We start from the raw sequence: 279,591 nt of genomic DNA, 5'->3' as shown, positions 1-279,591 counted from the left end.
ATAAAAAGATTACTTTAAGGTCCAAAACTTACTCTTCCCTTCATGTGGGTCCAACGCTTCACATAGGATCTTAAGAACACCTTAGTATCTAGACCTGGATCCAGACAGCCTAGACAACACTTACAGTCTCAGAGGTGAATAAGGAAGGGTCTAAAGTAGCATTTCCCTTATATTTATGCTTGGATCCTTTACAACATCACTAGTTTCTCAACTAGAGGCAGTTTTCTGCAGTAATACTTTGAGGTTGAACCAAATGTGATAAGACACCAAAAGATGTTTAAACTGAGAGCAAAAGAGTAAACATACCAGCTACAGAAATCAGTGAATTATAATAGGCTGGACATTGTAAATAATTAGACTTTCAAACCTACTTTGACATGCTTTAGACAGACTCACTCCAGTAACACAGCTAAACAGAGAACTTCCAATTTAGGATTTTCAAGTTACAAGAACAGCGAGCTCATGCACCGCAAGGAGCTACAAATGATAGCAGCACTGTGTCTAGCTATTTCTGTCTTCACTTAACAAAAACATCAGCAATTCCACTGACTGGAGGTATGCGCTTGGTTTTCCTAACAAAGAAATCTTAAGAGTTCCACTGAAAGGGCCTTTCAAGCCAACTACATGATCAGATTTGAAACACAAACAAAAGGTTTTTTATGACAGTACTAGTATTGAAGCTTTTGTGAGCACACCTGTATCCCATTACTACTTGACCATGTACCTTCAGGCCAGAAAATGCCCCCAATGACCTAGCTTGTTTCACTGGGCAAAGCTGCTTTTAATAGAACACCATAAATGCAAAAACTCCTTAGCTACTTGACAGCATAGACAACTGTTACTATAATCTTATCTTCTGTAACTAGCACAAAATAAACTTAACTGAACAAGTCTTACAGCCCTCAATCAAATTATATTGAGCAAATGCATGTCTATGGAGAAATTATATCCAGGGCACAAGATTATCCGGTGAACTGCAACTACCACAAGCACTGTTGAACACACTCCTCCTGAAGCATGACGCAGTGGTGCCCTTATTACCAAAATCAAAGAGACAAACCACAAGAAAGCAGATCAATCTTTACTCCAGTTTACAACTACTTATTTTAAAATTGTTATCAACTGCATGAAAGATTCAACTCACTCTTGGGGGGTCATGAATGAGACTGCAGATTTGAAGTTATAATCATCCACTTGTTTCTTAGGCAAGTTCATGCTCCTAGGCAGTGAGCACCCACACAAGTGGGTTCTTCTCTGCAGGCAAAAAAAAAAAATTTCTTTCCTGCAAACACCTTCCCTTTTAGGATCTGAGGTAGCATCTTGAGTAAGACCATGATCTCAATAAGCAGCTCATTGTGTTCCAATAGCATCTGTACCATGACCATACCCAACTACAACCAGATTCTACAGTTAGTTATGATGTATCACAAGGTTTTAGCAGGAGATTTACCTTTAAGAGATCAATTATGTATCTGAAGAAAGTTAAGTAGAACTACATGTCCTTAGAAAGCAATGGCAGAATCCAGAGTCAAACCGAGGGTGAGTGCTCTTGGCAACAGTGTGGTCACCACTGCAGCCCCCTCAGCATCATTGAGAAGTGCCTCAATGCAGAGACAGTAATGGAACTCACCTTGCATTCCTGGTGTCCTTCACCATCCATCAAAACAGGCATTGCGCCCTGGACACCAGGAACCTGGTATGGCAGTTGCCATCAGGATTTCAGAGCTGGAACATGTGAGAACTCACCCATGCCCACAGAGGTAACTGCAGCACAGGGAGCTTCAGCACTAGAGACAAGGCCTGGTCACTGAGGTGTTCCATGTTGCTCCTGGCCTATTTGGTAAAGCTGCACGTAACAGAACTGCAGGGTCTGTGTCAGAGCTAATGAAGTAATTGCTGCCTTGAACATCCCATTCTGTGTCTTGGGCTTCTACCAAAAATTGCTTCAGGTAAATTGCAGAGTAGTTTAAGAAAGCTCAAGCCCAGCAGAGATGATTGCAGCTAGTTCCAAGTTTCTTGGAACCAGTTACCTCATCCCATCTACACTGACAAAGTTGTTTGCCGTATTTCTTTCTTACCAGTAGACTTAATCACACAAAATTGGTTTTCTGGCAGAATGCCATTTTTATTACTTTTGAATCTAATACCTGAAAGGCTGACTTGAGACTTGTGTCCACAGCATGACATATAATAGTGCTTTGACCGCCACGTATCATTTAGCCTGCTGGAATGCCTGAGGCTTCATCACATCCTGTACCCCAGCATCACTGAATAAGGCTGTAGGCAAGTCAGCACAGCACTATTTTATGTGCCATAAACTAAGTGTTATAGCTTCTGGCAGTAACACAGATTCCAAATCTCAAGGTGAAATGAATAAATATAAACTCAAAATAAGTCTGTAACAGCTAATGTTTCTTACCCTCTTTCTTCCTGAATTACTACAAACTTATTTCTGGCACAAAGTCACAGCTCACAAATTGCTTTGCTTTTGAGCTGAAAAACCCTGCTCCTCAGCCGCCTCAGACAGGCATATGAGGTGGGATTATAATCACTCCAAAACCCTGTTTGACAGTCCTAATGTAAAAGCCTTCAAAATATTTCCTTCAAGATTTATCTGGTGCCAAGCTCAACAGATTATAGAGGTAGTTTCCAAAGGGATCACCTGTATCCTTACGAGCAATAGGAACACTCCAGTTTCCACCATTTGTCTTGGGACTGACAACAGTCCCTTGTAACACAAAACAGAGTTAAGCACCAAAGGTATAAGCCAGATGCTTTTATGCCCTGCTATACCTACACAGGCCATCTGTAAAAGCAGGAAGATCATCTTGGTGCAGGAACACCTTACTCAACTTTTCAGGGCAAGGAATTCCCGTATCTGTCATCTTAGTAAGGCACTGTTACTCTTCCTGCAGCTATTACCTATGCTTTGGATAAAGTCCAGGATTTCTTGAAAGTCCTGCAAGATATGGATCCTTCAAGATACTAACCACAAGCTTTTAGAGACACCACTTTCAGGGAGTTGCCCTATTCCTCCCCTAATCCATTTAGGTTTATTTCATCCAAGCTCTCTCTTCTCCAAGAGCATCCTGGAAGTTTCCACATACTTGTCATACTCTACCCTCACATTCCCCTCCCACACCTTTAAAAAACACACCAGAATATATGAAAGTGATCTCTGGTTACAAGACTATCATGTGAACTGTTTCTCTCTACACATTTGATTGTTTTTCTCTGAATTCCCTTCTCATATTGTTTTTCCTACTCTTCAGGTAAAATTCAATTACTTACCTGCAGTCTGGTAAGGTGCTTAGGTCTCACTGCATAATAGCCATACTATCCTCTTTATCCCAACTCTGCTGGCAAGAAGCTCCAGTCATCATTTAAGAATCCTGTCTTAATAGCTTGAGCTTAAATTTGAGATTATAGCCAAACAAATGCTTAGGGAAAAAAATGCAGTGCTGTCAGTGGCAATTAGCCAAAAGAGGAAAAACTAAACAACCTTTCTTAGATAGCTGTTCTAGATACAAGGCATCTAAGGATTAGAGACAGGGCTAGTAGAGCATCTAAAAAGGCCTTAGAACGGATCTATCTTAAGGAAACTTTTCTTACTGTACAGAAAACGCTCAGAAATAATACCTCAAAGTGGCATCTCCAATTTCTTGTAAAAGAGCATTCTCTATTTATATCAATCTGCTTCCTGTAGCATAGGTATAGCACTACGAACCATTACTAGTCACTTGAATTAATTCTTTTTTATAATTGTCTCCATCAATGTAATGTCAAACATAAAAACAGCCCACACAAGAAAAGTACTATGTTAAGAGTAACACATGCTGGAAGAGCAGAGACATGGTATCTCATCCTCTGAACAAATACTAAACTGTGGGAGAACACCTGAAAGATACCTGGAAATCTCAATTGTTCCATAGTATACGTTCACTCTAAGACATCACACTACACATTAATAAAATGCTGGCTTTTGAAGTACATCAGCATCTGACTTTCTATGGCCACATAAGACTGAACAGGTATCAAAGTCAAGTTTTGAATGAGAAATCCCTTAAAGCCAAGGTTTTCAAACTCTAGTTTTCAAAGGCACAAAAGAGACTAAATATTCAAATTGCAAAAAGGTTAACTGCAAAGACACTTAACACATTTCAAGTGTCAGAGGCAAGAAATTAAGGGACAAGATTAAAAGGAAGGGTTATTCCCACAGACTGATAAGCAGGCTTCACTGATAACACTATTTTCAGTTGCTGACATTTCTGTAAAAGGCTAAGCAAAGTAAAGCAAGGCCATGATTTTTTTATCCAAGCAGTCAGTTTTTCTCTCCATACCAAAGTCCTGAAGCTGTCTAGAATACAGAAAGCAACCTGTTTGTCCTTTGTGGCTGAAGCTGAAGTCCTCAGCCTATTCTACAGAAAGATTGCTTGCCTTATACTCTTTCACACCTAAAAGCGTTGCTTTGTCCAAAGGAAAAGCCTTGTCAGCTCCTCTGTTCAGAAACTTCAAAAGGTTAAGAAACAGACTTATGTTCTGTTCTCTTCCACAGCCACTCTTCCTCTCAGCATTATTCCATATTACACCTTAAATACCAACTAAGTCAGTCGCTTCCTTAATGCCCTTCTCTGGCATTATGCCCAAGCCTCTCCTTGCATGGTTTTTGGTTTGGGTTTTTAAGTTACAGTTAATAGAAATAGGAGTTAAACCACAGTTCACCATGCAATTACACCCTGTCATGTTATGTTATGGTAGACAAAACAAGCCATATTAACTTCAGAAAAAAACCCCAAACATCAAGTTGTTTCCATCATGACTTTTAAAAACTTTTTACTAAGTTAAACAGTTAGCTTAATATAAAATGAGAATAAAAGTGGGAATGTTTGCAGCATGATAACAAAAGAAAAATTAAAATCAAGCTCACCTTTTTGAATGCATTCACACACCAGGTGGTATGAGGGATTTTACTCATGCATACTTAAAACATTCACAACTACTGAAAGAACAAAATTAGAGTGGTGCTTTTACAGTTTGTGGTGTTAAGATGCTATAGAATGTTTTTGTAAATTGCCTGCCCTTCTTTTTAAAGAATTATATTTATTACACTATTTATGGAGAGTTTTCTGCTAAATAAATTTTTTTAAGGTAGTTACTTGAAAATTGTTTGCTGATCAAGCAACTACTTTGCAAGGTCAAGCAATCACTTACCTACAGCAGACCTGACATTTACTCAATGGAACTGTTAAGTGGAAGAGTCTGCTAAAGTGAGAATATGTAATTACACCACAAAAAAGAGAAAGCCAGGAGCAGCTCACCCAGCTCTTTACTTTTGTCCATAAAGCTGTGAGATGACAGAACAGTCCAATTTAGTTGCAGATTTTCTTTTAATTGTTCTGTTAGATTCTGAAGTAAAGTTCAAAGTACTCTAGTGAAGCTACAAAGTAACTTGCTTGCCAGACTTGTAGTTCCTGGGTAATTACTGTCTTCAGCAAGCTGGAAAACAAGGCTATCGTAACTCGAAAGTGACTTAACTTTATGGCACAGAAACACTCCATATGACATTATTCACATCAACTTTAACATTTCAAAGCAAAACTGAAACTCAGGAAGAAAACCTTACTTCCACATGTTGCATCTACATTCCTTCCCCCATTTTTCTCTTTAAGGCTGATAATAGTACAGTTTCCTTCTGAAAAAAAATATCCAAACCTTAAGTTGTATGAAGAGCAGCAAAAGAGATACTGACTACATCTGCTAACAGCTGAATTGCAAAAATTAGGAAAAGCCTCATTCTCCACAGAGCAGGTAGCAGATTTGGTGAAGACAAAAACCCCACCATAAATCCCAAACTTCAGCTCTCTGCTCTGCCTGGATAATTATGCTTAATGTGACACAGCAAGTTAAGGATTCTAGGACAGGTTTTTTCTTCAGGTCTTCACACAAGGACAAGAGTTATGCTTGCTTGAAAATTTTATTGACACAACTGTTTGGTCCCAACACACAAAACAGCACTTGAGCCACAAAAGAAAGTGTCCAAACAAAGTAGACAGCTAAGAAAAGAATTTTTTCTTCTCCCTCCCATTCCAAGAAAAACATAGTGCATAAATTGAGGGCTTCAGTGACATCTTCTTTTAAACAGACATGAATCTGAAGTAGTACATTTAATTGTTAAATTAAAGAATTTCATGGTTGTAATGCTTTTAAATCTGCAAGTCACATCATTCATTTACCCCTTTGGATAAAAAAATATATTGCAATTCAGTTAGCTATTTTGTTACACTATGAACACAACTTCTCAAAAGTCTTATTCTATTACTTTCAAACAGCGGTTTCATCAGAATCACACGTGAACCCAGAAAAGATATGCTGACCTCCATAAATGGTATAACGACCACACTCACTTTGACAAATACCATGTTTTCCTCTGAAGCAAAAACCTGGTTTTCTTTAGTACTCCAGATGACTTGTCACTGCATCTCATGAAAATATATTTCAGGTTGGTCTTTTCTCCAATGCATGCTTTTCTGAAACAGATCTAGACTGATCAGTGTTAACCTTACCAAACTTAACGTGAAAACAGATGTTCTTGCATTTAACTCGTTAGAAGCATTCCAAGAAGCCTTACTTCTGAATTTCTCTTTTATAGTAGTATGTCTGTAGAGGTTTATGAAGGACTCAAAATACTGTGCCATAATGCTCAGAAAAACTTCCAAGTGTTTCTCTGCATTCACAATGGCTATAAGTTCACTACTGGTAATACTTGCCTAAGTTTAAAAGATTTTATAAGAAAATCTGACTAGTAAAATTCTGTCTATAGCCATTATTCAGTGGCATTTCCTGATGCTGGCTGAGAAATTAGAGCCCATGTTCCATCTCTTGTACATTACAATAGAATCCACCTAAGAAATACTCGGCCAGTGGAAAACCTCTAGTATAGGTTCTTTCAATACTACAAGCAATTTATTTGCTGCCTGGCAAATACAACCCATTGTAAATGCCACGGTTACCCAGAATGGGTATAAAGTCTCATACACTGGACGTTTCTGCTAACTAGAGTTAAGGTCATCCACTGACTTAAGCTCTCTTCCAAAGCTGGCCCTTTCAAAAGCCAACACAAGATACCACAAATTGAAAAAAGCTTCCAACACTAGGAGTAAGTTTTATTCTAAAAACGGACACAGCTAGAAGACAGCACATCAAAGAATAAGCTTCCCATTTACTGAACATGCTTCTTAAAAATAGAAAACAAGGTTAAGCAGAACAACCTTAGCATTTCCACATGTAGTTAGAACTTTCCTTACAGGTGGAAATAGCATCAATACCTTCTATCACAATCCGTTTTAATAAGACCTGCTCCATTATCTGTAATTTATGCATTAAATGCATATTTCAGAAATATCAGAATCTTCCTAACTTCATTTCTAGACACAATAAAATGTGTGTGTCCGTATCTTAAACTCATGACACCAAGACAGTCTTTTCCTTAACCAAATCCATGCCAGACTGGAACTAAATATAAAAGGGAAGCTTAAAGCATCCATGTCCTAGAAAGCTCCTTAATGGAACTAAAAGCTACAGAAAAGATTTAAAACAAGTTTTACAAAAAAAATCCACATAATCTTCTACAGACATCTTTAGACAAAAGAATTCCCAATGCAGTTACGAGTCATCTGAAACGTCGGAGAACAAGTTTCTCCTCTGGAGTAATATCAACTCCCTCACTCTTGTCATTTCAGGTCAGCAAGTTTAAATTTATCAACAGGCTTTTGAAAGACAGATCATGCATTTTATTAATACTGTCTGAAACAATACCAATAAGCAACAGCCTATAGAGTACAGTATGCTACATGTATGATTACACCACCAACAAGGCTTAAAGAAAATAAAATTTGTTCCATTTTAGTTGAATTAGTATTTTGCTTTTACTGAACACACATTTATGAGAAAAATGTAAAATTGAAGAGTAATTTAACGAATGACAGGTTTTTTTTCCAATTAATAGAAAAGATCTGCTCTACTAACAGCTGTGTTCAGTGTAAAAGGAACAAAATCTTCACAGAATACATTAAATACAAATTAATTCTTTTAGGCCTTTCATTAAAATACATAAGGGCTAGCAAATAGCTTTACTTTGTGCAAAGTCCATAGGTATTTGTCCTTCACACTAAAAAGAAAGAGTTAAAGCTTGGTTACAGGTGCAAGTGAGAAGTTTGCTGCCAATTTCACCTTGTTTTTAGGTTGCTTTTTGGCTGGGCTGTCCATTGCTTCCTTGTTTAGTTGGGTTTCAGATGACTGACAGGGAGGCACTGAAGCACCCTCTGTGGTGTGAGATACCACAGAACCAGAGGTAAAATCTTCTTGAGCCGTGGTAGCAATTCTTTGTTTTTCTTCTTCTGTTAATATCATTATCTCTAGAATAAATAAGGCAACTCAATTTACTGATGGTCTGTTCTTGGAAAATAAATTATTTCTCTAGTAATAGGCAATAAAACATTTAGAAAGAACTTGTCAGCCTGATCGGAAACCAGAAGATACGTCATGTTCACTTTTGCAGCTGATGTACACGTTTGCTTCTAGCTCTGTCTGCATTATCACTATTCAGGTTTAATTTAGTGCTTTTTGGAGCACTGAGCGACTTAATGTGAGAACTAAGAGATCAGTGTGGTGAAAAGGTTGCTATAGGTTGGCAAAATGCAATTTTAGTGGTGAATAAGGTCCCTGTGGAGTTCACCCCAGGAAGTCACAGTAGGGTACTTATCGTCAAGTACTCATGAGGTTCTGATGAAAGCCACCTTCATTTCCAACACATCCCGTTATGCAGTATATGTATTTATTTAAACTAAACTTTATATAATCAACCATTTGACACTTTAGTTTCCAAAGTATGTAAGTTATCATCCATAAGTAATAAAAAACACAGGCAAGCAACCTTACCAGAGGGGGGTGCAGGGCGTTCCTCAAACTGAATGAGGTCTGCAGACTCTAGAACCACTGGATCAGGTCTCAGTTGCGGGGATGGTAGGCAGGAAGGAACTGGCTCACACAACAGGTCGACGGGAGATGTATTTGTGAGGCAAAGAAGTTCTTGCTCAGTTTGATTAGAAACTGCAAAAATAAGGAAAGATCTTTCAAAGTATCTGTAAAGCTGTGAAGATGTCACTATTTCAGAGCTGGTAAGTGTGAAATCTTCAGGTGCGACTCTGAGGATTTGAGAGCTATGCTGTATTTGAAATACTAATATCAAACTAATTTAATTAATGCTAACTAACCTCAGATTCATTCAAGAGTTACTTTGCTGGATCGAAAGCATCTAACTGAGTACAATACAGCAGACAAAGCGATAGTATGCTGAAACTATTGCTTCCCTGAGTAAATATACCCCTATAGTAAAATCTGGTATTTGTCAAACTTGAGTAATAGAAGGAGAGCTGAAGAAAGAAGTCCTAAACAAAGTCTTCAACAGAGAAGGGCCAGTTACCAGACAACTCCCCTGCAGACATGCCAATATCCTATCAACTATTTATGTACCACCTAACACATTTACATGTGAAAATTAAGCTGAAAGTTTCAAAATAAAGTGACTTGCCCTTATTAAAAGAGACAAGCCTAGACTTCTGAAATAGTGACTCAAGAACCACTCCACAAATTTTCCAACCTGAAGAATTGGAGACCACGGCAAGATACAAACGATGAGTTCATGATTTCCCAGATATTTTTATTTGGAGACAAATTTATACCAGCAGGACTACCATTATGTTTTGCAAATAACACCACTACAGAATCAACATAAAACCACAACAGAATTCTCATCAGAATACAGGAGACATTCTTAGCAGAAGCTGTTACTGATCATCATCTCATAAGCTTTATGCTTATAGACTTAAATTTCCACTAAAATCTATGGGAAACAGTACTCTAGCAGCTATATATATACTGACAGCAGAGGACAATAGATGCCCTTGTCAAGAAGACACATGCCTAACTGTATACTTTGGGAGAAGTTCAAACCATGAAGCATTTCCACAGAGTTCAGATTGACTAGCTCACACAGCTTTCCCCATGCTGCTTTGATTACTCTGCTTATTTCCCTTAAGGTAATAAGTTTCATATATATATAAATTTTGCATTACCATTGCTAGGTGTTCCTAGACTTAGTTCCATGGATGAAGTGGATCCTGGGGTCTCCATAATATCCTCATTGCTGTCAGCAAGTTGATTTCCATGATCATCCACATGATCAGCAGGGGGAAAACTAGGTGAGCTAAAACGAGCTACAAAAAGGCGAGTTCATTTGGTGTGCTTACTAAAGTCACCTCTTAAAAAAACAGAAAAAAGGAAAGAAAGACACTGGTCAAAATTGACAATGGCTTACTTTTCATATCGTTCTTTAGTACCACAATTCTCTTATGGCCATGTCCTTTAATCCAGACCACCTATAGAGAAAAAAGCAGAATTAAATATCAGCACATACTAAGCTCAAAGCCTAAAGCAGCTTACTGCCTTTCATCTAGCCTTGCACTGACATTATTTCTAAAAGTAAACTAAATCATGTTGCTAACTGTACTATACTACCCAAGTAAAAGCTTTGTCTCAAAATACTTCATGCCGAAGTCAAATTATAGGGCTAGAAAGCATATTAACTCCATTAACAAAACTATATATTTAGAGAGTTGCAAAATTCCATTTTGTCATTCTTCAGAAATATTAACTTACTTAAAAGGAAAGCTTCTAGCCATGAACTGGGTCACAAAATTATCCTAGAGCATCTGGACACATGGATAACAAGAAGATGCCACAGCCAAGTTCCACTATGTGGCACTTCTGACAAGATTCCCCAACTCTTCAATTCTAAAACCAATAATCTACTCTGATCAAAATGAAGCTTCAGTACTGTACAGCCATTCATTCATTCAAAACAGAAATCAACTATCTCACTTGATAAAGACGCCAAGGATGTTTATGGCCTCACCAAGAGCAGTTCTTAAGCAAAATTTGACCAAAACATCAAAAAAAAATTATTACACAGTCTAGACTTCTCAGAAGCTATTAAAATATAACTGGTATAAAACTCCTTAGGGAAAGTAAATACTCCAGTAACTCACACCAGTTAACAGGAACTACAGTTGTGTGATTATTTTTAATCCATGCAGAAATCTCAATGTAATTGTGCAAAATGGAATTCTTCACACCTGTGGAATTGCTCCCAGGAGCTCTTCTAAATTACTGCATCCATATGCTTTAGGTTGCAGCGCTTCTCCTGTGTATTTGCTGTATGCTACTGGGAACTCATGAAGAAAAATCTGCTGATAATGGTAGGTGTGAAGTAAGGACCTTACATTCTTTGCAAACATGTACAGATTTGTAAGCTTCACATATTCTGCTGCACCATTGATAAAAACCTATTAGAAAAAGGAAAAAGAACAAATTAAGAGTGAATTCTTCTGTATCCTCCATTCACAATCTCTTTTCAGAGTATGAAACACACTAGAAAGGAAAAAGAGCTTACATACCTCAACCAAGTAAGGCAGACTCTTCAGGAGTTCAGTTAAGGTCATAAACCCATATTCACACGGATTAAGCGAAGTACTATGGATTGTTTCATAATGCTGTTTAAGCTGTTCAACTGAGAGAAAGGATGCTCCATCCCAGGACATCAACAAGACTAGCAATTGGGCAGTCAGAGTCCGCAGAGATTTTCTATTTATCAGCTGAATTTGCTTGCCAGACTCAGTGTCAACAACCTAGAAAAATGAATTAGTTATGAAGTTAGGGACAGGGAAGAGGTTAATTTCTAAGTAAGTTGCATAGCTGGGACTTGCTTGAGCACAGCTGTACCTGATATTACATACCAGCATCTGATACTCCCCTAGCCAAAAGCAGACAGCATAAAGCAACTTATTACATGGAAAAATTTACTTTAAATATACAAAAGCTGTATAACAGTTTCTGTCCACATGGTAGACATGATTTTACTCTTCGTTCCGAGCCCGTGGACCTGACTGAACTCCAGCCTGGACACCAGCTGCTAAATTATCAGAATTGAAGCAATTAAACTAGTATACCCATGTCCATGTAGACATAACCTTTATTTTCCACTGACATATGAGACCATCTATATATTTACATTCAGAGTCAAGTCTCAAACCATAGATAAAAATATCAGGAATATAAAATAGGACACTGATTACTACTGTTATCAGGAAAAGATTGCTTTTACACAGAAGTCAGATGGGAAAAAAACAGTGTATACTGTTAAATAAGTGCTATAATACAAGCTTTTACTCATTATTTGCTAGACAAGCATAAGTTTTCCCAGAGAAAGTTGAAAGGTAACAAAGGAACGAAGAGAACATCATAGGAATGTAGAAGATACATTTAAAACCCTTTTGGAATTCCACCCCCAACTTAATGAAACATTGTTTTTAGAGTACAATATTCAGCACACTGAGACCTGTAATCTGAGGCAGGAAATTCCTTAACAGAACATTACATAGCTCTTAGAGGAATAAACTACAAAGGTAAAAGGTTACCTTTACAACATGGCAAAGTTTTTGCATTAAAGCTGGAACTGAGCTAACATCATAGTCATGCAGACGCAGTGTGTATCCAAATGTTTTGTTGTACTCCATCAGTAAATCACTCATCATAAGGCAGTTGCCTTTTTGAGACCGCAGCAGTTTAACTAACTGGGCAGCAACCGCTTTGACTTGTTCCACCTCAGTGAGCGTGAGAATTTTCTCCTCCCCACATTCCAATACCTACAAAACAGAAATTACACTTTGTTAAAGCAATTTACCTAGTATGGATGAAAAAAGTGTAACCTGCAACAGAAATTCAGTGCTTGCAATCATTTGCTATGTAGCAGGGCTCAGCCACCTCAAAATGTATCTATATAGCAAGCAAAACTATGTAACTTCTGAAATACAATGAAATAGGAAACAATTAGCCTTTTCTAAAGCAAGTTTTGTTAAACTTTAATGAAACTTACCTCTAATTTTGATGCACTGAATTTTGTAAACGTCATCCAACTTAGGAAACTTGAATTTGCTAACAAACTTACATGAATGTGCTAAAAACCTTGGACCGTTTTACCAAAATAGCTGTATCAAAGACTTCCTTAAATAAAACTGTCCAATGTTACACGTGCATAGTTTATAACTGCCATGGAAGTTAATGGGAAATTTAACCCCTGCTGAAACAGTTGTACAGATCTCAGAAAAATGCTTTAGTACAGTTTAGAATTTTAGAACTTACAAGTAAGACATCTGGTATGGCTTCAAAGAGTTCAAGTAGTTTTGTAAAACCATAGTAGGCAAGTTTGCACTGACGACCAAAGTGGTGGTGATAAGAGGGAATAAATTTATTGAAGGGCATTCGAAAATGGGGTTGATGGCGCAGTAAGTCCACTACCTCTTTAGAGAACTGTTTGGTTCTTTCAATTTCTTCTTGTGTACGTTCTAAAATTAAAAAACAAAGCTAGAGCTGTGTACCAACACAACTACAAAATGCAACAGAACATAATAAGAAAATATGGTGATTCATTTTCAGCTTACATTATCACACCAAGTCACTATTTTCTTCTACCACTGAAGACCTTTACTAAGCTTATGTGTTTAAAGTCCAAAATAATCAGGTGATCAGCACTTTAGAAGATATTAAATATTCAAATATGTTAGTGTATTTGCTGTGTGGAAACAACCCACTCTAATAATTCCGCAGGAAGTTTAACTACATGCAGAGGTAGTAACACTGCTTTATGTATTTTGCCACCTCACCTGCTTTCCTGTCTGTTCCGTAAGACTTCCCAAAATGACAAATTCTTATTTGCTAGAAGTTCATAACTTAGTTATGAAGGTAGAAACACAATTACCAAAAAAATCCAAATCACTCCTATACACTTTAGTTAGTATAGTTTTAAAAATAGTCTCATTTCTTTGGCAATAGTAAAAAAATATAGCCATGACATACCTCTTTTGGGAATACAAATTACCATTTCATTGTCTTGCTGTGACAAACAGATGGTTGTATCTGGAATTTCAGATATAATATCAACCAGTTCACACACTCCATACTCAGTAACATCCCAGTCCTTAGAGAAACACCTGAAAGTTTTATAAAATTGTATTATGCAAGTATTAATGCATGCTGCGTAGGAAACAAATAAGTTGAAAAAAGCCTCAAATCAAAAAAGGATAATTTTCATATTGGCAATAATACTAGCATGTGAAACAAAGGGAGAAAGTATTCTTAATTCAAATTATCTATCCATTCTAACCAGAAAAATAAGGTATGCTGATGGATCACACGACACTAGAAGAGCTGTATATACCAATCAGTGGATGCCTCAAACTAGTTGTAGTAAGTGATAGCATAAGTATTCTTTTTCAAGCTCAGGTTTTACGTGATTTAAGAAAATGTAATTATGTTACACAGCTCCATATGGCTACACTTTCAACAGCCTGTATTTGCTTAATAGTTTCAGACATATGCTCTTAAACAAGCTTAGGTCTCAAGAGAAGGAAGGGACCATATTTCTGAGAAGCACCATATTAAGTTTCACAATACTATGTAATATACTAAAGGGTATTTTACCCTCTCCACCTCCCCAACAGGAACCTCTCAGAAACAAGAACACTTCATATATATTCTTATTCAACAAATGACCAGAGCTGGCTACAGTGGAGATACACATTTAATGGATTTAGAAACAACCAAGAATTTATTTGTTAGAAGTGGCAATACAAGCAGAAGCGTGCGTTCCCAAAAAGCAGCTGTTGGCACACGCAGCACAGTAGCAGGCACATCCAGCGGTAGACCACACATAGTTCTAAAGATGCTGTAGTTTCCTGAAAGAACGTTACAGACCACTTTCTGTCTTCATATTAAAGAAAGCATCATTCTTGGTTCTTTAGAAAAAACATCCCTATTTTTTACCATGCTAAAACAGAATGTTCTTCCTAGCAATAGCAAGACAGGTATTACTCCCCATTTTTGCACCACTGGTAGATCCAGTTAAAGTAGGAAGAGTATCTATTGACAATCAGTCTATTTCATATTTCCCTCTAAAGAAAGCCTAACGCTATTTTTCCTTTTTGTTCATATTAATGTGCCACAACCTGCTTGCTTAAATCCAACCTTGCAGTCATGGCTTGAAATACAATTATCCATTTCAAACTCCAATAAAGTTAAATGAACCTGCTACCAAGGGAAATAGCAGGCTGCCAGAGAGCTCTTAATTTTTGTTTTCATTACAAGTTTGAACTGCCACATTGCAACAAAGAAGCAATACAATTACCACAGTTTTGTACTAAGATTTGAACTACTGAGCTCTCTTACACAAGGTTAAAACCGCTGTTGATAGGCATGCCCACACAGTTGTTCTTGTTTCATGGAAGATAACTTACCAGTGATAAGCCTGTAAGAATTCCCTCACAATAACTTGCTTACTGGCCTGGGATTTGAGGAGCTTCAATAAGTCTTGAGTAAAGCGCTTCACTTGAGCTCGGTGCGTTAGAGTTAACAAGCGTTTGGAACCCATACCAAGAATCTGAAAGAAAATTTAATTCAATCACTTACATCTAGCATACTCAGTAAATTATTTTACAAGGTATTTAGAAGCCAGCTCTAGTATAGGCAGGCTAGAAATAAAGAATATAATAGAGACAGTGTTTGGGAAGGCAGCCTTGTGGAGTCATACACTTTCTGTACTAAGGCATATACCATCAAAAAATTCCATTCTTCCTCCATCAGTGCTATTGCAACTGTTACACATTTGTATTTGTTATTTTAAAATTCTACAACCAACTGGTGTTCAAAGTAGTAAGCTATGTGACCATAGTGTTTCTTTTTTGTAACAGAAGGCCACATGACTTGTTTCACACAGAAATACTTCAAGTCACAGGCTACACACCACCGCCTAACTTACAAGCACTCAGCATTTGCTGTGTTCTTATGATAAACAGCACAATTAACCTTTTACTCAAGCACTAGCCACAGGCTGAAAGCAGATTCAAACTTTATTCCAGAGACTTAGATTAAGTAAAAGACTTTGTTTCCCCTGAAGTTTTTTAGAAGGGTATAAACAATTAAAAACAAAACAGAAATAACATCTCAAAAAAATTACAATTACACTCCAAGGTTCAGTTAACTATCTCTTTCAAGGTGGATTAGGTAATTGCATAGCATCTATTATACAATACCACCCAATAATTCAGATCGTTGAAGATACAGCTCCCCAAATTAAAAGGAATAGTGCCATATAACTCACTTGCAGTACATGAGGCACTGCTTCTAGCAGCTCCATTAATTTAGAATACCCGTAGTCAGACACACGGCATTGTTTTGCAAAGTGATGATGGTACGTTGGGATGAATTTATTGACAGGTATGACACAGGACGGTTGGCTTTTAAGTAGATCTATTACTTCTCTACTGAACTGAATAAGTTGTGGATTACCTACAGGGCTCTTCGAACGTAGAAGCCAAGGATCTACAAAAAAAACATCATTACTGAATCTTTCACTAATATTCTTCCACTAAACACTCCATTTATGACACAGGCTAGAGCACAGTTGAAAAAACCAAGAATGAATGTTCAAGCTAAAATATCCTCTTTTTATATAGTTTAACAATTATATAAGATGTTTACTTTATGCTACTCCCTTTTTAGCAGAAAGATCAGTTCAGAGGAAAGACTTTAAATAGATTTACCTGTAGTAGGTGGTGGTGGCTTGTTATGTATCCATTTAATAACTTTAATGCCATTTTGGGCAGTGGCAATGTTAACTCCAGGAACACAGGTAATTAGATGTTCTAAAGGAACACCACCCTGGCCTTCTGGCACCATTTCAAGATCATTGAACTCTGACATATAACAATCAGGAAAACTTTGAAAGAAAAAAAGCTTCCATTATACACTAAAATACCACTGTAACAATACTCCTAAAAATATCATTATTTTGAGACACTTCCTGAGCAAGAGGCTTCAACAGCCTACTAACACATTATACAAGTCTTCATAAAATGCACATTTTAAATAATTGTCTTTTTTTTGCTCAACAAGAATTCAAAGAGTAGTAATTTCATAAGGCACTTCTATGCTATAAAAGATACCACCTTACATAACAACTGGAGTTTTTATGCAACAGATTGATGGCTGTTGTAATGCTCTGAAACTAAGTTGTAAATCTTTAACCTATCAGCCCTTATAATAAAAACCTAAATTCAAATACTTTACCTTAGTAAAGGCACAGTACCCTCATGTGTCTGTAGAAGACTGTGAACCTGGGGAGCAAATGTCTTCAGAGACAAAATCACAAAAGGAATTCTGTAAGAATCTGGATCAAACTCGTGCTCACTGTAAAAACAAGAGGTTGAAGTTTATATGCTCATTCTACCTGTAGCTTTAGCATAGTATTGCTGTGCTCACATACACACCCAGAATAAACACTGTACTATCTGGATATGATGTAATGCTACGAGCTGACAATACTGCCATGTACAGTTACAAGCAACTTCCATTTTTTTCCTTCACAAAAATTAATACAGCTACAGCAAATTTCCAGAAGACAAGCAACATATAGAAGATTACATTTTATCATCATTAGATTAAAATCTTCAATTTAAATTCTAGAAGCACATACCAGGCAGTTAACAGTGAACACTTAATAACCCCTCTAGCAGCACAACCTGGCTGCTGTTGAAAACAAATTTTAACATATGGCTTCAGGAAACCTTCAGCCCAGTATGAATCACTTACTAAGTGTAGCTGGAGTACAAAGAAGAATGATCAGTTCCAGCTATAATTAAGTAACAAGATACAAACTAATAGAAATCACTAGTATATATGACCTTCCTATATAACCTGAGGAAGGTAGTGTACCTCTCAGCTTCTGCTTAAGAGCTATTCAGTCTTGGCAGCTGTGCTAGAATACAACAATCTTTTCTGAACAGACTGATCCATAAGAACTGCCTGGAAAATTCACTGTGCCACTTCACTATTTTCTGCCTGATTTATTCTTGTGAACATATGAACAGCAGCTGGAGCACACTACATGAACATATATCCTTCAACTTTAATACACCTGTGTTAAATGCTGTTCAAATACTTTCTAAGATTTTATAGTATTTTATACGCAGCTTACATAAAGTCTTTATTCAGGCAATGCTGCTTACAAACAGGCTCGTGATATTCCAACTCTTCAAATATTATAGGACTGCAGTTTGCTGATGAACCATCATGTGACTGTGAAGATCCCAGTGGACTCTGCCGGGCTTGGCTGCTGGGTAAGAGGCACACCAGCCGCCCACTTCCTTGGTCACGGATTGCCACAGTATCTGTTAGTTTGTATAAATCTGATAAAATTAACTTATGCCCAAATCTAAAAAAAAAATTGAAATAAATGCACATTATAAACACAGTTAGAGAATGCAGTAATTTACATTTTTAATCAGCAGGAATATTCTAGAAACTATTCTATGAAAACATTGATGTAACTGATCTATTCATACCAATCTAGAAAAATTAAGTACAATACTGAAAGTATAACCCTCTAAGAAAGGCCAATATTACAGGCATAGGTAATATGCTGCAACATCTAACAGCAGAAAAAAACATAACACATTCTGTTACTCTCTAATCCACTGTAAACAACTACATAAGACCAGATTCTTTTTAGAAGTACTAGAGGAAAAACAACAACTGAGAACTTACTTTTTTTCATAGATTTCTGTGAATTTTAACACAGGCAGACAACAAGCAGGTGCATCCTGCAGAATGGACATCGTTTCTGAGCTATAAAAGAAGTTTCGTAACATTAGCACAAAATCAATCTTTTATTACTATTCTCCAGCCCAAATTGGTGAGATATTTACAGATGCAGTTCATGATCTATAAGTGTAACAGGACAAATTGCATTCCCTTCCATCCCAGCACTACAAAAGTTGACCCTTCAGATCAGAGGAGTGCAAGTAGTAGCATTTCTGCTAACTGATTAGGTAATGTCTCTGAGGAGCTGTGTCTTTCACAGGTGGTAGTAAGAGTTCGAGCGCCTATAAAATGCAATATTAAAGCTGCAGCATGAGCAGTTACCAGACTGGTCATTACATTAAGGACTTTGAACAGGCATAACTAAAAGGCAAGAATGAGATCAAGTTGTAAATTATACTATAGCAAGTAGTACATAATTGTAGACTATTCTATATGCCAAGCACCATTTTCACTGTAGCTTTCTGTGTAAAAAGACAACTTCTTTCCTAATGCTTTATTTCAGTAAGAAAAAAGAAAGAAACAAAGTAATTGTATTCTCTAGCATCAGCACTCTAGCTCTATTATCTTCCATATAGGAAATGGAGATAAAAAGCACCAAGAGCATTTAAACTGTGTATCCCATCCTCAGAAAATTCATACACACTTTCTTGGAAAAAAAAAAAAAGATGCCAAGTGTAATCCTAACTCAGCTGCACAAACTAAGTTACTGAAGTATATCAGCATTATGAAAGAGTAGTGGTAAACCAATTACACACTGTTAACAGAGATCTAGTCTCTTCAGATGCAGCTTAATATAAGCAGTTTGAGAATGCTGAACTGAAAACTAGCCTGGGTGTATTTAACACATTCATCAGGTTATAAGACAGATTTTACTTTATTTCCCCATCATTCCTTTGCTTGGTATTCTGAACAATCTCTCAGCTACTAAATACATACTAGAATAATTAAGAACACACCAAAGTGCTTATTACCTAAGTAGGGAGAGTGATTTACTAGCTGCTCCTGTTGCTAATGAGACCTGGATCCTTTTACTGCCAATTTTGTATCTATGCAGGTTGTTGACAGCGCTGATTGCTTCTTGCAGATTTTCCATCTGAACTGTAGCCTTCAACTGGTAGTCTGTGTGAGGACTGAACTCTACACTTTTTACCTAAAAGGAAGAACACTTTATACATTTATCACCAAATATTCACCCACAGCAAGCCAACATGAGAGTAGCACAGTTTTGCTTTGGTGAAGAGCCGAATACATTGCAAACAGGAACTGAATATGATGAACCACGGCCAACAGGACAACACGAACAAGAACCAAGTGCAGTGAGCCTTAGCCAAGGCAAGGCCACAACGTTCCTTTAGCACAAGCTGCCTCTTCCCATGTGGAAGATTATGCCAGAATAACGTCATCTACAGATCAGACAGAAACAGGACCGCTGCAGAAGTGACCTCTCCTTGTGCAGTTGCTCTTTACCGATTCACAGTCTCCATGTCTGATTGAGCACTTCTGATTCAAAACAGAAACTCAGTTTTTACTGTGGTTTTTAAGCTGCCATTAAGAATTCAGCCTTACAGCTTGAAAAGGTTATGCAGCTAAAACCTAAGTCTCTTCTCTGCATGATTAATGAGCCACTTAAGAATTTTATATATCAAACTTCATAATACCAGATCTATGAAGACCACATGCAAATTAAAAACCTAATGCAAGTGATGATTCAGTCCTTTTAAAGGAAAAAACAATACCTCCTTTTAACAAAGTTTAAAGTCATGTTTGGATAGCTTTCCATTCCCACTCAAAGCTAGACCACAAACATGTCCATAAATACATAAACAGGAAGTATTTAAAGAACAGATTTAGAGGTATTTTAGACTTTACCTTGCCATGTCTTGAGAAAATTTCTTGTAAGTTTTGCTGCAACTCTTTTCTGGACAATCGGTAATCTATATTGCTGATCTGAATGTCTGCACCATTTGCAAAAGGATCAGGGCAGTCTGTACCACTGGTATGATTTACTACATTAAGCGTGAGTGGAGATGATCTATTTGAGAGGTTTGGAGACATACTCCTGGGTAAAATAAAAACACTTATGAGCTAAAGTAGCTATTGCACAATTCTGATATACAAATCTCAAAATTAATCAGAAAACAGACAGGTCAAGCGCACAAATACATCACTTTGAAGGTGTTTTCCTAGTACATGTGTGCAGGCAAACCAATTTCACCACAAGCAAAATGCCATAACAAATTTCCTATTATAAAAATGAAACATAATATGAACAACTTCTTAAGTCACCCCATTTAATAATATATTTGGCTCCAAATCTTCTACTATCCTACTAACACGTTAAAAAAAAAAAATCAAGCTCATTCACATGATTTTAATAGGCAAAGGCCAGATATTTAAGTCTATAAGAATTTAATGGGCCTGGATAAATTTCTACTGGGAATATTAAATGCACTGAAATTAGGAAGAGTATGATGTTTATTTTTCAGATGTTTAAAGACAAAGTTCGCAGGAAACAACTGCGACAACAAGTTTCTGAAAGAGTTCACTCCATCTTATATTTACATCCACCCTCTGTTAGTTGTTATGCAGCACCATAACAGCTTCCTTTTGCCTCCACATAAATCAGTGTATTAATGTGCTTAGCATACACAACTCCATATACAGCTGCCAATAATAAATGTATAGGTCAGTGAAGTCTCACTTCACCTCCCAAATAAGACAGACACTTACCGAGATGACCAACAACTCTGAGACATGAGTAAAGGACTGAGTTGTCTTGAGGCTGTCAACTTACTGAAAGCAGAGGGATAGCTGACCTGAAATACAGTTTCATCTTTTTTATCTACCGGGGAATTGGTGATGCTCCTGGAAGCAGAGGTCTCTTTTCTATTTACAAATACATATACAAGAAAAAAAAGCACAATGCATTATGTTGCATTATTCATATTTTAAAAAGTAGACATCTATGTTAGCTATTTTTAAACATACTTCTGACCACTTTTACAGGATGATTCTCCTGTTCCAATTTTTTTAGTTGCCAGAGACACAGTAATCGGTGTATTAGAGTTACTCTGAGGAGAAGGAATTTGTTCTCTTAAATGTTCTTGCTGGTTTTCAATATTTCTACTGATGGTCTTTGATTCAAGGCGACACAGCTCCTACATGAAACAGATGAAAGGTCAGCATAAAAGCACCAGACATTCCTTGCAATGGAAAACTAGATAACTGACAAATTGTTCTTTAATAGAATTTTCATTGACACTTCATAACAAGAAATATTCAGTTTTTCTGTGACAGAAGATAGGCTGTCAGTTAGTTGAAATATTTTTGCTACACTGTAGATCTACCCCAGTTTTCCTTAAAACTAGTGAAGTGGATCACTCTAGATGTTACACTCAACACCAATAAAAAAGTCAAAACTGGCATAGGATTCAAGACTCAATAAGTACCCGCAGTATTTCCAAATTGAGAAAAAGGTAGCAGGGTGGGAAAAAAACAACCCTCAAATTCACTGTCTGTTTTCCAAGCAGATGAATACAGCTCAATTCAGGAATGTCACTATAGATTACAGTTATTCATTGAATAGGACTGACAAGTTAGAGAAAGCTCTAACAGAAGCAATCCTCAGGACTTGAGGAAAAGCAAGAATACTAAACAAGGTAGAACAACAATACCTGTAAACTTTTAACATTTGTGGGTTTGACAGTGGGTCCATGAACCTGGAATCCTCTCCCAGCAGAGCCTTTGGTACTAGAAGACTGATCACTTGAGTCTTTGCTGAGGAGGCACAGCTTTGTGTTCTTGTTAATTTTTTTGGGAGACTTCACCTTCTCAGCTCCCACAAAGCTGGAGCTTTTTGTTTCAGTAAGTTCTTTGGTTTTGGGAGTAAAAGACACTACAATCCTGTTACCAAAAACATCTTCATTTTCCATTCGCTTCCGAGCCCGTTCAGCACTTTCTTGATTTAAAAAACGGAGAATTGCACTGCTTCCAGAAATGCTCAGCACTTTCCCTCCACAGTTGTCTGACAAACGCCTGAGTCTATTACTGACACTCTTGCTGTCTCTGTTTGTTGGCAGATTATAAACATACAATAGTGTATGGCATGCCTGTTTAAAGGGAGTAAGATTTTAATTTGATTTTGTCATAATACCCTCTTGTTCAAACCCAGCATTTTTACATTGATTCTGGTGACACATGCTCTCCTCCCAAGCCCCCCAGGCATTCTTCTTGCAGCATTTAGTTTGTTTGGAAAACTCTCATACCAAGGTAGATCTTCAAACTTCCATCTCCAATAAATGTAAAGTTAGAAGAGACTAGAGTCCTTGAGTATCAGACTGGAGTACTGATCAATGGATCAATACCTGATCACTTCTCCAGATCAGAAAGCATCACTGTTTCCAACCCAAGATTTCTATATACTACACATGCAAAAATCCCAAGAAAACAGTAGACAGTCACTCAAAACAGTTAAAGCATCACAGAGCTGTCTTAATGCACAACTACATTCTTAACCTAACTTCTTTCCAGTGGAAAAGGTATTTAAGATACATTATCCTGATACCCTTATTGCAAAATATTTTGTGACCTTGCTGTTTTGCTTTAGTTAAGTACTTTTTTTCTTTTATTATTTTATTCTTTCAGTCTTAAAGCAGAAAGCATACATTCACATGGTAGCAACTGATATACGGACAACAGTCAAATACACAGCACAGATGTCTCACCATAGAAACATACATAGTTTCAGCCTGCTCTCTCCTTAAATCAGAAAAAAAAAGTAGTTTACACTTTGGAATGTCTGTTGCATTAACAATAAAAAAACATTCCATAACATACCGGCATTTTCAGTGGTAACCTTGGTGGCAAGTCTGAAATAAATTCTTCAAAACAAATAAGCTCATGAGCATGATGTAGCAGTGCTTCTGAAGCTTGGTTTTTATGGACCAAAATTATCCGAAAACCATGTCGATGTCTCAGGTCACTCAGCTCCAAAGCAAAGTTTACATCCGCTGGAGAAAAAAAGAAAATAGAATCAACACGGAAACACACGAAAAAGGTTAAAAAAAACAAATCAGACTAAAACAAAACCCCAGATCTTACTTGACAAGTTCTATTTTTCACTGAAAATTTCCAATGAAAAAGCACAAAACAGCTACAAGACTTCTCAATAGACTAATTTAAATCAGCAGTTAGCATTCAGTCTCAGACAAGAGCTTCCTTTTAATAGCAGCTTCTAGCAATTTATCAGCAAGGCATTCGACTGGCACTGTATACTTCTATAACAAAAATTTGTTTAGCTTTAGGGAGAAACCCAAGGCAACACACCGCAATTAGATAGTTGAGTTGCTTGCATACTTAACTGTATGGTGTGCTGCTACAAGAATAAAAAACAAATCAAATACATTTTGCTCAAAGCACTCTGAAAGATTACCATAAGGAAGACTCAATGAATTTTACTTTACCAGCTTCTTACTGTGTAAAGCTAGACAGCTTTAGCATTTATACACATACCTACTGATACTCAAAAAGACATCAGATTCTAATGCTGATTTAACTAAGGCAAGTTCTCATCTTACTGTCCCTACTTCTACCTTGCTGCCACTGGCATTGTTAAGAATTCTTGAACAACTCAGTTAAAGCTGATTTTAAACACAGGTCTTGGAAAGCAGAGTAGCACGTATGCAAAAATACTACTGAGGTGAGGAACTGACTGTAGATGAGTGCCACAAACACTTACTTGACACAAGAACCACAGTGGCAGGTGCCGTGTGTGTGTCAGCAAATCTCCTCAGACTCTGTCTGAGTTTGTCATCAGCAGCGTTCTTTGCTGTAGCATTGATGTGTGCAACAGTAACCTGTGGAAATACATAGATACACTCTAAAGAGAAGCTTGAACGTGAACCATCCTTGCTTAAATTTAATTTTCTAAAAAATTAACATAAATAGAAGCTTTCACATGCACTTTTTATTTAGACAAATTAACACACATGTGCATGAAATACAAGACGTATTGATCTCAAACTGTTCTGATGAGCAATGAACTTCAACCCTAGTTGAGCAATGTCTTTGGGATGACTACTGCTCTTCTGTGTTAAACATCCCAATTCACATACCTTAAAACATTCCATAAACTCTTATTTGAAACAGACTGATGACAAACATAGTAAGTACTATTGATTCATTTTACCTCTCATAAGCAGATAAACTGCCAACCTGTTACCACAGCTGCAATTTAGAGCGTAAGGGAATTTCTGACTTAGAAACCTGCACAAAATGTTAAAAAGAACAGCAAGAAGCAAAAGGTATTGATGGAAAAATATGGTAGTGTTAAAGGTGCCCAAATCAGTACCACTAATCTACAAGTGTCCTCACTAATTGGCACAGTATTGACTTTTTCACTTTTGTTAGTGAAGTTCACAGAATCATAGTTCTTTTAGGTTAATCATTAGACACAGATTTGAAGGGTAACACTAGAAATGCCACCACCACTTATTACTGGATGAAATAAAAATACTCTGAACACTAAAACTAAAGCTAAAACAGTAATCTACATATAATGGAATGCAGTTTCAGTTTTAAACATATCACACCAAGAAAGTTCAGCATTGAAGATCCCAACTAATCATAAGCTCATGCACTAAGAGCCACTGAAGCTAACATAAAGCTTTAGAGAACAGCAATCGCTGTTAGCTCACTCAGAGTACACAAATTCTCAAGCAAGAACACCAAGTAGATGCTGTTTTGATACCTGGCAGTTGTTTAGCTCCTGAATAACTTCTTTATTTTCTTTACTAATGTCACACACACAGATGAACTCTGCTTCTCTGTGACCTTTAAAAAACTTTTCACGAATCCTCTGTACAACTGCTATAGCTGAACGGCCCGTGGGAACCGAACAGTTTTCAATATCCCAGAAGACTCCAATGGGGGGCAAGTTTTCCAGAACTTGGCTTGTTACTGCAACTTCCGGAGACCCTGTACAGGTTTAACAAACATAGCTCATTTTAATCTCCAAATACCAAAAAAGGGTAAACTTCACACACTATAAACTTTGCACATGGGAAGCTTTATGCTTTGGAGAACAACATGCCCAGGAATGCAAGTTCACTTTTATTTTCTAAGGAGTCTAAAAACCAAGTAAGGTTTTTTCTCATTTTTTCTCTTTAAGGGAGAAAATTTATACCTCACATCAGTCTTAAACAGAAATTTAGTCACTGTTAAGTTAGACTAAAGATGCAAGACAATTTCAGCTTTACTTTTAAACTCTCAAACAACAAAGTAATGTATGTAAAAAATAAATCTTATCAAATGCTGAGGTGGCACGTGCCGTGAAAACTGTCTGAAGTCGTGTCACACTAAACCCCGCAGGTGCTATATCAGTAATGGAAGTAAAACATGAAACTCTTCAAATTTATACTGTGCATTAGATAAATAATCTAAATGAAACCAGACATGATTACAGGTATGGTGGCAGTGATTATAGAAAATTAAGGCAGTATGGAACACAGGTATCCTACAGTTCAGAGTGAGGTTAAGAGTTTTTGCTACTACAGGCTAAGAAGTGCAGATAAAGTTTCTGGTGTTTCAGCACTCTGAATATCTGTAACTTCGAATTAACATTATACACCTATTCCATCCCCACAAAACAACTGGAAATGAAACATGAGGAATGACACAGAATCCTCACATGTCAAAAACCAGCTATGAATTAAAGTTAGCTGAGAATATAAAATAAAGCACAGCAGACAAATGTCATATTTGCTTGGATATATGTCAACTAGTTCTTTTTCTACAAGATTCACTGGAATTGCATTTTGCAAGGACATTTAATTGGGAAGTTGCACCTTAAAAAACCTAAAAATGGGTATTGTCTTAAAATGATAGTAAAACTATCCAATTTCTAATTCTTCCATGACTTGAAATTTATAATTTCCATACTATCTATGGTTTTGTTATTGAAGCAGTACTAACTGCAGAAAGACCATGTAATTATTTCACATAACATTTTGCTCTCAAAAACACTGAAAAAAGGTCTACTGCAATTCTAAACATCACACTTTTACTGTACATGAAGTGAAAATAGACACTACAGACTAAGGAAACACTTCTCCAAGTATGGCTGAAGATAATTTCTTTATATACCAGCAGAATGAAATAGCTTCCATGCCCTTTGAATTTTTTTTCTAGTTCTTAAAATGGTAAAAAGATAAAAGCAAACAAAATTCTGTGCAAACAATAAAGTAACTGGGTACTCAAACACAGGTAAATCCAAGTTATGACTTTGGAAAACAGAAACAAGGGGGTTTTTTACTGTTACTGTTTTCTATGACTTTACAGAAGTTTCCAGAGAACAGTGCAATTTAAAAGAATTCTTTGTGTGCCACAGTATTTAAGGAGGACATTCCACTAAGTGGAAGTTTCAAACAAGTGTTGTTTACCATATTTCTGCGGTGATTTGCCAAGGCTGCTTGCCAGTAGCAAACTCTTCTCATTTCCTGTTCCTTTGGTTCCACAGCCATTACATATTGGGATAGGAACAGGTGCAGTCTGTGCACTTGGAGGAGGAATATTTGGCCAGATTTTAGCAGCATCAACTAGACTGTTTCTGGTTGGCTGTTGGGACAATTTTTCAAAATACACATTCATTTAGTACACAATACCAACACATACTATTCTACGCTAGAAACACGCAGTTTCCCTTCTGCAGCTAATGCAAGTTCAGATGTACTCTACAAAGTTAATTAACAACAGTATCACTGCATGAAGGAAGCTTCTATCCTAGAGTATTTCCTAGCATACTTAGCTCTAGATTTCCAAATATAAAGGAAGATTCTATTAAACTCTGCACATCAAGACATGCTATCTTTAAGAAGTACTAAAAAAAGAAAGAGACATTAATTGTGCCGATTTCACATGCTAGAGCACAAGGTTTAATCACACCCATCACCCCCCCACCCCCCCCAAAAAAAGTGGTCATAATTCCAAACATACTGAATTGTCCATTTAGTTTACTGAAATGAATACATTTCACTTTTATGTTGGAAACTCATATTTGGAAGTTTAAGTAACACATCTTGCAAATTTGAGCATCATATTTCACTTGAAATTCCTATTAGAACTGAAAAAATCTCTGCTTGAATTTTAAAGTGTACTAAAGCAGTATTCAAGTATACATTACAGATTTGGGAATGCTAAACCAAGACCTATCAAACCAAACCAAAACCAGAATATCCTTACACCACACATTTCACCTGACTTATAAATGGATCTTATTGATCCCAAGGGTACCCATTAACTGTTGTTAGCCTTTTGTAAGAGTCACTACTATGGAACATTTTAATTGGAGCTGTCAAGAAGAGATAACTGTCCTTCAAATCCAGTCAAAATTCTGCATGAGTACCTCACAGATCCCCTGTAAGCTAAACATTGTGACAGCCTCTTTTGTCTTCCTATTGACCTGAATGTTACCTCAGCCTTTTTGAAGATCTCTTTTTCTGTCTAGTACATTTGAACGGTGCATCACCAACTAGGAGGATGCAAGCTGCAACCCATGAAAGCTGGTATTTTGCTCAAGTAACCTTATTTCAACATAAACCATATACTGTGGTCAATGAATGAGAGAAATGTGATGTGTACAAACCTTGCTCAAGCAGTCATTGCAGTAGTGAGAGCCCTTTAAACAAACTGAAGGTGCCATGTTTAGGTGCAAAGGGTTGGCGCACACATGCGATGATAGCTCCGACTGTGCAATATGCTCATCCAAGTGGCCTGTAGCCCCACTTGTGAATTCAGAACAAGGAAAATAGCCAGAAGATGTGCAGCTCTGAAGGGCCGGAAACTGATGCAGTTTGTGTACATTACCATGACAGGACTGGAAATGGAGCTTTCCACAACAGGGCAGATGTTGACAGGAAGATACACTGTTTTCTACGCACATGCCAGGGAACTCACTCGCAATGCCTGCCAAATTGCTTCTAGCTGGAGGGTTCTTCAGTGAAGACGCAGATGGATAAGCAAATCCTGACCCTACTTGACAAGTAATCGTCCCAGTGCTTTTTGAGTCTAATATTGTGCCAGCACGAATCAAGTTACCACCACCACCACCACAGTGCATTTGTGGAGTACAAGAGTCAGAACCATGAGCACAGCAGCTTACTTTCGGGCCAGGTGAAAGCTGTATTTGCTGTTGCTGAAGAGGATGAACATCAGGAAGCGGTACTGCTGGAAACAGTTTAGAGCCAGCATTATGAGGAGATGAAGCATCCTTCAATTCTACACCAGCTTTCTTGTTCTCCATGTAATCTTTCTGGAAAATTCAAGCACAGTTACATTCAGCTACATAAATAAATGAACAATTCTACAATATAAACAAACATTTTTTTAGACTGCTACAATTTTGACAGTAACAAATATTGAAAAGTGTTATCTTTATGATTACTACAACCTCACTGTCTGAACAGGTAAAATATTAAGAGTAATGTGCCGGTTGCATGTGCCAGCCTGAGGTATACTGGTATCAGTGGATTTTGGAAGAAACAAAACCAAAAAGCTACAAACCAAGTAGCAATGAGTCTGTAAAACATGATTGGAAAAGCAGAAGTCTGTTAGGCTAAGGCTGAGATACTCTGCAACTGCAAAGCAAAAGACATTTCTCTTAAGAGCCAACAGAGATTATTGTGATGTAAAGTTAAAAAACCCTGCAGTTTGGAGGTACATAAGAAATCATCTTTTACTTTGAACAAAGATTTTAAAATCGTGTTAAAGTTTTAGAAGTAATGCATTAAAAGAGTAATGCTTAAAAAAATTAGAAATTGTATCAAGCAGGTAAACTAACAGAAAACAGAGAAGACAATTTTGACAACTATGCAAGTGCTTTTTGCTTACTTTGATTTAAGATATCAAGATGTACAGGCATTAAGGTATAGACAGAAATACAGGGGGGGTTGTCATTTTTGGTTTGATGTTTGTTTGGGGGTATTTTGTTTAGTTTTTTCCTTTTTTTTAAATGGCAGCTGTGAAAACTAGGTAAGGTTATAAGCAGCACCAGAATAGTCAAGGTCAGCAGAGGTAACCTGCATACAACTCAGTGGTCCAGAGCTTTAGGCTAGTACTTGAGAACAACTTTCACTTTCCAAATTGAGTTTAATGCATTTCCTACCATACAATAATGAAAAATTTATTACCCAAGTTCAAAACCATTCCTCTCTATCTGATACCACACCTTAGGAATTGAAGATACACTCTGCCAGAAATCTGTCTGAACTGGTTTACATGTTAAATTCCAGAATTTATAGCAGCTCCTTTCCTAATCCCCAACACATGAGAATAGCAACACAAGATACATGCTTATCTGTCTCCCCCATGTCTCTTACTGAAAGAGAGATTGAACATGCACAGAGGAGTATTACTTAACAGCTGGAGCTTGCTTGCTCAAGTAAGCCATTGTGTTGTACTATTCCTTCTCTTCCTTAAGACTTTGCATCTTAAATGTCTAGAATCATATACAGTTACAGAACAGGAACATTTAAAGAAATGGAAACAAGGTAAAATTAGACATTCACAAAGAACAGTATCCACAACTGCTGTAACTACTATACAATAAAAATTCAAAAAAATTTTAAACTTGCCTCCAAAATAAACTGATAAAAACTTGGAAGTGTGAAGACTACTTTCCTACTCTACTCCTCCGCAATAACTTCACAGAGCTTTCGAGAAGCTGCCTTATACACTTTTTAAGCAGTCAGTTGTATCACTCCAAACAGAGCTGTAGAGGATAACACTTGTCAAGCAAAGTAGCTTGCCTGCTTTCACCAACACTGATGAGAGAGCCGTGAACACAACTGAAGACCAGGCAGACTTTGTACTTACTACAGTACCTGCTGTCTCCTCCTTCCCCCCTCCCCACTTGCCCCTTCAGCCAGCAATAATACTGCAGTAAGTTATACCCCTCTGTACTGGGATATCAACTATGCTTTTAGTAAAGCAATGAACTACCGTTTCTGCACTGCAAGGCAAAGACTTCTCAGCAGCAGAAAAGCAATTAGAAAGTTTCCAGAGCCATGGTTTAGCATCATTCTCTTGTCGCTGAATCCATCCAAATGATCTATTGAAGAGGTTCTCTGTCCCGTTTCCTTCCATCATACAGCCAAACAAAAAGGTTCAACATTCTTTCATCCCCCTTTCCTTTCATTCTTCCCACCTGCTAAAGAGAAAAAAAAATGCAAGCTTTAAAGAACGTTTAAGGTAAGACAGAAGAACCATGTTGGTCTTATGAATTCCACTACTGCTAACTCACTGAACCTGCATTATTTATGTTAAATTTAATTACACATATGGTACATGGCCTTGACTATTCCTGTTTAGTACAAGAAGATTCCTCATGACCTGCAGCACAGGTGATGCAGTCCAAGGAAAACACTGTTTAAGTCATTAGCCAGAGCCCCAAAATGCATTGCTACTGACATGAAATAGTTCCCTGAAACTTTCAGTGCATTCTCCTGGAAAGAGAAGCCAGGAGGTAGGTTTTCAAGAACAGCTCATCAGTAAATACAAAACAGGTGCCACTGAACTCAACCAAAAGAATTAAACTGCATATTCATTGTTTTTCCATTGGCTAACAAAACTATACATACCTGCATTAAGCACACAGCATTTAGTAATTAAACTGAGCTTTAAAATATTAAAATAATTTACAAATAGTTCTACTAATTCTCAAGCTGCCCCACAGCACACCACATCAATGTAGCTTTACAGAACTGCAAAGAAGCAAAGCAATTTCTTTAAGGACCAGCCACACTGTGCCAGAAAAACCTATGATTAAAAATGAAGTCTTCTTACCCTCCAACTCTGTACTGCATGCAGACTACACTCCTTCAGTTTTTTTGCATTTCATGTTAAACACAATAACAACAGAATACATTCTGTAGCATTACATTTGTCCCAACCTTACTTTAACTACAGAAGAAGATTAACTTTTTTAAAGCAGAAACCTTTATTCCGGCGAACCCTACGTACCCCAAAATTACGTTGTATAAAATAGTAAGTTAATCAAGTTCTACAACTCGAGAGTATGTTACTTTTTAAGAAATCCGGTAGCCACCGCTTCGTTTAGAAATTAAAACGGTAACTTAAAAAAATAATTACAAGCTACGCGAACGACACACGTCCGCACTTTGCCCTCTGCGGCCCGCGGCTCCCAGAGGGGGCGACGGCTCGGCCCGTCCCTGCCCCGCCCCAGGCAAGAAGCCCCCGCGACCCCACGCCACCGCCGGGCAAACGGTCGCTCCCGCCCGCGGGGCGGCGCCGGGCCGAGGCCGCGGTACAGCTCCGCCCGGGGGACAGGAACGGGGCCCGGCCGCGCCGTTCCGCCGGGGCCTCCGTGCTGCCACAGGGCGTCGGAGACAGCCCCGGGCTCGCAGGAGCGGCGGGCCCGGCCCGGATCCACTCTGCCCATGCCTGCCGCGCCTCACCTGAACCGCCCCCGGCGCCGCCGCCCCTCACATGCCGCCGCGGCCCCTCGCACCCCTTTGTTGTTCTCCCTCCTCCGCTCCCTCTGCCGCCAAGCGACGCCGAGCGCCGGAAAGCAGTCCGCTACCGCAAAGACGGCTGTCGTAACGCTCCACTCCCTCCTCCTCCTCCTCCTCCCCGGCGCGCAGCGAGCCGGGCCGGGCTGGGTGGGAGCGGAGCCTTTTAAACCTGCCCCGGGCCCGGGGCTCCTGGCGGCGAGCGGGCCGGGCCGGGCCGGGCCGGGGCGGGGCGGGGCGGGGCGGGGCGGGCGGCACCCCGAGCCGGGGCAGGGGGTGCGCGGAGCCGCCCTGGGGGGGGTGAGGGAGGGCGGCCTCGCCTGAGGACAGCCGGGCCCACCCCGCGGGACCCCCGAGGAGCGCCCCTGTCCCTCCGCCGTGCACCGAGAGCGGGGTCTGGTTGCGGGCACACCTCAGCCCTGGCTGCTGGAGAGGGTCCCGGGGGGTCTCCAGGCGGTCGCGGTGAGGGGCCCCGCAGGTACCTGGGCAGGTGCGCTCGCTGCTCGGGCCTGCAGCAGGCAACCGGGAGGTTGGCGTGGCTGAGCTTTTGTAGGTAATAATTTCTGACAAATTATTAGAATTTAAGAATAGAGTCGAAGCTTTCACTTAGAAGTTTTTTTTCACATACACAGAAAAAATCCTGGTAGGTTTCCAGGGCTGGACAGTTTTAACTTTTTTTTTAAGAGCCTGTTCCCTTGAAGGCAGTATATAATCCTAAAGCCGAGGACAGCTGTTAAATGTCAGTACTGTTTCAGCAATCTGCTGTTTGCTTATTTTAACAGAAGTGTCTGACCTCTGTGTTGTCCTTCTCTGGATCGCATTGGGCATCATTAGCTGTGTATAAAGAAATTCCCTGAGCAAGGTAGATACAGCTTAAAAATAAAAAAGCAATTACTGGCTAACAAAAAAGAACATGCTTCTAATAAGCCATTGGATTAGGCATTAGTGCAGTCCCCACCCCCTGACAAAACACCGTAAGTCTGCTGGCTAAACAAGCATCAAGAAGAGGGTGGCCCTCCACTGCTACCTCAGTTTTAATAACTTGTCATTCACTGGGCCTGTTGACATGGGTGACACTGGCAACCCACTGATGATAACTGGGTTTTATTCACTTTAGGATTTTATAACTTTCCACATTGATGTTTTTCCTTTTGAATCCTTGTGCTATTAGTAGTTCTTGCCTCAACAACACTACCTCTATTTGTAATGTTACTTTTCTTGTCTTTCTGCAGACACAGCTCTGTCTCATAATGTAACAGTTCCCTCACAACTCTGGGCCAAAGTCATGCAGCAAATCCATATCATCCAGGCTGGACTTGCTCCTTGGCAGTCAGGTAGCTGAGCGCCCCAAGGAGGGGGTTCAGTGATAAGGCAGGGTCAGGGTCCAGTTTTTGGTGCTCAGTATCTTTTGATCGTAAGTGACATCACGGTATTAGGCTAAGTTGTCATTTTACCTTTACCTTTGCCTAATGGGTTGCAGCCACCAGCAAGGTTAAGAGTCTTTGTCATGACAATGCTTGTGTCTGCATCCAGCCTTGGCCCTGCTGCCGTGCCTAACTCAGGGTGTAATGTGGCTGTGTATCAAGGCCTTGAGCAGTGTTATGCTTGCTCAGCTTAACAAGCCAGTGCTATTAGTGAGCATTTGACTGTCAGTTCAAGATATCAGAAGGGTTTTAAGGTAGTGAGAATCTGTTTCTTGCTTAAGCATATGCAAATCCAATTTTACGTGTACAGACTGCACAGAATTACATAATGTCTTTAAAGAGACAGAAAGAGGGTTCATTGGTGTAAACTACATGCTCTTCAGTGATAGAAGTATTTCCATGTGATATCCTAGTGCATGTTTGTCACATCTTTTTAGGGATATCAGTAATACATTAAAAAAACCCGTTCAGTGGTTTGTAATGACAATTGATGATAGGTTCCTGTTCCATCCATAGATGTGGTGAGTTATTTAATTCTTGCAGCAAAGCAAATAATTTTTCCCGTAAGAAGCTTATTGCCAAAAGGTAAGGTGTTGCAACATTACCACTCTTATTATATGCTTAAGAGCATATTTATTTTTGCCCACCTAGTTTCCATGGAAGAATCAGTGCAGCATTCTCATTAAAATAACCAGCACATGAACCCTAGCACCACAAAAAGCTGCCATATATTAATTATTAATGAGCAAACTAAAAATAAATGCATAAAATAATTTCTTCTTCTTTTCTGCTAATTTTAAAACAGACAGATGTTCTCATTTGTCTTGTAAACAAGGCAGTGGTAACAATTACAGTAACTTTTGTGTACAGTAGTGCCTCTGAGCCTCTGCCATTCTCAGGGTGCTGTTATGTCATTTTGGAATTGGATGAGAGGCTGAACAGCATCCTCTGAAATCTGAGAATTTCTGCTGTGTTTTACAAGTATTTCAAGATGGGAACTATTGAAAATACTCGGGTATCCCTTTCATATCATCTGTGTACTGACACTATCCTCAAAGATTTGTTTGAAGAATTGAAGTAAAATGTGCTTTGTCCCAAACTTGCTAAAAATGTATAGGTTTTTTATTACTGGGGACATACTATGATAGCATGTGGTTTATTTGCTGTAACTTACCCGATAATAAAAACATTTTTGAGTAGTGACAGAACAGTGATTTTCTATTAACCCAATTTTTAAAATACCTAATTTAGTTTTCTCTTCATAGCTGTAGAATAGTTTGTCTCCATCTACTTCTGCTGAACATCTGACCTCAAAATATGATTATTTTGCTGAACACCTGGCTTGAAAGTATAATTGTTTTGCCCACCCTTTTCAGTTAAAAGTTACCTTAGCTATGGATAAATTTATCCTAGTGGAACATTCTTACAGAAAGCATCCATCCTCTTTGTTACAGTCCCAGCCTTGTTTGACAAAGTTTTTGGGAGAGGCACATTCCCAGTTTAGAAAGTTAAGTCTTTTCAGGATCAGATTCTGCTCCAAGCCTGGTATCGCATCACAGAAAGAAATGAAATGTGGATCGGGGCCCCTGTGTGTGGGTGCCTTATCGTCCAGCAGTTTGTAAAATGTGCTGCAGGGGTGTGAAGTGATACTCAGTGACACGTGGCCGTATGTACGTGGGCTGGAGCGTAGCTACACATATGTGATGATGTGGGTTTTTGTTTTGGCTTAGGAAACAAATACCAGACACACCTAATGACCAAGTGTTTGTGTACGCTGTTTGGTAGGAACACACCTAGGGCGCTTGAGAAAGCCTCCACATACCTCTGTCCCCTTTGCATTGATCCTGTGCGGTGAGGGCATGGCAAGTAATTTACTGGCTGCACTGAGCTGCAGCTCTGTCCCGTTGTCTGTGGGGAGCTCGTTCCCCTTGCGGATGCTTGCGGATGCTTTTCTGGAATTATGACATCATGCTGAGATGTAGGTGAGTTCAAGTGTCTAATATTTCATTTACTGCTTTGTCCTTGCAACACGGGCACAGCGACAGCCTGTCCTTTGGTTGTGAAGAGGGAACTTTAATCTAAAAATATTGCGCTGGCATTAAATAGTTGTGGTTACTGTCTCACTGCTTGCTCTTTCAGGAAAGACCTTTGAAATTAAAAAAAAAAATCATGTAAAGCTTTTCCTCTTTTAGAGCATTTCAAGGCAAAACATGCATTTACAATGACAGCGCGGTGGCAAATGCTGGTTTATACCGCTGACGCCTCGGGAGGCGCCGGCCCCTGCGCCCCTCATAGAACACGGACGGAAGGGTCAGCCCGCCTCACGCGTGAGCATGCGCAGAGCGCGCCGCCGAGGGAAGGGCGGGCAGGGCCCCGCCCCGCCCCGCCGCGCCGCGGGGGCCCCGGCTGGGGGCGGGGCGAGCTGGGGCTGCCCAACCCTCATGCCCAGCCTCCAAGCGCCTTTTGAAAGTAACAAAAGTTTCCAAACCTTCTAGCCGGCGCGTTCTGGCAGCGCTGATTGGCGGAGCCCCTGCCGCTGCACGTGATCGGCAGCCAATGGGGCGGCCGTGTCGGGCCGGCCTGAGGAGAGCGGCGGCTGCCGGCGCGGAGCTCGGTGGTCCCGTGGCGGCGGTGAGGGAGCGGGGCGGCGGCGGCGAGGGAGCGGGGCTGCCGGGGGCGGGCAGCGCTCGGGGCTGCCACCTCCGGGGAGCATCCTTGCCGCCCATAGGGGAGGGAAGGGAAGGGCAGTTTCGGGGTAGTGTAGCCCCTCCTGCTGCCCCTGGTCCTGCGCTGGTAGCTGGGGCAGGGTCGGGGAGGCGAGGGGGGACGGAGCTGGCCCCCTGCCTGTCTGCGGCCCCCTGCTCCTTCCCGCCGCTCCTTTCCGCATCCTCCCCTGCGAACCTGAATCTCCTTCTGCTCCTGGAGTTGCTCTCATAGTCGCTGGCGGGGAGAGGAGCGTGGGAACCGTGCCCGCTGGCTCGGCGCCCTCCCGGCTTCGTGCTCCGAATGGGAATGGGAAGCCCCAGAGCGCTGCCTGGCTGACCCCTTGGCTTGCAGCTGGAGGCATCAAGGTCAGGCGTTTCAGGGAGAAAACTTTGTGGAGTTTCCTTAGGAATTACCGAAGGCTCGGAAGTACTGGAGCTGGAGTGGTATCTGAAAAGATGAGGGCTTTTCCGATTTAATCCTTTTGGTAGAGAAGACCCTGGGAAGATGATAAATCTTTTCAGTGCTGGCTGTGAGGTTCTGTAGTAATCCTCGCGCTCCGGTGACCTCTTTTTTTTCTCTCTGTGGTGATTTTCTTTTGTATTGCTTAAACAAAAGAAAACAGGCTCTTAGGTTACAGAAAGACCCTTGCAAGTGGACTAATTTAAGAAAATGTAATCTTCATAGGATGGGAAAGCTACTTTTCAGGAGCAAAGAGGGTGGTTGTTTTGGTTTACAGTTAGGAAAAATGTCTAATAGGAGCTTCATCGTCTCTGCCATGGATAATTCGGTAGCATTTATGGCACTGTTTTATTTTTTTATGACAATATGAATTGCTCAGACTCAAAACATGAGGCATTGCTACAAAGATAGGCCAACATTGTTCACCATGCTAAAATGTTCTTTTGTTTTAAAAAAAAAGTTTTCGGCATGCAGGGTTGTTTTGAGTCCTTTATTCTAGGACTGAAACAGAATCTGAGTTGAGGTCCTCATGAGTTTGGTGAACTCAGACTGTAATTTCCAGATTGAAGTTCCTTCAATAATTTTATGTGTGGCTTTTATGTTTTTTTCCTTAAGAATTTTGCAATTCTGCTCTCACTCATATGAAATAGTTTCCTGCAACATTTATGCTGAGGTATTTGTCTCTTTGCAGAAGTCCATTCCCCACCCATGAACACTTCTACTTCCTGTATGATGTAGAGGTTTTGTAATGTCTGTGACCAGTGCTTGTGCTGCTTGCACACAGGAAGTCTGGCCAGATATCTCTTCTGGCTTCATGTGTGTGAAAATAAAAACTAAACGTTTTGAAAACCTCCTTCACCCTCCTTTCCCTCCTTCCTTTTGTAGTGAGCCTAGACAATGAGAAGTTCCTAACTGGTTTAATTAATTACTTTCCAGGCATTTTGCATACTGTCTTTAAGCTGTTAAAAATCAAGGGGAGAAGGCAGCAGGGGGAAAAACAAAAAGTGAAAACCCTACCGTTTCTACAGGGTGTTTAGAAAGTTTTATGTGAGTGTGTATTGGATTTTTTTCAAACAGACTTCAGAAAAATCAAAAAGGGCTTTAATACTTTTTCTGAAACTTAAACGGAAAAGAAAAATTCCATCTTGCATCTTTGGTTAGTCTGAAAATCCCTGTGAGATAAGATGTAATGCAGGTGTACAGGGAACCCAATAGGTCTTCCTTGTGTATTGCAGACAAAAAGCAGGTGCCTGTGGCATGGGGCAATTGTGAAAAAAATCTCTGCCATGTTTTGTCACCTCTGTGGAATAAGTACAGGTCCACAGTCCTTCCATGTATTTGCGGTTTAACAAATTATAAGTACTATTCAGTAATGGTAACCATGAAACAGAGCGTACTCTTAACGGATAACATCCTTAGTGGGTCCATAATCTCATGTTTACAAAGACATACTTGGAAACTGAAGGGGACAGCATCTTTATGCTTCTGTGAACATTACGAAGATTCTGTGGAACTCCTGAAAAATCTTATGGCTCGGTTAGGGAAGGTTCTTTTGTATGTGACCATACAATCTTTAAAAATGCAAATTACTACATTCTTTTTTTAGTCTTTCCAAAGTGCAGAGTAAAAACACAAGCGAGAGCCAGATATGAGCACATTGAAACTTTTGAAGCCAACAGGAACTGTGCCTTTTGGTTCCAAAGGGTTGCTTGAAAGCTTTTGGGAGCAGGATATCTTTCATTCCTTTATCTTTATCTTGTCTGACTCCATTTTGTTGACTGTCTGAACACAGATATGGGATTTAATATAACGCTTATGTCAGAAGAATTCCTCTTTGGAGACTTCTGAAATATATTTTGATTTGTGTAGCAAAACCAGGCATATCCTGGGTGGAATCTCTGTTCTTGAAGAAATACAGAAACTTCCTGTTGTCCGAGTGGTGAGAAATAACTATCCAAAGGAAACTCTGGCTTGCTGGTCGTTACTGTGGTCAAACCACTCCAATGGGTGCTGGTCCTTCTTGGTTTCTTATTGCCCCTGCATCACTTCTTTGTGTCTGACCCTCCCTCCCTGTCCCTCATCTGTAAAAAAGAAAATTTTTTTCTTTATGAATGTGCTGCAAGGATTGGTGGGGTGTGTGTTTCTACACACAGTGCCTTGAGCGTAAGGGCATGCTTGTTAACATCAAAGGCACTTTCAGTTTGCTTAAAAATAATAGCGTAGATGTGTTGTAAATTATCCTAGTTCAAGAATGTTAATTGTGTTTGGTTGTGATTTTCTTTTTAATGGGCAAGGGTACTATTTGGAAAATCACTCCTCCTTACTCACATTCCTTCTCTTCTTTTTCCCCAGTGCATACTTCTGTAAATACATACAAAGAGCAGCAGCCCTGAGACTTCTTGCTGGAAGTGTGTCAATACATCACACAGTGGTTTTATTTATTAGATGGAAGGCATGTAGCTTTGTCTAATTAACATTTTGTGTCAGGAAACTGAATTTTAAAAACATAAGCTTAGTAACTTTTCCGCTCACCTGCCAGCTCCTCTTCTAAATAATGGTGTAATTGCTGTGAGTGTGCAGCTGATACTGTGCAGAGGTGTGTGGGCACAGCCGGTTTAGCTGTGACAGCTGCTTACTCCTTGCTCAATCATCTCCTGAAAGTTGCCTGGGCTGTGAAAAGGACTTGTGCTTTGCAGCACTGCTTGGATATATAGGAAGTGGGCTTTAGATCCCCAGACTACTTTGAGTACTTGATACTGTTGTCTGTAGTAGAGGTAAGAACTACTTATGTTTGCCTCAGAGTTACCAGGTAGGTAGCAGGCTGTTAGTCCTGTTTAAACCGGGTGATTTTCTGGAGAGGACAGGTTGTGAATAATTTTTCCATTGAGTTCAATAGATAAGCAGCAGATGCATGTTTTCTTTAGCTATGACATGTCTTTTAGAAGGTCTACTCCAGCATTTCCTGAGTATCATAAATAAGAGTAGAAGGCAGGAATGATGTCTAAATGATCTTTGAAGTCTTTGGCTATTTCTCTCTTCTCTATTCCATCAGGATTACCTCTAGGAAAAAAGGACATCTGGAGCTGAAATTTGGTAGAACTGTTTCCTTAGCCATTAGATTTCAGCAATACAGTTTTCTGACAGCTGCCATTGTTGTGAATTGTTCAACTCCACCTCTATTTACTGTCCTTTATCTATTTGGATTTCTATTAAATTGATAACGTCTATGTGGAATCTTTGCCTCACCTAGGGTTGCACATGGGCAGGTTAATCTGAGTGTTAGGTCTGATGTTTCTCCATTGTCAAGGCTAACTCCTATAAAATTGTATTTGCTACTGACCTGCTTATGAGAGTGCATCATACACATCGGAGGGCATTTATTTAATTGTGGTGTCTAGATACTTAAGTCTTCAAGTGGGAGTGACCAACTTAAGGTTCTTGATTCCCCTGTGGCTATTTCATGTGTCATTCCCAGTTGGGACAGTGTCCTTTGACTGGATTTATGCTGGCACAGGGACAGCTGGATGGTCTGGATTGCTCACTGGGTTGCTGCAATCTATCTGCATGCCTAGTCCAAGCAGGAGGTATCCCACTAACACCTCTGTGGAGCTTTTTTCCTCAATTCCCTGGGAATTTCTGCAGCTCCCTTCTCCCATGGCTCTCTGACAGATTGTGATGTTTCAGGTTTAAGGTCAGGTAGTTTTGTCAATGTTGACATAGGGAGAAATTTTTCATGTGTCCAGCAGTTATGTCCACAAAAAGCTTAGGTGTTCCTGGAAATGTTAACACAGGAAATTAGTATCTTGAGTACCTTCTCTGTGTCTCTTTGAAGTTTCTCTTTAATTTCAGGGTAAGTGTCTTAGGATTGTTGAACTCGAAGTTAATTGCACTGTCTTCGGAGCTGAAGTTGTGCCTGAGATCTCTCACTTGTATTCTGTGTGTGTTGGCACAGCTGCAGCTAAAGTTTGAGGTTTGGTGTTCTCTGCTGTGCAGTCAGAGGGTGGGGAAGGTGCTCACTGCTGAGCATGCAGCAGCCTTGGGAGAACTGGGGAATACTCAGTAGTGATTCTTTCATATTTATGGCATATCTGGCAGACCCCATCAAGGCTGGTCTTTAGTTTGATTTGCAGGCGTGCAGCGATTTCCTGGGAGGAAGGGTGCACTGCTCTGCAGCAAAAAGTACTGAGGTAGCTCACTACATTAGTTCTTATGCTTGACCCTTTAATTTTTCAGGGGTTTAAAAAAATGCAACAGGTGTGTTAAGCTTTGAGGAGTCATCATGGAAGACTCAGAAGGACATCAGTTCAGCTCAGTGGAAGAGGAAACCAGATACTGGAAAGAGCTGGCTATGAAATACAAGCAGTGGTAAGGCAGTGGCTTCATTCCTTTAAGTTGTTCAATAGGGTGCTGTCACAGTTTAATCCCAGCTGGCAACCAAGCCCCACACAGGTGCTTGCTCACTCCCCCCGGTGGGATGGGGGAGAGAATCAGAAGATTAAAAGTGAGGGAACTCCTGGGTTGAGATAAAGACAATTTAACAGGTAAAGCAAAAGCCACGCGCACAAGCAAAGAAAACCAAGGAATTCATTCACCACTTCCCGGGCGCAGGCAGGTGTTCGGCCACCTCCAGGAAAGCAGGGCTCCATAATGTGTAAGAGTTACTTGGGAAGACAAATGCCATCGCTCTGACCATCCCCCTGGTTCCTTCTTCTTCCCCAGCTTTATATGCTGAGCATGATGTCATATGGTGTGGGATATCCCTTGGGTCAGCTGTCCTGGCCGTGTCCCCTCCCAGACCACTTACTGGTGGGACGGGGTGAGAAGCAGGAAAGGCCTTGACTCTCTGTAAGCACTGCTCAGCCAAAGGTCAACCAAAACATCCCTGTATTATCAATACTGTTTTCAGCACAAATCCAAACCATAATCCCATACTAGCCACTATGAAGAAAATTAACTCTATCCCAGCCAAAATGAGCACAGGTGCATAAACACTGCATGCTAAGACATAAATAGCATTACATAGGGGATTAAATTCAAGGTGGTTCAGCTGTCTTGAGTGGTAGCAGTAGCAATACTTATTTGAGCAGTGAATCTGGGCTGCTGTGGCACTGATGCTTTTAGTCCCTGCTCTGGCATGAGCAGGCCTATGTGTGCTGAAATTGTGCCTCTGACTGCAGTCCTTGGGCAGCCTGGGTACATGTAACTCCCTGAAGAACCTTGTTGTGGGGGGGATGATCTGGGCTGTTGCAGGCAGAGAGATGCTGCTGTTCACTCTCTACATTTCTGTGTAGATCAAGAATGGATTGACAGCATGTAGATGAGGAGGATCCCTGGCTGAGAATGGATATGCTTTGCTCTTCCCTTCAGCTCAGTGCATTGCTCTAAATGTGGGGGGGGGGGGCGGGGAGGAGAGGAAAAAGCCCAACAATAAAAATAAACCCCAAAACTTCTTAGATGCTGATATTGGTGGGTCTGTTCTCAGACCAGGTGTTCAGACCTATCAGGGCTGCTTGTTTAGCTTGCTGGAGGATTATTTCAAGAATTTTTTTTAAAGAATATAAGAACATCTTTCTATCTTTTTATCACTAATCAAAAACGTCCTTGTTCATATGTCCAAATAAATAATTGAATCAAATAACAGAGTAAATATGCATATGGTGGTGGACAATGTACAGGCTATAGAGATTCCACATGTCCTCAACACCTATAGTGTGAAGACAGACTCTGGGATTTTTTCAATTTATCTGGGCTTTTTTTATTTGTTTACCTGTTTGCTATAGGGTTTTTCATGCTTGAGGGGGAAACATTTGCATATGGTCATTTCTTCCTGTTGAATATGTATGTTGGAGAAGGGCATAGAGCCTTCTATGTCAAAGGGCAGTATTTTTTTTTTTTTACCTTGAGTGTACAGGAGATATTTTTTTCCCTTGTCCATTTTGATGACTTCTGTTGCTGGAATTGCTCTCTAGTGCTGAGAATACACAGGAAGAATTGCGTGAATTTCAAGAAGGGAGCCGAGAGTATGAAGCTGAACTGGAGACTCAGCTGCAGCAAACAGAGTCCAGAAACAGAGACCTTCTGTCAGAAAACAATCGCCTGCGAATGGAACTGGAGTCAGTTAAGGTAAGAGTGGATGATGCATACAGTATCTGTGCATCCTAACTGCAAAGGTGAGTGAGACAGGCATGTGCAGATTCAGCTTGCCTTGTGGACAGAGACCTTCAGCATTACAAAGAAATTGAACAGAAAACTGCAAAAAAGGAAGTCTTGAAAAATTAAGAAATACTAATCCATTGTCTGCTTTGAAGGTGCTGGATACATTAGTAATGTTCCTGAACCCATGTTCACAGGTTGTGGCTATGTGTTAGGATAGATTTGAGATCAGAGAGAATTGTTTGCAGTAGAGTGACGTAAACATAACAGAGCTGCTGTTCTGTTCATTCTCCAGTCTACTTAGTGCTTTTGTTCACAGCTTTCCTGATGTCTGCATTGTGCAGACACAGATAATATTGCAGAACAAAATACAAACATTCCAGCTGTGATCTTGCATTGCAGAAGAAAAGTCAGTAATTTTAAACTTTTTTACATAGTTGTGTATGTATTATCTGGCATTCCAGATATGCTGGGAAGCAGCAGCTAGTGGGTAACACAGAACAGAGAGGCATAAAACAGTTTTGGTCCTGGTTTCCTTACTGAATCTGTCTTGCAGAAAAATAATTTATTCTTTACACTTGCTTAGCCTTCTGTGACACTAAGAACCAGCTGAAAAGCATTAACTTCGATAATTATAAAACATAAGAGATGTGAATTTATTGAGATGAAACTTCTTACCAGAGTGACTTAAAAAATAATGAAGCTATCTAGAGTATGAAAAGTGATGAGTCTGCCTCATTTCAGTCTCGTTAAAGACACTGCTAGTCTCCTGTGCTGGTTGGCAGGTTTAGGAAATACTGGTGAGTTTTCTTAAACTTGAAAAAATTGTCACTGAATTTGGTGTGCCTTTTTAACGTTTGATCTTGTCGGCCTTTTACTTAAAGGTGAGGTACAGTTACGCAAGAAACACTACACTGTGTTTTGTAGGGCTAGGACAATATCTGTGGAAGCAGAGATTAAATTAATTACACTTCTACTCAATTGGATGCAGTAATGAGCTAATGGGAGTGAAGATATTTGTCGAAGTGATTAATCATTTATATGTGGTTAATCCACGTTTGCAATGCCTTTTGTCTAAACTGTTGTCCAAGTTACGGTTTTAAGGAAATACTTTGCCATTCCAGGCAGATGTCCTGTCACTCTAGCACCAACTTTGTGAATCCCCACCCCAGCTTTTTGATAGCAAAACCTCCAGGGCTTGTTTCATTGTATTTGTTATGTTGCACTGATCTGTGTTCTTGTTGTACTAGTGCTTTAGCAAGTATTAAATGCTCTGCATGTTGTATGGAGTATTGGTCTGCTGTTCTGTGTCGCCACATACACCTTCTCCCCAAAACCATAAGCTTCCATGGGTTTAAGTATGACGAAAATGCAGCTCATCCAGTTGAGGAAGGTGTGGGCTATTTTCTTTCTCTAGAGGAGCTAGGATGAGAGGAGGGGACAATGAACTAGCCAAAGCAGCCAAGAATGAAAATAGTAGGAAACATCCTAGAACCTCAAAAAGTGGAAAACATATATTTTCAGGTCTTAAATTATTCTTCACAGTAGATAACGTTATTAAAACATATTCTGCTTGAAACAAACCTTTTAACAATTGCCTATTCATGCTGTCTGAAAACTGCAGTAATAGCCTGCAGTGAAGGAACAGAGACTCCATTGATGGCCAGATCAGCTGATAGTTTATTACAATTGGCTGAAAACAAAGACTCAACCCTTGCAGTTCTGGTCTTTTATCTGAATCGATTCAAGAGCAAAGCATTAAACTTCTGAAGCTCTTGAGCAGCAGTGTTAACTGAGCCTATCAAGGGTTGGTGTCTTCATCTGGGTCAACACTAGTGAACTTTGCCAGGCCCACACAGTTTGTGGCTTTGAGCTTCCCAGCCTAGTGTGTGTGTTCGCTCCTCCTTCAGAAACCAGAGTTCACACTACCAAAAAATAAATGGAAATAACACTTTGGAGGGTTTGTTTAGGGAGTCCTGAAAAGCTAGTTGAAAGTAATCTGCCTCTTAGAGCTTGGGAGCTCTTAAATTCAGCATGTAACTATGCTTTAGAGAGATGGAATTATGGCAGTGTCACCACTGTAATCAGATAAGAATTTCTTAATTCAGAATGGGTATCTCTTTCTCTCCTTGTCTATGCATTTCATGTGCTAAAATAGCTGTCTTCAAATTATCAGTCATGCTAGACTACATGCCATGGTTTTCAAATTCCAGTGCATGATTTTGTTTTCAGTGACTTCCAGTGTGTTGTACTTAAATTCTGGATGGAGAAAGCACTTAAAAAAACCCCAACTACTCTAGCATGTTGAAGTGATCTGATAGCAAGGTGGTGGGGTATAAAGTGTTGTGGTAGATGGTGTGCTGTGAAGCTTTGTCATATGATGTGGAGCTCACTCTGCATATAGTGGCAATAGCAGAAGAGAGAGATTTGATGGAGAAGTGAAGCCTTCCTCCCCACCTGTGATTCTCTTAAATGTACCTTGTGTACATGGTGTAAAGGGAGACAGAGTTTGGTTTAGGTTCACATCCAAAACATGTTCCATAACTGCACCTGAAATGTTTTGACATCTAGAACTGTGAACCTGCTTTCGGCTAATAAAACCACAGGGGCTGTGCAGAATCCTGCTGGTTCCACAGCAGTATGTAACAGTGCCACATTTGGATATATTTTTTCTTGTTATTTAGGATTCTAAGTACTGCTTGGCTTTTTATTAGAGTTGAAAATAAGTGGTGCTGATTGCATCATGCTTTGTGTGTTGCTAAAGCTCTTGGGGCTCAGAAATTACGCTCAGTCTTGCTGTCTGGGAGAGCAAGGAATGGCCCTTTGCTGTGGAAGTTGGGAACTGCTCCCCAGCACCATTGTTTGATAAGGAGTGACAGGAAGGGCTCTTGTCTGCTGGCAGCCCAGAAGTATGCAACCAATTGGCTGCTTTGGCATTTTATGGTGTGTAAGGTGATGTTTCTCAAAAAACTTCACAGCATCTGCCTCCCCCTGTAAAGGGGCTCTGACAATGCCATAGAAAGAGAATGTGCATTTTTAAGTCCCTCATGTGCTGTTTGATTTGCCTTTGGTTAGGAAAAGATCGAAATGCAGCATTCGGAAGGATACAGGCAAATCTCTGCACTGGAAGATGACTTGGCACAGACAAAAGCTATTAAAGATCAACTTCAGAAATATATTCGAGAACTCGAGCAAGCAAATGATGACTTGGAAAGAGCAAAAAGGTGACCCACCTTCTGTGTTTATTTTCCAACTCTGCTCTACCCTGTGAGCATGGTGTCACTGAGCCATTTGTGATGCTGTGCTCGTTAGCACTGCCATTCTGAACTAATCACTTCAGTGATGATTGTGGTGAAGAGGTTTGTTGCAGATGGGAAATGTAATAAAATTTGTTTCCCTCCCAATCCCCCCACCGCACCCTTTCATATCTTACAAGCTAAAATAAAAATAATAAAACAAAGCAAACGAAACAAAAATGCAATGTTATCCCTTTTCTTGTGAGAGAGGGAGTTCCTCTGTGCTTGAAGGATCTTGTAGGGACATTTTATGCACTCTTTTTCAGAGCCACTATAATGTCTCTGGAGGATTTTGAACAGCGTTTAAACCAGGCTATTGAAAGAAATGCCTTTCTGGAGAGTGAGCTGGATGAGAAAGAAAACCTTCTGGAGTCTGTGCAGCGCCTGAAGGATGAAGCTAGAGGTTAGACAGAAATTACTTGTATCTTTCCTTTTCTCGCCTCCTGGCTTGTAGCTGTTCAGTCCTCTCCATATATCTTAGAGCTTGGCTTTTAAGTATGTGTCTTAAATCTGCTGTCTGAAATGTAGAAGCAAATGAGGAAGCTTCAAGGTTGTTCCCCCCCACTCCTTGAACTCCTGACTGTGTTCCAGACCAGCTCACAGAAGCAAAAATCTGTTCCAGCCTTCTGTGATGATGCTTCAGGGCCTCAGGGGATTAAGAAGAGCCAGTCCAGCTGAGGCATGTGCTGGTCTGGCTTCCCGTAACCCATGAAGGTCAGCTTTAATCACCATTAACCTCATTGTCTCCTGACCTGTGAAAAGTGGAGTCAATGAAACACTAATGGGGCAGTAAAACAGGAGGGCTGTGACTAACCTCTAGTTACCTTTGAATAGCATCATGTACTAGCTTCTTAATATTGGTTAATAAGGCTGGGGGAGAAGGCAGAGACCCTGGAGCTAGAAAAGGGCACTGATTCTGTGCCCTTAAGTGGATTCTATAAGCTACAGCCAGGCTGTGGGTCAGAAGTGCTCTGTGCCTTCACTAGATAATGGTGTGGCTTCCACCTGGCCTCAGCTCAGGTTTCCTTCATTTGGAAACCAGGGTAGAAGAGAAAAAGGGTACAATAGGTAGGATCTCAACCTGGCAGGGAGCTGGAGTGTAGCCAAGGTGTGCCTGGTTGCCTAGCCTCAGTCTTGATGTGTCTCTGCTTACCAGCCTGTAACACTTGGGAAGGAGTTAATTCCTTGCTGCAAAGGGAGCCTTGTGGAAGGGTATGAAAATTAAAGCTAGATAATAGAAACTGAACTAACACTACAAAAACATCTTGAGCCTTTAGTGATCATCCAGACCATGAACATATGCCTGGAGTAATCTTTACAAGGCTAAGTAACTCTTCTTCACCTCCAGAAGGGAAACAATCTTTTGAGCAAAACTAACTTTCTTGCCTGTTTTATCTTGGTGGATATGTACTCCAAAAGCTTATTTTGTGTTGCTTTCTTCATAGATCTACGACAAGAGCTTGCAGTGCAGCAGAAACAGGAGAAACCCAAAACACCAATGCGAACTCCCCTAGAAACGGAAAGAACAGACACTGCAGTTCAAGCATCCCTATCTGTGCCTTCAACTCCCTCAGTGTACCGGGCACCCAACATCAACACACCCACCCCTGTGACATTTAGGAGAGGTGACTGACAGGGAACCAGCACAGAAATACTATTTAATGCTCTTGGTTTTGGTATAGTTTCTGGCTAAAGAAGGAATTAGAAGTAGGGAGCAGAGTTGAGTGTTTCAGTTAAATACCCCTGAATCTAGTCACCATGGTCTCAGTATTCATAGACTATGATTTTTAGGGGTTATTCGTGGGCTGTTCATTTCCATTTGACTTGAACTGTCCGGTAATAATAATTGTGAGGGACAAGATATACTGTTGGGACTTTATTATTAGTTCATGACTGTCCCAGAGATGCTGGGCTAACTTAGGGCAAGGATTTTAGAAACGTTGGTGTGATCTTTAATGACACACTCGTGTTACTTTAATTGGCTTCTTTGTGAGAGTAGGTGCTCTTTGAGAGAGGCTTCTGTTTTATTCTGGAATAGCAGGACACTGACAAGTCATCCCAGCTGCCTGTACTAAATGACTATATCTCTGCTTTCATGTCAATAATATCAGTTACTTATTTTTTGTGAGCACTGATTATTTCAGTTTTTCAAACCTCAGCACTAACTCTCCCATCTTCTTACCTAAAGTCAGAAATTTGTGTAACTCTGTTCATGCGTATGTGTAAATTGCAGGGAGTTGTACTGTCATATTCTGATGATTTGATATTATAGCTCTGAGCACTAATGAAGTTTGATTTGGCTTCAGTATGCTTAGTCTATAATTATGTGTTTTATGTGGAGGAATTAATGCATCTAGAGAAGTAAGAGTACTTGGAGATTTGTAGTAAAATGAGAGATGATGGTTCTCTCTGAGGATACATCCCTCTGGTCCCACCACAGCACATCTAGGCTTAGCTTAGGACAGTGTAACTTGAGCTGTCTCAGGGAGACAGTGCTTCATATTCTTAATGCATATGAAATATTTGGAGGTGAGATACAAAAAGGCAAAGATATTGATGCTTATTCTGCTCTGTATGTCTGACTGTCTTCTCACTTCCAGTGTCAGAGCTTCTCCCCCCCCCCCCCCCCCCCCCCGCAATGAGTAATGTATCCTTCTTTAACCTGCTCTGCAGGTTTTGAGGACAGTTTCAGTGCAACCCCTCTCACACCTGCTGCAAGAATATCTGCACTTAACATCGTGGGAGACTTGCTGCGAAAAGTGGGGGTGAGTGGTTACCTGCTAGCCAATGCTCTTGGAAACATAGAGCTGTCTGAAACTGCAGCTGGCACTATTAGTGCTGTTGCTCAGGCGAGACTGGAAAGAGTATCTGGTCCCCAGGTTAGCTAAGCGTGGTCTTGAAATTTGGTCTCGGCTTTGTACATTTCTGACCAACCCCTAAATAGAGATGCACCCTGCTTTGCTTTTCTAAGATCTTACCTGCATGGGTATAAGATCTTCCTCTACAAATTTCTGAAAGTGCATGTTCAGAAAGAATGATTCAGCATGAGTAAATTAAGAAGGGATCTGCTCCCACAGAAGAAAGCAGGCTGGTGCCTGCTGTCCAGAGGGCTTCTGGTAAAGTTTGCCTTGAGTCCAGTAGTCTCTTCAGCAAGGCCTAATGTCATGTTAAGCTGTGGTTTGATATTTAACTTTTCCAGAATCAGCACTCTCTTATCCCGTGACTTGCTTCTGTTTTCTCCCTTATACCCCAGTGCTGTGTTGGCACAAGCATTTGTATTACTTTTTGATGGGCTGAGCTGCAGAACTGATAGTAACCTGGCAACAAAGGTGATTATTGATGGGAGCATGTGGTGGAGAAAAGAGTACCTGTGGCTCAGTTCCCTCAGGTGTACCACCTAGTACATAGAGCCTAATATTGGTCTAGGGAAGCAGATAGCTCAAATGAACGTTTAGTAATCTAAAAAGTGATGTCTGTAAGAAAGATGTTAAAATCTCCCTGAGGAAGCTGAAGATTTAGTGTTCCTGCTGGTGAACAGCATCAACTCCTTAACCTTCCCTACAGAAACAGAGATTCAGCTTCAGAGAGATGACTGGGTTCCTCTTAGAGCTCATGTTGCACTTGTATCTAGCAGATTCCTACACTAGACAACTCATTCTAAAAGCAACAAAACCCCCCCAAACACTTAGTCCCATTTTGGTGTGCCACAATGCCATCTTGTGAAAGAGAAGGGTGATATCTGACACTTGCCTCATCTGTGTTTGTGCTAGGCTTTGGAGTCCAAACTTGCATCTTGCCGAAACTTTGTGTATGATCAGTCTCCAAACAGAACCACGGTGTCCATGTACATGAACAGAGATGTCCTTGAAACACGCCTGAGTCCTCATCAGCCGCTGTGTGATACAGGGTGAGTGCTGTTCTCTGCTGTTGTGTCTTAGTGAGAACTGTTGGTGTTAGAACTTAGTGACTGGTACTGTTCTATTTAGTATTAAAACTTTGTTGTGGTAGAGACAGATTTGTTTTCAAAAGATATGAAATTCAGTTATTCAGGATTATGATTTGAATGTTCCAGATGAGTTTAAAATTTGGAATCACTAGCTGCTAAAATTTGAAGACTAGCTGGAATTAAGTTTTGAAAACCATAAATTCAAAACAAATGTAATATGTGTATTTTATTATAAACCCAGTGCTTAAATGGGATGAAGTAAACAGGAGCTTTTGCTTATTGCCCTAATTTGTTGTATGTTTTATGTTCTTGTACAAGTGATGTCTCGGGAATGCTACGTTGTATAGGGACTTCCCTTATCACAGTTAAGGGTCTCATTTATGGGAGAACTGGAAAAAAGGCAAATAATCGGTTCACTCAGTCAGAATGCTTTATGGTTGCCAAGATGTTTCCAAGGAGCACTTGACAGGAAATTACCTGACTCAAGTGATAAATTTGTCTGAACACTTGAACTCTTCTTTTTTTTTTTTTTTAAACAAATGAAGAAAAATCAGCAATGTTATCACAAATTGCAGGTCAGTGTCTGCTTAAACCCTGCCAATCCAGTACTGCACATTCTTTAGATTCTCTGTAAGTTAAGTGCCTATAGTACAGTTTGTTCCAGACTTAACTGAGCTAGACGCTTGCGCTGGGAATACTGGTTTGCCCTGTTACCCAGTGCCCAAAGTTGTTGCGTGGAAGGCGTGCTCCACACTGTATTTGCTATCCCAGCCTGGGGAGAAACCTCATGAAAGCTCCTTCAAGAAAGCCTCAAGGGCCATACATTTACATATTAATGAAGCTGATCATACATCTACTGCTGTAATGCTAGAACTGAAATTCCAACACCTATAAAAGATAACTTCCCACTACTCAGTGGAAAAAGGAGCCCTGTGTTACAGTGGAAACTCAGCCCAGTTAAGTAACAGGCTCTCAGTGCTCAGAGTGATATTCTTTTATCTGTTGATTTCTCAAGCTGAGTAGCGTACTCTGGAAGTGACCAGTTACTCTGAAGATGGTAAAACTGAGCAAGAAATTTGCTAAGCTCTATTTTGTATTTGCAGGTTAGTGAAACGCCTAGAGTTTGGAACACGGCCTTCAAATATTCCAGGACCAATGAGCCATCCCTCACAAAGTGTTGTCAAGATGCTGCTATGAAAAGCCTGGCTGGCTTTGGAAGAGGAAAAAAAAAAATTAAAGCTTTAGTTTTAAAGAGAATATCAATGAGCAATCAGGCAGTGGTCTTGGGGTAGGTGAGAACTGAACAAGAAGCTACAATTGGCAATGGTCTCCTGTGACCTTGCCTGGTCTGGCCTCTTGGCCAGGTTCTGTGGGTAGTGTGATAAAGCAATGCTACCTAACAGTGCAGGACTTCAAATTGCTCCCTACATCAGTTGCTATAAATAGCTCGTTGGAAGTTGCTTCTTTTGACACTGACAGTCAAAGCCATTGTCCCTCTATCTACAACAGAGACAGTATTCCCTATGCAGCTCCTCAGGCTTTGGCTTTTGGTGTTGATACAGCACCGTGGTGTTCTGCCTTAAATTATGGTTGTACTGGCTTTCTATCATGGGTGTTGTGTGCTGCAGTCACCTGAATTAGAGGAGTGTTTTTATGTGGAGAAAGGTGTATTTCTGCAGTGAAGCTGCTCAGCTCTCTGTGGGATGTTTGCTGGTCACAGTCTTGCTACACAAAAACCTGCTTCTGTAGTGGTAAGATGGTTTTGTAAGCAATGATTTGCCATTAAGAACAGGTCATGGTTAAAGGTGAGGAATGCCTAGTGCGTAGAGAACTCGGGAGATCCCAGAGCTAACAGCAAAGTAGGAGATTACGTTACATATAAAGTAGCATATAGACATCTTTTTTTGCCATGTTGTGGCCTGTAAAGCCTGGCTGTTGTAGGAAGCGAGAGATTAACATCTTAATAGGTGGGTTTTTACTGCTTTCCGAACTTCCCTTATTAATGTGCCTTGGGTATTAGTGATTTTTTCTTGTTTTATTTTTTCTATGAGAATATATGCTTTGAGCTGTTACTAATTTAGAAATGGTTTTTTAACCTGAAAAGCCCTTTGTGCTAGACAAGTGTATATGAGTACAGAATTATTTTTAAATCAGTTATTTTCCCCTATAGAATATTACTGTATTTTGGTTTGTTTTTTAAATGGAGTAGGTTCACTCACATTATTAATGTACCTTATAGAAGCCTGTACTTTCAAAAATAATAATGACTAAACAATTTTTTTTTTTTTTGCAGGGGATGGGGTGGGGAGAGCTTACGTGGCAAAAGGATGTATAAATGGGTTTGGGTTGGTTTTTTAAGAAGATGCTGTGAAAACAGCCACTGATGGGTCAGTTTCTCTGGAACAGGAAATAACCACAGATCATTCCCATTATTCAGGCCATCTACAAAGTTGGCTTAACTGGGGAGCAGAATAAAGCTTATTTTGAATGCTAGTTGTTGATTTGTTGTTTGTTTTTTTTTTTTTGCAAGTTGTCACTGTGGTTTATGCACAGATGTTTGCTACCAGTTTCTCATCTGTTTCTGATCAATGAAGCTGAAAGAGACATTGTTTGTTTTGCTGAATCATATGCAAGGATTTGCCTACATCCTCTTCTTCTCATGGTTTCCTACTCTAAGGAATGTAAATATTGCCATAGCTAAAGATGCCTCTGGGATTTACAGTGCTTAGTATTGGCATTGCACACTCTTGAAGTCTTGAACTCTTGCTGTTTTAACGTGTGTTTTGTCCTCTCCTCTCACACAGGGAGTTGACGCTCTTTTCTTACCCATGAGGAGTCGAAGCATGTGGGCTACTTTGTTAGTTGAGCTGCACATGGGCTATGGTTCAGTGGACTGTGTAGCCTGGAGGGATCAGTCAAGACAAGTTGCGTTTTCCTTGTCTTGCCAGAATTTGCCTGCTTGGTGGGCAAGCTGGCTTGCAGTCAGGTTGAGACACAGCATTGAGACAAGGCAGAAAGTTGGAAAACCACAGCTGTGCTAGTATTATGTTTTACAGATATATTATTCATGTGACTACAGAAATAATCAGACAGGCTATGGGTGGATATGCCATTGAGAATTGTCAAAATAATTTAGTCCAGAATAGTCATCTCTGCAATGGTACAGAGAGGAACTTCACTTCAGCCACTCTTGCAGAAAGGTGCTTTCTGTGGTGTTACTAAAGAAACTCTGACTCCCTATTTTTCTCACAGGCTTTGCAGAACAGGGACTGGACCTTGAGTTTCTCAAGTGACAGGGGCAGTGCTTTAACTGTTGGACCAACCTCTACTATTATGCATATGAATTTTCAGGCAGAATTCCTTTTAGAGGAGCCCCATATTCAGTTTTCTGGTTCTGCTCCAAGCATTGGTGCTTAAGACCATTCTGTATGAAGTCTGACGTTCTTGGTCTCCTTGTTCCACACATACAGTCTCACAAGCTGTCATGTGCTTAACAGCCAGCTTTTGAGCATGTTTACAGAGCTGGGCTGCTTGGCTGATCAAGCAAGTAAAAGGACTTATCCGATAGTTCCTAACCCCTGTCCTCTGCAGCTTGTCATATTAATTGCTCTAAACGGATTCTTATTTAAACTCTTCCCTTACACTTTCGTGAGCAGAGAGAATTCTTTGGGCTTTTATTTTGCTGGCTAAATGGTATCTAGTCTGAATCTCTAGTTCATGATCTCTTTGCTTTCCAGAACAACGCTTAAATTTAGCAGATGATTGCATTAGCTGTCAAGGTGGATGTTTTTGCATGACTTGCTCTCCCTGTAGCCACACTGCTTAAGGTTCAGTTGCTGTACAAAGACATGGAGTGTACTTACTTCAGAGTAATTCTACACCTGGCTTTGCCGTGCATGGCTCTCTGCTGCCCCAGTGTGACCACAAAGCTAGCTTCTATCTGAAAGTACTAGAGCTGTATGGATTTGTGACAGGTCCTGGGTATTCCCAGGAGTGGGCTGGGTCCTGTTGGAGTGCTCCAAAACGAAAAAGTAATTGCATGCTGCTCCCTTAATGCAGAATAGCTTGGCTCGGATCGTTACATTCAGCGTGGGCTGCTGTTTCTAATTGTTTTCAGCCTGCTTGAGAGGCTTTAGTTGGAAATATCCATATGCATACAGACTTCAAGGGTGGGTTCAGTTGCCTAGAGACAGACATTTAGGGCCCTGCCTCCTTTTCAGCTGCTGTACCAGAATGCTGCAAGTCTTCTGTACATCCTGTGTCATGGCTGTCAGCCCTTGGATATATCCTAGGGCACCTCAGTTAGCACTGTGTGACAATGAGGTAATCAAACATGTCCCAGGTAGTTCACGTCATTTTACATTTGGCTCAGTGTACATACTTTTTCTAAAAAGCATTTGAGTTGTAAAGAACCTCTACTGCATGCCCCTTTCTCTTCAAGCATGCTGTATTGCACCCAAGTGACACCTTTACACAAGAATACTTGAGTAGTTTTTATAGCCTTTTATTAGTGTGTAAGCACATCCATGGTGCATATAAAACTGTAACAGTTGACTTAGTTTGAACAAATGATATTTTATTTTTCAGTAAGTGATTTAAAAGGCACTTCCACCTTGTGAATGGTGCATCAGGGGTGTAGTAACCAGGAAGAAACCCTATATTAGTCAAATACTCAAGACAAAATGAAAGTTTAAGAAAATATTAACTGACGAATGCCTTTTTTTCCTGCAAGAGTCTTGCAAATCCTTTGTAAACTGTAGTTCACTGGGATTTAATCATCTGAGCTACCAGAAGTCACTTTCTGGAAGATTCTCAAAGCAAATTACACTGAGTGTTTTAAGAGAAAAAAAAAGCCAAACCACCAAACCACCATTTCTAATACATTTCATGATAAAATAAGTTTTGGAGTACTCTTAACATCAACCTATACATTGGAGACAAGGCAGTTGTGCTTTTATCATTGTCAGAGGAGTGGGTGTATGTGACCTTGACACTAAGAGTAGACTTATACAGTGCTAAATATCATCTTCCCTCCCCTTGCTGCAGTGCAATTTTTTTAAGCGTGTTTATTCACTGGCTTTTGTTCCATTGAAATCTCCGTCTCTTGCATCCATTTCTTCATCACCTACTTCTGTTGCATTTTCAATTACTCTTCTGCCTCCAGATCTACGGGGTGGGGCAAAAGATGCTGGCTCATTTCCCCTCCTGCAGTAAGAGGGGGGGGGAGAGGAAAAAATCAGGTGTTAGGTCAATTGCAGTCCTCACAAATGAGTAGAGTTTTGTAACAGTACCTGTGGGGCTGATGTTTTTAAATGCGGAACACCCAAGAGCTATGGGTCTCTAATACAACTTTCTGTTCTGTAGCATATAAGAGTAATTTGTGGACTGGTTGAGACTCCCAGTTGCTTGGAACTGTGTGATTCCTGTTCTTGCGCTTAAAGTTCTTCTCTAAATAGTCTCATTTGCCCCCCACCCCTCCTACGCCTCCCTTCATTTCACTGTTTTCCCCTATGGGCGCTGTAACTGCTTTTGCTTGGAAGGAATGGGAAAGGGGGCTGCTTGTACCCCCAATAGCAGGGGAGTGTCCTTTCTGTCCCTTTAGAACAGCAAGGAGAGAGAGAGTGCTTGTGCTGAATTTCTGACCTGCAGTGTGAATAAGCCCACCATTACTGAAGGCATGTGATACCTGGGACTGGAGCAGTGCTGTGGATATCAGCAGGCATTTTTGAGCCCACAGTCCCTCTCTGCAAAGGCTGCATTGGTGAGAGCACCACAGGTGCTTAGAGACACATGGCATTCTAGGTTGCGAGTACCTCCAATCTCTTTCCCAATGGAGAGAGGAAACCATTGCTGCTTTGGAACTGCGTTATAACTCAGAGCTGACACTGAACAGTGCAAGTGTCTTGCAGAAGAGCTTACAGAAAATTTTGTTGTTGTTCTTGTGGTGGTTCCCCCCCATCTTACCCCCTTTTCCTCTCCCATCTCCCTCCCATCCCCATATATTTCATAGCCACAGCCCAAGGCAGGGACACTTTAGTCATCAAGATTAATTTTCTGGGGAGGTGTGAGCAAGTGAGACAGAAGATGGTTTTATCTCTTCTTGGCCTCCATTGGTACTGTGCTACAAAACGCTTAAGTTTTGTAACATGGCCTCTCACTTGTCCTTCATTAAGCAAACCTTTGTAAAGGCTTGAGACCACAGACGTAAGAAAGAAAATAAATTCATTATAACTGAATGTTGTGCCAAAATCACTAATTTGGTGTTAAATACATCTGACTCAACACTTTTAGGCACAGCAATCATGCATAAATATTTAAAGGCTTGTCTTGTCCTTGCAAAAGACTAAGCCGGTGTTGTCCTTTCTGAAGCAGCTATTTAAGTCCAAAGTTCAAACTTCCATAGATGGGAAGCAGGTAGGAACATGGGCTGGACTAACTTTATTTCAGAGGCACAAATCTGTGTTTCCAAGGTGGAAAAGTGACATGTAGTCTATTTTCCACAATTCTGCCCTTAAACTTTGGTGTGAGCAAGCAATTAGCTGGATAATAAAGCTTCACTTAAAATCTGCTGTTAATTAACCTTAATTGTTCTGGTGCTGATGGCATGTATATGTATACACAAGGGTATGTCATTTCTATGCTGGCATGTTCTTGACAGTAATGGCAGTGTCTACTATTTTATGATAGCAGGTATCTTATTACTGTTAAACAAGAAAGTTCTTGTTAGGTCAGTAAATTCATTAATTCTTGTCAATAAAGAGCTTGTCTTCACCAGGAAGAACTCTTTACCCCCTTGGACTCTGCCATCTGGACTCACTCATGAGTCAAGTGTAAGGTAACTCTTTTTATGCTGCCGTAATTCACTCAAGTGCTATAAGAGAACATAGGCCTGGTGGGAAGTAACAGCAAGAATCTAACCTGCTGTACAGCTTTGGCTACAAAGTGAATTCCCTATCACACACTAACCACTTATTAATGTAAACTGTTGCATTATGCATAAACTTAATACTACTTTAAACTAGTAGTGCCCTGTGGATAAACACTTTTGTTTATATCTTCCTCTTAAACAGGTTTATGGGTTTGATCATATTCATGTGGCCATTTTCATTCATATCTTTAGAATAATGCTGTAGTTGAGACAAGCCTTAAGCATTAGTGTTTACTTAGCATCTCTGTATTTAATCTACCTTTGAACAAGTGCTACTAGAGTAGTGCTTGAACAACAGTCTGACTGGAAGTATTAGGCTGACTAAAAGGCATGTGCAAGGACAAGACATCATCTTTAAATATTTGTGTATTCACAGCAAAATCCAGCATATGTAAAATAGAAGATATACAAATATTACAAGGCAGTAGCTCTTTGATTTTTGCAACAGCAGGTATTATTCCTATCTCCAGAGAATATGATAAAGTATAATATAATGCTGTGCTAGTTTACAGTGTCAATATTAATTTCTGTGTCTGTGCTTTGTGTTTTAATAACAGTAAACAAGCAATGTAATGTCTGCAAAATAGCTCTAAAAGCCTAAGTAATAGCTCTTTTGTAAGCAATATGGCATGAGTGCTACATAATGAAAGGCAAGATTTTCTTTTGTCTGTGATTGGTGTAAGTGTCATAAATAACATGCAAGTAAGATCTTCCCAAATCTCAGATGAGTTAGATGGGATCTTACCTTAGAGTCAGCATTACACTATGTAAGAAATACAGTGAAATCCTAATGACATGCTGTGACACTTCATATTCATTAGTCCTTTTAATCAATTTTACTAATCAATGGTGTATTTGATTTGAAAAATTTTAATCTTTGTGGCTGTGCACAAAGATGAGGTGCAAAAAAGACAATTTTCATGCAGAAAAAGTCAGAGTACTTTATTAGGTACTCTGTTGGTAGAGCTTGTGAGAATGCAACATTGGTAAGTCTACATCAGTACATAACCTGCTTGTAAGAAAGATGTATCTGATGAAACAGCTGATGGTAGCTAGATTATTGTAATATTTGTCTCTTTTGATAAAACAGATTAATGCCAAGATATCCAAGCCTTCACAGTTTGCAGAAACCTCACATAATTTTTACTTGGGCCAAAGAAGATGGAAATTTGTATAACACAAGCTAGCTGCAAAGTTGAAGGCATGGTACCTGCTTAGTCATGCGAAGGTTCCTGTGTCCCTCTGAAACAGAGATAGAGAGTCCCGGGCAGTTATACTAAACACATGGTCATGATCAGGGGCAGGTAGATTACTTTTAAATAATTAAACAATGTACATTACATCCAATTACATTACATTTAGATAAAACAAAAAATGAGCCTTATGGTATTCAATGTAAAAGGGCTGAATACAGCCACTCCTTTGTAAAGTGGCCAGGAGCATGCACCACCCAAGATGGTGCTAATGGAGAAGGCTACCACATCCCTAACTCTTCACTTTGAAGTAAATCCACATCTGAAGGTTTGTGCATGTGATTAGTAAACACACTGGCAAACGGCTTCAGGAACACTAGGGAGGTGCTTTGCTTTCATCTGAAATACTGTTGGGTTTAGGTAGACAGCAAAGTTTTATGGTGTGATGATGCAGATAGAACAATTTCCTTACAATTCAAGTCAGCCTCTTTATGTTAGTGAACTGCTGTTTCTGAAAACCCAGTAAGTGCAGGTGAACTCAGGTATGTAGCTGACTGATCACAGCTTTATTGTCTGTTTTAACAAGAAAATGCAAAGGGGCATTTTTATTTTCCTTGGTCTGATGACACTGAATCCCTTTGAAGTCCAAAGAGACTTTTGGATAAGAGACATATCATGTGCTTTGCCTTTTGCCGCCTGTGATGTTGTCTAAGACTGTTTACAGTCACTGTGTGTGAGTTGTGCATGTGTAAAAGTGTGAAAAGCACAAGCATTTCTACCCTTTTTGTGACTGCTTCTGTACAAATATATACAGCCATTATATAAGGGGTGTTTCCAAAAGCAAACAAGCCTAATTCTCTTCCTATTTAAGCCGACAGGAGTTTTGATTAGAAACAGAGTAAGGTCTGTGCCATGTTACCACAGTTGTTCATGTCACAGCTGAAATCCTGAGACTGCTGCAATCTATGAAATGCACTTCACCTTCTGACTTTGGCCTTTTGTTGTATCAGTCAAGCTCATACAAGGAGCAAATAACTTTGCAGCATTATCAGTGCCTGTTCTTTACTGGAACAGATATTTTTTTTTCCCCCTACTTCTCTAGTTTAGTTCCCAATTTCAAGGGTGTCAATGAATGGGAACAGCTATCCCAAACAAGGGCACTCTACCTGAGCTTGCTCTTCAGTGCTGCAACCTCACGGCCCAGGGCTTCGTTACTCTCAGTAGCCTCATCAAGCTCTCTCTGCAGTTTCCTACGGTTTGCATTGATACGCTGAGACTCTTCCTCAGCCTCCTCCAGCTGCCTTTTCAGTTGCTTGAGTCGTGTGTTGCCCTTCTCGGCCTAAAAAGAAATTGTAGTGTAATGTTTTAATTCAAAACAGATCTAATAGCTTTACATTCCCCATTTTGATTTCATACTTGGGAGTTTTACTGAAACATGGCCTGAATCAACAGTAGAAGCTTAAATTTTAAAAAATGTAAAAATAATTGCTTTGTGCGAGATACTGTATTCAGACACTACCTCATGTTTCGTTTGCTGCACAGTCCTACCTCTGTTTTTCTGGCTTGCAAGTTGGTGTGTGTTACAAACAAAATGTGTTCGTCTCTATTTATATACCAATATGGATGTTATGCACCATCCTCTAATCACTGTCCAGTCAGGCTGTTGCAGCTGGCTGATTGACAAGGACTAGTGCTTTGGCACTTGACTTAACATAGAAGAATTAGGTTGTCCGGCCTTTTAGCAAAGGGCTGTATAGCTCTCCCAGCATGGAATCCAAGCAGACGGTCTGCTTTCTAGAGGGATAGTTCTTTGAGGCAGAACATGGAATCTTCCTTTCCTAGGGTAAAACTTGAAAATCCCTGTGCCCCAGACTAAGACCCTCATGACACAGTCTGATACCTGATCCTTGTACTGCTCCGCTTGCTTTCTCTCATCCTCCACCTGCAGCAATGCATCCTTCAGCTTCTTGTCCTTTTGGCGCAACGTCTTGGCTGCAGCCTGCTTCTCTCTGCAAATGACAGAGCAACATTTGGTAATGTGGGAGGTCTGTAGTCTTGGCCTGCCTTAGGCATGTTGCTCATGAAACTGGGACTAAGGACCCATATGTTAAAGGTCTTACTGAATTTAACGGAAGAATTCTAAGCAAAACTTTAAGATCATGTTCTTCTGATCAAAACAAATGTGTTTGCTGTATGCTAGAGGTGGTGCAGGAGATCTGTTGTAAAACACAAGGTGATTGCCTCAGGAAATAATCCTACAAATGGTACAATGTATTATGGCAATTAACCTGGCAGGGTCATAGGGCAGTTACACTAAAATGTAAGGGAGTGTATCCTTGCCTTTGATACCAATAGAACTTTACAGCGGTAGAATGGTTCTTAATCAGAACCTGTAATAACTCCAGGTACTGGCCATTTGTCTAAGAAATGTTAAGTGAGGGAGAGACTTTACCAAGCCTTAATGGTGCTGAGAGCCTGATGACACAAATCCTGTACACCTTTCCTTACTTTCTGTCTCATTAACTGGAACAATAAATGGACAGCTGAGCCCTCTGGGAGACTAGTACCTGGCTTCCTGTTCCAATTGCTCTTCAAGAGAAGCAATTTTGGCCTCCAGAGCAGCAATTGTAGCTTTGAATTTGGACTTCACAGCTCCCTCCATCTCCTGCAGCTTACTCTTCAGCTCTTTGTTCTGCCTCTCCAGTTGCTGCCGAGCATTTTCGTTCTTCTGTGCAGTTGAGCGCTCTGTTGCCAGCTCATTGTTCAGCTGCTCTGCCTGCAAGGGAGAGAATGGATGCCATCAAAAGCGTTGCATGCTTTCAGAGAAATGACAGATGGCAATTTGGGGTGGCAATTCTCTAAATACTTATTCAGAACCACAAACAGCTTTTGCTGGCATAAAAACAGAACATGCTGAAATGAGCTCTACCTGCTGTACCGCTTTCCTCATGCGATCACCCATTGCCTCTATGTTGCCTTGCTCCTCTTCTAGCTCTTCCTCTAGCTGGGCAATTCTTGCCTCCAGGCGCCGCTTCTCATCCTGAAGGCTTGTCCTGTAAGTTTAAAGTAAATGAGTGTTTAGTTATGGCTCTGACCAGTTGAGTGTGTCTGAAACTCTTATGAACTGCCAAGAACTCATAAAGAAAAGAGAACTAGATATTTCAATTAAACTAGTCATGTGTACGTGTTGTGTTGTCAAGAGCAGATTGCTGTTTGGAGAGGAACATGACTTCTCTTGGCAGCTGTGCAAGCAGCATGTTTACAGCCTTATGAGTAATCCAGTCTATTCCTACCTTCCAGAAGTAGCGCTTGCAAGTTCCTCTGCCATCTCTTCTTTCTCTAGATCTGCTTGTTTGCGAGCTCTCTCTGCAGCAGCCAGCTCCTAGGAGGAAAGGAAAAGGCAGCACAGTGAAGAAATGAGCAAGTAAGCATTCAAACAAACAGTTATAGCATGATACACAGGACTATAAAATTTCTAAAACTAGTATAAGACAGGTTGTCTTCTTTACAGAATAGATTCTTGTCATGTTATATAAATCCCAGGGAAGTGCAATGAAATACACTTTATCCATCCTATCAGCTGGTTTCTGTTTTATTGGTTTCAGTCACAAGATTGCCACTTAATACACACAGGAATAATAGGACTAACAAGAATTCAGGTATTTATAGCTATGAAAAACAATTTGTGTTGGATCATACTGTTCATTTCCCTTTAAGGCTGCTGAACTGTGTCATTTTTTTCATTTTTTTTCAGCTTAATGTGGCTATGCTGAGATGTAGATCCAACTTTAGTAGAGCGCATGGAGCACATGGAACTTGTAACAAGTGCTGTTTATGGCTTTCCATCCCTGATAGCTATTACATTATTTCATTGCTGTTCTGTTGCTGCTGAAGACCATGTGTAGTCTGCTTTGTACTGCTCTAAGTTTCCTACTTTACCTCTTGAAGCTGGATGAGTTCTGCTTCCAAGCCCTTTGCTTTCTTCTCATTTTCTCTGGCTGTAGCAAATATTTCTTCTCTGGCAGCCCGTGCATCATCCAGCTCTCGTTGGTAGTCCTTCATCTGAGCCTTGTTGAAAAGAATAAGAGATTTATTTTTTGTCTGGCTTTATTACAGTTTCAGTATAAAGAAATTTGGGCAGAATAGAACACATACACATTTACATAGTAATAATGCCTGCATAAATTATATTTTCTGGAGACATCAGCTAGCACATGTTGGAAAGGTCTAAAATGCTATTCCAAGAAAAGCGATGCTTCCACTTGCACGCTGCAGCTTTTGTAATGCCTATTGTCCTTATTTCCTCTGAATATTTGAGTACATATGCAGTCTTAATCTTTCCAATATATCCTTTTTTGTTGTTTAGCTGTCAGCATATGAGAGAACAGTTGATATGGAGACTTAGAGTATAAATAGGAAAATGATAATTCAGAGACAACATGATTTCTGAACAGTCTTTTATGTTTCTGAGTCAAGTGTTAGAACCAGGATTGAAGCCTGTAATAAATCTTATCCAGTAGCCCTTTGTCTATGTGGGAATCTGTCTTCCTTCATGTGGGTAAGTCAATAATAGATGGGTGTTGGCTAGAGAATTTTGGAAGCTCTCTGCAACGATGAAATTTAAGATTTTCATGGTTTGCCATATGAAATTTTCCATTGTCATTCAAATTGAGCATTACAGTACCGATCCTTGAATCTGCAAGTCTAGTTAAAACTCCCCCTCTAACCAATCATGTGTAACAGGCATCAAGTTCACAGGTCTCACCTAACTTTCATATTGTAGCTGGACAAAAGACAGCTGTGGGAAAAACTATATTTGTGGGATTACATACCTGTAATTTGCGAAGTTGTTTGATGGCTTCTTCCCGAGCTTTATTAGCAGAATCAGCTTGGCTTTCTAGATCTTTAACATCAATCTCCAGCTTCTTTTTGGCTGCAGCTGCCAGGGCACGTTGCTTCCGCTCATCTTCCAGTTCTGTTTCGTATTCATGGAGCTGATTGTTAGAGAAAACAATTGAAGTTTATGAAAAGCCTTGATCACTCTTAAACACTTTGTATGTCTGAATAACGTATACAGCCCCTATATCTCTAATTGTGATTTCCCTGGCAGTTAAATTACATTTCCATTTTGTCCAAAAATTAAAGATTCTTGAAAGGAGTCAGCAATTTGGGTTCTCTATTAATGGAAATACGTATACTACAAGGAGATGACTTAGTAGTTGTCCTTGCTGTCATAACACTCCTATACAAATAGGCCATGTCCTGTCTGTTTTCATTTCCAATACTTTTGTATCCATTCAGTGTACCTTGGGAAGGCAGATATTAGAAGCTGTCTTTTTTTCACTTGGACTGAGAATATAGGGAAGGTTCTTTTGACTGTGTTAGAAATAACAATTCATATTTTTATACTATATTGGTTGTAGTGTTAAAATGCTAAATCTGTTGGCAACTGTGCACCTGCTACTGAAACAGGAGAAAAACTGTTATGCGGTTTTGTGCCTTTTTAGTACAATAAGCTACTTTTTTATTTGCAAAGCACAAGGCAATATAATGTTTTCTTCATATTATAGTAAGGTGGTTTTAAGAATGGCTTGAGGCTTGGAACTTCCAGCTGGCTTGGTTAGACATCTACAAAGGCAATAATAGGGAACAGTACCTGTTTAAGGAGTTGTCTTCTCTTCTCCTCATTCTGTTCATCTCTGGCTTGTAAATCTCTTTCAAACTGGCCTTTCAGGGCCTGCATATTAACCTCCAACCTGAGTTTGGCATCTTCAGCAGCCTGGAGCTCATCCTCTAGCTCTTCTAATTGTGTCTTCATCTCTTCTACTTGCTGTTCAAGGGTCCGTTTAGATTTCTCCAATTCATGGACCTTTCAAGCAATAAGTATTTAATAGACTTGTTATAAAAAAATATAATTCTAGTTAAACATAGTCTACCTGCAATATAGGCCACATTTGAAAATATCAGCTCTGGAAAATGAATTAACTAATTTGCACCGAAAATGGTAAATTAGCATTTCTCTGTACACTTGTAAATCTGTCTTCAAATAACCTGTGATTCTCTTTATCCCAGACATTTATTTTTAGTCTAGCTAAGTATCTTAATTAGTATTAGAAGTAGTATTATCATACCACTGTAATAAAAGAAGTGATTGGCAACGCATCAGTGGAAATTTGCTGCGGCTATACAAGTCAATGTTAGGCTGGTGGCAAAGTCAAATATAACTAATAAAATCAGATTTGCAGAGTTTACAACTTCAAAGATGCTTAATAAACTAGTAAATTACTTAGAATTTCTTTAATGTTTTTTCAGTCTTAGAAATCAATAAGAATCTATTTCATGCTTGAATTAATGTTTAAAATGAAGATGGCTTACAGTTACTTCGCCAAGTCTCTTGAAAGTTTGGGCACAAATGGAATAACCTTTGAATTCTGTATGAAATATCTCATCTTGCTGAATGGATTTGTGTGCTACAGAGAAATTCCGACACTAAAACAATGATCTGTTTGTTTGCTGCTCTTTTAAGTTTTTGTTGTGGAAATTGTTCTGAGACCAAAACTTACGTTCTTGCCAACATCATCTTTGGAGCTAACAAGATCTTCCATTTCAGCTTTCAACATTTTGTTCATCCTCTCCAGTTCTTCTTTGGCTTCCAAAGCCTCTTCAAGTGCTCGGGCCAATGACAAAGCCTTTGTTTCTTTTTCTCTAGCTTCAGCTTCTGCTCTGTCCCTTTCATCTGCATATTTTGAAGAGATGTTTTTCTCTTCAGCTAACATCTGTAAAAAGGTAGTGTTAATCCAGGAAGTCATTAGTAATAGGGTTTTTCTATTGCAACTGTCTTGTCAGCTGTTAATGACAGAAAAATCTCTGCTTTTTGATAAATGTATACAAATACAAAATTAACCAGTGTGTGCATAATGAAATTTGAGTTTGTTTTTTGTCCCTGCTTTACCTTTCACTAAACGAGTAGTCTTTGAGTTCCAGAGAAGTTAGGTGATAACACAGCAAGGGAGAATCTTAAATCCATACCTGATCAAACTTCTTCTGTTTCTTCTCCAGGTTGGAGACCAGCTGACGCTGATTGTCTAAGTCCACCACCAGGTCATCCAGCTCCTGCTGGAGTCTGTTCTTGGTTTTTTCCAGTTTGTCATAAGAAGCAGCCTTTTCCTCGAACTGTTGTGTGAGACTTTCAATTTCCTTCTGAAGTTTCTTTTTGCCTTCTTCCATAGTTTCTACTGTGCTGGCATATTCCTGTAGCTTCTTCTTAGAGTCAGAGAGCTGAAATTTGAATTCAGAGGGAAAATCTTTATGGCAGTCACACCAAAACTTGGCAGAGAAGATGGCCAGGAGACAATCAAGAGCCAGAAGTCTTACTTAATTTGACCCATGTGAAGCTAGTGGCCAGTTACCAATCACCCAGACCACAGACCTAGTATGCACATGCAGGCCTAGCGTGCAAGACTATCTTGGAAGCTACCTTGGATTTGTACCTGTCCTAGAGATCACACTTTCAAGAAGAGGGAGACTGCTGGCTCCATTGTGGAGCTTCACTGATGCCATCTGGGCCAAAAACACTAGTTCCCTGAAGGTCCATGTGCTGCACCAGGATAGTTCTACAGATCTGAAACCTCCAGACTTACTGATAAAACTCTCAGCGATGGAGCTAGTGATTTAGCTATGGCACCAATACCTGAATTGTCAGTGTTGAAATATGTCTCTCCAGATTTTGTTTTGCTTCTGTTTCTTCATCCAACTGCTCTTGCAAGCTGTTCTTCTCATCCTCCAACTGACGAAGCTTGGTAGACACATTTAGCTTCTGCCGTGTTTCTTCCTGAAGCAGCTCCTACAGTCACCACATCAATCAGCAAGACAGTCATTGGTTTAGGTCTTTTTATAGTGCATTTTATAAATCTTGTAGGTGAGCTGTCACTGAATGCAAGTTTACCTGTGTATCTTGTAGCTGAGATCCTAAGGTTGCAACATCTTTGGTCAATTTGATTGTCTTGCTTTCTGCTTCATTGAGCAAACCAGTAACATTTTCAACCTCAACCTATGAGACACCACAGTGAATAAGTTCAGTTATTTTGCACAACTTCAAAATTTTCCTCCAAACTCTAGTTTGCTCTAGATTGAAATCTTAACTTTGAACAGGATCTGAATCTGCCACTATGCTTCTGGGTCACCTCAAGCACCAACAGTGTTTCTAACTTAACTGGAATTCACAATTTTGCTATAAGTTTTCTGGACAATATGTGGGACTTGTGTCCTCATATTGTCCAGAAAACTTATAGCAAAACTAAAGCCTACACACAAACTCTGCAGTGTCTGCACGTGTAATCTTTGACCTGTGTATTAAGACCCTCAAGGTCTAATGCCATTTTTAACTAGTTTACCTTAGTATTTTATTATTGTATATCAAAACCTAGTCATATTCATAAGTAATACTAGTATACTCCTTTCAATTAATTGCAAAGGGGAATAGGGATTTTTTTTTGTGGATTTTCCTTCCTCTTCCCAAGTTTGACAGCAGTTGGTGTGGTTTTGATTGTTTTCTTATTTATCCACTAACTTAAAGGAAAGCTTACTGCTGCTATGAACAAAGTTGTAACAATATGCTTGATTAGTATTGCTGGACACTGAACATCTACTAAAGAATGACTTTAAATTATCTTTAGTTATTTCTTATTAGACACTAAACCATAGATAAGTGAGTGTTCTCCTTTCATTGTCATTTTTATTGAGCACATCTTATGTTTTAATAGCTGTTTAATCCATCTCCAGAAACCACATTCCTATCATTGTTCCCCATCACTCAAAAATGGATGAACAGAAGGAAACTACAGAACAGTCACTGAACCAGTGATGGCATTACAGACTGCAACATGTACAGAGGGATGGTGAGACTAAAAGTTCCTAGTTTCATGAGACAGTTGTTGTAATTATTTGTATGATAATTGATGTAGGAGTTCAAGGTAGGAACCCTATAGAGGACAAAAAAAAAAATAGAGCATTTTGGCTGAAGTTGACAGGGCCAGGATTCGTCCAGATACACCCTCACGGAACAGTATAAACTGATCTTCTCAAGCCCAAGGTGTCACAGAAAAAGGTCAAACTCCTTCCTACCTGTAATTTATGAACTTTTTCATTGAGTTCTGTCCGAACACGCTCTCCATCAGCATATTTGGACTGTAACTCTTGCAGCTGTACTTCCAGCTTCTTCTTTTTGTGCTCCACATCTTGTTTGGCTTGATTCAGGCTCCTGACTTCATTAGCCAGATCAGCATTGTCTTTCTCTAGTGTCTGTTTGGTCTTATCCAAGTTTGCTTTAGCCTAAAAGCATGAAGTGAAGAAAGATGATCTATAAAAGGAAACCATATTATCTAGTAGACAGTTTTCAACATGATGGATTTCTGTTTACCCGTTTAAATTGTTCCAGCTGCTCGGTTAGCTCTTCCACAGCTTGAGTGTGCTTTTGCCTCATCTCCTGGACCTGGGCTTCATGAGTTCGAGTCTCTTCCTCCAGAGCTCTCTTCAGCACTGTGACCTCCTGTTCACGCTTTGCCCTGGAAGGTAACACACATAAATGGAGCAGCAGCAGAGTGTTCCAGTTACTGGGAAAATAGCACTACTGTACAGTTACTAGACAGTATTGTGCTAAGCTTGGTGACATTTATTTTTGGCCTGTGTGCTCTATCTCCATACCTGAGCTCTTGCTGGGTGGCTGTGGTATCCAAAGTATCCTCAAGCTCTGTCTTAAGAGCCTCTAGCTCTTCACCTAGGTCTCTCTTCTGTTTTTCTGCTTTGTTTCTTGCAGCTCTCTCAGACTCCAAGTCTTCCTGGAGATCAGAGATGTGAGATTCCAATTCACGAATCTTCTTGAGGGCATTGTTCTTTTGACTAGTTTCATCTTCAAGCCTGAAAATAGAATATTTAATTTTATATATTAAGAAAAAAATAATTTCACTTTGAGGAAATCAGTATGCCGAGATTAAAGGTTTGTAGGTTATGTGCAAGAAAGCACTGAAGAAAGAGGTGGGAATGACACAGAAAGGATCTGGCAGCTGTACTTTATCTGATCAGCTGATACAGTAAAAGTTTTGGTTGAGTGTTGTCCCTCTTAAATGTATACAGAAAATCCACTGAGACTCTGGAATGGATCAAGGTCAGATTCTAAAGTAATTTCTGCCTTTTGCAATGAAATGTATTGTTACATTTCATTCTTTAACTGACAGCACTACTTAATGCCATTGAGGAGTTTTCATTGATACCTGGAGGTAAGATAATGTGTCTATGGGCAAGCAATAGTATAATTATTTTTCACAAAATAGAATTTGGAAAATGGGGAAAGTATGCAGGGATGAGGTAACTGAGAAATGAGATTTGTGGCTGCAGCATCTCAGTGTCTGGGAAGGGAAGAGACACATGTTCCAGCCTGGGTTTTCAACCTGTGTGCAGATTCAGGGGTGAATACCTGGCTAGAGCAGCCTGCAGCTCTTCCTCCTTCTTGGCTAGTTGTGCCTTCAGCTCAGCAATTTGTGCCTGGAGCTCTGCAATTTGCTCATGTAGATCACCTGAGTCCCCTTCCAACTTCCTCTTAATTTTCTCCAGTTCTTGTCTGTTCTTTTCTTCTTTCTTTAATCGCACTGAAAAAGTAAGGATTTTGGTCATGGGAGTGTTAGTGCAAGGAGCCCTTAATCTGATCTTGAACGTAGACAAAAAAATGTTCCAGCCTCCAGTGAGGCCATACATTTAACTACAAGTGACTGCATTTCTGAAGCAACATGCAATAATTTACTGTTATCGCTCATTTCTAGCCACTGAAAGAATAATTTATTTGTCTTTCTCCAAAAGAAGCTTCTCCCCCGCCCCAATTTTCTCTCCTTCACTCCTCTGAACGTAAAAAGAAAAAGAAGGTATCTACGGTTTATATACCCTGGGATTTTGGTAATTCTCGTGTGCAATGGCTTCAGCATAAGAAATTTGGAAAATACCCCACAAATTTTTTTGACGTTCTTTCCAGTTTGGGTTTTTTGTTGTGTGCCAAGGCAAAATAACTGACATAAACCACATTTTTGTTCATGTTACCTTCAAGTTCTGAAATCATAGATTCGTGTTTGTTTTTCAGCTTTGTAAGATTTTTGGCTTTTTCTTCTTCTTCTGCAAGATTTGTTGTTAGATCACTTATTCTTTCCTCAAGGAGTTTTCTTTCCTTTAGAAAAAAGAAAATACTTCCGTTAACAAAAGTCTGTCACTGGTGATCGTGAATCAACTCTTTGCCAACTAAGAATATCCAAGAAACTGTCTTTTTATGTTGTATTTCTTTAGATTGTAGTGATACATTTCAATTTGTCAATTACAGAAGAGCTGAGAAGTGGTGTCTAAGACTTCCATATTCTCTAATCTGCTGCGATTAGAATCTTACACTCACTCTAATGGCTGGTAAGTACAGGGCCCAGTTCAGAGGAGCATCCCCTTTCAAAAAGTACTGGAATACATGATTACTTTCAGTTTTAATCATGAAGTTTTATTGAAACTAGTTGAAAACCAAGAGAATTGTTTACTCTGCTTGGGGCCAAAAAGGCCTGTCTTCCACTATTATGCTTGACTGCTGTGGGTATTTTGCTTGAAGATACTGTTACCACAAAAGACCTCAAAACCAGCAGTTTTACACAAGTTTGAATTGTTTAAATGAGCATGAAAAATTATCACAACCTTGTTTGATAGAGGCTGAAGTGAGAATCTGGTGACTCTATACCTGTGAGACTATATTAGTCAAGGGTATTCCTGTTCTAGTGGAAGAGGAGGTTCTCTCTCATCTTGTATTATTTTTACAAAGTAAGAAAATGGACCCTCAATGCTTACCTTGGTTAGCTTGTTATTCTGATCTTCCATTATGAGAATATCATCTTCCATTTTCTTTATCTTGCCATCTGCTGTTACTTTTTCAAGTTGCAATTTCTGCCTTGCAGCTTCTTCTTCTTCCAGCTGTTCCTCAAGGTCCTTTGAGGGGGGAAAAGAAAACCACAAAACATGAATTCTGGAAATAAAATGCTGCTTAGGTTATAGGAAATTCTTAATGTTTGTCACTATGTGGGGTATGTTGTAGACTCTGTTTTCATTAAGAACTGACAATCTGTAATGCTTGGTGATTTTAGAAGGAAAGATTTGTTAAATTTTTATAGAAAATATTGAAATTGAGATGAGGAAGAGGAGAACTCTGGAGGCAAGAGCATCAATTGATTGTTCTTACTTCAGTGGCATAGACACACATTCTGCAGAGGGCTGCACAACAAGCACTTTTATAGGATCTGAGGTTTGCCAGTCTCCATTTTTTCTCTGAGAGACACAAGTTATTGTCTTTATTTGTCACTTTATGCCTCCTTACCAGCATTTGTTGTTGCATCTTTTTCTTTTCTGCTTGCAGCTGCTGGCTGCGCTCCTCCTCTTCCTCAATTCTGGCTTCCATTTCATGCAGAATCTCTTCCAGCTCTTGTTTCTTAGCAGCTAAACGGACTCTCATCTCTTCAGCTTCAGCATACAGTTCAGTTTCTGCCTGAAGCTGTTCCTGAAGGAGGTTCTTCTCTTCACAAAGCTACATAAATAGAATGGAGAGGACGTTAAAACTTGGATTGCAAATTGCCCCACAGTGTCTTTTTACTAGATAGTCTAAGTGTACAGGCAGGCAGCTCTACCACAGGTTCTTGTGTGGACGTTAGGCCTTTACTGAAATAAATGGGAGTTTGTCTGCACTGAACTCTGGTTCTGGACCATCACTCTGAATACAATTGTAAGTGCAAAGAAAAAAGACACCTTTATTGTAATAGCTTCTAGAAATGGTGAAAGAACAGCTAGCTTTTCCCAGAGGCTCAGAGCTGTAAGTCACCTGTGTGTGTTTCAGTTCCAGCTCCTTCAATTCACTCTCTGCTTTTTGTTGTCTTTCCTTAGTTTTTTGTAGTTCTTCATCCTTGGCCTGCATTTCTTCCTCCTGGCGGGTGACTTGCAGCAGTGGTTTCACCTGAAAATACAAAGTTTTTTAAGAATATTTCCTGTCAGTATTCATGTTACTGAGCATGGTACTTAAAGGTGCTGGGCTGACTGGCACTAATGGTAGCAGTGTGTTGTTACTCAAATAGTGGACAAATCCTATCCAGCCAAGATTGATGTAAGCATCTTTAAAGCAGCAAGCCTCAGCAGTGTGGCTCTTGGCCATCTCTGTGTTAATTCTTAGAGCCTTGTCAGCACCTCTGCCTCCAGTAGTGTAACTTTTCAAATGGCCTCAAACCTGATTTGCTCCATTGATAATGTACAAAACCTACGTCTTCTGCATAGAAGGGCAATGTGCATATGCAGGTGTGTGTTACTGCCTATTTCTGGTTGCAGAGGAGTTGTTATCAATGCAAGTAGGAACAGCTTTCTGAATATAAACTGAAGGCTGTTCTTGGTGGGGCGGGGAACAAACCACAAAACCCCGAACAAAAGAAACCCAGGCCTCTTCAATAGGAAAATCGATTTAATTTTCTTGAGTGCCTAGCAGGAATATGTTTAGTGTCCAAGTTAAGGAACTCCTGAGCTACTGAGTCCCCTGTAGATACATAACTCCACATGTTCACAAAATTCAGTCTTAATTCAGTCTTACTCTGTCTTCTCATTATCCACCTCTGTGAAATTATTTATTTTTTTGGCAATTAAAGTCCCTAAACATACAAAATCTTTTATGCATCTCTGCTTAACTAGTTTGTTTTCTTCTCAAGCTAGAACTAACTTTCATGTTAATGGCATTATATAACTAGCCAGAGTCTCTCTAACCCAAAATCTTGTGAAGCTAATGAGACTCTTGCCATCAGCTGCAATGGATTTTGGAACAAGGAGTGTGCCTGACATGATATGCCTTCGCATCTTGCACATTTAATTTCTTTTGGAAAGCTGAGAAGAGATTCACCAATAGCAGTCACTCACTTTAGTGAACAGTCTCCACCATTGCCAGTTCCTCAGCTTCAGGTAAGCAGCACAATTTCTTTGGATAACCTTCATTGCAGTCAGCTGTTGCTGTCTCTTGGCAAAGGCTCTGTGTTTAAAAACAATACAGCAAATTGGTTCAGCCTGAGAATACAAGGTGTCTTCAAGATTACTCATATTAAGCAAAGAAACTGGCATGAGAGTCTGCTGATTAGTCGCATGGTTTGAGAAATCTGGAACAAGTTCTTTTGTCACTTAAACAGTACCTGTTCTTTCTTGAGTAAAGGTGATAACTCTGTTTAGTTTGCTGGTATTTTATTTAGTCTTCTGGTTTTTAGCTGTTTCCACTCCATAGGTAGGCACAAACCACAAAATTATAGATCTAGTTCTGGCTGTGAACACCTTTCCAAAGTACACAGACACTCAGAACTTTGATCGTCATTCTTGAAATCTCTTACATTTACATGTTTCTGCTAAGCAAATTGAATGCCTTGGCAGTGTGCAGAAAAATGGCATTATTGTTAATAGCATTGTGATGTACGTTAACTGAGATCACGCTAGATGATCAGTACTTCATGCCCGAGCAGTGTAAGACTTTAATGTTTTACAAATAATAGTGTATAAGACTCCAGTCATGGGCTACGATGCTCCTTCTTCTGCTTGTACAAACACATGTGTAAATGATGGGTCATGGCCTCAGAGAGCTTACTGTACAGAGGGTGTAAGTAGCCTCACAATGTAATTGCTTCTCTGTAATTATACTAATAAGCCTCTTCTGAGCAGGAAGTGAGTCCTTCATGGGACACAAGTTGAGTTCTAATGCAATACAAATAACATAATAATAAAATGTCTTAACCTCAGTTTGTTATACTGAGAACTAAAGGCTACTGTAGATACTCTGCATCAGAAGACATTCTTTTCATCATTACATATTCTTACTTTCTTGCTAGGTAGCCTCGGCACTGAGCCTGGAAGGCGATAATAACATCTGTGATCTTCAGGTCTCTCTCTTCTTCCAGGTGAGCCAGAACACCAGTTCTGAAGAAGATTTTACTCTGTCCAATTCTGTACAAGTTGGGATCAAGTTCTAATGCTTTGATCTGGAGGAAACCAGGGATATTTGTTAACTCCAGTGTTGAGGTTTAGGGTATTAAAAATTAATTCTCATTTCTGATTGCTCTCAACAGCTTTTTTAAGAAGAAATATAGACCTGATTATCAATAGGATCAAAAATGCTTTTCTTACCATCAGTATGCAAGCCTGCTTGCCATCCATGAATCCTTTAGGAATAGCATTTGCAGCAAGAATTTCGTATCTGCCAAAAGACATTGATATTAGGGAGGTTGAAACACATCAGACTATTTTGTACAGACGAACATATATTAAACCATTATTAAACCCAGAGTAAGGACTGAGTGAGGGATTCCTACCGCTGACGGAACTCCTGGAAGACAATCCTGTTGGGGAATCCCTGCCGGCAGATACGAATACCTTCCAAGACACCATTGCAGCGCAACTGCTCCAGCACTAAGTGGGCATCAAGTTTGCCAGCCTGGAAAGGGAACAGAAGTATTTCTAGCACTGTTGAAATTAAAAAAAATATTAATAGCTGTGCATCTTTGTTTGAAGACATCATTCAGCTCTGCCATGTGCTGCTACAGTGAGCAGCTCAACATGAATAATGTGCCAGGAGTCTGAAAATTGAGCATTTGAAACTTACCCGTTTTTCATGATTTGGAATGATACAGCGGACAAAGTTGGGATTGGTATTCCTTAAGGTGGTCATCAGTTTGGTTAGCTGCTCCTTATAGAGTTGTCCAACAGTACGGAACATGCCTTTCTTGGTTTTTGAAGCACTAGGGAGTGAGCTCTCAGTCATCTTGGCCATCTGGTCCAGCCCAACTATACGGTCCACTGAAATATAAAAGAAAATATAAATGGAACTGCTAATATAAACTGTCCTCACCTCACACTACACTTATCACTGGCATTGTGAAACTGCAACTTCCCAAAGAGGACCAATATATTTTTGATGCAGTAGAAGCGTACTAACAAAAATACTAGAATAGTCTTCTGGGTAAATAGTCAAAACATGAAAATGAGGGTCTTTGCTCCATTATGTCACTAGCTAACAACTGAATACATAAACATATTTTATTTCACATTTGGTCTAAAAAGGATAGTCCTTCTGCATTATATCCAGTTGGTAGGTTGGTGTCAGAGCCAGGAACAACAGCATCCCTTGACTCCCATCTATTACCCAGTGGTTCTCAAAGCCTAGCTAATAATCTCCCTCAGTTATTTGATAATTCAGAGCCACCTTCCTGGTGTTTGCATGTACATTTATGTCTATGTATTAAATACTTATACTGCAGTATATGTGTTACAGAGCCATACAAACTTTTTTAAAATAAAGTGGTTTATGTGCATACAGACATATTTCTGATGGAGTTTAGTTGACTTTATATATCACTGGAGAGAACTGTGCAGGGCTTCTGGGAGAGGAGTGTTTAAAGTCATTCATAAAACCCAACCATAACCTGTGTTAAATGAGGTCTGCAATAGCACAGATTTAGCAATGCTATAACACTCTAACGAATAATTTTTATTCTGTTAATAATATTAAAAAGGAATTTTTTTTATAATGCTTAAAAAGATCTAATGATGTTTTCTATAAATATGTCTTTAGGATCCATTATTCTCGGGTTTTAGGTCAGTCTCTTCAACACTTATCATTTTCACACTTGGGTCCTGCAAGCAAGGGCCAGCTGTTAAAAAGGTCTAGTAGAAGTTTCTCCCTTTAAACCACATTACTGATTTAGAGTTGCAATTCATACCATCTTTCCAAAGGTCAGCTACAAATTTGTCTGAAGACTGGTTCAGTAGAGAAGTCACATTGTCATTCAGCGGATCCATGTTCTTTGTTAGCCAGGCAGTTGCATTGTAGGTAACCTGCAGGAAACAGTGCTGCATCAAAAATCTGTTCTTGATAAATCTATCTGGAGTGTCCAAGAACACAGGGCACTGTATTAACACAAAACCATCCAAACAACAATACTGTGAAAAGCTTTCTAGGGTTGAGAGCTGAGTTGAGTATTTAGTCCTAGATGTACTAGCATCTGAAAAGTTTTTTGCAGACATATCCATGGCAGGGCACCTGCCCTACCTTTAAAAAATCAGCTTGTTAGAAAGGAATCCGAATTACTTGGATTTTCAGTAACCCCAGTGCTGGTTATTTTTGCTTTCATGTAAGCTTAGCACAACCATGAACGTTTTGCAAATCTTGTTTCATATGTTAGTAATTAAAGCACTTAGTATATACATTATACAATGAAAGCCATGCCTTATCAATTCAGGTACTGGACTGTCGCTTCTTTTACCACCTGGGCGTCAAAGAATCAAAGTTCCCTAAGTCAAAATAGCTCAATCTGTCCAATACCTTTCCTGCATAGTGCATGATACAGAACTCGGTTTTATCCTTGAGTTGCTTGGGCTTCTGGAATTTGGGATGGTTGCCTTGTTCTTGACATAGTTTCTCAACAAAGGATGTGTCAGTAGCTTTGGGGAACCAGCACTCTTCATCCAGCAGAGCCAGGACACCTGGAGGGTTGGTCTGCAATGTGAGCAATATTGGGTCAGTATCATCATAGGCAGAAACAAAGAGCACCACCTTTCTTTATCCTTTATGTTACAAATCCTCCCTGGCAACAAAGGATCTGAAATACCTTAAATGGCTTTCTTATTGTACTGATACATAACTGACCCTGATGCAAATTATGTAGCATCCCACCTATAGAGGTATAATCTTACTGGTCTTTCAATCAGCTCAATGCAAGGTTGCAGGTCAAGGCCAAAGTCAATGAAATTCCATTCAATGCCCTCTCGCTGGTATTCCTCTTGCTCCAATATAAACATTGTGTGGTTGAAAAGCTGCTGAAGTTTCTCATTAGTGTAATTGATGCACAGCTGCTCAAAGGAATTGATCTGCAAAGAGGAAAAAAGTATATTCCTAATGTCAAAAAGAGACCTTCAAGAGGGAACTTAAATGACAAGATGAAATTTGCTTTCTGTTTCTTTGTATGTATTGCAATAATACAAATATAAGGATACATATTTTGCTAATCTAAGGTCTTGAAAATTTATAGTAAGTTCTCAAGTGGTAAATCTTTGTACTGGGACCTGTTCAATAAACCATAAAAAGCAGTCTCTGGCTCTAGACACTGAGCCCTGCAGAAGCCCAGCAGGAGCATTTTGCCAGCTCCAAGCCCTTCCTGCCCAAGGGAAAGGCAAGCAGCCAGGTGTAGTAGGCCTCTGGGTTGTGTTGGCCATGGGCTGCTAGCTACCTTGAAAGAACCAAAATGTTTTTGTGGCTCTGAACTTAGATATTTGTCATCTTATATCCAAACCACTGCATGATTATGAAGAGTTTAGCCAGCTTGTGTTCCACAGTACATACCTCAAAAATCTCAAATCCAGCAATATCAAGGATCCCCAAGAAGGAAGCACCTTGTCTTTTTGTTTTATCGAGAGCTTTGTTTACGCGAGCTAGAATCCAACGGAAAAGACGTTCAAATTGTGCCTTGGCCAAAGCCTCTATGGCGAAGTCTGCCTGAAAAAAAGAAGAGAAAATTGTAAGTGAAAGAATAAACCCAATTAGCTGCTGGTTTCTGTAGAGATAATCAGACAGAAAGCTGACATTTCCCTTTAGATGAGGTGTAAGTAAAACAGAAGAAAGGAGAATAGTTTAAGGAGAGCTGGGCAGACTGCAAGTAGATACCTGCTCTTTGGTCTGAGCTTTCTGCACAACATCTCGTCCTACTTTGATTCTTGGGGTTAGAATAGATCTTGTGAAATCTGTCACGTTAATCCCCATCAGGTGACACACTTTTTGTGCAGCTAGAATAGAAGAGTGAGATTTTATTTCAGGTTGAATTTTCTCTTAACAGGTCAGTAAGTATGTGAAGTTATTTATCTTACTTATAAGCTCTTCTACTGTACATACAAGACATGCCACTTGCCATGAAAGCATTATTTGTGTTCCAAGCAGCATCAATTTATGGATTCAAGACTAGTAGAAAAGGTAATGATAATTGAGATTATTTTAAGTATGGTATATCTCTTAAAGCCTGTGAAGTATATATTTAATAACAAATAAAAAATACTGATAAATAATGCTTACTCAGCTCCTATTTTATTAATTTCTTAATGTTAACTAGATTTTCTTTTTAAAGTGGCAAATCATACCAGTATTATCTGGCATAGAAGCTTGATCAGTGTTTCTCTCCTTCTTGAAGACAATATTACCCAGTTGTAGGACAGATGAAACAACCCTCAGTATAGCTGTAAGAAACAGATAGTACAAATGAGGAACAGAATAGACACATTTTGAAAGCTCTGTTCTCTTCAGTAATGAAGATTCATTCTATTGCTTGTGGTTTTCTGTACCTCTATGGAAAGAGCTAGGTTTGCTTAAAAAGGCTGTGCCATAAACTGCAAGAGTTTGAAAGCTGATTGAGCAGCATCTCAACAATCTCTGCAGTGGGGTAAACAGGGCAGTCTGGGAACACCAGCACCTCTAAGCTAAGTTGTGCTGGCTACCTAGGCAGACCCCCAAGTCTCAGGAATTCCTCTTCCACTCACAGTGGACTGTAGAATTTTCCCTGCTCAGACACTTGACGATCTGTATCTCTGTCTTTTAAAAATTTAAAAAATATCTATGTATTACCAGCAACTTCAAAAATGTGTGGCATTTACGAAGCTCCAGTTATGCATGAACATGTGGATATTTAGTTGTGCAACTAAAATCAAATGTGTACAAATCTTTGAGGGATTAGTGTCGAAGTACAGCAAGGTTATTGTTTAATGTTTGATTACTAAAATATATATAAACGTGATGTTGCCTAACTTCAGCTAGCAAAATCTACTGGCATGTTACAGATAAGATTGTATGAATCTAGGTACTTCTATTTGTTTATTTGGTAAACTTCCACAGGAGAAGAATAGTGTCCTAATGGGCTTCTATTTTAGAGCTTGAAATCAAAGGGGTTCAGACAGTAATATAATGGCTCCTGTTGTTGTAATGGAGAATGCTGCTGTCAACACCAATACACATGCCCTGGCAGGAGAACAAACCAGCCTTCATCAGTAACATCATCTGAATTTACCAAGGCTGGGATTTGCACTGCTGTCCTGCAAGGCGAGACTTTTTTCTCAGCATCCCTCAGTCACTGGTGCAGGTGAGGGATGTAATGGAGCTCTACTCCCAGCTGCCACAGCTGCTCCACGTCTCAAGTGATGAGGTGATGTTGTTTCTGCCACGAGGTGTCACTTGGGGCATGGCAATTTGCATCCGTGGGCAATGCATGCTGCCATGCACCAGCTGACGCCCTGCACACGCTCCCGGGAACAGAGAGAGGTAAAAGCTACGCAAATGGATGTCTCTGGCAGGCCCACATTTTCAAGATAGTTTAGTTAGTGCTCTTTGTTTTTATTTGTCTTTTCTCAGTGAATGCAAATATGAGCTATTTGAGCCTGTTCCATTTCTTTCAAAATGAAATCAGAATATTTTCCAACTTTTTCATGCTAGTTGTTGGAAAGTTCTGAAAAAATGGCTTTAAATGGTCATTACTGTTGTTAGAGCTGGCTTGAATTCAGTAGTCTGTTCTGGATATGTATGGAGTTCTTTTAGTAAGAAATCTTCCCTTTCATAAACACAAATTACCTTTCAAAACACCATGTGTTATAGTACTGACAGCTACACTGATGTTGTGGATTTCAAAGAGTGCTTCTCATGTTCCTCCTACAAGCAGGTCTCTGGAATTTATAAGACTTAGAAGAAAAAGCCTTGCAATTCTTCTTCATTCAGATGGACAGCCAAATATTGTAACAATTATTTTATTTGATCCATGTTTAAATCACTGTATAGAGCTGCTCTGTGTACTGCCATTTGTTCTGTGCCTCACAGAGGTAATTTCTCTTTATGATATATACTCTATTTTCCGATATAGGTGGTGATTCTTCAGTGTTTCTTTCACTGTGTTTCCAGCAAGTGCTGCCAATTTAAACCTTTGAAGGAGATGGTTTGCAAAGAGTTTTCATAATTGGCTTCAGCTGCTCCCACCAGTACCCACTGCAGCAATGGGTAAAGGTGGCCACTGTAGTAATTTTTTAAGTAGGACTTTTCTAACAACACCCTAAAAGCAGTGGATCATAATTAGAACTCCTTGCAAGGCAAGAACAGTCACCTTAATACTCACAAGGCTTCCTGAAGCATCGCCCTGTTTAATACCAAGGTGGCAATGATTCCAAGGAGGCTGTAGTGTTTTGTGTCATGGATGTCTGGCAGTAGTTTCAGTGTCTTCACTGCTAGTCTATTCTCAGCCCCTGCTATCCTCTGCCTGGATTCCTGCTGCTGGTTCACGTTGTCTTCAGGCACTCTACTGTCACCAGTTCTGTTGCTTGTTGTTATTGGCTCTGACCATGTGGCTTGTGTTATGTGATCTTGATCCTGTGTTTAGATCCTGCCTTGATCTTGTGTCTCTCCTGATTGCACAGGCTGAGTTCCCATATTTTTCATAAGGTGAAGTGGAAACAAATCTGCGCTTGAGAAGTTTTGCCTTAGCAGAGAACCTTCACTCTCTTTCCATGAGACATCTATGGTTTAATTAATCTAATACCTCCTGAGAAGGAGGGAAATCTGGGGGCAGTAATTCACAGTGCACTTCTTAAACAGTAGCTAGGTAACAGTTGGTAATAGCTTTACACAGAGGAAATAAGAGGCAAAGAGGTTAAATAACATGGGTACATTTAGAATCCTCTGGTTGGTGGTTTACGCAAGATCACACTTCTCCAGGGAAACATAGACACAAAATATAAATAATCTTAATTTTCCTATATGAATGTAGACTCTTACGTCACATGCATATTTTTCAAAGTGATTATTCTGGACAGAATTAACCTTGTGCGTTTACATCTCTATACAGTGTCACCTGCAGATGTATACCTTGAATGCAATCTTGCTAACAGTTCTCACCTGTCTGCTCCTCCTCAGTAAAGCCCATAATTGTCATGGCTTCCAAGGTCTCCTGGAACATCTCATCATCTTGTTGAGCAGGGATAGGCACATGACCATTAGATAAAAAGGTATAATTGTTGAAGCCTTCCAGCAGCAGATCATCTAAAAAGCAAAGGAAAAAAAGCCTTTCTTAAGTGCATCAACTTAATGCTCTTGGTTCATGAGTTCTCTCAAAGAGCAACAATAAAAAACCCAGTGTTTTCACCAAAGGAAGAGTCTGCTTGTATGAGGAGTTTAGGGTTTTGTGGTGCACAAATATTTTCAAAATTACTTTCCATTTAGTAAGCTTGTGTTAAGTTTCCAGTTTATGCTAGTAATTGGGGAATGTCTCTGCCCCACAGTGGAATTTTGCACCCTATGGACTCAAATCTGAGCCGTTCTTCCCAAAAGTCTCTCATTTAATGCCATGTGTAACCTATGCAGGTTTACACCTGTCCCTGTGGGGATTCAGATCGGGTAACAATAAGAATGGAACCAGGCCACAACCATAGTGGGCCAGACCAAAAGACTCTTCAGCCCTATCCTGTGGCCAACAACAGATTCTTAGGTAAGGAGCATAAAAAACAGGGAAAATACAGGGTTTTCCATCGCTATATACATTCTTTGGCAACCAGTGATTTAGGGAAAGATGTTGAATTTGAACCATAATGTTCCAGTACATATTATGTGTAATCCTTTTTTTGAATCTACTTACACTTTTCATCTTCTCAACATTCAGAAGCTATGGGTTTCACAGTGTAATAACATGCTGTGGGAAAGACATTATCTTATTTTAAAACCACAAGGTAATATTTTTCTTGGGAACCCAAATTTCTTTTGTGTAAAAAATAGTAACTTTTCCCTATTCATCTTCTTGATATCGTTCAAGATGGGATCTGAATGGGTTTACATCTCCTGTAAATTGAAACCTCCTGTAAACTGCAAACAACCTGGCTCAAGGAGATGGACATCAATTGAAGCTTTTTTATAATTCATTTGAGAGAATTATTTTCTATAGCTAAAGAGCTGTTTATTTATAGAAAGGATCGAATGATATACAAATAAAGAAGGTAAGATAAATTAAGCTGTTTCTCAGACTGTTGAATGAGATCTAAGAATCATTAGCAAGTAACTTACTTCTCATTTGTTCAGAAGCTCCAGCAATCAAATAGTAAAAGATATGAAATGTTCGCTCATCTTTAGCCTGACGAATAGCACGGGATTTTTCAAGCAAATCTGTTTGTTAGTGTGTTAAAAAAAAAATCAACAACATATTTCAGTCCGTCCTTAATTGTGCCATCGACCTCAGAACCATCAATAGCATTGTTGAAATATTTGCCACGAGCTTGTCTAACATGAACATATGTCTAACTCTGTGGTAGTAGCTCTGGTATTGGTATAATTCTCATTGCAATGAGTAGATAATTTCCTACTTCTTATTGTATGGTAAATGCTGGTAGTCATAGTAATAAGCACCACAGTAGACATAAATGCTTCTAAAATCAGAATCATAAAAATAATATTCACAATATAATTCACACCACTTTTAAAATTAAGTACCACTATGATTCTTTCAACATAAGGTGGGCCTGCTAGAAAAGAAGCTCTTGAGGCTAGTATTGTAAGTATAAAAGCAATAAAAGCAAACTTTATCTGTAGTCCATTTTCATGACTATAAACTAGTAAAACTGAACTTGGCAATAGTGTGTTTCAACATCAGTCAGTCAGACAGTGATTCACTCTTTAAAAGCTATAGTGCTACAGCAAAACTTCAGTTAAGACCAAAAATTTTAACCTGAGTTTTTCTAAAGATCACTTGTCAAAGTAAGAGCAGAGAGATAAACTGTTTGTTGTTTGATGCTACACCCAAGAGATAACACCCTTCTTTATAGCTGCATCTTTCTTTCTCATTTGTTGGAGCAAGCAGCTCCTTCTCTATGCACAGATGAGCAATGCAGCACTGAGGAATCTAGCTACATATTAATTTGCTTATTAAAACACGCTATCTCATAATGAAGGGAAGGCAACAGTACTTGGCAAGCAAAGTCAGGCTAAGCTGAATTTCTCTGAAATGTCTGTAATTTTCTCCTGAAAATATACATCGAGATTATTGATATATAGCTCACTGCTCTGGGTGTGTCATTTGAAACAGCAAGGCAATATATAGCATCCAGAGCAGACAAGTTCTCTGGAATTATCTAGCACTTCTTGCTATATGGGGCATCAGCACCGGCAAAATATCTGCTTCACTTCAGTTGAGTGAGCTTCCAGAACATGTAATTTCTGACAATGGCAGTTTAACAAAATATGCAGAGATCAAGCCAATTTCAGGATAAATTGTCCCTTGGTTTGACAAAGGGAGAGGAACTGTAAGGACTCTAAGAAAGCTCTTCTGACTGCACCACGTTCTTTGGCTTTTCCTGTCTCTTTTGTCTTTATTAATATAAAGTCATGAGAGGGGTGGAAGGGAAAGGTATATTACTTTTATTAAAATGACCCTTCAATCATCCAGACATGAACTAGCAAGCTGTCATACTAGGTATCATAGAGACACATCCCTTAACAGGTTATTCGCAGTGCTTCTTCTTGGAATGCCCCTATCCCACTACAACATATATGACCTTTGCTATAACTAAACAGCAGGGGACGTGCAGCCACAGGCTTGACCATTCAGTCTACGAGGCTCAGGACTCTTCCCTTACAGAAGCCAGGGTGCACAGGGCTGAGGGTGAGATCATACCGAGCACGTGGACTTCATCCCAATATGTGGTCAGGACTGGGACAAAGTGCCAAACCGGGACTTGAAAACCAAGATGCACTCTCCAGGTTCCTGGGTAAACTGTAGTGATAATACAAAGTATTCTGCATTTTTTCAAAGTGCCTGTCACAGCACCAGTAAGAATCAGTAAAGTTTCAAAATTTTTTATGCAGCTGGAAATGTAGACCACAGGGGACCAGAGTGATCCATGCAGGATCACACTGATACAAAGCAAAATGACTGCATAGTTCTCAAGATCACATGCAATCTTAACCACAAAACAATCTTTTCCCATTATTGTATTATTGGGACTCTGCTTTTAAAGTGCCCTGCCATTGCCTTAGGTATGGTGTTTCCATTTTCTGAAGTGTATATGGGGAATAGCACACTTTCCTATGGCTGAGAAAACAGACCTGAAAATGTAAACATAAGAGTAAGAAAAACTGAGAAGCTGGTAACAGTGTAAATGGAGCCACTTCCTTCCATCTTTGTTTATACCAGCCTCAGCAATATTTGCCTTTCTTAGACATGCGATGGAGCTTGTTTATCTTACTTTCTTCTGCTCACCCTAGTTAGCTTCCAGTGCAGCTTACTGAAAAGGATACAAGTCTCTATGTTTGCTCCGACAATGTAGCCTGTCACATCAAAGTTGATGCGGATGAATTTGCCCTGTGAATGAAAAGAAGATCTAGATTGGGCTGTTCTTTCAGGTTATGCCAGGTTTTCCAACATTAGTATTTAGTCTGTTTAGTAAGACATGTGCATTATCCTCTCAAGAATAACACGCTTGATTCCCTTCTGCTGGGAAAACCCATGGAAAAGCCTGAAAGGAAGTTAACTTCTCTGATATTCCCTCTGCAGGATTTCCCCCCACATTTCATTCAGGCACTGAGGGAAAGAAGTCATCCCTACTGGACCCGGCTTTGGAAGGTGGGGATATGACTACATCTATTTTCTACCTTGATTTCAACAAGTTCAATGAGGGAATACTATTGATTCTGCTTAACTCCCTCTACTAAGGTTCATCTGCATAGATGAACTTTGCAGGGAGAGAGCAGAGGTGGGAGAGGAAGGTCTGCAGGGAAAACAAGCATCTGCCATCACTCCCAGAAAAAAGTGTCATCAAATAGTGACAGCGCTCAGCTCACATAATTGTAACTTGAACATTTATGACTATTTTTTATTTTTATTTTTTAGTTTTTAATTTAATATATTAACCACTCTTGCTAAGTAACAGTCATACCTTATGAGATATATGCTCAACAGTGGTACAAAGAAAAAGAAAGTACAGATTTTTTTGGTAAATATTCTGAAGATGGTTATGTCCTGGAGCAGGAATTGACTCTGGAAGACCACACATAGACTGCTAAATTGTGAGAGGACAATGGTACTGTCAAGTTTGACCTTGACTTTTCATTTTCTATAAGGCCAAATTCCTATTTCAGAGAGGAATGCTAAACTGTTTTTATGGGATTAGTTTTAAGATGCTCTTTAGAGAGAAGCACTGATGAGGGCCACTGTCTGTACGCCGTGTTTTAAAAGATGCTGCATCTCCCCCCGACAGACCCAACTGGATTTTTCCTACTTACGAATCTGGAGGAGTTGTCATTCTTCACAGTTTTGGCGTTTCCAAAAGCTTCAAGAATAGGGTTTGCCTGTAGAAGCTGTTTTTCCAGCTCACCCTAGAATTCATTCAGATGCAGTTAACCCTAAACTTCATAATTACTTAATTAAAACCAACACATGTACACTGGAGAAATATGTGAAAGATAATTTAAGCCTCTTTTTTTCTTCTGAATACTGCACTTCATGTGGATTTGTTTTCATTCTCTGTTAATCTTTGTGTTTATATATATGTGCAGTTGACTGCTGTCCTGTATACATGACCCCGTTCCAGCCCTGTTGCCTGCGGCAGATCAAAGTCGATTAATCTGTTTAAAATCATGACTGGCCTTTCTTTAAAAAAAAGGGTCATTCAATGTAAAATTTTTTTTTTCCAGTTTCATATAATCTTTAGAAGGGATATTCTTAAAGGAACCTCTAGCATGTCTTTTTCAAGTTAGTTTATTGAGATCATTTGCTAGCAAATGATGATGTAATTAGAATAACTTGCCGAGAATCATTTTAATGTAATGCAGCACAAAGCTACAAAGCAGATTTCATCAAGTCTATTAATAATGATCCATGCAAGGCTATTTAGGTTAAATATGGAAATGCATTGATTTATTTCAAACTAGGATAATGAGTTCTCATGCAAACACACAAACTTTGTATTATATTGTTAACTGTGATTGGTAATTGCTAATGAAACAAATCATGCAATGAAACAAGCATGCACTTTATATTCCTATTTCTAAACAAATCAATGAAGTTGAAAAAACTCCTTTGCTTATGAACACAGCTTTTTTTAACTTTTCAGCTCTGTCCTGTGAGGTCACTCACTTTCACATTTGATTCTTGTCATCCTACTCTTTGAGTACTACTCTGCAGTAACATGCATTATTTCAAATAGCTCACCCTGAAAAGGAAAACGTCCTTGATAGATAGTATGATATCATTTAAATAATTTTAATTAGAAAATAAGGCAATATATAGGTTGAATCTAGGGGAAATAATTTGGAAAATGAAAGTGCTTCCCAATTACTGGGCAAAATTGGTAACCTTTTTCTAAATGCCATTCCTGAATGTCTTGTAACTTATGTGGCAATGACGAGAGCTGCCTCAAAAATATAATTAAAAAGCAAAAGGCTGTTAACAAATGGCTAAACTTATCTGCATGGTCATGAGATGGGAGAACGAGCACCTTCCTGAGAGCATAGATCTTTTGAGAGCTAAGGCATGTATCAAGACTGCATTTTGCAAATAAGGAAAGAAAAACCCCACCAAAAATCCCCCAAACTAACTACCTAAGCATTGAAGGAAGAGGGAAGAAAGATTTCCAAACAAGATAACACATGAGTCTTTGAGTAAGTAATGAATTCCTAAAACTCCCTGAAGCTTCTTTGTACTGAGCAACTCTTTCCAGTTATATTCAGTAGACCTTGAAACTCGACTACAAGCACAAGGTGTTGCTGAAATCAGAGGGTGATAGCTAAAACTGAGCCTTGTCTGCTAAACTGAGACAGCTACCACTTGCTTCTAGTGAGAACTGAACTATGCCATAAACTTGGGATATAAAACTGTGGCTCCAAATTAACAGCATTGTATGTGGCTGTAAGTCCACTAGACTCCACAGAGTTGCCTATGCCAGCAATGCATTAGGTTTTTTTGCAGAGAGCTTGTCAAATGAAGTAGTAAATTAACTCAGGGGCAACACATTGCCCTTTGTCATAGCTAAAATCGGAGAGGCAGCAGTCAGAATGGGGGGAAAAAAGACCCCATTAAAAAAAAAATCCCATTTGCCTGTCACAGAAACAGAAAGAATATGCCAGGAAACCTGCCTATATTCCCAAAGCATTGGTATGCTGGTACGGCACACCACAGTATGGGAGGGCCTATGAGGGCCTGTAAGAAACTGCTGTAACAACCTGCAGACACAAGCTGCAGTGAGAATTGCTCTGTTACACACCATAGCAGCAAGCTAAGAACATGCTAACCTTTGTGGATGTGAACAATTCTCAACAGTTACATGAAAATGTAAAATTGAAAGCAATATCAAATAGAAAGCATGCAGCCACACAAATCAATCAAACACCGTGAGGTTTAGGAATTATTTCACAAGAGTCGTAAAAATTTCAACCTGAAGCACAGAAAGCATTTGGGTATTTCCATTCAGAAATCACATTGCTGAATTTCAGGCTGAGTGGCTTTTCCAGGATTGTGGGAAATTTCATTCAAACTATGGCAATTTGAACACACACGTATAGAAGAGAGTGATATTTGAAAGATGACCCTGCCTGTGTCAGACCTCATTCTTTACCATGGAGCCTGACACAGTTAGGGTTGATTTGTGAGAGCATTTGGTGCTATTGTTGCTTTTTATCATATCATACAACATATTTCAACAAAATCTCTCTTAAATTTTCGAGGTGCAACAATAGCATGCAGATCTACACTCAGTGCCTTAAACACACATCAAACAGTCTAAGTTACTCACGTAAGAAAAAGATGGACCTTGCTGTATTGAATAATGTGGTATAAAACAAGTGTCAGTATCATTTCCATTACACAGACTTTTTTATTGTTTTTCCTGTATTAAAATAACCAATACACAGTTTCCATGCAGATAAACTAGGAATACAAATAAAAACAATCTATTGCAGACATACCAAGAGTACAAATACCATTAACATATATATAGAATTTTAACTGAAGGAAAAAAAAACCCTGAAGCAAAAGGATGAGATTTGGATCCAGACCCAGGTTAGTCTCCCAGGACCAGGCAAAGGCAGATATTTTATGATAAATCCCCAGTTCTTCTCTGGTGCGACTGAGGCATTTTGCTATTCATTGTTTTCTAATGACTGAAATCAATGTCAGTAGTCCCAGTCACTGAATTACTATTTGTCAACATGTTATAGAACAACTGGTGGATATTTGCATTCAGGTCTGTCTCAGGGCCAGCGTGATCCTGAGAATCACGTAATTCCTTAGAGGAGTCAGCAGCAACTGCAGTTACATGCCCATTAGGAATGGCCTTGAAATCACTAGTTCATTTCCCCCAGTCCCTGAGCAGGACTCAGTAGAAAGAAATAATTTTTTGCATAAACATTCAACAATGCAAAACTATGCCTTTAGTCTTGAACTCTTTCTACTAAATGTAATCAGATATTTCTAGAAAATACTACCCAAAGGGACATGTACTCCCTCCCCTGCCTCAAAGCAGAATCTGCTGTACATAAACAACAATTATTTATGGTTGAAGAGGCCAGGCTGCACATGCTGTGCTCTGGAGTCCTCTGTCTGCCGGCACACGGGGTCACAAGGGCAGCTGCAAGACCCAGCACAGGTGTGGTCATGAGATTTTTACTTCATTTCCCTCTACCCTACTAATCACTTATTTTGGTCTCAGTCTTGCATTTGGGACACACTGAAATGTCTTCCTGAATTAAGCCTGTTTTGTCATAAAAGTGAATTGCTGTGGTTTTTTTCAGAAGTTTTTGAGTAACATTCAAAAGGCTGGAAGTGACATAGGACCTCAAGTTTTATCATTGAAAACAGCAAAGGCAGTGGAGAGCCTCAGCCACACCAATTATCTCCAGGAACTGGGCAGGTATAAGCTCGTATTATGGTTCAGAGCAAGAAAACAATCTTTAGTCACCAAGGCAAGATTATTATAAATTTTGAAGGAACGAAGTACTTTAAAAAACTGTGCATTTCAAAATTGTTCTCTCTGACAGGGGAGTAAAAAGAAAAGGCAGGTTTTATACTGGGACTCTTTCCTAGTCAGTAAGAAAACATGCTTGCTAACAAAGCCAATTGAAACTTCAGAAGTTTAAATGCTGGTATACATCTTTGTGATGCAGTTGGACAATGTGTTAGTTAAAGGCTTTCCCAAACTTCTTAGTTGCCAGGGGCCAAGGGTAAAATAAGGACCCGAGCCCTTGCAGACTTCAAGGCCTTCATGCTAGGATATAAATAGGTGCTATGCATATGGAAAGCTATGAATATTTCTTTTCTAGCAAAGTACGTTCTGATTTGATGCCTAAGTGGGTGTCAAACAAAAGTTTTTTTCCATAAACATAGAGCTGTGATGTAATTGTGTACTCTTAATATGTCGCCTATTTGGCAAGGCACAGATGTTGACTTGCTGTTAGCACAGTCAGCTCAGTACAATCCTAACAGACTTGAAGAAGAGTTGAATACGGAAGAGCTCACTTACAGTGATGCTGGTGTCCTTTTTGCCCTTATGTGATGAAGCAACAACAGCCAGGTACTGAATGACCTTTTTGGTATTTTCTGTCTTGCCAGCACCAGATTCACCTCTGAGGGGAAAGAAAATAACACAAGAGAAGGTAGGTAACTAGTGGACTCCTTCTGCCACGTGATGTATTCAGTGTATAAAAACGGGACTGGAAACTGTCCGGCTCAGCTAGTATTTACACCAGAACACCATCTCTCCCAATCCACCTGACTTCAGCATGCAAAGAATGCATTATCAGAGCTATATCTCTGTCCCATTAGTATTTTGACTGGACGTTGGACCATTTAAGGCAATTCTAAAACGTGATGCATTTTTGAACGGCAGTTCATCTTGCTTTGGCAGCATCTGAACAGTTATGAGAAGTGGAGCTGGCAGAGAGTCTGCTTGTATTTTAAGACCAAAAAATACAACATTAACTATGATGTGGTACAGCAGTAAGAAAAAACATCAGCAGTAACACAATAATTTTCTCTTCTGAAACTCTGCCATTAAAGTAGACTAACAGCTTGTATCAGTGCTGGAGAATAAGCGAATGATCCTGCCTCAGCTGAACTCCATGTTCAAATGCGCCTTGAATTCAGTGGGACCAGAGCTGGGACTACCTGAGGTGTCCCTGCTAACTGGGCAGTAATGGGCATCTTGTGTGGGGACGTGTCTGACCAGCAGAATTGGCATCTGGCTGTGCTCCATGCAGTGTCCCTTGTGAAGCAGGAAGGCAGTGGTAACTTTCCATCTCCCAGAGAACTTCCAGGGTTAAGTTTCTTTACAACTGTTAAGCCCTCTCTTAAAGTAAAATACTGGTTTTCAAAATACAGGTACAAGGGCCAGATTTACACAGTCTTTTCTCAGAACATTTCTATCCTACTTTTCCCTCTCTAAGTGTCAATTACAGTGTCTCATGTCTTCTAGATACCTTTGGCTCTGATGATTATAGAGACAAAAATGTTCTTCTACTGTCCTGTCTCAGCAATCAAAAAGGGCATTAAAGTGGATGTGGATATAATAAACTGGTTCTCTCAACTGTATCAAGCTAGTGCTATGAGTAGGGCAACAGTCTAAATGTAAGTTGGACCTCTTTGTCTTTGGATTTAAATTAAAATGGGTTTAAAAATAAAAGAACAATACATTCAGAAATCCCATGGATATTTGTCAACCCTTTTGAAGCTGAAACTATTCAGCTGCATCCATTGCAGTTCTGCTTCTTTTCCTAATTAGGAAATATAGGAGTTAATTTTCCCTACCAAGGGACCAGTGACAAATGGATGTAAAAAATATTAGTAAGTGCTGGGCAGAACTTTCAAGACAGGATGACATTGATGTAAACCTTAGGAAACCAGAAACAATTCCTGCCTGAGTTATGACACAATGAGAAGTGTTTCTTCTGGCTTTTAGAATTTTAACCAGAAATACTTGAGATTAATAAGTTCCTTTTCACAAGACCTGGGTTAATTTGCACAGTTTAGAGATTGGATTCATCTCTGCCTGGGCTTCAGTGCTAAAACATTTCCATGTTTTATTGATAAAAATTAAGTGTCCTGGGAACAATTCCAAACCAAGCACACCAATTTGAAGACATATGCATACTAAGTTTTCAAATAAATCTACCTTACAACTTTGTTTCTTTGGAAAAAAATAAAAAACCCCAAGCTTTCTTCAAACAAACCCTGAGCTTTGAACTATTCCATTTTATTAAAGGTTATTTGTAGTTCATCGCTACATGAATTGCATTTCCTTTCTCCCAGGGCAACTGTGCCCATCATTTGGCTTTCCCCTGAATCCCTGTGAGTATTACCATATATGGCATCATTTTACTTGTAATTATCCTACCATACTGCAATGCTTAAGTTACTTAACATTTTGTTCTGTGCTTTCATCCTTAACTCTTTGCTCCTGCACAGGCTGAGGGTTTTCCTATTTTCTGCAGATAGACTTTGAGGCTGTAACTTCCTTTTGAAGTGGACGAGAAAAAGTTCTTCAACATGAAATGAAAATGCTTCAACATGAAACGGAAACCAGACAGGATCTCAACAGCTACAAGTAGGAAAAAATCTCTGAAGTCAATAACTAATGAAGAATAATATCCATAGCTGATAAATACATCTAAATCTTCAACACATCAAATAACTTTAAAATGTGCATGACAATAGACAGGTCTGATAAACAAGTATCCATTAAACAATATTAGTAGCCTTCATCAGAGCTGTATGACAAGGTCTAGATTTCAACTCAGTGATAAATACCATCTGTTTGAAAACTAATGAGGAAGAATGGCTAGACCAGGATCAATGCCTCTAAACATAAAGAAGCTTACAGGGGGAAAGACTCAGCAGGCGGAGAGCATGTGAATCTCTCAGTTTGCTTCACAGGTGGATCAAATTCTTCTTACAACTATTGAACTGCAACAGAATTGGTCATGTTGGTGTTTTTCTCTGCATCTGCCTTGAAGCACCATCATTTCTTGGGTGGCAGAAACAACTTTCATTGTGAGGTGGTATGAGTAATCCCACCTGTTTTAGAATCTACATGCTCTCTTGAGGTCAGTGATTGAATTTTTGAAGATGAGTCCTTTTCTTGCAAGCATCTTTCATCAGTTTTGGCATGGACCATACACAATCGCGTTCCTCCCAGGAGGCATCTGCTCCTCTCTTCTCAGTGTACATTTTCCTCAATCTTTAGCCCTAAACTTTGTTCCAAAGTGGGAGTTCACCATATAAATGCTGTTATCACTGTCCTAATCGTGATCTTTTGGAGTAGACTGATCATTTGTTTACGTGAAACATCTCAAATCATTCTTGTTGCCTGCCATACAGAGAGGCAGCATATTTACAGCCAGTGCTGTTCTTTGCACCCAGCTCAGATGGGCAACAAAAAAAAACCAGATCAAAAGCAGGTCCTGTTGCTGATCACCCCAACAGCAGTACTTAATCTACTTCCCATACATGTTTTCCTCGTAAGAAACTCCTTGGCTTTCCCAGAGCAAAAGGGCCCACTACACTTACAGGCTTGCTCTGTTAAAAACACCACTGTCACATTGTGTGGCATAGTTTAACTGTATTCTTCCCTCATTTCTTGCCAGGCATTTTTTTAGGAACACAGTACAGGATTTAAAGCGTGTAAGCTCACATATATAGCACTCAGCTATAACAGAGGTTTTGTGCTACATGAGCTACTAAATCCTCTGTGACTCAATTACCTTCACTTTAAATGAAAATTATCCCAGTTAGAATAAGTTTCCAAATTAGGAAAAGGTGAGACTAGCAAGTTGGCCTCACTGTTATGGGGTGTTTGTGGTGTAGCTAGGACTCTTGTACATTTGGTTTTGACTGGGAAAATCAGTTTAGAAAGTGTATTATTATGTTGAAAATTTGAAAGCTTTCTATATTAATATTATAAGACTTAGCCTAATTCCACTCCTGGAAACATCTAAAACTATCAGAAGAATTTATTTTCAGCATTTGTTTGAGAAAGCAATGAACCACAAAAATTGACTGTTCACACATCTCTTAATGTGGCTATGCTGGCAGTGCAGGAAACCTCTGTGCAGTCAATGAGGTGCTCTAAATCACATTAGGGCTTGGTAGGCTTCATCCTGCAGTATGAGATGTGCAAAGATAATGAAAATCTTTGTTCTAGACCAACTGTACCCTCCTAGAGACCCGGCTCAGAAGCCAGCCCACTGATCCTACTAGTTTACTTAGAAAAAAATTCCAAAAAAAGCCTGAGCTGGTTCAGCACCAAGCTCCACCCTGGGTCTAGAGCTATACAAGATATCTGTGTGGGAGAAGGGCCAGGCAGCAATGCTTGCCAGCTCCAGCCTTTGAGATTTAGTGAGCTGGGAAAGAAAAGAGTTTAGCTCTCTCGTGGAGGAGTCTTTTGACTAATGGAGCTTTGCAGTTTGGAGGATGTTCTGGGTGGCTCTGCTTCTTGACACGTGTCAGGGGAGAAAGCGAGCTGAGGTCCCATGGCTGGGTGAGCCTCTGGAGAGTTTGCCCAAAAAGAGAGGGGGAGGAAGGGGAAAAGGGCAGGATGGTCACTGCCTCACGCAGTATGTTGACTGTTACTGTATCAAATTAAGTTGAAATAGCACCCTGCTACCTTATGTTTTGATAGAAGCTATTCAAACTAAATGCATGTATAAAAAAAAAAAGTAAAAGGTAACAAAGAACCTATTTGATTATAAAATGTTTAATAAGCATTTGTTTTCACAGACTTCACATTACCCCCAACGTTCAGAATTTTGATTAGATTTTTTTCTCATTCTTTTAAGGTGGTTTCTTGTTTAACTGAAGCTTGTGCGCAGTCCTTTTAGCCACATCTGCTTTCTAGAAAATATTCTATCTACTTTTTCAGAAAGAGGCTAAAATATGATAAACCCAAGATTAGACAGGTTTAAGGGGAGCTCTTTAAAACATTCATGTGCTTAGCTATGCAAATAATGATCTGTGGAATTTTTAGTAAAAAACCTTTTCAAAACTCCAGTAGGATCCACTTGTATCTGTAAAAATTTAACAATTTAAACACCAGAGCTCCCCTTCGAGGGCTGATGCCTTTACTTACATTGGAATGAGTAGAATCACAGAATCATTAAGGCTGGAAAAGACCTCTAGGATCATCAAGTCCAACCGTCACAAGCCTGTTCACTGGCCATTGCTTAGTCCAATTCACGCTTAGTTGCTGATGCAGCAAGGTTGCTCAGGTCTCTGAGTAACTGGGCAGATTTCTTGGGATTTTTCCTTCAGCAATATCTAATGTGCTGGTCAACATAGACCAGCACGGTCTTTGCGAGAGCGAATACATTGCATGGCAATATTGCATGGCAAACGTCAGTGTCAAGAAGAGAGATTGCAGTGGGGGATGCCCAAGAGCAGGCAGAAATTTCAGGGAATCCCAATAGCTAGGGCAGTGGCAGAGGCTGCCCAGACCGGTACAGGGACCAAAACACAAGGATCGAAAAGTCCTAACTGCCTTAATTTTCAGACACCTAAACCAATAAGATTTCATACCCTTAGTATTGTATATTTAGATTGTATATTTATAATATATGTCATGTTACAATAATGCAGCCACAGATATATTAGTAAGCACAGCCATGGTATAAAGTTTCTTATGTTCCAGAAAGGCAGCCTGTAAACGTGCATAATGGGATGATGGGGTTTTAAGGCTGACTGTAAAATGGCAGAGAACAACTGCCAGGGAATGACACGAGAGGCTGTTCAGTCATGCTGCCCATGGGAAAGAGCTAACAGCAGAAAGGATGTGTGCACAAAGGAGAGTAGATCAAAGGCAGTATGCATGTAGTTATTAAGAAAATGTAGAGGAAATAATAACATCTAGGAAAGACAGGAATTCTGAGGAAGCATTAGAACACATGAGCATTAAAGACAGATGGAGCATTTTAAACATACCAGTTAATCACACAAAGGGTAGGGATTGGAAGAGAATGAAAACAATACTTAACCACATGAGGGTAGGTTCAATGAGCTGAGAGTCAAGTCCTGAGAATGGGTATATTTATACTCAGAAACACGGGAACACTCCTAGTTCTCAGATCTATGCCCCTGCCTATGCCCCAGCTGCATGTCAGACGACTCCCAGGTACTCAGCACCCCACCAGGCCTTTGGCTTCCAGATGAGCTCTACTAGGAATGGAATAACTTCGCAGTAGTAGTACAAAACACACAGCATGGAGTACTTAAAAATAAAGTGCACAATTTCTGCTTGCATTTTGTCACTGATACTTTGGCTATCCTGCTGAATTCCCATAAAGTAAATATCAAAAAAATGGGAGATGGGTAGCAATAAGTAGAAGAATGCAGACTCTACATTGCAACATCACTAAACGTAAGTGAGTTCTTGGCAGCATCCACAACTATTTGTATGTGCATCCTTACAGCTACATTTTTTTACAATTTAGGTACTAGGCCTTGGAAAGTTTGAGTCTATAGGTATTTAAAGAAGACATCTAAGATGATCAATGCCATGAAGTTATTGTTATATATTTTAGGCAAAAAGATAATTTCTTAGAATTTTACACCACAATTCTATAAAGTAATACAAATTGCTTCTGCTTGACAGTTGCCCAGCTGAAAGCTAAGTGAACTTTCTTCTTTCTGCACAGCCAAATAAGGCCATCAGGATGATAAACCAGTAGTGGTTAAAGTTGTGTGTGTTGGTTTTAGGTTGACTAATCTTTTCAGTTTAAAAGACAGGCATGAGGACTGTTTTGAGCTATGGGTCATGATGGCCATCCAACGTACAGAAGTTATTCTAAATGTCTCAATGAATCACTTACTGTGGCTGTTTTCAAAATGGGAAGGACAATTCGTTCTATCTATTTTGTATATTACTGGTGTGAAACACCTTACATTTCCAGCTTAGCTGGCCAGGTGAAAAAAAAAAGTATTTTCATATTTTTTTTATATATAAAATATATAAAAATTATATATTAAAAAGTATATGGTACCTGTCAGAAGTGGATCCTTTAATGGATTTTCAGTAACAAAAAGGCATAGATTTGCAAAAGAAAGCCCCTTTCTTAAAAATTCTAATGTTCCAAAGTTAAGAGAAGATCTGAAGATTTACTAATGGAAAAATAAACTGAAGTACAGGAAAAGAAGGAGGAAATGCATATCATAAATTATTCTTCATTACCATGACATGTTTCATCCTGGGAATAAAGTGATGGTCAATTTTAATGTCATAACTGCATAAATTTTAGATTTCTTTTTTGTATTAATGATTTTTTGAGAAATTCTTGATTGATATATTTGTAGGTAATGAAATCTTGTTACAACAGAGGTCAGAGCTCTGCTAGCCCATATGGTACCAGGTATAGTATATAATTTTTACTTTTTCTTAGGTGATGATTTTTTTCCAGTGGCACTCACAAGTAACTGTATGGCTGGTGATCAGTAGCAGTGCTTTTTAAAAGCTGTAGTATATATATATATTCAGTCAGTAGCCACATTTTGACAGATAACCTAACACCAGTTCAGTTTGTGGTGTAGTAAGTTGTGCACAATGAACCTTATTGCAATAAAATCACTGCCTAACCCATGATACAACAGCTGAACCCCCATGCTAGTGCTATCCAAACACTGGCAGGTCAAAACTTAAGGAGGAGGCCTTCAGCAAGCTGGGCCATAGAAGAATCAGAGTTCAAAACAGGGCTGGCTTAGCTGGCATTTCACTATTGCCTAAACCTATTACGTAGAGGCTGCAGTAAAGACCAACCTGCACAGCGGGGCTGAGCCCTCTTGGCCAACACGTGCACAGGCTCCAGGGGTGGCCACTGCCAGCAGAGAGGTATCAAGCCTTCCTCATTCTAGCTACAGTACATGCAAACAGCACCAAAACCCAGCATGGACATAAAAGATTGCACTTTTCTACAATGGCAACTAAATTAGGAAGTTATGGTGAGTTACCAACAGCTAAAAATGAAAAGCAGTTCAGTAAATGTCCAGGATGCTCTGTGTTCCTCACTTTTCTCAATTTCTCAGTTTCCTCTAGGAACCTCTTAAAATCCCATGTTCTCTCTACACATTTTTACATTTGTAAAAATTTTACATTCTGCATTTTTACAACCGCACTCCTCAGTTGTTCACTGTAACCTCTTATTATGTAACCTCTGAATTCAGCAAGACAATTTAAAGAACTAACTTTGTGCATTGAAGACTTCCTACGGCACTGATACCTGCTTGTTATTTTATCAACAGGTAAATCTACTGGGACTGGAGGTCAAGCTTACTGAAGGTGAGGAGAATATGTCAGTTCCATCAGAATTTGAATCAATTTTTAATAAAGAAAGACATTGTAATATTGAGATATACTGAAATAGATTAATTTACTTACGTGCACAGGATAGACTGGTCTTCTCGATCTGTGAAGAAAGAAAAAAATCCATTAATTAGGGAAAATGGCTATGTCCTGACAGAAGCACTTACATTTATAAGGATTTACATTGAACATCCAGGACCTCCAAAATCTGGCAATCCATGATTAGTCAAAAGTACTGGGTTCACATCTTATTTAATTTGCCCTTCCATTTAAATAAGCATCTGTAATGGAAATATTTTGCACAAAAAAATGAACAAAAGGTTAAGAGTTCAAAAACACTTTTTGTAAATTCCATTAGAGATGAACTGTAATGAGGACAGCAAAGAGATCAGGCTCTCTATAAGAAGATTATAATTGAAAATTTCAAACCTGAGACTCAAGTTTTTACTACGCTTATGAAGTATGGCTAGCAGCCCAGTTGAGACAAAGTCTGGACAGATAAGGCATCAAAACCTAAAATGACCTAAGCTGGTCATGCAAAGTTTCAAATTTTGAAAGCAGAGCAGTTCAGATACCTGAATAATGTACTTTCTATTTCATTTCAGACTGAGAGACAACTTTTATCAAGAGACAAGTAGTTGCTCTGAAATATCCTCCAAAGAATAAGATAAAACAAGATACTTCATGAATTTTACAAGAGCATGTTGACAAGTACATAAGAATTCTCCATGCTTTTTACTATGAACAGGAGCATGAAACACATTGTGGATCAGACTTTATAAAAAGGTGGACAAAAATCTCTATTTCTGCTGTGTGAGGCATATAAGAGGTTTCTGCACAGCAGAGTCCAGTACACTGTAATGCTGCTGCAAGGTTTAGGATTACATCCTAGCTCCATAACCAGATCTTGCAACGTTCCTCCCTGTTTATTCTTTTGGAGTCAGAGTTCCTCTTTACCTTCAGAACTTTTACACAGAATTTTCTACCAAAAGGCTGATCTCAGGTTAAGATCTCTAGGCTGTGATGGATGATGAACACCCACTGAGGTTTCATAATGTACTCCCCAATGCTAAACTATTTTGTAAAGCTCCATTGAAGCAAGACTTCCAGAAAAGTCTGTGGTGATGGTAGGCTTTACAATTTGCCGTCTGTGTAAAGATGCATGACTAGCATGTTTGCTGCAATCAGTTCTGAAGTAGACCAATTTTTTTCCCTGTGGGAATGGTCAAACATTGGGACAGATTGCCCAGAGAGGTGTGGTATCTCCACCTTGGAGCAGTTTGGAAGCAGACTTGAACAAGGCTTTGAGCAACCTGCCCTGGCATTGGAGTTGGCCCTTCTTTGAGTGAGGCTGTCACAGACTGCCTCATACAGACTGTAGAAAAATCTTCTGACTTAGAAAAATAAATTCCCAGGCACATCAAATACATTTTTGAAAAGAATGCATAGTTTACAAATCTGAGGCTTCAGACAGATAATTAAGGCAGAAGCAAGTGTTTTTGTATGGTTTGGCATTATTTATCAGACGCAGAGCTAGCATTAGCCCAGTGGAGCCTCTAGTCAGAGGTTAAGACATGAAATCCTTCCTCCTTCTATTCAGTGCGGGGTGGGGGGCTTGCAGGGATACCTATCTGAATGCTTGCCCCTATCACTGACGCTGTATGTACTAAATTCCGTGAGATAAACAAGCTTTCTGTACTGTGTAAAGGTAATGGAGATAAAAATTCAACCTATTAAGCTTGCAAGTAGTAATTGTTGCTTGGACAACAGCCAGTCTAGGAAAAGAAGTAGAAGATTCTGCTGTGGCTTGGATTGATATCAAATAACTGTTTTGCTCCCAGTTCTTCAGTAGCTATAACATTAACTGCTTTATTGATCACTCACATGGCAAATGGTGCCACTTCTCTGCTTTATTTGGTAAATTGGTGCAAAATGACTCATTACATTTCTATTGGAGATATTTGTCTGTAATCATCTCAGTGGGACTCTTCCACATAAACATTTGAGAGGAGAGGACCTGTAAGCCATGTTTATTTTTTACTGGAGGATATGAGCTAGGCTTTCTTTTAAGTTAAAAAGTGAGAACATGGTAGAATTTTTGCTAAAAATACACTGTTGTGTAAATAGAAACCATGGGCATATAATGATATTACATCACAAACCCATAAATACCATAAAGAAAATAAAAGTGACTCCTTGATTCAGAGTTGCCAGTGGAATTTCTGAGCTCAGGGAACATTAGATAAATTTGGTCTCCTCCAAGCCAAGGATTTTCTCACTACTCTGCTCCTGTTGGTGCCCTTCTTTTGCTCTCTACTAAGTGAAAAACCCCTCCTGAAGGTATCCTATAAACTGGCCCACCACAGGGGTTTGCATGAGTGCATGTGTATGGGCAGCTTTGCTGAAATATAAGAGCAGAAGAAGGATTAGGAAGTCAGAAGTTGCACCAAGTGCCCTCTGGGATAAAGAAAAGGCTGTGCAAGCCAAGCCTGAGTTAACTGAATTTCTTTGGACTTGATCAGCCCAGCCCTTCATGCAGGTGCAGGGAACAAATCCTGCTGAAATGGGAGTGAAAGGGGAACAAAGGGAATCGTGGGTCTTTGGTCCTGGAAGGAGTCAAACTGAAAGCAGGGACTGCTGGGTGGTTGCTGGCTCTCCAAGGATGCATTCTAGTGAAACAGCACTTTGGGACTCTGACTGACAGCAACTTGCTTGAGGGTGGTTGGGAGTTCTTGGAGGGAAAATCAAAATTATTTGTTTGATTTCATCTTTCTCTTGTAGCCTGAAAGGCTTCCAGGATTGAACCGATGTGATTTGCCTGTTCTCTGTAGGTGAATAACCCCATGGCATTCTTGCAAGCTTCTCTCTTGGTCACTGGACTTATCTCTTTCTAACTTCCCTTGTGTTTGGTGGCCATATGAAGTCTCAAAGCTTTCAGCCCTGAATTGCTGAGCTGTGCCGCCTGTCCTGTGAAACCTCATGCTGTCCTGTGCACATTCATGGAGGGAGAATTCCAGATGTTACTCCCTTTCCTTCAGCAATTCTAACAAATTGCAAAGGTAAGGATGAAATGTATCAGGAAATCTGATCCTATTCTGTTATGCCTTGAACTGCAGACACTGGTCTCATTTACTTTCAAAGGCTCTCCTGTTCGATTGCTCCTATTCAGTTCTGGAATATTTTATTCTATATAGAAATGACTGTGCCCTGTTTTGGGACCCTGCCACTTTATGTGTGTAGATCTATCTGAAGAGAATGACTTGCATAAATAAAACTCCTTAAAAATAATTACTGGGGCCTAAAAAGTAACAAAATATGTCGTCTAGCTACTGAGATATTTTTGATTAATGACTTTTTAAAAAATCTGGCATTACCTGGAGACTATCATCCACCCCCTGTATGTCTATATTAGATGTTTTGGACATTTCAAAATTTTCTCCTCAGGTTTTAATAGCATAGAAATCTACATTTACATTCTAAAACCCACCAGCTTTCCTAATGTGCAGTTGACTTCTTTTTTTCCCTGTAATCTGCTTTGTTTTTTCACCAAACACCTCCAGATTGCTTGTAAGACTCATATGCCCCTCAGTTCTTGATAGACCAGCTAGCTCTGCTTAATCACAAACAAAATCAGCTGGTTTATCACAATGAAGCAGCAAGTTGGCAGCTTTACCATAAAAGGAAAAAAACAGACTGAAACCATGTTCCAACACTCGCTTACTGCTTCTTTACATTTGTTAATAACTACACTGCCTAAAGGGGACATTTCTGTACAGTCCTGCTAAGGACACAGTAAACAGACGGCTTTTCACAGCAGCCTCCTTTTCTAAGATCTTGGGAACCATGTTTCCCTCCCATACCTCCCAGTAACAACCAGGTTGTTTGTTTTTCCATCTTTAACTTGAGCTTGCATAAAAATGGCTTTGCAGAAAATAGATAACCTTCTTGAACCTGCAGAAAGCTGTAATATATCTTCTCCATGATGATTTATTGCCAGAGAACTTAATAAAAACCTAATCATTCACATGGGAACTTATATCTATTACTACTGCTAAATAACCTGACTTTTCACATTTGTATTGTTTATCACTTATTTGCTGTGAGCAGGGAAGATGGCAGAAGGCAGCATAATTACTCATCCTTACTGGACCAATGTCTCAGCTCCATCATCCCTGGAAGCTGGCAGTGTGGCAAGTAGAAGTCATACACCCACCTCCAGCTCCTCTTCCCTGGCCTGCACTGCCCTCTCCTTGCTGCTGCACCCAGCATTCATGCAGCACTAATTCAGCAATAAGCAAGGGGTGGGTTTCACCTGGAGCAGTTCTATTCCATGACTGCATGAAGGCTGGTGCTGGCAGTGCAAGAGTTGGCATGAGGGGGCTGAGGCCTTCATGTGGCAGCTGTGCCACTGGGGAGTTACTTCATCCGAAACACAGGAGAGACAGGTGGGCACAGAAGCATAGGGTGATTTTTTAGGATCGCAGTCTCTAGTAGTAGTAGTACTAGTAGTAGTCAGCCAGCTTATCTGTAATGACAGTGAGTGGGGCCCAGTTCAGTGTGGCAGTTCCTGGGGACAGGTACATGCACAAAATGCTCTTGTGGAATATTATATTCTCTTAGCCTTTTAGATTAAAGAAGACTAAAGTGGATAAAGTTAATTCTTGTTCTGACTGATAATGAGCATCAGTGACTTGTGCCTGGTCACTAATCATACTGCGTTAGTGACGTGTTAATCAGTAGATTCAAGAAGCATCCCAGTTTGAGCATGAGACAGCATGACTGATTTGTAAAAGGGTTTTAGATACTCAGAACCACTTAAAACAAGTGGAAATTTTATCTCTGCCCAGCCAACACCTCAGTTAATTCCTGTGTCCTGTCAGCTTTTCTGCATAATTAGAAGAAAGTCCAATTATCTGATTTCTGTTAACCGTAGCTAAGTGTTATTACCAAGTTTGATGGGACTTAAACATCATCCCTAATGAATACATTAAGCAAGTAACTCTCTAAAGTGGAGGAGGAGTGCAGTGTGCACAGCTCATGAGTTTTGCTGGATGTTCGTGCCAACAGAGGAGAGGGCGAGAATGTGAAGGGCTGCGATTCCCAGATGATGAGCCTGCAATAGAACCAGTGATCTGCAGACACTGATATGTAATTCACTGAAGGATACGGGTTCCCTGAGACATCTGAACAAGCTGATTGCTCTTGGCCAAGTGGCCCTGGTCATGAAGTACCAGAATGTAATTCTTCAGTCTCATGAATCTAAGATATATTTTACTTTGCCAAGAAGAAACTATGCAAGTTTCCCAGATAAGGAGCAATACTGACATTTCACAAGGAAAACAGTCAGTGCCCTGATCCATGTTTATAAGTAAGAATTTTTGTTTATATTCCATTTGCAAATATGCTTATGAAAAACTATGAAAGTCTCTGTGTCTATACATGTTGCGTGCACACGCACACACTCATGTTGACACCCACTTTCACCACTCTACTCATGTGAATACAATTTGGCTGAATAACTGGAGTTATTTTGAGGTTTGGTTTAGTTTTATGCACAAAACATGAGTACGTTTTTACAAACAAAAGGCCAGCTTTAAAACCAGCTGGAGCCCTCTTCAGAGATGGAGAGCCTCCAAAATGGCATGTGCAAGTAAATAAGCAAGTAAAGCGTGGGTGTCCTGGGCTTGTGATGCAAGCTCCTATGGGACCACTCCCTGGCTGCTGTGCCAGCTGTGCGTGGTTAGGATGGGAGGCAGTGGAACAGCATTCTCTTAAAGGTTCAACTGATGATCTATTCCCTTCTCTTTTCTTTCTACTTGCTCTCCCCCTCCTCACTGCTCTCGAGAATTCCTTGCAAAGGGGGCACATGAATAATGAGCCATAAAGCATCCCCAAGAGTTGGTGGGGCCAGAAAATTATTATGAGAACCAAAAAAGTGAATGGAAAGGAGCGTGAATGTTTGCTGCCTCCTCCTCCCAGCACCCAGCCTGGGAGTCACAGCTGAACCCAGGCTGTTCTAGGTGCAGTTAATGACCACAGCAAAGGGCAAGCCAGCTCCAGTGGTTTTACCACTGTTAGGGAGAGCATGTTAGGAAGGACAGGAGACAAGGCTGATACTAGTTTCATGTTAAGCAGAAAACTCATGTCCTGTCAGGCCAAAACAGTTCTCCTGTTTCAGCATAGGCTGTAGTATTGCGGCTTTTTCTCTTTCCTGCAGAGAGCTTGTAGCCTTTTCCTAGTTGTTTTCCCCATCCCATTTTTAGGGACAAGCAGCAGTATTCTGCACAGCTGAATGAGGAGAACACTGCTAATGACCTGCAGGAGCCAGAAGCTTCTTGCACAGCTCCCCTGCAAGGCTTGCTGCTTAAATAAGGGATCTGAGGAAAGAAGACTGCTCTGATTTCAGGGCCTGCTCAGAGGCCTGGACAGTGCTGGATGCAGAGCTCAAGAGATGATCTGGAAGACAGATATGTGACTGTGGCTTAGTGGGATAAGCTTATGCCAAGTATAACTGTGATTACATCAAAAATTATATTTACTGAATTGTGTTATTCCAAAAGCACCTGTTCCCTCAGTCCTAAACACATTTTATATGCCTGTCTTCATGAATAACTTTGCTGGTACAATAAGGAGGAAGGTCTGTTTTCAGGATGCCTTTTATTGTTGCTTTATTGATCCTTTTTCCCTGCTGTACTGTAGCTCTGCCTTCTGGATTGCACTCAAATAAAGGAACTGAAATAGCTCTAGAAAAGAAATGTCATGTAAGTCATAGGAAGAAAAAAGGTTGATATTGTAAAGTAAATACTTAGTGCTCTGGGTTTAGAGTTTAACTATATTTTGAACATGTGTATATCTGAAAAGGTAGGATTCTAAAGTTAGGAGCATAAGTTATAATTAGGGAATCAACTTAAATAAGTAAATAATCTTCAGAGGTTTTAAGGATTTTGTTATTTAGATTATTTTGTTAGTATTACAATTAGTACATATGAGCATTCAAGATATTTTTTGGGGGGAAAGACCTGTTTTGGTGCCTTTGATATCAGTCACCATTGGTGTGTTTGTCTGTATATATAGTGCTTGTACCAAAATGATAAGGATTTGATTAGTATTTGCAGTCAGTAGATGTCTGCCTGGGATCAGGCAATTTAGACTGCCTGGAAGCCTATCACATGTAAGACGATCTTTTTTCACTGTGGGGAAAGGCTTTGTCTAGTCCAAGTCTTGGTTTAGAAAACAGCAACTGACTGTGATATGCTTAACTGACTACTTGTAACTTCTAGTAAACCTATCAGGTTCATATTTCAAGTAGGACAAGTACAGGAGTACTGCAATCATTGGGATTACAATGTGCTGTGCACCTGGACAAAATGCTGTGTAATTTCATTTGTGTACTCAGATGTAGTGCAAAGTGATTTTAAATGGGTTAATGTCTCACAACAATCACTGTTCTGTGTTTGTATGTAATTATTACAAAGAAATCAATACCAGGTAGTAATCTAGCAGCTAAACTGGAATTTCTAGATGCTGTTTATTGTTTTCCCCAGTCAGATCTAAAACCCATAAGCCATAAACCCTTAAATTCTTAAGTTCCAAACCAGGAAGCCCTAAGTATTAATGCCAAGCCTGCAAACCTTCCTGAGCCATAGTTACTGGCCAGAATTTCAGCATGATCAGGCCCCTTATGAGGGCATTTAAATTTCAAAGTATTTTACAGAGTCTTGGTTTCCTGGGGCACCTGAGGTCACTGTGAGTTGGCAACCGGTCATGTCCCTGTAGACTGTAGGTGTTGCAACCTCATATGTTCATTGCTACAGCTTTTTCATCCCTAAATCTATCTTTTTTTTCCCTATAGCAAAAACCCCTATATCTGTCAGTAGTGACTGTAGAAGGAGGAGACCACTGCCAGTTTCGAAAGTTTTGTTTGCACCGTTTGGGGCCTTACTTCTTTCCCATTGCTGCTTCTTGCTGTTATAATTAGAAAACAGAGTACATCTCAACTTAGGGCTCCAAAGCATTAGACTATAACGAAAGTAGCCCTAAAACATTATTTGAATTTGCTTTGCTAGGGGAGAGGGAAAGAGGAGCGACACTGACAGATCCAGTAGTGCTAGCAGCTAACTTTGGAATAGTCTCCACTGGTGGAGAGGGAGCATTTTCCATGCCCGTATTTGCCAAAACTATTTGCTTGTCTTTGAAACCTTCCCACATGCTTCGACACAGATGGGTAAAAGGATTGTTTTTCCTTTTTGAGTCACAGTGTTTGTGGACTGCTGTTCCTGCCAAAGAATTCCTCTGAAACTTCTGGAAAGCCCGTGTCGCCCTCCGTAACAGATCCGTTCTGGCTTTGTTTCTTGCAGGAGCTCATATGGAGTTATAAGGTGTTTTTTCCCATGTTATTGTGCAGCAGTTTCTAAGAACTGCAGCACTAAACTTGCCTACCTTGCAGCATGCTCCTGTAGGCGGTGTCCGCAATAGCATAGATGTGGGGCGGCATCTCGTGCCTCTTCTTTCCCTTGTACATGTCGATAATTTTCTCTGAATAAATGGGCAGCTGTTTGTATGGATTTATCACCACGCAGAAGAGACCTGAATAAGTCTGCAAGGAAATGAAAATAAAAACCAGAATTAATATCACGTGCGACGTCTAGTGTGGGAAACACAGGGATCGGTTGCATTGAACTAACAGGACTTTAGCAAATAACACTCTCTTCTATTCTGCTTAGTGTAACAAATGAAGTAGTGATTTCTGAATGTATGTATATGGGTGGTTTCCAAGTGCACAAGTAATTATTTCTAACAAACAAACTGCCAGAAAGTATGTGAATTCAGCAATCTGTAGAAATGCCATACTTCAACATACTCTAACATCTGATGTTAGAGCTTCTTGACTTAGGTTATTTTCAGTACATAGTGAATCACCCTTATCTGTGATGATGTAACAACTGTAATACTTCATAATATTTCTTTATATGTGTATTTTCATACCAGAGTATGTCCTCTGCTCACGTCGGTGCCAAATTTTGTAAACTGAAAACCTAGGGAAGAAGCTTGGACTGATGTTAGAAGAAGGATTTTTTTGAAAAGGGGATATGAACACCATATGAAAATAATGATTTATCAATCATTATTTTCATATGGTGTTCATATCCCCTTTTGTCCTTGAAAAAAAAAAAAAATTACTCAAGTTCAAAATAGATGTCTTAACAGAATAGGCATGCCTTCACTACATGGGTATTCTGTAAGAAATTTAAGGAAAAGTATGGTTTCTGTTTACAGTTTAATTAAAGGTATTCATATAAAAATATATACATTAACAAACAAGAGCACTGGCTACCAGCTGACAGATGTTCATCCAGGTTTTGTTATTTATTTTTTTTAATTCTCCTTTATTTTGGAAAGCTCCAGCTATTGAACTGGGAGCAGAAATAATAGCATATGGTAATAGATGGTGATCCATATAGCACAAACAGTTACTAAAAGCAAGCAGTTTGCAAAAGCTTCACATTTTTTTTAAAATTAAAACAAAAAAAATAGAAAAATTACAAACTCAAGAGATTCACTATCCCAATACACCTGCAATTATAAGCTGGCCTATGGCTGTGAGTTTTAAAACCGTGCTAGTTTAAAAAAAACCCCAAAATAATTAAATTACACTCTTTCTAACTTAGGCATAAGTGGGTTTGGATTTTTTTTTATCACCATGCTGTATGAATGAGTGATTTATGGCATGCAGCTGCTGCTGCGCCTTAGTCTCAGGGCTGTGTCCAAGGATGGCTCAAGCTGCCTCAGTTCCCCCATAGGAAGCACTGCAGCACAGGACTGTAAAATGGCATCTGGGAGGCTTGGCTCTGGGCACAGGGATTTCCCTTTCCTGACCATAATAGGAAATGGCACAACACGAACTCGGCACAGCTTGAGCACTTTATATGGTATTCAGCAAACATGGTGAGAGCATCCATCAGCCTCCAGCAGTGAGGAGCAGGTTTGGTGCTCTGTGCTGGGCAGGAGAATATCTGGAGCCTCTGGGTGGTGACTGTGTTTCCATGGTCTTAGGTCAGATAACAAGAAAATCAAGCTCAAGATCTTTGCCAGTTCTCAATATCCCCAAGCTAAAACCCTTGATGTGGAAGGTATATAGATACTATGCAGGATTTCCATTGATGCTGGAATTCAGAATGAAACTCTGCTAATTGTGTCAAAATGAACTTTAGTGCTGCAGGGACAATATGCTTCAAAAGTGGTAGTTTTTTATCCTAAAATAATTAAAAACGCTATTAAGGAAAGGATAGCAAGGCCTTTATTTTCAGTAGAAAGAGATTCACTGTATGCACTCAACTAATCATTCCCAACAAAGTAAATAAAACAATAGGAGAGTAAATTTCCAATTCAGGAAACTACTTAGGTTTCCCTTCCCTGAGATTTCTAGGCAATTGCCATGTGCAGGGCTGTTTGTGCACCCAGGCATACAGTAACATACTTTTGAAGAACTAATTTTGAGGGATGAGAAGCAGGTTATTAAGGCAGGGCAAAAGCTTTTGCCCACTTCTAACTGGACTGTGACTTATACCTTCTCTCACCTTGGGAAAGTTGACCACGACCTCTTGGTTTTACTAATTGTAGGTCTATGTATCTGCTTTGCAAGAATTTGTGGAAAAGTGATTAATGTATATGATGTTTTGAAGATAAATGAGCCACTTGGCTAAGCATGTGATTGAAAGTGGAGGGTTTGAAATTTCTGTGCTTTAAATCATTCTCCTTGGGACACAGGGCACAGTCTGCCCAGAGTGGGGCCACACCTTTCCCTAGAGGGTCTGGAGACAGAATGTGGTTTGAGGTATCTTAGGGGTAGTGTCCATAGGAGTGCCGAGCTCATGTGTCCCTTGGGCAGTCACTACTGATGGGTATTTAGGAGAGACTGGCACAAATACACACATGGATGTTGTAAACACCTATGTTTGGGCAGAAGAATCCCACCTGTGGTTCCAGTATGCATGTATAGTTTTCTGTATTTAAGAAAGCATTTTGCACAGTTACGTGAAGGCAGAATTGGTACTGCCTGTGAGTACAGGCACAAGAAACTCTACTTTCAAAGCCACCAAACTTGCATTTGTTTTGTTGATGTTTATAGAATAATTTTTGGTCTAATTTGTGTGTGGGCAAGGCAGATTGTGTTTGTTTTGACCAATGTGAAACATGAGTTAGTGGCAAAGTGCTTCTTGCCCTTTCTTAATTATCTGTGATGAAGAAAAAGGCCAAGGTGTTTTTCCAGTGTACAGTCGTTCTGTGAATTTCTGCACTGAATCTTTTTATTTAATATAAATGCAAGGGCAGATGATTTGATTCACCTCCCCACCAGCTAGGTGAACTTTTTTCTTTAGCAGCATTGGGAATCCTTTTTTGTGCCAGTGATGCTCTAAAGATGAAAATGTTATGGCCATGTTTTCTTTCTATCTATGGGACGCCAAGGGAGGCAATGTAGGCGTTGCATGGCAAAGCCAGGAGATAGTTGTTTACAGTTACTTTTGCAAGTGGATGAGAACAAAACCTCAAATTCTGTTTAGATGCCCCTATTTATTTTTTTAAAGTTATGGCATCAGCTAGGAAGGCAGCACTTTGTATGGCTGGACGGTTTTATGGTAGTTTTTGGTTACTGAAAGTCTAATCACTTGTTGTAATACAAGTCAAAATAATTCCTTTATAACTGTTAATTTACCACCATCTTAAAATCTAGTCTCTTGTGAAAGAAAACTTAATTTCAGATACACTTCCGTTTATGTCTCCATGAAAAATTCTTTGATTTCTAATTGCATTATCCACTTTTTGAAATTAATTTCCTCTTCCTGTGGAAAGTGAAAGTCCACAAAAAATCCACAAAGTAAACATATTGGGAATCCTGGAACATCTATGCAGAATGTTGCTGAGAGCAACAACAAAGAAACAAACTCCACCCACTTTATCCACTATTCTTCTAGTAATTCTTTTTAGATCTTGCAGCAACGCAGAACATTTTCAGACAAATTCCATTTTAATAATTAATGCTGCATGTTCTGATATAACACATAAGTCTATATGTTCACCTGCAAACCTAAAATCCAATAAACTAAAATACTAAAAAGATGGAAAGTCTAGATTCCTTCAGGAATCTTGATGATGTGCATTTTAATACATTCCTGAAGGAAAGATCTTGAGCTTAGCTCTTAAGTTATGCACAACAATTAAATAGTTCCTTTGTTGTACTACATATAACTATCTTGTTTTCTGCTTCATTTCCTACTTTCCAATTTAGCATTCCTCATATTAATAATGTAAGCTCTACTCCTGCTTCTAAAGCCTTGTTACTTCTGTACTTTCTTTCACTTATCGGTGGTCTGTCATGCAAGTAACGCTTTCATAGATTGAAACTGTAGATTACTTTTCTACAGCACAACATAGGGATTTGCCATGTAAAATCAAAGATAACAGCTAAGTTCCCTGGAAACTTTCTGGGCTTTCTTACTGTGCAGTTTGCTTACTATTAATGCAGATAGATTACAGGGTTATTAATGTCAAAATACACTTGTGTTAATATACTTGTGTGGACTGGGAGACAGAATAATCTTGTCCCTAATTCACATGAACATAGAGAAGATTGTAACTTTTCCAGACTTGTCTGATATCTAAGTTGACCAACAGGGGTGTGGGGGTGAGGGGGTGGAGTTTTAGTGGATGCATGACTTTGGTTCAGTAAACACTGGAGCATATGAGTACGCTCACTTGAATTCCAGTGGGTTTATTAATTTATTCAAACATAAGGTTTTACTCAAGCACCCACCAAACCAGCACTTGTCAGCTGCCTTTCAGTGGGAGTTTTGCCTGAGAAAAGACTGTGTGATTTAACTTTGCCATATGTTCTTTTTGCAAGTTACTGGAAAATTGCTCAGGTTTACACTGAAGTAATTCAAAAGTCCCTATTGACTTATTTATTTCAAAACAGCAGGACTGAGGTGTTGCTCAGCTATTGGAGAGTACTTTCCAAGGCAACAATACCCTTTCAGAATTAGCAGGCTTTGGGGAAGGAACCTTTGTGTGTTTTAATTAAGAAGCAATTATTAAAGCAGGACAGTCATGGGGAATAAAGTGAACTAAATACATTTTTGGTTTGGGATACCACTGCTGAGGGGTGAGTACTTGCATGGCAGTGTTACATGCAAGGACTGTATTCCTGACAGTGGGTGGGATCCACCTTGTTTGTGATGGGACACGGTATCATGCAGCAGGAAATGTTGTGTGCATGTTTGATTCTACTTACATAAATTAAACCTGAGAAGTATCTCTCACGTAGATTGTGCAGCACTGAAGCTTCATTAAGGCAAGTCAGCTCCGCCATGTCCTCCACTTTGGAGAACTTTGGAGGGTTCATCTTCTGGATGTCATCCTTGCTCAGTGTCACTTTCTTTCCATTTTCTGCCAGTTCAACTGTCACCTCATCCCCTTTCTCTTCCTTGATACTTGCTGCTTCAAATCCATGTTTCTCTGATGGAACCCAAACCAGTCTCTTCGCTGACCAGTCAGCCTGGGCAAGTGGGTTGTTAATGAAGTTTTTGTCCACAAAGAGGAATTTCTCATCATCGCTGAGAGCTTTTTGAGCCATTTTGACTCAGTAGACACCTGCTGAGGAAGCAAAATATTCCGCTTTAAAAGGAGGCAAATGTGGAGACATTCCAGGCAAAACGCACTTGACAAATCTGCCATGCAGTAGATCCAAAACACTACAGCTCCTGTGTCACAGCTCACATTTCCACGCAGATACTTTTTGGTGCCAGCTTAGAATATCTGTGTTCAGATTCTCATTCCTTTGTTACTGTGTCTGAAATCACCTAAATCAAAAGCTTCATGGCACTAAAACAAATGAGGACACCTGGGCTTATTACTTTATGCTGTACTGAAGATCAGAGAGAAAAGGAAGGCATAACTACGTTTGTGCAATAAGACTGTCAGGACTACACCAAGACTACCCACTGAACAGCTTCCTGCAGCCTCGTCTCTTGCCTATCACAAAGTTAATTGAGTTCAGATACATAAAAAAATTCTCAACAGCCAAATACTGTTGAGTGCTTACTGAAATACCAGTCCAATAATGAAATAATTAGTAGAACAGTTCCCAGGCTGTCTTCCACAATGTACAGAAATGAACTTTTCTTGCAAAGGACTATTTCCAATCACTGTAATACCATTTCTTTTGGAGAAGTATAAGAATAAGAAAAGGTCAAAAGAAAAACAGGAGAAAGTTTATCAGTACTGCTGATGAAGGAGAAGGAATTTAGAGTTATCCCCTTTCCATGGTTCAGAGAGTGGGAGCTGATCATTTATGAAGAATAAATATCTACCACATGAGAGAGAAGAAATAAAACAAGCCTGGAAATTGCATCAGCTATTAGATACTCTGAACTGTGGTGCTTGAATTGAAAGGATGATGCATCTGTGTCATGCAGCTGCACATGGGTAAAACTGCATTGTGCAGTTGCACTTGGATAAAGCAGCTGGATGTACCTGCTTTGTAGGTGAGACCAATGGGAGGGTTTTGGCTGCTTTGCATCATGTCTGGTAGGGAGGAGGCAGCTTCTTTCCTTCTCTGGCCATTGGAGGTTAGGATGTAGCTGCAAGAGCTTTGCTGATAATGCTGGAGCTCTTATCAGTGTTCTGCTCTATTCTATGGGATACATGTCTAAATGAGGAAAGGAGTAAACAGAGGACTGCTTGTGGTTTGCTACAGGGAAGGAGAAGAGCGGTGCTAATCAGGAATCCTTCCATGCAGTGGAGCAGAGAGGGGAGCTGGGAAGGAGCTACAGTTGAGAGCAGGGAAGAGTATGTGCCCAAGAAAAACATCCCCAGGAGACAGAGGCTGTTTCACTTCCTTATTGAGAATGCATTTAATATTTACAGCATTCAAACGAAAATGAATCTTGAGGGAGTTTGGAGGACTGACTGCTAAAGTTGACTGCAATGAACCCATAAGCAGAATGATATTTGTAAAGACCAAGCTCTGTGGTATGTAGCCAAATGGACACCCTGTACTCTGGGAGTATCAGATATTTGTTCCTGAAGCCTTCCCACAAATCCATGTAGTGTGTGTGGTTTGTGGTTTTTTTTTTTTTTTTTTTTTTTTTTTTTGTTTTGTTGTTGTTGTTTTTTCAAGGCCAGACTGTGTGAGGGGTATGAGAGCAAAGCATGGATCATGCAGAATGTGACATAAAGCTAAAACTGAAAGTAGGATTTTAGAGGTGAGTAGGAGGGTTAGATGATGTATCACTAAAATTCAGTGGAAATTAGATGCCCCAGCTCCTTAAACTCCATTGAAAATTCTCTCATCTGAAAAAAACAACAGCTTTCCTCTAAATGTGCTTGTTCTAGAGCCACCAGCCTTGCCTGGAAAACCTCAACAGGAAGATTCACCCAGGTCATCCACACACACACAATATACGTGGTCGTGTGAGTGAATGGGAGTCCCTAACAGCTTGGGCTCTGTGCATCACTGCTGGCTCACACACAGTATTCAATGCCATCAAGTCTCTGCGAGAGAGCTCTGTAGGATGTGGCCCTTCCTTTGCTCCCAGGGGATTCTTGGAAGAGAGCTGTGAGAGGAAACTATTTGACCTCTGTGTGGATTAGGGCAGAAAATGTTCCCTCATTGCCAAGAAGGCTGGTAGAGCTGCACAGTTCCAATAATGGAGATGGTATTCTCTCCAGCTGAGCTTTCCAGCTGGCGGCCACAGGCTGAGGCTGGCTGGACAGGGGAACAAAGGGAGCACTGCCCTATTGCCAGGGCTGCAGCTCCAGGAGCCTGTTGTGGCCTCTCTTGTCCCACTGCAGTAGCAATGGGTAAGGCACATTCTCCACCCCACCGCCCCAGTAGTGTGGGAGGAACTGCTGCAGCAATGGAGTGGGAGGATTTTGGTCCATCCTAGGCCCAGAAGAGAGGGCTAGATGGTCACCCTGAAGCATTAGAAAGGCTAAGTGCCAAGTGACAGCACATTCAAATCAACAGGAATTTGGTGTTGCCATCAGAAACACCAAAAATCAGACTGAACTGCAGAGCTGAGCTTCACAGGGTCAAATCCTGCTGCTATGAGGCTGCCCACAAATGGTGATGGTGGAAATCAAACTGCCAAATCATCCTAACCATCCATCTCAAAACCCAACCAAAGATAAAACTTTTGGCTGCTACAAAGCATGTCACCAGTGGGATGACCCAAAAGTTCTTAACTGTTTTGTTGCCCAAGGACCAAGGGAAAGTTCCTTTCCTTGTTACATGCTAAGTCAAAAACATCTTCCACAGATTACAGCATGAAACAGAGAGCTGGTCTCTCTGTACTCTACTACTTTCTTTTACGTCTTCCTGCATGTAAAGCTTTCTGCACTTTGTTATTTAAATTCAGTCTTTTTGAAAGTTAAATGAGGTTGGAAGGTATAAGAGATGGCAGGAACTGCAGAGCTTGGAAATACAAGTTTTTATCCTCTAGATCTAAGTGCTATGTTTGACTAGTTTAAATGTGGTAAGAATAGACCCCCTACAAGAAAGTGGGAATAAATAGTCCTAGCTGGATCTTGGAACTCCTGTGGAAACACAATGAGGCGAAAACATGGATATGCGTAAAAAGAACTTTTCATGGCTGGTCCTCTGGAACCTAAGGATAAAGTTTGAGTAGCAGCTGAGTACCACTGTAGTAAAAAAGGAAATGTGTTTATGAAGCGTGACTTAATGAATACTAATGCATATTAATATTAAAGAAAAATTTCTGAATGGAAGGGGTAAAAGATGAGCTCCACAAACTCAGCTAGATTTGTCCTAGTGATGTGCTGTGCACTGAAATAATGAGATGCTGAAGCTTTCTGATTAATAATCTGCAGTAAACCTTCTGGTCCATCTCTGATCAAGACTGAACTGCCCTGGTCTGGCATACGATTGATACTGAGGAAATGGGCCAAGGGGTAAGATTCATTACTGCCTATTGAGAACATTCCCTGAGAAGGCAAAATTTGACCGTTCACCAGTTCCTGGACTTCTTCTGTAGGGGTGGCTGAGAGACAGAGGCTGTGCAAGAGGTGGTAAGAGGTTCTCATCCCTTCTTTTAGGTAGATGATCACCCAAACCATGTACAAGAGTAAATATTTTTGTACTCAGAGGTGAGGAAGGGAGGAGGAAGAGGGAGGAAAAGCAATCACAAAAACACTGCTGATATTAAGTTTCTTGCATTAGAAAGGTGCCACATTACACCCAACTGGATCCATCTGTTATACTTGTCTAAACCCAATGTGCACATACACATGGGCATGCATACTGTTACAGCTTACTTTCTATTCCTCCTTCTGCTGTCCCACTGCAGATATATCTGGCTGAACTTCCCTGCCTTTTCCCTTATCATGTCAGTGACAGAAGTTGAATGCTGTCTTTATAATCAGTTAATCCTGAGTATATTATTCTAAGGACAAAGTATAAATATCTCCAGGAAGTGCACTTTTAATTAAAAGGTTATTAGCCAAGCAGAATTGCCTCCTGGGTCAGAGCTCAGAGGGACTGCTTTTCCCCTAATGAGAAGATAAAGGACATTTCTCCCTTCCCCTGCACAATGTGCATGTTGGTATAAAAGCTTATCACAGCTGTACAGGGAGTAATTATTAGAACAGAGGAGCATATAACCAGTGTGTGAAGTATTTTCAGAAACCAAGACCTGTTCCCGTAAGTGTTTTCTGATGAAAGAGTGTAGCAGTAACGTGCTGCTTGACTCAAACTGTGTTTCTTGGGCTACAGCAGTAGTTATTGACTATGTTCTTTCCAGGTTGCTTATGTTTTATTTTTCCAGTACTTAACTGAATTCCCCAACTGAGCATTGCTTGGGGGGGGGGGGAAGAAAAAGAAAATCTAGGGGTGAATCCTAATATTGTGATCTTTGTTTGGGAACTGGTTCCCTAGCACAGTTAGCTTTGTCACAAGCACTGCTATCAATCCTGCCTGGCCTTTCACCCCTCCCCACTGGCTGCCAGGCCCACCCCTCAAATGCTTACTCTCATCACAGGCATTTTCATCTGAATATGGAGGTGTCATCAGTACTAGTTTATGGCTGTTCAACCATGGAAAGGAAAACACCCTGCATTTTAAGAAAGAACACTTTCAGTAATTTCACAGGGCTGGGTGTTTTTAAAAGTATTCTACTTGCACTTTTATCAAATTGTCTGTAAGTACCTTCGTCTCCTATCAGGTCTTCTTGCTTCTGTTAATGCAAGTTACTATATAATTCTGATTGAACACCTGATAGCTCTTTTAACACTCCAAAGAAATTGCCCCAGGTTATTACCTATGTTATAAACTGTAAAAATTAGAAAAGATGGAAAAAAGACTTGAATTGCATCACATGGGGATAGATTCCCTTTATCTGGAAAATATCAGCTATTTGAAATACCACCAAATGTCATTCTATTAAGTGAATCAGAATCTGCATGTTCATCAATTCATAAATTGTCTATATTTTAACTGGACTTTGCACAAGCTGGAAAGCTATCTCCAGCTCTTGGCTTCTAAAATTAACATACTTAAAAGCCAACAGATTTGCAACTAATAAGTCTCAGTGAATTATAAAGGGTTGGGATCCTCTGCATACATCTATGCGTGCTACCATATATGGCAATGTTCTTCTCAATACTAGCTGTTACACAAAATTGTAATGATAACGAATTCAAAACAAATACCTTTTAGGGACTAGCGTGTCAATTGCAAATGAGATAATAAAAATCATTGTTTACATCTAAGTGAATACAGCCAGAGGAGTATCATGTACTAAAGTGACTACTTAATAGAGAGCTTTGCTCTCTGGGGTTCATTGTTTTAGCCTCTGTGTTAGTGGCTGGAGGGAACCGTGAACTTTGGGAGTTCAGCAAGTCAGTCCGTGCACAGCATCTTATTGCAAGCTGCAAAGCTTTGAGTGGAAGAGATGGGCTTGTTCTTAAACAAGTGCATTTTATGAAATATTTTATTGAGATGTATGTATTGGATAATAATGACAAACCTTCTGATTTCCCTCATTTAAAATATCTTATGAGTGTGCATAATTATGAAGTAATATAATGCCTCTCACATACATCTCAATATCTATATATGTGAACATGCACACATACGTGCGCATACATCCATATATGTGTGCAGGAAAAAAGCAAGTGAACTTCTGGGATGGCTCTGAAGCTGCTTTCTATACTGCCATCTGCTGTCATCTTAATTTACTCACAATATTTTGTTAAAGTTGAAAGTTTGTTGTTTTATTTTCCCTTTCAAAAAAAAACATGTCACATTTGAAATGACTCAGATTAGTGTAGTTCAGTGAATTTCAGATTAGTTTTACTTAAACTTTATTCTCACCATATTAAAAACACACATATGTAATGCCAAAGCATTTCTGTAAAAACGTTTCCCTTTGTCTTCTAATATTTAGGCATTTTTCCTGTTTAAAATACAAGTAACTGGAAAGTCTTTATATGCGTATACTTTCTTTAAACAGCATGGGAAGTGCACTAAGTTCTTTTATTAGAACTGAAAAAAATAGACATACTTGGAGATCAGCTGCTCAGGCTATGAAGTTTCTTTACTGAATGCACATGTGATGCTTAATTGCAGCAGGTGCCTGCCACCACCCGGCAGTGTACCGGCACACCTTGTGGGCTTGGAAAGCAACTCGTGCTCTGCAGCCAGTCTCTTCAAGGCTCGATTTGGCAATAGCAGTGTTAGAAATGCTATTAAAAGTTAGAAGAACAGGGTAGAACATCTGTGCATGCTTTCAAATGTGCATGGTCTTTAAAGCATTTTAAACAGAACTCCATCAGTAACAGAAAATGGGATAAACCATTTGAGTGTGTCTGATAGGTCTGTTCCTATTTCTAATTCGTATGCTATCCACAGGTTAATTCACTGAATGTGTTTGCAAAGTAGCAAAATAGTTATCTTGCCAAACTGCTCCATCCTAAAGCGCTGCCAGCCCCCAGCCCCAGCCCCTGTGGTACTTACAGGTGTCCAGTTAGGGGAGCAGAGAGTGAATTGGAGAGTCGGGAACCTGTACAGCCACCAGACGGGACAGTCCAAGTCCTCACTGCCTTTGCAGCCTCCCTATATAGAGGAGGAGAATCTTGTCAATGGGGAGGGGCCCTGGAAACCACATCCTGCTGGAAAATCCTCTTGGTACCTGGGTTAAAAAAGACAGCCTGAGCCAAGGATCTCATTCCCAGCAGGGCCTAGCCCTGGGCTGCTGCCCCTGCCCTGAGCCAGTCTTTAGGGCAGCAGGGTGGTTCTGGCTTTGGAAAGGCATGAAAGGGATGCCCCTAACTTGAAATGGGTGCCCCTAACTCACAAGTTCGGAGGCTTTGCTTTTTCTGAGGATGAAACTGTTTGGCCAAGCAAATGGACATTTAACTCCTTCCTGCCTGGCAGCATCCTCACCCCTCATGGCTCCCTGTCTAGAAAGACAAAGGGCAGACTATGGTCCCTCGTGGCACAGGAGGTTTCCCACCCACCATCACTGCATTTCCTTGGAGCTAAGATAAGTCCCTGAGTTCAGGGGTTGCCTGGGAGAGGAGGGTTACTCCTAACACAGCAGGGGTGTGTGGGTGGAGGTTGCTCTGGGTCCCTGTGTGTTTATGCAACATCTGGAGCCTGGGGCTGATTTAGGCCTCCTTTGCCCCTGGGGAGCAAGAGGGTCATTTCCCACCTCCCCAGTGGGTTTGCCACAGTTTCTCTTGCAATCTGGTGCACAGCTCAGTTCCTGAGAAAGGACTGTAAATACTTCTTCATATATCAGAAATACCTCCCTCTGTCCATAAAAGGAAGAAGATAAGTGATAAATAGTTGAGGGGGAACAGTCCCTGGGATGCAGTGGAAAGTACAGGCGGCAGGCACCATGCACTGCGGGGGGAGAGGAGGGCAGGGCGCTGGGAGCCAGACCTGCAGGGGTTAGGGAGTGATCTGGTCCTCGTCAAACTTCCCTTACTCCCCCCAAACCTTCAGTCCCCAGCTGTGCCCCCTCCTTCCCCACTAGTAGCCAAAAGCCTTGTGCAGTAAGACCTGTGGATGGAGACATCCCAAAAAGGGAAAGCTAGGATCCTCTAGGAATTCCCACCAACGTGCCAAATACAAAATACCGAAACAACCCCCTCTCAGCAACAGACTAAATATGGTGTATACCCAAAGGATCAGAGCAGTCCTGGGTGAAATAATTTCTTTTGACATCAACAGTCCTGTCTTCTCTGGAAAATAAACCCTCTTGGGGAAGAGGGATAAGGCTCATATTGGTCTTGGCATGCTGAAAAAAAAAACCTATGAGGGGAGGCTGGGCTGAAAATGTCTGCTGTCACTCGGTCAAAGTACCGGCACTTGCAGGTATGACAGACCTGTAGCTGCTTCTTCTAATTCTGGCTAGCAGTGAACAAATTTGGGCAAAGAGGAGAGAGGGAAAGAGCATCAGGGTTTCTTCCCTGCAACATTTCAGAAACATCAGATATAGACTCCTGTTCAGGCCTTAGCTGGAGAAGACCAGATTTGTCAACAGAGTCACACAGTCCCAGCAGTTGCAGCCTGTCCTTCCAGTTAAAGGGTCGGTGTCCACTGCCTTGCAAGGTGCAGGGCTGCCATGCAGCCATGCAAAGCCTTCCCAGGAGCTGAAAGGCAGCAGTGTCATATCAGGCTTGTGCATCTGTGACTGTGTTGGAGCAAAGCCAGGGGAAATGATCACCAGGACGTAAATCCAAGAAACTTGCCCTTGTTAGCAGAAAGTTCCTCACTGGGTAGTTTACTCCCTATCCCTCCCCTCCCCAGTTTCTTGGTTACAAACTTAGCTTTTTAGATAGCAATATAATGAATATAAAATAATGAAATGCAAGGGGATCCTCTTAAAAGTATGATAATTTAAACTTTCATCGAAGTTATCCTAAGACATTCCTTTTAAACACTGTTTCACAAAACCAGGCACACTTTAATAGTAGCTTAAAAAGGAGTGGAAATTATTCCGGCTGGTTTGCAAACCACTGCGTGTGCACATGCAAGCTTGCTGCCGAGTAGCGTGTTTAACAGAGGCAGTAATTGAGGGTGATATACGATGTGACATTATATGGAGCTGGAAAGTCTGAAAAATATTACTGCTGAGACTGAAACAGTTGCACTCTTGAGCCACGTGGGGTAGGAGCTGATAAGTGTCAGCATGGCTTCCAACCTTCACTTAAAAGTTAACATAAGAACATACTAATATAACAGTCTGGTTGGACTTTCCTAGATGTCGTGGTATTTTTTTTTTTAAACTAAAGTTGCCTCAAAGCTGTGGATTCCCAGTGGACAATGCCTTTATGACAACAAGTAAGCTCTATTTAAACCCCCGTTTATTTGTTCTAATTACTTTTCTAGAAAATATCGTTGAGCAGCATGCCCTTAAAATACCTCCTTGCTGAATTTGCACCGTAAATATTATACTTGACAAAAAAACCCAAACCAACAACCCCCAAAATGGAAGAGGGCTTGAGAGGGAAAGAAATGAACTTTCAGCTCCCTTACATGGTATAACATGCACACCATCTGTGCTTTATTTTTTTCCCTCCATTGTAATGTTAGTTAGTTAAATAGTGTGTGTCAGGTAAGCAGGTTCTTTTTTTTTGTTTAAAGATGTTTTTACCTAGGTTTACCAACCATGTTTCTCTAAGCTGACATGTAATCGGAACTGACAAGTGTACTGGTAGGGTTACTACCTGTGTTGAGCTGTGCTTTTGCACAGGAGGGACGGTCTGCATCCAAACTAGAACAATTAATCATGAGAGCAGTCTGACAAAGTAGAATAGTTACTGACTGCCTAATGTTAAGCTTTGTGTTTAATGCTGGCTGCGGGTCAAGTGTGTGGAGCACACAGGTCAATTCTGAATCAGCTGGACTGCTATTGAAAGGATGTCTTTACAAGCATGAACAAGTGTTTTGGCGTTTCTTTTCCTAAACATAATCTCCCAACGATAATCACTCCTCCGGCAAACTGATCAACTAACACCGAGATTCGGCTTGATACAAAGGGCGCTCAGGAAGGAAAGCGTAACTGACTGCTTGGAGTGTGTTGATAAAGCTTAGAAAAAAATTTCCCCTGTGCATAACAGAAACAAATACGTCTGAAACAGCACTGATGCTGTGGGGTCTATAAACGTAGTTTCCTCTGATTCCAGGGGAAAGCAAAAATTTGGTTTTAAAGTGGGTTTTTTTGTTTGGTTGGTTGGGGTTTTTTTTTGCTTTTTAAACTTGTGGGTTAAGTTCTTCCAAAGTGCTTTCCAGATCTGATATCCACACCAAACTTCACTGGCTCCTTGTCACCTTCACTCGTGATATCACACTTAGACAAAGAACAGCCTCTTTTAACATAATTTCCTCTGTAACAGTCTCAGTTACAGTGTTCTAGCTCCAATAAAATTCAGGAATGCATTTTGCTCATTAAAACCCCCAAACTTCTACATGTTCATCTTTTTTTAATTTTCTGATGTCAGTAGAAAGAATAAGGGCAGTTAATGCAAGACATCACGGTCTGAAATTAAGCTAGACGGTGCTTCTTAAATGGTGAGACAGTAATTTTTGTGTATGCTCACCTAGGTGGCAATATAATCTAAAACCTAAACCTGTAACTCTAGGATTGTGAATTATTTTCATCTAGATACTGACTTGCTTGGATTAAACTTTTTAAGGAATGATTCTTTTGGAAAGTGCAGCCATATTGTACAGACTTTGCAATTCCTCTTCATCTGTTAACAAGTAAGGCAGCCTGATATTTGTAGGATTCACTAGATGTCTGCATCTCGAAAGAAGCTCCTATTTCACGTCCTGTCAGGATAAATGCTAGACCATTAATAATGTGATTAGACCGGTATATTTTCATAGATATATTTCAAAGCTTTGTTGTACAAATAAATATCTCTAGAAATACTCTTTATTTTAATTTGCTTGTACAATGACTATACTTTGAAAAAAGAGATTGTTCCAAAACCCCAAGCCTGTAATGTGAGGGTATTAGAGAATTAGATGAAATGCATGTTGCACCGAGAGCAAACGGGCCAGTTCCCACCCAGCAATCCAGTGCAGGATACTGATGATGAGCTGAAGCTGCAATCCCCAAAGACACTAGTCCTGAGATTCCCTCCACCTTAAATGGATTTCTTCTCTGATTTCAGATATGCACCTTCACCTCAAAGCTCAGTGAAGGACACCACAGCCTCTGCTTTCGTGGCTGTGGAGACTATGAGCCTGCTGAGCTGTGTGCTTGGGAAAGGGCAAGTACCAAACATCCCTTTGCCTTCTACAAACAGAACAAAAATTGTATTTAATGTCTATGACTAAAAATTCATTTCCCAGGGAGCTCCGTGGCACCTGGGCAGCTTCTGTATGCTCTACAGTGGGAAGACAGAAAATAGACACAATGGCTTTAGTTACGCTGGAAGCTTTGCACAGCACAGAAGGTTAGAGCTTCTGTGTTTCCCAGAGCCTTTTTCTGTGCCTTTGAAAAGACAATTCAGATTCCAAATATACACAGCAACTTGATCCACTGGTTTATGAAGAAATAGGGGTCTAGCATTTAACCTCTGAAAAAACGAAGTTAAAAATGTAGGGGTTTCTGTGGCCAGAGCAATCACAGCCGCATTGTTCAAAAGTTCATTTTTGCAACTTTCCATGGAGGCACTTTGAACTCATTCCAAAATGAAGGTAATTTGCAAGTAACGGCGTAGAAGACCATTTTTCTGCTGTATTTTTAGACAGAGAAATTAAAAGTGAGATTAATGATTGTGAATATTTGCATCAATGTGGCAGGAAAGAGCCTAGTAACGAGGCAGAATACCATGGTGGTAATTTTTACAGATGGCTCCTCAGCCATGTAGTTGAACCTGACGGTGGTGTTATCCCTGAGCAAACAGTGAGGGCATACGGAGATAAATTCCTTATTGCTTGACCCAATGGTCAACTCTGATGCAAAGCAACAGAAGACTTAAAGATGGATTTATTCAAGGTATATTCACAAACATGTGTCCTCTCCTCTTGGTAACAGTCCTGAGATACTTAGAAATCAGCACATGGGGAGCTGGCAGTGTTGCCAGTCACACGAAGGGGACGAGATCACTGTGGAGGCTTAAAATATACGTAACCTCCCCTTTCAGCAACTTCACATTAGAGTACAATCTAGGCTGCTTATCAAAATAAAAAAAATATCTGTAATACTACGGGGGTCAAGTCAAGGTAAAGGCAAAACTTTGCAGTCTGCAACTCACATGTTCTCTTTTTTCCCCCTCGCTTACTGTACCATTTCTGTACTAATTAAGAATTTCAAGAACACAACCCTAAAAACTTATTTACACAGAACTCTTCTCAGTACCCCTAGAAATAGTAATATCTCTACATTGTTAGATGAGTAAAGAAAAAAGCTAACTTGTTATTTTCTGACGGATCCCTGTAAGTTTGGCTTTTAAGATACATTACCATTTCAAAACATGTAAATACCTTGGCTAAAAAAAGTTCTGGGAATCAGTAATCTATGCTCAACTTTATTTGTAGCTTTGCCTGACTTGGAGTTTCATGTGGTTTGAGGAGAAAACAAGGAAGTTCCTCCCCTCCCCTATACTCGGTGTTACACCATACAATTTATAGCAACTCCAGATGGAAAAGACTTACCGTCATTCGTTTGCTGGCATGGAGATAAATATAGTCCTCATTTCCGGAGAATTAAAAACAACTATTTCTCTAAAGCACTTCTATCTTCTCTTAAAATGTATTTTCCCATACTCCTCTGAAAGTAGCAGCTTCTTTTTAAAGAATTATTAAAATGCTTAATTTGAATATGGCCAAAATACCACACAGAACAAAAATGAAAAATTTTATTCAGAAACACAGGAAAGACGCACAAAGACATAATAAGGAAAGGAAAGTGCAGAAATTATAAGTTATCTGATAAATTTTATGAAGTAAAACCAGTGTTGTTAGGCCTAGTTCTAGACACAGGCTTCACTAACCTGGCTTCATGTACAACTTTCCTTCTGTCAGCCGGGGAGGAAGACAGCCTTTGCTAACATTATTTTTTCATGGACAGTATGACCCCATCATCCCCTCCCAGGGGTACCTCTAACAAGCTGAAATGGTCCCACTGGACATACTGGGGAAATTTATGCAAAGAAGGATTTCCTAAATTAACTCTTATAGAACTTCACATGAGAAATTAGCATATGACAGATATCATCTGTTTATACTTTGTAAAACAAGGGGCTCTTCGATGCTTATGCCAGCCATCCTTCCTGGTTCTGGAATTCTATCTGAAAATGAAACATAGACAAACATTCTCACAGATCTGGAGATCCAAAGGTATAAGTGTTATTTTCTACTATTATCAACTTTGATACAGAATATCACTGTAGGAAACTCAGGCAATTTTACTAATATATTTTTCCATGCAACGGTATGAGATCAGAGCTTTGCATTAATAAAGATTAGATTTCAGGCAACTTCAACTCAGCGATAGTGAATGAACTAACAGAAACACCAGATTGCACATGTTTTACCAGGATTCCCAGCCTGTATACCAGTTTACTGGAATACTCACTCAACTAAATAAGCAAGATAAATTTCTAATATGAAAAGCAAGTTGGATGTTAAAATATGAGACTTGGATGTTTGAGTTTATGAATTGACTTCATTATCTTAAGATGCAGCCTAATTAAAAGAGCTAGATAATTAGTATTTTAAACCTACTGCCTTTAGGTCTCCACTGCCGTATTCCACAAACACATGCAGAAAGTAATTTCAGACTATACTTAAAAGTTAAAAGCTTTAAAACTGTTATATTTAGTTCAAAGAGCAATGTGCTGTCGTGAGTTACGCTGTAATGCTTAATCCCGAGATGTGTAACTAACTCTAAACAATTAAATCCCCACGTGAAATTATATTGGAGTCAACAGGGCAAGATGACCCCGCACAGGATCAATTTCAGAACTGAGGTATAAAGTTATACTTTAAAAACAATTCTTTTATACACTGGATTTGTTTTTAAACATGGAGAAATTTCTGATAGGAATAATTATTTTCTAACAGATCATTTACAGCAGTTTTGGTATTGAAATTTTCTTTCTTCAGCCCCCTCTTCTGGCAGAAGGGAAACAACACTGTCTCAATGAATTATCTGCTAAGAGATGGTATTTAGTACTTCTTTCACACTTTTTAGATGTCAATCTTTCAGGCCTCATATTTCTCAAATATTTTGATACAAAAGATATATAGTACTAACACAATAATACTAAATTAATGGAATCATAGAATGTTCTGAGTTGGAAGGGACCCACAAGGGTCATCGAGTCCAACTCCTGTCCCTGCACAGGACAACCCCAAAATCCACACCATGTGTCTGAGGGCATTGTCCAAGTGCTTCTTGAATATCGTCAGGCTTGGAGCCGTGACTGCCTCCCTGGGGAGCCTGTTCCAGTGCTCCACCACCCTCTGGGTGAAGAACCTCTTCCTAATATCCAAGCTAAACCTGCCCTGGCGTGTCTTCCTGCCATTCCCTCGGGTCCTATCACTGGTTGCCAGAGAGAAGAGATCAGTCCCTGCCCCTCCTCTTCCCCCTGTGAGGAATTCTCACAGTAGAAAGTGAAGTAATATGCCAAGCAGACTCTTTGAAGGAAAAAACTGGACCAATGATTGCTTTCATTCTGTAGCTTAGGCAATATGAATTGTAACCAGTCAAAAAGACCAGAAGTGGAAAATGAGATCTAGCAGTGTTCTACTATAGACCAATGAACTTGGAGCTTAAGGTTCTGCAGCCAATGGGATGTGAAATATGTCCTCAGAAAAGGTTTATGCCCACATATAAAATTGACACATAAACAGTGTCCTGGTTTCAGCTGGGATAGAGGTAAATTTCTTCATAGTAGCTAGTATGGGGCTATGTTTTGGATTTTTGCTGGAAACAGCGGTGATAATGTGGAGATGTTTTAGTTGTTGCTAAGTAGCACTTACACTGGTCAAGGACTTTTTCAGCTCTCTGTGCTCTGTCAGGTGCACAAGAAACTGGGAGGGGGCACAGCCAGTACAGCTGACCCAAACTGACCAATGGGATATTCCATACCATATGATGTCATGCTCAGTATATAAAGCTGGGGGAAGAAGAAAGAAGGGGAGGATGTTTGAAGTGATGGCATTTGTCTTCCCAAGTAACTGTTACGCGTGATGGAGCCCTGCTTTTCTGGGGATGGCTGAACACCTGCCTGCCCATGGGAGGTGGTGAATGAATTCCTTGTTTTGCTTTGCTTCCGTGCGTGGCTTCTGCTTTACCTATTAAACTGCCTTTATCTCAAACCATGAGTTGCCTCACTTTTACTCTTCCAATTCTCTTCCCCGTCCCACCAGGGGGGAGTGAGTGAGCAGCTGTGTGGTCCTTGGCTGCTGACTTGGGCTAAACCATGACAAACAGTTAAGAACTTTCTGGAGAAATTAGGTAAGTTAGACCAGATGAGAAACAAAGAGATACACCCACTATTTAACATACTTTACTGAGAATTTAGGTTAAATTCTTGTATCGGATTGCCAATGTAAAAGGCTGTCTCTAGCTGACCCATTCCAGATTTGTAATAGTGTAAGGGAGTACAGCTTGGCCAGTTTAACTTCTATGAAAACAGTAAAGCAATTTGGTGTGTGACATTTCTGATACTGAGAATTGGGATATTGGCATTTTCTGGTCTTTACCAGTAACTGCAGAGCAGCAAAACTAATTAGAATAGCATAGAAAAATCTAATCACAAATAGAACTTCTGAAAAAATGACCCCATATGCACACCCACCTTTTTGATTTCTCTCTGCAGGTTGTTTGCCAAGGTTCTGCTTTGGATAATGCAGCACTTTTGCAAGGGTATTCTGGGTACTTCCTTCTTTACCACCATGTAAGAAATGAGAGACAATTCCATATAGGAGAGGTCTGCTTAAGAGAGAAATGACAAAAGCAGCCTATGAAATACTGAGCATTAAAAAAACGCCCTTCCCTCAGAACTTCTGAGACCTTAATGTTTCCTTCTAGAGTATGTACAGATGTCTTTAGAATAATTATTTAAAATACTTTATGCCATTATATAAATAAGAACAGACCTAAGCCCACCCTGAACACCAACACTCTCCTAAAAAGCTTGCACTGAGAGATACTCTCAGCTAGGCTCCAGATCCCTCATAGGTAAAGAACTGGAGCATGCTTAGCACATGCTTAGCACAGATCCACATTCTAACTTGTGCGGTAGGAAGGCTCAGACTCTGGCAGGCTGCACATCCCCAACTTGATTCTTCCTGAGCACGTGACAGGTTCTGACAGCATAAGCTACAGAGAACGCTGAATGTGTTTAAACCTGCTTCAGTAACCTAGGTCATTAATGCAGTTGTATTGCAGCACTGTGAATTTCTACCTAATCTCAGAGTACAATAACCTTTTCATTGCTCTACAAAGCACCTCACTGATATGCAAAGAGCATATCTGTTTTCTGCTTCTGACTGTAGGGGAGACTGTGTAAGAGACTTGTGTTTTGGTATGCAAGTACACTATCCGGAGAACGCTGAGAGTTGGCAGAATTAAACGGTACTTCTGAGTGTGTTTGAAAATGGCCCCGTGTTTGACATTGGGAGTTTGAATCCAGTATGTCAGAGCAGCCCTGTGGTCTAGTCACATTTCAATTAGCGGGAATACTTATATGTGATTTATAACAACACTAAAGACAAAATTATATGCAGCACAGAATATACTGTGCATTCCAAAAATCACTCCTTACACTGATTTTCCATTTGCGTCTTCCACTATGTTCAGCTCTTTGGCAAGAAACTGTCTATCCAAGGGCACTTCAGGCTGGCCAGATTCTGGAAAAGAGATTTCCCCAAAATTCTTAAGACTGTTAAGAAAAATATCACCCATTAACTTTTAAAGACTGCTTCAAAAAAGAATAAGAGTACACACCTCCCTTTTAGACTATTAATATCTAACAGGACATTGTAATTGCAAGGAACTGGCTTAAACATTAGTGCTTCATATTCACATAATTTATGATAGCATATTACAATTTTTATCCTATCTCTGATGCAACCTAAGAAAAATATTAAAGTCTTACAATATAAAGATAAATTAATCATGCAAACAACTCTCTCTCTAAAGAAGTACTGTTACCAAATAGATTCTGTACGTTAACTACTACACACACAGTCTCCATTCCCTCAGGATGAACCTTTGTGACTGTAATTTTAAGAATGAAATATAAAATTGTAAAAGAGCAAATATAATTTCTGTATTCAAGTGCAACTACAGAACTTCAAATTTCAAATACAAGTTAGCAACAGCTGCAAAAATAAGTAAATGCTGTACCATACAAATTACAGCTACCATTTAGATGACATAGTCTAACTGCCTCTCAAATACTGGTATTTTAGCACAGCCAGTAACAGTAATAGTTACCTGCAGTTGTTAAAAAATATGGACCTTCCTCATATTCTCTTTTGTTATTTAAGCTGAGGACATCTAACCACGTTTCTGAGACAGCTTATATGCATGAATTGCCAGAATTGCTGTAATTCAGACTATCAACTACTTTATGTATATATTACTTTAGTTTACATTGTTCCTCTAGGAAATGTTGTTCATTTGTATGATTTCTATTTTTTATCCAAATGCCAATTAAGAAAAGGTGATATATATTTTAAAAATATTGTTAGCCATTTTCCAGAGCAAAAGCAGATATTTCAAGAAAGGTATTTCAACTTTGTAGGCTGTTAGCAAGATTTCTTGCTCATGCATCAATTGCTGTGTCAAAGCACTTACCTCAAGGATAAGGAGCAAAGGGCAAGATTTCTTGAAAACTAACGGTATGATTTGATTTAATGCTGCAAGTAAAGCTGTGGAAAGTGTTCATATCTTATGTATTTCCAAGGGAAGACAAGATTGTGCAGCTTGGTTCCACTTATTAATTTCATAGTATTGGTGAAATTACTCAACCAGTGTCTATTAATACAATGATGACAACAAAAATTCAGCCCCAGTACCTGCAGTTAAAACAGATGATGCATATTTATACTTGTTATATTCCAGATATTCACGAATTAGTTCATTGATTAAGAGATTTTCATGAGACAGTGGTGGTCGTGGTTCACTTTGGTCATCCAGTGCATTAAAAACTTCAGCTCTGATCCTTGCTTTTATTTGTCCAAGAGCACCTCTTTTTTCCAATGTGTCCTTTAAAACTATTACCATAAAAAGGTTAATATAAAGCCAAATGTATTAAAGCAGAGTTTATAATCCACAATATAAACATAATTTTGGCATATTCGCAATGAAATAAAGATATCTGCATCTGTGCATATGCCAGTAGGTAATAACAGTAGGAACGTCACAGATAAAAACTAAGCCTTCAAAGAAATAAAAATTATATATTTTTAGTAGTAAACTACGTCCTAGCAATTTCAGAAGTGGGATGTTACTGGAGCAATATGTTTTTAACGCGTGAAAACGACACAAGACAAATGGAGGAGGGCACAGTGCTGCTGTGGAGGCTTAGGGACGTTTCTCCCTGCGGCGGCCCAACGGGCGCGGTGAGGAGGCGGCGGCCCCTGTGGCAACTACGGCACCCAACCGGCCGCCGGGTGTATGAGGAAGGCCCGGCTGTCCGCCCCTTTGGCGGTCCAAGGTGCCTCCGCGGCCAGCGGAGATCCCCTCCTCTCCCGCCCGGGCACCCCACCGCCCCCGCCACCTGCTTTCAGCTCCGCCACCGTCGCCATGGGCGAACCGTCGCGCCAAGGACCCGGATGAGGTACACCTCGGCGGCAGCCGCAGGCGGCCACTGCGCATGCGCAGGGCAGGGAGACGGGAGTGGGCTCCTGCCTGTCCCGCCTCTCGGCTAGCGCCAGCCAATTGGACAGCGCCGGCGGGCCGTGCTTACGGTTCGAGCCGGGGGACAGCGCGCCCTCGGCGGCTCGCGGGGGTGGGGGGTGCCATGCTCTCCCTGAGGTGGGGCTGGAGGGGATGTGAGGGCAGGCAGTCGCCGTTCGCCGCGGTCCCTCGGCCCCAGGGCGATCCCAGCGCTGCCAGGGCGTCCGCTGGCAAGGTCATGCCGCGATAAAATAGTTATCGGTGCTATGAGGTGTATATGGAGTTACCGTTCGGTATCCTGATCGCGCCTGCCCGCAGTTCAGTGTTGTCGGCTGGGGTCGGGGGGGGACGGACGACGGGGACAGAGAACAGATGGCGTTTCAGGGTTGCTGTACTTTTTCCCCTCAGTAATTTCAAAAGTTGTAGGGGGTGTAGGGAGAAAAAAATGGAAAAAGGAACCATGGAGAATGAGTGAGAGTTTCTCCCTGATGTGTAGCGGAGGAGTTTTGTGGTGAGTCCCTGAAAGATGAATTGTTAATTAAAAGGACTCGCCAAAGATGAGCTTTTAATTTAAAGGACTTGCCAAAATGTAACCGTACACTGGGTGTTTTGCACGTCTGTGAGGATCCCTGGTGTGTCTGGAGGCATGTGTGTGCTTCTGTTGCTGGGATGAGTCGACAGTGTTTATTTTGTGAATGTATTAAGTGTTTCCCAAAGGAAGTGCAGGCAGCGTGGGTGAACAAACTGGATTTGTCATGGTCGAGAAGGAGCAGCCTGCTTGGGCTTGAAGGAAAATGTGAGTCTTCTTAAGCAATACACCACTTACAGCCTTGAAGTGTGGGGGTGGGAGTTTTTTGTTGGTCTTTTTTTGGTTTTTTGTTTTTTTTTTTTTACATTTCCTCTCACAGTAAATATTTGTCAGCTTCCAAAGAATCTCTGGCAAGGGACAATAACTAAAATTCAGGAAAAAAAGGTCTGTAGCAGTAATGGTGACGTTAATCTGTTCCGTTAATATAGCAGTACCTTTCGGTGAGTCAGCAGCAGTAAGTGCCTCTGTCTGTTCTGTTGCCCAGATCCCTAGTGCAAGTCTGGTGATGAATGACCGCTTACCTTTAACATGAATGGCGTTTCCACAGCCAAAACATTTTTCTCTGCATCCTTCCTAGTTTCTCCATGCTGTTGTGGGTCACTGTTCTATTACACCTAATGTCCATTTGATAAGTCGTTGCTGTTTTCCACCTTGAATTTCCTATGCAGCTTTAATTTGTATCCTACAAAACAAAGTTCAGAGTCCAAAATAGAATTTGTTTGGGGTTTTTTTTCCTTATTGTGAGGAAATGCCTTTTTAAATAATACTGGAGTTTCTATTTTATATATTAATTTGTGTTTTAAAATATGCTGTTATAAAAATGGCTTGTGAAATCCACATTCAGTGACTTTCTGGTACTCTGAGATCTTGGTTCTGTATCTCTTTGCAGGCTTGGGCTTGTGTCAGTTCTGGTTTTTCTCCCCCACAACAAATATTTTGAGTCTGTTCCATTTTGCTTCTGAACTCCTCTGCTTCCTCTCACATCAGTTATTTACTCTGCATTTTGACTGCACTTTGGTTTACATCTTTGTTGTTGTTGCTGTTGCTTAGGGTTTCTAAGGGAAGGAGGTGGAATTAATTGGAAGGGAACTAATCTGAGGTGCAGGTCTTTATTTGATGAGAAAGATCCTTTACCTGGTGCATGACCACACGTTGGTACATGGACAGTTTGAGGCTGAAAAAAAATTCTTATATTGAAGTAATTGGAAAGTTTGAATCCTGAAAGTGTAACTTAAGTTCTATTACTCCTTTAGCATACAATAGTATCTGGAGAAAAACACGTAGGTAAAAATTTATTTTTCTTGACCCTCCTCACTTCATGCTTATTTACTGCCTTCTTGTTTTGAACAATCCCTGTATATGATCTCTATATCCTAAATAATTTTGTGCTGTATCATTTCAACTATAAGTTTATATACTATTATTGCACACTGAATATGTGTGTAAGTGTAAGCTGTTAGAGGTTGTATTATCTATTTAGCATTTTTTCCGGTTTACTATCTTATTAATAGTGCTATTCAAAAAGAAGAGCTCTTCCAGCTTAACTACGGGATAGCTTGTTTTAATTGTCAGAACTATTATAATTTATTTGCGCTGCAGAGCAGCCAGGAGGAACAAAGCTTTCTGTACAGCTGAGGGGCAGTTGGATAACAGATGTTGGAGACTGTGATGTAACTTTTTCAACCGGAGTTGTCGTGAGCACTGAGACATCAAAAAATAACCCACTAATGTATTATGATTTTAAAGATGAACGTAGAAAGTGCATGAAATGGGACAGAAATATTCTTAATAAAAATAAGGGGATCAGGGCTTCAACGTTTAGCTGTTCTCTTGCAATACCGTGAAGATTTTAGCATGGTATGAACTGAGGTACGGGTTAAACTTACACAAACCTGTATAGCTTCCAACACCCTCTTTGTTTGGTTTCATCTTTATGTGATTATTCTGGTCAGTTCATCAAGGCATACGTGACCACGTATGGGCTGAATTCTCCTGACACCCTGGGAGTGAGAGCGCCGGGGGGGACAGAGCAGACACGCTGCATTTGAATGGGCACTCTGGCCACATCTGGCCACCAGCACAGCTGTGGGACTGCAGCGGAGGTGTGCAGGTGAGTAAAGAAGCAATATGATAACGTTTTTCGTATGCGTGACGCTTGCTTTTTTAGTTACACATTAGTGAAATGAGACCTGTCTCTCTTCTAACAACTTCATCCGTTACTGTAATTGCTCTCGATGCAAAAGAACCTTTTAAATTGAGGTTCTTTATGTAACTTATGTGATTAAAGATTTCAGATGTTACTGTATGGTAGTACGTAACCACCAGATCCTTCCTGCAGCATATGGTGCCATCCCTACATATGTGCCATCCGTACTCCAGCTAGTCTGCCCTAGTATGGTAGAGTCAGCTGAGCATTGGTGCTCTCTGGGGGTTTAACTGATGCATTTTAAATAGGATGTGAAGCATGTACAGGAGATGCAACCAAGTACAACCGCAGGGGCTGTGTAGTTATTTCAACCAGTACATATTTTGGTGAAAATCTGGTTGTGGATGAGGTTATTTTTGTTCAGCTCATGCCAGTCAACTTGCCCTAGTTCAAGGCTCTGAAAACAGCTTAACTGCTTCACGTTGGAAAGGCAAATATCTGAAGGCGTGTCCAGGCTTTCACCGTGGCTTTGTCCCGCGGGGCCAGGGTGCCGGCAGGGCACTGCGCTGCCTCTCCGCGGGGCTGCGTGCGGCCCCTGTGCCCAGCGGCCGGAGCACCGTCACGGGGCGGGGGATGCCGTGATGCCCGCCGTTAGCTCCGGTGTGACAGGTGCGGTCCATAGCCGGCGGTGCGGGACCCGGAAGGCTGCTGGGGCCGGCTGCCGCGGGCAGGGCGGCGCGGCGGAGGCGCGCCGGGGAGGGCAATGCTTCCGCACCGGTTACGCCGAGGGAGCGCGGGAGACTTCCGTGTTGCACAAAGCCAGGTCCGGGGCTCCGGCCGGGTTCGCAGCCTCCCGGGCCCGTCCTCCGCCGGGGCAGCCCGGGGTGCCCCGCGCCCGCCCCCGCGGAGGCCGAGGCGGGGCTGCGCAGCGCAGCGCGGGCGGCGGCGCGGCTCGGCATCCCCGTGACCGCGGAGCCAATCAGGGCGCCGCGCCGGCGCTGCCGGCCTGTCTCCGCCCGCCGACGCCCGGGCACGGAGAGCTGCGGAGGGGGAAGCGCAGCGCTGCCGCGGGAGCCCACGGTCGCCTCGCCGCGCCCCATGGGGATCGAGAGCTTCTGCAGCGCCGACGCCGAAGAGCCCTTTTGGGTGAGCGGCGGGACGCAGTCGCGGGGTTTCGGCTGGGCGGCGGCTGCCGCCGGTGTCGGCACTGAGGGATGGGGGGGGACCAGGCGGGACGGGAGTGGTCGCGGGCCGCTGGCCCCGGGCAGAGGCCGAGGCGCCGCGCCTGGCGGCGGGGGAGCCGGCGTCTCCGGTGCCGGCGCTCACCTCGGGCAGGGTGCGGAGGGCTGCGGCCCCGCCGGCCGCCGCGGCGTGCGTGCGTGAGCTCCGGCGCGGAGCGGCGTGGGCAGGGCTGTGGCCGGGGGCTCGCTGGTCTCCGGCTGGGTGCCATGTCCCCGCGCCCGGGTCGCGGAGCGGGGGCTGGTGTGCCTCGTGTGGGGGGTTTCCGGCAGGGAGGTGCTTCGAGGGGGGAAGCTGGTGAGAGAGCACTCGCCTGTGAGGCTGGAAACGAGTTCCCGAGTCACCGGAGCAGTCTCTGCCTACCGCGTCTGGCCGCTCCCCTGCGTTACCCAGGGCTGTGCGGGTAATGACAGTAACGGTGGCTGACTGCTGCCGTCGTACTGGAGAGTGGAGTACTGTGTTGTGAAAGGGGCCAGTGATAGCTCTCTGCAGGCTAGCGGCTGTATCGCACGTTTGCATAGCAGTATTTTCTCTCTTCCTTAATGAAGAGTGGTGACCGCAGCCCGCTGTGGGTGAACTGAAATCCAGCTATGCGAAGGTGGGTGATGTGGAAACGTTGCCATGTGAGTCCAGCTGAGCGGAGACGTAGCGCTCTTCTGCAGAGGCACACAGGTGCTGGCAGCCGTGAGGCCCCTGGGAGGGCAGGAGGGTAGCAAAGATACTTCTACGGAGGAGAAGGAGGTGGTTGCGTGGAGGAAGCGGGAAGAGAGAGCTGGAAATTAAAAAAAATAAAAGGGGGGTGAGAGCTGTTGAAGGCAACATAGGGGAAGAAGAAAACGTGGCTATTCTTAGACTGTTCAAAGAACTTCTCACGTATTTATCGGATATTTGCCAAATAGTATTGAGCTAATGAGCTCTCTTACTAGTAAAAAGAAAAATCGGATGTCTCAACAAATGCCGACATACTATTTGTCTCAAGAACCAGTAAGATATTACTCAGCACATATTTTTAAAATCTTTAAGACTTTAAGATATTTAGCTTTTCCACCTGATCAAAAGTGATGCTGTTAACCTGCTTTTACATTGCTTGTGTTAATCTCTCTTTTCAGCTAATTTTCAGGTTTCTCAGAACTGGCTAAATTATGAGTTGTCATCAAAGTATTTTTTTCCTCTCTTTGAATGAGACATTTTATTTGAAGAGCTTTAGAGAATACGTGTTTCAGAGTTCAGTTTATGGAAGAAATTGACTTGAGAGAGTAGTTTTATGAAAAAGAGCTGCCAGTTCTTTGAACAGTGGAATTGAAACGCGAGCTAGAAGCAAGAACTACACTTAGGATGTTGGAAACAACTAGTTTATATAGGATTTCTGATGGCAGAATCTTTTATTATGAAAGCACTTAAAATTCTTGTATGTGCTACAGCAATTTCTGGTATTTGTGGTGTGTCATTACTATGCCATTTTTTTTTTCACTGGTTTGCATTGGTTCCCAAGATTATAGATGGTTTTGTGATTTGTTATCCTTTTCCAAATCACGTGGAGTCTGCCTTTCATTCCTTCCAGCTACAGATCCTGTGGGTGTGGTTATTTGATTTCTGGATTCTTCTAATCCTGCAAAAGAAAAATTGTGCCTTTCAGTTGGTGTAAGATGTGTATGGAAAAATCTTTTTCCTTGATGAACTTGTCTTCATAAACAACAGTCTGTATCCACTTTGTTCTTGCATTGTTCCCAGTAGTGGAGAGGGTAGTAATGATAGTTTTGGTGCTTATGGGTACTCTGGCTGCTTAATTTTCTGCTATTTCCGTTGTTGCTACTATTTGAAGCTGAAGTCGCAATGGATTTTCAGAAAATGCCTATGTATATGTAGTGTTTCACTGGGCTTATAGATACTACCTGTGTGTGTGCTGCTGTCCTTCCTGTCTTGTGGACTGCGCTCTTCAGCTTCTCAGAGCTGGGTGATAGCCAGATACCTGCTGGCACGTGTTGCTGCATTCTTGTGGTGAACTCTATGGCCGCATCAGCTGTTTTGGTTGGTGACAAAGCCTTACTGGTAGGGCAGCGGGATTTCTTAGCACTGGCAAGCTCAGCTTCAAGGAAGAGATGTGTTTTCTGTCAAGTGTGGTGCTGAGTTTGGGGTAACTCAGTTTTGAATTGTGGGGGAGACTTTGCAGATTGAAAGGACCTAATGGACCCTTAAAGACTACTAATCTTTTTAAGCTTTGCTGACCAGGATTTTTCTTGTTTGCACACCCAAGGAATGTTATTGTTTAAAGTTCTCATCTGAGAATTGAACAGATTGGTTTTATTTAATAATTACTCTGAAAGGCCAACAGCCCAAGAAAGTTTGATATCTTCTTCACTCCCCTCACCCCCTGCCCCCCAGTTAACCTATCTTAACCTATCTCTGTGCCCCCACTCAGCTTATTAACCTTCACTGCCATCAGATTTGCTTACAGAACTTATCACAGAATGGTAGGGGTTGGAAGGGACCTCTGGAGATCATCTCGTCCAACCCCCCTGCTTGAGCAGGCACACCCAGAGCAGGGACACAGGAACACATCCAGGCAGGGTTTGAATGTCTCCAGGGAAGGGACTCCACAGCCTCTCTGGGCAGCCTGTGCCGCTGCTCTGGCACCCGCACAGGGAAGAAGTTTTTTCCCACATCCAGGTGGAACATCCTGTGTTCCAGCTTGTGCCCATTGCCCCTTGTCCTGTCATTGGGCACCACTGAAAAGAGTCCAGTTCCATTCTCTTGACACCCACCCTCTAGATATTTATAAGTATTGATAAGATCACCCCTCAATCTTCCTCTTCTCCAGGCTGAAAAAACCCAGGTCTCTCAGCCTTTCCTCATAAGGGAGGTGCTCCAGTGCCCTGATTATCTTTGTAGCTTTCTACTGGACTCTCTAGTAGTTCCCTCTCTTTCTTGAAGTGGGCAGCCCAGAATTAGAGACGGTACTCCAGCTGTGGCCTCACTAGGGCAGAGTAGAGGGGGAGGTTAACCTCCTTTGACCTGCTGGCCAAAGTTAAGTGTTTCTTGCTTCTTTTGAACCAGACTCCCTTTTTGGAAGGGTACCCTTTTGGAAGGGTATCCTTGCTTTCTCTAGCACCACTGAGTATCTCAGAATGAGTATCCCATCCATAATGTAAAGAAAGGTACAGCTAGGTATGATACAGTTACCATTTACTAGTAGCTGTTGATGACAATAAAAGCTTTAAAAAAACCTGGTGGGCTAGGGGTAACATTTTGCACTACTTGCGTTTCAGTTCAGTGACTTTAAGGGCCTGTTAAAACTGGAAGGCTTTTCTGTGACCTTACATGCTGAGGAAGCTTTGCCTAGAGTATCACTAGTGTATGAGTGCAGTCTACTTTGCTTTAATACCAGTGTGCAAGAAAGAAAACTTTAAAAAAAGTGGCGTGAGGAACTCTCCTGTTCTAAGTGAACAGGATAAGTGTCAAGGCAGATATAGAACTTACTGTATACTTTGACCTAGCTGCCTGGATACGTGCACTTTCACAAATGGTTATCTCAGTGCAGTTATATTTTGAAATAGTCTGCTGGTTTTCCTTCCTTTTAAATAAAATTTTGGGGTAGTTTCAGATTTTCAGAGCTTGTAAACTTGCTAAAGGAGGAGGTTGAGAGTTTATGACACTTTGAGTTTTCAAGGCTAACCCCCAATAGGGCTTTTATGAAAAAGAAGTAGGAGGTACAAAGGCAAAAGCAAGTTCACACAAAGCAGCTCCTTACAGCCACTCCCTAAGTGCTATTCAAGGCTTTACAGGAAGTCTCAGTTATTCATTCATTAGAAGATGCTTGTAAGTCAAATAGGACCTGAAACTTCTGATGTTCTTCCTTGTACTTAAGGGAGTGTGAGAGAAATGGCTTATATTTATATAAGCTCCTATCACGTCCTTCACAGGCAAAGACATTGTGTGTTTTTAAATTAATTTAGATACAAGTTAACTTTAATTCTTCTTTACCTCAGTAGGAACTTAGTGAATTTCCTCCCCCCAGGTTGGGCCTTTGGTTGTTGAGAAAGCAAGTAATTCCATTCTCTTCTAGGAGAAAAGCAAGTTTTCACCTCCTTTTGTTTTCTTTTGAAAACTACAGTCATGTAATAATTCAAGCAATGTCTGCCTATGTAAACCCAGGCCTATTTCTTTCCTGTTGGTGCAGAAAGTTTTTTGTGGAGCCTCTTCTCTGTCAGTAAAGAAGATGCATCCAAACACTGTTCTAGGTTTACCACTTCTTCATATGGAACCAAACTACAGGAGATAAACAGAATGGATGAGAAAAGGTGAGGCAGGGCCTTGCACACAAAATCCAGGGACCAGCTTGGTGGGATTGGGCTCTGCTTCCCTTGCTGTTGTGTAGAGTTCTGTCTGAGGCTTTCAGGAATGTTTTATCTGCCTTAATAAATGTTTTTTCTTGAGTTTTTGTCCAAAGACATTGTGTTTTGTATTTGGGTTGACACTGTTGTAGCTGGGGGAGATCCACCAGCCTCCCTAAGCTGTTAGCGGATATGTTAGGATCTTCCAGGACTAAAATGTGGCTTGATAGGATTTCATTAAGGAAAAAAAAAATATTTAATTCATTATAATGAGTAGCTGACATCTGAGAAGGGATATTGTCTGATGTAAACAGCTGCTCTGCTTATACTTATGAGGACACCAGGACACTGAGAGCTTTCCTGAAATAGACTTCTGCAGGAAAACCAGACTTTTTATGTAAGGAGTAATTTCATGTTCTCAAGCTCTGTGGCTTTTGCTTTCATGCATAGATAAGCAGTAAATTAGCACGTAACTTGGAACCCTGCAGCTTTTTGCATTGTAAAATATGTTCTCAGTGCTTTTTCGGTGTGTTTGTGGCAGAGCTAGGGAAAGAGTTTGAGGTGCTGTGAGGGAGGTGCTGAGGGAGCTTGATATAGTTATGAGTTTAGACTCTTCCTTTAGTTGTAAAGGTATCAAGTTTATGAATGCATATGTGACCAGAGCTTAAAAAGAGTATGCAGATCAGAAAGCTACTTATATTTGCTGACATAGGAAGGTCATATGTGGACAGCATTTGGAACAGGGGAGGAGCAGCAGCAGAGTATTAAACAGAAAAACCTTCACATGAGATGGTGCCTTAATTGTAATTAACATCTGATTGCCTGATTCTCATGGCATGGTTGTCGTTGGGTTTTTTAGTGATGAAAGCCAGAGCCTTATTTGTCAGTTTTCTCTCCTTTAACCCTGTGAAACATTTTTGTTGGTCATGTGAAAGAGGGTCTAAATTTCCCTAGAAATTAAAGTTATTAGAAATTATCTCTCTAGGTCAGTTTAGGGGAGATACAGGAAAATGAAGCCTGAAATTTTGTTGTTGATGGGGATTTTCTTAACAGATGACCTGTTGTTCTACAGCAGTCGGTTCAAGGTTGCTCAGAAAAGTTAAATGAGGGGGGAAAAAAGCCCTAGCAAATCCCCTGAATAACTTGTGCTGTTGCAGGCAATTACAATGCAGTTTACATTAAAACATTGTGCTATACTGGGACTAAGTGAAGGTTAACCCAGGTTGCACTGAAGTCATTCTGGGTCACATCTCTAAAAAGCCTACTGCTGGGTACTGACCTTTTGCTTACTTTTAATAGAGTCAGAATTCCATGCATTACTGTTTTCTCACTGTTTACATCTGTGGTAGCTTCGGATACAGTTTATCCTGACTTAAGCTGTTATCTTGTTCCCTTTCTAAGATTATTACCCAGGTGTGTTCAAACTTCTCACAATGATTTGATCTCAATATACAGGCTGTTGCATTATTAAGCAAAAGTCCTGGTTTTGGTGGAAAAAGGAGATGAGAACAAGGGTCTTCTTCCTGTATCCTTTTAAGTAACAGTGATTTCAGTGAAAAACTTTTACAGAAGGGTGAAAAACATCCTTTTGATTCTGAAACTGTGAATGGTAAATATTTTGTTGTCATGTGACCAAATGTTGTCTCATGGTACTTGCAGACATGGCAGGGTACAGAAATGCTATGTCTGTAGAAAGAGGCTAAATACTTTAATTTTGCAAGTGCTGATGTAATCTGTCATGTTTCCCTGACACATGCACACACAAAAAGTAGCCATAGTTCAGTGGCTTTTAGCTTCTTGGATTACGAAGATCAGGTATTTTAAATTCCACAGCTGCAGGTGCTCCTTTTTCTGGCAACTTGCTAGCACCAGCTTCTTATTTTAGGCTAGAGGGAAGTAAAGACAAAACATGCTTTTTTTTTTTTTTTTCCCCCTCATCATTTTACACACAGTTTCAGCTGATGCAGTGCTGTCCATAACAAAGGATTTAAACTCTTTGTAAATATTATGAAGTACTCGTGTTTGGGTTTTGGGCAAGTGCAAGAACTTGATTTAAGTTCAGGACCAGGCACTGGAAGGCAGAGGCTTTCTCTTGGCTGTGTTTAACAAGTCAAATCTGCATTATGTAAGTCATTACTGTTGAGAACTTAGTCTTGCTGAATACATTTCTAATAGAAAGTGTTATGAGAAATTAAGGATATTTCCCCGTCACTAGAAACACTTACTGTTATTTTCCCCCCTAAATCTTTAAAGATTTTAGGACCCATTTATTATGTGACTATTAGATTTTTGTAAATGTTCCCCTCTTGTTCTAACAATCCTGTCTTGTGACAAAGTTAAGAGACTAAAAGAATAAAGCTTAGATTTCAGAAACAAAAGAAGAAGGGGTATGGTCTCTTCTATCTGAGGTCTTGATCTGAATGTGGTATTGGGTGAGGCTGGGCTGGAAGGCTTGCTTGTGAATGATTTAAGGCTTTTAATTCAGACACAAGGCTTGCACGTCAAAATCTTAATTGGAGACCTCTATTTTTCAAACTTTTGCTAAACTATTATTTTTTTCCTTGCTTCCCTAACTACTATTAGCATTTTAACCAATGAACTTCAGACTTAATAGCAGTAGTTTGTTCCATTCATGGTTTTATGAGGAGAAATGTTTTGTATTCTCACTGTTTGAACACCCCCTGCCCAAGGCTCTAGTATCAAGTAGGAGAAGATCCTCAATTGCATGGTAGGTTTAGTTCTCCTGCAGTAATTTAAAAATCCCCAAACTATGGTTTTTCTGTGGGTGATTGTGATCTCCATGAGAGTTGGAGATCTGAATCTAATTCTGACATCCCAATGTGGCAATTACCAGTAATGTTTCTTATTTCACCTTTGTGGCAGTAGAAGAACAAAAAGGTAGAAACTTATTGATCTAACTGGGCTGTTATTGGCCTGAAGAATTGTCTGAGAACTCCGTTAGGATATGAGCACCTGTCCTCAGGTGTGACCATGAAGGGAAGTCCTGAAGGCTCTTCCCAAATCAGCAGTCTGGTACACTCTATGTTCATTTGTTCCACTGCTTGTGGTAAGTAGTATAGTTCCATGCAGGAGCATAGTTCTGTCATTTCTCATTGCAGAAGTACTTTTTAGAGTCTGTGTAGGTCTGGGAATGAGATCAAGTATTTGGTTGTGTGGCTTTTACTGTTTAGTAGAATCCTGGTTTTGTGTGTTCCAAAAAATCACTCCTGGCTGTCTGTCGTTAAGCATAGGAAGTAACTGTTGGAAAGATATTACTGTGAAACCTGTATGAGTATTTTAAACTTTTTTATACTTCCTATTTGCAGAGTACAGCCTTAGATAATACAATAAACCAGTAAACCATTAATTTAATGTAGTAGTATAGGTCTTCAAAGGAATTTGCAGTGTACCGAAAGCTTTACTTAGATGCAGCATGAGCTCACTTTGTGTGTGTCACAGCAAAGGTACTACTTTACTTGTACATTCTGCACTCACTTCAATTGCAAGAACTACTACATTGTGTCACAGGTGAGATCTGTGCATTTTGGGTGACTTCCTGTTTATTATGAAAAAAAGCTAGAGGAAATAAATGTCAACTAAGGTGGAAAGCTATGTTTGTCCCTTGTATGTTATGCTACTTCATCTGGAATTGATTCTAGAGCCATTGAATCCTTCAATGCAAGTAGTACTTTTTCCAAAATAATTTCAATACAATATGCGTAGTATTTTTAAAGGATTTATAAACATGTAAATGGGAAGTTTGTGATGGTTGCTCGTAGTGTCATATACCTCATTCAATGCCTTGTTTGCCACGGTTAGGGATGTTGTTACTGTCTGCTGCTTGTTCCTGCGAATATTGCTGAGCAGACACGAGAGATGCAGGTGTGGGTGTTTCTGCTGCTTTTTATGGGAGTCCTGGTGTCTTTTTCTCATACAGATATCTGTTGCTTGTTCTGGCAACCTGTCACTTCTTGTGATTTAGCCTGAAGAGTAAGCACAACAGGTTATGTTGGAGAAAATTGTGTAAGACACTGTTTGTTTCAGGCTCTATTCTATAGATATGCTTTTAGAGAAATGGTGAGCTTCGGAACATGTTCAATGATCTGACTCCAAAATGTGAATGACATAATAAAGATGCTATATTTACAGTGTTTTGAGAACATTATTTCAGTGTTTCTTCAAAGTTTCTAAAGCTAAATTAAATAAAACTTCCTTGGCAGCCTGAATAACTTTGGAGAGCTCTTTTAAGTTCATCACTTAAAGACAGACCTTCTTCTAACCCATTGCAAAATATGGATTGCTTTGTAGTTTGTTTTCCTTAATTCTTAGTGTGGTAAACAGTGTCACTGTTTTTACTATTGAATTTGATGTAGAGTGGTGGTATCAGGGACTTTTAAAGCAAGGGCAGAGTTCCTTTAAATCAGCCTTAAAGGGAGAGGTCCTTTTCTGCAGCCCTTGTTGTTCGCTGGTGCTAGTAGCTCTTCTGAGGCTGTAGGTTCACCTAGATCAGGCAAATCCCCTATCTGGGGAGAGGCAGGCAGGAAACTTGCTGTCCTAGATAGTATAGGCTAAAGGCCGATGGCCTCCTGGCATCGGGGAGAATGGTTGAGTCAGCTCATGGGTTTATAGGTGCTACACTGGGGAATTTTTTAATATGATATCTAGAGCTGCCAGACTGAGATTTCCTAATTCAGTGAGAAAGTGATGCTACTATTATAATGAAAGTTGTCAGCTGCAATTACAGTGTTAGTGCCTGAGAGCACTAATTACTTGCAGTCTACTAAATGTAAGCATTGCATTAAATGGAAAAAGTTTTTTACTGTTAGGAAAATAAGATTGAGAAAACTTACCTTGGTATTACAAAGGAGGTAGTTCTTCTGTGGGTGATATTGAAGTAGTGCGTGTACACCGATGTCAGTGTCAAACTTGATTTGAAAGAGTAAGTGTTGACCGTGCTATGAAGATTCCAGTGTGGTTTTGTAATTTTTTTTTTATGTAGGTGTATAGTAATGTTTCAGTCGTTTCAGAGTCACAGCTCATTCATGCAGGTAGATTTAACAGTGTGGCTGGCAGCCTGCACCTCTAGCACGCTTGCACACAGCAGGCATGAAACTGAGGAATTTTGGTCTCTCCACTTCTGCCAGTGAGAATTTTAAAATGTGCTGTGGGTCAAGTAGGATTATTGATATGAGAACAGGCGGCTGCTGACTGCTCACTTAACAGACTTTCCTGGCTGCCAGGAAAGAGGCAGCCAGCCATAAGGTCCCATCCAGTGTCAAATACTGTTATTCCTCAGCTTAGACACACTGAAGGCGTGTCTTCCTCTACTCAGCAGAGGCAGAATAAGTGATCTTTTGTGTTGCAGCTTTGTCTTACAGTCCTACTGCCAATATTTTGTTCTTGTTTGCTACTGAAATTTTAGATAGGAATTAATAATAGTTCTTTATTTTCCTAGGGTTTATGCACTATTAAATAAGTGGCTTACCTGTGATAGATCCACATGATTCTGGGGAATGCCAAGCATTTTTTGTGCTCCTCTTGGAGACGGAGGGTTTCACTTCAAATGTGATAGGAAGCTTTTTTGTGCCATAAGAGAACACATACTATTGGGCACAATAGCTGTGGACTCATATTTTTTCAGCCACAGTGCTGGTGATGGAAATGAAAACTGAGAAATAGGTCGGGTAAATTTAAAAAAAACCCATTTGCTGTTCTGGGAAACTTTAAAATTGTCCGGGGATTTTAGAGTGAAAAATACACGAGCTGAAACTTTAACATCTGAGATGTGGTTCTTCTGGACTAGACTAAAATGCGGCAACAGCACATCTCTCCCAACATCTACCAAGAAAGGAACAAGGATCACACTGATTCTTCTCCTGTGGGGTCCTGCAGTCATAGCTTAAAGGCTGCTTCCAGATGATAAAATCTAATAGCTATAAACCTAACTTTTTTTCCTACTCCTCCTGCATGGCAGGAGGCTGCTAGTTTGTGTAGGCTTTCAGTGGATAGTTGGATATCTGTCACTTGATATGCTCTTGCAAAGTAGAAGGGTTAGCTGATCAGTCAGGGTGAAAATTGTTATGAATCTTTGAGATGTGAAAATGGGGCAACTTAGTGCTTTAATAGAACTTGCTAAAATAGTGTTTCTAAAACTTGAGTCAGAAAAATGTCATTAATCTGCTAATTAATGTCTGATAAATACAAAGGTCTGCTTCAGTGAATGCTTCTGCATAGTTCCATAAAGAATTTTTGTTCATGCTGGAAAAAAATAAAACTCTGAAACTGGGTTTCAATAAAGCAAACAAGAAGCATGTACTTTAAACTGGCAGAACTAGTCTAGACTTGTGTAACTGAATGTTGTGATTTGAATATGAATGCATGCTGGTTTCATGATGAGTGACATGTTTCCCAGCCACAACTGAATCTCATAAAGCTATGATATTCACCGTACGGAACTTAAGGTATGCCTTTCTTTTGTAATGGATTGAGTTCCTCTTGACTTTGCCTGCTGAAGGGTTTAACATCTCAGTTCAGACCAGGAGCCTACTTCTGATGCGACCTCCTGACAGTCCCCTGTCCTGCTTGTTGGTTCACTCAAGAGTGGCCCAAGTGCCTTTTGGACAGGCATTAACTGGGAAACATGCTCCAGTGGCTGATGGACAGTCTAGTCAATCTGTAGGGGAGCCTGCAACTCGTTTCATATGGACCTGAGTGAAAGGCATCTTGTGAGGACATCAAGTGCTCAGCAGCAAATATTGGGTCTACAGCTCTATTCCTGTCTGTGCTGCTGCCTTGTACAGACATAGTCTGAGAGAATTTCACCTAGGGAATCAGCAGGAAAAAATACTACCATGTCTCTCTCTTCATGCATGCTTTCCTCACCTTTTGTCACCTGAAATGAATGTAAAATGGAAGAGCTTCTGCACCTCATCTGAGTGTAGCCATTTCTCTTGTATAGAGAATAATAGTGTATTTAAGCTTACCAAACTCCTGTTTGATACCAACAGCCTCTGGATCAAATCCTGGAAAAATGTGAAGGAAGATACACTGATGTTACTGTAGCTGTTAAATTCTAGCAGTAATTTTAACCCAACCTGCCCATTTGCCCCAATTTTTCTTAATCCTGAAGTACCGTTGCATCACCACCTCTTGCCTTTCGTGCAGCCGCACCTCTGGATAACTTGCAAATATGAAAGTTAAATGGAAAATTGTACATATTTTTATTATATCGTTCAGCCAATGTACATAGCAGTCATGCATGCAGCACTTCTTTTACTTAGCTACGTGGCAGTGACATGTGCATTACCTGCTCTGTCCTTTCTGGTAATTGCCTGATTCATTTTACAGCAAGCATTTAAAAACACTGAAAAAAAGAGATAGTAAGTTTCTTAAGCAGCGTGTAGATCTCAAAAAATTTACTCAATAAAATGATGTCAGTGCTCTTGTTTGTTGTAAAGGTGATTACATCCTGTCAATTTACTTTTATCATATGAGTAATCTTAATTATAGTTAATCGTATTATCATAATCATATTAACTGTCTTAATTTGTGAATTGTAAACTGTTATGCAGAGTCATGAGACTTTTTCTTGGCTGTTGTGTTGCAGTGGAGCAGCTGGACTAAGAAAGCTGAAAACATTTGTGTGGTGGCTAAATGTAAGGATGACTCAGCTGAAATTTCTGATGTTATGCAGTCAGGGAACTTCACAAGCATGTGGCTTGCGCACAGCGTCTCACAGCTGCTGCCTTGTCATGAACAACTTAGATGACCCCTATGCAAATACACTAAAACATAGCTGGGCTTTTTTTTGCTCTACTAGTGTTAATTTCCTTGAATTGGCTGTATTAAGTTCAGAGATTTTTTTTCTTGAAACTGAAAAATTAAAAAATGATACTAAGAAGAATTTTTAGAGTGCTGTGGAATTAGAGGATAAAAATAACAACTGTGTGTTCTGTGCATACTGTCAGTTGTATCTAACTGAGAAAGAAGTCCTAGATTCTGACAGAAAATGAGAGGGAAGTGGGGAAGAAAAATTCTTTTGTTGATACATTTTCAAAATAAGGTGGGGGGTTTTTTGTGTGTGTGTGTTGTTTTGTTTTTTTTTTTTTTGGGGGGGGGGGTGGTTTGTTTTTTTTTTAGTCAAAACATCTTAATACAGAATGGTCAAATTTAAGGGGAAGCTTGCTCTATGATTAAAATAATGTCTGGTTAGCCTCAAGTTGAAATTTTTGCAAGTTATGTCTTACATTTCTCTTTGGATCTATTTTCCTCTGTTTGTAATTGTGTTTGAAACTGTTTAATCAGTGGAAGATGGGGACAAATAAGGATCAAAGTGCAGTGATTCTGAGCAGTGGTGTCTGTTTCCAGCTTTGATGTTGGAATAGAGGGGCAGGCACTAGAGCTTCTTTTGGTTCTGTTTTCTCATCTATAAAATGTGGATAATGGCGTTTACTTCCGTGACCAGCTCAGGCAGAGGAGAAGAATTACTGACTGCCATTATGTCCTGGCAGTGGTACGTACTGGTAATCTGTGCAGTTGTAAGCTGTGCAACTGTCTGAAAAAATGCTTTGCAACTGAAAATGACACTACAGTTAACAAGCCTTTGGGCATGGGGCTGCTACTCTTGGGTGTGTGGCTTTTAAACAGAAGCCTGTGAGCTATGCTTTGGCTGTTGAACATTGCTGTCCATCTGCAGCAGTGATATCTCTGTACTGCAGCATTCTGTTGGAGAGTCAGAAATCTACAGCACTTGAAAGGAAGTGCCCCTTGTGGTAAATTTACAGAAATGTCAGTAACTTTAAGGTATAATTTCCTGCAAGAGATTTCCCTAACTCAAGCCAGTCATAAATATGGTAGGAAAGTTCATTTTAATAAATAGCCCGTCATTATAAATAGTCCTTGTACCAGTAATGGAAATGGTGACCACAAGAAATAGGAAAATACTGAATTTATTTTGTTTTACATTTTCCTGCTGTTGAGTAGGAAATGGGCCGCAAGGGTGAGACTTTTTTACTTAGTTCTGTGCCCTGTTGTTATGAATTACCAGAAAGTCTCAACTGGGTTTGTGCAGATAGCTTGGGAGCTATGAGACTACTTCACAAATAGTGAAGTGATGTTGTCTTGTGCTGTTCACATTTACTGTGTGCCAGATAATGTTTCCACACTGAGATTAGGGAATGGGATGTATCTGAGTATTTGTACATACATGAACAGTGATTATAATGTTATTGTTCTGCAACAATAATGTGAAAATCTTTGATTAATTCTGTTAAAGATCCTGGTAAGTATGGTTAAAGATCCCAATACTACGTGTGAGTGAGTTGTGTGTTACGGTAGCTGTGTATAACCAACAGAAGTGACATTGATGCCATCCTGTGAAGGTTTAAAACTTCTGAGCTACATAAAGTGCAATAAAATTAGAAACATCACAGAATGGAGCCAGATTAATAAAAGTATAAATAAATACACGAGATACACAATAAGGCAGGTAATGGTTATTTCTTTTTTTAAATGCTGAAGTTCCGTGTTTGTTTTTTCTTTAACTTGATCTGTTTTCTCTCCCCAGGACTGGAATCTGACATGGCACACAGAAAATCCAGACTTCACTCAGTGCTTTCAGAACACAGTCCTGGTCTGGATTCCTTGCATTTACCTGTGGGTCTGCTTCCCATTGTACTTCCTATACCTTCGTTGTCATGACAGGGGATACATACAAATGTCAAACCTCAACAAAGCCAAAACGGTATGTGACTTTTTAAAATAAGAACTTACTAAGCTTATCTGGAAGTTTGAATCTATTTTTCAGCTATGTTTTAGCACACTGTTGAGCATCAGTCTTGGCCTGTGTGCATACTTCAGCTGTAACTTGGTTGTTCTACTTGTGTTTGATTTCCAAGCCTTATGTGTTTCCATTGACCTTTTACCAGTAGGCTTTCTGAAATTTACTCTAACATAGCAAAAAAAGCATGGAAATCCTTTGTAAGACCAGTTGGAGAAGACTATTTTAGGCAACTCAAACTTGAGGCCTTTATTTCAATAATAAAAAGAATTTATTATTGTTTCTGCTTCTTATATTACACAACATAGTTTTCTACAGCTTCTGCAAGTGTTCTAGTCCAATTCTGTTGTGAAATAGGTACTTAATGTTTTCTTACCCACCCGCCCCCCAGTAGACTAAGTGAAAAGTTTTAAGAAGGACTATAATAGCATGGTGTATTGGAGAGTTTTTGTCTCTGCAGTCAGGAGTGAGATTCACCATCTTCCTGCTTAATAAGAAATGAATTATATGGTACTAAAAATTAGTAAACTTTTTTCTTCTATCGGGGATCCAATAGGTAAAGCCAGATTACTCTTCTTTGGTGCATGTTGTAGAATTGCCCAAAAGAGATGTTCTGGTTCTGACTCCTCTTCTACTGACACTTCACATCTAGTGTTCATGTATATATTGTGCTGCCTAATCTGTGCGAGCTGATGTATGAAATACACTTTTGTATTGCAGGCTTTGGGCTTAATACTGTGGATAGTCTGCTGGGCAGACCTTTTCTACTCTTTCTGGGAAAGAAGTCAAAATATTTTTCGAGCTCCATTTTTTCTCATTAGGCCTACAGTATTGGGTATAACAATGGTAAGTTTTTCTGTTATGGCCTTTGTTCATGAAAGCCTTAAGCAATAACATGCATTTTAGTATTATTCAGTGTTGCAAATCTTTAAGCTACGATCTTTACATGCAGACATAATCTGCAGTTGAACTGTGAAATATTGACTCTGAAATGTCTGCTTTCTTTTAATAAAAAAAATTAGGGGAAAAAACCCAACTCAGCTGTGCTCAGTGTGCTTTGCATGTCAGCACACAAGCCAGTGCTAGTTGTCTTGCCTTGTTTTGGTAGGCTTGAGCTACCATTCATTTGATAGCTTGACTCAAGCATGGGGTGGAGGAAGCAAGTGAGAGAACTGATTAAACCTGGGTAATACAAATTGCACTGAACTTGTAAGAGACTGTCGAAGGCATTGCATTATTAAGTATCTTATTACAAACTCTTTCATGTAACATTTTTCAGTGCATTTTTTCTTTGTTATGTTTGGCATGGTGGAAAGTTTTAAATGCCACATGAGGCACATAGGTGTTCCTAGCTAACTCTTTCTACCTAGATGCTCAAGTATTTTCTACATTCACACCAGTATCTCTGCAGCCTGCATTTCAAGGAAAATGCCTTGCCGTTGATTTATTGTCAGTTGCCTTACATTTATCAGACTGGAATGGTAGTGATTAAACGTGCTGCTCAAGGGGGGAATAGGATGGAACACAACAACTCCAATAGCAATAACAACAACAAAACAAAACAAAACCAAACCCCAGCCCTGAAACATGCTGAGAGATGCAAGAGCTGTTAAATAGTTTGTCTTCATTTAATAATGCAATTGTCAATGATTGAAAATGTATGTTGCAGTAACCAAGTGAGATTACTAAGTTGTACCAGCTTCCTGAAGGACTCTGGAAACATACAATACAGAAATAGAGTGATACTTGGTCAGTGTTGTTTGGCATTGTGGCTTGTATGGAAAGAAGTCTTTCTATTTTAAAAAGAATTAGTTGGGAAATACTTGGAAGGGATGTAGGGTCACTATAAATGCTTGCTGATTTGTGATGCAGAACCAGAAAAGTGAAGAAATAAAGACTGGCAGCTTTTGAAGTGCTTTTGTGTATGTGGTCATTTACTTCTATGTAATACATATTCCTTTTCCCTTTTTTGTCCACTTCTTAGCTTTACTGCTCCAGAGAATTTCCTATTTAAATGTATTTTTGAATTACACTTAAAATCTCTGGGTGTTAGAATGTTTGGGAGAAAGTGGATTTGAAATGTTCAATAAGCACACTTTAACACACTACCTTGTATATGTGTATAATGTGTTGTAAAACTTAAAGCTTGTGAATGTATTTTTATCTTCTTTGTCCACAGTTGCTTGCCACATTTTTAATACAGTATGAAAGAGTAAAAGGAGTCCAGTCTTCAGGTGTAATGACAATTTTCTGGCTTATCTCATTGTTGTGTGCCACAGTGGTATTTAGATCCAAAATAATACATGCCTTAAATATGGTAAGTGACTGCTGTCCTCATTCAGTCGAAAATGATCCCAAATGCTGCTGTAATAGAGTAGTTGCTTGCTAATTATGCCAGCCAAGTCAGTTAATGATCCATTCAGTGTACCTTCATTACTTGGGTTATAAAAGTAAAACAAGCAAGACTTAATGTCTCTTGTTTCGAAATGCTAGTGAAATTCGTAGTGGTCTTAACTAGCAACAGTTACCAAGAAAATTCTGCTTAGTTGTTCTAGAAAGGGGATGTGTGTGCTGAGTACAATAAAAGCGTATGATCTTTGACATGAAACTGTTCTGAGAGTTTACATCATCTTCCTGTTGATTATACAGTGGATTTCCTGAAACACTGGGTTTGATGGTAATGTGGTCTTATCTGCTGAGACAAAATGAAAGTGTAGAAGTGAAATATTTTGATGTCAGTATGCTTTATAGTAAGACCACCTCAAATATCAGATTAATTGTGGAGATGCCTGAAAATGGCATATCACTTTCTTGAAACCTTTAAGCCATGCTGTGAGTTTTGATAAGTTTTAGCCAACTTTTGTCTTTAGCTGTTGGGAGTGGGGTTTTACTGGTGGGTGTGTGGGGGTGTCTCCATCCGTCCCTGTGCTTTGATTTCTGTGGATCGTGCTTTATCGGTCTCGCTCTAAAAAATGGAAGGACATCTGGAATTTGAGCACTATGCAACAAACTGTAATCTAAATTCTGCTTCTCTAATTCTTATTTTCTGTGTGTATGCTAATTAACAAATTTGCTTTGAAAACTCCTTACTACCCAGTGCATAAATGCCTTGCTCCTGTAAAAAATACCTTGATTTCAAATTGGGGCATGTTGTGTTGGTACAAACTGTGTCTTAAAAAACTTCTCTACAGGGGAAGTTCATGCTCGTGTGTTTATGGCAGTGATTGATTAAAAGTAAATGTTATCTTTAATCTCCTCCCCCCCGCCCCTTTACCTTCCCATTACCAAAATAGGTGTTGCCTTTAATTTGTATTGGAGTGGGTAGTGTAACACTTACATAGCTTGCAGAATTTACAGTAAGGAGCTGTTTTATGTTTAATAGTAACATGTTTTAAAGAAATTCCTCAAGCCTTCTAATTGGAATATTACCTTCCTTTGTAGGGTGCTGAAGTGGATGCATTTCGTTATGTTACCTTCTGCATCTACTTCATCCTGTTACTTGTACAGCTGATCCTGTGTTGTTTTCCAGAACGACCACCTTTGTTTTCTGAAACAGTAAATGATCCTGTAAGTGTTCAGTCTATACTGAGTGCCGAGTATTACATGTGCAATATTCTGTACAATGAGTTATAGGGCCATAGTCTCCCAGATGCCAAATAATGAAAAACTTGTTGACTTGTTTGCAACAGAGTGTTCTTTCTGTTCTTTAGTTGGTGACACAGAAGATGAAGGCCATAACATGCAAAACAGGGTGGGCTGTATTTAAGGGAAAGAGCAAAAATACTGTTTTAGCCATTCCTGAATAGCATTCCTGAAGGTCAAGTTATATGTATTTATATTCAGTAGTGCTTCTGGCAATCGGTGGGAAATACTGATTTGAAAAACTGTCTTCCTAGTCACCTGATACTGTTCAGTAGGCAGTAACCCATAAGGATGGATATTCCCTTCCTATTGAAGATGGGGAAGAATCTGCACCTGGAAAACTTGTGAATCTGGATAGATGCATTTTATTTCCATATTTACTTCTCTTGTGTCAAGCAAAAATTTACACAGCTCAATTCCAAGAGAAGTTAACGTTAGAGGGTGGTCTGGATGTAGAAATCTAATTTTACCTAGACGTGATCTTTTTTGCCTGTGTTCTTAATTATATGTGCTGGCTATATGGCATAGATCTAAAGTGACCCGGGGGTGCTGGATCATTATACTGTTTGCTTTAGCCCCAGGCTAGACCTTCTGAGTCACAGTGGAGTGACACCTGTCACTGCCTGGAGTTTGGATGTGCCAACCTTAGAAACCTCAGTTCTGTATTTTTTTATAAGGCATAATTCTGGTTTAATGGGTGTTAGGTGGCACCGACTGACAAAGGAAGGTATGAAATGTGTGAGGGGGGGAAATAAGGGTTGCCTTAGTAACTGTGGAAGAGGTCTGTAACCAGTTGCACTTATTGAATTCCAGAGTTACTTTCTATGTTGGTAAACAGTGTGCCAGTGGTGCTCTGCATTACTGCTGGCAGACTGTGTGTATATGCTTGGAGGGAAGAGTACACTGTGGAGTCTTTGGATCAGCTTCATCTTTGGGTTTTTTAGTCTCATTCAGGGACAAAATGTATTTGACAGGATATTGCGGATTTATGGAAACCTTTTCTGATTCAATCATGGCTATAATAATTACAAGGTGCTTTGAGACCACAGTGGTTTGTTTTGGTGTTCTGAGTATTTCTAGGAGTGTCTCTAGGAAATAGGGCAGACTGCAAATTTTAACCTTCTTTCATGAGTGGTGTGTTTTGAATGTTACGATGGGGAAAAGAACAAAGCAAGTCATATTACTCAGTCTTAAATTCTGCTTAATTCCCTCTGCTGAGTATTTCCAAACCAGAAATATAAGTCTTGAGTAAAATCTTATTATGTATTATTTACGCCAAAAAACTAAAGTGAAATTTCTAATATGTAGATGCTGATGTAGATAGAAGTCAGTATGTTTTGTCGCTTGTTTTTGCTTTGTTTCCATTACATAAGTCCACACTTGTTACAACTTGTTGTCTTCATTCAATATGGCATAAATTGTCAGTAGGATTAATAATTCTTTTTGTGATAATACTTTTTTTATAAAATTAAGTAGTTATTTTAACAGTAATCTAATATGTCTTAATGTGTTAAACTTTTGCTTTATGCAAATGAAGCCCAGTTTTTGGTAGTACAAGATCTAGTGGACTCTTGAACTTAGAGTTTCCAGCTGCAAGTGGACTAAAAAAAAGTATAAAGCAAAAAAAGTAATACAGTATTTTATGTAAAGTTCAGAATATTTTAAAATTTTGTTAAAGTTGAAAGTATTCCCTGTATTTGCTGAAGTAAAAATCTGTCAGGAATGTTGGTGAGGCTGAAAGTACTGCCGCCCCCCCGTTCCCCCCCCCCGCCCCCCTTTTTTTTTTTTACTTTTGAGTTTTAAACTTTTATTCATTAGGTGAGGTGTTGGATTTGCTTTGAATCATTTTGTTGCAAGTGTTTAAATACTTTGGAAATGCAGAACTCTCACCCCCTTTCAAAAAAGCATCTGTCTCATACATACTCTTATTGTTTCCTACAAAGTTGCAAAAAAAGTTGTTGTGAAGAGGACATGCAGGAGTCTGTTTTGTGTAGTTTGACTACAACACACGTCAATATAGCTTAGTGGAGAAGCCAGGTTACACAAACATGAGTTGAAAAATGCAAATCTGGGAAACACTTGGCTCTGGCTGTTTTAATTAGAATACTCTAATGATGTTTGACTTTTGTGGATGGAAATACCTGAGTTGCTCCAATTATAGTTGATGATAAAAACCTAGTAGTTTGTGTGCCAAAGGAGTGGCTGGTTTTAGCATTCTTTAGGTGCTGTTCAGAGCAGTGAAAGAGAGGAGAGAGAAATCTGCAGTGGAATTCTGGAAGTAAATCACCTTTAGAGCCTTCGAAATTCTTCCAGCCTTCCTTTCTGCTGTTTTAATCCAACCAGATTAGGAAAGGATATTAACCTGAACAAGTAGTTAGACCAGACAGCCGTTGTGCTGGATGTAGAACATGAGCTAGCTGCATACCTTTATGGATACTTAAGTTTCCCATGCTTACTGATAAATGAGGTGTAGAGGTTTTAGGGGCTGTTTCGGGATACTTTTATGGAGTTTAAAATTTTTTTTTCATTTGTGCATCTGTTTTGATGGAGTCACAGCAATTAAATGCCAGAACAGTTGAACTGAGTTCTTAATTTATGACTAACTCTATGCAATTATAATATTTATGCTTTCATAGCATACCTGCATTGATATAGGCAGGCACTGATCATGACATCTTGAGAGACTGTCTGGCCTGCACTGTTTTATAAAATTCCCTCAACTATTTGTTGCATTGTTGATGTGGAGCACTGCTATTCCTGTGTCCCAGTGGTCTAATCTGCTGACAGCCCTGAAGCTGTGCCTGTGTTTTCTGAAAAAGCTCTCAACAGCATAAATGACAAGTTTAGTAATGTGAAAAAAATAGTATAAACAAAAGTTAAAGTATAAACAAAAGTAATTTCAAACGCATCTTTTCTGCTTGATTTGTTTCTTTTGGCCCTGTATCAGTCACTTGGTATGTGGCTTGATTTCTTTTTTTTCCTCCTTTAGAATCCATGTCCAGAGTTCAGTGCTTCTTTCCTCTCCAGAATCACATTCTGGTGGATCACAGGGTAAGATCAAGATGATGCATAAAGCACTAGTTAAAGTTAAAGTTAGATGGCATTTTAGGATCCTGCTTTCAGAGTTAAATTAGTAATAATCATGCAATTTTGGTTGTTTTGGTTGGTTGCTTTGTAAATGATTAATTCCGCCCCCTGATGTCCTGAATTTTTTTACTTCCTCATAAGGTCTTTGTAATTTTAAGTTTTGCTAGTATATATTTAATATGTTGGCTGAAAGAATATAATAAATTTTTCTTTGAAAAATATAAGAAGGTAGAAATTATCTGCTGTATTTAAAAACTAAGGCATTCAAAACTGTGAGCTCTTTGTCCAGTAGGTTCTTTTTTTTAATTAACTTAGCTTTAGTTATGCTGTATGATTTGATCACAACTCATGTTATTGTGAATTAAAACACAGAAATGTGTAAAATAATATTGGTGTATAGTTGTGGTTGGTACTTGGCCAGAGTTCCAACAGAAAGCTAGATGAAAGGAATTGCTTGGAAAATTAAAGGCTAATAAAGATTTTGAAACTTGGTAGGCATGGGAATATTAATTGCCTGGCTGACTTTCAAACGAGATCACTTCATTCTTTATTTTCCCTGAAATTTGAATTCAGTGGCACATCCAGGATCCTTAGATGTTTTGGTGTCTAATTCTCACAGTAAAGACAGGAGGATATATGTTTTGGTATCTGGACCTGTGTTGCTATAGGTGCTTTGCACGCACTTTTGAGGAGACCTGGCTCTGTTTTGGGGCTGGGTGTAAGGACCACTGTATTATGGCACATACACACACACATATACATATATGTATATCTAGTGTTCTTAAATATATAGTGCTGATTCTTTCTAATACAGGTTGATGGTTCAGGGTTATCGGAGACCTTTGGAAGCCAAGGATCTGTGGTCATTAAATAAAGAGGACAAATCAGAGGAGATAGTGCCAGGTTTGGCTAGAAACTGGGCAAAAGAGTGGGCAAAGACCAAGAGGTAAGTTCAGTCATGCTAGCTGGCAGTTCTTCCAAGATGTGTAGAATGTTTATCATCTGTTATCAAGCCTGCTTTTGTTAGGCCCAAGCGGCATCTCTGTATTTGTCCTTAAGTGCATACAGAACAGGAACCAAGCAGGATGTTGTGTGTTGTCTTTATGAAAAGCTGCATCAATTTTCCCTTAGTCTTTCACGATCCAAAGCTGATTGTTGTTACCTTTAATGTGTGTTTTTTCCCTGGGGAGGGAATGTTTTCATGCAGTCAAACTTCAGTCACGTAATTTAGGAGCTTGGGCTCCCTCTATAGTTAGTGAAGCCTCAGGAAGGCAATTCAGGGTGTAAAAGCAAGAAGCTTATTTCTTTCCTTTGACTCTATGGGGAGCCTGGGCATTTAAGCCAGATGACTAAAATCAGAAGGACTGCATGCCTGCAGTTTCCATCCTACTTTCATCATCCTTTACTGCAACAAATAGAAGTACCTTTTCATTGATGGAAGAATGCTTGCTTGCTTAGTGTATTTTTACATACAGCTTGTCCTCAGAAGTTTAGAATTATGTAGTTTTGGCAAAAGCCAGGTGTATGAAACTAGTTTGTTCGGTCCATTGGGGATGACTTAGCATACATCTGACTGCAATCTGTTAACTCTGGTACAGTGAGGCCTTGATTTTGATGAAAATTCAGCATATTGGGTTCTAGAATAATAATGTCCTTTGCTCTCTAAGTTTAACACAGGTTATGGCCCTATTCTTCATTGCCCAGGGCAGACCTATAGGAGAGATTCAAGAAGAATGTTACCTGTCCTTACAGAGAAGACCTTTTCTGAATGGCCAATTCATTTAGCTATGGTTGTATGATTAAAAAAAAGTTTGACAGTAAAACCCAGTTAAACTATTAAGAATGGCAATAAACAGCTCATAAACATCTCATTTGTATACTGTGCATTTTTCCAGTTGGCTTTATGCTTAAATAAAGGCTACATTATATACTTATGCTTATTTCAGGCAACCATTAAATATGGTATACTCGCCCAAAAAGCAGCAAAAATCAAGTGACTCAAATGGTGATGTGACAGAAGAGGCTGAAGCTTTGATTATAAAACCATCTCAGAAGAGCTCTGAAGCATCTTTATTCAAGGTGTTATATAAAACCTTTGGACCATATTTTCTCATGAGCTTCCTGTTTAAAGCTGCACATGATCTCTTGATGTTTGCAGGCCCGGAAATTCTGAAGTAAGACCTATATACTTTATTTTATTAAAAGTACGTGGACAGAAATTAAAACACACTGGTATTTCATTCACCAAGCTGCTTTGCCTTCAGCTGGTTCAATGGGGAAGAGTTGTCATGCAAGTTAGAGACCATGCACGCAGAAGATTCTGGTCCATTGGTTTTCAAATGATAACATCATGCACTAAATGTTTGACTTTTTATGTTCCTTTCCAACACTACGAAGGCCAGGCAGGAACTTAATCTACGATAGCAGGAGAGTTTATTTAATTCTAACCTGTTATGATTGTGGGAGTACAAGTCACAGTATGTGAAGCAACAGAGAGCTAAGGGGGTGGGAGTGGTTGTATTGCTTTAAGGTGAGAAGAAGTAAAACAACTGTAAGTGATTGTATTTCAGCTGGAGGGAGTATGAGGCTTTTTAGTGTAGGACCAAGGGAATGCTGTACATGTCAGGTATGTGATACTTTATGTATTAAATTAGTACACTATAAGGAGGAGGGAGTGATATGCGCTAGCATAAAATGATCTCCAGTTTCGAAGGTGTTTGCTTAAGTGATTTATCTAAGTTTGGTACTTTGGGTGCTTGCACGACCCATGTAATATTTGGAGTAATCTGAGGTGGTAACCCTGACACTTCATTTTGATTTGCTCATTTGGTCAAGAGGACTAATTCTTCTCTCCACAGATTGCTAATCAACTTTGTAAACAACAAAGCTGCCCCAAACTGGCAAGGCTACTTTTACACAGGGCTGCTGTTTGTTTGTGCCTGTCTTCAGACACTGATTCTTCATCAGTATTTTCATATCTGCTTTGTAACTGGAATGAGGCTCAAAACAGCTATTGTTGGTGTCATTTATCGAAAGGTAGGTGTTTCTTAAAATATATGACAATACCTCTCAGTGACTGGGCAAATGCATCGCTTAAGCCTGAATAATTCAAGTAGTTTGGAGACTCTGGTAGGTGGATTCCTAACTCTTCATAGACATGAGAGAGTATCTAATATATAAATAAAAGCCTTTAAGATAGTGCAGTTTTCTAATTTACTAGTTAAAGTTTAGGCACCTTTTTCTTCCCACTACCAAACAGGAAACCTTGTCTCATTTAGACTAGGGGTGTGAAACTGCTTCAGTTTGTGCAGAAATTGAGATGCATCTACATTTACAGCTTCATTTGGGACTTAGCAGCAGTGCCATCTCATCTTGGAATAAGCTGGTACATTTTAGAAAGCTTTGGACTGATTGCTCTGTGTGAGAAAAATGTATGGCGAGACGTGAAGGTTCTGCTTCTTACATTAAAAAACAAAACAAGCCAACAATACCCACCCACTCACCCACCCACCCCGATCAATAAAACCACCAACCAACCCTAACACCAAAGACTGCTTGTTGTCTTTCATTCTGTTAGTTGAAACCCAGCTGCTTGCTTCAAACTATACAACTTGCATTTTGTAAGATGTGCAGGTTAAACAGAATATGAAGCACGAAAATGATTGCTTGTAATTTTAAAGATGGAGCTCTGTAAAGCAATTGAATTCTGTGGAGAAAATGCAAATTACTAAGTCTTTCTCCATGTTGCCTTAAAATTGTTTTTTATTTTTAATCTGCACCTAGGCACTTGTTATCACAAATTCTGCTAGAAAGACTTCTACTGTGGGTGAGATTGTGAATCTAATGTCAGTGGATGCTCAGAGATTCATGGACTTGGCTACCTATATAAACATGATTTGGTCTGCACCTCTCCAGGTGATATTAGCACTATACTTACTGTGGCAGGTGAGTATTGTGTGGTGTTTCCTGTTTTGCCTTTGGCAGCATGCTGCTTCCTATGGTCATGACTACAGACAGCTGTTGTTCAGACCACTGGGGGGTTTACAACAGTGTGGAGAAAATGCTGTTTGTTTAGAAGCCATTGAGAGCTGCTTTTGTTGTTGCTGTCAAGAAGGAAGGCAGGAGGTTCTTAATTTGCACATCTTGAGTGCATGTTGGGAGGATGCAGGTGGGAGGAACTGTCTTTTGAGGGACTGCACCAGCTATAGTATCTCACTTGTCACTTGATTTAAAGTTGTCTTAGTTCTGCACTCTGAGAGTCACCGTATAAGGTGTTTGCAATTTCTAGTCCAGTCAGTCACCAGGCTGACTCTTCCTGATTCTCACTGTCAGTCAGAAAGGTAATGAAATTCCCCAAGAAGGTAGTCACTCCCTGCATGGGTCTGTTGTGAGCCACTGTTGGGTTGAACAGTTTGGCAGAGGTTAAACTGCCTTGCTTTCCAACTGACCTCAGATGATTCTGGGAGGTTGGGGGCGGCTGGGCTTAACTTCTGATTAACTCCAATGTGTTATAGTGTCTAGGTTCCTTTTACATTCTCAGAAATAGACTTAAGACTCAAAACGGAGTAAAGTGCCAACTCACTTTATTTGGCCAGAAATAGATACAAGAGAGAAAAGCAAAGAAAGAGGAAAAAAAAAAGGTGAAAAAGGGAACGAGAGGGAGGGAGGGAGGGAGTGGGACTGTTGTGACGGCTATCACCACGGATCTGCGTCAGTCCATCTGGTCCAGGCGGGGAGTCTGGGCGTCTGATGCATCTTTGGAGCCGGTGGAGGGGAAGATGTTCCAGAACACTCCCCTCGTCGTCTCTGCTGGTTTCCCCTTTTATAAGGTTGCTCTCTTGCACAGTCAGTAACTGTTCTGCATACCCCTGCCTCCCGCTTGGCAGTGGGGCACATGCCCAGTACTGTTGCTAGAAGGTGCTTGAAAGTTCTGGAGGGTCTGACACTTCCCCCCCCCATGTGTTGCCAGTTGGCCTTGGGCCCGGGCGTATGCGCGGAGGACGACTACTCCGAGATAACAGGGCACACATTCCTGCCAGGTTGACCTTGGTGATTAAACTGTTCCATTCAGCTGCCGTAGTGATCAGCCTTTAGTAGTGAAACTTGCCTGCCAACAATGTTGAGATGAGTTTCTAGTCCCTGATAGGGTCTCTACCTCGGAAGAACAGACAAACTAGCAAAAACTGAAACTGGAAAGCGTTAAAAGATCTCTGTGTGGGTGTATATGTACATACGTATATATGTGTGTGTGTGTGTATATATATAGCATGTAGCTATTTATTTAGATCATTATGTAGCATATGCAGTGGTTTGACCCAAATATTTTTAAAAATGAGTTTGAATAAATGTTTACAATTAAGTGCCTTTCAGAATTTAGGTCCTTCAGTGCTGGCAGGTGTGGCTGTCATGATCCTTCTGGTTCCGATAAACGCTGTGATGGCAATGAAGACAAAAACCTATCAGGTTAGAACCTTTATATATGGGACAGAGTGCTTTTAAGAAACACATTCTGTTCTTTGACTTGTTCCTGAAGCTTGTCCTTTTAAATCCCCCCCCCCATTTATCCCTTAAAAAAAGAGAAGGGAAAGAAAGGTTGGAGGTGTTGTATGTGCAGAAAAAACACACTCACCTATTTTTCAGTCTTACAGCGTATCTATATATAACAATCTAAAAATTTTGCAGTAGGTAAGACCACAGTAGCAGGTTAGCTAGCTTCATGAAATGCTTGGTGACTGGATTGGAATTAGTGTAGTTTTTAACTTGCTGCCTAAGAACTAAAGTGCAAATGTAAACTACTGTCTGCCTATTGAACCTTAATGAGTGAAATATTCACATTTCCAAGATGGTGGTTGCAGTGTTGGGGGTGTGTATGTGAGGCTTGTTCTTGGTTTTTGGGTGCGTTTTCTTTTTCCTTTTTCTCTGGAGGGATGAGGGTGGAGAAGTCATAGTTGTTGGCTGTTCTTGATCCCTAGTTGATATTTATTTGGAGGGTGTCCGTTGGTTACAGAGAGAACACATAAGTAAACATAGCCTCAAACTCATGTTTTCTATTGCAAAAAACTGCTTCCAACAGCCCCACCATGTGCTTTCTGGTACAGACTTCACTACTAACTGAATTAACCGAATGTCAGAGGAGATTAATTTATTTAAATGGAACCTCTTAGCTCTAGATGTTTGTCAAAATATGCCACAGCATTTGGTTCCTATGTGGGAGAAGTAGGGGATATCTAGCTTGTCACAGCCACACTGTCACTGGCGATAGCCGTGCTGGTGCAGTCTACTGACTCTGCCTAGTGCTGAGTCAGAACATCATTTCAGCTTTGCATTGCCCTCATTAAAAGATTTTATGAAGATGGGAATGGACTTTGTTCTTATGGCTGAATGGAAAGCTCTTTGCTTTCTACCAGAAAGCCATTGATAGTGCTGAAAATGAAGCAAAACCAAGTTTGGTCTAAGGTTAGATGCAAACTGCAAATCACTGAAGCTTAATTATAGTGGCTTATTTTTTAACTGCATATTGTACCTAGGAGGAACCTGAGTCCCAGGGCTCCCTGATGCAGGGTTGATCCCACTGAAACCAGTGCCCACAATTGTTTTGATCTTGGTTTGGGTTTTTAGTTGCATGAAGCATTTTTTTAATTGGTTTAAAATATTTTGTTAATTCTGCATATTTGTTTGTTCAGATAGCATCTCAGATTTCCTGCTTGGGAAGCTGGTAGGCTTTTGATGATAATGAGGTAAATTTTGCCATTGCAAAATACAAAGCTCAGAACTTTGTGGCTCTGCCAAGTATTGTGCTCTGCTAATTATTTTTTGCAATGTTGTGTTTAGGTGGCTCAAATGAAGAGCAAAGACAACAGAATTAAGCTGATGAATGAAATTCTCAATGGGATTAAAGTTCTGAAACTTTATGCTTGGGAATTAGCCTTCAGAGAGAAGGTATTAGAGATCAGACAGAAAGAACTCAAAGTCCTGAAAAAATCTGCTTACCTTGCTGCAATGGCAACCTTCACGTGGGTTTGTGCTCCTTTTTTGGTAAGTGAAACAAATCTAGAGGTCTGCTCTCCTTTTTGGCATCATGCTTTCCACGGCAATGCTTGAGAACTTGTTTTGGTCTTGTTTTTTAATGAATGGAAGAATCAGAATGCTCTCCACTCAGGTGGGAATTTGAACACTTATGTCTCTGCTTCTCTATGAAAAGACACTACTGTTTTCTCTGAAACTTGGTAACATCCAAGATGGCTGTATTCTAGAAGTTAATGGCTGAAGTATTTAAAAATAAAAACCTCTTCTGCATCCCTCTGTATCTTGGTGGTGTATTTGAGGAACCTAAGACTTAAATGGATTGTCAGAATTAGAAGAGGTTACTGGTGTGCACGGTATCCTCCAGGTGGTAGCTGTGGCTGACAGAGCAAAATTTCCCTCGTTTCAGCATCTTTCTGAGAGCAGCAGGTCCTTAGATAAGAGTCCTTGATCAAATGGGACATTGTGCACCAGGTGTACCTCTGGCCTGGGTTCTCTCAGCATCTGTTTAAGAACAATGTGGAGAGGTAAAAGCCATTGCTTCAAATTCTTATTTTAAAAAAAATATTCTTGACATGTGAAACATCCCCACTGTGTTTGTGGCTATCTTACATTTACACTAATAAAAGGGAGAGGAGGGTGAGATCACACCAAAATTGCTTCAGATCCTATTAGAACAAGAGGCTGTTGCTCTTGTCTGCAGAAGCAAATAAAAGCCATGACTACATTAGGATGAAATATGCACTGTTCCAGTTGAAGGTGTTTAAGTGTACTTTCCCGTCTCAGATTCCTTCCCCACAAACAATTTTAGTGTTTACATTATGTTTTGGGCATGATGAAAGGCAGAAGAAGCAGTTCCCTGGGTAGGAAGCATCAGCTGCATTCTTAAGTGAATGCTTTTCTAAAAGAAGTCTGAGATGGTTTTAATATAAATACATTATTAAATGAAGTTTCTAAATAAAACTCTGCAGGTGGACTCCTTAATGCTGTTCTGTGGAGTCTGAGAAGACAAATTCACCTAATGAGCAGCTCTGTTTCAGCAGACATTGTGAATACATGGCAATGGTCCTACACCTTCGGGGTTTGCCGCTTAGCTATCACTGCAAGGCTGCTGTTTAGCATCCTGTTTCTCAGATTTTTATTTTCATATATGTTCTTCTGAAATTCTGATTAAAGAATTATTGCAAGTGCCTATGTGAAGGCGCTTTTGACATGCAAAACTCTTATTTCCTCTACGCCTTTTCTGGTTTCCATGGCCAGGGCTCTTTAAAACATTGTTTAATAATGGTGTCAGGAAACTATTCATTTTCCAGTACTTCCCCTACTGCTGTGTGTGCTGATAAGGGTGTACATCAGACTTAATTGCTGGTAACAGAAGAGTGCAGACATGCTGCTTGTGAGGTTATCCTTTGGACCCTGTCTTAGTTTTGATCTCTGTGGGAGGGCTTTTTCCCTGGGATATGGTTGTCCAAACTAAGGATTGTACAAACAAGCTACTGTACCAGTCACAGCTGAGTCAGCTGCTGTATGAGGAACAATACATGTCTTCACAGCAGTCAGATTTTTAACAGAAATACTAATGTCTTCAGTGGATGCTGTGCTTAGATGAGAGTATTCCTTAGGCATTTGAGCTAATTGTTTCAAGTCTTGTGGGAGGGTGAACACCAAAGGTTAGCCTACCCTGATTTCTTGTTTTAAGTGGCAGTCTGTAGGAAGAAGTTGCTGGATCTTGTGATATACTGAGGTACGAATGTTGAGTGTTGTTACGATGGAAGAAAACACTGTGAAGGGAATAGACCTAAAAGCCACCATTTCTTTTTACTTAGCTTACTTCAATTTCACCATAATTTAATAAACATATGTTTTTTAATGTAAATAAGTATATGGATTTTTTTGAAATATTTTAATACCTTATGAGTGGTAACAATGGTTCAACGGCATTTCCTTGTTCAGCATGGATCTTAAGCTTTTCTGTTGTGAACTGTTTAGGTACTAGAAGGCTTCATCTTTGTAACGCAGTAACATTTCACGTTTCTTGGAGAACAATTTGTGATAAGGTGGGCTGTACTTGGATATCTAGGGTCTTGGTAGTCTCTACAAAATATAAAAAGTGTTAGCATTGGGGTGTTTCTAACTTTTCTGTCTATATGTGTTACTGATCCAGTATGTGGTACCATGGGGAGTGCCTTAAAACCGAAAAAGAGCAGCAAGAAAACCAGGGATCGTTCCTCTCCTTCCTGTCTCCTGCAATGTGACCACAAATAGACTGGGACATTTGTGGTTTCGCCCTTGCTATGTGAAGAAAGTGAGCACTTGACACCTTTCCAATAGGAGCCATCAACTTCTTTTTACAACAGCAGATTTAAATCAAATGTTTTGCAAAAAGCTTATCAGGACCAAGGAAGTTACCGGAACATTACTCTTTCTTTGACTTGTAGACCTCTGATTGCATTTGTCAGACTGTGTGAATTGTGAGTTATCAGCTTTAAAAAATGTTACCCTAACTGTAACCATTACATTCTGTTTTAGGTTGCCTTGTCCACGTTTGCTGTGTACGTCACAATAGACAAGAACAACATCTTGGATGCTCAGAAGGCATTTGTTTCCCTAGCATTATTCAACATCCTCAGGTTTCCATTGAACATGCTTCCTATGGTTATCAGCAACATAGTAGAAGTAAGACTTCAGTCATTAACAGGGTGTTTCTGCAGAGAAGTAGTCACTGGGTGGAAAGATCATACTCCTGTGCTTAGAGAATGTCCACTGATGAAATTCGGCCACCTCAGAAAGGGGGTTTTGCATTTCCTATGTGTAAAGTGCTATAGAAGCAACCATATTTCTTGTGGTTTGGGAAATGTGAGTTTGACTATCCAAGAAATTATGCAATGGATTTAAGGAAGGATTAGGATTGCATAATAATAATGTAATGTACATGTGGTGCAAAGGAACAAGCTCTCAACTATAAAGAGCAGGGTATAAGGTAGTTTTGCATCCCTTTCCCATGCAGGCCAGCGTCTCCTTGAAGCGCCTTAGGGTGTTCCTGTCTCACGAAGAGTTAGATCCAGACAGCATAATCCGGGGTCCCATCGCAGAGGGTGAGGTTTTTTTCCTGTTGAAAATCAGTGTGTGCAGGTTTTGGGTGGCTTTGCAGTGTTTCTTTTCCTTTCTGCAACAAATTTACTGCATTTTGGTGGATTTCACTGATAAATTTTGGCCAGAAAGCAGAGAAGGGAGTTTGTAAAATGAAAATTATATGAAGTTTCTACCACCTTCTCAGGTAACTTCTTTCTTCTGCCCAACTCCTGCATCCGAACTACAGAATATCCAGGTACAGATGGTCACTTAAAAAAGTACTAGATAGCCTGTTTTAAGTGTAGCCATTTAAATTTGTAGGCAGTTAACAGAATGATAATTAATGCTGTGCCAAACCCCAGCATTTTGGAGAAGAACAATCATGTAACACTTCAGCACCCTTGAAGGAGAAAGGATAAGTCCCGGTTCTGGCAAATGCCTCTACTTTGTTTTGCGCAGAGCATTGCTCCCAGCGTTGCTTCCACTGTATCCAGTGTTGCTGGGCTGGTTATATAGAGCTGTTTAGGAGGTAGATAAGCATGAAGGCAAATTTGCTGAAAAACTAATGCCCTTTTTCTTGCAAAACAAAACATGACTTTAACTACGTCAGTCACCTTTAAATGATTTTTCTTACTTCCTTTTTACAAAGATGCTGAAATCCCCATCACTCCCTGTCATGTGGTTAGCTGAGCTCTATATATCATTTTAGTGACTTGGCTTTCCCATAAGCCGTCATTTGAGGTATTTTATTTATCTATTTATTTTTGGTTTTCCTGTCTCCATCTTCCTTTTGGGAATATCTCCTCCCCTTTCTCAGCTGAAAACATGACCATGACATGACAATACATAATCATGAATACATTGCTCACAAATCTTTAGTGTGAGTTTTTTCTTTTTTATCCATAACTGGTTGTACTTGCATACTAATGAAAATATTTACCTAGGCTAAGTATTTATTGCACACTTGGTTGAGTTAGGAGTGGTATATTTTGAGTTGTTGCTGTAAAAATCTACAGATGCCAGTACCATGCAACATTTCACTGAACAGTATTTTTTGTTAAAGTTATTTGGTACTTTATATTTTGCCCTATCTCTCTCATAGTAACTTGGCTTCACACATGGAATTGGCAGATTAGCTGATGCTTCCATTGAAGCACAAGTCAGATTGAGGCTGCTAGTTTCTTGAACTGACTTTGCAGTGCTGCAGTGGAGCTGCTGGATAAAGGAGGATGCAGCTGAGTAAGCCAGGATCTTTGTATAGGTGACATTCATGTACCTCTTGGTTACTGAATAAGTGTAACCTCAGAATCTGATGTGTTCTGCTTTTACTGAATTTATCAAGACAAGCTTTTGGTAAGCAATGGGTTGTTGTTCTCCTGGAAATGTAGCTTTATATCTCTGCCTATGTGTGCTTAAATTGACTTCTGTGGCGTGATCCAGAACGTACAGTTTAGCTACTTGCACTGCAACTTTTACAAATATGATTTTTCCGTTTGTCAGCTGAAGGAAGCATTGTTGTAAAGAATGCCACGTTTAGCTGGGCCAAAAGTGATCCTCCTTTGCTGAACAGGTAGGAATTAGGACACTTCCTTCCACTCCATAATCTTGCTGCATCATAAACGATCTGTATTTGCATTATAAAATCTATATGCAGAAGAGTTTGTTGCCTTAAAGGAACAGGAGAACAAACATTTGTTCTATATCTTTATTTTAAACCAGGGGCTTAATGAACTAGAGGAATTTACAAAAGTATGCTGTATGTACGGAATGCATAAAGGGGAGTTGCAAGAGGTCTGATGGGAGGAGAGAAAGCCTCAGATTTCAAGCTCTTGCTGTGTGCTGCAGATGGGATGAGCTCCATCTACAGGATACAGCCCTTGTAATTATCCCTAGTCCCTCATGTTTGCATGTGTCCTTGGAGTCTTCCTTTTAAAATCTCATTCTTGCTGAACTGTAGGCATCCTTGATTCCTGTGCTGGAGAAAAACCAGTGAAGAACCTTGCACATGGTATGGCTAACAAAGTAACTGGGGTGATGCAGCTACAAGCCATGTCTTCCCTGTGCCCCATACCTGTCCTTAATTTTGGCTGCTCTTTCTTGGGCCTTAAATTGCATATTTTTGGGGACAAGGATGCAGTTTGGGAAGCATCTATTGATATTTATGTTTGTGTTCACAGAACATTTGAGAGAAATATTGGACAGGTTGTGTCACAGTACCTTTTTTCCTTTTTTCTTCCCCTGTTGACTAGTTACATATTAAGATGCTATGTCCAAAGCATAAAAAGAGCTGGGTGCTTTCTGAATTGAGAGGTTTGCATTTTCAAACAGTTAAAGTTTCTGTGCTGTGTCAGAATTTGCAGTGAGTGTTTGCGTCACATCTGGCTTTATATGGGCTACTGGGATGTGCCAGCAAGTAAGGCTGAATTATGTGCACTTTATTTCAGCATTAGTTTCACCGTTCCTGAAGGCTCCTTGGTAGCTGTTGTTGGTCAAGTTGGCTGTGGAAAGTCTTCATTGCTGTCCGCGCTACTGGGAGAGATGGACAAAAAGGAAGGCTACGTGGTTGTCAAGGTGTGGTGTGTCTGAAGATATGTTCAGCTATTTGTGGTTATTGCCAGAGGAATTGTAGATTTCCAAGTGGTGTGAAGAGGGCAAGAGAGAGCCTTTCAAATGTATGCATTTTTTAGCCTGATTTCCTGATGAGCCATGTGTATGCCTTAGCCTGCACCCTGTGTAGCCTGCTAAGCCTTGACCCAACAACTTCTAAATCTGTTGGTTTCAGGTTTAGCCAAATAGATAGAACGATGGAGGTCTCAAAGATAAGTATTCTGATTCTTGTTGGCAGCCAGTTATGAGGCAGGGAGACCCTATTATACATACTCCAGCCTAAGGAAAAGCAGTATTGGTTCATACCTTCTTAGACATCAGAGAATTACAAGGAGAGAGGGTACACCCAGATACCCAAACATGGGAAAAGCTGCTGTCGCAGTTTGGGCTTTTGTAGACTGAGTTGCACAGAGTTCACAAAGGAAAAATTACCTGGAAGTAAGTAAATAAATAAGTAAAGTCCTTGTTTTGGATTTTGCTGCTGTTATAATGTATGGGAAAATAATTAAGAGCAAAACAAATGTGTTGCATTTAAAAGAATGCACATTTGGTTACCTCCAAAACTGTGGGAAAATAAAGTAGGTGAGATCTGAATCACTGATTATTTGTGCAGAAAGAGAAGGCAGAACTAGTCTTCAAAGCAAAATACTTTGCAGTAACTCAATCTCTTCGTTTGAAGTGACTTTATATAAAAACTACTTCCCCTGCTTTCTGCAGAAATCTCTTGGCAGGGATGCATTTGTGAAGCACTTGCATTCCAGATTAAATTGTTTTATACAGAACATGATTTATAACTATATGAAAGAACTAATGACTTTTGACATCCAGTAATTGTGCAAACATTCTCTAAACAAATGTTTCCTCCCAGTTTATGTTAGACAATCATATTTTGTTTGAAGTCCTTTATTTTCCACCAGCACACTTTGTTACGTTCATTTGTAGAGAGGATTATAAAAATAACATTTTGGAGGAGGCGGTAGCCCAAGAACTACTTTGTGCAGTTTTGAAATGACCATGGGCAATTTGTGAGTTGATTAGCACTGCCTGCTTCACAAAGCCCTGCTGTGCTTTGACTTTGTGTGTAGACATTTAGTCTAAAGTACTGAATAAGGAACTTTATTTTTCTTGCAGGGCTCAGTAGCCTATGTTCCTCAGCAAGCCTGGGTCCAAAATGCAACTCTGGAAGATAACATTATCTTTGGAAGGGAGATGAATGAGAGCCGGTACGAGCGTGTGATTGAGGCTTGTGCACTGCTGCCTGATATAGAGATTCTTCCTACAGGAGACAAAACAGAAATAGGAGAAAAGGTATTTAAATACCCACTCTACCATAGTAGTGCTATTGCTTGTAGTTAAGGCCATATAACTTCTATTCTACTTTATCTTAAAGTTGTGTTGAATTTAAAACATTCAGAGTAGGAATCCTCTAGAATAAGAGGCAGATTTGAACAGTATATTTCTTTTCCTTAAGCCTCAAAAGGGAGGAAACCTGTCCTCGACTGCAAATGCAAAAGCATCTTGCAATGACAGTTTTTAACCATCTCTAAGTTGCCATGGTCATAGAGCAGAAAAATGTCTGGAAACAGGAAGAGAAGAATCTTCTCAACAGTTCAGTTTCATTTAAAGCAAGCAAACAACCCCCCCAACCCCACAAAACCCAAAAAAACCAAACCACAAAAACAACCACCATCCCAAAACTGGCACTTGGTTGCAGAAGTACATGCGGTGTGGGATTTTGCAACTTGCATAGATGTTGTAGTGCGTATGTAACCTGCTTGGCGTTCTGCTAAGCTGATGTTCTCCAGAAGACATGGATATGTAGAGATATATGCTTTGCCTGCTGACTGGTGGTGGGGTACAGCTGCCAACTGACAGCCCCAGGCACATTCAGTAAAGGGGCTTTACCTTCCTTACTGGTCAGCAGGCCAAACAAATTGTAGAGTGTGAACAGAGTTTGCTTATTAAATCAGAGGCAACACTGCAGAAATACAGCTGAGAAGAAAAGTAGCCTCTGAATGTACAGAGTTGGGCAGATTGGTCTGGGTTAATTGCTTTACAAGACTAGCAAACGCTTTTTACTAGCCTAGCCCTTTACTGACAGTGAGAACAGAAGTGCTTCCTTCCAAGAGGATTTTGACTGATTGTTTATGCTATTGTGGTAGTGACATTATTTGTGATGGAGATCTGTTTCATACAATGTTGAAATTTCTCTAATTTGCATAAACCACCTATGACTTGTGCTTTTTACAGGATCGTATTTTCTTGTTTCCCCCAGGGTGTGAATTTGTCTGGAGGACAGAAACAGCGAGTCAGTCTTGCTCGGGCAGTCTACTGTAATGCAGATGTCTATTTATTTGATGATCCTTTATCAGCTGTTGATGCTCATGTGGGGAAACATATTTTTGAAAAAGTCATTGGACCAAAAGGAATACTGAAAAATAAAGTATGTCATAAAGAGATTCTTGTCTCTAGAGAATGATTTGTTTTTCTTTGAGTTCAAATGATTCCAAGTTTGTCAAGCTGCATATTCAGACTTTTGTTTCAAACTTCTGAAAAGCTGAAGGATCCTCCTGCAATTTTTAGAAGACTTTATAAAACACTGATTTTTTACAATGAAATATGCTCTAGCTTGTGAAATTAAAAATTCTTTAATGCAAAAATCAAGACAAGGACATTATTTTTTCTGAAAAATGCTGCATGCCTGTCCATAGTTATTACTGTGTTGTATGCAGAATTCAAGCAGAAAGAGCAGTAGTTCAACCATTGTATTTACTAATTTGAGATGTTGAGGTGTTAGAAAAACCTTTTTTTTTTTTTTTTTTTCTCTTTAGACACGTGTTTTGGTAACCCATGCAATCAACTATCTGCCTCAGATGGATACAATTCTGGTAATGACGGATGGAGAAATCTCTGAGATGGGCTCCTATCAGGAGCTGCTGAAGCAAGATGGGGCCTTTGCCGAGTTTCTTCGTACGTATGCTAATGCTGAGCAGAGCATGGAGAACAGCGGTAAGCTTACAAATAAATTCTCTTGGAAGAAGCTGATGTGTGGCATGTTAAGGGAGTCACGTTAAATATATTAGTAGTGAAGGGGAAAGTTAAAAGAAATTATTTATTGTGATATATGTAGAGGTGCTTCTTTCTTTGAGGGCATTGAAGGTTGTGAGATTAAACACACGTCCTTTCGTAAAATTTAGGAAAATGTGGAGCAGATCTGTAGTAAAATTCCTCTTACTCTAGAGCAAATTTCAGATGGTTGTGAGATCAAGTAAAGGCCAGCTGGGGTTTATACACCCTTCTTGTGCTTATTGGGATGTATCGTCTTTATGTAGATAATTCCTTTGTGGATGGGGAGGAGGAGAAGCTCATTTTTCTAGCTGACATCCCTGACTCCTACATCTGCTTTACAAAACAGCTGTAGAGCTGCACTGATAGAGGAATATGCTTTAGATTTTTTTTTTTAACCTGCAGATGGGTGCAGTATTGGATTTTAATATGGGAACTTAGTCTGCCTCCAGCCTGTTTTTTTCAGTGGCTTGCCTGTGGTGACTTCCTTATGCTCCTCCATATGCTCATGTCAAAAAGTAGGAGGGGTGCTTGCACTGTGCTGACTGGGGTTAAGTTGTTGGCATATGCTTGAGGCCTGCTTGGTAGCAAATGCCTGTTGCTGAGTGCTGCAGAGCAGGCTCTGGAGAAGAAGGAAGGGATTGAGCCCACTTTTCCCTTCAATCCACCATTTGGAAAACCCTTCATTCCCACCCATTCCCTAGAGGGAAAGCAGAGGCATTTTTTCAGTCTAATCCTCACATGTCCATCACAGGCAAAACAGAAATGGTGACTCATGTAGCTGTACTGATGAGGCTTTAAAGCATTAAAGTGGTGTTGCATGGCTGCCTTTGGCAAAGGGCTGCTCCTGATGTTCATCTAAAAGCTCCTTGTGTGAGGGCTCTGATCTGCCTTATGCTCTGAAGCTGCTCTCTATGGAGGGCTGTGAACGAGCAGAGTCTGTTTACTGGATGTGTAAGGTGTCATCTTCTCCTGGCTCCCTCTCATGTATCCGGCTATCCCTGATGGGGAGTTGGATTTGGGGACAGTGTGTGAAGCTGAGGCTCAGGGTCAGGATGCCCTGCTGTAGGCTAGCTCTGCTCTTGGAAAGGTCTCTTGATATGTCTTGGCTGTTACTCTGCAGATTGGGATGCTGTTTTGGGTGGACACTGTCTCTAAACAGTGAGTGCTGTATGGGTGGGGTCTCCCACTGTGAAAAGACCACTAGGAAGAAATTTTATTGCAGCAGAATCCAGCTCACTTCTGTGTATTTTCTGTAGATGCTCCCATAGCTACTTCAAGCACAGTCAGACTTGTTGCAGTCTTCAGTGTACTAGTTTACTTCCAGAGACAAATTAACTTTCTCTGTGCTTCCCTAGAAGTTAACAAGTTGACTTGTACTAATATTTGCCTCCTTTAATAGCCTTGTTCTTTTAGCCTTTGTCTCCTCCCCTTTCCAAGTTAATTTACTTTTCTGTTTAAATACTGAGTCTTCTTTTGGAAAGTGAGCCAGTGCTTTATCTTTTGCTGTGCTTTTCTGCAGTTGTCTAATAAAAGGCACTTCTAACTTCGGTATGACCCTGGTGATTTGGAGAGGATTGCTATATCACAGGATTGGCCTATTTGCAGCAAATTTGTTTCTCAGTTTTGGTTGAGTGATCTTCTGCCGATGGTAAAAAGTGAAAAATAGGAGTAGTATTTGTCTGGTTCATGGGGATAATATTAATATTTATCAGATGTGTGAAAGATCACTAAATATCATTAAAATCACAGGTTCTTCGATAAACACAGAGTAATCTGTGATGGGAGTTAGCCTGCGCTAGCTGGAGGGCATCGGCACACCCACTTCAAGAGGGAGGCTCCCTTATGTCTGCAGCTACATGTTGGTGGCATGAAATGAAAACACTTAAGCTTAGAGCAAAATAGAAAACTGGATTGGTGCTTTCTGGCTGGAATAAATCCTGCTTCTGAAAGGGTGGGAAAGCCTTTCCTCCTACCCAGCCCCTGAGGTTTGGGTGTGAGTCTGTGCCCCATTGCCTCCTAGCTCTTTTCTCCCATTGAGATTCCTGAGGGATTCCTTCTGTCTCTGCACCGTACTGCAGCCTTTCCCATCCTCAGCATCATGGTGTTTCTTCTGTGTATAGGAAGACTCCCCGCTGCACAAAGCTGCCCCTATGTGAGTCTTCAGGATGGCTCAGAGCGGAGGAGGTTTGAGCCCCCCTTTCTTCTCCAGCATCCTACCTGACAGAGAAGGCAGCAACAAGGGTGGCAGCAGTAGCTGCTCAGCCACAGGGAATGCAGTGTGCAGCACTGCTGCTTTCAGCTGTAGAAACATGAAATGGATGCCTTACTGTGTCTATGGTGTGTAATCTCCAAAGTAACTGGACCTACATGTGAAATTAACCTACCATGTTGTGTAAAAAGCATCCAAATTCTTCTTGTTTTTAGCAGTTGTTCCATTCTGTGGCATTTAGTGTGGCTGATATGCTGATGTCAATCCTACTGCCTGTGCAAATCGGTCTGGAGTCATAGACGTGCCCTTGACTCCTGGGAGGGTATTTCTGTTTTGGTGTCCTCCCCTTCAGACTTGTAGCTGTTGCTGCAATACCTGTACCTATAGCCTGTACCTATACCTATAGTCGCCTGTAGGTATAGTTGGATGGACTCCTGTTGACCTCAAGCTGGGAACAGCTTTTACAGCTCTTCTACCAGCTTTAATTCCTGGAATAGTTGGGGAAGGTAGTAGCTGGATGTCCTGGCTTTCAGAAATAGCTCAATGAACATGCAGGTCCCATCTGCAGTTAGGGAGGGGATCTTGCCTTGGAGCTCTACAGAGGCTTCCCTGGGCACAAACTGGACCAGCTGAGAAAATATGAAGAAAAAAATAAGTGTCAGTCTGGGGCAAGGCACTTGGATTGTACAGGCATTCTTGGGAGATGCTTGCTGCTCCTAGTTCTCACCTGCCCCAAAAGAGCTGTCATTCACACCTTTTATTACTTGGTGTAATCCAGCTCCCTGGAAACCCGGTGAATACTTATTAGCAACAATGTAATAACTTTCCTTCTGACAGCCGTGAAAGTCCTTTCATCAAATCTGTCATAACTTGAAATGATCTTTCTATTCATAATCGCTGCCTGTACCTATAGCAAATTGTAACTTTGATTACCTTTCTTACCACTGCTTTTCCTTGTCTCCCGTACAAACTAATGCAGCAGATGTTAGTAATGTGTGTGGGGGTTAAGGTTTTGCTGTTTTTTCTGAATGGCTTCAGCAGGAGCTTTGGTTTGTCGTTGAAAAGCCTGGAGCTATTTTTAGTGTTTGTGGGGAGTAAAAGTGGCTCCACAGAAGTGCAGCTGCACCGTAAGTTTGATATATTTTTTAACTGTCTGATTCATCTTTTGTCTTGACTGCAGTGCTTGAAAGACAGATATGTACAGCACAACTAGTAATTCTGAATCTGGTTTACATTGTGTGGGCTGTGCTTCAGACGGCTGTCTCCCCAGCGTTTGGGTCTGTGACCTTGCAGTCAAATGAAAAGCTGAAAGATATTTCAGTGGCTGCTTAGTTCACTTTTTAATGTGAGAATTGTCAGCACAACAGGTTACTCAGTTTTGTTTTGGAGGGAAAGGGTAGTAGAAATACTCTAAGAACCGCTAAGGGTCTGGACTGTAGCATTTAGTTCAAGAATCCTTGTAGCTACTCAATTTGAATGTCTTCGACTTTTTTCTTAAATTTTGTGGACTTAATTCCCCAAGTGTAATCTGTTGTCCTGCACAAAGGAGAAGTCTGCTTTCTGGTAAAGATAGTGTGGTACAGGAGTTATGAGTCGTAGGACCTTGCTTGGCCTCTGTATAAATTGCTTCCCAGTTGCAGCAGTGAGGAAGAAAAAATTTTATTTTTAAACGGCTGAATTTAAAAGGAAGACAGCTTCCTTGCTGAATTGCTTTGTAGCAGTGTGTATTTCATAATGAAAATTAATTCTGCATTATGGGCTGGGGTTTCATGATTGCGAGGAAAAACATTGTGCCTTCACAATCAACGCCGTCTCCCAGTAAAGGCCAGGACGCCTGTGTTTTGTGGCTGTGCTTCTTTCTAACAGCATGAGGCCAAGTTAAGCATAATAGCAGTGTTAGATAGTTAAGATAGCTTGTACGATGCCAGTAGGGATGGTTGGGTGCTTCTCTCCTTTCTGATTCCTTGGAAGGCAAGAGTTAATTGTTACCAAAATCGGCAATAAACCTCGTGTAACACCAATGTAGTGTGAAAAGGCAGGCATTATTTATTCACGGCGCCGGATGCACGGGGAATCAGGATCGCTCCTCCTAACGTGCATACCTGAAAACGCATTGGCAGGACTTAAATACACTTACAAATACAAAATCATGAGGGGATATGCATATGTAGAGTAAAAGGTGGAGAATTCTGAGAACTTATTAACATAGTCCCTCCTTTTTGCGCAGACTCTGTTGATCCTGGGGGGGTCTTCTCTGGTGGTCGAGGGGTTGAAGGCCAATAGTTCTCCTCACTTCAACTTTTCACCTTTTTCTTCTTGCAAATCTGCCAAACCATAATACCGATCTTATTTAGCTTGGTTATTGCTTGCTTTCTGGCCTTCCATATGTCAGATAATCTTTGGCCTTAGAAATGCTAATTTAGTGGTAACAAGCCTCTTATCTCTGTCTTCATTCTTAGTTCCTTTTCGTCCTTGAGTTCATATGCCCGTTCTTTGTTATATTCCTTGTAGGACACCTTGCTCCAACCTAAGATACATACTTATCTTGCTAAGATACATTTCACTGCTACCAATTATTCTAAACTACAAATCAAATATTATACCCAAAGTCATCGTTAATAACCTACAGGATAATACTGGGTAAAAATAAAAGCATATATCAAAATATTGACATGTGTTGGGTTTTTTCCAAATGTTGTGGAGTCTGGACCGGAGTAGTAATTCAGGAAACACCTGTCTGTGTCAGGAAATAATGTGACTTTCTCTTAAATTCATTCTAGTTAACTTATAGCAAAATTCAGCTCTTCCCTTTCTCTCCTCCACAGTAAAAGCTATTTGCAGCCTCTGCCCCAAATGGCAGAAGCAAATACTGACTCAAGATGAGTGCTGTTAGGGTATCAAATGCTTGGAAGCATGAAGTATCTCGCTGTTTCTTACTAGCCTGTCCATGCAGGATGATGACCAGGGACTACAGAGTAGATGGAACGAAGTAAACCTGTGCTGCCACAGCTCTCCTTCTCTCATTGCGGTTGCATGACTAAAGCAAGGCAGAATAGCAAAACTGTGGAGGGAGAGACATAGCCATGTGGACAAAAGTTGCCACTCTGAAAACATGATGCTTTGCATCTTTAATGTTGAAGTCAAGGAGTCTCCTAAGATGCTTGAATGAAGTCTCTTCCCCATCACTGGGGAAAATGCGTATGGTAGTTCCCTGTACATAGTGAGGGTTTCCTGTTGCTGTCAATATCAGTCCGCTTTAGAGTAACTTTTTTTGATTCTCTCTTCATTAGTGCATATCTTGAAAGAAATTAAATTTCTTGATCTGTCACTTGTAGCCATCTGACATGGATTTTTTTTTTTTCCCTCACGGTTGTCTTTTTTTGACTGTGTATAAGGTTTGGCATTAAAAAGAGATCCATTTCAGCAAATTTGATCCTGCCATGGGCATTTATGGTTTTGTGGTTTAGGTTGTGCTACTTGGATGCGTTTTTGTATGTAAAGATTGAAAATGGTTGAGTGTGTTCTGGAAAAAGCTAATTATATATACTTTTAGACTCAGATCCTTCGTTAGAAGGAACGATTCAACCTCTGGAAACAGGTAACTGCTTTATTGCCATGTGGCTTTATATTAGTGCTTGTGTTGGAGTAATATGAGTAGCTGCAGTTCATTTACAAGAGTTTGAGTCATTATTAGAAGAATTTTGTCTGCACAATAGAAGGTATCAGCTTGGTTTGCATGTTACTTGTTTGTGTGATGCTACAACAGTTGGTGTCTCAGCTTGTAGCTAACTCACCAGCAGCAATACTTTATCACAAAAACTTCCATGAGGAAGCTTTAAATAAACTTTAAAGATGCACCCTGGACTTCGGAGTGTAGTGAATGTACCCAGAGAGGCATTGGTCAGGATTGATCCCCGAAGGTCGTTTTTGTTCTCATGTGTATTCAGTACTTTGCAGCTGTTCCCTTTTATTGTGTCTGGACACATTTTTCAACAGAGCCCTCGTTAATTAGCTTATGCCCTAAGTGCATGTGCCAGATTTACTATGGAAATCTTAAGCATTTTTTGTTCTCAAGAAGTAAATGCAGTATAAGCAGGAAATCTTTGTAGCCTACAATACGAAATTGAATTTAAGAGCTGTTAAGGCAGGATTGTTTGTTTGTGGTTTTGTTTGTTCATGTGGGTTTAGCATCACTTCAGTGATGCTCTAAAGTGATATGATGTTGGAATGCTTGCTGGTTTTCATATGTGAGCCTTTAAAAAGAAATGCTGTTAAGTGCTTAAAATAACCAGCAGTCCCATATTGCTTTGCTCTTGTTCATCTAAATAAAAATAAGAACTAAATCATTGAACTCTTTGCTCTTTCATATTTTCTGGTGTTTTTCTGCTTCTACACCATACTGAATGGTTTAGCTTTGGGTTTTTAGAGTAATGTTCAGTTTGCAAACACAGGAGTGAACAGCTTTATGTTCAAGCAGTCCACACTTAATGTATTGACGAACTGTTTTATGCATATATTTTGCCTTAGTATAAAACCACGAAAACGTCAGACTCTAGACCTACACAAATTTTCCCGAATATATTTTGAATAGATGCAGGTGGGCTTTTTTACTTGCATAAACACTTTTAAAATGCAAAATTCTTTCTGTTTTTAAGAATTCTGAATTAACTGTCATACTTGAAAATGGAGTTCCATTTAATTGACAGTTAATTTTTTAGGAGTCAGTCACTTGGTTTGTGTTAGGAGAATGATGACATAACTTGAACCTAGAAGTTTTACTCATGGCATTGTATTATACTGAACTAACTTGCTTAGAGAAAGCTTAATATTTCAAGCTGACAGGTTTTGTCAGGTGTTTTAGACAATTGTCTCTGTGCGCTGCATCTTGTTACAAATTGGATGATGTGGGATAACAAGACTTTTTTCTTTTTTTCAGAACTGACATTCGTAGAAAGATCCCCTGCTTAAATTAATCTGATTTCTATGGTTGCTTAAAAACACTAGACTTTTGCATGTTGCTTCCTGCTTAATTTTGAAGGAATGCTCCAAAGTTAATAGCACATGCCTTCTGTTCTTACAGCTTCACTCCATAATTTACTAGAATGTCTTCTCATTGCATTCTGAAATTAAAATAATTTACAGTTTAAAAATATGTAAAAGTTGTGGTTTGAAAAGGAGTGGGTGGACTGTTTGATTATTTTTTTCCCCCCACAGAGTGAGTCATAGTGTGACTTGGTATTGCATGCTTTAACATCAAGTATGTCCTTATAATTATATTATATTATTAATACTGACATACATTTGGTAGAAAAATAGAAAATAACTGTTCACTCTCTTGGCAACTAGTCCTTTTGGGGATGGAACTAAACCGATTTGTTTATCTGGTCGATTATCTGTTAGTATATGTAAATACTTAACTTGCGTTCCCCCCTTTGCACATTAGGACTGTGCCTGGCATTTAGTATTGAAATGAAACCTTTGTATCTTTTTGCTTAACACTTTCATGTTTACTTTTTAATCCATGCCCAGATGCAAATAGTCCATCTGGAAAGGAAGGAAAACCTATAGAAAATGGAGTCCTTGTGAATGAAGCCCCTGGGAAGTTGATGCATAGGTATGTGGTCTCTCTTTTTCTTCCTTACTTACTTTTTTCAGTTTTCCTCCCCCCTTTCCTTCCCCCTCCATCTGTTACTCAGTCATGGACAAACAGTAATTTTGTGTTTATGGATTTGTTAGAAGAAAATGTATCATGCTGGATCCAGCAGCCTGAGAGAGGCAAGGCTGCTGCTCCTCCATAGCTCCAGGTCCAACAGGAGCAAGGCTGAAGATGTACTCCCAGCAGGCACATGCACTTAATAGTTTACAGGCACACCACATGTATACATCGCCAGCCACACAAACACAGCACCAAATGGCCTCATCCTGTTCCCATCTCTGGTGAAGCAGGATGGGGGCTCACTAGTGAGAATATATGTGTATGTACAAGGTGGATTCCTCCACTAGTTGGGCTTAGACACTGTCTGCCCTATAGCTGCCCCTGGATCCCAGTCTCCCCAGTTACTGGCACCTGGGCATATGAACCTCTGAGGCTGCAGCCCTGCTCCAGTTGCTGGTACAGGCTGTTGCATGTGCATGTCTGCACACACAGAGCTCTTGTGCTGCTTTTCTTTCCATCTGAAGAAATGGTTGCGTTGTAGTAAGATACCATGGGTTTGGCTCACATAAAAAGGAGAGAATAGTACTGGCTAGCCTAGCTTTCTTACACTTTCCTAAGGCTTCTGTAGCTGACTGCTGTCAGATGGGATGAAGTGCTAAGTGGATCTTCAGTCTGATCTAGTAGAGCTGCTGTTATGCTTGAAAGAGGCCAAAGGCAATCATTCTGACTATACCTTCCCCAAATCAACCGTCTAGTCTATGCCTTACAGTGCTCTAAAGTTACTGTTTTTCCAGAAGCTAATGAGTGCCTGGGAGTACACTTGCCCATTTTGGTGCCAGTGTGGGTACTCTTTTGGCACTTCAGCAGCTGCCCTGTGTATGATGATAAGGTTTGTGAAGGCTGATGCTGATGATCACCAAGCATTTTTTTCTGGAGTTTGATTGCTCAGCCAAGACTTTGACTGGCTAGCCTGTTGTAGCTGAATATGGATACTTGAGAATTGAATGCCATCAGGGAGGATTAGGAATGTACTGTGGAGGAAGGAAGCGCTAGTAACCACTGTCCTGATGGTGACTGGTTAGGAGATTATCACCAGAATAATGTAAGCCACTGACTTGGAGCTGTGGACTGCTGAAGTCTCACTGTCTGTGAAGTAAACACCTGGCCTGTATCCTACTAAGACTGAAAAATAAATGTCTTCAAACAGGCAACTAAGTAACTCCTCAACATACAGCAGAGACACCGCAAAGTCACAGCACCAGAGCAGCACAGCAGAGCTGCAGAAGCCACTTGCTGAAAAGAATTCCTGGAAACTGACAGAGGCTGACACAGCAAAGACGGGGAGGGTAAGGTCTCCTGTTCCCACTTCCTGCACTCTGTTTCAGAAAAATCCACAGGGTTCAGAAGAAAATAGCTTCCAAAGACCATGTAACTGGGGTGAGAAAGGCCTGAGTGGATTCTTGGACTTGCTGCTTGTTGTATGGTACTTCATGGAAGTATTGCTGTGCCCTCTGCTCCTGTGGCTGACCCCCAGGTTTGCATGCAGGAAAAGTGCTGACACCAAAACTTTTGTTTAAGGTGATGGGCCTGACCACATCAAAGTTTGAAAGAAGAAATGAAAACCTTGTAGCTATATTTTGGAGAGAGGTTGTGACAAATTAGGTGACCTAATGAAATCTGCCCTGCAGCATAAGGAGCTGGAATTGATTCAGATGAATTAAAGCCAACTTTCCACTGTAAACACAAGTGTCTAATCCTAGGATACCCAGGGCTTTCTGAGAAACCTGGGAGTGAGGTTCCTGGGAAAGTGGCAGTTATACCTCCTAGCAGTATTGCTTGAATCATCTGGTTAAAGATAGATCCCAGGATACAAGCTGGAGTAAGGATTTAATTAAAGGCTATAAAATCTTGTGGTAAAAAGAGAGCACCAAAAACTGGAACTCCACAGTGAGGTTTTTGGCGCTGCCACTGATGCTCTGTGTTACTTCAGGCAGCTCTCTCCCTACCCTTCCCTTCTCTTGGGAGGACAAGGGAAAGATGATGTGTGCCTGCCCTGGAGGGGTGCCAGGTTAGGCACATCTCTGTAGAACACTTTGCAGCTTGTGTTCCCAAGCAGTGGTTCTCTAGAGTGCAGCTGTTGTGGTTTTATGGCCTGATGCAGAGATACTGACTTTAAATAGGGATTGAAGAAGGGGGAATTGCTCGTTTTGAAACTTAATCTGCAAAATTAATTTTTTTTTTCCCTTCTGTCTTCAGGTAAAGGCAGTAGTGTACTGGGACTATATGAAAGCAATTGGACTCTTTATCTCTTTCTTGAGCATTTTCCTCTTTATGTGTAATCATATAGCCTCCCTGGCTTCCAACTACTGGCTAAGTTTATGGACAGATGATCCTGTTATCAATGGGACACAGCAGTACACAAATGTCAGACTGGGCGTGTATGGAGCACTGGGAATTTCTCAAGGTTTGCTTGGTCTTGCCTATTTTAAAATTAGCTGGTTCAGAATGTTTCTAATGCTCTTGGTGACCTTTTATCCCCAGAACCGCAGCAGCAGTTTGCTAAGGATTTGTGTGGGGTTTCTTGTTGTGTGGTTTTTTTCCTTTGAAGAAAGATGAAAAAAACCTGAGTGACTAAAAAAAGGCAAGCAAACCAACCTATAAAATTATTCAGTTAGTGAATATGGTTTTCTTTCATTTGTACAAAACAAGAATAAAAACTTTTTGCAAGCGGCTGAAGAGTCAGCAGTTGGTGACAAAATGTCTGACCCAGGAAGTGGCTCCTTGGCCTGTAGATGAACTGTGCTAGCCTGGTTTGCAGGGACAGTTTGTCACAGGAGACCACGGCTATGCTGCATCCCTTGCAGCAACAGCCTGGCTGAGCTACGTAGGCTGGTGTTTCCTCTGGCAGTTTGAGGGTCCATACAAGGCACCACAGGGAGGGCAGCTTAGCAAGCTTTTTAGGGTCCTCTTTGTGGTCAAAGTTTGTTTGCCATGAAACGTAAGACCCCAAGTATCCCACTTCAGAATTACCATAAAAATCCTGCAATAAAAATTAAATGCCACCTTAAAATTCAGTGGTTCTCACTCAAGGAGTGTTCAGGTATTAAACAAAACTTTGTAATGGAGATACGACTTCTTCCGTGAGAGAAATACAATGTTTTTACGGATTATTTTTCTTTTTAATTACTTGGAGTAACTGCTGAGTCTACCTATAGTGAACCCCAGTTCTCAGAATTATTGTACTAGAGATGTGCTAATGCTAAGTGATGACATAATGAAGGAAAATGATTTGTGTCAGAGGTGGAAGCAGTTAAAAACAAGTTTTCTTTTCTAGGTATTGCTGTGTTTGGCTACTCGATGGCGGTGTCAACAGGGGGAATATTTGCTTCACGACACCTGCACCTTAACCTGCTGCACAATGTCCTCAGGTCTCCAATGAGTTTCTTTGAACGCACACCCAGTGGAAATCTGGTGAACCGTTTCTCTAAGGAGATAGACACCATTGACTCCACCATTCCACCAATCATCAAGATGTTCATGGGCTCGACATTTAATGTGATTGGGGCTTGTATCATCATTCTGCTGGCCACACCTATAGCTGCTGTCATTATTCCTCCTCTGGGACTTGTGTACTTGCTAGTGCAGGTAGGGGGTTTTACCTGAGAGCACTAGGACCAGCATCCTCTGTTAAGACAGTTCTTTTCTGACTCTGCACTGGGATGGGTTTTAATGTGTTAGAGTTGAGTCATGCTTGACTGACTGTACTTTGCATGGTTTATTGATTTAGCTGACGTTAGCAGAGCATTTCCTTCCGTTGTCAAGTGTAGAATGACTTCTGTGCAGAAGGCAATCCTTTAGTACCGAAGTAAAGTTTATAAAAATGCCATTAGATTTTGAGGCATTATACAAAATAAAAATTTTGTATGGCTTGTTGCTCAGAGCCCAAATATGGAAAATGTACAGGCTTTTCTAAAACATGTTTCCAAACAAGAGAATAGCCTTTAGAGGGGTATGTGTGCATTGCTGATGTGCCTGTTTTGTCAGGATGTTGTTTAAAGAGCAAGAGAAACTATGGCAGCCTTTCACTCCTGTCTTGTGTAGGCAAGGTGTGCTTGTTCACTCTTGCTTTACTTGTAGAAATCTAGTAGAGCCAGTACAGATCAAAGAGAAGCTGCGTTTTGACTTGGACTCTTGAATTAGTCCATCTATTGGGCTCCATTAGTAAACCTTAAAGGCAGTGATATGTGTGTTTCATACTGTTAAACTGAGCTTGCAGAGAAGGGAAAGAGGAGAAAATGGCTATCGTATGAGATGGTTTTATTGGCAGTTGTTTAAAGACAGCAGTGTGTGTGTAATGGTCTTTTTAGGCCTAAAAGTGTTGGAGTGTTATTCCGATGTGTAAATTGAACCTCTGTAACGAACAGAGAATGGCAGGGAATTGTCTTATGATGCCCTTTGTCTTTTCAGACACAGGATGTAACCATAATTCTCATACTCTGATTTGCAGAGATTTTATGTGGCTACTTCCCGCCAGCTCAAACGTCTTGAGTCTGTCAGTCGTTCTCCTGTATATTCTCACTTCAATGAGACCCTCTTGGGAGTCAGTGTCATTCGAGCCTTTGAGGAGCAGAAACGTTTCATAAAGCAGAACGACATGAAAGTGGATGAAAATCAGAAAGCTTATTATCCAAGCATTGTTGCAAACAGGTAACAGTGGGGTTGAAATACTGAAAGGCAGTTATATAGGGAGGATGTGTTCTGCTGCCTGGGCTCCTTACCAATCACAGCTCTCGGCATGCTTGTCCAGGGTAGGGGAAGATTTTTGCTTAAACATCTGTGATGGAATTAAGATTACTTCTTAATTTCTTTTCTTTATGAGAGTTCCTGCCTTATTTCTGGGTAATATTTTTAAAAAGTTTTGATTAATTGACTCCCAATGTTAACCACAACTGCCTTCTGAACTAAGACAGGAATTTGTGCACCTGAAAGGTTTATTAAACCTCTAGGTTTGCAGCAGAACCTCAGATACCTTGCACTTCCTGTGTCACTGGCAGTACGCAGATGCCATATTACTAATCTTTTCCAGAAGAAGATATGTGACAGAACACTGGCCACATTCCTAATTCTCTGTGGGTGAATTACTGGAAAGATGTGTTACATTTTTCTGTCTTGCAGGTGGCTGGCTGTCCGTCTGGAGTGCGTGGGGAACTGTATTGTCCTCTTTGCAGCATTGTTTGCAGTGGTTGCACGAAACAAACTCAGCGCAGGACTGGTTGGCCTCTCAGTGTCTTACTCACTGCAGGTAACTGTACCTTTTTTTTTTAAAAAAAAAAGCTCTGTAACACTGCATCAGAAAGTCAGAACCTTGCTATGGCTTTGGAGGAAAAGGTAATATAAGGAACATAAGAAGAGAATAACAACTACAAACAGCATCTGGAAAGATGCTGCGAAGTTCCTTCTTTGCCTTGCCTGTGTGTGGGAATGTGGCTAAGATGACTCGTCCCCTGCGTATTAAAGGCATCCGGATTTTTCTCTTGTCCAGCACTGATTAGCCAAGACCTTGTACGTGTATATGCATTCCATTAACTTGCAGTGCTTTGGTTGTTTTGTGTGTTTATTGCAGGTAACATATTTAGTGTAAACTGCTTGTTTTCTTCTTGCAGATTACAGCATACTTGAACTGGCTAGTTCGCATGTCATCTGAGCTGGAAACTAACATTGTTGCTGTTGAAAGAGTCAAAGAATACGCTGAAATGGAGAAGGAGGTACGATGAGTTGTCCACCACACATGCAGAAGTCGGTGCCCTGGTCTGAGGTCTCATGCACAGCCTGACTGAATAGGTTGGAGGGTGCAGCTGGGCATATCCTCTGAGCTGATGGATGAGATAGATCTTAGGGCTGGCAGTGACCTCCATCTAGTGACAGGCTGTATCTTAGTGGGTAGTTCTGTGGGTGCTTTTGTGGGGCATCTGCTGATATTTAACAGTGTTATTTAGGAAATGTGCTGTTCTGCCCTGGGCTAAGCAGTGGAGTTGTACAAATGTTTTGGTTTCCGAAGTGCTTAAAGATTTTTTTTTTAATTTGTGTTTCTCTTTTTGCTCTCAGTGTGGGGAGTAAAAAAATTTTACTTATTTTTGTTTCGATTCAAATCACCTAACAACTCATTTCATCTGCAGTTGTGACCCTTTTGGCTACAGAACAGAGTTCTCTGTTGCTTCTCTGCCACACCTGTCACTTGAACCAGGCTTGAGTCACTATTTTTGCAGCCAAATCTTATGAGGACCCTTCGTAGAATTTCTTCTCGTGTTCTGGTAGCAGACCAGTGTTTATACAGTTAAAAGCCTTTTTGTTTGGCACTGGCAGTGAATGCAGTGGGGTGTGTTCTCTCCTGTCCCATCTCTGTGGGAGGCTGAGGCAGCAGCTGTGTACTTTAGCAGCTTGTTAATCTTCTAGTGCTTATGTCTCAGTTAAACTTCCTTCTTACAAATAGCAGAATCATACAGGCAGCGTGTATCCAGATAACCTGCTTTTATGCCTCCATCACAGTAAAGAAACCACTGGGGAAGCCAGATGTGCAACTAGAAGCAGTTTATCTGGCAAGTGGGACTTGTGATAGCAAAGCCTTTGACTATACAGATGAATTAATCTGCCATGGGGCAGCTCTTTCTCTTTCCATCATCATCATAGTTCTTTTTGCAAATTACACGCTTTTTCTTAATTGCTTTCCTCTGGACATCTCAGCCCATGTCTGGTTGAAGGAGAAACTGATCTGATGTTTGTGTGGTTCTTTCAGGCCGAATGGAATATTGAACAAACTGCTCCAGCGAGTACCTGGCCCGAGGAAGGGAGGATTGAGTTTCGAGGCTATGGTTTACGTTACCGGGAAGACTTGGATTTGGTTCTGAAAAACATAAATGTTACCATAAATGGGGGTGAGAAGGTAATGAATCCGAATTCATGGTAGAGTGTTACTGTTTATAAGTCTGCATGCATAAGCCAAGGAGAGGTCTAACCCTGCTCTGCAGTGTGTCTTGGGGCCTTAAGAACTAGAAGGCTTTCTGTAGAATCAGTCCTATTGCAACTGGCTGATGTAGTGGGCTCTTATCTTTTTCAAGGTGTGTTCTGCGTCATGGGATAAAGATATACAATTTGTGGGCTTGCGAAGTATCTTTTGGTCTGGTTTCATAAGGAAGTGGAGTTTATGCTGTCTTCTCTCCCCTTCCCAGGAAATTTTGCTAATTTGCTTGCTATAAGCAAAGAGGAGTACAGGTTGCAGAGAGATTAAGTTAATTATAGTCTCAAGAAAATGAGCTACGAAGTAGAGGAGGGAAACCTTGATCTAGTAAGGGAGAAGTTGCAAGGTGAGACTCTGCAGGAAAAAATAGGACTTCAGAGTAGATTCTGGGGTTCTGGCCAAACTGATGGTGATGTGCCTGTGTCTCCTACCACTTCCTCACACATGCGCTCACATGCATCCTGCCCCAGTCCTATGTGGATTCTCTGATGGCTAATAATAGTGTGATCTTGCATGGCAGCATAGACAATAGCTGTAAAACAGATCTACTGTCCGGCTTCCTTATTTGTGGTATCCAACTAGGCATTTGCTTTTTCATGGAATCATTAAGATTGGAAAAGACTTCTAGGATCATCAAGTCCAACCATCAAGCCAACACTACCACACTTCCTACACCATGCCCTGAAGTGCCACGTTTACACCTCTTTTAAATACCTCCAGGGATGGCAACTCCACCACCTCCTTGGGCAGCCTGTCCCAATGCCTGACCACTCTTTCAGTAAAGAAATTTTTCCTAATATCCAATCTAAACCTCCCCTAATGCAGCTTGAAGCCGTTTCCTCTTGTTCTGTCACTAGTAACTTGGGAGAAGAGACCAACCCCCACCTCGCTACAGCCTCCTTTCAGGTAGTTGTAGAGAGTGATAAGGTCTCCCCTCAGCCTCCTCTTCTCCAGACTAAACTTAACCCCAGTTCCCTGAGCTGCTCCTTATCAGACTTGCTCTCCAGACCCTTCACCAGCTTTTTTGCCCTTCTCTGGATATGCTCCAGGACCTCCATGTCCTCCTTGTAGTGAGGGGCCCAAAACTGAACACCGTATTCGAGGCGCGGCCTCACCAGTGCTGAGTACAGGGGCACGATCACCTCCCTGCTCCTCTGGCCACACTATTGCTGATACAAGCCAGGATGCTGTTGGCCTTCCTAACGTGCTTTTTGAAGCATGCTGAGTGCATGCTTCCTACCTACAAATATGGGCAGAATACTACCTCAAGAGTGGTTAGAAAGGGCAGATGGCAAGAGATATAACAACCAACCAAAGTAGCAATCTTATATATTTAAAATAAAAGAATTGAAGACTTCAGTCTAACTGGGAAGCAAAACATACAGTATGAAACAGTGCTTTTGGTGTGGGTTTTTTTTCTATCAATTCAAACAAGATAAATGTCAGCAATTATAACTGTAAGCATGAGCCAAAAAAGGATTAGGGAAACCTTGGCCTGCTCTACCCAGTTTCATCTCACTTTCTAGAAAAACTTGAAAACGTCTGTGATTGGATTACAAATTTTGAAAGCTTTTTAGTCTCTTTTTTTTTCATATGCAGTGATTTTTCTTCCCCTTTGATCAGCCTCAATTTGTTATGCTGATTTGGGGTGTTTTTAGCCCAGCAATATGACAACCTTCTGAAAATCCCTCAATTTCAGGTGGATGCTTGGAAATGTTCTAACTCTTCCTTAGAGTAAGTTGTTCCTGTATTTCTTCCCAACAGATCGGAATAGTTGGAAGAACGGGAGCTGGAAAATCCTCGCTTACTTTAGGTTTGTTTCGGATTAATGAAGCAGCTGAAGGAGAAATTATTATTGATGGAATTAATATTGCAAAGATAGGGCTCCATGACTTGCGGTTCAAGATCACCATCATCCCTCAGGTAGGTGTGAAATCCTGCCATCACCAGAACTTGTTTTGTAACAATGCTGTTTCTGCAATGTGTACTGGGAAGAATATATTTATTCCTATTCTGATCTATAGCTATGAAATTGAGTCACTTCAGCATGTTCTTTCATGGACTCAAAGCCAAGCTTTTTTCCTAGACTTGCTTCAATTTCCTAGACTGCTTGTGCTGGATAACAAGTAGGGGCTTGGGCTATGGCCAAGTTGTGTGCAGAAGCAAAACCTTGGGCGCTGGACCCACGGGCTCCAGTCAGCACCCCATGCTGATCACTTAAATGCTATAGACAATGTAGCCTGAGGGGGGAGGTTTGATCCCAGCTGAACACCTGATGGGGATCCTCAGTAAACTGGGACCATTGCTCTTACGGCCAGTAGAGGGGGAAGTAAAGCCTGAGTATTTCCACTTGTGGGGAGCCTTCAGGGGCCTTTTTGTAGAGATTGGTTTCCACTTTCACTTTAGGTAATTCAGTTCTTTTTGGAAATGGAATGAAGTTACTGTATAGTCTAGTTGTGAGCGACTGGGATTTTGCCTTGCTCTTTCAGGCTTGGTATGCAGTCTTTGGGCCTTTGTACATAGCATTCTGACTTTGGCAGGATATGATGAGCGAGTTATGCAGTACTGTTCACTCACAGAAACATGTACAAAACCATCCCAGTCTAGCCCAGAAACTGTGGGTTCGATAGTCTGAAGTGTTTGGAAATACGGCTTTACAAGCACTGGACTTACTCTCAAGTCTTCTTGTTCCTACTGTGTAGCCTTTATTGTCTGCCTGTTCTGGTTCAAAGAAAGACCATAAAATGTGGTTATATAAATCACTGTTGTAGCACACTGGCAAAAACAAGTGAGCACACTGTAAAAGATTTTCTGCACCACTTCTTTTGGAAATTTTGAGGGGGTACCTTGCTTTCTCCTTTTGATCACTTTGCATTAGTCTGACACTACTATGTCAAAAGTATTTCCAAAGTAGTATTTCTTCATGTCCAAGAAAACATGTGTTCATTTCATAAATACTGCAGCTGAAGACTTGTGAAATATTTACGGATGGTGTATTTCCCTAAGTGGAAAGCTGTGTCCCTGCTCACAGAAGGTTGGGTAGGGAGTGCCTGTTCTTTAACTTAATAGCCCAGAAAAAGAAAGTTCTTTTTAGTGAGTTTGTGGTTTTGTGTGGTTTTCCCCCCTCTGGATTTGTGCGTTACTGGCTCTTGGAAATGTCTGGAGTGCCAGAGTCTTCAGAGGGCACAGGTCAGGCCCCCAAGAGGCATGACGAATAACGGTGAGGGAGAATAACTTGTCACTGAAAAAAGTGAGGTGTGTCTCCTAAAATCAGTAGATCAGCTTGCTTGTAACTGCATCTGAGCATGGTGTTTTCCTTTGACTATCTGAGAGAGATTTTTTGAGCACTTGCCATGTTCTGTGTACATTGTCGATAAGCTCTTTCTATGACTAGGATCCAATATTGTTTTCTGGCTCTCTGCGTATGAATCTTGATCCTTTTGACCAACACTCTGATGAAGATATTTGGAGGTCTTTGGAATTGGCTCACCTGAAAAACTTTGCATCGTCCCTTCCTGATAAACTTAATCATGAGTGCGCTGAAGGTGGAGAGAACCTCAGGTACATCAAAGAACTGTGCTTGTGAAAATTGCATTAAGAACTAAATGAGGATTGAGAGGTGTGTGCGTGCCTTCCCATCTGCAACTAGAATTCCCATTTCCAGAAACCTTACAGCTCACTTGGGACAGTACGTAGCCAGACTTCAGCAATAACAATGCAGTGTGGGGCTGCCCACCCAGCCCCATATGAGAATTTGGGAGGAGAGTTGGGGAATTCTTAATACATGACCAGACAATCAATACACTAGATTTTATTCAACATGTTTTAAACTCTCAAGTTCGGGAATTCAAAGTAATTTAAGAAACACTCAGAACACTGTGAGGGTTTGACAGATTGGGCAGTCTTAGAAAGGATTTGAGTAGCAGCAGCCTGCTGTTTATAGTCTGTGCTCTGAACTTACCATGGCTCTTGCCCAAGAGATGCAGTTTTTCTAAGGGATTTGTTAGCTTGCTTTTTGCATCATAACAGGGATATATGTTCAGTCTGGAGAAACCGTTTGAAGTCCAGTCCTCAATGCTGCCTTGACTCAGTTATGCTGAAACTATTTGTAATGTATTCTCTTATTACGTTGCTAAGACTTCTTGTGAGTGGGATGGAATTTCAGTTGCTGTTAGATACTCTGCAGTGAAGTAGGAAGACTGAACTTATCTGTTTTGCTGGATTCTTTGCACCTGTACTTGAGAATAGTTCTTAGAACAAATTGCTGGGTTTCGAAATGAATACTGCAAACTTGTTCTGACTTTTGCCCCCTCCCTCCTATCCCATCTGCGTAGTGTGGGACAGCGCCAGCTGGTGTGCCTGGCACGAGCTCTGCTCAGGAAGTCCAAAATCCTGGTTCTAGATGAAGCCACAGCTGCCGTTGATCTTGAAACAGATAAGCTTATACAGTCAACAATAAAGTCTCAATTTGAAGAATGTACTGTATTAACTATAGCACATCGTCTGAACACAATCATGGACTACACAAGGTAAAGTAATATCACTTTTATCTTGAAGAATGGCATGTGTGACCTGCATTGTGCTCAAATGAGCATCTTTGTTACCTAAAAGTTTACCAGTGCATATTTAGTCACCTCTCTGCAGAGCTGCTGGAACCCCTGTTTTGAAGGGTGGGGTGCATGTGTGTGTTCTGGCTTGTGGTGGCTGTGCTCGGCCTGGGGAGCTCCTCTGATCCCTCTGTTGCACTGCTTTTGTGCCATTCTTGCCCAGTCAAACCAGGAAGGGAGGTCAGAGAGGATAGGAGTTTATTCTTGGGTCTTGCCCTAATTTAGGCACTGCTGGAAGAGGCATCAGAGCTTTAAGGAACTCATAGCCTAAGCTAGGCACAGGCAGCATAAGGAATCAAAGGGGCAAGTCCTGCGCTTGTCTGACGTTTACTCCACATTTCTCTTTCCATCACTTTTGGTTATAGTTCCCATAGCCTCCCTCATCCTCAGCTGCCTTGCTAAGGTGTGGCTGAGGGCAGAGGTTTTGTCTCATAATTTCAGTTTTAAGCTCTCTTGTCCTTTTTATCACAGAATGGCAGAGAGCAAAGTGACCAGTGATAAGGTTTTTGTGTACTTTTGTAGACCTCTTTGTGGTGTCAGTAGCGAAAGATAATAGACAGGGGCGTTGCCTGTGCCGGGCCCAGCACCAGCAGGACTGTCACCAGATGAATATCCAGTTCAGTCACGGCAGAGGGAAACACTGTGCAGCAGTACCTGCCAAGGGCTTAGCGAACATCTCTGCAGTGCCTGGCCAATTAGTGGAGGTAGCTGGAGGCAGTGTTTTAACTGTGAGCTGACTTCCCTGGCTCTAGTACCTTGCTTTGTAAACTTCCTAATTCCAGTTGCACGTTCATTTTGCATAAGCTCTGTCTGGGTTTGTATTTTGTCAGCAGGAGCTGTATAACAGTTGATGTGGTGCCATATTATGGGAAGGTCATCCTAGATCTTGCAATGTCTTAGGGGTTCTCGCACAACTTGACAAGAAGTGCTGTTATGTAGCTTCTGGCTGGCTCAGAGCACAGTTGAATTCTCATGGCTGCCTGCAAATGACTGGGTAATCATGTGCTACATAAAAAATAGACCAGACAGACCATCTGCAGTGAGGTCGGGAAGGACAGAGTTAAGAAACTGTCCATTCATAGAGTCTGGACTGTCTTCGCTTGCCTGTAATGGCTACGCTACAGTCAGTTTCTGTCTGTACATATGTATCTGTATTCATTGACTTCATGATCTTTGTAACCTTTTTCCTCCCCCCCCCCCCTTTGTTTTACAGAGTTTTAGTCTTGGACCGAGGAGAAGTGGTGGAGTGTGGTAGCCCAGACCACCTACTTGAGGAAAAAGGCATTTTCTATAGCATGGCCAAAGATTCAGGCTTGGTGTAGCATTTGAACTTGCTTAGTTCGTGTGGGGAAGGGAGGAGATGATGCATTCAGAGAACTGTAACTCCCTTGGAGCCAGTGTGAACCGTACAGTTCAGTTTCAGACCTAGTGAAGTCAGCCAGAGCATGGCGATGGAAGTAACATAAAAATGCAATCTTTTTTTTTTTGTTGTTGTTCTCTGTAGTATTGATTTTAGCCAGTTTTAGGAGAAGCACAACACTGTGCAAAACGTTTCAGAGACTTCCAATCTGTCATTATATGCTCAAGTGTAAGCTGGAGTGATTCATCAGAGAAGTTCTGAAAAGCTTTCTTTTCATCTCATCTTATGTTCTGAAGCCCCCTTTTTATTTCAAATATTTTTGCAAATGCTAGTTTTTTTCCTGTTTGCCGATTCCTCATTTGATGAGCCATCTATTATGGGATCCACTTGGAATATTTTGTGGCATATAGTACTATAGTCCAAAGATTTTTCTTCTTGTGAAATAACGTGTGCCAGACTTTCTCATTATGGCATTTACTGTACATGGTTAATGCTTTTATGCATTCTCCTAAAGGTTTAATGTGTTTACAGGGTATAGCAGCAAGTTCACTTTAAGTCAGTAGTGCTGATGTGAAAAGCACAGTCAACTTCAAAGCAGTATTTAAGCATGTCTAGAATGACAATCACTCCAAAACCAAATTTGTGCAGCAGACGGTGTGTTGCAGTAAGCAGTACCTGATCTTACACCCAGGTCACTCAGGAATTCTGACTTGGATGGCGAATCCTGGTTACGCCTATGGGGACTAGGCGGAGGAGTGAGGATTTGCCTGAGCGGAGGTTGCAGGCTCGGCGTGACGTTGACTGTAATACCCTTGGCTTTGGCAGTTCTGTGCTTTAACAGCTCTGCCACATCAAGGACCATTAGCCTTATATTGAAGAAACATGCCCTTCATGCTGCTGCTGCTGACTCTTAAATTTTCTGGGAAACTGTTCTGTTGCAGTTGTTAGAAAGAAAAAAGTTACACTGTTTTTAAAGTTGTGTGTTAGCACAACTTCAAAGTTAGCAATGGAGTCTGGTTTCCACGATCTGCGCTGAATCTTCTGTTTCCTATGGGAAGAAAAAAGTTACTTTTCTCATGTTCTGATTAGTCTTATTTATAAAGGAAAATGCTGGAAGAAGGCAAACAAAGTCAGACGGACCTAAATACTCAGCACTCTGAGAATGTGGACTTCTGTGAATGATTATGCTGACCTTAATATACTAGACAATTCTTGTCTTTAGAGTATTTATTTTTTTGTAAATTATGACTCTCTGAAACTGAACAGACAGAAATTTTCTTTGGTATTTTTTGTAATGGCTATACAGAAATTTACAAAGAACTTGCAGTAAAAAAATTGTTTGAAAGATAATGTGATGTGTCATTTCTTGCTTTGTATTTGACAAAGGGTTAGCTTCGCCAGTTCAGGTTTTTGCCTTGACAGTAGAAAGGATTGGTACTGCTTAGACTAGCCAGGCTTCTAGGCCTGATGTCTGGGGGGTGTTAGGGTGGGTAAGGAACCTCGAATGCAACTAAGTCTGTGCTGTGGTAGGGCTGGATCACATGTGTTGGTTCTTGTAATTTGAGGACTGCAGTTTGTGGAGCAGACCAGGTAATAACGACGGATCAGCGGTGCTGTGCCTTTGTCACACCCGTGGTGTTCATGGCCTATGTCTGCCACATTTCCGGGCAGCTTAGTTTCCACAGTTTCCTCTGTGGAGGTGGAATGAGCAAGGAGTGATTTGGGAGTCTGGGGAGGAGCGGTGGGTTTTGATTTTTCAAATCACCTAACACACAGCATTGTGATGGACAGAAGGGTGGAAAGATTGGAGCAAATGGGTGGTAAGGAACAGAGTATAGAGAGTATAGAGCAGAAAACTGAGCTTGTCAGGTAAGGTGTGTGGCTGGTCTTGTGTTTTGCTCAGCTGCATTAAAATAGAGACGGATCTGTATGCAGAGGAGACCCAGAGGAGAAACTGTGCATACCACCATGACACCTTACCTGCTTGGGGACAGTCATCCCCAGGAATGTGTTGTGATCCTTCCACTTCCCACCCCCTCCTAGGAGAGCCCTGGGATGGAAAGGGGAGAGGTGCCGCTGGCATTGGATGACCAGACAGCAAAGCTCCCTATGCTCTCTCCTTGCCTGTGCAAACTAGTTATCACCAACACCTCCCCCAGGGCAGATCTGTGGAGTACACCCGGAGAAGAAATTCAGACAGGATTTCAGATACCTTTGAGAAGTCGTGTAGGTTTAGTGTGGCTCATTACTGAGATGGGGACTCTGCAAGTACTCTGCAGGTGTGGGACTGAATTGAAAGAAGTTATATTGCTAGAGTTCTTCCTTGGGTGGAAACTGGTCTCAGATTTGAGGAAATCACAGAATGGTAGGGGTTGGCAGGGACCTCTGGAGATCATCTCATCCAACCCCCCTGCTTGAGCAGGGACACCCAGAGCAGGGGCACAGGACCGCGTCCAGGCGGGGTTTGAATGTCTCCAGGGAAGGGACTCCACAGCCTCTCTGGGCAGCCTGTTCCACTGCTCTGGCACCCGCACAGGGAAGAACATTTTTTCTCATGTTGAGGTGGAACTTCCTGTGTTCCAACTTGTGGCCGTTGCCCCTTGTCTTGTCATTGGGCACCACTGAAAAGAGCCCAGTCCCATCTTCCTGACACCCATCCTTTAGATATTTATAGGTATTGATGAAATCCCCCCTCAGTCTTCTCCAGGCTGAACAAACCCAAGTCTCTCAGCCTTTCCTCATAAGGGAGATGCTCTGGTGCCCTGATCATCGTGGTAGCTCTCTGCTGGACTTGCTCGAGCAGTTCTGCACCCTTCTTAAACTGGGGGGCCCAAAACTGGACACGGTACTCCAAATGTGGTCTCACTAGGGCAGAGTAGAGGGGGAGGAATGATGCTTTCCATTGCACACTGATCAACAGAGATCTACAAGGCTTAACTTTTAAGTAATTTGAAAACTATGGAACCATACTTAGGAGTGTGGTTTGTTTGAAATACAGAACTCGCAGAATTATGCTTCTGCTGTGTGAAATGTTTGCAATGGAGTTGTCTGCTGCGCAGGAATGACTTAAACTGCATTTGCAATCTCAAACTGGGTACACTGGAAAGTGTCACTGGATGGTCTCTGTCCTATTCGTGGGCTGTTTGTGATCATTTGGGGAACTGCATGTCCAAAATGCTGTATTTTGCAGGATAACATTCTAAATAGTGCAGCAAGGCATCGGAAGACTGCTCTTTGTGGGTGCTTCTGTCTTGTTCTCTTTCATTTTCAGTGATGTGGTTATTAATATGATCACTGTGTTCTCCTAGTTTTATGTTTTTATACACTCGCTAGCACAAACTGTTCTGCCCCAGCTCTGGAGTAGATACTCCTTCCTGTTTGCCCTAAATACCTGTCAGTGCTTCGTGCTGTTGCTGCATTGATTAATGATCCTGATTCCAAATGTCTGTCCTCATTAAAAATGATTAATATCTTGTCTGGATATAATGTGAACAACACTGTATTATGCATGATGAGGGTCAGTCTGAACTAACCTTTACTGCATGCAGAGCTAGCTCAATAAATGCAGCTTTCTTCCAACAGAACCTATGTGTAAAAGCAGTGTCATAAAGGTACTTTGGGGTACCTTGGGGTAGGAGCGGTATAGCTTGAGATCCCGTTTCAGCTAGGAAGGAGGGCCGTATACTGATCCGGCTGGCAGCGCTACTGGGACCAACTGCAGAAAATGGTACACCTTGCTGCAAGGTCAGGTATTAGAATCTGGTGTTAAAACAAGTAGATGTTCCTTATATAACTGGTTTTCACTTTTGTGCCTGTGTGTGGACCTAATGCTTATTTGGTATTTGGGCCACTTTGAGCCCTTTCCGGTAAGTGACATCTAGCCTGACGCATGTGACCTCCAACATGAGAGTGGAGCCATCCTGCAGGGATCAGTGCTGTTAGAGCCCAGGGCGATGAGCCTTCCCTCCAGCTGCTGTGGGGACTAGTGGATTCAGGGGTGTGACACTGAGTTCAGCAGCTGAGCTCTTGGTCATGTAGCAGACACCTATTTTCTTTGAATGCCTTGATGTTACATATTTTCCTTTATGCAGCAAAGCTAATGCTAACTCTGAAAGATGGCATTTAGGACAGGAGGTGGGAACTCATCACCATGTACCAGCACTTAAGGGGTAGTTACAAAGAAGATGGAGACTCCCTTTTTACATGGAGTCACATGGAGAGGACAAGGTGGGATGGACACAAGTTGCTCTTGGGGAGATTCTGATTGGACATGAGGGGGAAATTTTTCACAGTGAGGACAGTCACCATTGGAATAATCTCCCCAAGGAAGTGGTCGACTTGGCCACGTTGGACACCTTCAAGAGTTGGCTGGACAGGGTGCTGGGCCATCTTGTTTAGACTCTGCTCTTCCTAGAAAGGTTGGACTAGATGATCCATGAGGTCCCTTCCAACCTGGGATTCTGTGATTCTGTAACTACTAGGAGCGTGTTCTGCAACGAGCAGTTTAGTCCTTGGGCGGGATGTGAGCTGGGCACCTTCATTCAGCTGCTGCCGAGCAGGGTTTCCATGAAGATGAAGTGTATCGCTGTGGCATGGCCACGCCCAGGGGGGATCTGGATCTTCACAGCTGGTAGTCTTGTGCTTCTGTGGATGTGGGGGGTCTCACTTCCCACAGAGCACATGGAAGCCTAGCTCCCTGGGTTTCCTCTTTTTTTTTTTTCTTCCTTTTTTTGATACAGATGGCACAATTTAGTTTAGATCAGCAAAAAATACAGAAACCTTATTTAGGTGCGTTGCTGGTTAGTTATGTGTATTTTGTGAAAAATTTGCCAAATACCTGTCAGACCCGAAAGTAAGTGGGCCGATGTAGCATCCTTGCTCTTATCTAGCAAAAGGCCGTGCCTCTCTGGTTCATTCAGTGCTCTTTGCTCTATGGACCATTTCTTCCAGTCTTTGAAAAGACCCTTATCTTTCAAAGCAAAACTTTTTTTCTTTCTCTCAGAACCATTTTGTTCCAATCTGTTGATTAAAATGTTAAGGATCTGTGAAACCAATTCAGCTCCTGTTGTGCTGTATCTTGTGTCTTACAGCAGTACAGTGTGTGCCACAGCAGCCCATGTGAAGCTGCTGGTGGTGGTGCATTATTAACATATGTTCATTATTAAAATATTGACACTTACAAAGGAGTAAAAGAAAACCACTGAATTTACTGTATTGGATTTCAGTGCATGTTGATATATCCTGGCTGACATTATTTCCTGCATCATGGAAGGCATCTCACATCTGGAAAAGCTGCTTCTGCTGAAAAAACAGCTCAGGATTTTCAGGAGACTTGCAAATAACACCCTAGTTCTTCATGTGTGAATACAGCTACTTCTGTAAAACTGCTCCTAGTCTTGAGACATCTCTGAAGACACTCTGGTGGTGGTGGTTCAACCGCCACGTAGCACAGAAACAGTTGTGCTCTGGGTCACCGGTAGCGTTAGTGTTTTGGCACTCGTGTGCACATGGCAACCGTCTAGCAGGGAACTAGGAGTGCGACTTACAAACTACACGCCTGGCATGGAATTGGTGTAAATCAATGGATGACACCTTCATTCTTATTCTCTAGCTTTGACAATTTCAGTATTACCTTTAAACTTGGAATCATGGGACAAGGATCTTTTTTCTTTAGGTTGTTTTTCTCTCATGCATATGCTGTGCTTTCACTTCATTTGCAATAGCCTTAAATGAGGAGGAAAAAGGGAAGGGGAGCGGGGAGGGGAAAGTAAGTTACCTTGGAATTGAAAGCTCTAACTCTTGATGTCCAGATTGGGCAGATAACTGGAACAGTGAAAGTTTTATAGCGCTAATTAAGCTTTTCACCTCATTTCATATGATTGCATGGGAGTCCTATACTGACTCAACTGGCCGAGCAGGCGGCCTGCATGGAGTGGGTGTTTTGTGAGGATGAACCACTGCCGCAGGCAGGTGCTGCGGCCAGGCTGGACTGTCTCCCAGGGGCTGCGTAGCGGCAGTGCTTGCTGGCTCCCAAAGCCCCTGGTCTGGGTTCTGCCTCCACTGCCAGCGGCCTGGCCTAGCCATCCAGCCACAGCCTGCCTCAGGCGGGAACACAGCTCAGCCGGCCCGGCCGAGAGGGTGGCTGGAAGTACAGGTTCTCCCACAGAAATGCAGGGACATCATGTGTTCTTGCTGTGCTCTAGTAAAAACTTGTTTTTTCTTTAGAGTTCTTACTGGACCTAGAGTGAAACACTTGTTTTGCTCCAAAGGGAAAAACAGAGTTGGAAAGTGACTGAGATATCAGTAAACCCTTTTTAGATTAGTGGATTTTATTTGGACTTTGAGTGGGTAGCTAATGCTGAGCTAAACACAGATGCTCTATGTTGCATGTAACGCCGCACAACAGCTATTAAAAAACAATGCTGCAAAAGCGTAGACAGGGCAAGTCCAAGCACTCCTCTTGATCAGCTCTAGACATTCAGATTACTGGAGGTGTTGGACAGACTTTCTTAATATCTAAAATTTCTTCAGCGCAACTTATGAAATAGGCTGTTGGCACAGTTCTGAGCCTGCTGTAGTTACCTCCCATGCGAACTTCATAATTCAGTCAAACAGCCTAATCTAGGAAGAAGTACCTTTGCAAAGACCCAGCAGGCCTGTCCTTTTAAACACTGCCTTCTGGTCCTTAAACCAGATTTTTGAGGGAGGATGGTATTTCCAAGTATTAACTCCTTAATATATTTTGCTTTAACCAACTTCCAGCCAACTTCCTTGTGATGACTCTTACCTTTTCTGTGAGACTTGAGCTCCCAGTTTGTCACTTACTGCACCACTTGGACATAGAGTTGGGGGCTCTGGCTTATCTGAAACATGGCGGGTTTTGTCACCTGTAGTTTTGGGACTCCCTTTTGCTCTCTCAGCACAGCTTGTCATGTGAAAGCTGACGGTATTTTTGCTTGCTCTAACTTTGTGCGAGCCAACAGCAAAAGTGCCCCCTTCCAAAGATTACCATTGTGAAAGTATGTTTTGATTGTTTTCACCTTCTGTTGCCTTCTCTCTTCATTACCAACTTAGGAAGGGAAAGCGAGCATTTAAAAGATGTTTACACCAGAGATTATGGTATGCTAGAAAGTGTCTGTTTCAGAATTACCCAACAACGTGGGCAGTTCTGTTTGTCTTTGACCTCATTTAAGAAAAAATACCGAACTTATATCTCACTAGTTCTAAATGTTCCTGGTTTTGAGATCCATTATCCATTGATAAACCTTTAGAGGGCTCATAACTTGTATCTCTTTTTTAATTTTTTTTTTTTTTTGTCTCTGCCCTTGGGTAAGGTTTGGAAAAAGTAGAGAGGAAAAATTGCCTCTTTTCTGGTATTTGAGCAGCAGTTTGGCAGCAGGCATTGGACTTTGATATCTAGGCACTTGTTCAGCAGAAACTGTTAACTGCTCTTAATGTGGGTGAAGAGGCTACTGAACAGCTGTTGGAAAAGAAACTGCTGGGTTTTGCTGGTCAGGGTTGACTCTTGCCAGTTCGAACTCTCCCATCCCCTCCCCTGTTACTACTTTTCATACTATATTTACTTTAGCTTACTGGAGAGAGACATTTCAATACTTGATTCTATTTTTATTTCAGCTTTCTAGAAAATTAAGTGCTTTAACAAAAGTCACAGTAAACAGCAGTATCTCAGTGTGATTTGTTTGTCACATTTTCTTGTTGGGATTCCTGAGGAGAGGCGTGGGGACAGCTCTGACCGCAGCTCCTCAGCACTGCAGGAAGCCCAGGAAGGCTTTGCTTTCGGCTGCCATTTTGGTTTGTTAACATAACATCTGAATGATGACAGTGCCAGAGGCTCTGCGGTGCTGGGGTGGCACATGCAGGAGGTAAACTTGCACTCAGGAGGAAAACCAGGAATGAACAACCAGGTCGACAGGCAAGTCTGTGCTACCTTCCTCATCTGCCAGACTGCCACGCTGCAGGGATCAGAGGAGGACACTTTCCACCACACAAATTCCTTGTGGCCAAATTGATTTCAGAGATGTTGGTGTAACGTTTGGACATGCTGCACTGTGACCAACTGGCATTTGGCAGCAGGGCTGCAGAGGGAATGATGTTCTGCTGCCCACTCCCAGCCAAGTTAGGCTTGGTGATGCAGGTGAGAGTGTGTCTAAGCTGAGACTCTTCCTCCAGGCAGCCTGTCAGCACTCTGCACAGCATGATTCACTCTGGGCCCCTCCAAAGCTGACACAGAAGGAGATCTGATGCCCAGCTGCAACAACGGGCAGCCTGCAGGCAGCCATATGCTCTTGTGCTTAGTGGCATCCCAATTCCTCTTCCCTACTCCCCCAGAGTTTGTGTGCTTGGGGTGACTAGATCTAGCCACTGTCTTGGGGTCTGCCATGTCTGTGTAAGAACAGTGCTCAGGTGAGCAATCCTTAAGACATTGGCAGAAGACTGAATTTGTTCTGCCTGGAACTTAGGACAAGCTGTAAACAGCTAAGTTTGCTTGCTACCAGTTAAATTCTTGTTTGTCCATAAAATCTTCTTGTCTTTTAAAAATAATCTATGTAATCTGTAAGTATGGCAGTATACCTGGGCTCCACTGATAGTATAAATCAGAAATGCTGTGGTCTTTTTCTTTTGGCTTGTTTGCTTTTATACCATAAAAGCAACAAGGTGGTTAAGTTCCGAGTGGCTCATTTTCAACAGAATAGTGAGGTTTTGGTATCTGGAAACATAATGAAAATGGAATTGCTAAGTTTCCTATGGAAATAATGTATCCCAAGCCATCCCTTTTCATCTACTCACTGTGGTTATAGCTCAAAGAAGATTTGGTTGAGTGTCAGGCAATTTTAGAGTGAAACCCAAGGTAACTCAATTATGAGATCAATCATTCCTGGTAGTGGTGGCATTATGGTATATTCCATGAGTGAGTCATGCAAGGCCTGATTCTTCCATCAGTCTGTAGAACAGTCCCTTCTGAGCTATTAAGTGTTCCAGAGTATCAAATTCAGCTATCTGACCATTTTCCAAGACTAAAATCCTGTGAAGATTAAAACAGAAGTGTAAGCCTGGGGATGCACCAGCAGCTGTAATAAACTCAGTTATTCCTACTTAGTTCTAAAATAAATTTTGGTACTTGCTTGTTATTTGACCAAGCTTCCCAGCAGCTTTTCAGCTGGGAAGCAGGTGTGGGATAGAAGCAGGTGTCTGATGAGTGACTATTCAAGTACTGAGTTTCTGGGAAGAGAGTTCTGTGGCAACTGAGACTGGAGTAAGATTTGTGAACGTGTATTTTAGCTTCATGATTTTAAGATGAAGCAAAGAGCTGTAGCCATGGTTTTGCTGTCAGTGTTGGGAAGAAGGGGTATGACACAGTATGAAAAGCATCATGTAGGAATAAATGATCTTTCATTAACCTATTGCTGCCTGGCTGATGTAAGATAGCTCCTACAATCTCTAAAGCAAAGCTTTGAGGGTTAAACTAGAAAAGGACAGAAATGAAATTGCTGTTCACTAAGACTGTGGTTTGTCTAGTTCACACAGGTTGCCTGTGTCTTCCCTACTCCTTAGGAAAATGGCCGAAGATATTACCTGTCGCAGTCCATGATGGTGTTTATCCGGTGAGCTATAGTTAACACTGTGCTGTCTTTGAACTGAGCTCTCAGGGTGGACTGAATATGAAGATCAGTTTCTGAATCTACTGCTGCTGTGGCCTCATCTAGAATGAGGATTTTCGTTTTCTGAAGAAGTGCTCTGGCCAGGCAAACCAGCTGCTTCTGACCAGCGCTGCAAGTAAGAAGAGGGATGGTAAGCTAAGAGCAGTAGTCACTTTTCCCTGGGGTCAGAGTATGTGATTAATTTAAAGATAGTAATGAAAAGGTGATTGTTCCCTTTCCCTGAAAGGTGATTGAGGCTGGTGGCACTGCAGGTAACAGCATGAAACAACCGATGGAAACGAAGAGAGTGTATTACTATAGCACCCAGAAGATCTGCACTTGATACAGGATCCCAGTGTTTTAAGTACTCCACAAACACAAGTCACCACAATGATTATGTCTCAGAGTTCTTCCACTTGGTGTCTTTTGGTTTGATTTCATGCTGCTGAATAGGACAATAATGCAGCAATTTGCTGTCTGGGAACCTTTTTTTTTTTTTAATGAATTAGACTCCTTGTCCCACTAGCTCTGTGTTCTCCCAGCCCACGGGCTGGCACTGTGCCCTGCCACTGTCTTTCTGCAGATAAGGTACCTTAGGTTTTCCCCGTGGTCAGTGCATTTATATTCCAACTGATCTGGCAAATCTGCAACGAAGTTCTTGAGCTGAGTCAGTTCCAAAGCTGTCCAGATGTCTGCATCAGTGTATTGGTTTAATGGGTCAAGATTCATTCTTAGAGAGCCAGAAAACAAAACTGGATCCTGAGCACAGAGACAGTACAAACAAGTCCTGAAATGAATTATAAAAATGAACTCTCCAGTTTTCCCTGCTGGGTGCAAATCTGTGGCTAACGTTATATTGAATGGGAGACTAGCATGGCATAGAGGTTATTTCCAACTTTGAAATTTCTGAATGTCCCTCCTCTCAAAGAATCTTTATAAATACTTCCTAGGTATTAAAATCTACAACATTGCTGAAGCTTTTTGGAAATTAATTTCATACCTGGGGAATGACAGTTATATTGGTTCTAAGGTCATGGAGACCTAGTTGAGCAATATTTAGTCCATCAATTAGGATTGCTCCTTCTGCTGCTTCCACCAATCGCAGCAATCCCACAGCAAGAGTAGATTTCCCAGCTCCTGTTCTTCCAGTTATGCCAATCTGTAAAGTGCAATGGAAAGCTTTTGGTTTTGATGTTGATACGTTTTCCACAGGTGGACAGACCTGTCATGTAGTTCCTCTTGGCCTTTTGAAGAAAGACAGCTTTGCACTATCAACTCCTCAGGGCCGTTCAAGATTCATGTAGTCTAGCCACACATTCTTTAAGGGAATCGTTTAGAATTTGTAATTGTTTTGTGTGAAAAGGAATCTTGAAAGCCTTTGATGGGAATAAGTAAGAATAACTTTCCTTAAGTCAGAAGGCTTAGCAGCTCTAATGGAGCCTTGATGTGGCACTAGATTTAATAAGTGAAATTCTTTTGCTGTAACTCTGATACCCCTTTGTGAAATGAAATTTCACTCAGAAGAGTATCTAGTGTACGCAGCAATCCTGGAAACACTACTTTGTACTAGAAGAGGTGTGCAGTGTGATAGATGGGCTCATAGCTTACTGCAGCTTTCAGGCTTCCAAGTTAGTCCACCTTGGTGTAGGGCTGGGACCGCACCTGCCCAGATCTGATCACTGCAAAGCATTGTTCACACTTTGTAGCTCTTCTGACACAAGTGGCTTTGCTTACCTTCTCCTGGGCGTTGATGGTTAGATTGACATGCTTCAGTGCTAACTCCAAATTTGGCCTGTATCGCAAACTGTAGTTTCTAAATTCAATTCTTCCTTCACTGAGCCAAACTTGACCTTGAAGTTTGCCATTCAGAGTCCAGGGTGCCTAAATAGGTGAAAAGAAACAGCAATGTGTAAAGCTGATTTAAATTACCAAATCAAGTGACCATACTGAAATGGGAAGCTTGTGAAGACATCTGTGCCAAATGCCCTTAATCTGTTTACTGTTTCCAAAAGAGAGAAAGGCCTCTTAACTTTCATATTGCAAGCGTTGACTTTTCACTTTGTGAAAAGATGCCAATCATCCTAACTGAGAATGGACATAAACATTTGTTTGCATGTCCGAGTTCTGACACTGAGTGGTTAAATAAAAAAAGATTTATAAGCCCCTGTAAAGAGGACTACAAAAGTCTCCTTTAGTAAGATCTCAGGTCAACATATGGAAAAATAATTTTAATGATTACAGAACAAAAATTATTGCACTGGAGACTTTTAGTGGCTAAAAGGCTATCTAGCAGCCAACAGTTATCAGAGAGTTACATCTGAACTCCCACAATAAATATGTAGTCTAAATATGGGCAGAAAATACGGCTCATTCCATGAGTGTTACCAAATGAAGCTATTTTAATGGCAATCTAATGCTTAACTCTCTTAAGGACGTAACGATGATCAGAGGTTATAAAACAAGCCTAGTCACTTGGATAAAAATCAAATGCTGCAGTTCTTTAAAGGAAACATAACTGGCCTTTTGAACAGGGAAAACTAGGGGGTTTGTTCAGGTGGAAGAGAAAAGTTACTTGTTTAGTTTGCAGAGATGTTCACCTCTGCTAGTCAGGTCAATAGCTGGTTAGCTACCTCCTTAGGAGTCCTCAAGTATTCTCTCACTCTCTCCACAGAAACAATGTTGTTCTCTATTTCTGTCCAGGAGCGCACCAACCAGTTCAGAACACCAGTTATCTAGCAGAAAGAAACAGAAGCATTTGGGCAGATAAAATAAGCCTGGACTCATGCTTATGAGGTACCTGGTATTTTGTCTTAGTGCTTAAGACCTCCTCATCAGCAACCTGAGAAATCATCCCTTAAAAGACTAAACAAATAACCACAGATCCTCGTGAAAGGTTGTAAAGCTGTGTTTAAAGAGCCTAGCCAGCTCCCCCCATAAAGAATGAAATGCTGCCGACTTGGGTGCTAAAAGGTAGTGTGACTATTTAAGTTGCTGTGTAACTAGTCTACATGCAGGTAAGACAGACACTGAAGACCATGCTTCAGTTGCTCAGAGCATGCTGTGACGTAAGGATGAGTTTAGATGCAGGAGGACAAAGACAGCTGGTGCATATGTTTATCAGGTTCATTCTCTCTAAGGGGCCTTCTGCTCCAGACGCTCTGGGTTTCAGCAATGACAGCAGGGTTTGGTAGAGAAGAAGGCATCTAGAAAGCCACAGAAATAGTTGGTAATTTCTTAGAAAATGAAATGGTAGCAAAAATTAAAATGCAAGTTGCTTTCGATGAAAGGCAAGCATGGTATTACTTCAGTGCTGCGTTACCTGAAGAGCATATGAAATGGAGAAGCCAGCAGTTCCTGGACTAAGATGTGTTCTGCCTATTGCTGCAAACAATGCTGCAAACAACACGATGCCATTGCCTAGAAACTCCAGGTTTGTAGCAAGCCACCTGCAAGAGGAGGAGAGTACAGGGCTGTTGCTGGGTGCCCTCTTCCTTTCTCTCAACAGCACCTGTGATGACTTTGCAAAACACTTGTGGAGCTGCTGGGATACAGGGTGCTCAACAAAGCTCTTGTCACACCCTGGTTTCTCCTATCCAGCCACCCTGTAGCTCATTAGTGGTTCCAGAATGTCCAAACTAGTTGGCTTATGGTCTCTGTTAGTATTTTCTCCAAGGCCTGTTGGATGACAGCAGCAGCACACAGCTTCTTGGATGAGTTGGTCTAACATCTCTCACTCTTTCTGGTAGTCCTTACCTGTTTCATGACTGGTGGCTGATGCCTCTGTTCTCTGATGGGTTCTGCATATACCACAAGCCTTGAGCACTCTGTCATGTGGTGATGGACCTCACCAGGCATGTACTACAGCTTCCTGCATTTTGGACACCAAGTGATACCTCTAGCTGTGTGTCAGCATGTGTGTGTGCCTTGCCACACAACAGAGATGGGAGCGTATGGGTTGGGTGAGAGGCACGTTGCCAGGGAGGGGTGCAATGTAAGCGATAATTAAAGAGGCTACCCTGCCCCCAGAACACCATGCGCCACTGTCTCATCTTCAGTGTGCCTCCACCCATGCCCCAAGAGCAGCCATCTCTGTTCACCATTTATATGGGAATAAACTATCATTTTCTTTACACTGCAGACTTGTACCTGTCAGCAACTGCTCCAGGGAAGCATATTCGCTGATTCTCATCTGCTAGGAAATTGATCTTCAAAATAAACCTCTCCTGGTCCTTGTAAGCACGGATCACACGGCTCCCTTGGAAAGTTTCTGAAATGTGGGAGTAGATGGGTGACCTGCTGGCAGCCTCTATGCGTCTCAGCTGGCAGGAGGTGATGACGTAGAAGTGCTGGTACAAAGGGAAATGGAAGGGGAAGTGATTAGAAGGTTTACGCCTCCATGGAGGTGCTCCACAGAAAATTTGGGAAGGGCTCAACAACTGCAAGAGTGTGTCCTATCCTTGTGTTATTACACCTAATGTGCAGGTAGGAGGTGTCCTTAAAAGGTAAGGTAGTGATCCTGCCTGGGTTGTGTTCCATCTTCATTAAGAGTAACACCATGGTTAGTTATTGCTGAGAAGCCAGGGTACTCTGAACTCACAAAGCCTCTACACTCACACTTAACTTTCTCCTTGCTTGATGGAGAACAGAGGCGTACTTGCACCCTTACTTGCCCTTTCCTCATGTTCAGTCTCAGCTGGCAAAGCATTTGAAGCTTCAGAGCTCAACAGGAGAGCTGCATGGCATACACGGATATATTAAAAAGCAGTGTAGAAGTTCTGGAGGGAAGAAAAAATGCTTTTGATCTTAATATGATTGCATTTCTGCTAATGGAGACAGGGAGTATTGCTCTAGGTAGGATTTGATCTGGACATCAGAAAAGCAGAAGCCCCTTTGTGAGGTCTCTGGGATGCTTTGGAAGGCTGAGGGGATGTTGGAAGAACCACTGACGTTACGCTTGTTCAGATGCAATTTGAGATTATTAAACTAGTTTCTGCATGTCTCCACTCCTAAGAAATGGTAGGAGGCTTTCTGCAGGGACATGGCCATACTGCTTCAGCCTCTCCTATCTGTATACCTCTATGAGCTCCTACCTGAAAAGCAGCATAAAGAACAGTCAAGGGCACTATGACCATTGCTGCCCTTGGTGTAGCCACTATAATCACAAGGTAGATTTCCAGCAAGTTGAACAAGAATCCCATCAAAGACTTCAGCTTCTCAGGGATGACAGAATCAATAGCATCCATTTCTCTGGAGAAGCGGTTCAGCAAGTTTCCAATGGGTGTTTGCTCAAAGAAGACCATTGGGGATCTAGCAACGTTCCTCAGCAACTGCAGAAACAGCTTGTGCGATGCTAACACGCCACCTAGAAGGACTGCTGCTGTAGAGACAAATCTGCCAAGGGCTGTAATATAAAAAAGAATAATTATTAGGTCTGAACAAACTCACCTTGAGTTGCCCTTTGTGAGATCACGATTTTCACTTAGTACTGCAAATGCTGTACTAGTGAAAGGAGCTGACTTTGGTAGCAATTAAGTGAAGCCTCAGAGCTGCAGGGTGAACTACCCTTTCTGCATGGTAGTTACAGAGGGGCAAATACCTTCTAAGCAAGCTTGATGGGGGCTATGGATTCAGCAACTTAAACACACAGGACAAATTCTTTATTCTTCTCAAAATAAGCTTGACTGGAATTACTCAAAATCTTAGGTTTTCTGCCTACAGATTCACTGTTAGCACAGAAGGGTACCCAACCCTTCCCAGTCTCTTCAACTTGTTCAAAACTTTCTCAATTTTTTTTGTCACTTGGGCTGAGATTTTTCCAGATTTGATTTCTGTTCTAAAACAAGGTTTGGGTGTGGTGGGCTTTTTTTTTCCTTTTTCTTAAGAGTGACCAAAAGAATTGTGGCCACTTTTGAAGAGAAAGGAGAAAGATTTAGAGAAATGTAGAATTCCACAAGTTCTTCTTTTTCTCTCTCTTTACACTCAAAAAGACCTACACCAAGACTAAATTCAGCATGGAGAAGAGCCACTGCTTGCACTTGGATATGATTAATTCACATTGGAGGAATGGAGAGAGGTAAGAGGAAGAAGGATATGCAGAAGATGTTGGATACAAGGGGGCAGGGTAGAAAAATAAGGAGGGTGTAGTTCTTCCATTGCTGAATGTTTTTAGGAACTCAGGTCATTTTGTTCCAGCAGGAAATACAGAGGAAGATGCTACTCATCATGGTCTGCTGAAGGGCACAGGAGAACACTTGTAGCATACCATGAAGTAGAATTTCAGGCATTAACACTGGAAATATTGTTCAGATCCCTTAGAGATCCTCTCTGTGCGTCACAGCCTGTAGTTTTAGGCCCCATGCCAAACTTTAGGGCTGGGGCCAAAAGCCATGGAGACTAAAAGCCCATGGGTATGCGCTTGTTTATACTCTGAGAAAACATGCTGGATATGGGAAAGGGAGATGGAAATACAGAGAAGAATTAGGTGAGCAAGTTAAACGAACCTTGAATGACTCCTAGTGCACCAAAGACTCCAAGCCTCAGCTCTGTGTGCTGTTGTGTCCCATTGTGAGCAGGGTCATCTGTCCACCTGCTGAGCCAGTAACCACGAGAAAATGACACGGCTTGCTGACACGTGAACAACAGAATGATGTACACACACAGTGGTAAGCCTGTCGCCTTCAGGTAGGCTGCATAAATTGAAGTATTAACCTAGAGCAAAACAATTGGGGGAAAAATAAGAGGAGAGGCTGGGAGGATCAAGGTTTTTAGCAAGGAAAAGCAGCTCTGAAACAAGGCATGATTTATTATGGCATACCTACTCGGTTATATGTCACGGACCATAGCAACCATGTTAATTCTTTTTTTTGTTTTCCTTACGGATGAATAAGGAAGCCATACTTAAATAAATCCATGGTGTTAATGAGTGATTATTATCAACAGATGAATGTTATTGCAGTAGGCTCATGTTAGTGCTGGAATGTGCACAAGGCTTTCCTTATCCCAGGCAGTGGTTTTCATTTGTTGTTGCTCTGAGTGAGAACTATAATGTATTCCACTGGCTGCTTGTGTGAGTAATTGCTGATCAGCAGAGGTGAGGGCAATCCCAGTCTGGCTGATATTGTGCTTCCCTAGGGGCAGAGCAGCCCCCCCACCCCCTTTGCGGGTGTCAGACTTATTACTCTCATCTCTTCTCAGTACCAGTGTGTAGCCTCAGGTATTTGTTTCCTCCCCATGTTTTACTCCTGCTGCAATGTGCCTTGAATATACAACTCATCCATGTCTGACTTCTCCTAGCAGGAATCCCCCATCTACTTCTTTCCTTTCATAGTACCCTCCTTGCTTCAGCCTTTTGAAGTGTTTCCCTTGGGCAAGATGAGAACAGTGATGTGCCTCTTTGCCCCACCCCACCAGCCTCAAGAGTTTGCGGATAGACTCAAAATTACAAGTACCTACCACCTCACCCCAATTGCCTCAGTGTGCTTTCCCCCTTCAGGTCAACTCTTGAATCAGGATCTCTCTCCTCAAGTGGTCATAATTTATCCCCCCTCCCTCCCCACCCCTGTTTCCATACTGTGCTCTCTGTAACGTACCTGCCTTACTCCTGTTGGAACCAGTGCTTAGATGAGTCATCCAGGGAGATAGAGTTTGCATAGAACATACTATGTAAAATTATGCTGAAATAACTTTGTCTGAATTATAGGACAAACTTGTACAGCTCAGCTGACTTCCCTGGAGCTGCACTTGTTTAACTTGGGCAGTGAGCTGACCTGCCTGCCATGAGTGGGTCAGTAATAAACCCGTGGAATGTGCCTTTGCCTTTACAGGAAGGTGCTGTGCTTACCCTGCCATGCTGAGTTTTCTCTCCCTTTGTTAATCTTCCTTTGGTGGCTGCAGCAGTGGTACAGTCTTGATTTACAGGAATGGTCTCCCTTCCCATAGCAGAAGATTTGACTGAATTGTCACTTCATAAAGAAAGAAAAATCCTTTCAATTCTTAGCCAAGGCAATGAGTATTTTAAAGCTGGATCTCCTCACCCATCCACTCCTACATTCATGCCTATTTTGAGGGCTGCAGTTTTTGGGGTCCTCAAGAATGACTCCAACTATTGTTCATATTTATCACAGGGACTGGGCTCTGTCAAGCTATTAACAAAGAGAGGCTTTAAGCATTCACTAACTGACTGGTTTGAAGTAAGTCAGACCTTACAGCCCCACTGGGAAGTAAAGAGTAAGAAAGTGCATCAACACGATTTGTACCTAAGCTCTGGAACAAACTCTGGATCCTTGAGAAATATGGAGAAAATGTTAGTCAATACCCACATTCAAGAGCAGTTTCTTACCTATTCTTGAGTTTTCCTTGTTTGCTCTTATTGTTAATGTACAGATTGATCCCGATCATGTATCAGAGCCTCCATATAGGCTTGTATGGAGCTTTGGAGCAAGTTCTTCAGTGTCTGAGACACTTAAAGCTTACCTAAAGAGCCTCTCCTGTGATGGACCACTTCCAGAGGTGATGGTGCCTTTCCTGTCTCCTATAGCTGTGAAATAAATGCAATTTTTTTTCTAAATGCTTCCAAATCCTATTTTGTCCTGTATAGCCTTTGAGAGACTGGTAATACGGAGGAAAGATTCATTACAAAGAATTGTTTCTTAGGGTAAAAATATCAAGGTGAGGCTTGAAGAATAGCACATATAGCGGGTAATTCTGTTTACTGAATGATTGTTGTCTACTAACATGGAACTGTTTATTCAAGAACCGATTTTGAGGTGATGAGTCAGCTAATTTGATAGGCATATTTTTCCCCACACAAAGTGACAGCTTACTGTGATTGGATCTCTGCTTAAATGTCCATAGTAGAACAAATATAAGACTGACTTTTCCAGTTTTATTCTCTTTTCCCTCTTCACAACTGTGAACAGCAGCAGACACCACCCCCCTCCAGTTCTTTAATGTTAAAATATAATATTAAGGAAACAATTGACTGCTAGACCTAGGAAGAATGATTCCAACTCATTTGGGTTACCTGGAAAACCAGTGTCTGCCTTCTCTTCTGCAGTAATGTGTGAATGAAGAAATTCTGCAAAGGCCCCATTTCTCTGTAAAAGTTCTTGGTAGGAACCAATTTCTGAGATAGTTCCATCCACCAGCAAAACAATGTTGTCCACTTGAGGCAAAATGTTGATTGTGTGAGTCACCAGCACACGAGTCTGCTTGAATAAAGAGGGAATGATTACAATTGTTCTGGTGTTTCCCTGCTCACTTGAGTTGTTGCAGTCAGCTGTTTTCTGAAGGCAGGCATGTACTCAGTGTGAGCTATGATTTTTACTAACTTGGAGGTATTTTTGTTATTTATTCCTATCACTTCTGTCTGCCTCTTTGATGAAGTTTATTTTTGCAGCACAGCTTTGTGCCCATTTTGAAAGTGCAGAGCTCGGGAGCAGACAGGTGAATCAACTTGCTTTGTGTCATGCACAGGATAGAAGAGTGAGGATGGGACTTGAAGCCTGAAGTCCTAGGCTAGCATCCAGTGTGCAGGAGGACCTTTTGCATAGCTCACTGACCAGTTCCATGTTGTTGATTCCACTCTGGATGAAGCTCTTAAGTAGAATGATGTTAATTGAAGGGTATGCCACATTTATTGTAACTGATGTCAGTATTTCAGAACCAAATTTGTGCCTGAAAACTTAATCACCCTGAATGGAGCTAAAGGGCAGCTCCTTTTGATTTAAATTTCTGACCCTATTTGCACAGATAATTACATGCAGAAAAGGACGTAAGAGAAATATATAACATGCCAATTTGTTATGGAGGGAAAATTACTTTTAATATACAATCAAGCCCTTTTTGAGTACTGCTTAAGTCTGATACCTTCTTTCTTTGCCAGTCTTTCTATGTTTCAATACAATAATTATGTTCTGATGCTTGCAACCTGCAACCTGCCCATGAAGAGAAAAGTACTTAAAGTACTTGTAATCAGACATGTCTGTTTTAATTGGACTTTCTGATGAAAGAAATTACCTATCCTCCTTCTACAACATGAAATTGAATCAAGTATTTGTAGGCAGTTTATACCATGAAACATAGCTGCTCTAGCATTCCTTCTCCTGTAACAACATTTATTATCCAGATTGCTTGACAGCAGAGAAATACCAAGGAATAACAAAATGCAACAAATGCAAAAAAGAATGGAAGAGAAGAGTTTAACATGGATTTTAAGACTTAGGAAACAATTTACTTTAAACTTAAACTTTAAGTGATGACCATTTGGGTGATGAGAACTGTAAAGGTGCCACTGAACTATTCAAAAGTGATGGGATTAGACATTGCGATAAGATACAATGAGATGGAAGAGATCAGACAGCTCTTCCTAACTATACTAGAACTAAATCTGAAAAAGGGAGAAGGATAATGTTGATGGAAGACCAAAGAGCTATAAGCTTGCTGTAGAAGTAAGGCTGGAATTAGGCATGTGATTTGCATGATAAAGACAGTCTTTCAGGAGAACCTAACTTTTCAGTCTTTTGCCTTCTAGGTGAGATTCATTGCAGGACTTCCATGTGAGGTATGGACTGCAGAAGTTACCCATTCCACTTCCACTGTGGCTAACAGTAGTACCTGCTGCCACTAGCAAAAAGGGATTTGGGAACCTTTGCTAAAGTGAGTAGTCCACCTTACCTGAAACATTTCAGGGGCCCTGATAATCAGATACATTTTGCAATCTTTTACAGTCCAGGATTTATAACACACCTTGTCCTTCAGTAAGCCATTGTGTCCAAGAACATGTTCAAAAATGTGCTGTCCAACATAGGCATCAACAGCTGAGAGGGGGTCATCTAGAAGGTAAATCGAAGCCTTCTGGTACACGGCACGAGCAAGGCTCACTCTTTGCTTCTGCCCTCCAGATATATTTATTCCCTGTAAAAATGTACTGACACTGTTTATTCCAAAACTACATCACATTAGCCAGCTGTTGGCTCCATTTTAACTGAGGTTTTATGTTTTCCTTATTTTTAAATCAGTGCTTCTCTCCCTCTTTCCCTCCCTCCTTCCAAATAGGGCTCTTGAGATGCAGACGCAGATTCTCTTGAGCAACTCTTCTCTCCTGCAAAAGAGGACCCAGGAATGACATGGACTTGTTGATTTTTGTCTTAACCTAACTGGAGACATCAGATATGCTTAACCGTCAGGAGGTAGGCTTCAGACCCCATTAAATCATGGCCCCACTTTTCAGAAATTACTGAGCACCTGCCTCCTGCAAGTTAAGTCCTTCTGTAGGTGTTTTAAGCAGGACACCCAAAGTTGTAGCTACCCATGGAAAAGTCACCCAAAATATAAACCTAAGCCAATACCTTCTCTCCTATTTCACTCTTCTGCCCTGCAGGGAAGCTCTCTAAATCAGGTTGCAGTGCACAAGCATCTATCACTCTATTGAACCATGTTTCATCCATCTCTTTCCCAAAGAGAATATTATCTTCCACTGAAGCATTTTGTATCCAAGCTTGCTGCGGGACATAAGCTGTGGTGCCCTATAAAAATGGAAGTGGAAGAATGTCAACAATATTTTTCATAAGCTCAGCTTGACACTGTGGGAACTAGTCTTTGAAAAAAAATTCTTCCAGTTAGCTTTATAGAAATCTGCAATGATCATCACCATTGAAAGGTCTTGGAGGGCTTTGCAAAATATGACCCTGCACTTCCATTATCTTATAGAGGAGGAAACAGGTACAAGTACAGGCAGTTATTTACCACAATGCCACTTCAGTTCACTATTGGAGTGGGAAATGGAACTGGATCTTTAAAGTTCTGTTCCAGTTCCCATTCCCAAGTGCCAGGCTCATCTGAGAAGTCTTAATCACCTTCAGATAATTAAATGCAGGCTGCTACATACAGCCTTCGTTAAAATTCAGCAGTAAGTGGGTTTTCATCAAGTAGCTGGTGCCTTGGTTAATACTTTACTGTTCCTGAAGACAGCCTAATTAGAAAAAAATGCTCAGGGGAAAATTTACCTTCATGGTCACACAGCCGTCCATCTTTTCCAGCTCACCAAGTAACGCTGACAGCAAGGAGGACTTTCCAGCACCCACCTGGCCAACTACAGCAAGCAAGGAGCCTCGGGGCACAGTAAGATCTATTCTACAGAGAAAAGATCAGTCTCTTAACATCTTTTAGATAAATTTTCTGAAAAGAAAATGACCAAAATTCTTGCTATTGTCTTGTAGCAATAAAAATGTACCAACTAACCCACCCAGTTTCATACTTGAGGCCTCAGTTGCACTGGGTTACCCTTCCTGTCACTCTGACTTTTTGCAGCAGGAGCCATCCCTTCAAAGACACCTCCAACAGAAAGCCTTCATCCCCATCCCCATCCGAGTTTCAAACACAGATCCAAGACCCAGGTCCCTACTCTGGAGATAGGCTAGCCCAAATCAGACACTTTCAACACTGTTTTTTCTCTAAAAATGCAATGCCTTCTGAATTAAACATGTAGTGATGTCTTATATAATATCTGCATACCAGCAATTCTTTTTTGACTTAAATTACTGTAATTTCATATTTGCACAAGAAAATTGTGTAAAGAAAGCAGTCTCCATGTATTAAGGCAGCATCCAGATACAGACACCTTCCCATTTATGTGCTCCCAAGCATAAAAGCAAGATCACGTTTTGTCTGACTTTATAATTTTCAGAATTCAATGTTAAATACGAAGCAAACTCAGAAGCCTCTAGATATTCCACACTGGTTTCTCTTAGGCCCTGAGGAATTAGTTTATTCAGCATCCACCCTGACCTACAGAATCGAGATGACTGTGGGTAAGTCTGTACCTTCTAAGACAAGGAGAAGTTTCTTTGCTCCAGCAAAAAGTCCCATTTCTTATGGTGATACTTGCCTGTACTGAAATATGAGGAGAAACAGACCACTTAAAAATTCAAAAGTAGGTACAGAAACATCCCTATTTATGTGACTTTATGTTTCAGTGTGTATTTATATTACGTAAAACGAACCTTAAGTATGAAAAGAAGGGGTTAATTGCCAGATTAGATTTCATTGTTACAAATAAATAGGCCTGAGAGATAAAGTGACAGTAAGGGGCAAACATTTTTCTCTCTTGAGTATGGTAGGCACCGTAGGAGTGGAAGCTGAGCAATGGAAGCTACTCCTCTTACAAGACAACAACGCTAACACAAAAGCCTACCACAGTCAGAAGCATCTCTGCTTGAGCTCTCAGGATTCAGTTCTTCCAGATTCAGAAAAGCTGCTAAGCGGTTTAAAGAAACTTTGGCCTGAAATGAAGAAGCATACAAAAGAATAAGATTTAAAATAGAAAGGAAGCTAGAACCTGAAGTGAAGGCTTAACTTGAAGACCCACTTAGAATGTTGACTAGGTACTGTGTTGCAGGTGCTGCAGGCTTAGATGGACAAATGCAGCTCTTCCTTATGTTAACTGGCTTTACTTCCACTTAGCTTAGTAAAAAGCCATATTCTTCCCTGTGTTTCCTTTTCTGTTCACACAGTAAAATTGGTGCTTTTTCTTCTAATTCATCCTGCAGACTTTCCAGTGTTTGCTTCTGTACATGAAGAGTGTGACAGCTGTCTTGGGGTGCAAGACGGAAGTGCAATTTCCCAATTTCTTACTGGACAGTTCCTGGACAATGACTCTCTGGCCTGGGCTAGCAGGGTTTCCACTGCTCTCCCATGGAGGTTTTGCTCCATCTATTCTGATTTCTGTGGTTTGAAACAGAACTGGAAGCACCTCTGAGATGTAATACTCCTTGTGATTGGTCCCAAAAGACTTAAGAGTTGTTCTTGAGGAATATTTTGTTAATATATGGAGCCCATCTGAAAAACAATACTACAAAATACCTTTAGCTGCAAGTCCTTGCACTTCACTGTTTCACAACAGCAATCAAACAGCTAGCTCTGATGTTCAAAGCCCTAAGAAATCCCTACCTTTACCTGTTAATGGTGACACTTATGGCCAAGGAAAAAGGACCATAGCCTGCAATTAACCTGGACAGCAGCATTTATGGAGAACGGCAGGAAGGAGTGTGCAGTGTTGAGAATGTTGATCAGTGTTAAAGATACAAAGGCCTTCTGAGCATCCAAGACGTGTGTGTTATCCACCAGCGTGTAGACAGCAAACATGACAAATGCAATCTGAAAGGGAGCAAAGGAAAAGCAAACCATTTGCTTCAGGCAGGGAAGAAAATAGGAAGGGGCCTGTCACCTTTGAACCAAAGACTCTGGAACCTGTTTAGTTAAACCCACGCTATCACCCATGCACGTGGTACCCACCCTGCAACTGTCATACACAAAGGTCTTGCATGTTGGCGATAAAACCAAGTCTGCTCATTTGATGTTTGTTGTGCTTTAAGAAAGTTTTGGTGCTGCAGCCACAGCAAGGTGCAAGCACAGCCATTTCCCATTGAAAACACATATGGCTGAGCTGCAACAGCAAGTGCAAAAGCGGCTTGTGCTGCTATCGACTGTGCCATGAACTCTGCCTAGCGGGAGGTCTCCAGGTGGTTCTTGCAAAGCAGGCTCAGTCTGCCTGCAGCACACCGCCAGACCAGGTGACTTGCCCCTGGAATTGTAAGCACAGTGTAAATGTCTGTGTGGCTGACTCCACTGGGGCTCAGCAACTCCTGTGAGATCACCAACTCCTCTGTGCAGGCATTACCTTCAGCTGTCCCACAGGAAAAATCTGTGCAGACAGGATTACAAAGAGAAATGGAAGTAACAGCACATGTTTTATGTAGGAAGGTGAACCACTCACCAGGAAAGTTGATGAATGGAAAGAAGCTAGAGACGCTGAGAAGAGAATCTGAGATCTTTTTAGGGACTGCAGTTCTTGATTCCGGATACGAAGCACTTTATCCATGAAGATTTTCTCCCATCCATACAGTTTGATTACTTTGATGTCGCTGAGAATGGCGTTGGTGAGTTTGGCCCGCTCATCTTTATGTTTCATCTGGGTCTCCTGTAACAAATGTTTGAGTTTTATCATTTAATAGGTTGCATGTTTAACAGTGTAATTATTCTGAAAAAAACACCTTATTCCTGCCTCTGAATTCTGAATAATTTTCCTTGCAGTTGAGCTTTGTATACTGTTTTGCTTATGAATCTTCCAGGCTGGGAAATATTTTGCTTTTCATCTTCAGAGCTTTATTTTTACTGTTTTGTTGGGTTTTTTTTTAACAGAGAAAAGGTAGGCAAACAACATAAAAAAATGAATATGCAAGAGCTTACTCTAAACTTTAAGAAAGTTAGCGGGCTTCAAATCCTCCTATGTTCATTCAGTCAGTCATGGTCAGCATGAATAAAGATTAAGCCATCACTTGATGTTGAATGTTAATGATAGGCTTCAGTACAATACTTTTTTTTGGGGGGGAGGGGGGTGGGGGGTGGGGGGTGGGGATTTCTATGTGATCCTTGCCTGTAAGAGCATTGGCAGCCTTTAACTTTGATTTAAAAGTAGTATCCTAGCATAATTCAAGTCAGTGAACCACTTCATTTTTATGAGGCAAAATGTACCTGAAACTGACTCCTCTTCTTGGTGATCATGAAATTCAGAGGCAAAAGGAAAAGAAATACAGCAATCGAAGTCAAGGCAGATGGCCCAAGAAGCTGCCAGGAGAGAAAAGGAAAGAGGAGTAATTTCTGGTGATTACTAGAAATGACTGTTTTCCATTCCTCTTCACTCACCTTCCCTCTTATTAGAACTTATGCCTAACATCCCTCATGGCTAAGGTTTTACTCTAATCTTGCTTTTGCCTTTCCTGGGAATTGAGCTCCCTAAGCACTGTGCATTGTTAACTCTCCAGGCAGGGTAACGCCAGTCATCATGCTCTGCTGAATTTATTTGCTTCCCTTTTAGGAACTGGATTAGTGCTGAAAGCGATCCAGAAGCACGCTGGCAATTCAAGTAATTTCTGTTTATTCCTATCTGTTCTTGGATGTGTTAAGGAGGACATCTTTTGGCTGGCGTAAGTAAATGACCCAAAACAAAATGACATTTTGTTTAAAAAACAAACCCAAACCCTCAATAAACTACTCCTGCAGCATAAATAACCCAGCTTGTCTGAGTTTACATCAACTAGTGAGATGAAATGGTAGCCTTATACTGTGCCACGTACTTGGGACAGCTCTTGGATACCAGGGTTCATAATGACTTGCATATCAAAATAGAGAACTTGTTTCTTGTGGTTTAGTTACATCTCTCTACAGATAGCTTATGTTTACTAGAGAGGTGAGTATTGGTATACACCCAGAGATAAAGGTGCTCTCTACATAAATGGTCTATAAACACTAGCAAACAAAGTGTTAATGATACTCCAACTACATGCAGTCACATTCAGCCTGTCAGCATTGCTAGAAAAGGGATGATGATTTTTCAACATCCTATAGCATGGCTACTAATTTTCCAAGGTCATAGTATCCTGCCAGGCACAAGGCACAGTCCATCCTGGTTAGCAAAGGAAGGTCTCAAAGGCCTCTGCAAAGCTCCTGGGAATCAACTGTCTCTACAGAGCTCATACTTCCATTTGGTGTGCTGCCAAAAATAGGGACTAGGAAATAGGGCTTTATCCTGCTGAGAAAATGCCATACATTGAATTAGGGGGAAAAAAAGGATCTTATATATTATCATCCTTTATTTCTAATTCAGGTTTTTCTCTCTCCTTGCTAAACTCCTTGATACCTATGAAACTGAATGTATCCAATACTCTTTTTGAATATCATATAACTTATTCAAACTGTTTTACTTGATCTTGTGGTAATCAGGCTTCAGGATGAGGTATGTCAAGTTGGTATTTCAGTCTATTTCTGCAGCTACGCTGAGGAGCTGGAACTGGACTCTGCCTGCACTCGGCCACCACATTTTAGTTGAAAAGAGAGGTGACAGAGGAAAATCTGTGGCTGAAGTTTATCAGTCAGCTCAGAATAAACACACTCACAGTCTTTTTCCTAAAAAAGGCTGAATACTGAATGCATAGGTGAGAAGATGAAGTGAAGGATCAGGTAAGGATTCTATACCAGTAAAAATATCTTCTAAAAAGAAAAGTGAATCCACCATGTTACAGAGCTAAGAAAAATATGCCAATTTCAGGTTATTCAGACCAGCAAAGCTCTAAGCAGAATTTTGAAAGCTTCTTTTTCCTTTGATAGCTAGAATAGAAAGGGATTGATGAGTATTGTTATCATATTTTACCTGCCACAAGAAGACAAAGCAGATGACAATCCGAATAGGAGCAAGCCAGGTCCCATTAAAATAAATAATCAGATCCATTAGCTTTTGGACATCAACAGATATGAGATTAACAATTTCACCTACTGTTGCTGCTTTCCTTGATTCATTTGACATAATTAGGATCTAGACAGGGTAGAGAGGCAAAGAAAGGCATCATCAAACAACAGCTTTGGCTCAAAAATCAAACAAAAAAAGAGATGGAGAAAAATGTCAAATCCTAGGTACTGAAAACACACTGTTGCTTGGGATATGTGACTTCACTTTAGGATGAAGAATTTACCCCTTTCCCTAACCATAATCTACAGCATAAGAAAATTTTTGTTGCTCTTTTCTTTACTTGGCTTTTCCTTCAGAGGTAAGGTCTGAAAAACAAGTAGTAAAATACCTCCCACATACTGTTCAGAAATGGATATAGCACAGAATTACACCCTAAAAGTGGTTTCTAATAACATCTCCCTTGATATTAAAAACAATGTACCAACAATGTTGTAACTACTAATGAAGGACTAGGAAAAATGAAGCTGAAAAGGAAGCTACAGACTCACCTTCCTGTACACAAGCCCTGTTACTGCAGTTTTCAGTCTCAACCCCAGAACAAGACACATGTACATATATCGTTGTTCAAACAGAGTATGGAGACAAGCCAAAAGGAACATACTGAAGGCATAGAAATAACCATGCCAGCTAGGTGCTTCTGGATCTTCAATGAACTCCAGGAAAAGGCTGTAAGACAGGAGCAAAATGTTGATGAATCCCTGGAGAACTGATGAAATATCAGACACACAAAAATGCAGAAATACCAGGGATTTTTCTGTATTCTCTCTGGCTGATGTTTATCTGTAAAACAGCAGAAGAGTTGGAAAAACTACTGAGTATCCTGTGTCTTATAACATCCTGAATTTTGACATTTAGCCACTCTTGGTTTTGAAGCAATCTCTGATCTCAGCATCCTCTCAGGGGTGACCTCATTTTCAGTGCTAAGGGTGGCTCCTGAATTTCATGAATTTATCAGAAATATGCAAATTGGGAGCCATAATCTAATGAAGTCATTGACATTGCCAGAATTTTTCTTAATCTTAGTGACTAAGAAGTGATTTTTGCCCTTGAAAATACAGTGTAATGAAGATTTGTGGTGTACCAACACAATTCACAAAGCATTATGTCAACTGTCTAAAGAAGCTATTTAAGATGTGTAGGATGCATGGATGTGCTCTTTCTAATTAGTCAGGGATCACGGAGCCTTAAGACTACAGAAAGTGACTGACAGCCTGTGCAAACAATGTGATATGTAGAACCATCAAATAACTCATTCCTGTTCTAGTAGATCTGTCAAAAGGCTTAGTGCAGCCTGTCCTTTCCACTACCAGAATTCAGCAGTGGAGAAAGTGTGCACAGCTTTAGACAGTGGTTTGTTTGTTTTTTTTCTCACTGAGTTGACTGTGGGCTTAGCACAAATGATAATCCAGCTCTTTTCATCAGCAATAGGAGATTTCAAAAGATAAGTGTTTGTGTGTCCACCTGTGGATATCTCTGGAGCAAGTTTAGCTACTTCAGCAAGCGAAGAACAACCCTGGGAAAAAAGACACAGTTGTGCTTGTTGAAAGAAAACCCTGGGAGGAAGAGATATGGCAGTAAAACACAAGAAGGAATGCATAGAATGTTGTGGGTTTGTACCCAGGTGTCTGTTAGCAATTAACCCCATATCCTGTAGCTAAAGAAGTTACTTCTCATGTGTAAGCTATTTCTGTATAACAACAGAAAGGTACTGAAGCTCGACTACGGGATGTTGTGTCAGCCAGCAAGAGGGTATAAAGGCTTGCTTAGCTTTAATAAAGTTGTCTTCGATTCACCACAGTCAGAGTCCATGCCTTTTAATATGCCACATCCACTTCTGTGGGTGTTGGCTTACACATCTCTCTGTAACACAACACAACAGTCCTGTACATTTGACAGGAATACATTATAAATATGCACATACCTCAGTAACTTTGGGGTGGAGAACAAAAAGACATCACAGATAACTAAGCAGGCAGTGCTGAGAAGGAAATGTGTTCCAAACATGCTCCAAAATGCTTTCAGTAAGGGCCTGCTCTGACTGTGTTCTGATTGCAGTAGAAGCTCTGTCTCTTGAGCTTCTGATATGCCAGTTCCACTCTTCTGACCCTTTTTAAATGTAGCAGACTCCATTCTTCTAGAGAAAGAAACAATGAGAAAGTGAGCTGCAATTGGAGAAAGCTTGGAGATCTCATGCTTTAAAAAAAAATCATTAAATATCTCACACTGGGTCTCATGCCATGCTCAGTTTAAATGCTCATCAAAAAATTATCCCTCCCACAAAAAACTTAGTTTCATGCTTCCAGGAATGGAAGAATATTCTCCAGCAGATTTCAACACTTAAAAATCAGATTTTGCTCAAAGGAACTCACTCACTGAGCATTCACCCACTGAAGAGTAAAGACCCCCAAGTTTTCATAGCAGAGCGTTACTTTGACCATTTTATGTATGCAATCCTTTTCTTCTTGTTTAACAAAGAAAAAATTCAGTGCGGTTGAATCTTCCAACCATTCTCTTGTCCAGGTAGGAAGCACCTAGCACCTAGCACAGCTTATGTTCAGAGCCTGACTATGTGCTGAAGCAATCTGTCTAGTGCTTGATGGGGAATGGAGGGGATTAAAGCGTGTCCTGAGATGGGACACCAGCACCCATGAGCATATTTGTTTATATCATCTAGAGGCAAGGGAGAAACTGCCCAGCTGAGCCCAAGACACAGTCTCTAGACCAAGTACTCACTGCTGGGTTCTGCTATGACACTTCTTCCACTCTCTTTCAGCCCAGGCAACGATTTCTTCAGAGGAGTCTTCTTTCCTCACTGTCCAGAGGTCATCTACCTGTAAGGACTGCTGATGGCCTTTCCAGACAATCCTGGAGAATAGACAGACTGCTATAAGGTAAGCACAGAAGGATTTGTTGTGTATGTAATGTTTTTAAAAGAGATGGTCAAGTTACTGCACCACAGTGAGCACATAGGGACTGACTTACATAAAACACTACTTGGGACTATCCTTTCCAGGAATAACTATGAATGTTCAGGAACAGCTGTTTTGCTTCAAATTCTTATGCTATCTCTGTCAACATAATGAGGATTTGCTAGTAAGCCCTCATTTCTAGTCCATACTGGGACCTGGGTCTTGGGCAGTGGGGGACAAAGTTCAGTTTAACTTACGCTGTGACTCAGTGAAACACAGATGAGGGCTTATCACTGTGGACAGTTAGGCCTGAGGTATGTAATAATTTTACTTTTGAATGCTAAGCAGCAGGCTAGGCCAGTGTCCTCATTTGCTATTTTCCCCTTGCCCAGCATTTGTTACAGGAAGATCTGGCAGGCAGATAGGGCTGTGGTTGGCGTACAGTGATCTTATGAGGTTGCTGAGGTATATTTCAGGATTGGGAGGGCACTGGAAGGGTAGTTGGAAGGGGAAAGAAAATTATCTAGAATCATAAATTTGTGTTTTGAACTACTTTGAGAAAAGTAAGTTAAATTTTCATAATTTGACCTTGTTGCAATACCTTAAGTTCCCAGAGAAATAGTCTAAATCCTCACTGCATAAGCTAATTCAGGGGCTGAGATATTACTTATTGGCTGTCATTTACACCCTCTCTTATGCTGCTGGTTTTTTTCTGATATTCTATCAAAACCATGTCTTTTTCTGTGTTTTCTTACCCAGAGAACCACCAGTATGTGATTTTGGAAAGAAAAGAGCTGCTGGCTTCTGGACACTGATTCTGATGGGAGGAAAAACACGGGTGATATTTATATGTAGAAAAGGGCACATGTCATACGAATATAACCCCCTTCTGTGCTTCCCCAGGAAAAGCAATCAAAAAGTTACACACACCCCATTAATTGACCCTGACAGTGTAAATGTATTGTGGAGGATTAATGGGATCAGGAGACTTTGGAGACTGAGACTTTGAATAATGTTTCAGATGGAGGAACAAAGAATATCACTCTTCATACCCAAAGACACTTATTTTCTGAAGCACTGAGCTCTGCTGTATTCATACCTCAGAGTACTGCTGCACAGGAGAGCATGGGGAAGCAGCATGAGCCCTATCTACTGGTTTCAATGAACATAAACATGAGTATGGATAGAAGAGGTTGTTAGTTTTTTCAAACCATGCATAGAGAGACAGAGTATTGTTACCCCAAATTCTGCCCATTACCTTTTAAGGCTGTTGGCCTTTATACAGAATGATGCATCTTGCATCTCCCAGATACTCATGTTCCTCTGTACCCCCATAAATTTAAATTCCTGTTTGAGCAATGAAGCAATGCATTATGAAATGATACATTATACTTACAGGATTGTTGACAGCTTTAGAGAAGAAGGGAGGGTGATCAACTAGGCAGAATAACACAAGTTCTCCTAGCACCAGGCTAGCATAAATATAGGTTGTAACGTGGTAGAAACGGTCTTCCAGGAAGCCCTACAAAACAGAATACTCTTGAGAATGAGGTGAGAACCTTCATGTGAAATCAGCAGAGAAAGATGGCTTCTCCTGTTCTACCAGCCATAAGCTCTGAGTTCTGGTCCAAAGTGTGAGGTGTATTTATTTAAACTGCAGTTACGTAGAGCTACTGAAACTAGATTATCAGAAAATGCTAAATAATGGACATATTTATTATTTAGTGACGGTCTTATCATGAGGCTTCATAGCAGTCTAGTCAAGTCAGATGTCCACATTGCATCATTATTCAGGGAACTTTAGATGCTCTGAGCAATACAAGCTCCTTGCTCACCTAGTGGGATGAACTGTTGATACAGTAGAGCAGCTGCCAGTTTTTATTATAAATGGTGTGTCTAAGGGGCTCCATGAAGGGCTCTCTAATTAATTTTGTGAATGAGAAAACCCAAGGAAAAAGTCTGAGTATTTCTAGAACTGTATTTTGGTAGCAAGAAATGGCAAAGTGTTATTTCTACAAGAGGCCTGGTGCCTAAGTGTCATTCAACACAGCAGGAACAAGCAAGTTCCCAACTGTCTTTTGTTTAGTGGCCACATACTTTTTCCCTATTACTTAAACACAGAGGTAACAAATTTTTATTTGTTCCTTGTTGTGATGAAAAGGTACAACTGTTCGCCTATGGAAAATGTCCACTGACAATAAGTCTCAGATATGTAAGCCCAGCCAGCACTCCTCCACAAATAAACAGTCACCACAAATATACAAATAATAAAAATGTTTAATATATCAACATATTTATGCTGATACAAAATCTGGCATAAAACCAGTTTTTAGTTACAGAATTTATGTTCATTTTGCTCTCAGAAAACCACACGGTCTACATTGAAAGGAATAACATGGATGGAGATGGCAAAGTGTCATTAATCATCTTTCTCAGCACATACCTTAAAAGAGGAATTTGGTTCTCCACCTCACAAACAATGAGGCAAAAAGAGCCCTGTTGTTTAGAGACTTCATGTCCCTGCATATTAAAGATATTTGATTTCACTTACTCTTTTCAGGGCATGTTGGACTTTCGAACTAAGCATCACAACTGCAGCCACAAGTGAGAGCAGCCAGTAAATCAGCAGGATACCTGAAGACTGGATGCCCATCATTCTTTCCTCCTGGGTAAGGAACATGGCAAGGATCTGCGAGGAAGTACAAATTTGTCCAAATAAATAGCTGGTAATGGAGTGCCAAACATTATTATCAAATTAATGGATACAATAGAGAAAAATCAGTTAGTTTCTTGCCTAAACATTTCAAGATGCTCAGAGCTGCAGTATTGTTCCTAAAACAGTAAAAGTGAAAAGCATTATGTGCAATTTTGCACTCAAGAATGTCTTGAAAAAGGGCAGGTGATAAAACTACAAGTGGGGCAACAGGCTGGGAGAATCTAGGCTATGAAGATGCAATGACAGAAGGGGAGGATAGGCATTTAGGTTGAACAGAAATCCCATTTCATTGTTAACCATACTAACTTGCATACCATGGTTATGAGAAACTAGATCTTGTCTCATTGATGTGAGACCTCTTTCTAAACACTACTGCTGCCTTGGCTCTTGTGAGGTGTACTCTGCCTACAGGGCTCTACACCATAGCTGTTGACCCAGTGGTCTGCCCTAACTCCAAATTCCTGCTGTGTCACACAGCAGAAATGCACAAAGCGCGTCTCCAGCCTTCTACTCCCCATCAGCTTTCTTTGTGCTCATACATACTGAGAAACATGAGAAATGCAAGATCCACCCCAGGAGGGCTAAGCTGGGCCACACGCAGAAAAAACAAAGGAAGAATTACCATTGTGATTCCCACCACTGCAGGGCTAATGAGGAATGCTGGAGCCCGTGGGATTCCTTGGCTTATTTCCCACAGTATGAAGAAGACATTAGAAAAACACAGCGTTACCAGGATGAATCCAAGGACCTGGGGCAGAGACGACAAACCACACGTTGGAATGGACTGAAATGATGATGGAACGATCTACTGAACTGAATGCTCCAAGTGGCCTGGGCGGTAAGACTGGAGAGGTGGAAGAGCAGGTTTAGGATAGAGACTGTTACGGAAAGTAGTGGGGAACCGAATGGAAGTATAGGGGAGAAGATCTTATGACAGTTCTTCCCCAAACTACTTGATTTATACTGAGCTGACTTTACCTGAGTCAGTAAATGTCAAAGCAAACACAGAGATGGTTCATCAAAAAGGAGTTAATGATTTAGAAAAAATAAGTTCTGCATCAAAGCTGTGATAATATGAGGATCAAACCCCATCCTCCACCCTTACCATTTTGGTCTTGAAGATATGGGACATCCTGATATAGCCTTTGTTTGTGTGCCGAAGATACAAGTGGTAGAAAGGAAAACAGATCCAAAGATAGGCACAAGGGATCCAAGCAATGACTGTACTTTCAAAGCACCAGGTAAATCTTGGGGTGTTTGTATACCATGTCTGGTTCCAGTCCTATCACAGAATCAACACAGAAGTGAAACAGTAAAGCTAATGTATGCTGAATTTCACCAGCTAATGCAAGCTGCTAATTTTACAGCTGAGATCTGCTATAATGTTAGAGGAATTTGATTTTGGGTTTCAAATGTAAAAAAACATTTGGCGACAGAGGGGCTGCTGGAGAATAGTAAGGTGTCACGGGGGAGAGAGGGAGGGAGGGAAGGCTCAGCAGTAGCATTTTTGGGAAAATCAAAGTAGAAAGGGGGGAGGGGGGGGAAAGGTTGTAAAAGTGAAAAGATTCCAAAGAAAGGACTTAATGTACCACAACTAGAGGGGGAGAGGGGGAAAGAGAGGAAATTTGAGTTATTGAATGCTGAATGAGAAAAAGTAGTTTGGGAACGAAAAAGATTATCAGCATTTGGGAACCATCAGAATAGTCAGCAGAGAATGACGAGTGAAATGGAGATTAGGAGGAAGAAGTGTCCTACTGGATAAACTGCATTGCAACTGCATTTCCTCAGCTGTATTTATAATCCTTTTGTAGTTTTTTTTGACTGAACAAACAGTTGGATCTCATCTGTTAACACAATAATACTAAAACTACAGCAAAGTGTAGATGAACAGGCAAGGGTATTTTTTCTTCAACAGCTCGTGGAGGTGGTTCGAGTCCTTTATGTAGAGGATATGATGGAAAACAAGGCTAGGGGAAAGGAATTGCCTGATGCAAAGAGGAAGCTGGTAACGGCTCACAAATTATTATGGGAGTTTATCAACCTTGAGGATGGAAATCAATGCGTGCCTGGACTGATCGACTCATTAGAGCCCTTTCAAAGGTATTTCTATAGTGGGCCATTCAGCAGATGCTTTCTGAAGTCAATAAAGGGTCAAATTTCAATACCCTTCCCGCAGTGCAGGCGGACTGCAGGCTCCCGCGCAACTCCCATCAGATTTACTGTAACTGGCTGAAGACCTCGGCTGTTCTCTACTCCCGTGAAAAATTGTCCCTGGGAGGCAAAGTCCGTAACACCAACAACCTCTGACGGAACGACACGTCGCCGCTCAGCGTGTCATCCGCCCCACTCCAGCACCGGGTGGGCAGGGGCTGCCCGGCAGGCAGGTCCGGGGGCCCCCGGCCGGTGCCGCCCCGCTGAGCGGCCCGTCCGGCCCCACGCAGGGGGAACCCGCGCACCCCGCGGCCGGGCCCGGTCGGGGCTGACCGCCTCCGCCCTCCGCTGGCACCGCCGGCTCCTCGGGCCGGGCTGAGCTCTGAGGGGGGCTCTGAGGGGGCGGCCGGCGGCGGGACAGCTCCGCGGCTCCCGCTCACTCACTCACCCAGAGCCCGGCAGAGCCCTCCCGGGAGCCGCACAGCGTACCGCCCGCCGCCATGGCGCCTGCTGAGGGGGCGGGCGGCGCGGCTCGGCGGGGGCGTGCCGTCTCCGGTCCCGGTCCCTCCGCTCGATGCCCCGGGGCGCGCCTCAGCGGCGGCGGGGCAGGCGTCTGCTCACCGGGCGGCGGCCGAGAGCGCCGTTCCCGCCGGGCATGTGGGGGGAGGGGGCTGGCGGCAGGCCCGGGGCGCCTCGTCCCGTCCCGACTGGGAGCTCCTCGGGGACACGCTCGTTAGCGCGCCGAGGTCGAGCCCCCCGGCAGCAGGATGCGACAGGTGCCGGGGGCTGCCGCGCCTTTCCCTCGCCTCAGCCACGGCGGGCGGGCAGCGCACGGGGCGTCGTGCCTCCTGACCGGGGGGCAGCGCGGACAAGCTTGGGGTAGGCTCCAGGGACAGGCCCAGGGAGGCCCGCGAAGGGAAGGTCCCGGGGAGGGTCCCGTAGCGCTCTGCGGGGAGCTGCCGGCGGAGGCGGGGCAGCCCGCCAGGCCGGCAGGGGGCAGCAGGAGGCAGCTCCCGCCGACCCGGCCCCGCCCCTCCCGGCTCGGCGCGGCCCTTCCCTTCCGGCAGCGCGGCGTGGGGCGCTGAGTCAGGGTGGCGGCGGCGGGATGCGCCACTGGGCCCGGGCGGCGGCCGCGCTGGTCTGCGCGCTCTGCTGCGCCCTGGCGCGGGGCTCCGAGGACATCGTCGTGGGCTGCGGCGGCTTCGTCAAGTCCGACGTGGAGATCAACTACTCCCTGATCGAGGTGGGCGCCGCCGCCCCGCCCTTCCCTCCTTCCCTCCCTCCTTCCCTCCCTCCTTCCCTCCCACCTTCCCTCCCACCTTCCCTCCCTCCGCCTCGCGGCCCGGACGCCCCCCTTCCCGGTTCTCCCTCCGGCTCCGAAGGCCTGTACTGCGGGCCTGGCTGCCGGCTAGCTTAGGCCCCTCCTGCCCTGGCCGCTGCTTGAGGTGACCGTGGTTGCGGCGTGCTTTCGGCCGAAGCGGAGCTCTTATTTAAGCATTTTCTTCCGAGCCCGGGACTGAACTCTGCCGGCTTTGCCTGGCAGATTGTAGTTTTCTTGCAATAAATCACAGAATCATAGAATGGTTTGGGTTGGAATGGACCTTTAGAGGTCACCTAGTCCAGCCCCCAGCAGTGAGCAGGGACATCTTCAGCTAGGTGAGGTTGCTCAGAGCCCAGCCTTGGCCCGGTTTACCCCCTGGGACACACGGGTGCTGCTGTGTAAAAGCACTTGTTTAGAGAATGCCCGGTTCCAGCTTTGCTCAAGTTTTTAAAAATATCTTTTTGTCTTTTTTGTTTGTTTCTTTTAGGTTAAGTTATATACAAAACATGGTACTCTGAAATACCAGACAGATTGCGCTCCAAACAATGGGTATTTCATGATTCCCCTCTATGATAAGGTGAGAAACGTGAATACCAGCGCTGTCTCTTCTATGCTGGAGACAGGAGCTGCTGTCACATTAAACGTCAGAACAACACCTGCCCGTGAAGCCTGTGAATTGGGATGTAATTTAGTTTGTTTTGGGCCAAACTTTCAGCTGTTTCTTTTTGTAATGCAGCTATTTTATTTCTCAGTGCTAAGTATTATCATGAGAAAAGCCAAGTAGCTTTAGCTGCGGTGTTGTGCTTGTGTAATTTATCTGTATGACTGTAGCATTGGGAGCCTGAGTTACTGCCAGCAGCCATGTGCTAGCAGTGGTACAAATACAAAAAGTGCAGGTTCCTACAGAGTACAGCTAAAGCTTTCAGTTATCTACTGACAGAAATGAAATAAGTCTGTATGAGAATGTGTTTTGATATGACAGGATTGAAAATAACTTGAATGACTAATAACAAATATTAAAACTGTCTTAAGGAAATAATGATACAGGAAGCTCAGAATGTATCCAAAGTTTGATGTCTATATAGACTGGAAAAATGTTTACATACAAATTAAATACAAGCTGCTGTCAGATGGTCTAAGTGTTTTGCTCTTTTTAAAGAACTGGTTAACTTAGGGATCAGAAATAAATCCTTCCCTTCCAAATCTAAGAATGTAAGATGCTTTCTGATCTCAGTGATTTCATTCTTAGGTGTTTGAGCCTTTCCATGGATGAACTTCAGAACATATGTGGTGCCCACTGATTTAAAGGGGATCTCTGTGTAGATTAATACCCTTTTGATAGAGCTTTTAATAGGACTGAAATTTTGTCATGCCATGTTTGGGCAGGACAGTTGAGTAGGATCTCCTAGTGGAAGTACTAAAGACTGATTTAGGGCACATCTGTTGGGGCAAGTAGAGATAGATTTGAATGCTTTCTAACACTGAGCTGCTTGAACATGAGCCAGGTTTGGTTTGGAAGCCCTATAAACATGATGATACTTAATTTTTGCTCTTAGCTGGCTGGATGTGAGCCCAGCATCCCAACCTGTCTGGGTAGATATTGCTGCTTCTTTAAACAGAGTATCTTAGGTAGGAGGAAAGGAGAATGGGACACTTGAGTCTTGTGTTATTCTCTGTGGCATGATGCTTGTGTTCTGACTTTTTTTTAAAATTCTTTAGCTAAATTGAATTTAAATTAGTGAAGGCAGTTTTTGGTTGTTTTCTTTTTTTTTAGGGGGATTTCATTCTTAAAATTGAGCCTCCCCTAGGGTGGAGTTTTGGTAAGTGCTCGTATGTCTTCTTATAACAGTACAGTGTGTCTGCAACGTGGGACTTAACTATCTCTAACTTGGCAGTTCGCAGGGAAAATCAAGTGGTTTTCAAAAGAGAAGCCCTTTGGTATGGCTTTAATAACTAAAAAGTACTTACCATACCAGAGGAAAATAAAGGTATGAGGTAGACACTGACAAAGTAACCCATGAACTGATTTGAAGGAGTGTGGGTTTTTGACAGAAGTAACTAAAATTGGGAGGGGGAAAGAGGATTTTCAGCATCAGGATTTGTGGGTGCTTTACCATTGCTGAGGCAAGACTTCCAGAGCAATGCTTCTGTGCTTCAGTTAATGCATTTCTGTGAAAGTTTTGTAAAGCTAAAGTAGAAATTCTTCATGATTGCTTTATCTCTAACTACCATGCTGTTTTGTTGTTCTTCCCCTGCAGAACCAACCAGTGTAGACATCCATGTGGATGGCATTAATGACATTTGCACGAAGGGAGGTGATATTAACTTTGTGTTCACAGGGTTTTCTGTGAACGGAAAGGTTAGCCTCCTTTATCTTTATTTTTTGCACCTTATGTTAATTCTGCCTTCATAAAGATGTAACTTCTGCTCTGCAAGTTGCTTTTATCCACTTATACTCTGGTTTCTTTTCATTTTGACAGGTTCTCAGCAAAGGTCAGACATTAGGTCCTGCTGGAGTCCAGGTTGTACTGAGAAATGCTGGCAGTGCCGTAAACATACAAGCAACTATTACACAACCTGGAGGAAAGTGAGTGTGGGTGGTGCATACTGTTCATTTACACAAGATTCTTTCAATTCTGCCATATTGACTAGGATTGTAGTAGTTCTGAAATATTTTTTCTAACGTGTGTATAGACTCTGAATTGTTTTTTCTGTAAAGAAACATTTATGACTATTTCTGAAAAGATATAACCCCTTTCTTGCCTTACAGGTTTGCTTTCTTTAAAGTGCTTCCTGGTGAATATGAAATCTTTGCATCTCATCCTACCTGGTTGTTGAAAGAGGTGAGAACCTACAAAAGTTCTGGTTTGCTTGCTTAGTGAGGGCAGATCTGCTAGACCTTGTCTTGATCGACTAGTGTGAAAAAGGGGTTTTGTGAGTGGACAAGGTTACTGGAGTTTTCATAAACTTAGTTTAGATAGTCAAGAAACTGCCTTGTGCAGGCCCAGTTTGGAGACAGCGGAGCCAGACAAGGAATGACTGGCAAATGAGCTCTTGCTTTTGGTCTTCTAATCCTGTACATTTTGCAGGAGCTTGAATATAATAGCAGATGCTCTAATCCTTCCCTCCCAGACTGCTTGCTTTTTGAGGAGCTCTGAGATCCTGACCAATTCCTAAATCAGTGAAACAGGAAAAATACTGTTTTGCTAAGTATCCTTGCTTTAGTATCTTTGTGTTTTGAATAGCCCGTGGACTGTCTTTGAGCACTGCTGCTCTGGCTTCTGTTTTTCTGTTGTTGAGTATACAGCTTCTGATCGTTATTTAGGTGCTGCAAATGAGATCTAATGCCTACTTTTGATGACGATGTATGTGTTCCTGTATTTCAGTCAAACACAGTGGTGCGGGTGACGAGTTCTAATGCTTATGCTGCTAGCCCTCTGATTGTTGCCGGCTACAATGTTTCTGGGTCAGTAAGGAGTGATGGAGAACCAATGAAAGGGGTCATGTTTCTCCTTTTCTCCTCTTCAGTCACTAAAGAGGTAATGGTGTATCAGTACCTTTTCAATATGAGTATGGACGTAAATAAGAAGCAGCTAAAAAGCCTCTAGATTCATATTGCTCTGTTACTTGTCTCTGTCCTTCATTGAGCTTGGCTTATAGAAAACATAAACTGCAGAACTCCTCAAGCTGTATTTTTTGGGGTTTTTTTTTTTTGGTTGAGGTTGAGTTTGGCTTTTTTTTTCAACACAGCCCTTGTAGTACAATATTTGTGTACATGCTGAGTTTTCACATGACCTCCATGTGATTACTCAGATGTGAAACACAATATGTGATTGTGGTAATCACAAAGTGTGTGAACTGTAAACAAATCTGTTTAAATGTTGGCAAAATTAAGCTCTTACTGTTTTCAAACAACCGTGTTCCTCAACAAGGGGGCTGTTCAGGGACATGGAGGACTAAAGACCTGAACTGAAGCAAGCAGCAAGTGCAAAATACAATATGGTTCACAGCATGTTATTGATCTGATTATTCTCTGTGGGTCAGCAGGGTTAAGGGATACAGTTTTTAAGACAATATTTTTCCAGTTGTACCTTTTTGCATGTTAATATTTGGCTAGTAAATATATTCCCTCATGAGGATGACACTCCTCCATGGTGAAAGACCAGCTTCTGGCACAAAACACAAGAAGTTGCCAGGCAAATCCTGAAATTCACTGTACAGTAGCTGTAATTTGTCTTCAGCATGAGGTCTTCATTGCTCTTTGCTTTTTTCACGTGAAGACAGAGTTCAACAGCTTCTACTGCCACCCTAAAAGTGTGTTATGAAATGAGCATGAAACATTTGGTGAGGTACTGGGATTTGTTGTGTAGAGTACAGCTCTGTTGTGTAAAGGTAACCTTATCTGCAGAACTGAAGCCAATTAATGTTAAGACATGCAGAGTATTGGGGGATATTGAATTTCCCAGTTTTCTGTCCCTGTTACCAAAAAGTTGATTATTGATTGTTTTTTCCTCTTTTAGCTATACATGAATTGTAAGCCATGCTATCAAACTTGTCCTCTAAAATGGTTTTGTACTTCCCCTCCTTCGTTCACAGTAGAGTATTTTGAATCCTCCTACACCCTCCTGAAATTATTTTCTGTGTTCTCCCATGGGAAAAAAGTTGTGTTGCATTTATTGCTGCAGGATGTTGTGGGCTGCAATGTTTCTCCTGTGGATGGATTCCAGTCAAGAGATGAGTCTCTATCCTACTTGTGCAATGTTGTATCAAAAGAAGATGGGTCTTTCAGCTTTCTTTCTCTGCCGAGTGGTGAATACACCGTGGTAAGTAGCTAGAAAGTTCACTGCTTGTTTACCCATTGGCTTGTTAACTTGCATGTTCTAAACTAGATCATGCATAACTTTGTAGCTGTTAAAACAGAAATAGTTGAAATATTTTGAATTGGATGAAATAATCGGAATAGGAACCTCCATCCTAACGTATATGACAGTGAAGTAAGTTGCTGTGATAGCGCTCTGTGGTGTAGTTTCTGAGGAAGGACTTACTTGCAAATCAGGCTCTGAATTACCTGAATACACTGACCAGTCACAGAACCACACCTAGAGGTGGCTGAGAGACTGAAAGTTTCAGTTGACTGCAGCCACCTCATGTCCTTTAAGTTCTCTGTTTTCTTTATTGCCCATTCTCTTTATTATCTCTGGGTAGTGTAGGAGCATGGTTGTCTGTGCACTGCTTAGAATTGTTCTGCATTCTCAGTCTGCATGATCTAGAAGTGGGATTCAAACTTCTCTGGTTCCTCTAACCCTTCTAGCAAGTCTCCTATCTGCAAGCTCTTGCACATCTAAGTACCTTTGCGGTTTTCTGAGTAGAGCGTTACTTTTCTGTCTCTTTGGAAACCATATGAGATTATCCATCAGTCTTGAAATACTGCCTTTATTCTTGTCATCAGCCCTCTGAGTTACTACTTCTGGGAAGTTTGCAGCCCATTCAATCCTTCATAGCGGTGTCTGATGGTAATAAGGACATGGAAACAGGTAAACAATTCTGTTGTCACAGCTTCTTAGGAGTCAAAACGTTATGGCTTCTTTCAGATACCATTCTACAGGGGAGAGAGAATTACCTTTGATGTTGCCCCATCTAGATTGGACTTCCTTGTAGCGCATGACAGTTTACAAATTGAGGTAAGTCATTCAGAGGAAATAGTCTTTGTGCCGTTCATTCTGTAAAAGTATAATTGATTTTAGCAGAAGGCAGGTGTATTATAGAAAAACTTCTTTGTAAGACATTTGTTACGTGTGCCATCTTGCACAGCAGGTAGAAGACAATATCTGGCATCATGCTGTATTTCTACGTTTCATTCCCTTTTACAATGAAGAAACAAAACGGAAAAGCTATCTACTGTATTCACTTTCATGTGCACATTGCAGACCGGCAATAATCTTTCAAGTTGCTTAAATTTACTCATTCAGATTGTCAGATCTCTGGAGAAGAGCCTGTAAATTTGTATGGTTTGCAGAGTGCCTTGTGTAATGGCGTTATGATCTTTGACTTGGGCCTTCTGAACTGTACTAATGCAGATAAATTGAGAATCTGTTCTTGTACTTAGGGGAACAGTATACCTGGAGATTGATATGTACTTTCATTGTGATTATCCTGGTAAATTTTCTTCTTAAAGCTGGAAATCAATTTCCTTTATATGTGTGTGTGAGGAACACAGTCCGCGTTGATTGCTATAGGTGCATGTTTGCTTTTATTGAGTAAAGATTAATGTTAACTTTTTTCCTATTTCAGCCTGTTTTCCATGTGATGGGTTTCTCTGTCACAGGCAGGGTGTTGAATGGTCCTGAAGGAGAAGGAGTTGGTGATGCCACTGTGACTCTGAACAATCAGATTAAAGGTATACAGTGATCTTGGTCTTTGCTACAGGGAAGCCTGTATTAAGCTTACATACAGGATTAGTGTATGAGATGGAGTTAAGCCTTCAGGATAATACACTACTTCTGTTGCAGTTTATTTGAAATATTAAACTGGCTTTCATGCAGTTCATTAATTTCCCATTTTCTGGCTCAGGAGAGAGTAGGAGGTGTTAATTTGTTTTGCTGTAAAAATTTCTTATATTTTCTTTTAACTATATGCTAGATTGTACTTTGAAATACAGAAATGAAGGTTGGTCTAGTAAAAAAGCGTAATAGTGTTTCTTTGTTGTGCAATGTAAATTAGAAATAGCCTAAAGCAATATGTTTCCTTTAGCTTTTTTGATGTATAAGGGTAGACAGTCAAGACATGCTGTGCTTTTTAACTCATCTCTTTATTTGTTACAGTAAAAACAAAAGCTGATGGCTCTTTCCGCCTTGAGAACATAACAACAGGTACATACACAATTCATGCCAGGAAAGAGCATCTCTTCTTTGATACTATTACAGTGAAGATTGCACCAAATACTCCTCAGCTAGCGAACATCATTGCAACAGGGTAAGTACTGGTGTCATGATGAAAGCATGATTCGATACGTGGACAAGGTTTCGAAAGTGGGTGGTCCTTTCCCATGTTATGCCCAGACTTGCATACTGTTGTCAGGGGCTAAATACTGCTTGAGAAATTAAAGGTAAATAGGACAGCCTGAGAGCAGGGTGATGTTTTGCCCACGGTATTTTGCTCAATACTAGTTAAGGCTTAAAGCACCCTCTTAATAACCTCTCCTTTGCAAATGAAGATGCTATGACATGGGTATGTTGAGCAATTATAGAACTGTACATGAACCAAGAAAGGAACAGAGGGGCTTTCTGGCACTGATTCTGCACTTCAGATAGCCTCCTTCTGTGCCGGAGTGGAGTTACATAACTGTCTGGTGCAGTGGTGTACCAAACCTCAACACTTTATTACTTACAACTCTCAAGGTCATAGTTGTCTTATATATGTATACATAGTCTTGTTTGTGATTCTTTGACTGCTGGGCATATATAACGATATATGTATAATGATAACAGGATGATTTTGGGAGTGTAAGGCAGTGGTACGAGATAAAGTGAGAGATGAGAAAGACAAAAGGGGCATGGTTCTCTGTCCAGGAGCTTCTCTGGGAGGAGAAGATAGTGGCAACCTTCTGGAGAAGTGAAAACTAGGAATTTACTGAGGCAAATGGCAACTTAGCTCATGCAGACTTGGCTAGCTAATTAGGAAAAAAAGAAACCCTCCATGCTGTTAAATGATCAGTTACCTTTTTTCGGTCACTAAATATGTTGTATTGTTGAAGGTGAAAAGTAAAACTTAACAGCTTCTGATTTGTCACCTTGTCTTGTGTTTTCGCAAATGTAGGTGTACTAGGGTTGCGTTCAAGTGAATTATTTGAGGTCTTTGACACAAACCATTTCAAACCGTTTAAAACCTGATGGATGGCACTCCTCAGTCAATTGCCTGCCTAGCTGAAAAAAAAGAATAGAAAAGAGGCTTGAAGTGATGGGGTTGGTGTGGGGGAAGTGTGAAGCAAGTTGCTTGCAAATAAAAACATAACATAACATTAATATCATGGTGACTTCATTGTAAAAGAAAATATCCCATTAATGGTCCATGAGTTTGCACTTGCTCACCTGTGTTCGCTTATAGTATCTTTTTGAAATGAACACTCTTTCAGGAGAAATCCATTCCAATTCATGTGTTAGTACCTCACCATAATGCGGTATACTTTTTAAGGAAGTTTTAAAACAGGCATTTTTTAATGAGCTTTGCCAAATCAAGGTGTTTATTCTGATGGTTTTTATTTAACAGGTTCAGTGTGTGTGGCCAGATCTCAGTAACTCGTTTCCCTGACACAGTCAAACAGATCAGTAAATACAAGGTAACCATGATGCCTCAAGACAAGGACAAAGCATCACTGGTTACAACAGAAACTGACCCTCATGGGGCATTTTGTTTTAAGGCAAAATCGGGTACATACAATGTTCAGGTAAGAATGAGCTGCTGTTTCTTCGTTGTAGAACTGTCATGAGGTTTTAGGTTTTAAACATTTCTAAAGTTTGAGATTTTCCTGGTCCTGTTCTCCTATTTGTAGTATTTAAACAATGACAGTGATTTGCTGCTTTATTGTTGTTTTTTCCTTAATATACTGAGATTCCCACGCTCCTTATTCTTTCTGATTGTTAAAAGGATCACTTCTTATCTTAATATATCATCCTGTGAGTAAGACAAGTAATGTGTACCTTTCTCAGGTGTGTAAATGGTTCCTGAGATTATAGGTCACAGCAGAACCTGTAGCACAACTGCCATGAATTTTGCATTGTGGGAGATAGTCCAGGCTGGAAGATAAGAAAGTGCATGGTTATAAGGCCTCTAACTGTCCTTATAGATAATGAAATAGCCTGCTGTAGAAGCAGCAGTACATCCTGAAGTGAAATTCACTCAGACTTCTGAAACTGAGCCATTTTGAGGATTTTTAGCTCAGTTTTATTGCAGTTCTTTGGAGGATTTTTAAAACAGAATTTTGAAAAGCATATTTGGGAGGCTGGTTTTGCTTTGCCTGCGATTTAGGGTAAATTTCCATCTTCTAATTTCTGATAAGTGGGTTGAAATCAGCAGAGTGGGTGCATTTGTCCGGTATTTAAAAGCTGGTGATATCTTGATGTCATATACTTTACAGGTAATTATTCCAGAGGCTGAGTCCAGAGCAGGATTGGCTTTGAAACCCAAAATGTTCCCTGTTACTGTTATAGACAGACCAGTAATGGACGTGACCTTCACTCAGTTTTTGGCATCCGTCTCGGGGAAGATTTCTTGTTTAGGTAAGCTAATTTTGAAAGTAAAGTGGAAATGAGAACAGAGAGCTTGAGCACTGCGTGTGTGAATTTGTACTGTTTGGATCAAGACACTTGCTGTGGTTAGCTCCATCATCATCTAAGTAAAATAACTTCAAGCACGTAGGTAAAGTGGCTCTTTTTTGGGAGATCTTACAGACTCATAAGGTACCTTAATAAAGTCTGGAGTAAAGCTATGTACCTATTTTTAACACTTGCTAGAAATAAGCAAGTATTCTGTCCTCAGGAAGGAATTCTGACCTGTTTGCCTTCCTCAGAAGATGGGTAAGTTCTGGGAGGAAATGCTCCTGGCCGACACTAGAGAAATACTGGAGGCAAAAGAGACTTTTTTTTTCTTTTTTAAAAAAAGGCAGTGCATGTAAAAGCCTGCAGGATAGAGGCTCAGGCTGTTACAGAAGCTTGCAATCTCTGTTTCCTTTCATAAGCTCCTCTGTTCTCTTTCATAGCTTTTTGCCTTTATTTTAGTCTAAGGTCCTCTCTCCTGCTATTTTCCTTGATTACCCACTGATTTCAGCAGATGGTGATTGGAGCTTGACTTTTGTAATTTTTATCCCTTCCTTTTTCCTCTCTGAATCCTCTCTGCACTTCATGTTCTGTCTCTCAGGTGTTCACTGGACACTGTAGTGTCTGCAGAGCAAGGTGGACTCAGGGATTTAATGTTGGCCTCCGGTTGTTACTTGCCATTAGATAAAAGAATATGATTAACAGTCTCACACTTCCTAAAGAGTGCCAAAAAGCACTGGTAAACATGTGCTTAAGAAGAAAGAGTTTTAATTAGAAATGTTCTCTACTGGAAGAGAGTAATCATTTTAATGTTATTACACATGAAGCATGCTTTGAGTGGGGGTTTTGGAGGCAAAGCTGGCAATCCAGAATGCAGTCTCATTTTCTACTGTCTTTTCTGCACAGATGCTTGTGGTGATCTGATGGTGACATTACAGTCTGTGAGCCGCCAGGGTGAAAAACGCAACCTGCAGCTCTCTGGAAACACGGACTCGGTGCCCTTCACATTTGAAAGTGTGCTACCTGGCAAGTACAAAGGTAGGATTATGGGGAACTGCTTCAACTGTTACCTTAGTAGCTAAATTTGTGACTTAATCTGTATGCTTCTGTTCTTAGGGATACTGTTTACAGTATGCCCAACATTGAACTAGTTCGGAAACTTGAGAGAATCTGGAAAAATACTATATAACAGTGCATCAAACTTTCTTAGGATTCTTGTATATTTAGCCCTTTTGTCAGCTTGCAGATAACTGCTCCCCTGAGTTTAGGGTCTACATGGCTGGTGTGAGGAAAAAGGGTTTCATCATGAACTGACTTGTCCCAGGCCTAAGAACAGAGGCACACCCTAGTTCTGCTTCCAGACTGCCTCTTCTAAGAGCAATACGTGTTTTGGCCAGCCTGCCTTGGCCTGCTATGAAAATAATTTTTTTTTTTCCCATGGAAAGGTGTAGAAGGAGTATATGCAGATCACTCTTTCTATACATGAGTCAGAACATAATTCTGCCAAGTGAAATTGGAGTTAGGTTCTGATGTCCTTTAGGCTTGACTAGCTCAGTGGTAGTGCACGTTGCAGAATGTTCCAGGGTGACCAGATTTCATGATTCCTTTTTATAATAGCTTTTCTGTTATGAGATGTGCTGGATTTCTGGTGATGCTGCAGTGCTGTGAGCCAGGCCTGTTACTACAGTCATTGTTACATATCTGTCTTTGAAGGTAGAGCAATACGAGCTTTTTATACCACAAAACCTGCTCTTATTCACAAAGTTTCACATTACTAAAATGCTTTGTGTGGTGTGTATTCTAGTGAGCATTGTACACGAAGACTGGTGCTGGAAGAATAAATCATTGGAGTTGGAAGTGATGGAGGAAGATGTTTTGGGAGTAGAATTCAGGCAGACTGGATATATGCTGAGGTGTTCTCTTTCTCATGCAATTACACTGGTATGTAGGTAACAAACATCCTTGTGTTTTTTTTTTTAATGAACTTGTGTAGGTGGGTTGGATTATGCTTGGAATCAAGGCTTTCTCATGTCTCTAGGGAGTCATATAGCACAGCAATACTGATGTTTAGAGTGCTTTCAGATTTGTCTGTCAGGTTTGGTAAAATGGTCTTGTGTTCCTAGCTGCTATAAAAGAGAAGCATTAATGTGTCTTTAGGCAAATACCGTTTTCATTTTGTTGTTTGGTAGTTACTAATAATGAATTGTGTTGTGGCTTTGCAGGAATTTTACCAGGATGGAAATGGACCAGAGAATGTTGGTGTTTATAACCTGTCCAAAGGAGTTAATAGATTCTGTCTTTCAAAGCCAGGTAACAGCTCTAAAATGTTCATTTTAAAAATGAAAAAGAACTGGTCAACTAATACTGCTGAGAATTTTAAAAAAAAAACAAAACCCAAACAAACCAAAAACCCCAACTCTACCAAAAAACCACTCAAAAAACCCCCAACTCAAAACAAACTGTTGTGGTTTCTGAGGTTTTTGAGAGGCATTGTTTTATTTACATCTTTATATAAATGCTCTGTTCTACATTTTCAGAATTCTCCTACTATTTAGTCCTTCACCTCAGTATAGATTCCAGAAGTAAATTTTTTTTTTTTTTGACTCAGTGAAGGGCTTTGATCTTTGAATGAAGAGCATGTTCAAATAATTTTGTTCATAGGGGTTCTATTAGTCACAGTCTAATGTGACTCACAAATAGAAGTTTAATTTCAATTCAGGATTCTTGAGGGATAACTCTTAAAAGTACCCCAGGGTTATCTATGAGATAAAAAAAGAGTGCTTTAAAATCAGATTTTTTTTTTCTCCTTTTAATGTCTTAGGGCTAATTCTCTGTTATGTCCCCTTGGCAAAACAGTTCACAAATGTTTGCTTTTGATTCCATTTTCATCTTTGAACATTTCATCCTTGGAGCCAGTGGTCTCATTCACAATACAGTAATATAATGTTTCTATAAGCAGTCAGAAGGTATCAGACATGGGACCAAAGTAGATTACTTCTGAGCTTGTTTGGTTTGTTGTGTTTCTAATTATGTTTATCTGAAGTGATGCCTAATTGTGTTTTATATCAGTGCACGTTAGGAACGCTGTGCAGCTTCCAGTAGTGATCTATGACTGAACAGAGTGAAAGGCAGTAGATACATAGTCAAACTTTGTAATTGTTTCTATACATCAGGTTTCATGTGATCTTGAGAATTCAGCCAACACATAAGCTTGCATTTTTTCAGGGGATCATTCTTTGACTTAATGTTTACAGGTGTATATGAAGTGACCCCACGTTCCTGCCACCAGTTTGAACATGAGTATTACACTTATGACACGTAAGAGCAAAATCTGTTTTTGATCTTATGCCTATCAGTATGCTTTCATAAAGCTTCCTTCTGCTGCAGCTGCTTTCTTCCAGCAATTCAGGATGTGTTGCTACGACTGTCTCTAACCAATAGAGGGAAGCTTTAGCAAAACATATCAGATGTGTTCTCTCACCATTTCTAGTCTTAATAAAAATAATCAACTAATGATAGGCTTTAAAGATGCTTTTGTTACTTTAAGTGGATATTTTTGTCAGCCTTCTGTCTGTTTAATATTGGTTTTGCTTTGTAACAAAGCAGAGAGATTTCAGTGGAAATATCTTGTGAGCGTTGAAATGTAAAAGATAGGATAGTAAGTCCACTAGGAGGCATATACCGTTGCTGTACATCCCTAGTGCCATGATTCTGTGCTGATTTGGTTCTGCTCACCCCAGTTTTTGCAAGCTGAATAAATATTCACCCTAATCACAAGTAAAAAGTGCTGATCTTTTTAAGTCAGCCATATTTGATAGTTATACGTTACGGTCTGGCAATGTGCTTAATGGCTCTTTGCTTCCAAAAAGAGGATTTCTGCTCCTAGACTACTTCTAATTCATTAACATGGCAGAAAATGAATTCAGCATAAAAATCTGATTCTTTTCTGCTGCATTAGTGAATTAAAAGTATTTCAAAAAGAGATGTGCTAAACATGAGAGCCAGCACAAAGTGAGTGAATGGACAGAAGCAGAAACCTTCTTTTGGCAGTAAAGCACCATTAGACTTGGGGCATCTTGGTGAACTAGGTCGTATATGACAAACTTATGAGTGTCGTTCTGCTGTGTGTAAAGGGCTTGTACATATGAAATCAATCAAATCAGCTTTAGCTTGAGAGGAAGCAGGAGGCACAAAGGAGGGAATTGATTTGGCCAATGTCATGCAGTGGTTTGGGGTTCAGAGCTGGAGAATGCTCCCTTTCCAATATGCTTTCCTCTCAGCACTACAGCTTTGCTGTGTAATTTGTATATTATCTTTTATAAAGCACTTCAAACTTACGGATGGGAGCACAAACTCTACTAAATAAGATTTGGTTACTTTCTTAGGAGGGAGGTCTTGAATTCACCTCTTTGTTACTTTGATTTACAGGTCCTCTCCTAGTATACTGACGCTCACTGCAGTTCGACACCATGTCCTTGGCACAGTTGTAACAGATAAACTGATGGATGTCACCATTACCATTAAGTAAGAACAAAGAAGTTGTGGGGTTATAAAAAGGGAAAGAAAAAGACATCTCTCTCAAAGTTTTACTCTGATTTTAATGCCGCAGTGGCTGTTTTCTAAGGGGATGGCATCCAACTCTAGAGTGCAAGAGGTTTTATGCTAAGCTGTGCATCGAGTTCTTTGTAGACAGACAAATAATTCCCAGCCCTCATTTTAAACATTGTAACTTCATTTCAATATAGCCTCTTTCTACTTGGGAGCATGGTAAAAAGGAATGATTTTTCTGAGTTTTTATATACTTGAATTAACTGAAATTTCAGAATTCAGAGGGTATTGTTTTAGCTTAGATCTGAGCTCTTTAGCACTGGCATCTATTTATTTCCTTTTTGTTTCCTTAGAATGAGAATCTGCTGCTTTAGAACATTGTTCCTGGTGTGAAGAGGGTTATAAAAGAAAAACCATGCAGAGTGATTACACACTAATGTGCCAATTTATGTTTAGCTGAACAGACAGCTCACTAGGGAACACTGATTTGTGAACAGGTTTAATTGTGAGATGCCAGATCTGCCTGGAAGTGTCTGATAATGATGAGTCCTTTATTAATGCTCCGCTGATGTCCACTTGTTCTAGACTATAGGTTCTCAAACTTCTTAAGTGTAGAAACGTCTTTTTAGAGAACAAATTACCTGCAGAGCATTGCCTTGAGTTCCCCTGAGTTTAACAAATCTGCAACTACGGGGCCATCACAGCAGCTGGAAAATAAATATTGATATAGCAGAGAGTCATTAGGATTTTAAAAATAACTTTGTGAGGAGGTGAATATTATACTGACTTTCTGGACTGTTTGGGTTTTTTGAGACCTTTGGCAAGTGCTTTGAAGGCAGCTCAGGTGCCACAGTCTGCCTGTGTTCAAGCCTGCCTGAAGCTTTTCAGCCAAAGTCCAGTTTGTGAAATGCCATCAACATAAAAGGAACAGCTCTGAATTTAAAAGCAAGACAGCTGTGTTTAAAAGTCTGTGCTTGTGTACCACATCCATGGCAGTGACCAGTTTGACTTTCAGTTAATAATAATAAAAAAAAAACAAGCCAACCAAAAATAAAACTGATTCCTAACAATTTTTGATGGCTTGTTAGGTTTGAAAAGTGAGACTGTAGAAACTTATGGTTAATATCATGAGACTGTGTGCATGTCTCTACAGACTTTTAATAGGTTTTAAGACAAAAAAATTTTTTATATGTTTTTGTATTGTCTCCGGACTGCAGAGGAAGAATTTAAAGCCTTGATGAAACTTAATGTGATAGAGCAATAGTATCTGTTTCTCTTAAAAAAGACAGAATATAGGTGAAGACTGAAGCAGGAGACAGAAGTACCCTGATAATCTAAAGTGGTTGTAGAAAAAGTAATCGTGATCATTTCAGTTCACTCCTCAGAGAATTTTGCAGCATTCTGCAGCAGTTTTTCAGACTATTGTAGAAGGCAGAAGATAAGACACAAAGGATGGGGACACTAGACAAAATTACTAGGAAAGAGAGGATGCAAGATCAGGGAAAGTGAAATGAGATGCATTGTTCTGAGCTGATCTAAAGAACTTGCTTGAACTTACCTAGTAATCTGTTCAGTGGACAGTGACAAGATAGCTGGATAGCTCAGATGTATAGGGCAGATAGGTTAGAACTCAGAGCTTTTCCTGGGAGTTGCCAGCTATTGGAAGTATTTATTTGTGATAGAAGTTTATTTTCTCCTTGTATACTCCTGAGAGGTAGATTCTGAAGGAGAGTTCCTAGTACTAAAAAAAAGTGAGCATACCGGTCTTTTTGTTTATTTTGTGTAACTTACCCTTTCTGTATTAAGCTTGCTCTCAGGTTTGGAATTCCAGCCTTTCTTTTTTTTAATTTAGGGCTTTGTTAAAGATACTCTTGCAAACCGGTCGTTTGGCTTAAGAATTAGCACTCCAGCTGGCTTGTCAGTGCTTCTGTGGGAGGTTATTGCCCCTGCAGCAGAGCTGGTGTCTAGTACTTGGTGCAATATTAAGACTCCCTGCTTACCAAAACCTAAACTAAACTAAGATGCTGGACTCTAAAATGGTTGAGATGCAGGCATGTGGCCCTGGCTCTGCAGTGGGATGCTGAGGCACAGCAGAGGGGAGGAGGAGGCAACAGGGCTGTAACTTCTTGAATGGTTATGGCATGATGGGCCAGAATTTGTGAGAGTTGCAAGTAGATTCCTTCCTGTTTGGCCACGCAGGTTACCTGTACTCTCTGTCAACGAGCCTTTCTAGTAATAACTGATTGATATGTAGGCTAAAAGTTTTAGTTATGCTTGGAATAAATAACAGAATTAAAAAGGAATAGATTTAAAAAAAAAACTCCTGGGACTTGTCTGCTGTGGTATAAAGGCAGTAATTAACAGATATAACAAACTCTTGTCCCTTAGTATGACAGGAGATGATTTTGTTTTCTTTTCCATATTTTCAGGTCATCCATTGACAGTGAACCTGCCTTAGTTTTAGGGCCCCTAAAATCTGTACAGGAGTTACGTAGGGAACAGCAGCTGGCAGAAATTGAGACCCGCCGACAGGAGAGAGAAAAGAAGGATCAAGAGGAGGAAGGAACAAAGCCACCAGTGCAAGAAATGGTGGAGGAACTCCAAGGACCGTTCTTATATGAATTTTCATACTGGGCAAGGTAATACCAAGCTGCAATGGACAACGTGTATTCACTGTACTACTGCTTGGTGTTTCCACCAAACAGAATAGTGATATATTCTATATAGAAAAGAGCTGCTGTATGGGTACCTGTGCCTGTTCTTGTTGACTTTCAGCTAAATGGAAACTAGTACTGCCTAATATGAATTTTGCTTAGGTTATTGTTGATATCTTTTCCTTGGGGTATTTAGATGGGTTCTTGGGTCAGTATGCAGTACTCTTCTATGTGAGAGCTGCTAATTCAATTTTTTTCTAATTGTATTTTATTTGTGTTTTATAGGTCTGGAGAGAAAATTACTATGACACCATCATCAAAAGAGCTGCTTTTCTACCCGCCTTATGTAGAAACAGTTGTTAGTGGAGGTAAATATAATAAAATCTAGTTTGAAAGGAGTAGATTTTTAAGGCAGAAATGGTTCTATGAATAGGTCTTCAAAGCTCTTAGGAAAGTTTCAGTTGCAGCTGTTTCTTTAGGCCAGTTTCCCTCTGGAATTTGGAAGCATGGGTATTTGGTGGAGGGTGCAAGTACAGTTTTTATCAGCAGAATATGCTTCCAAGTGCTAAAAGACCACCTGGCTCAAGAGGAAGGACTAGATTTCTGGACATTACATCAGATTCTCAGAATTGTTCATATTGGTCTCATCTAGAAAAATAGTTGTGCAAAAGCAGTGTTTGTATTCTGAGTCTGTTACCAAATTCAAGTTTCTGTTAAGTTTTGTTTGTAGTAAATTACAATAATAAAAATATTCACAAAAAAGTAAACTTCAAAGTTCTCAGGGTTATCTTCAATCAGTTGATGCTACCAGTTAAGTCAGCGTCCATCTTGTCATCAGGTTCCTAAGTGAACATACTTCTGAAATCAGTAGAAAATGTTAGGTACCCCTTTTCATGTGCCTCTTTGTTGTGCACATTCTAAATACATTGGAGGGGATGGGGAATAAAATTTTACTTATGTCATTAAACACAACATATGCTGACCTGAACTTCATCTCAAAAATTTTTGTTAAAGCTCGGTGTAGTATAAGATAGGAGGGAATATTGTTGGAATCTTATCCGTGTGGCTGCAGTATATGTAACTCCAAGCACTTAGGAAATCCAGAATGTTTGTTTTGGACATGTGCTTATAGCTTTGGAACTTATCTGAATATTCACGAAATGAATAGCTGTTTTAGGATGTGTTGAGAGGCCATAGAATTGTGTGGGTTGATCTCTTATTCTAAGGTAAAATAACATCAGTTGATCACTTTGGAAGCAGTTAAACTCTTGCTGTAAGACAGAATGAGTGTATTTTTGACTTTTTCTTGTTTGTCTTAAATCCCCTTTGCAATAATCAAGAGAGTTGTCCTGGAAAACTGATAGAGATTCACGGAAAAGCAGGTTTATTTCTGGAAGGGCGAATTCATCCTGAATTGGAAGGTGTTGAGATTGTTATTGGTGAAAAGGGAGCTACTTCCCCGCTCATCACAGTTTTCACCGATGACAAAGGTTCTTACAGGTAATTAGATTTGTTTTGATCCGGTGGATATTTTAGTTAAAGCGCAACGGTGACTTGACTCTGTGTGTGTGTGTGTGTGTGTGTGTGTGTGACATCCAAGTGCTTTTTTTAAAATGCATTCTTCTTTCTTTTTATTTGAAGTGTTGGGCCGCTCCACAGTGACTTGGAATATACAGTTACTGCTCAGAAGGAAGGGTTTGTTTTGACTGCAGTAGAAGGAACAATTGGGGACTTCAAAGCTTTTGCTCTTGCTGGGGTGACGTTTGAGGTAATGTTCTAAACACTTTAGGTTCTGAATGAAGTGTGTGCAGTTAGAGCTAGACAGGTAAAAAGGTTAACTCATGTGTCCCAGCAAAAAACAAATGCCTGTGGGATTTGGGGATAATTCTGGCACGGGGAAATAAATCTGAGTGGATGAGCTTAGCTGTAGACCATGACTTGCCATGCAGAACATATTTAGCAAGGTTTATAGAGTGAAAGTTAGAGCCTGCAGTCCAAAAAAACCTGGCTTTATTTGCTTTTGTAGGGTTGGACCACCATCTCTTAGTGAGTTTTATCCCTCAGGTGATTTTTTGGTTTGTTTGTTTATGTACAGTCTAGTCCAACTAGTGCCTGGTTCTAGTCTTTGGGACACTTTGTTCTGGCCCCCAGCATGTTCTATGAAATAGAGAATGACTGTTCTGGTGGCACATGCTAAGTGCAGCTGTGACTGCCCAGATGTTGAGAGCACAAGCTTCTGTAGCCTTGCAGTCTCACAGGAGGGGATATGCTGCAGATGTGGCTAGTTTTCTTCTGCTTACAGCTGAGTGCTCAGAGCCAGCACACCTGTGCATTCTGTAAGCAGCTTCTGAATTGAACCCTTCTTCATAAATCGCTTACACTTAAAAATATTTTTTCAAAAATAGATAAAATCGGAGGATGACCAGGCTCTTGCTGGAGTTCTCTTGTCTCTCAGTGGTGGGGTGTTTCGGTCCAACCTCCTTACACAGGATAACGGCATGCTGACTTTTTCCAATCTGGTAAGTTGAAATAGATTCTTCATAATGTGGCTGCATGTGCAATGCTGTGTTACTGTGCCCTCCAAAAAGGGATGCTATTGGCTTTCTTCAGTGGTGGGGGGAATGTGTGGTGTGGTTTGAAATCATAATGAGAGACGTAGGTCCTCCGACGGGACAGCACTTACAGTCTATGCAAGTAAAAGGTGTGAAATCTAACCTGGCAAGAGATTTCTCCACAACAGGCAGTAGGTGGTGTTGATTGATCTCAGTTACTAATTTGCAGTCTGTAAACATGAAACAAGCCAATTTGCCGATGATCATTTGAGAGTCTTTAGAGGAAAGAAGTCTAATTAGATTATTGACCTGTACACGTGTGAAGACACACCTGAATAGTTTCCTTGCAGACTTCTCTCTCTCCTGGTCACTTTCCTGTCCTTGAGATCTTGTGGTAAGGTTTTAGGGCCATAGTTTCCTTTCCCTGTTCAGGCTCTATCACTTGGTGGAGTTCTATTGGCTTACTGTCCAATGTGCTCCCTGTTTTTCATTGCCCACGTTTTCTGACTGGTTTAACCTATGGTTGGGACAGAGAACTTCAGCTTTTTAGGGAGCTCTTGCAGAAAAAATTGTCTGGAGCCAGTGAACTTTTGGGTCACTATGAGTAAACAGCTTGTTTCATGCCTCTTTGCAGAGTCCAGGGCAGTATTATTTTAAACCCATGATGAAAGAGTTTCGCTTTGAACCATCATCACAAATGATTGAAGTGCAGGAAGGACAGAATCTTAAAATTCGGATAACTGGTTACAGAACAGCTTACAGGTCAGTAGAGCGGAAATGCCATGCAAAATATGTGTTTTCTCCTGATACACCTCTGTTCTGAAGGTTTGGAGGGTACTTTTGAAGGCACAATTTAACTTTATTATGCTGTGTATAAGTACTTTTTTTAGTCTCTTCTCATGCATGTGGATATATAGTTAGGCCCAGATGGCAGAACTGTAAGGAGAAATGTTGTTATGAAAGCACTGTCAGTGGCACTGGAAGTGGCTTTGCCATGTCCAATGAGGCAGGAGAGGACTCTTCTAGGGAGGGTAGACCAATTCAGGTATCTGACTTCAAGACCCTTCCTTTCCTTGCCCTCGGGTAAGTGCTCCTTTCATGGAGGTCAGGGAACTTCAGTTCCTAAAGTTGTGCTCTGAACTGCAGCTAATTCTAATGCTTTAAACAGCTTTACATATACATTATGAATTCCCCATTTCTTCTCCATGCTACGCTAAACACATTAAGTACTTTTTATTCTGTCAGTAATAAGAATAAAATATCTTTAAAATGCATTAAAACAGCATCTGCACATCTGTAGCAATTGGTTCTCTTTATACCTCTAGCTGTTATGGCACAGTTTCTTCTTTAAATGGAGAGCCTGAGCAGGGAGTCTCAGTAGAAGCTGTGGGGCAGAAAGAGTGTAGCATCTATGGAGAAGACACGATAACTGATGAAGAGGGCAAGTTCAGGCTACGTGGTCTTCTGGTAAGGATTAGAACACTCTCTGTCATTTTCTTTTATGTTAGTGTGATAATGGAGAAATAAAATGTGTTTTATTGATTAGCGACAGATTTCTGTTTTCCCATCACATTTGCTAGCTCAGATTCCCTTGAGTCTCTCTGTGTTACACTGCCATGTAGTGAGCATTCCTTCTGGTAAAGGGGGAAAAATCTTTTAGTATAATTCTGTGAAACTTGCTGCCAGCATACTGTGATGGCCTCGCACAAATATGAACCATGCCATGATGTGACATGAGTCCCCAGCCAATGCACTGAATGTGTCTAATAGGCCTTCAGCAGTGTTCAGGTGTTGTAGCATGGAATTTTCTTAGGCATAAGAATTTGGGGAAGCATTTAGTTTCTTTTGTGACCATACTGTGACAGTGTGTTTTTAGCAGGATATTGGGTGTACATATGATATTTATTGTGCAGCATGTATGTGAAGTAAGCTCTTTCTGCCGGAAACATGGAAGCTGAATTTCTGGGACAACTATGCATGGAGTAAGCAATTATGCTGAAGTAGAAAGCAGTATTAGATCAGGTTTTAATCCTGTTTAATGTATTTTCTTTCTAGCTAAAACACTTCACAGCAGATTATTTCTTTTAATAATAGTGAAAGTTCTGTGATAGGCCTTTTGTATTTGCTGGCAGTAAACACCTCTAATGGTGATATTGAGTTAAATTTCCTGTTTGGGATAAGGAAAACTTTAACTGGATAGAGTTAGATCTGTTTGGGTGGTGTATCTGAAATGGAATCTCTTACTGTCTTCTAAAATTGAAGTATGTATTATTCAGTGTTGGGATTTAACATTGAATGTTGCTTTTAGCCTGATTGTGTGTATCATGTCCAACTCAAAGCTGAAGGCAATGATCACATTGAAAGAGCTTTACCACAGCATCGAGTAATTGAGGTAACTTTTTCTTTTTTTGTAGTAACACTTAAATATGAAATTGATCTGTCTAAGCATTATGTCTGTCTGTCAGCAACAATGTAGTTTAATGTGTTCTGTTTAGACAAGTGGCTTTCAGCAAGTTAGCTGTCTAAATACAGGCCCCATAATGTGTGTCAGCACCATAGCTTAAGATTGAAATAAGATAAAGCCCAAATGGTGAACAAGTGAAATGAGTTCATACACAGTTACAAAAGCTATACGTCAAGAAAAAGAGAATGTATACCTTTCATAACCTTTCATAATTTCTTTATGATGTGGAACAAAGTGCTAGTGACTTGAGGATGTAATAAATCGTCATATTATGCTATCTTCATATTTAGTTACTGATTGATATATAGATTCTGTTATGCTTTATTTGGTCCAAATGCTGCAGTCTTTATGTAGGTGAAATTGTAATCAGACTAGCAAATCTTTATAAAATGTAATAATAACTTTGGATTGAAAACTGATGAAATCTTGTTAAATATTCCTCCATCCTTACAGATTCTGATTAGTTGCCTCACATTTATCTCTTGACATCCAGCAATGGTTAATTAGCCTTCGTTAGTTGCCCAGAACTTTTCAGTGGGTGATGGTCATTATTTGAGCTCAGACGCATGCCTGACCAGGGTGCCCTCCTTTGCAGCAACACAGAAGAGCAGAAATCTTTCAAGTCCTCAGTGTCTTCTTGCTAAGAGTGCTTGCAGTTTAGGAAGGGGAAGAGAATGGCAAGCCAAATTCCAGAAAATCATATGAAGGTTATGTACTGCAAGTGACAGCTGTATGCGTTAGCTTGTACTAATAGTATCCTGGCTAGCCTGCCACTTTCTCCAGGAGAGAGGAGCATTTGAAAGACGCCTGCAGAAAAAACGTACTGCCTCAGTGGTGCCAGACTGTTGATATGGCACCTTGCCTAACTGTAACCTGTCTGTTACGGCAGTTATTATTTGAGTACATGTCTTTTCTTACTCTGCTCAGAGTTCAGATTTAGAAACACAAATATTTTGTATTTTAAACAATTTTGAAGAATATGAAGTCACTTATTTTTGAAGTAGGTTATATTATGATATTAGTATATTCCTCATTAATCAACTGCATAAACATCCTAGCATAGTAATACGCATCTCTCAGCACAGTTGCAAAATACTGAGACCAGTGTTCAGACATCAGGCAGTCCTGTGTATATAACTTAGCCTTTTCCAAAATGCGAGCTTTTGATACTTCTTCCATTTTCAGTCAATGCCATCAGCCTTGTGCTGATAATGCACAAGTCTGTAATTGCAAGCTGCACACTCTGGAGGAAAAGTACTTGCCATTGAAAAGCCTTCAAGTTTCCATGTGGTTAGTATAGAACAAAATTCGCTTCTCATTTAAAAGTATGAGCAATATTTGTGTTGTGCTAACTGTCCTCTGTTAACTGTTCCTCTGTTGGTAAAAACATGACTGTTTTTATGTTGCAGGTTGGGAACAGTGACATTGATGATGTTAATATTATAGCGTTCCGGCAAATTAATCAATTTGATTTGAGTGGAAATGTAATTACATCATCTGAATATCTCTCCACATTATGTGTAAGTTCAAGCCTTTCATCTTTTTCAAGTGTATTTGCCATTGGTTTCCCAAAGTCTTTTTGCAGGGTCACTGGAAATCGTTTAGTAGCCAGAGCACACTTTTAATTCAAATTATGACTAATAACTTCAATGAAGGTGAATTTGAATTCCAGATAGAATTAAGATTCCAGTGTTCCTCACCGCTTTGCTTTAATATTTCCATTTTTCACAGGAGTACGCTTAAGAAATACTTTTTCAGGTTGGCCTGTAGTTTTCTCGGTGTGCTTCCCTGATTAGGGATACCCTGTCCATAGGGAGAGCAAGGCACCAGGGGTGAAATGAGTTCTCTGTATTGGAGAACCGAATTAATCCCTGAAATACCTGGAATTTTTGATAAGCATGTCTGCCATCAGGAAGATACCATATGAATGCAATGGTACCATAGGAAGGATGAATTCAAAAGTACCGTTGTAAGAGAGAGTATGAGGCAAATAGTAAAGCTGAAATTTTCAAAATTCAGAAGACTGCGCTGTGATCTGAAAAAAACTTGCTAAACACCTGCGATCCTTTGGGCTAGGGTGCTGAAAGTATCTGTGAGAGGTGTTAGTGTGGTAGGAGTTATAGTACCATTTCTCAGGTTTAAAAGCTTCTCGAAATGTTACCTACAAATATAAATGCAGTGCTTGGATTTCTTTCAGACTAGTCTATTTTGCATCTCACCTGCCAAGATCTCATTGCCAAGCTGTTGGGTTCTTTGGGAGACATCCAAAGGATCCAACACTCAGAGCAGGTGTGAAGGGAAAAATGTATCACTTACTGAGGAGCACCTAAGCAAGCTTCCTGTCTTTCTGGGGAAATGCAGACCCTTGCAGTTCAGCCTGAGCAAACAGGAATTGATGTAAAAATGTAATTATATGGAAGTTGTCGAAGCCTGTAGCTGTTTTACATGAGGTTGGGTCTTGTGTTGCATGTAATGCGTGTGTGCTGCTGATAGGTGCACCCTTGCTTTCAAGGCAGAAATTTTTGTCTTTTGAAAGATGTGTTAAGATTTGATACAGACACAAGCGAGCAGTTTTGTGACCTCAGTATGGTCCCTTCTGGTTGCATGGGCTTGATGAAACAACTGGAAATGTGCTGGTGAGCTGTGACTGGAGCTGCAATCATGGTAGCACTGGACAGAATCAATGAGAGTTTAGTCGGGCTGCATCTGCAAGGAGAGTTCAGGCTTGGCAAATATCTGATCCAGAGGTTTACAAACAGTGGTATAGATGCTAGGAGGCTGCTGCAGAGTGGTCCGCAAAACCCATCGCCTTGGTTACTGTGTCCTCTGGAGGAGGCACAGTGGCTGATAAACATTTGTGTGTACAGGCAGCCTCACGTAAGGAGGTGCTGCTGCCCCTACCAGCCTTATTCAACTATGATACAACGCTCTTTTAGTTATGCTGGTTTCTGAGCAAACTATTTGCTGAGGGCTTCAGGCCTATTCTATAGCTTGAGGATGTCTAGCTTGTTAAATAAGTGTAGAGAAATTCAAATAAGCAAAATGAGGCTATCAGACAAATAGAAACAATGTCCACCTGCAAATTTCTGTGAAACTACTGGGATTATTTAAAATAATTACTCTGATTAATGCACAGCATGGACTACTTTTAATACACTAGGTATGTGAAAATGTCTGACATCAGTTGTTCCTAAATTATTTCAAGTTCTGTAAAAAGACTGTTTTTGTGACTTTTCACATCCCAGATTAGAACAATTCCAGGTGTTCTTACTTGACAACTTACTGTTTATAAAACACATGATGAATTCTGAAGTGCTTCTATCCCTTAAGATGTGAGATATCTGAAATATCTGTTGTGGTGCAGGCTCAGAAATACCTGGTTTGTGCTTTCTTCTTTCCCTCACAGGTGAAGCTCTACAAAAGTGAAAATCTTGACAACCCAATTCATACAGTCAACTTAGGCCTATCCCTATTTTTCCATTTCCCACCACTTCTCCGAGATGGAGAGGTAAGAATGTGCTGAATAATTAGTTCAGGTCAATTTAATTTTTTTCCCTAAGGACACTGAAGTGTTATTTCTGGCGTGCCTGCAGTACTGTATTCATGCTGGAGTGGCCAGTGTCTCAGAAGATTTGAAGCCTATTAAACTCACTTTTGCCTTTAAATTTAAGTTTTGCCTCAGACTGCTACTGATGCTGTAGACTGAGTGTATTTTTTACCGACAGAATTACGTGGTGCTCCTGGATTCTACATTGTCTAAATCACAGTATGACTACACCCTGCCTCAAGTTTCATTCACTGCTATTGGTTATCATAAACACATTACACTGGTCTTCAGTCCCACTGTAAGTACAAAACACTTAAATATTCAAGTGTTCATCTTGAGAGCAATGTCTGGTAGGATAGCCTGTGTGTATTTTGTGGTCTTGGCCAAACTTTCTGTTAAGTAAATACAAAGAGGTTTATGAGAGGCATTAAAATGACAATGAATTTGGATTTGGCCACACTTAAGGCATCAGGCAGGGATGTCATAACCTGGTATGTTCTGGGGGCCAGGTGAGGCATTCAGGAAGGAGTTGTAGCCATGACACCAACTGAAAGGTTGCAGTAACTGGGGGCTGAAGAAGAAAGATAGGATTGTTGTCATAACTGCTTTAAAGACTTCTGTGTATGTGAAAAAAGTATCACCAGGCCAAAAAGAGAGCTTCCGTTATTGGAGCTGAGCTAGAGGGTGAAGCAGAGGGGTTCTCAGACTAACATCAGGGGAAAACTTCTCCACTGAGAGAGAAGTGTCTTTTTGCACTTCTGAGCAGTGCAGTCAATTTACTGAAGTGTTTGTTCTGTAATACTTAAATGAACTCTCTTCTTTTCTGCATCACTGCATGTTCAGATGCCAGTGAAACATGGGGGAAACATGAAATGGCAGTTACACATGAAGGATGCAGATATGCCTGAAAAATTTTGTGCTAGTATGGTTGCTGTAGTATTATTGGGGTCGCAGAAGTTTGGGCACCATGTGACAGGTAAATCAAAGCACACCAGGCTGACTGTAAAGTGGAAACTGACCATCGGTGAATTAGCTTTAAAAACCAGCAAACCCCAGGAAGAAGATAACAGATGAATCAGTCTGGTCAAGGGGACTGCTGTGAAGCTGAAGGTAAAGTGAATCTTAGAGCAGCACTTACAGGGAAATCAGATGGGAAGGGCTGGATGTGCCACATGATCCTATTGCTGTGGTTGCTTAAAGCTGAGAGATTTCGTAGTTGACATGACTGTTTAAAAAAAAAAACCCAAAATCCATGGTCCCCACTGTTTTCAGAGAAAGCTGCCTGAACAAGATATTGCGCAAGGATCTTACATCGCGTTACCACTGACGCTGCTTCTGTTGTTGGCTGGTTACAACCATGATAAGGTAGGTCATGGGTTTTTTTGTCTTATCCAAATATTATTGTCCTGTCAATGAACGCTTAACTGTGTTAAGTGAGGGTTTGTTGAGGTGGTTATCCAGACAGGGCTGCAGCCAGCAGTCACCTTATGCAACACACTTCAAGAAAGCCACAATGTAGTCAAGTTTTTGGACAATTACCTTTCTTTAAAAAAAACTTAGTGTGGAGGTGAGCTCCCCTGCCGTTTCTGAATTCTGTCTTCTCAGTTGATGGCTCTGGGGGAAAAAAACCAATACAGCATCATTCAAATTCAGATAACTAGACTCAGTGATAATAGGAATGAAAATAATTATTTTATTGGCTTCAGTAACAATCAGACTGGAAAAAATCTTGCAAGTCATTAAGTCTGGTCTCTTTAGCTTTACACTTTCCCTAGTAAAAAACTCTCCAGAGGAATATAACTACCTACTACATAACCCCCCTGTCTCTGTTAACAAGCTATGCTCTTCTAGTCTTCTTTGATATGACTGGATTTCTGTTTTGCTGGTAAAAGAAATGTGTCTGTGCAGTTTGATTTCCTCTCAAACATGGGTAAGACAGCATAGAGCATGGGGTTCTCCATGGTCTCCTACAGTGTCATTGAAAGTGCCTCCACTGAAAATGGCAGTTATTTTCTAGACTCTGGAATTAAACTGCTGTTCTTGGCTAGATGACTGCAGGAAAAAAAGTTACTGACAGTCATTTTAGTTTTTGATTATCAGAAATTCCCAGAGGTTTGGTTTGATTCCTTCCCAAGATTTGCTGCTGTTTTCTGATGTCTTTGTAGGTATGCCATTTACACAATAGATTCTGTTTGTTTGGGGATGCATGGGCCTAAAGAACATTCAGACCTTACATACTGTTGTAATCACAAGCTGCTTCCCTCTTCTGGTTTTTTTCCCCAGCTTATTCCCTTACTGCTACAGCTGACAACTCGACTGCAAGGAGTACGTGCTCTTGGACAGGCAAGTTCTGACACAGGTGGCCCAGAGGATGCAAAGAGACAAACAAAAAAACAGAAGACAAGACGGACGTGAGATGAAAGGAATGATTGCATGAAGCTGTGCTCTGTGAAACTGGAGCCTGAGGAGGCAAAGCCACTAAAATACATTTGTTGCATTTGCAAACTTCATGTTTTCATTGTTGCTACGTGAGCGCCGTTTGCCACAGTAGCGCCATTTTGGTTGTAAATTTTCTATGGAGTCTGTAGATTACCTTATTGTAAAGTAATGAAATGAATGCCTCTGTTGTCACTGTGAGTGCATACACACTCCCAAATTTGAAGACAATTATTTTTTTTCCCCTCTTCTGTGGGAGCAGGTCATGCTGTCTTCATTAATGGTTTGTAAAAGCAGTGGCAGTAGACTGCTTGACTTCACTTTCAGTCTCTAGATTTTGGGATCATTGTTTCTTACCTTTTGAAGCCCACTTTACAGAAGCAGCACATAGGGATTTTACTGAATCAGTGGTGCTTGAAAAAGTTTTGGGGGACATATATAAACTGGTGAATTATGTCTTTGGCACTTCCAGTTCAGCAGCTTGATTGAAGACTCTGTTGTCTGCACAGCTGTGATTTCAGTTCTTATCCAGTGATTGTTATCTTTGATTAAAATCAAGTTTTTGCCCGATGAAGACAAATTGTTAATGTCAGGTAAGGCTAGTTGTTAATGGCAAGGAAGTTCAGATGATCCTACTGCAAAAGCAGTGCTTAAATTTTAGTTTCATATACAGTGTGATCTCTTTAGACCTCCAGTATTCCTGAAGTGGCTCCAGCTGGTTGTACTATTCTTTCCAAAGCTGTACTGTGGTGTCGGGGATACCCATTCGCTCGTGTGGCTGTCACGTCTCCTGCACAGGCCGTGTGCAGCCTTTTTGCCAATTGATGATTGATTTTTTTTCCCTCTGTGCGGCCCCCCCCCCCGCTGCCCCCCACCTTTTTTAACTCTTTTACTCTAAGAAATGTGAGCGTTTTGAAATCTCCAACATGTACAGTCCCAATAATGTAGTCTGTAAGAAATGTTTCTTACAGACTAATGTTTTGATTCTTGTTTGAGTAGACAGTTGGACATACATAGTTTAAATGTTAATGGGGCTTTTTATTGACAAATAGTATAAAGGTTAATAGAGCTTTTGAAGGATGCACATAAATGCCTACAAATATTGCAAAGGCATTGGTACTGCCAGTAAGTGGCAATGTTTCTCTTCTACACTACTTGAAATAAAGTCCCTTTTACATTTAAATATTTAAGCTTACAAACCCTACTGTTCTTAGAAATTTGGATGCTAAAGGTTTTATGCAGTTTTTGGTATTTTGCATTAGTTTGGGCCTAAAAAATTAAAACTTCTTTCAGTGATCATTCTAATCTCTCTGAGGGAAATTCTATCAATATCATAATAAAAATGAAGAATGTTGAAAAAGCATGTATGTATAGAGTTTGAGATGAAGCTCTAATAAACTATCATGCTCTCTACTTAATGACCTTGAATTTTATATTGCTGTGAAGAAATACACGGGGAAAAAACACAGTGTTGTAAGACTTAAAATAAATTGTACATTTTCGATACATCTTTATTTTAAGCTGGTGAATGTTAAGAAAGATATTGCTACTTTAGGGAAATGTATGAGGAAGAAATGCACATGTCCCATGTGCCTTGAGGGAGTACCAGATATTCTGACTTCTGAACTGTCTCATGATTGACTTTAAACATTGGAAATGCTGTTAATAAAAAGGAAGGGGAAAAAAAAAAGTGTTAATGCTTGCTAATTTAATGCCTGCTTCTAAACCTAGGATTTGCCCAATGTCTCTTCTCAGTATTTTCTTTTACCTTCTGCAGGACACTGGTGGCGTATTTGCTTCCAGCCCTATGTTTTGAGGTTTATTCTGCATTTGAAGTGTTTATTCCTAACAAAAACTATAGCTTGCAGTATCTCACTTGGCAGAGAAGTCACAGTGCTCTTTGAGAGCATGGGGAAAACTAACACATGAGGTGATTTTCTAAAGCAGAACTAAATGCCAAGAAATCAGTATCTCCAATTACATTTAGAAACCAATAATCAGAAAGACAGACCCAAGCAGAAACATCAACAACATGGTCTCTCAAATCCCCGGAGCCACATGCATAAAGTGAGAATAGACTGAGGTCTGTGCATGCTCGCCATGAACAGTCTGACTGGGGTGCTGGGAGGGAATAGCTGTGTGAGCGTGGTGGTCTGCATGGGCAAACTCCTGGATCCAGCTGCTCCGCCCAGGTACCTGGTACCAGGTACCCGGGCGGTACCTGGTACCTCTGCCATCTTCACAGCCCTTCCCCCACAGACCTGGGGCGGTGAAGCTCTGCCTGTTGGTAGAATAGAGCATGTAGCTCTGAAGGATCTTTGTTACACAGCGTGAGTGCGTTACAGTGCTTTTCAGTGCAGGAATGGATTCAGTGTAGGATTATCTTCTGTGCTCTTCTGAGCTGAATATTTAGGTATCATTTGCTCTGCATGTCTGAGGTTTGCAGTTGATATTGTGCTCTTAAAACCAAGACTTCAGTACCAGTTGGATGGGCTATTTCAGTATTCCTATTGAAAAATGTCAGTTAAAGCTTGTTGCATATTTAATTAATTTATCTTAATACAGAGAACAAGTGCAGATGGGACTAACATTTAGATGTTGACTCTTACTAGAAAACTTTCAAGGCTTGGTGTTTACTGTCCATTTTTGCATATACAATAGTGAAAGTGATTAATTCATTTGCTTAGTGAGCTAAATATAGGCAAATGGCTGAATTCTGTCGGAAACGACAGCAAGGCCCCCAGATAAAGATTTCGTTGCATGTTACTTGATTTTTCTATCAAAAGCAACGAGTATTACGTATGTTTGGTTGGCTCATCAGTGATGTACAGAATTCTATTATTTAAGAATGAAATGGATCATTAATATTGAATTTTACAATTTCTTTATAAATGGTCCAGCTCAGCTCCTAAAGTATCATCTTTATTAGGTGGCTGACAGATTCCAAGAACAAGTGGTTTTGATACATAAGCAACGATGTTGTTATATATAAGTTACCACAATTTAGAAACCAAATGTGCTTAAAAGCAAGAAAACAAATACTTTATGCTTAAAACAGAGAAATCAGCATTCTTGGCAAGAGTGAAAAAGCACAGGTTTCTTCATAGTTAATAGTCTTTTTTATTTTCTTATATATATATATCTTTGATTAAAATCTGAATTTCAGTATTTGCTGAGTTGCACTACTTAAGTTGGATGAATCAGATTCTTGGGGCTAAGTGTTCATTTGTTTTTCTTAATTAAGAACATGTAGGGGAAAAGTGATAAGTAGTGTGCGATTGGGTCTGCAGATCTCTCTGGGGCGGAACAGGGGTTGAAGCATCCAACATGCCAGCCAGCTTGGTGCTTCCCGTCCTACGGAGGGTAGGATTTCAGGACGAAATCTCTAAAACAAATGTTACTGTTTTTTGTGCTGACACATGGGCGGAGGCTCCTCACCTCCTACCAGATTACTTTTAACACAGCAGATTAGCTGCAATCTTTACCAACTTCTCTTATTCACCAAAGAAAGAAAGAAAATAAAATTAATTCAGTCAAGGCTGACAGAAAACATGCCATCCTCTGATATGGCAGTTCAATGCTATGGTGTTATCCTTAGATATTTTGCTTTCTACCAGCAAATATGTCTGTACTGAGAAAAGAAGGCAGTGCTGTGGGCCTTCAGCATCACCTGTCTGAGACCACAACTTGATTCCTGCTGCTGTTCTTCCATGTGTGGATTTTGTCCTTTAGATATTGAAAGCACATCTGTAGAATTAGCAGTTTTAATGAGTACCCTTCTCAGCCCTGTGCACAGGAAACATGGACTAAGCACTCAGACTTTTGGAGGTAAGATGGCTTTGAAAATCCTACTAGGCATCTAAGTGACTTGTCCAGAAAAGCTGAGGCTGAATGTGGAATTGAATCCTGAGATGACTGGTGTCTAATTTTCCTCCTATTCAGTATTCCCTGCTTCGTATAGTATCTGTATTTCTATTTTTCAGTCTGAAATCGGGCTTCTTGCAAAGGTAGATGCAATAAAATGAGTGGTGTAGAAAAGGCCTTAAAGGCAGCAAATTTCCTGAGCTGAGCGCAACAGCATTGATTCAAATCACACCCAGCGGTGGGTTCACGTAACGTGGTAAGTCATGTTTTACTTGCAGATGGACTGGTGGCTTTAGAAAATCTCTGAAAGTCTCTGAAAATCCAGTATATCTATTTCTGGTGCATTGTAGACTGATGCCAGAACCTTGTAATTTGGTTTTTTTTTTACATTTAAGAGTTTAGTCTCTGTCATTCAGTCGTTTATTTAAACCTGGAACAGGCCCATACGTGCACAAATGAAGAGCAGCTCTACGCTAATTAGCATTCCCTGAGCCTTCATGGATTATTATTAGCAAGTGCAACTTTTTCCCTTTGAATGTTTTACAGAGCTTTTGTGAGCTTTTTACATCAGCTATCTTGTCCTTGCAATTTTCTGTTATACCTTTTGTAATTGCTTTCTGTCTATATTTGATATGTTGTTGCTTTACTCCAGTAACTTACATTATCAACTGTAACTGTTTGCTATTACTGGGTTCAACATGATTGCATTATTACTCTGTTTGCGTTAAATATCCCTTTTTCCTTCTTCTCCCCCCCTCCTCTCCCACTATCTTTCTGGGAATATATATGACCTTAGCAACATGATGCTGTCTGAAGTCTTATTTGTTACCTTCATAGCCTAAGACCATGATTACTTTAAGCCCAATGATATATTATCATAAAGTACTAAACACCCACCTGACCATTATTGAATTTATCATCTCTAAAAGCTCAATAAACAGTGAAAGATAAACCTGGTTTTTACTGCCTGTGGAAGTCAGCAGGCTGATTCCTCCTTTAATTCTCATTTTTGTCAATACTAGAATAATTAAATCTCCATCACAAAGGCTCTAGTTTCTTCATAGGTCTCTCATCACACTGAGGCCGGCTGTGGTTTTTTTTGTTGTTGTTGTTTTGCGGGTGTTTTGTTTTGTTTTGTTTTTTTAAGCATAGGGTTGTGGTAAACCATCAACAAATTCCATTTTCAAGCCTTCCTAATCTCAGACACAAAAGAAACTAATAGGGGCCTAAGTAAAACACATGAAAAGGGACTATTTTGTTTCTATGGTCTCTAGTGTTTGCTGCATTAAAGTGGTTTCTACAGCAGTCGTCAGGAAGCCCATTCACATGCTCCATTCTGTACCACAGGGCCTGCGCCTGCCGGAGGGAGTGGATGGGATGCTGCCCAAGCCCTCCTCTCCCCTTTCCTCAATCCGTGCGATGTGTGACAGACATGGATGACTCCTCTTAGCAGATGAACTCAAGAGTTCATTAAGCACACACCTGCAGGCTTAAGCCTGGGTTTTTTGTTTTCTGCTATGCAGAGAGGCCTGACAAAGTTTATCCAGCACCTGCGATTCCCAGCCCATCTGAAACAGCCCCTGCTGTCACTAGAGGAGCAAAGCCCTTTATGTGCAGTGAGAAAAATTATTTTAATAAGCATGGAAATTGGATGCAAATTTGCTTATGCATTTAAAATCCAAAGTGGTGTTTCCCTTCTGTTCTGCACTCCAGCTGTATGTATCCCTGGGGAGGCTTGGTGCGATTGCAGAGTAGAAGTACAAGGGACTGTTATTCTTTCTGGTGTAAGGGAAGGAAAGACCAACTTTAGTAAGTGCCAGCTCTGAAACAAGCTCTGTAAGGATCGTAAGCTTGTATTGCTAAGGATTCATGTGGCTATGTGTGCTCATACAAAGCTCAGTACATCAGTCCAGCAGTGATATCTCAAGTCATGGTGAGTAGATGTGGAATTGGTGATATACAATAAAGTCAGAACTTCACAAGGTAAACAAGTCTTAAAAAAAAGTATTCAAGTGTTGTTTTTTTGTGTTTATAGCTACATAAATCTTATCTGTGACTGTGTTTATATTTTTACTTTTCTCCTTAGTACTTTTTTTCTTGCCTTTCTGTGGCCCAGGTGTGAGGCAGCACTTGGTTCATGGAGATTCAGAATCTGGGCTGAGACCCATGTGTATGGAGCAGTTCAGGTATTGTGGAAAAGACAAAGCAAATCTCTTCCCTCCTTTTCCACATGGTGCATTACAGGATTTGGCACTGCAGAAGGGATAAACAGCAAGAAAGAGAGGTATACTACTGCTAGTAACTATGTGAAATGGAAACAGCTACCCATAGGTCTTGGGGGAAGATGGGGTAATTCATATCATTGCTACTGAATCTGATTTGCGTGTATATCACAGAACCCTAAATAACACCAGCGATTTATCCTGTACTTCATTAAACATGAATATTCAATAAATTTAATTACTTAATCTTGAATGCAGACACTTGTCCTTACTGGTAGCTGAATTAGACACCTAGCTTATCCTTATTTGCTCACTTTTTCCTTTTTTCATCTCATTAATAGAGAGTAAGGATATTCTAGGACATGATCAGCCCAGTGGTGATCATCACCTTAGCTAGATGCTCTGCTGTTCCCACACTGGCATTTTCCTGATCTTCCCTAAAATATGAGTAGTCTGCTATCTTTCTCTGTAACTTGGCTTTCTGGAGCACTGAAGGCCAATGGTTAGAGATATTTCAGTGCTTAAGAGCTGGAATTTCTAAAAGGATTTAGGCAAGCAAGGCCATTATTCCACAGGGTTTCAATAAAATTACAGAATTATGTACTTTAAAAAATATTATAAATATGTATTTGCATTTTTAGGTACCTAAATGAATCTCTTGACACTTTGGTCCTGGGAGCCCAGAACTGTGGTCTCGCAGCACTCTTTATGCTGACTTCTTATGACACTTTGTCCTGTTTGCCCAAATCAGGGCAGTTTTGCCACATGTTACAGTAGGAGAGCCAGCAGTTTCAGCGTTCCTGATTGACAGCTCACAAAGCAAGGTGGAAGTCACCGTAAACCCCCTCTGAGGGACTGGGATGCTGAGGCAGGATGTTCCAGCTATATTCACAGACACTTCAGCAGCAAGTCAGGTCTTCTGCCTCCTAATCCTGCCAGAGCCAGTTCTCAAAGTGGAAGTGGGGGGAATCTAGGCTTTAAAAATCAAGCAGTAGGAGTTACAATAAGAATACAAGATTCATTATAAAATGAAAATCTCTGCCTCTGTTCCTTGAGTCCTGGTACCTGCTCTCCCTTCTGTGTCTTAAATATATAGAATAGGTGACTATTTTATAAATGAGCTGTTGCTTTTCCTGCATCCATTGCCACAAGGGCACTGGGTAGTCAAACACCCATTACCAGGCTGCAAGCATGGTCTCTCCAGAAGACGGCGGCTATACCCCAGGAAAATGTTCGTTGTGTAGGTCCAGGCTCAGATGTGGACTTGAGTGTAAATATACCTTCAGTCTTTAGGTATTTTTCTGTTGCACTTTAGCTATATAGACAGATCATCTACAGCAAAAAAAAAATGCAAAATACTGAAAAAGCTCAGCTTTTCAATAAAGAAAAGATGACCTACACAATTAGAAGGCTTCCTCTTTGTTATAGTCTTCAGTTATTTAAATATCAGCTCAATAAATATGGAAAGGAGGTGGCAGAAAAGACAAAAGATGAAGGCACAACAATATTTGGCTATTTAGCTTTTATTCCTCATTATGCTGTCCTATGTTTCTTTTCTCTGTCAAACTAATTAGCAAAAAACTCCATCCATAAAGCCCTGCCTAAGCTTATAGCTAGGTCAGTGAGCCTATGTTCCTTCTGGTAGTGAATGCTGTCTGTGATTATTGCATTCATCAATTTTTATATAGGAAATAATACCTCTGCCTTGATCTATATAAACACATAGATTTCTGTTCCAAATCAAACTTCCTCCGTACCGTGTGCTGTTGCTGGGAGGGAAGCAGAGAGTTAGTACAGTGTTAAATCAAGTTAAAGAATGCAATTTCATGAAAGTAACCAAAGGTAGTTAGTGCTTACAATATTATGCAAGATAAACTGGGGCAGACAAGTTGCACTGATTACATATTGTGTGATTTCTAACTCTGAAAACAAAACACTCAGTATGTCCTGACTACAGACACGGATGTGCTTTTAGACAATTGAGATCTCTTCCCTGTGCTCAAGATAGATACAACATTAGATAAGGCTGGACAATGATCTGCATTCACTGGTCATGACCTGATTGTTCAGATTGTTGTAGATCCTCCCCATAGTGATGATGACAGCAATCTGGAGGATGAAGCCTTGGTGTGAACATTGCAGGGCTGAGCACTAGGTAAAATCAAGGGCGATTCGAAGAGAACTCCTCTCTCTGGCCTGCACAAAGACAGTGGGATCCAGAATGCGAAAAGTTAGCTCCTGGCATAAATGGAGCCAAAAGTCCTCTACTAACCTAATTTTGATTATCAAGCTGGCCATAAGGAGAGTGCTGCTGATGTGAAGTGATTCCCTCCAAATCAAGCTGGGCAGTTACTGTAGGAACACCACCGTTATGCAGCCTGCCTTCCTCTGAAATATGGCCATGAAATCCAGTGACTCCATCTTTCCCAGCTGTGGCTCCCAGAGGTTGAGAGCTTGCGTGTGACACAGAAATGGCAGCACTAATGGAAGTGAAAGGCGCTTCTGCTGTCTTTTCTCATACGAGGTCCTTAGCTCAGATGACTTTTGCTACTTCCCATCTGCTGATTAAATATCTAATTTTCTCACATGAGCCCTTTTTAGGTTTATTACATCAGTTTTCTTCTCCATATCACAAGAGGAAAAGAGCAACAGATGTGCGTCTCCATTTTCTTTGGGGTCTTGCAAATCTTGCCTGTGGATATTTGTTAGCTTCTGGTTTCTTCTAATTTCCTTCTGTTTGAAAGAATAAGATATAACAGGGTGAAACCATCTGCATGTATGTACATCTCAGATGAGGATTATTTCATTTGCAAGGAGCTTAATGGAATTCTGAAGAATCAGATTTGTTTATCATTTTAGGGAAGGGATGACATTTCTCCTTAAAAAATAATTACTAGAGTATAGCACATTTGTGAGACCTTGCCCGGATTGAGGACAAAAACCCCACGTCCTCATGAGAGCTATTGGTCCTTTTGCCATTTGTAAAACTGACTCTAAAATGATGGCTTTGGTGATTAAGGACTGAAAGAGGTCTCAGAATAACCAATAGATTCTCCAGCATATGTTAATATATTCTGTTTGGAAAGGTTACTTCCATTTATATTCCAGATGAAAAGACTTTGTGACTTTATGGCATGTAATCACATTTTTTTGTACAGAAGCTAAGTACTCTGGTTAATGCCGGAAATAAGAATCTAAAAAAATTTGTGATGGGTTAAATTAATGAGGAAGAGTTAATTTCAATAAAAACACTTTTTATAAGACTGAAAATAAAGAAACATAGTGATAGAATAAATTTTTTCTCTTAAATATTTTTCATTTTATTATATCATATATAGTAAATTTCATACTATAACTGTAAAAATTAAAAAATGGATCAAGATTTTCTAATTTAATAAAAACAGGTTTGTGTTTGCCTAAAAAAATTCTGGAAATTTCATTTTACTGGATTTTTATGTTTTTTCATTTTGCATTTTAAAAGAAAGAAACCTGAAATTGCCAAGTCTTTCTCCTGGAAAGGAAACTTTTCTATTCAAATGGCTCTAGCCAGAGCATCCAGAATGTTTTGCAGCAAGCCAACACTCTTCTTGAAAGCTCACATTTCTGCAGGCCAGCTGTCTAATCTGAGAAATTCAGGTGGATATGCAATACACCTGGCATTCCTGGCAGGCAGTGGGGTCCTTCATCTATGTCTTTGCCATTGTGAGAATCAAGCTTCTCTCCCTGTAGAAATTTGCTGCCTCATCCTTCACCCTCCTCAGGCGAAATCTATCAGTAAGGTAAATTAGGTCTGATCAGGAAAGAATTTTCCAGATTCCTAAAATGGTTTGGAGCTTGGAAAGTTTTTCCTTCCTTTTCCAGGCTAGGGCTTAAATAAGGCCTTCCTCAGTTTTTCCCTGAAATATTTTCCACTCCTTTACATCCAGTCCCACCTTTGCCACTTGCACTCATTTGGAGAGCAGAAAATCATTCACATCTCAGTCACTCCTCCCTGCTAAACTCAAAAACCTAAAGCTGTTAAACAAACAAAAAAACCCACCTTACAGCTACAAGACTTAAATTGTGTGATAAAGGGTTTTCCATCTGGATCTCCTGAAGAAAGGCTTTACCCTGGAAGGCTGCAATGTAAGCTGAGTTTGCAGAGGAGCAGACAAGCCTCTCTCCTGCACAATGAGGTAAGTTCTCCCACCAGGTACTTTATGATTTTTGGGGACAGTATTGTGCCCCAGTGCTTTTGTGTGTGGGAGCAGATGTAACTTGTATCTGTGGGGTAATAACAGAAGAGTTGGCTTCTGGTTCCTGCAGTCCACTTGTATTAGGCACTTTCTTTTTATTGATAGTGAATTACTGTCCCCCTAAAAGAATGGGGCTTAGCACTTTGTGCAAAAGCTTAACAGAACACCAGTCTTGTGTGTCTTATTTGACCTGTTCCTGGAGTCTACTGTGTCTGTATGTAGATGAGTTAGAAAGCAAGGAAAAGTCTAGCAAATTCCTGGGATTTGTAAGATGGAGAAAGCTTGCTCACTTGTTGCAAAGGGTGTTCTGAGGCTTCCTTTGCTTGGCTCTGAACTTATTGGTCAGTCTGAGCTCTTCAGGTGCTGTTTTGCACTGTGCTGCAGTTGCTGTAGATGAGTGCTACTCTGTTGAATACTGCTTCTTTTGCCTGCTCTGCAGTATTTCTTTTACAGCATCACTAGGCTCATATAAACTCCTGAAAGCAGAAGGATCCCCTTTATGGAATAAATATGAGCATCAGTTCTTATGCTCCAGTAAATGCCTCCTGGGCTGGTCAGCAGCATACATGCAGAGAGGAACCTACTACCCTCCCTGATTATTGATTAATATCTCAGAAAACCATCACCTGTACTCTCCTCTTCCTCACTTTTTAAAATAACCTTGCTTATATAGCTCTACTGTTTAAGTTTATGTTGGCAGCAGCAGCTTTACTGGACTGTTCACCTTTCAGCAGCTCCCCAGCCAGGGTATGGCCCAGGGCAAGGGGCTTGAGGTGAAAGCTCTGCTTGTTAGGGAGATGAATTGTAGCTGTGGGCTGGTATAAAAGGCCCAGGCTTAGGGTCAGATTGTAAGACAGGAAGTTTGGTGGGGAAGGACTGGTCTATCTTGGGAGCTACAAGTGTGCCTACAAGCCTGCAGCAGTGGAGAGGCCTGGCTATGACTGAATTCCCCATAGAAGCAGGAGCTGAGAAGTTTTCCCTGTCCTGGGAGAAGGGTATGCTCTGAACTTATTGGTCAGTCTGAGCTCTTCAGGTGCTGTTTTGCACTGTGCTGCAGTTGCTGTAGATGAGTGCTACTCTGTTGAATACTGCTTCTTTTGCCTGGGGATCTAATTATTACTAAAATGAAGGTGCACTTGCAAGCTAAGTGCTTGAGCTTGCAGACTGTCTTGGAGTTAACTTTGAAAAAATCACTTTTCTTCTGCAGTACTTCTTTGTTTTAGTATTCTTCTTGTTCCTTTTCAAGCCTTGCTGTTCGTGGAAGGAGTGAGGAATAGATTAGTTTCATTATCATTATTTCAGAATGGGGGGCAGGAGATCATAATAATCCTATTTCACACTTTCTTGACTTGCCATGTGGTGATGACATATGCCCTCCAGCAGGAAGTACTACCAACTGGCTCTCAATTTGTGCTGAGCTTTATTGCCATTCCCAAAACTCTAGATGTTTACTGTAGTATGTATAACCTGGTACTCCCTAGATCTCTGTAAATAATTGATATTCACAATTCCTATGCAGTAAGTTGAGGATTTATAGTGACGTCTCTCAGAAGTGCTGCCTTCTACCTCCTGCCTGTTCTTCTGGTCTCAAAGCAGAAGGGTTGTTCAATAGGCACACAAATAATACATGCCCCAAAATGGAAAAGAAAACTACGTCTTCTTGATAGTGTAGTGGAATTCTGACAGCATATAATTATGGATGAATCCCAGGTAGCATGCAAGACTCCCCTTTTAGAAGTTACATTTTAAAAGAAAGTTAGTGTTTCATCTTGACCCACTGTGATCTAAAAGAAAGATCATCTGCTGTGTACCACCTGTGATCTAGAGAAACTGCTCTCTGTGGTTGCTTTTCATAATCCTTAGCGTGCATATGTTCTCTCTCAGGATTGTAATATGAGATGATGTGGCTGTGAGCCAAGCAGTGTCTTTAGTGTTGAGTGCTTTCAAGAAAGGAGAGTAAAGACTTGCTGATACAATGAGAATTGAAGTATCAAAACACATCTGATCTTTCTTGAAGCTGTAGGAAGAACTGTACAATATTTGGATGTGACCATGCCGAAGTACAGATTGATGCTGTACAAACTCTTGATAACTAGGTGTTAATGTGTGCAGAACAGAAAGCTGAAAACCAGTACGTAAGTGTAGTGAACTGCCGTGAAGAGCCAAAGAATGGAAGGATTTGGATGTGAAACAACAAAAATGCATCTTGGTATTCCTGTATGGAATATTAGCTGTAGCAGTAAGATAATATCTCTGCAGATAGCGCTGAATAAGTGTGATGTACAAACATGATTTCCTGGTATATCACATGTGAAACAGTCTTCACAGGATGACCCAATGTGGTCATGGAAAGATTTGGGTTTTTTTCATTTGTAATAAGCAAAAAAGATTAAATATATCAAACCTGAGAAGAGTAATTTCTATTCCTCAGGTTGCTCATCAGATGAACATGATAAACATTAAATGACAGCAATTTCAGTATAAAGTCTATTATCTGTGTGTAGCAAATTAAAATTAGACACATTCTGTAGTCTGGAAATCCATCCTAATGGAGAATGCAATTTGCTTCCTAGTGAAGAGCAGTGTATCTCTCGAGTATAGCATCAGTGTGCATCAGTTAAAGGGCAGCACTGACTTGACAGGCATGAGAAGCCATTGACTGTCCCCTCCTTAATTCTGCTGGAGACCCTTTACAAGACTGAGATATTAAGATTCCATTATTCAGAAGGTTGACTGAAAGCTCTGAGCCTTTAAAGGGTGATGAGTGTGGTTTTTAATTTTTTTAAGAACTGTCAGAATTTCTCCTACTCATGCTTACAGATTCAGGCAAACAGTGTAACTAAAAATAATGCAGTTAGTGGAATGCATATTTTCTAATAGTGGAATCAAACAAGAATAGACTTCAGAAGTGAAGTCGGGGGCATTAAAAGCAAATATGTCTCCTGGAGTAGTGCTTTAAAACATGTTACTTGAATACGGAAAAAATGTGAACATAGTGTTTTCCTCCTCTTCTAGAACTGGAGGGAGGAGGTGGTGATGGGTTGAAAGAAAGGGTGCCAGATTTATTAAGAGTTTAGGGTAGGGACACAGGCTTTTATAGGATCTTTGCTTTTACTTCTGCTCTCCCATATAGCCTGCACTGGCACCTTCACTCCTGTCTGTTGCTTTCTGTTCCTATGCTTTACCTTCCCTGAGTTTAGTCTTGCTATGTTGGATACTGTTTCCTTTGCTTGATTTTTTTTTTTTTTTTAAGGTAACTGAGGTATTTGAGTAGTGTAGTCATTAGACTTCTGTCATTAGCACAAACCAAGATGCCTTCAGTTTTATTTAAAAAAAAAATATGAATTGTAGGAGAAACTGGTGAGAAACCTGCAAATTTGGATGTCCTGCCTGCGCCCCCCACCCATTATGATCTTCATACTCAGCTGGAAATAATGTATGAACCATTTGAGGATGGGGTGGAACTTCCACCTGCTGTGTGGATCAGGTTTTTTTCTAAGACATTATTTTATGGCTCACAGATATGTAGCTTGTATTTCCAATGGCTTTCACAGAGATTTCAGAAGTTGTCAAAATATCTAGATCTAATGCTGTGAATGCATTTAAAATGAAAAATTCTGAATCCATAATGCAATAGGTAATGCTTATTAAATTATTTTCTGATACCGTGTCAAATTATTTTATAACCTGCTGAGCCACTGGTCTTGAGACGGTCCATAAAAAGTACATCATGCTTCCTTTAATTCTGCAATGCTTTCCTACCCTTGGCAGTCTGAGAAGGACGGGAAGTGTATCAGAGGCAAATATAAAAGATAAAATTATAATCCAGAATCAAACTTAGATAAAACATCCTCTAGTCTACCTTGAGAGACTGGAAGGTTTGTGGTAGAGAGAACAGGGGCAGGTTTACTCTCCAGCTGTTACTGTGCTGGACTGTGTGCCACGCTGCTGTATGTACCGCCCTATTCTACACAGGCAGGGTGTGTTCATATTTCACTAATGGCAGTTCATGTGGGTATATCTAAGCCAGCTTTAACCTACCTGTAGTAGTCCAGATAACAGCCTATGTTGTAGAACAGGTTAATATTTACCCACCTAGTGAGAGTCAACTACCCAAGAAGTTTCTGAAGGGTTGTAATACTGATGTATGGCTGTTCTGCTCCTTTTCCTGGGGGAAGCCTGCTGTGGGTCTCTGCATGAGCCAGCTTCCCATGCAGCTGCTTTTCTTGCTGCTTTCCTGCCCCACATCTGCTGGGGACTTGTGTGCTTATAGCAATGAGTGTCATCAAACTTCTGGGATCCAGGTAGGACTGGCTGCTATACAGTTCGGGATCTGGCTAACAGGGAAAGCTTTTTAGCTGGTAGCTCTCCACTGCCAGGTGTTTTCAGTCAAGTTCTTTAGGGTGCAGTTTAAGAAAGTTGTTCAGCCTTAAATTTCATGTGTGCTTTGGATGAGAGTAGACTTCAAGGAAACAAAGGAATTTAAGTGCCTAAATGGGACTGTGAGTTACTTGCTAGACTTTTGTCTGTGGATGAATCTTCTTAAATAGAATTCTTCCCCTGCCTTGCTTTTAAATAAGATTCATCTATATTTTTCTCGGTTCTCATCCTGTCCTTTGGAGTAGTCAGTGTTAGTCGTACCAGGTACTGGTACAGATCTGCTAGCCAGAACCCAGACTATTGCAGTGGAAAAGCTCAGAAGAACTAAAACATCCTCTTATGTTCATATCCATATGAATTAGGATTTTTTCCCCAGATGATTGGAAACAGCACTCTAGGCAAAGCACACACCACTTCCAAACCAGACACCTTTAAGGTTTTGTTTGCTGTGCAAGAACCTCCTTCAGAGGCCCCTGCTTTTGAGCAAACGGTTAATTCCTGTAAGTGGCTCTAGGCCACTTATTTTTGGACAACTGATGAGGCACCTCCTGTTGTCATGCAAGATCTGGTCTTAGAAGCCATGCTGCTGATCTAGGTCTGTTTTCTATGCCAATGTGTGGGCAGCAGTACCTCTGACTGACCAGTCAGAGGAAATTGGGGAAAAAATAATTTTTTTTTGGAAATTGGGGAAAAAATAAATCTCTCTTGCAGGAGAGATCCGGAGTTAATGTACAAAATTACTGTATCAGTTCACTGATGGATTTGCCTCTGCAAAATGAATAACTGGAAAGTAACACCCAATTTGTTTAATGGGAATATAGGAAGAAGATAAATCTTAAAGTGGGATCCTAATTACTAGAATAATTAGTGATTTAATCTAACGCACTTACAGGGTGCTTTGTGAAAGGCCTAGTATCCTGCAGCCTGCTGTAGAAACAGGTGCAGAGGCGGTGCCAGACGAGGGTGGCAGCAGGGCAAGATGGCTGCCTGCCCCATGTCGTGAGCAGCACAGCCTCCACTGGGGGACGTCTGACTGGACTTAACTTGCTGCCAGTCAGCACAAACTTCAGATCACTGATATGGGTATTGAGGAAAGATGAACACAACAGCTAAATATACATCCCCTCTCTCCTCCCTAGTCTTGACTTTCTGAATTTTGCTGCAGGTGCCAAAACGCCTCCCTCAAGGCGATGGGAGGTTAGGGAGTATGTGGGGGGTGCCTGTGACTGGTCATCATAGCTTTGTGGTTTCCTTCTGCTCCTTCATGAGAAGTGGGTGTCTGCAGGCTGTCTCCTCCATGCCTTGTTCTGGTGAGTAAGGCTTCAGGGCGTGGTGTGTTCATTCCCTGCACTCCACAGGGCTGTGGAGCTGGCGGGAACTGGTTGTGGTTGGGCTGGGTGAGGGTTGTGGCCAGGCTGCCTTCATCCAGTGCTCTGGAGACCCGGGGCCCTGTGTGGGTGCAGTTGTTCCTCCCCAGGTTCATAAGGGCACCTGGAGCTGTTAACAGCAGCCGCCTGCCCTGCAAATGGGTGTTCCATGTTCATCCCTCAATGTGGCTGTGAGCACACAAGATAGTGGCCGGTTGCATAGGACAGGATGGTTGAGCTGACGTACTGGTGATCCCTGTAGCTCAGTGCTGAGCGTGCCTTCTGTCTGAGACCAGAGCAAGGCATGTGTGAGGAAAATTGTAATATCAGAATGATAACCTGACTTTTCTGCCCAAGATCCAGCACACATAATAGCATAACAAGGCTTGTAGGGAGATGTAATATCTCTTGCTTGACTAACAGTTGTGGTTCAAAGAACCATCAAGTTTTAGGGCACATGAGTGTTGTTTTCCTTCAGGAAAGCATGTTTTCCTCAGGTTTCTACCCTTTCCACAGTGTGGGAACTGCTGCTCCCTACACGATGGCCAGGAGGTGTCTGCTGCTCTCCTTGGAGATGTGGCTACCAACTCTTTGTACAGTGCATGTACCAGTTAAAGTATTTTGTGACCCTTCAACCTTCCAAATAGGGCTATCATGTGATATTTTCCTTATCACTTTCCTAAAACTGTGCTTTTAATGCTGGGAATATTCTAGTTGCTTGCGAATACCTGTGTACCCTGTCATCTATTCTGTAGCATCCAGTGTGTCCTGGCAGATTGCAGATGCTTACCTGATATATCACTTTGCTCTCACTGAATTTAGTGGGGCTATTTAGGTGAGTAAGAACACTTGCAAAGGATGTGGTTTTCTAGATCACGGCTTTATCTCATGGATTTTGTCTAAGATGGGCTGTCCTGCTTGCTGCAAGTCTGTGATGTTTTTTCCTTCTTTTTCTTTAAAAATGTTGACAAGGGGGCAAACACCTGTACTCAGAAAGAGTCCCTGCAATGGTTCTGCAGGGGTGCTGCACAAAGCATGCCCTGTGTACTGTTGTCTTGAATTACAAGTGAAATCTAAGCAAGGTCTGAGATGAGAACTCGCATGCAACATGCCAGAGTGGGAGCTGGAAAAAATAGCATTTCATATTGCGGCATTTTTTTCTGGCCTGGGAAGGCAGTAGAAAAGCACAATCAAAGAGGAATACCCTGACTGGTATATTTGAAAAGCCTGATATATGTAAAACTAAGTGTGGTATATATAAAAGCCTGGCTGTGGCTTATGCTGGCCGTTCTGCAGGGTGGGCTGTAACAGTGCAGTCTAGTCCCAGCCAAGCTTTCTGTGCTTGCTCACCAAACCTATTCATTATTGAGCAAAACCCTGTAACAAATGTTTGATCTTCCTCCCTGCTGTAGGGAGAAGGTTCCTTTAGTCAGCTGAATCTAGGAAACTTGTGTCTGAAAGATTTCCTACACTGTTAGTTCAAAGGGTGCTTGAACAAGGTCACAACTCCTGCTGTGGAACTATCTTAGGAGAAAGAGTGCTACTTAAAATCAAAGTACATTATTTATGTAAATCTATTTTACTATTGCACATTAAGGAAGCAGTTAACCTTAAGTAGTCCTTGTACTTGAAGAACTACTGTTAAGCTTTTTTGGCTTGTGGGCTCTTAAAAATTTTAGGTAGGTATTTACAAAGTTTATTCTCAAGAGGAAAGCAAGCAACCTGCCAATCATTTCTGGCTGATGGGGACCTGTCTCTGAATGGCACTTCCGCTTTGGGGGTGGGGAGCAGCAGACAACTAGCAAAGCTTTTTTTCTCTTCCTTGAAGCAATCCTGCCAGTTGGAAATGACAGTGTTCCAGCAATGGAAGACTTTGGCAGGCGGCAGGGTGAGCTCTGGTTATTGAAAAATAGGCTGAAGTAGCAGCAGCTGGCAGCTTGAAGAACTTCTGGCAGTTTGATGATAACCTGTCTAGTACTGTCATTCTCTGAGCTTGGCAGGACCAGAAAAAATCCTGATGACCTAGGGAGGATATGGAAACATTGTAGGTTTTTTCTACTTTGCAAGAAAATAATCATTCCTTGGTAGCATGAAGGATTGTTTTGGCATTTGCAGAAATAAAGCCAGAGCATTTTGACTGGCCATTAAGGACAACCTGACTTAAGTGTTACATTTTAATTTTCAGTGGAAAAAATGAAATAATGAGCTCGGGCATCATGTTTCTTTTGGAAATCTTATTGCTACAGCAAATACCTATCCCTTTAAGGGCAAGGAGTTTGAGTTATCCCTCTTCTGTTTAGTACCTGAACTGGCAGTGTGCTGGCAGTTCGTTTCAGCTTGGTAAAGTGAGGAGATGATCTGCAAAGTAACTGGGAAAAGGTCAGGTGAAATCCTAAAAGGGAACTGGATGATTCCTGGGTATAGAAGCAGGCAATGTTCCCAAGTGATATGGAGCTCTGGAGCTGCTAAGATACATGGTCAGCAGGGAAGACTATTCCCATCTGACAAGTCAGATAATTCTGCAGCCACCATAAATTTATATCTTAACCTCACAGTTATGAAGAAGTCAGTGGTTTAGTCTGGGTTGAAGGCCTTTTAGCCTGTCTATGATAGCATTTGGCTGGCTTTTTGGAGAGTAACATTATCAACTATCCAAATGAATTACGCCGTGCAGCCAGACTGAAGCTAAATAGGCCCCATTTGTCCCTTCTGGAAAGAACATGTGCCAAAATGAGGGCTACAGTGGTGGTCATTGAGAGATGAAGGTGCCAGACAAACTCATTTCAGCATTTGGTCTGCAGATAAAACACGGATTTGTATTTAGATCTTGAAAAATTAATTAAACCTGTTTTATTCTCCTGAGTGGAAGAGGTGCACAGAAGAGGTTTATATATGCATGCACACAGAACTGATAGATTTCTGGGGCTAATCCCAAGTCCAGGATATTGTCCTGCAAATAGATAAAATTGGACGTGTATAGCAGAGCTCCTGTATCTGGAAAAGCTTGCCCATCTGCACTAAGCATGGGTCTGAATAAAAGTACTGGAGTGAGAGTCATCCTCGTGGGAATTATGGGCAACTTTTAAATTCTGAACCAAGCCCTGTATTTCAACTTAGTCCAATGCTTTGCTGAGACAACCATTATTTCTCATTAGCTACATAAAAATGCTCTGGAAGATGGCTTATATGAATATAACAGAGTAAAATATGGTCTGAGTATTTATACAGTGCCAAGTATTAATTAACATGAAAGATACCTGCAATGACTGAACCCTTTGCAAGTAATTTTATTAATATGCTTAATCCTTATTAATGGCATACTATAATTATTTGGATACATGTTTTCCTAGCACACTTAACCTCAGGAATAAATGTGAAAGTGTTTAGCTTATCTCTATTGTAAAGGAAACAGTGGGGCCTAAGCTCTAGTTTTCCAACCTCCAGCTAAGCCTCCAAGCACTTCAGTTAGGAGCTGCTGTGAGGGGATGTCAGCATAAAGACCATCACCGGGGATCTCTTGAGTGCAGGCATGCATTTGGAGCTAGGGAGGGAAGCCAGTGTTTCCCAAATACAGATGAATCCTGTTTGAAGGTGTGCATGTGACTTCTTGGAGCCTTTGAAAATCCCATCTGAGGTATCTGCTTCAAATTATTATTAGACAGATTTGATGTTCCAGTGACATGCTTGATTAAAATTTGCATGATGGAATGAATTAATTTTTAGCTACCTGATGAAAGCCATGATTAGACCTAAGGCTGTAGTTACAGTACAGTACACTGCCACAAGTTTGAGATACTGTGTAGCATATGGGCCATTTTGACGTTGAATTATGTTTTCAAATGACACAATTCCTTTTCCAGTCCTATCCCATCTACTCCCAGCTATCCTTAGATGGATGGATGGAAGGCTTCACTGCGTGCTTTATTGGCCAACTGGTGTTCTCTGAATGGTGGCTGATAATAGTGTGATGACCTTCCAGTGATAGAGTTGCAAAGAAAAAAAAACCCAGTAATTTATACTTGCAAGGACAAGGACAAACTACACAAATCATATTAGAGATAAAGAAGTAGTCAGGCTTATGAGTGCGACAGAGTTTGTTGTATGTGATGTTATCACAAGATGCTGTAGCTAGTTTTTCTTGCAGTCTAATATACAGACTAGACATGCCAGTTTAAAAATGATTCCAAATCAAAAGATATTGTGGGAATTAATTTTGCCATGTGCTTTGTTCTTCTCTTGAATGAAAATAGCAGTAAAAGCTAAAACACAGGGTACACTCTGTAGTCTGTCAGCAACTGGTGTCTTCCTTGTGTTATTTTTGTCGTACTTGTTTTCTGTTGATGCACAAGCAGCATTAGATCAGAAGAAAAAGTACAGGCTTGTTGCTGTGGAGCTGGAATCTTGGATGATATGAGATGAAACTGGTGGAGCACCAACACTTTGCACATGCTCATAATTTTGCACATGCATTGGTTTGTGTCAAGTTAAATCGGTTTATATTCATATCAATTTTTGTAGTGGCTTTGAGTTACCATACCCTTGACAGAATGACAATTTATTCATCAGGTCTTCTCTAAGTGACTTTGGTAGTGTGCTGCTGGGTTGGATTTGGACTGAAAGTAAACAACAACACACACTCAGACTCTCTTATTCCGAATTTCAAACTGTTACAAGCAATAAATGATGCCTTTACAAATGCATGTGTAGTCATTGCAATAAATGTTAAGAGTTACATAGTAATAGGAGAATAATGCTTTAATTCTGGAATACCATCTTGTTAGTCTAAGTAGTGAATAGGACTGAGGAAAAGAAATGAGAAAACGAGTTTGGTTCTTGAAGCAATGTTTCATTAATTACAGAGTGGGGAGGGGGGAACCTGCATAGCTGCAAAGTTTGTCAGTGCAGGCAAAAATTTAATTTTCATCCTACCAAATATGTTTTGATTTCCAGTAACTATAGGAAAGCCAGAAATGTTTCTTCTTGGAATTGTTTTTCCCATTACTGTATTAGTTGAGAATATTTACTAATGGCTGAATATGACTACTACTTTCACTATATCCATTTTTCTTTAAATGGAGCTTGCTGAAGGCACTTCAAATCCATCCCAATTACTGTATCAGACAGTTATTGTAGAACTTGTAGACATGATGCTTTTCTTGCTCTGCACTGAAAAGCTTGCTTTGCTAATATTGTGTGATTTCCCCAGTCACCTTTTTAGCAACAAATGTTTATTACCACAAAAACTGTAAAGTATATGGTGGAAAAATTAAAGGAGTTAAATTCTGTTGTGCAGGGGGTTGCTAGCAAAGCATTGATTGAATGGGCTAGTTGGTTGATACACAAAGTGTTGGTCTTTATCGTGAATGGTGAAAACCAAGCTTTGTGTTGAGGATTTGGTTATACCAGCTACGTATTAATAATGGTAGCGAGGCTGGAACTAAGTGCTACTATTTCCTTGCAGTGGTGTGGCTGTTGGGGCCTCATCTCTGTCCCCTGCTTGAGTAACATAGTTACTGTTAAATGCAACCTCCCTGCAGCTTTCCTGGGATCATCTTTAAGCTGAGCTTAAGTCTAAGCTCCCACTGCTACCTGAACAGTTAGCTGGCTCTAAGTCTCAGTGGAGCACATGAGGTATCACTTGAACTGCCATGTGTGGGTGTGAGCAGTGCAGTAAATGTTCTGGATGTGGTTGCAATGTGAGACCTGCTGGAGGCTGAGATGTCACTGAGAAGTTGATCACTTTCAGGGAACAGAGAGTCAACTACATCACAGAGAGCTTGAGAAAATGTCACTTCACGCTTGATTGTGCAAACATAAAGCCTCGTGATTTAAAGTTTGTATTTTATCTTATAAATGACAAAACTTATTGGAAATTTAAGGCTGCAGATGTTCAGATTTGCCTCTTCTGAATGCAGTTGCTTGACTGAGGAGGTAGCATGGAATGCTTTACATTTACCTAGATAGTATTATCTGTGGGTTACAAAATGAAGGCATGAATAGGTGTACGAATGACACGACTGGAGAAGAAACCATCAACAAAGCTACTTAATATCCAAAGTTTGAGTGTGTTTCTGGAACATTAGGAAATCATTGCTTCCTGTAGGGCCACACACTCTTCTGGTGTTGGCCAGCCTGGCTCTGTTGAACATGCATGTGCCGAAGTCTGGCCTGTGCTTAGCATGGCTCTTGGTGGAGGGCGGTTGGGCAGTAGGCTCCATGGGAGGCAGAGTGAGCTGCTGTGAGCTGTGTACTCTTCCTGAAAACTTGGTTTTAACTCAAATGGAATAGGTAATAAAAAATGTCTCCAAATTACTGAGTATTATTAGGGGTGTACTATATCTGAACAGCTGTGAAGAATTAGTAATGGTAAAATTATAGGTAAATCAAATAGACTGCTTCAGCAAAGTTGACTTCAGGGTAAAATAAAACCCTGAAGGCATATCAATGAAAAATATTAAGGGTGTCAGGCAGTGGGTAGTAATTTAAATAAAATTAGCCTTACAACCTAAAATACTTAGAATAATAAACATCTCTAGCCACAAGAGGCTCATTTTACTTAATTCAGAAATATTAAGCAGTCTGTATAATCATACTTGAACGCGTGATGAAGAATGCATATGGAAATGAGAATACTACGTTTGCTAAGTCTACTGAATTAGTCAGAAGTGTACACCAATACCTAATATCTACTTTTGCCTCATTAAACACATTAAACAGCCTTTTGCTATCTTCAGCTGAAAATTATATTGACCACAAAAATGGAGTAAGACACTTGCCTAAGTTTGCCAATAATAAAAGCAAAAGATGCAATATGACAGAGATGCAGGTAATGATCAAGAGTACAGCAGACCCCTTTATTGTTCACCCATAACCCTTGGTCTGGCTGTGGGTGACTTAGTACTGTCTGCTGCCTATGGGATGGTATAAAAAGAAGCTAAACAAAATGTAGCAAGTGTCTCTGGATGTGGGATTATGTGAAGACAAAAGAAAGCTTTGCTGATGGCCTGTAATTCCCCTCAGTTATCTTTTTAGTTGCTTGTCACGGAGGGGGGAAGTCAGATGGTTCACATGGGTAGTTTTCTGTAGATGGTAGGCTAACTCTCCTGAAAAATATTGGTAAGTGTGTGGTGATGTCCAAGCTGTTTCTGTGCACAAGTTTGGTACAGAAAGGATGCCCTTCCAATTAAATAGACCAGGTTAGTTCAATCCTCGGATCTATCAATTCTTTCTTTATTCTAAAAGTTAGAGAAATAATTTTACAGTTGTAAAAATAAGCGTTAATAAAAGCTTTTCTCATCTTTAGTGTATTTAGATGACAAACTCTTCTCTTAGCATATAAACGGTCCTTATCACATTGCATCCTAATTTTTAGAGGACTACAAAAAGTATGGATTAACTATTTACCATTCCCATTCAATTCTGTTATGAGACTTACAGGACAGTTGTTAAACTATCCAGTGTGTAAAGCCAGAGAGTGATAAGATCTTCCTGATTAATTGATTGTTATGGTGTCAGTCTGAGCAGGTGGGATTATCACTGAGAGAGGGGCATGATTTCTTTTTTCAGGCACCCATTGGTAGGGGGTGAAGAAAACCCTCCTGGCTTCTTAAAACAAATATGACATTATTTCCCGACAATGACAGCACTGGTATAAGCTGATTATGGCTTCCATAGATTCCTGGGGGCTGTATTTTTTTTAGACAATAATTGGCCTAGAAATCTGGCTCCTGTGTAACTTCTCTTGCAGTTTTGGGTACTGTGCTGATGAAATGGTGGAGTTTTAAAGAAAAGCTATAAAAGGCAATGAATGGCTGATTTTGTTAGCATTTCACTTCAAAATTGCACTGTTATCCTGAATCGAATCTTCCCATCAGCTATGCTTACTACTTGTTGTTTTTGGGGAATGACTTTAGTGCACGTCATAGCTTCTTGATTTATTTCGGAGAAATCTGAACTACACTGTAGGTGTACTCCAGCTGCTGATGCAGGTTGTCTTTGTCTGAGAAACATCTTTAAAATGTGCATGGTAGAAATGTACAACATAGGGTACCAGACTAAATCTAGTCCAAAGTAAAAAAAAACAAAACAAAACTATTTTCGAAGTGTCAGTGCAAGTGCCTTAGCACCAACTGCTTGAATTACTAATTGCCCACTGCAGCCCTGAATTCCTGGATAGTATAGACATAGTCTGACCCTATTCTTGCCACCTAATTACCACTGTGGGTAGAAGATTTAGTTGCTCTATATCCTGAAATTCCTGATTGCATTGGATTTGTGTGAAGCTGGAGTGAAGAAAAGAACAATTTGGATATCGCAGTAGGGAAAAATAGCTATGATGCTTAGATCATAACTTAGTAATCTTTTTTGTTCTACTTACTTTGTTCAGACTTTTTTCTGTGTTTGGCAATGCACTGTGCTGTAGCCATTGGAGATAGACCTGAATTGAAATCTGGCTACTCCCCAAAATCCTGGGTTCTTGTCACACCAATCTAAACTCCTTCTCATTTGGGAAGGGTAGATTCAATATTGAGCATGAATCCACAAAAGCAGGGTTGGAGCTCTGAAAACAGTTGGATTCTAGAAAATCACATGGAAAGTTACCTTAATACTAGAGGATTCATAAAACCCAGCCTGCACTGAAATTAGCAGTGACAGTTTTATTCATTAAAGCAGGGCTAGGTGTAGTAATTAGTTAATGTGAAATTTGTTATTGCTGTATTAGATATGATGTCAGATGCAATGCAACACCACCCCCACAACCAAGTTTGAGCATCTTAGTGAGGAATGAGTCCCAAACCACTATATGGACATGGACTATTAACAGGTTTAACTGGAAGCATACCAAATAATTAGATTGCTTCCTAAATAGCATGCATTTATTGGCTGCCAGCAATGATCTGATCCTTCAGTAAATGCTAAACCAATCAATTTGAAATAGTTTTATTGTCTTAATTTGTCTCAAACAGTTACGGGTTACCGTAGCAGAAATTTATGCAATGACTTAAAATGGGAGTCGTGAATGCAGAAAAGGAGGACTGTTAGAAAAAGTAATTAACATTATTGAAAATAGAATTTGTTCCTGTGAGGTGGGAGTGCTGATTGAACACATAAGCTCCACTTACATTTTGTTGTGCAATAGATATTTTTTTTTTTTAATAACACCACAGGCAAGTTGTGATGGAAAAGAGAATCACTGAAGTAGAGATTTTTTTGAATGTTTTATTTATAGCATATTAGGAAGGATGCAGAGTGGGTTCTATGTGAAATAGCTGTTCTGCAGTATACTTTCAAAGGTATGAAAGAAAAAACCCCCTCTAACCTGATGTTAAAATTAAATAACGTCTGCTTGATTTTAGTAACTTCAAAAATGTCATGTTTTAAATTTAGTCTAACAGCTTAGCTTTGACATTTGAACTTTATTAAATTTGTGGTTTTTTCCAGCTGACGAGAATTTTTTCCATTAAATAAAGACATATTTAAGAAAAATGTATTTGTAAGCCTTAGGTATTTTCTGGACCCCTGAAAAGTATGGATGTACTTTGTCCTTAATATGTGTACATGGACACTATAAAATGTATGTACTAGATGCTTGTGTTTATACATGAACCACAGCAGCTGTGAATTGTTAGTAAGTCTTCTCTTGCAATCTATGTAACCTTTACCTGTTTTCATAAACCAATTTTTTTTATTGTGGAGGTAGGAGGGGAACAATGACACAATCTTCCCACTTCTTTCCTAAACATTACGTGTATATATGTGCAAGTAAGTACTATCTAACTCTTCAATATCACAGTAGATTTATAACACTGATTGTCCAATAGTCATC

At 40.7% G+C, this 279,591-nt stretch overlaps 7 protein-coding genes and 2 long non-coding RNA genes across 44 annotated transcripts; 5 read left to right on the top strand and 4 right to left on the bottom strand.

The window, feature by feature from the left end:
* Nucleotides 1-5,955: 5,955 nt before the first annotated feature.
* Nucleotides 5,956-32,375, bottom strand: MARF1 (meiosis regulator and mRNA stability factor 1). Of its 5 annotated transcripts, none has more exons than XM_064461849.1 (27): nt 32,241-32,375; nt 30,766-30,970; nt 28,412-29,077; nt 27,210-27,384; nt 25,520-25,746; nt 24,509-24,626; nt 23,608-23,780; nt 22,446-22,880; nt 21,760-21,929; nt 21,502-21,657; nt 20,641-20,830; nt 19,743-19,921; nt 18,715-18,795; nt 18,146-18,382; nt 17,239-17,358; nt 16,713-16,888; nt 16,271-16,491; nt 15,408-15,550; nt 13,972-14,105; nt 13,258-13,460; nt 12,534-12,761; nt 11,514-11,744; nt 11,193-11,402; nt 10,376-10,436; nt 10,134-10,274; nt 8,938-9,108; nt 5,956-8,414 (listed from the first exon to the last, which is right to left on the bottom strand). In XM_064461849.1, the coding sequence occupies exons 2-27, from the start codon at nt 30,910-30,912 to the stop codon at nt 8,182-8,184; spliced, it is 5,226 nt and encodes a 1,741-aa protein (XP_064317919.1). In that variant the 5' UTR covers nt 30,913-30,970; nt 32,241-32,375; the 3' UTR covers nt 5,956-8,181. The 5 variants fall into 5 exon arrangements, with proteins under 5 accessions (XP_064317919.1, XP_064317918.1, XP_064317922.1 ...); XM_064461848.1 differs by having other exon boundaries at nt 30,766-30,973; nt 32,241-32,354; XM_064461852.1 differs by having other exon boundaries at nt 28,928-29,077; nt 30,766-30,973; nt 32,241-32,354.
* Nucleotides 32,376-36,213: 3,838 nt separating this feature from the next.
* On the top strand, nt 36,214-52,771 carry NDE1 (nudE neurodevelopment protein 1). Of its 2 annotated transcripts, none has more exons than XM_064461846.1 (9): nt 36,214-36,349; nt 41,117-41,248; nt 42,853-43,006; nt 46,112-46,260; nt 46,599-46,735; nt 47,778-47,957; nt 49,006-49,097; nt 50,103-50,239; nt 51,382-52,771. In XM_064461846.1, the coding sequence occupies exons 2-9, from the start codon at nt 41,163-41,165 to the stop codon at nt 51,473-51,475; spliced, it is 1,029 nt and encodes a 342-aa protein (XP_064317916.1). In that variant the 5' UTR covers nt 36,214-36,349; nt 41,117-41,162; the 3' UTR covers nt 51,476-52,771. The 2 variants fall into 2 exon arrangements, with proteins under 2 accessions (XP_064317916.1, XP_064317917.1); XM_064461847.1 differs by lacking the exon at nt 36,214-36,349 and adding an exon at nt 36,408-36,789.
* Nucleotides 52,772-54,766: 1,995 nt separating this feature from the next.
* On the bottom strand, nt 54,767-117,110 carry MYH11 (myosin heavy chain 11). Of its 4 annotated transcripts, XM_064461845.1 has the most exons (43): nt 116,835-117,110; nt 110,094-110,455; nt 105,245-105,401; nt 96,881-96,908; nt 88,988-89,090; nt 87,263-87,283; nt 84,756-84,848; nt 83,772-83,835; nt 81,546-81,644; nt 80,388-80,531; nt 77,600-77,695; nt 77,133-77,251; nt 76,812-76,964; nt 76,166-76,339; nt 75,795-75,968; nt 75,193-75,307; nt 74,076-74,269; nt 73,786-73,907; nt 73,601-73,670; nt 73,295-73,455; nt 72,356-72,464; nt 71,283-71,414; nt 70,785-70,991; nt 70,262-70,399; nt 69,485-69,608; nt 68,871-69,042; nt 68,102-68,314; nt 67,818-67,962; nt 67,523-67,729; nt 66,345-66,449; nt 66,090-66,242; nt 65,429-65,677; nt 64,963-65,175; nt 64,056-64,268; nt 63,232-63,393; nt 62,339-62,467; nt 61,693-61,781; nt 61,329-61,452; nt 60,967-61,175; nt 60,300-60,408; nt 59,566-59,738; nt 58,417-58,448; nt 55,351-55,483 (listed from the first exon to the last, which is right to left on the bottom strand). In XM_064461845.1, the coding sequence occupies exons 2-42, from the start codon at nt 110,433-110,435 to the stop codon at nt 58,421-58,423; spliced, it is 5,832 nt and encodes a 1,943-aa protein (XP_064317915.1). In that variant the 5' UTR covers nt 110,436-110,455; nt 116,835-117,110; the 3' UTR covers nt 55,351-55,483; nt 58,417-58,420. The 4 variants fall into 4 exon arrangements, with proteins under 4 accessions (XP_064317913.1, XP_064317912.1, XP_064317914.1 ...); XM_064461843.1 differs by lacking the exon at nt 58,417-58,448 and having other exon boundaries at nt 54,767-55,483; nt 110,094-110,452; nt 116,835-117,106; XM_064461842.1 differs by lacking the exon at nt 58,417-58,448 and having other exon boundaries at nt 54,767-55,483; nt 116,835-117,105.
* Nucleotides 90,958-103,537, top strand: LOC135315197 (uncharacterized). The gene is made up of 5 exons (XR_010374639.1): nt 90,958-91,066; nt 96,745-96,781; nt 97,411-97,516; nt 99,637-99,864; nt 103,069-103,537. It is a non-coding gene; the product is annotated as an uncharacterized LOC135315197 (long non-coding RNA).
* Nucleotides 117,111-122,680: 5,570 nt separating the features above from the next.
* CEP20 (centrosomal protein 20) lies at nt 122,681-128,678 on the bottom strand. 7 transcript variants are annotated; one of them, XM_064461836.1, is made up of 5 exons: nt 128,579-128,678; nt 127,875-128,072; nt 126,617-126,701; nt 125,648-125,784; nt 122,681-123,130 (listed from the first exon to the last, which is right to left on the bottom strand). In XM_064461836.1, the coding sequence occupies exons 1-5, from the start codon at nt 128,604-128,606 to the stop codon at nt 123,054-123,056; spliced, it is 525 nt and encodes a 174-aa protein (XP_064317906.1). In that variant the 5' UTR covers nt 128,607-128,678; the 3' UTR covers nt 122,681-123,053. The 7 variants fall into 7 exon arrangements, with proteins under 7 accessions (XP_064317906.1, XP_064317907.1, XP_064317904.1 ...); XM_064461837.1 differs by having other exon boundaries at nt 125,648-125,781; XM_064461834.1 differs by having other exon boundaries at nt 128,583-128,678.
* A 355-nt stretch (nt 128,679-129,033) lies between these two features.
* Nucleotides 129,034-191,477, top strand: LOC104042243 (ATP binding cassette subfamily C member 1 (ABCC1 blood group)). 14 transcript variants are annotated; one of them, XM_064461812.1, is made up of 33 exons: nt 129,034-129,493; nt 131,239-131,396; nt 146,568-146,744; nt 147,501-147,626; nt 148,960-149,097; nt 150,222-150,347; nt 153,412-153,473; nt 154,324-154,455; nt 155,456-155,683; nt 156,368-156,545; nt 157,293-157,454; nt 158,880-158,972; nt 160,341-160,544; nt 163,062-163,208; nt 163,540-163,627; nt 165,105-165,174; nt 166,049-166,175; nt 167,343-167,519; nt 168,487-168,654; nt 169,043-169,220; nt 175,043-175,087; nt 177,019-177,103; nt 178,353-178,491; nt 179,402-179,609; nt 180,480-180,790; nt 181,653-181,852; nt 182,321-182,447; nt 182,809-182,910; nt 183,939-184,085; nt 185,925-186,083; nt 187,555-187,721; nt 188,495-188,689; nt 189,981-191,477. In XM_064461812.1, the coding sequence occupies exons 3-33, from the start codon at nt 146,718-146,720 to the stop codon at nt 190,087-190,089; spliced, it is 4,425 nt and encodes a 1,474-aa protein (XP_064317882.1). In that variant the 5' UTR covers nt 129,034-129,493; nt 131,239-131,396; nt 146,568-146,717; the 3' UTR covers nt 190,090-191,477. The 14 variants fall into 14 exon arrangements, with proteins under 14 accessions (XP_064317882.1, XP_064317881.1, XP_064317885.1 ...); XM_064461811.1 differs by lacking the exon at nt 129,034-129,493 and having other exon boundaries at nt 131,233-131,396; XM_064461815.1 differs by lacking the exons at nt 129,034-129,493; nt 131,239-131,396 and adding an exon at nt 132,216-132,578.
* ABCC6 (ATP binding cassette subfamily C member 6) lies at nt 189,961-225,830 on the bottom strand. Of its 9 annotated transcripts, none has more exons than XM_064461824.1 (31): nt 225,486-225,830; nt 223,819-223,995; nt 223,336-223,461; nt 222,549-222,686; nt 221,394-221,519; nt 220,753-220,814; nt 219,822-219,953; nt 219,010-219,222; nt 217,577-217,754; nt 216,993-217,154; nt 215,318-215,410; nt 214,560-214,763; nt 213,794-213,940; nt 212,979-213,066; nt 212,608-212,677; nt 211,792-211,918; nt 211,135-211,311; nt 210,533-210,700; nt 208,809-208,992; nt 208,259-208,322; nt 207,627-207,747; nt 206,287-206,494; nt 204,877-205,187; nt 203,933-204,132; nt 203,106-203,232; nt 202,417-202,518; nt 201,521-201,667; nt 200,787-200,945; nt 200,379-200,545; nt 199,722-199,916; nt 189,961-191,175 (listed from the first exon to the last, which is right to left on the bottom strand). In XM_064461824.1, exons 1-31 carry the CDS (start codon nt 225,519-225,521, stop codon nt 190,995-190,997), a joined length of 4,590 nt encoding a protein of 1,529 aa, XP_064317894.1. In that variant the 5' UTR covers nt 225,522-225,830; the 3' UTR covers nt 189,961-190,994. The 9 variants fall into 9 exon arrangements, with proteins under 9 accessions (XP_064317894.1, XP_064317893.1, XP_064317896.1 ...); XM_064461823.1 differs by lacking the exon at nt 225,486-225,830 and adding an exon at nt 225,313-225,450; XM_064461825.1 differs by lacking the exons at nt 189,961-191,175; nt 225,486-225,830 and adding exons at nt 197,739-199,170; nt 225,313-225,450.
* On the top strand, nt 222,561-224,981 carry LOC135315196 (uncharacterized). The gene is made up of 3 exons (XR_010374638.1): nt 222,561-222,666; nt 223,359-223,551; nt 224,629-224,981. It is a non-coding gene; the product is annotated as an uncharacterized LOC135315196 (long non-coding RNA).
* A 51-nt stretch (nt 225,831-225,881) lies between the features above and the next one.
* Nucleotides 225,882-255,203, top strand: LOC104048500 (BOS complex subunit NOMO1). Its single transcript, XM_064461833.1, has 31 exons — nt 225,882-226,107; nt 226,673-226,762; nt 227,960-228,005; nt 228,444-228,544; nt 228,666-228,772; nt 228,956-229,028; nt 229,572-229,724; nt 230,871-231,008; nt 231,777-231,866; nt 232,477-232,582; nt 233,007-233,157; nt 234,451-234,628; nt 235,319-235,460; nt 236,403-236,534; nt 237,301-237,437; nt 237,719-237,806; nt 238,751-238,814; nt 239,925-240,020; nt 242,474-242,683; nt 242,984-243,066; nt 244,039-244,198; nt 244,340-244,466; nt 245,104-245,217; nt 245,885-246,012; nt 246,576-246,717; nt 247,559-247,642; nt 249,124-249,234; nt 251,121-251,222; nt 251,440-251,559; nt 252,534-252,626; nt 253,545-255,203. Exons 1-31 carry the CDS (start codon nt 225,970-225,972, stop codon nt 253,674-253,676), a joined length of 3,636 nt encoding a protein of 1,211 aa, XP_064317903.1. The 5' UTR covers nt 225,882-225,969; the 3' UTR covers nt 253,677-255,203.
* The last annotated feature ends 24,388 nt before the right edge of the window (nt 255,204-279,591 follow it).

The sequence above is a fragment of the Phalacrocorax carbo genome, chromosome 10 (assembly GCF_963921805.1).
Source record: "Phalacrocorax carbo chromosome 10, bPhaCar2.1, whole genome shotgun sequence".
Classification (NCBI taxonomy): Eukaryota; Metazoa; Chordata; class Aves; order Suliformes; family Phalacrocoracidae; genus Phalacrocorax; species Phalacrocorax carbo.
Note: the sequence above shows the minus strand (reverse complement) of the source record. Positions and strands in the feature narration are given on the sequence as shown.

Bases quoted from the DNA above. Each gene is read 5' to 3' on its own strand.
- MARF1 (XM_064461849.1), bottom strand. From the start codon at position 30,912: ATGATGGAAGGAAACGGGACAGAGAACCTCTTCAATAGATCATTTGGA. The intron at 11,745-12,533 runs GTAACCTTTTAC...TCATTTTTCTAG, and splicing joins AACTTTGCCATGTTGTAAAG to GTTGTTGACACTGAGTCTGG. The intron at 9,109-10,133 runs GTAATGCAAAAT...TTATTTTTGCAG, and splicing joins TCTAGGAACACCTAGCAATG to TTTCTAATCAAACTGAGCAA.
- NDE1 (XM_064461846.1), top strand. From the start codon at position 41,163: ATGGAAGACTCAGAAGGACATCAGTTCAGCTCAGTGGAAGAGGAAACC. The intron at 41,249-42,852 runs GTAAGGCAGTGG...ATTGCTCTCTAG, and splicing joins GCTATGAAATACAAGCAGTG to TGCTGAGAATACACAGGAAG. The intron at 49,098-50,102 runs GTGAGTGGTTAC...TGTTTGTGCTAG, and splicing joins ACTTGCTGCGAAAAGTGGGG to GCTTTGGAGTCCAAACTTGC.
- MYH11 (XM_064461843.1), bottom strand. From the start codon at position 110,435: ATGGCTCAAAAAGCTCTCAGCGATGATGAGAAATTCCTCTTTGTGGAC. The intron at 89,091-96,880 runs GTAAGTAAATTA...CTTTCCCCTCAG, and splicing joins GACCAGTCTATCCTGTGCAC to AGGTGAATCTGGTGCTGGCA. The intron at 73,671-73,785 runs GTAGGAATCCCT...GTCTTTTGGCAG, and splicing joins TTCCAGGAGTTCCGTCAGCG to ATACGAAATTCTTGCTGCAA.
- CEP20 (XM_064461834.1), bottom strand. From the start codon at position 128,676: ATGCGCAGTGGCCGCCTGCGGCTGCCGCCGAGGTGTACCTCATCCGGG. The intron at 128,073-128,582 runs GCAGGTGGCGGG...TTATGGTAATAG, and splicing joins CGACGGTGGCGGAGCTGAAA to TTTTAAAGGACACATTGGAA. The intron at 125,785-126,616 runs GTAAGGAGTGAT...TTCTCTCTTAAG, and splicing joins GACGCAAATGGAAAATCAGT to CAGACCTCTCCTATATGGAA.
- LOC104042243 (XM_064461809.1), top strand. From the start codon at position 145,011: ATGAGAGGGAAGTGGGGAAGAAAAATTCTTTTGTTGATACATTTTCAA. The intron at 154,456-155,455 runs GTAAGTTCAGTC...TGCTTATTTCAG, and splicing joins GAGTGGGCAAAGACCAAGAG to GCAACCATTAAATATGGTAT. The intron at 180,791-181,652 runs GTAGGGGGTTTT...TCTGATTTGCAG, and splicing joins TTGTGTACTTGCTAGTGCAG to AGATTTTATGTGGCTACTTC.
- ABCC6 (XM_064461823.1), bottom strand. From the start codon at position 225,366: ATGGCGGCGGGCGGTACGCTGTGCGGCTCCCGGGAGGGCTCTGCCGGG. The intron at 208,323-208,808 runs GTAACCCAAATG...TTTATTTCACAG, and splicing joins GGCAGACACTGGTTTTCCAG to CTATAGGAGACAGGAAAGGC. The intron at 201,668-202,416 runs GTAGCTAACCAG...TCACCTATTTAG, and splicing joins ACTTGAGGACTCCTAAGGAG to GCACCCTGGACTCTGAATGG.
- LOC104048500 (XM_064461833.1), top strand. From the start codon at position 225,970: ATGCGCCACTGGGCCCGGGCGGCGGCCGCGCTGGTCTGCGCGCTCTGC. The intron at 228,773-228,955 runs GTGAGTGTGGGT...CTTGCCTTACAG, and splicing joins ATTACACAACCTGGAGGAAA to GTTTGCTTTCTTTAAAGTGC. The intron at 233,158-234,450 runs GTAAGTACTGGT...TTTATTTAACAG, and splicing joins GCGAACATCATTGCAACAGG to GTTCAGTGTGTGTGGCCAGA.